This window comes from Protomyctophum bolini, assembly GCF_963924005.1.
Source record: "Protomyctophum bolini genome assembly, chromosome: 21".
NCBI lineage: Eukaryota > Metazoa > Chordata > Actinopteri > Myctophiformes > Myctophidae > Protomyctophum > Protomyctophum bolini.
In genome coordinates, this window is record NC_137882.1 from 15,225,367 (window position 1) to 15,477,619 (window position 252,253).

The 252,253-nt window shown below is 42.6% G+C and overlaps 7 protein-coding genes across 9 annotated transcripts in view; 4 read left to right on the plus strand and 3 right to left on the minus strand.

The window, feature by feature from the left end:
• Positions 1-8,550, minus strand: part of LOC308336131 (acyl-protein thioesterase 1-like) — an 8,696-nt gene extending 146 nt beyond the window's left edge. Inside the window, exons 1-10 of one of the 3 annotated variants that reach the window (XM_080793386.1) lie at positions 8,534-8,550; positions 6,130-6,218; positions 4,444-4,475; positions 4,284-4,349; positions 4,113-4,160; positions 3,949-4,019; positions 3,769-3,842; positions 1,990-2,091; positions 1,604-1,780; positions 1-699 (exon numbers count right to left, since the gene is read on the minus strand). The exon at positions 1-699 is cut by the window's left edge and continues 146 nt beyond it. In XM_080793386.1, coding sequence (XP_080649512.1) covers positions 637-699; positions 1,604-1,780; positions 1,990-2,091; positions 3,769-3,842; positions 3,949-4,019; positions 4,113-4,160; positions 4,284-4,349; positions 4,444-4,475; positions 6,130-6,198 — 702 coding nt within the window. In that variant the 5' untranslated portion in view covers positions 6,199-6,218; positions 8,534-8,550 and the 3' untranslated portion in view covers positions 1-636. The other 2 variants (XM_080793385.1, XM_080793384.1) reach the window with 2 other exon arrangements.
• On the plus strand, positions 5,943-13,063 carry mrpl15 (mitochondrial ribosomal protein L15). The gene is made up of 6 exons (XM_080793383.1): positions 5,943-6,167; positions 8,977-9,128; positions 10,088-10,245; positions 10,702-10,867; positions 11,925-12,048; positions 12,579-13,063. The coding sequence occupies exons 2-6, from the start codon at positions 9,024-9,026 to the stop codon at positions 12,914-12,916; spliced, it is 891 nt and encodes a 296-aa protein (XP_080649509.1). The 5' UTR covers positions 5,943-6,167; positions 8,977-9,023; the 3' UTR covers positions 12,917-13,063.
• Positions 13,064-48,422: 35,359 nt separating this feature from the next.
• Positions 48,423-50,827, plus strand: LOC308336310 (transcription factor Sox-17-alpha-A-like). The gene is made up of 2 exons (XM_080793652.1): positions 48,423-48,996; positions 49,503-50,827. The coding sequence occupies exons 1-2, from the start codon at positions 48,660-48,662 to the stop codon at positions 50,420-50,422; spliced, it is 1,257 nt and encodes a 418-aa protein (XP_080649778.1). The 5' UTR covers positions 48,423-48,659; the 3' UTR covers positions 50,423-50,827.
• An 18,572-nt stretch (positions 50,828-69,399) lies between these two features.
• On the plus strand, positions 69,400-78,958 carry LOC308336393 (uncharacterized protein; the record flags this gene model as incomplete). The annotated part of the gene is made up of 6 exons (XM_080793757.1): positions 69,400-70,074; positions 71,995-72,151; positions 72,948-73,990; positions 74,330-74,715; positions 75,133-75,262; positions 76,163-78,958. The coding sequence occupies 6 exons, from the start codon at positions 69,400-69,402 to the stop codon at positions 78,956-78,958; spliced, it is 5,187 nt and encodes a 1,728-aa protein (XP_080649883.1).
• Positions 78,959-85,845: 6,887 nt separating this feature from the next.
• LOC308336671 (uncharacterized protein) lies at positions 85,846-101,916 on the minus strand. Its single transcript, XM_080794155.1, has 10 exons — positions 101,871-101,916; positions 93,444-100,431; positions 93,256-93,337; positions 92,787-92,868; positions 92,388-92,493; positions 91,025-91,156; positions 89,598-89,687; positions 88,913-89,056; positions 87,960-88,144; positions 85,846-87,583 (listed from the first exon to the last, which is right to left on the minus strand). The coding sequence occupies exons 2-10, from the start codon at positions 100,428-100,430 to the stop codon at positions 87,412-87,414; spliced, it is 7,980 nt and encodes a 2,659-aa protein (XP_080650281.1). The 5' UTR covers position 100,431; positions 101,871-101,916; the 3' UTR covers positions 85,846-87,411.
• Positions 101,917-102,575: 659 nt separating this feature from the next.
• On the minus strand, positions 102,576-127,957 carry vps41 (VPS41 subunit of HOPS complex). Its single transcript, XM_080793177.1, has 28 exons — positions 127,765-127,957; positions 126,667-126,705; positions 122,846-122,953; positions 120,793-120,870; positions 119,362-119,436; positions 117,959-118,021; positions 117,277-117,342; positions 115,154-115,273; positions 114,488-114,634; positions 114,330-114,396; positions 113,744-113,841; positions 113,053-113,182; positions 111,669-111,784; positions 111,113-111,231; positions 110,405-110,486; positions 109,637-109,729; positions 109,378-109,505; positions 108,281-108,425; positions 107,720-107,761; positions 107,569-107,619; positions 106,492-106,629; positions 106,290-106,344; positions 105,719-105,859; positions 105,422-105,558; positions 105,061-105,160; positions 104,164-104,208; positions 103,980-104,056; positions 102,576-102,919 (listed from the first exon to the last, which is right to left on the minus strand). The coding sequence occupies exons 1-28, from the start codon at positions 127,786-127,788 to the stop codon at positions 102,833-102,835; spliced, it is 2,571 nt and encodes an 856-aa protein (XP_080649303.1). The 5' UTR covers positions 127,789-127,957; the 3' UTR covers positions 102,576-102,832.
• A 6,309-nt stretch (positions 127,958-134,266) lies between these two features.
• On the plus strand, positions 134,267-237,691 carry pou6f2 (POU class 6 homeobox 2). Its single transcript, XM_080793356.1, has 10 exons — positions 134,267-134,349; positions 138,087-138,276; positions 163,637-163,734; positions 169,025-169,244; positions 191,420-191,763; positions 209,925-210,065; positions 217,853-218,065; positions 221,770-221,923; positions 225,773-225,941; positions 237,067-237,691. Exons 2-10 carry the CDS (start codon positions 138,105-138,107, stop codon positions 237,584-237,586), a joined length of 2,031 nt encoding a protein of 676 aa, XP_080649482.1. The 5' UTR covers positions 134,267-134,349; positions 138,087-138,104; the 3' UTR covers positions 237,587-237,691.
• Positions 237,692-252,253: the final 14,562 nt, after the last annotated feature.

Here is a 252,253-nt window from a genome sequence, read left to right on the forward strand (position 1 = left end):
GTTACTAATGCATTGGTTCTCAACCTTTTCAGGCCGCGACCTGGACCCCCCAAATAATCATATTTGAACTGGGAACCCTCCAAAACAATCAAAGATATTTGAACTGAGGACTTCCCAAAATAATCATGTTTGAACTGGGAACCCCCCAAAATAATCATATTTGAACTGAGGACCCCCTAAAATAATCATATTTGAACAGGGACCCCCCCACCATAACAAGCACTTGTTGAGGCATGCCATTTTGTTTGGACTCGGTTCCATAGATTGATTGACATAATGGTATTTGTTTCTTCTCTTTTTTCAGGTATTAAAAAGGTCTTAAATAAAAGTCCTCAAATTGTCACTTCACTGTCACCTGAGGACCCCCCCAAAATCATGTCAGGGGTCCCGATCCACAGGTTGAGAACCCCTGCTCTAAAGTAACACTGACAATTGTTACAGTGTAATTTCAGTCATGCCTCTTCCGGGCCAGTCCGTGGCCCGAGATAGCCCTGTGTATCAGTAGCAGCGAAGTTTATGGATTCAAGTCAAGGTGAGGTCGGTCTGTGGTTCCACACTGCAGGTCTATGGAGCGTCACTGGAGTCGAGGCGTTCCTAGAAAGAACTAATGGTGGTCCTGTATAGGTGCACAGCAACTCACAGGTTCTCAGTGATGGGGGGAAGAAGTTTTTCTATGAATTTCTTGATATCCAATATTTCCTGTGGATAGATAGATGTGCTAGAGGTTAAATATGTACTGTATTTGTGCAGAATATTTCATACATCTGCAGTACAAAGCATTGTTCAAACACCTCTGAATGTAATGAGTCATGCATTGCCATGCAACTTGCTGAGCACTTCCATGGTCCCTCAAAATCATACTGTGTAACTGTGTTTTTTTTTGTTGTCATACAAGCAAATATTCAGGGTTTAAGTGGTTAAGGAATGCCTCTAATTGTCTATACTGCCTTTCTATGTTCCTCTTCATATCCTAATCCCAGTATGAAAACACTGACATTCAGGATCTGGTCATTGTGAAATGGATCAAGACGATCCTAATTATCCTGAATTTCTTTGAAGTACTGGGACAAAAATGTGGCTGGATTGTTTGATCCAGGATCACAAAATATATCGTAGGATTTCAAAATATGATCTGATTAGATAGGGATTATTAAATGTTTTGAACTCTTGGTCACGAGGATGAGCCCTAAACATATGATATGATATGAACTCCACTGTGTTCGGTTACCCGCACAGCCTTTCCTCTTGGGCCAAAAGGAAATGTGAAGCTTTTTGGAATTATGGTACTTTTAAAAGGTCACTTTTGCACAGCTTTTGCTATCGTTTACAATATGTGTCAATCTTTCAGTCAATATACCTTTCCTATTATAGCACTAATAATTAATAATGATCATTATTTGTTAGCACATTTGCAGGGCAGTTCACACCACTTAAGCCTGAGTTATACTTAGTTGCAAACTGGCGTTGCCTGCGGTTAATAGCAGGTCTACAAGCACGTGTTGTGAGCTACTGAGCACAATGGCACCAAGTATAAATCAGGGTTGAGGTCTTATTTGGTGTAGTCAACAGGGCTTTATTAGACTCAAGACTTGTTTTTACAGACCTCTGCGCAGGCATTGTGAGCCAGTCCCCGGTACTTCTTGAAGGAGACATTTTCCGGATTGATGAGGCTCTTCATCTTGTCGTTGGTCTGAGTGCCGTAGAAAAGGGGAACCAGGGGGTCGGCGTCTCCGTGGCATTGCAGGAGGTGCATGTCTCTGTTAACACCGTTGGCACATGCCTGAGAATAGAAACGATTAGGGATTATCATCATTGGATTATTATAGATTAAACCTTGATCAGGGAAACCCTGATCATTTTACAGTGAGGCCTATACCAATTTCACAAGTCACTGAGATCTCTCTGGTTGGTATTAAAACATGATTGTAAAGAGCAACTGGCACATACCAGGCTGCTTAAAACACCCCCCCCCCCCCCACGCCACCGTACCTGTGGGAAGGATTTCCTGAGAGGGAGCCAGCAGCTCAGACCCACCACGCCTGCCACCTTCTGGTGAGTGGTCAGAGCCGTGTACAGAGACAGCGCACCACCCTGCATAGACAAGCAAACACTTGCAAATAAAATACATATACTGTACACTCCCCCCCATTTCATATAGGTACTGGTGTCGATTACATGGAATGAAGCAAAATAAAATCTCATGACTGAAATCTTTTGTCAGTCCTAATCTGTTTGTGAAACAGTGTGAAAGGAGTCCCACCACACAAAAGCTATGTTATTGCTGTTCTACGTAGTCTACTACATGTAATCAGCCAGTTGAAGACATTGCAGATTGAGGCTTTAACCTTTGCCTTTATCTGGGTTTTATGGAAGATTCTTCTAAAATGTGAAAAAAAAGCCACCGCCCATCTAATACATTTAGGTGAGGTGCTGAAGTCACAAATGTTTAGAAATGAAGAAAAAAAATCACACCCGTGTGAAGTGAGGGGCTCTTATCATCGTACATCATCATGACGTAAAATAGACACTGCCTATTTGCTCAGACACTATGGCGTAAATTTCTCCATTCATTGTCATTTGGAATTTAAGGTTTGTGTGGACAAAAATAGAAACTAAGCCCATTTGCTCAGACACTACGTAAAATTCTCCATTCATTGTCAATGGGATCTTTGTGTAGGACAAAAATACCGATTTGCTCGTCCACATTGTCAGTGAATTTACAATTTTACAATTTAGGCATTTAGCAGACACTCTTAATCCAGAGCGACTTACATTAAGCAAGAACAAAAAAGCATGGGAATACATCACATAAAGACATTTATCATGAAACATGCGTAAGCTAAGAAAGTAACAGTGGAATATCTATAATGAAACTATACATATAAGCTATACATCTATACTACTATGCTACACATATGTACTATGACGTGCTATGACTACATACAATGCACTTATGCTGTCTACATAACATGCTATAAGTCTGTATCAAATGCTATCTAAGTCTACAGAATTGCTATCTAAGGGGGTGGGGTAAGTGCTATGGGCCATGATGGAGTCTGAAAAGGTGGGTTTTCAGACTACGGCGGAAGATTGGGAGTGATGCTGCAGTTCTGACTGCAATGGGAAGTGCATTCCACAGTTTTGGAGCCAGAAGGGAGAAGAGTTTGGGACGTGTGGAGTGTTGTCCCGGCGTTTTTAGTGAGGGTACTTCCAGCTTCCCTGCGTTGGCTGATCTGAGTGAGCGGGAGGGTTTGTAGGGTTCGATCATACTTGCAAGATATGGGGGAGCCATACCTTTGGTTGCTTTGAATGCCAGCATCAGAGTTTTGTATTCTGTGCGGGCAGCGACCGGGAGCCAGTGGAGGGAGCGGAGCAGGGGGGAGACATGTGAGAATTTTGGCTGGTTGAAGACCAAGCGAGCTGCAGCATTTTGGATCAGCTGGAGAGGCTTAAGTGCACATGCTGGTAGGCCAGTAAGGAGGGAGTTACAATAGTCAAGTTTTGACAAGACTGTTGTCTGGATTAGGAGCTGGGCTGATTCCTGGGTGAGGAACGGTCTAATTCGTCGTATGTTATAGAGTGTGAACCTACAGGATCGAGTGACAGCTGTGATGTGAGTTTTGAACGAGAGCTGACTGTCCAGGACAACACCAAGATTCCTGGCTGTTGGGACAGACTGAATGGAGCTAGCGCCCTCTTCATGTCTGAAGAAGGTCAATAGACCGAAAGCTTGCAATGAAAATGTCTAACCTACATGCAATGCATTACCTGTGAAAATCCACCTAGCAGTATTCTGTGCGAGGGTATTCCATTCTTCACCTCTTGGTCTATCATGGCTTTGACTGTGTGAAGAGATGAAATGTCACTTTTAAAATTAGACAAGTTATGTATATAACTTGACCTGCATTCAGAAAAATCATAACAGTTCTATAAATCTTACACACATACTGTTCTCTGATGCCCTTTTAATGCCAATCTCGTCTTCGTCTACTTCTGAGTTCAGTGAATATATGTCAAACCTGTGAAATATTCAAAACAAATGTGTGAGTATCCTACTAATGCAAACCCCTCAACCTTGCTTGCAGAAGTTAAACATAAACCAAGGTTCTTACCAAGAAGGCATGGACATTCTCATATTAATGGACACAGGCATCTTCGGACTGTGTAATCCATGGAAGGAAAAGAAAATTACAGTTTGATCACTTCTGTAACAGCAGATGAGATTTCATTGCAAAATGCATAATAATATATAGGGCCTACAGACACCAATTGCTGATACTTACGCATGTGGACAGATGTATTTCACATGTGGTAACCTGATGCCGGCAAAAGCATCTGCCCAGCCAAAGCTAGGATTCAAACAAAATTAAAACTAATTAAATCCTTGTTTAATTATGAATGATTTTAAGGATTATTTGTAAAGATGAGGAGGAGCAAACATACCCAGAGTCACCGAGACCATGGAGGAATATCACCTGTTTTAGAGAATAATAATAAAGGTCAGAAACAAAAAAAATGGTGTAGTATTTTGTGACAGGAAAGAGGTAGAGTGAGAGCAGAAGGGAAAAAGATAGAAACTGATTAAATAAAACAAATAAGATATGTATATACTGTATCTACAGATAAAGTATGTGACAGTAGGTCAGAGGTCATCAATATGTCCGACTGTCCTCATCCATGATGGCAACATTGTTTTTACACACCATTATATTGTTCTTCTCATTTTAGTTACTGAATGTCATTCTGTCTCCAGGATTTCTTCAGAATATGTACAGTATGACACTGATTTACGACGTTCTCAAACATTTTATTTTCAAGGACCTCCTATAACCTGTAAATGGTCATTCAGGGATAGCTCTCTATGTGTCTGTCTAGTCATTTAAATGTATGCAAAAATGACAAAGAATTTCCACCACAACACAAGCCAGCATGGCTTGGCGATTTCGCCTTTTCCCTTCACGGGTCGCCACAGCAAATCATCTGCCTCCATCTGATCTCACCCTGTCCTCTGCCTCCTCTTCTCTCATACCAACTAACTTCATGTCCTCTTTCACTACATCCATAAATCTTCACTTTGGACTTCCTCTAGGCCTCCTGCCTGGCAGTACCAACCTCAACATCCTTCTACCGATATACTCACTATCCCTCCTCTGTACGTGTCCAAACCATCTCAGTCTGGCCTATCTGCCATTTCACCTCTTTTCCACACTCTCCATTTCTCTGAAATCTTGACCCTTCCACCTTCTTCACATCTACTCCCTGTAACCTACTGTTCCACTTCCTCTCATTCACACACATGTATTCTGTCTTTCTGCGGCTAACCTTCCTTCCTCTCCTTTCCAAAATTCCAGCTCGAGCCCCAATGAGGAATTGAATAGTCTAGAATAGATAGACCTGAATAGTATATTCGCCTATAGTCGGTTCGTCCCGTTTGTACAGTTCCAGGTCGTGCCGCACCTGTTGGCGCAATTCTCGTCTTTGTATGTAATCAAGCCATTCTAACCATCCAAGTCTGGCACCTTAACACCTCTTGTCTTCACTGTCTGTGGTGGGGTGGGCCGCGTTGCCTGTCCCCTTGTACACATGCAGATCAGGCAATCAAATGCTAATCTTGTTTTCACCTGCCAGGTAGGGTATGCATACAGTAGGGCCTACTGTATGCATACCCTACCTGGCAGGTGAAAGCCTAAGCAGAGTACAGTAGCCTACTGAGTAGTAGTAGTAGTACTGTACTCTGCTTAGTCTACTTGTTCACAATGAAAAGGAGTTAGCCTACCAGATGACTCAGTGCAACCATGGCATTTTAAACATGCTCTTCTGTTTATAATGGAGAGGAGGGGCGGGCCCCCATGACGATTATAAAAACATTATGCATCTTTGAAACATCTCACCAACGCTCAAGCGACCGACCAGATCTCCGTGAACAGAGAGTCTGTAAATCTGCATCCTATAGGAGGGTGGAATAAGCTAATTCAGAAAAGCTAGAGGGTTCCGAAAGGGGCTATAGGCAATAAGCTATTTGTTATTGTAATAAACAGTTATTGTAAAGCTCTAACTTTACAGCTAAATCTAATGTGTCGATCACCACTGTAGTTCTGTTGTTTTAGTGTGTTTTGGCACTCAACTCACCGCTGCAGTGGCTTTCCGCGCGGCAGGCACGATGGCAGGTAGGGGCACTGACATATTGTTGCCACACATACAGCACAGCGCTCAGGCAGCTGACATGTAAAATAACAACACAATAATACTGTTCAATACAAACGTTATTCCTCCTGACACAATGTCAGTCACACTCACAAACCAACTGTCACTTTCTATCGCCCTTGGCTTGGTTGCTGTTCCATGCAAAAAGGGATCAAGAAGAATGAAGGCTTTAAAAGAAAAGCACACAAAAGAAAATTAATACATGACTGTTTCGGTGGCGACTGTTAATAATGATCAGTCTTTTGGAAGTTGAATTCTGTTGAAAATAAACACATTTGTTACCCCCACTTGCACGGCACGCAACCGTAGTAGCGGTCGACACTCGACAGTGACACTTTAGAAGTCCTGCCCACGTTTGCAACATGACTGAATAACGGGCAGTGTTGCCAGGTTCTATCAAAACAAGCCCAAAATAAGCGACAGGCGATAGGCCACATACTCAGCTCTTGACTTTCGATTGATTGAACATTGTATTAGTATTATTAACAGTTTTTGTAGAAATGTTTTTCAAAGAAAAGTACAGGTCAATATAAAATCTGCTATGAGGATAAAACCAGAAAAAGAACTAAGACTCATGGGCGTAGTTTGAACTTGACCCCAGGAGGGGCGAATGTTTATTATTATTTTAGATTATAAAATAAATACAAAATTACAATGCTCGAGTCTAACCCCTAAAAATGAGTTATTTAGGACAGCAGCGCACACACACACGCACACTACAGCCGTACAGCGAGTCATCATGTCATGATAAGAGAGATGATGCCAAACTCGAACCGCCGCTCAAACCACAGACCCAGGGACCATTGGACGACCTGCTCTACCTCCTGAGCCGGCTGTCTCATATAGCCAGACCTGTTCCTAAAAGTCTTGATGTATTTCATCAATATCATTATCAAGTTACTAATAAGGTGTGCAGTTTGTCAAGGGTTACTGCGGGGCTCCACTGGACGTGTGTGACGTGTGTGATTTATTGTAAAATCAATGACAAAATACATACATACATGGATGCACCTGGGACGTATCCGCAGTGATGTATCCCAAGGTCATCAGGGTTTCGGGTCTCCCAACATCATACCCCTCACTCAGGTGACCCAGCCGGGGTGATCAAATCCCGACTTACGTCCCAGTAGCTACCCTCGATCAGTCCCATTACGGAAAAACCAGGGCCACACAATCCGTTCCTCCTGAACTACTCTGCCGGGACTGGGAGGTACCATTCTGGCGCATGGAAGGACTAGGCTCTGTGGGTTGACTCCTGTCCAGGCCCCTCCTGCTCTCACCAGGTCAGGCCCTGTGCGTTGCACCAGACTGCCAGCACCAGGCACTCATGCTAATGGCGCAGGGGTGAAACCACAGGGGTGCCAGAGGGAGGCTGGCACACGTGAATACTACGTCCGTCTCTAGACATGGTAACGCCCCACCACTACCGACACTGCCCGTCTTGCCAGACTATCCTCAGAGGTGGATAGTCTGATGACACTGACGAGAGGTTACTCCATCTCCATGGTGGGAAATAAAATATTACTCAGTGTTGGCATTAACTTGGGGGACGGGGCTGAGTCGGCTTAAACGAACTTCGCAACGCTTGACACGGCAACTTGACAGCACCCCTCTGTAGTGGTCTAACACTATACTTTATCTGCAACAAAAAAAACAGGGCAGCAGCAGAATCCATAGTCTACTGATTAGACCATTATGCTAGAGAGTTGGCTGGGTCACACCTGTATTACAAGTGCCCAAAGCCCCCCCTTCTGCACGTGCCTGGTCCCTGGAACAAAATATTTTCAGATCTGTCATCTGTGGCCAAGTAGTTTAATTTGAAGGGGTCCGCCGTCCGCGTCCTTGACATGAAAACGTTTGAGAACTTTACATAAACAAATAAGCGCAAAGTCGCGTATAATTAGCAGACTTGGCAACACTGATATCGGGGCGTTTTGCTGAGCGAACATTGGCTCATTGACCTGTCAGTCAGACAGGTTTACCGACATCAAATCTTCAACGCTTAAGCAAGCTTGACAGTCAGCGAAACATAACCTTCGTTCTTAATAACTCTACGGGCATAACTTAAACGTAGCAGTAGCATACATTACTTATGACAATTAAATGAAATATTAAGGGTATCTATGAGTATATAGGGCTATTAACTTGACAAAAAGTGCTAAAAAAAACCCATTGAGAACAATAACATGCATTCATGATCGTCACTAAGGCGTAACGAGACAGTCAATTGGATTGTTTGTCCTTATAATTCCATCCAGTTGGATGGATAATTAAAATGTTTGACTAATGGCTCTAATAAAAACAATAGATTTATTAATACATGTCTTACATGATACATTGCCATCCATTCCAAAAACAGCCATGCAGTTACCATCTAAAATTCTACTGTTGCCAGCCACGCTGTGACATCATGGACGGAAGTTGGATTGTTGGGACCAATATTTAGAACTCAAAATATGGATCTGGCTGATAGATAATAGCATTTTCATTATTCATAATCATAAATCTGATAAAAGGACAACACGGTATACCTAATATGGATAGTTGACTCATCGCGTGACCTCATAATCTCATAAAATACCCCATAATCATTACGGGATTATGACGTGATCGTTGTTTTAGCGTACAAAATGGCAAGGCGCCGCAGGAACCACGATCTCATAAGAGTAAACTGTATTCTTTTACTTTGAAGTGATCCGCCAGCCAGTCAATTTGCATCACATCCGTACACGGAAATCACGTGACCGTGGTGCCCTTGGTTTGTTTTTCCAGAGACATTTGACATGTGAGTGAAGACAGAGGAATTCAGACGAAACAGCATGTCTTTGACCAAGAAACCTGGTGGCAAAGCTCTGGAGATTTTGCAGAACCTGCCTCGCATAGCGTTAAATAACCTGCGGCCTGAACCCGGGTCCAAAAAATATGTAAGTCTGAAAATGTCCCACATGATCCATTCAGCATGAAATGGACTGTGCTGCTAATGTTAGCCTTTTCGCGTGAAAAGAGCTGATCTATAAACTCAATGTTCAAATAAAAAGTTAATTTGGAGTTGGGGCCTGGGGGTCTCCCCCCTCCCCCGAAAATTTGTAGCAAAGTAATTTCCAGTATTCTGGTGGATTTGGGGAGTTTGATCATACTGCTTTACTAACAGGATCCATACAAACCTAAAAGTACAGCAGAAGTAGGCCCACAGAATTTGATTTGACTGAAGCAATGAAAGAGCCATCTTTAATAATAACTAATGTCATGACTCTCTTTATAATTGCATTCAAATTACAATTTAAAGTGTATGTGTACACTGTATAATAGTAACATTCCCACTCTCTCATTGATGAGAGAGAAGTTTGACCGGGTAGACCACGCAAAAAGGTTGAAATCCCCTAACCCCAGGAGAAATTGTCAAATAAAAGGAGTCTCCTGCAAAACGCAGGAGGGTTGGCAGGGTTGGCTAATAAGCCAGACTGGCTTATTAGCCAGGCTAAGGCAGTGGGCGCCTGAACAGTAGGATGTGTGGCTCTGCTGGGCCCTGAGGTTCCTCCACTCAGTCTCCGACCTCAAATGGGTTTTGGGGACACGCTTAGCAATATCTTACTGCCTGCCCTCACATAAATCAGATCACATATCGTTGCTGTCGGGCAGAAACCGTATCTCTGTATTTTAACCTTTTGTGTTTTTTCATAAACGCATGAACGCCCTATTCTTTATTATACTACAGCCAGTGTCACACAAAAGCATCAAAAGTAGCACAATCTGGAAAATGCAGCTCGAAGTGATGCTTTTGAGCTTGTAGATCTGCTACTATTGCTACTTTTGAATTTGAATCTAAAAGTAGTGAGATCTATTCCTACATTGTAATAACGTTGATGTTTAATCATAATTCCAGGAGAAAAAGCGAGGCAGGGGTCAGTACGGTGGGAACAGAAGCGGACGGGGTCACAAAGGTCAGCGACAGAGAGGCAACCGCCCCCGCCTGGGATTCGAGGGTGGCCAGACTCCGTTCTATCTGGTCATCCCCAAATATGAATACAACAAAGGTCACAGGTGAGATTTTGTCTTAATTTCTTACAGGGCAAGAACACTTTGGTAGAAGTTCGGGGTTGTGTAGTTACCTTGCCGTGATGAAACTCCAAAGATGGGCAAGAAATCTAAAATAATTGCTCCATTGAGTAGAAATTGATCATTCAAAATATGCTCCTCATTGACTTGTACAGTAAAACAGCTCTCAAAGACACTTTTTTAGCCTGTAAACAAACGCTGATTCAGACAATATAGGATGTCACAAACCCTAAAAAATAATAAATAATAAAATAGGTCAACTTCCTGTTGATTTTGCTATTGTTATTAGGACGAAAACCCGGACTGGATCCGATACTGTGGATCCTGATTTTCAAATAGTACAAAAAGCTACCGTTCAAGTCTGTAAACTAAAGTTTAAGTCTTCAACTGAAATTAGACGCCAAGTCATTGTTGCTGATTTGATACTTTGCTTTTCCTCAGCCACCGTGCACAGTACCCGCCCCTGTCGTTGAAACGGCTGCAGTACCTAATTGACCTGGGAAGGGTTGACCCTACGCAGCCCATTGACCTGACGCAGCTGGTCAATGCCAGAGGAGTGACTATTCAGCCTCTGAAGAGGGACTTCGGAGTGCAACTTGTTGATGAGGTAACTGACTGAACTAAGCTGATCCTATTACATCTCATATAGTATATATTACATATTGTAAAGGGACAGGGGACGCCCACCCTCAACGATGAGGGAATAGGGGTATCATTTTTATTTTATTCATGATCTAGCCCAGGGGTTCCCAAACTGTAGTGCGTGCACCCCTTGTGGTGCGCAAACGCCTTCTAGGGGGTGCGTGACATGAAAAGGTTAATGGCGGTTTTATGCTGTTATTTAGCAGCACAAACGGCAAAATCTGGTAAACCACTGTTGTAAGGAGATGTATAGAGCAGCTGCGGGAGTATATAGCAGCTACATGTCTCTCAGTGCAGTGACATTCTGTGATTATTTGCCATAATCATATTAAAAAGGTCTGTGTGCAATGCATCCATGTACGTGTGGAAATGGCTGGATACAGTTTTGGAGTAGGCGGGCTGACATTGTAGTTTACACTTAAAGTGGAAACCAGGTTTCCATGCCAACACAATTTTTTTTATTGCGATAAACTATGTTTTCGAAGTCACAGGAAATGTGTCTTTGGTAAATGAGCTGACAGGAAATAATCGGCTACACAACACTGAAAATAGGCATATAAAGCTCCTTTACCTTCACATAGAATATCATTTTAGGCTAGACAGCGCTTCTTTTATTTTCGCCACCGGTACAGCAACACTTAGACGCTTGTTACACAACAGGACTTGTAGATCTGCAATTGTACGTATAAAATATTAGATTTAACTATGTAAACTCTGAGGATTTTAGCATGCAACCGTTGCTCCTTTTCTTTGCACTTGTTCAGTAGTCTACACCTATGCAATTTCAATATTCCTTCGTTTCTTTTTGGAAGAAAAGAAAAAAGAATCCCAGTGATTAACAGCAGGAATATATAACAACAAATCAGTCCAGTGGTTTTTTAATCTAGAATGTGTAGTGTACTAGTCCAGTAGGTGGCGCCACATAACAATGTTCTCAGCTTTCTGACCAACTTTTCTATTGCAGATGATGTTTGACTTAATAATTCTGTGCCTGTGTTTTGCTTTCTTGTTTTTTGTACCAGGGTGCGGACATTTTTGCAGCAAAAATCAACATCGAGGTTCAGCGAGCGTCTGAAGGAGCCATCGCTGCTATTGAGAGAAATGGAGGCGTCGTCACCACTGGCTTCTATGATCCTATTAGTCTTGGTAAACAATGACACACAGACTCATGCATTCCATACTTTTTCATATTGAATAGTTGTATTTTGTTGCTATTTCAACTCATTTTGAAATATTCCATGGAAGTTCTCAGTCAATTGGATTCCATAGAAGACAGCATGGCCTATAGAATGTCACGCACTAAAAAATACCGTTCAACAAGCTTACAAGGCATCCCGCTACGACGTCTTGTAAGCCTGTAGAATAATTTTCAGTTATTTTAAGTATTTAGTATTTGAAGTGGTCAAACTACTAAACTAGCAATAGAATACTTGTTTAATCTTCCCTAATATAGCGATTTCATGAAAAGCAAAGGCTAAAGAGTCAATATGCAATTTATTCAACTGGTCGGCTGTATGGCTATACCAAAACATCATAATTGTGCTAATTGTTTAGGAAACCGTGTGTGTGTGTGTGTGTGTGTATATATATATATATATATATATATATATATATATATATATATATATATATATATATATATATATAATTTCTTTTTTTCCCTTCTTTTTTTTCAGCGGTTCTTATCAAACCCGTCCCATTCTTCCTACAAGGTAAGCCCATTCCAAAGCGAATGTACCCGGGGGAAGACATGGTCCCGTACTACAGAGACGCTGCCAATCGGGGTTACCTGGCAGACCCGGAGGAGATCCAGCAGGCCCGGCTCGCCCTGGCACAGAAGTACGGATACACTTTACCAGACATTTCAAAGGATGAACTGTATCACTTGCTCGCCACGAGGAAGGATGTCAGACAAATCTTCTTTGGCCTCCGTCCGGGCTGGGTCGTCAACATGACGGAGAAGAAGATTCTGAAACCCACCGATGAGAAACTACTTAGCTATTACAATTCTTAAACTACGAAACGTTACACCGCTGATGTATTTACTCATGGCAAAGTACTGTCATGGCAAAGTATAAAATAAGACAAATGAGTTTTTCATACAGAATATGTTCAAATTGTATTGTTGTTGTCTCAATAAAATCTAAAATGTTGAATTGTTTTCTACCACGTTCAGAAAATTGTTCTGTTAACTTGATTATGCTTCATCATATTAATATAAGGGTAAACTATCCATTAAACATTTTGGATTAATATGTTTTATTGATCGATTGATTGAATACTTGGTGGTTTGTAAAAAGTACCCCAGTGCGATAACAATAATTCTAAAAGGAGAAAAAGCCATGAGGGCTTGTTTTGTGGTCAACATGTAAAGACATACAAAAAATCACTAGGAGCAATAAAAGTATATATACATAAAACAACATATGTCACTTAAATAGCTAGCTCAATAGGCTAACGATATGTTTGAAGACACTCATGAATGTATCGTTGCTCGCCAACCTCAGATGGACATATCAATTCATAAACATGATGGAAGGAACGTGGCCAGCAACAGGTGAGGGGGAAATAAGGAAAATAAGATAACTCAAAGAATGAAAACAGGAAACAGATGCCTGGTGATGTGTTGTTACATGTGAAATGGGTTGCCTCGGCCTAGAAGGGGAGTTTGAAATTAGTCATAGGCAGCTGTATCCTGGCCTCTGGACGTTCAAACGATTCGTACCCCCTCTTGGAATACAATCAGAGGCATACGCTTAACTAGTTTGCCCTAGTACAGCGGAACACTTATTACATACGGAGTTTGAAAATGCTATTACAAAATGCTATTGTGCAACCTTTGTTGCAAGGCTTTGTAACAAAATTAGGATTGTTTACATCGTTCCACTATGAGGCATTCCACAAGGATTGCTTGTACAATTCCAAAATTCCTCTTTGAACCAATTAAAAATATTGTTTTGTCAAGTAATTATCCAATCCAATACACTTTATATAGCACATTTGACAAATACAAGGTTTCCAAAGTGCTCTAATGGAGTTTTACATTACATTATTTAATGTCGGGGCTCAACAATGCAAAATAACAGACATGAATGAAAACAATTGGTATGCATATTGCTCAGAGGTCACAGATATAGGAATATTCATGCATCTGAAATAACTATTGAATACATGATGGATATATTTCCATTAAATAAAAATTGTCAACAGTACCTAACTTCAGGTTTTAAAAGGATGCTTATTTGAGGCAGTTGGTTTCATCGACTGGGCCCTTTTGATCCATACGGACTCAGCCATTACCAAAGTAATACATGTTCCCTATCGTACCAGTTCAAAGTTACTTGTGTTTATTTTTTTAAGTTGAAATGGCACACTCACTATAAATAACTTGCCATTTTACACACATATTGTCTTAAAGGACGCCACCATAGAATTTCTGCTTTTATAACAGAATTTTATCAAAGGAAGCATATGTGTGTGTGTGTGTGTGTGTGTGTGTGTGTGTGTGTGTGTGTGTGTGTGTGTGTGTGTGTGTGTGTGTGTGTGTGTGTGTGTGTGTGTGTGTGTGTGTGTGTGTGTGTGTGTGTGTGTGTGTGTGTGTGTGTGTGTGTGTGTGTGTGTGTGTGTGTGTGTGTACGCGCGTGCACAAGACTGCTATTGTACACGTAATTTCCACTGCCATGCTAGTTCGGTAAGCCTGTGCAACTAATACAAATATTACAATTTATAAGACATGAAAGCCTTCCTCATTTCTGAAATCAAAATGTGATTTCTCAATCTCATGGACTATCATGAGAACTTTAAAACTTATTTTGTCTTTGCCATTTACTTGCAGAGATATGAAGTACACAATGTAAAATCACTTACAGTGTTTGTGAAGTGGTTTATTACAAAAACAATACAAAGGTTAAATTCAAGAGCCATAATAACTTGGTGGTTGGGCAAAGGGGCTGTGGTGGTTCCTGTGAGCATATTCCTAAATCTCAAGTAGCCAGTAATAAACTACACACGAGAAGAAGGGGGGATACATACACAGCCGGCCCTGCCAGGAAAAGCCAGCCCAAATCCTTACAGCATAATACTTTAAATAAATCACGCCACAGGAAAGAAAAAGCACAATCATTGTTTATGGCAGAGCTACAGTGCTTATCTTCAAAGCAGCAGATCCTTTTGAATTTCTATCAAGTCTCAGGACTAGCATCAAGAGCATAGAGCAAGCAAATTCTGAATTTTGAGACATCTCATATTTCAAGACTGAAGTCCATAGAGCCATTGAATTTGTATGGGACTTGAGTACAAACGAAACAACCTGTAAAGTAATGGGTAAATTGAATGAATGCATTTTTCCCTTATCAATCACATTTAGGGAAATAATCCTTCACTAAGACTAAAACGATGTGTTAGCATTCACCGGGTTGAGAATTGTATCATGATTTGTGCTCCAAACAATACAATGCAGGCATCTTCAACAGGGGGTCCGGGAACCCTAGGGGGGTCCTCAGTTGCTATAGCGTACATTACATTAACCACTTATAACCCTAGCATCCATCTTAGACAAAAATAGAAGCTCTATAAGTTCACAACGCCTTGCAGTGCGGCAAAGCGTGCAGAGGGAAAAGGAGCAAACCAAGTACAGAGTCAAAGGTCAAAGTATTAGTTTAAGTGGAATCTGAAATGAACAAAAACATGAATTTAATTTACACACAACACTGGTAGTCAGTGAAGTTATGAAATCTATAATTTTTTTAATCTGCAACACAATTTGATACAATATGTGGTGGTGGTGGTGGGGGTCCCTGCATCATCTATCTCTCAGCTAAGGGGTCCTTGGTCTGAACAACGTTGAAGACCCCTGATCTAATGTCTGAGTCTAACCAGTTCACACTATCTAATTAAACAAATCAAACGTTGTCAGACCAGGACCAGATTGGCATGGGTTGGGCATGAGTCAGACGTTCAAAGACAGACACATGATGATACCATATTGTCTCACAGGTCTGAGGGGCTGCTATACAGCATGGTTTTAGTTAATAAGCTAATAATTAGGGCTAATTACACTGGGGTTAAAAAATGGACAGACAGACTGACAGTAATGATAGAAGGAGGGGCAGTGATTAATTCCAACGTGTGTGTGTGTGGGGGGGCAGCCATACGACGTAAGACAAAAAATATTTCTGCCTAAGTCAAAAAGTTGATTTAAATTGATTTGGGCAGAACGTGATTTTGGAATGTAATAAGCATAGGCTGAGGACATAGCTTCGGCAATATGGCACAATGAAGCAGCAGTGTTAGGAGAGTATAGTTAGGCAGAGATGTGAATTTAGCAAAAAATAAGACTAATGACTTAGGCAATTATGCTACAAGGAACTGACTGGTGCTGCATTGGATGTAATGAATATCCTGCTGTGACCAGTAGCCTCTGTTGTCTGGACAATAATACAAGACGTTTTAGGGGGAAATGTATCCTATTCTGCAGATAAGGGCCCTTATCAGGGGATAGTGTTTAGAATACAATTCCCAATTTGCAAAGAATAGAATAGTTTTTCCAGCATGAGTGGAGTTTTACTTCATTAGAGTGTCTCAGAGCTGAGCTCAGCAATGCAGAAATAACAAACATATGAATTAAAACAATAGGTAGTATCACTCAGAGGTCACAGTCATAGGAATATTCATGCACTGAAATAACTACATATAGAATACAGCAATGGTTAACCTGTACATGGGTTGATTTTGGGGGTTCCCCAGATGACAATTTAAGGATTTTTAAGACCTTTTAATACCTTAAAAAAAGAAAAGAACATGCATCAAAAGTAATCAACAAACTATACTATAACAACTATTGAAACTTTGGCCAAAAATGCTTATTAAAGTGGGTTGTTCCCAGTTTAAATATGATGATTTTGGGTGGCCACAGCTTTTTTTTTTAAATACATATTTTTATTGAATTAAACTTTTGTCAACAGTAGACTACTGTACATAATGTATTTTAATTACACACACACACACACAGACACACACACACACACACACACACACACACACACACACACACACACACACACACACACACACACACACACACACACACACACAAATTAATTGTGGAACTGTAGCTCAAAAATGACAGATCACAGAGTATTGGGCCATGCTGTAAGTAAGGCAATCTGTGTTTGAAGTCTGGTTTGTGAGTCTGAGAAGGTGTTATCTACTCTGAGAGGTTCATCCTCATTACAGTGCCACTAATGAGACATTAAAGTTTGTCTACCACAGGGGGTGCATGTAATCCCCTTCACCCAGCCACACGTATAGGGCCGGGCAGGGCACTGTTTAAGTGTGGGTGCTATAGCACTCTGGGCCTGAGACTGCAGTATAGTGTCTGTGAAATGGCACCTGATTAGGATTGGATGGGAGGGAGGGAGGGAGGGAGAAGCGGGGCCGGGGGCACAAGCCAAGTGCATAGAATGGTCTCTCAGCTTTTGACAGATAAAGTATATCTTGATGTCAGCCTGAGCCTGCTGTGCCCATACAATACAATATAATACAATACAATGAAATATTGCTCTGGCTGTTGACAGCAACACATCCACCTGCAGACAAGAGTATGTCCTCTCCTCACACTTTCCATGGCTAAGTATATGAAACAATACACTGATGAACCACTGTAAAGAAAGTGAATGGGGGATGGCATTGTTGTGACTGACGAAACTCTGGAATACAGTACTTCATCATCACCGAAGGACAAAGGTCAAGGCAAAGGCGACACAGGCATGCAGGCTTTGCTATTATACTCCCCTTTGTTTTCCCATCTTTGTGATTGCTGCTATTTGTCTCAAAAAAGCTTTATACCCGGTAACATGTATATAACGTTGCAATGTGACATAGCTCTGCATAACACAATACTGTACATAGGCTACTTCTTAAATTGTTTGAATTCTGTTTTGAAACTTGCTTTGGCAACATATACCTTTGAATTGTATTGAATTGTGATTGTCTGAGAAATGTTTTCTAGTCGATCAACATTGCAAGCTTATCTGCTATTTAATATATATATATATACGTCTGTCGTCTGTCGGGTGGAAACCACATATGTCCAAAACTGTTACTTTTCAGGATTTTAATTCAGAACCATCAAAAGCAGATGTAGGGTATACAAGCTTGCAGTTCTGCTACTTTTGATGCTTTTGTGTGTATAGTGTGATCAAGAAGAGCGTTAATTTACGAAAAAACACAAAAAGTTAGAATATGGAGATAGTAGGTTTCTGCCAGACAACAGCTATATAATATAGTATTCATTTAGTTTGACCTATAATGACATGACCAAAATTGGGATGCCATGGTTAAAGTGATTATTAAGAGGTCCAGCCAGAGAAACCTCATCAAATACTCAAACACATCGACTAGACATGTCATCCGGAATGTAGAAGTGTCATCATGGCAGCAACCCATGCACTGTATATTGGCATTTTCAGCATCTGTTGCATTTGCATTGACAGTGACACTATAGTAACAGTCCATACAATGATCGTCATCACTGAAAATGCTCTTTAAACCCGAAAGCTTGTGTCTTTCTCCGTTCCTTGGTTCTCCCTTGTTGTCTGTCCCAAATTTCCATCTACCACAAATGGCAAACATCCAGGTCAATGTGGCCATGTACGATCCAAGATGATATAGATTTGGGGTAAATGAATATGTCCAAAAGTTGAAGTACATGTTTCCCCCAGGCCTTCTGTAATATCCAACAAAGATGTCCCTGAGTCCTCCTGGGTGCAGAAGAGGCATGCACCACCTGTGTCAGGCAGGCATCTCAACCCAGAGTGAAGGAGTTTGAAGGGAGCCATATATGAGTTCTGTCCAATACAATGGAACATTGTGATCAGAACAATCAGCATTCAGAGTATTGTGACCATTCAACAGTAGCACTGTCCTTGTTTGATCATAAGACAATACCATATGATAGGCTCACTATACTAGCCTACTGCTGCAGGGATGCATTATTCTTTTGATTGTTTTAAAATAAATGACAAAAATTATATAGGTTGTTGTTCTGTAACCTATACTTAATAATAAAAGTCGAATTAAAGTAATAAATGTATGCAAATTAGACTATGTGCAGGTCAGACAACTGGCTATATATGCAGGCACTGTCCATGTCCAATATTAACTTAATTTAGGCTACAGAAGTCAGCCACAATGAACAGTTTTTGTTTTGAATTGTGCTTGAAATGTAGGCTACTGTAATTCGGCAAACTGTTATTAAATACTTCATTCAATCAATCAAAAGCCGAAACCAGCGTTATTGTATTCACGCTGAGTCGTTCAAGCTAATTGATTCGATCATTAAAGCTTCTTCTCTTCGCATTTGATCGTGCGTGTGGCGTTTGACACGTGGATGTGGATTCCGCATCTAATTCCTTTCATTATGAAAAACGGCCATCACAGGGAACTAACACAACTGACAGCTAGATTTAAATGGCATGCTTTTCTCTTTATGGTGAGAAGTCTCAAGTCTCTGCCACTCAGTGCCACTAAACCGGGATTTTCAAATATAATGCCCGCAGGGTATTTTAAGGTCCCCACGTGACGTGCTATAGGCTACACAAAGTCGAAGCCTATATACCGTACAACATAGACAGACACTATAGCTATTTTAGAAAAGACTCAACGAGTCCTGACTCATTTGCCGTGACTTAAAATGACCTTTTTTATTTTATCGAATGAACATTTCATTGACAGTTTGCAATTATAAATAATGTATACAAATATGCTTATTAAAGCCTGCAAGGATGAAAGCCCATGCTTATTTCCATTGAGGTCCTGTGCGTATTCAATTCACCAAGATATTTATAGACATAAAATAATTAAGCTATGTGGCACAATGCCATTATGCCACAATTTGGCACAATGCGCTGAAAAATAACATTATATGTATATGGGGGGGGGGGGGGTAGACTGTTGGCCATTTCCAATCCAAGGTCAGTCTAGCTAATTCGGTCGTTTAATTTTGTCTATAGCTAATTGAATAGGCCTATAGACAAGTGATTAAATCTAATCTGTCTATACCTATCATCTTTTGTCCAGAATCCAGATGTGCGACTTGATCGAGCAGCGAAGTTTCGTTTCGCCGAAGCCCAGACATGGACTTTGGAACAGATGAAGGAAAATAAGGTGATCAGATCACCCTGTTATCGGTATTGATCCGTCTGTTTGATCAAGTTGGGGAAAATGTTCCCATAGAAGGGAGGTGTCATTCACTGCAGACATTTTCCCATTTCTCCTTTGTAGGCTATAGGCTACAAAGTGTTAAGTGTTTTGTATTTGTTGATGACATGTAGCTATTATTGTGATATTTCTATGCGATTAATTTAATAGCCGCCCGGGACCTTTCGTGACGGTGTTATCATTTTTATAGCCTGTCTGACTGTATAGGCCTACCATGAGTGCTGTTTACATTTCTGACTAATAAAGTATTCAATCAATGAATCAATCAATGAATCAATAAATTAATCAATCAATCAATCATGGAGTCTTTCGTTGTGACGTTAGTGTATAGGACATCGCCTATATGCCTAAAACTCTGCAATCGGTCTGTCACAACATTAAAGGCCTATTAGCAGACAGGTGCATCATCATGCCACATGTGCAGTAGTGCCACTGTGACTGCATTACACATGTGCACACTGCAGGCTACCCTCGTTTTCTTTAGGTATTAACTTAATACACAATATACGTTTACACAGCATAAAGAACAGCATAAAGAACATGCATAAGCGACCCATTTACTCTGCAGACAAAGGAGATATAGGACATTTCGTGCATTGTGCATTCAACATATAGTTTCGCTGCATCAATTGTTTCTATATGGCTACTTGTTTTCACCAGCAACAAACCATAGAAAGGGAAAACATTATTGAACCTCAAAAGAAAGCCCTGGTTAATGGCACCCGATTACAAAGTGTGCACGCGCGTGTGCACACCTTCACTGTCAATTTAGGCATAGATTATGCCTATATTTTCCAGACTGTATACTGTAGCCATTGCCAATATTATATAGCCATGCATATTGTTATTATGGTGTTTAATGCATGGACCAGAATGCAAACTAATCGTATAGTCATACCATATTAGCTAGTATTTTGCAAACTGATGGGATAATACAGGATTCAATCAATAAAAAAGGGGTGGGGGGGGGGGGGGGGGGGGAGAAAATAAAAAAGTCTCGGCAGGCGCTAGAAAAAAAGAAGACAGCCGTGGTTGACATAAATAAATAAATAAAGATACGTGCATACCGGTATGTGAGTCTGACGCTCCCCTAATGTAGGCCAAATGTATAGGCCTACCTATTGGCCCGATTCACCAATTGTGTAGCTAAATATTTATTCCCCGTAATCGTGCATTGATCATGTTTGTTTCACTGTTGTAAACTGTTCTTTGATAAAGACAGAGGAGGCAGATAAGATAGGCACGTGACAGCCCTCCTGCACACTTGATGAACACTTTGATGTGACGATAAGGCTACTCAGAACCTATTGACTAAATTCCATTTATATCGCATAAAATAAAATCTAGTAGCTACCCTGGACGGTACAATTTAGCCTATGCTCGCGCCATAGGCCTGCCCTATCCTATAATTGCCTAAATTAATAATCATAACTCATGCAATTTATGGTCCAATTAGAGACGCTTTAGTTTTGTCCGAAACTGCATCAGACACCCATACACCCGTTAATCCCAATTAACTGAGTATTTTTAAACACTATAGCCTAGTCTTTGGGCCTTGCAACTTAATCCAGAAAATAATTGACGCAATAGCCTAGCCATAGAGGAAAAAACAGACTAGACTAGGCTAAGTAGCCTATTATATTCTTTGCGAATGTCTGTTACACTTTCTAACATCCTAATTTTAGTTTCGCGAGACCAGTTGATTGGGAGCATCAAATAGGCTAGTATAGAGAGGCCGATCACCGACTTGAAAAAACACCTCGATTTCACACCTTTAATCCACTCCTCCTCGCCTCCCCTATTGGCGGAGTGTGTCAACCGGGTATATATAGCAGGCCGTGCCACCACTCTGACAATGACATCAGCCTTCAGCCCCGGAGATATAACAAGTAACAACCGAATCAAACACAGTCACAGTCTGGCAAAAATGCATTTTGAAAATCGACTCCCTGCTGCTATCACCTTTGACCACTGCGCAAACAAGACGATGATGTTCGAAAGCAGCAGCGACGACTTCGGTGCCACCATCATCATCGACCACCAGCTGATCGACGTCCGCTCGCCGAGTTCTGGGCCGTCCAGCCCGCTGTCGGTGAACTCGGACTCCAGCAGCTCCAGCAGCGCCGAGGCCAGCAGCAAGCTGTCCGCCCAGCGGATCAGGAGGCCGCTGAACGCCTTCATCATCTGGACCAAGGAGGAGCGCAGGCGCCTGGCGCAGCTCAACCCGGACCTGGAGAACACTGACCTGAGCAAAATTCTTGGTATGTACCATTTCCCCCCGACGAATCGACGATGTTTCTCCTAATTAGAAGTTTAGAAATAATATTTACTCTTATTGGCTATAGCATGAGCCTATTGATTCACTAAAAGTGTGGTTTGTTAATTATTGCAATTCTACATTACTGATTGAATATTTTATTAACAGTTTGCAAACTGTAGGCTATGGTACGATTTTATACAATGATATTAAAAGGATAACACAAAAAGCCTAGGCCTTGTTTCCATTGTGGTCCTATGTAGGCTATATTCAATTCATCATGACATTTAAAGACATATGTATACAATCATGAAGCATATTGAGGCTTGACTGGTATAATGCACAGATCATTAATTCATATTCTTTTCCCCCTTCAGGTAAGAGCTGGAAGGCCATGTCACTGGCTGAAAAGCGCCCCTACATGCAGGAGTCGGAGCGCCTGAGGGTGCAGCACACCGTCGACTACCCCAACTACAAATACAGGCCCCGACGTAGGAAGCAGCTGAAGAAGGCCTCCAACAACACTAAGTCCCACCAGTATGCTGCCGAGGCCACCATCACCACCCCTGTGTCTCCACTCTGCAACAACAAGGGCTTCAGTGTTCCTCACGGCTTCAGCATGCCGCATCATCCTCATCAGGACTACAGCTACTTCCACGGCGAGCCGCAGCACGCCTACCATCCCCACAACAACACGGCCTCTTTCCCAAGCTCGCCGGAGGCTCACTTCACAGTGCAATATAACCGTCACCACCAGAACATGGCCACTACTGGTCCCTTCTCAAACACGTCTAATATGACGTGCCCGCCGGCGTACCCTCATCATCACGCAGCAGAGTCGCACCACATGCACCCCTGGATGCAGCAGCAGCATCATGAGCATCATCAGATGATGTACGGTCAGTCCAGTCCCGCACGGTCCCAGGCAGGGGATCATCACGGGGAGATCAGGGTGTATGCGGGCGGCTCACTGTCCCTCACAGGCCCCTCCATGGACTTATACCTGGAGCAAATCCAGCTGGACATGCTGTACGATCTCGACCGCAGTGAGTTCGACCAGTACCTGTGCCCCGCGGTGGACAACAGGCCCGAGACGGACTCCGGCAGCTACCATCATCAGCAGAACAGCCTCAGGGAGGCTATTATAAGTTCATTGTTATAAAAGCAGCAGAACAGCCTCAGGGATGTCTGTGCATCATTGTTATTAAAAGTATATATTTTTTAAATATACCTTTGTGCAATAGTAATTTGGTGATAATGTTTTAAAGCGTTTCCTCTTTTTATTGTGCATTTTGTCATGTTTGTTGTTAAACAATGAATGAGTATATTCCAGTGTAAATATTGCTGAACATCAATAAATACATAAAAAAAGAAAGTAATAATATTTCCTGGCATTATTGAAAGGCAGTCAACGTTGACTCCATCTCAGAGAGATCTGAATGCAGACAGTAAACCGTTTTGAGTCAAAGTCATTGCCTTTTGAAAATGGTGATGGGTTGATCGATTACATGATTGCACACTATAGTATATTAGATCAACATGCCCACGCCTTGGTGAGACATAAAGCTGTTCACACGCATGTTTTATCTCAATCTCCACCTCTTTCTTGGCAAAGCGAGAGAAGTAGGGTGGGCGCCATGCAGGGGCATAAACTTCCCAGCATCCTGTTTCATTTTAAAGCATTTCACACAAAGGCTCTAAAAATAATGCCATATATCGACACATCTCCAAATGTTTTTGGATTAGTCTGTCAAATGAATTGTTCCCTCGCTTACGTTTTCAGAGTTTGAGCCTATAGAGACACATGACACACTGTTAAATCCAGAAAATGTGACCGTTATGACCTACTGTACATCAGGGGATTTCCAAAGTCAGAGTCCCAAACCGGGGGTCTGGAGTCGGGACCCATTTTGTGGGTCGTGACTCGCGAGTAAGTATGCCTTTTTTAATGTTTCCTAAATGTCTAGGGCTGAAAAACCTTTCTGATCTTGAGCCACAATATGAACCATTTAAAAAAAGAAAATGCTGCTATTTGTCCCAAAAGTGACTACAAAAGATTGGTGCCATTTGTTTCAAAAAGCTTTATACCCTGTATAACATGACGCAATGTGACATAGCTCTGTTTTGCAATGTGACATAGCTCTATTTTAAACAAGTACCCCCTCCCTCCATCCAATATACCTTCCCCATTTTAATATTTCTTTAATTATTTTGACACTTGCTTTGGCAAAGTAAAACATGCCAATAAAGCTTATAAAAGCAATTGAAATTGAACCATCAAGACTTCTAAACTTGTCTGTGACAGTCACTGAAAGGTCAACTTTACTGTATGTTCCTATAGTGGAAACAGAAATCTGGAGAAGCATGCAGTGCTCAGTTTCTATGCGCCATCTTGAACAAACTTCCAGAAACAGCAGGTCTGGCAGTCTGGTATGCAGACAGCAGTCTGATGGACTGAAGGACAGGATGTGCAATATGGACTTGTGTAATATGTTTTTAGTATGTATGATTGTATGTATGTTTTTTATATAGTCTATAATATTTGATGTTGTCTTAATGCACTGAATTGTATTGCTACCTCAATTTTGTTGTCTAGTTACAGTACAATGACAATAAAGAGTCTACTGCATAATTATTTTCTCTCTTCTCTCTTAAATTTATTAAAAGCCTTTTGGCTTTTAATATCGAGTGCTTTGCTTTTCAAAATAGTCAAATATGGCTAAAATGGGATAAGGCAAGGGGTAAGGCAAGATAGGCCATAACTTATGGTCCATTATTTGGTTCCATTTGTACACTTAACTGGGCTCCATTTTCGTCACCACTAAACCCCTTATCCCTAAACATCTTTGTCTTTTTTTTTTTTACTATTTTGCTAAACATCTTTTAATAGTTAAAACGGGCCGTCGAGACCCACTGGTGTAGCAGAGTGTTTCCAGTGAGCCAACATGCACAATAGCAGCACCCTAACTCTGTTTGACAAGAATGGTCAGTCAGACTCATTATAGTATCATCGTTAACACCTGTTACATATTTGTCCCTCGGGAGAATGAGATCAGTGGAGCTCCCTCTACTGTTGTGCCTGTGCGTTGCTCACTCTCTTGAAGCAGTCAGTCAGGTTTGAGGGCACTGTTTCCTTGAGTATGAAAACCAGGCCCTTTGCAAGTTCCTTTGGACCGCATGCACTTTGTCAGATCATCTCTTTCACCTTCCTGAACTCAAAAGTTATTAATTCAAGTGCAGGCTCCCTTGTGTTGCATTTGGCCTCTTAGCAACATGTTCATATTCAGTTGCAGGAACTTCCTGAAGGAAAAAACAACTGAATGGTATCCGCGTAAATAGTGAAAATGTAATCAAAAACAGAAAGCAGTGTAGTAGAGTGGGCAGGGTTTGTATAGTCTCTTTCACATGTTGTGTAACATGTATACAACAAGTTGGATATTCATGAGAATGACATTTTATTGTTTTTTATAACTATTCCTTATTGTGTAATCCTATGGATTTATCCATTTTAAAATGTCAGTACTTTTTATAAATGTCCTAATAGGCCAATGAAGTGTTTCAAAGTTTGAGGAAAGCCTAATTTATAACCTGTTGAGAACTCTAGTTTTCGCCGGCTGTCGGGCGCGGCTGCACTGATAACTTTGGGGCAGGCTCGTCTAGAGTTTGAAATTTGAATGGACAGGTATAAGTCAAAAGGGAGATATCGAAGAGGAAGGATGGATGGGGAAGGATCAACATATGGAATATGGAAGGTCAGAACAGGTACTGAAATATTTCCATATATGGAGATCTTAAGGGTTTGAGGTCAAATGTAGAGTTGCTGGCCAATATTGATGACATCAGGGATCTCCATATATGGGCTTAACTGCGACAGCAGTTCGCATTTACTATGACATCAGGGTCTCTACATCTCCATCCCTGATGATGTCACATGATGTCACGAGACCTGGGCACCATATATGGTGCCCGACACACTGATGGTGCCCGACACACTGACGGGAAATGCTCAATTCCATAGTTAACTAAACTAAATAAAACGACAAACCCATTAATTCAATCACTGAGTACTCCAAGGCCAAATAATCGTTTAAATATCATTAGAAATGAAATAAATATGAATCACTTTGCAACTAAATGAAGCATTGACGTCACCTACGTTGGGTTTTTGTTTCAGTGATGAATATACAAGGTTACATAGCTTAGAAATCTATCGCAGGGCTCGCTGAAGAATGGCTCAACCTTTTATCAGCTATGAAGAATGTTTGGAATCCCAGCATGTCAAACATTTATAGTTCAGACAGGAAATAAAAATTCTTTCCATGTTAAAGAATAAATATGTAAATATTACAGATTTAGGTATGTCTAATATTGACTTGTGGATTGCCAAACAGTTTATAAACCCTCAAATTAGATTTGGCGTTCGCTGCATTCCGCAAGATTTTGTGAGGCTATAATTAGGTCTTCTTCTTTTAACTCTAAACACGAAGGTCAACCAATGATTTCCTGTCCAGGGTGCATTTTGGGTAGATTTGGGGCTGCTCTGTGCAGATAAAGCTCATCCGAGTATTATTATCCTGCTGGGATGTCTGCTCTGTCTGGGGCTGAGCGGGATAAGTCAAACAGGAAGTGCTCTGAAGTGAGACACTCAACGGCTTCTTACGCCTGATTTATACTCGGCCGTGTCGTCTGCTGTGTCGTGCACACGCACGCACGCACGCACGCACGCACGCATGCACGCATGCACGCACAAAGCTCTGAGCTTGTAGATCAACTACAGTATGTATCAGGCTGTGACACTAGCGCCATGGTATTTATTATCACCTTCCATCCTCGTGTTGTTGGCATAGATAATTTGTATTGCACTTTTCATTCACAGGGAATCCCAGAGTGCTACATGGTTAAATCAATCATAGAAGGTTAACAGCAGGTTTTAAAAATGTCAAGCACAAAAAGATATTGCAGACAGCGTTTCACAACAATTTAACACGAAAAGGCCTAACGAAAGAAGAAAATAAAATCTTAGGCTTGTTTTAAAAGGGTCCAGGTTCTGCCGTGCTCTTGACTTAGATCGATAGCAAGGCTGTTCCACGTGGCTGAGCAGAAGGCCCTGCCCGGCTGCCCCCCATGGTGCGTGGCTTGGTAGTTGGTACTTTGATTTCTCTTCTACAAAGGGAAGATCAATGCATCGAAACAAATCATACAGGGATCATGTTGGGACGTGCCTTTAGGTTTAGGAGAAGCAGTTTTAGGCAAGTTGCCACCCTGCCATTAACTTAATGGCAATATGGCCGCCGCGTGAATATGGTCTACTGCATTGAATGAAATATCTGTGTCTGTCAGAAAAGGCCAAATGAATATGACAGCACAGTACTTCATCATGGGCCAATCTGCACCAACCTTAATCAAGCACTAATTGGATCTATCAGATTACTATAACGTCATCAAAGTGGGTTGCTGGCCTGCAAGTTTCAATGGATGTCCACCATCATGTCTAGCAGGGTTACATGCTCAACAGCAATAATAACAGCTCAAATCAGAACCGGCCTGAATGCAGACAATATACTTTTCTGTAATACTGCTCTGTATTCATATACTGTAACTTATTGAGATTGACAGAAAAACTGATTTTTATATAAATAAAAGGCTTTCACAACGAATGTGCTCAGACTTTCCATTATTTAAGTGAAAATATTTAATGTAGAGTGAGAAAACAAAGAAATACACTTGTACAAAGCCCTGAGGTACTGGTTAGTGGTTATATGAGTGCACTAATGCATGCACTTAGTTACCTTTTCCACCACTGAGACAAACTGCCAGACAGATAGCGGTTGACCTCTTCAGACAGACTGACGAGGACTGCGATGTCCAACAGACAGACAGACGAATGATGATGGGGTCAGACAGACAGACAGATGAATGCTGACAGGGTCCGACAGACACACTGAGTGGCTGTAGAGCTCCTGAGTCCTGGGCGTGTCGCTCAGGACCTGCTGGGCTCATACAATACTCTGTCACTGTCAGTGTTCCTCAATGGAGATTAACACCAGAAACAAACAAAGGGTGATTAGCAACACACACACACACACACACACACACACACACACACACACACACACACACACACACACACACACACACACACACACACACACACACACACACACACACACACACACACGCACACACACACACACACACACACACACACACACACACACAGTTGTCTTTGAGGATATCAGTTTAATGACCATTCCAGATGGGTTGGGTTTCCATTCCCTGGAAAAGATTAATTGTATTATTTCCACCCTCAATGAGACCCACCGCCATCAGTTGATATTGTAGGTTAACGCACTTCTGTATGTGTGTGTGTGTGTGTGTGTGTGTGTGTGTGTGTGTGTGTGTGTGTGTGTGTGTGTGTGTGTGTGTGTGTGTGTGTGCGTGCGTGCGTGCGTGGCATTTTGGTTGTTCCTAGTACAGGCGTCTTGTGGCTCTCGGACTAGCAATGTCATTGACATCTATTAAATCACTGGTTCTCAACCTGTGGGCCACTGGTGGGCTGTGAGGATATTGCAAGTGGGCTCCCAAATAATTGGTAAAAACAGTCAAATTTGCCTGAATGGACATTTTTATGACTATAGAGTGTAAGGAATGTTACAGTGCATTCATGAGCTGTATTAATGTATTATGCATTAGATGGAAAATTAAAACACTCATCTTAGTGAAAGGTATAGGATTAAGACCATAGTCTTGGCAACACATTCCTGCCATCCTGTACATTCAGCAGCGGATAAGTATACTGTACCAAAGTATAACTTTGAGGTACTTTTACTTTACTTGGTTATTTCCACTACAACTATTTGAAAACTTATTGTAGTTACTTTGCAGATTTTTTATTATTAGTACAAACCCCCAATTGAAAATAGCCCAGATCTACAAGTTCACAAAGCAATGCATTGCGATGCAGTGTGACCTTCTAGATGGGCTATTCTTTGAAAATATTTCACAAATTTATTTTAAAACCTGAATACTGTTATGTCCAAAACAGAATTTGAATTTAAAAAATGGCAAAAGTGACAGATCGACACAGGTCGTGCTTCGAGCTTGTGGATCTGCTACTTCTGATGCTTTTGTTGTGTGACACTATATGTAGTACGATCAAGTAGGAGTGTTAATCCCCCCCCCCCCCCCCCAAAGAAAACACAAGTTAAAACATGTTGATAAGAGGTTCCTTCCCGACAGCGACGAAATCTGAGTACGTCTTCCGCCAACCAGCTTAAAACTCTTCCTTTCCTCATCTCCTCCTCCTCAAGTGGAGGTATAGGTGGGGGGCACCTGTTTGTTAGTGTTGACCTGGGGGTCTTTAACACCTGCACTGTTTGCCCTGGCTGGGGTTAAGCCTGACCCCGGGGGGGGGGGGGGGCACCCAGCTGCTGCTGCTTGACTGCTACAGACACGGCCAGATCAGGACAGTGCTGTGTGACAATGCATTGTTTGCTAAACGGCAGTTTACCATCTTCTGCATGCATACTGTGGTCTATCTATCTATATCATACATGGGGCTGCATACATACTGTGGTCTATCTATCTATATCATACATGGGGCTGCATACATACTGTGGTCTATCATACATGGGCAACTGGCGGCCCGCGGGGCCACATGCGGCCCCCACGCAAGTTATACTATCAATGTGGCCCTCTGGAGTCAGTGTGGAAATATAGTGGCCCTCTCGTCAAAGTCAAAGCTGATCTATATGGCTCTATATCATATAGAGACTATATGACACGTTGGGAGCTTGTTGATCTGCTATTCTCTGCAAAAGTCTTCCTCAGAATATGGATGCCAGGGTTTATGTGATTTATAGCTAAAATAGAAAATAAAATAAAGTTGAGTCTGGACTACAGAAGCGAATGTATATAGAGATGAGGAGAGTTGTGCATCTCACCTCACCTTGTGTACTAAGATCACAAGTTATACGACTTAGTGGCATTAGATATTCTGACATATAGGCCTCGGTTGCATCAAATACAATTTGGCTGAATAGATTAGAATTATGTTTATGTTGCACAGACTAATACATGTCAAACTAGGGGTCCTTGAAATTAAACGGATTGAGAATCTCTGCTAGAGCCGTACAAATCTTCTCTTGTGGGGGTCCCTGGCATATCTTTTCAAATGGGGGTCCGCAGGCTAATTAGTGTCAATTTGGGGGTCCTTGATATGAAAAAGTTTGGGAACCACTGGTGTAGAGCAGCGTTTCTCAAAGTGGGTGCTGTGGCACCTATAGGGTGGCGTGACGTATTCTGCTGCAGAATACTTCAGTTTAATCACTTAGACCGTCTAGACTTAGTAAAACAGACGTGAGTTTCATTATTTTTGAGGGGCGCTGGCCCCTCCAATGCATGGCTTTCTGAAATTACATCATATAGGCCAGCCAAGTCTATGGACTTTTAATGTTTGTTTAGAGCCTAATTATAAATGCCCTGTCTCAGCCCGACCCCAGACAAGTCTATGGACATTAATGTTTGTTTAGGGTCAATTCTGATGTAATTTGTGCCAGCCAAGACAGCCAGACTTTAAAGGGCCACTTCACCTCTTGTGGGTTTCTGTGTGTAATATGTGTTTTTAGATTCTAGTCATGTTAGATGTTCATGACTAAAACAAAATATTGTGTGTGTGTGTGTGTGTGTGTGTGTGTGTGTGTGTGTGTGTGTGTGTGTGCGTGCATGCGTGTGTGTGTGCGTGCGTGCGTGTGAGAGTGCGTGCGTTCGAAGTGTGAAATGTGTCTTCACCAAAAATAGCAGATCTACAAGCTCACAACGCATCACAACCCAGAATAGGCATGCTGGGGTTCAAGTGGTAAGTAAAAAAGTTCTGTCCTAATGGAAACAGATTATTCTCTCATGGTTTCCTCATGACTTACTGGATCTTAGAGGGAAAGTTTCACACATTTATGTAGTGTTAATATGACATAAGGTTCTAAAAATTAACAATGTCATTCAGGGGCTCCATGGATGAAAAAGTTATTCACAGGGGTGCCCTGAGCCAAAACCGTTGGCATAGAGGCCCAAGGTTAAGGGCGAGGAGGTGACCCAGGGACGCGTGCTGCACATGTAGTTTCGTAAACAGTGGCAGGGTTTGATTGACAGGGTGTTGTTGAACGTATGGGGGTGTTGAGGAAGATTGGGACCTACTCTCAGGACGTAGGCTCACTTCCCTCGCCCCGAGGCTCTCGGGGAGGAGAGAGCATGCAGCGTGCCTTTTAATGGCTTCTTTTTTCCCCTATTATTCGTAAAGGCTACATTCCCTGAGCCTGGCTGCAACTTCTGTTATTCTTCCTGTGCTGCTTGCCTCAGTTTGCAGCTGGAGAGACAGGAAGACCTATCTGGAAAACTACTTCACGTATGTCATCAGTGATTACAGGAACGGCAGGAGCCCGGCCCCTGCCCGGCCCGCCTGTGTGCCTGGCACCGGCAGGCAGGCATCAGGGCGAGGCCCCGCAGCCCGCAGGAGGTGTGATACAGGCACCTACTCCTCACTCAAGGCCTCGCGCTTTCTTCCAGACAAGGTATACTCTCGGAGGCTGTCGCGGCCCCTGTCAGCACTCTTCCTGTGGAGAAACAGGAGAGGAAGCCCCACCACCCAATGTGGCCGGCAGCCCTATAACAACTTTCAATTTTGCTCCTTTTATCCTCCCAGTAATTTCTCACTCACGCCTGTGTGACAGACCCTGGAGCCGTTCCGCTGTACGTGTGTACAGTATACGAATAGTGGCGCTCCAGTTTTCCCAGCCTTCACCGACATGAAATTCCTATCTTTGAGCGTGACATCATCGAGGACCTGCGAGACAACAACTCTGACTGGACATGGGGGGGTTTTAGTTGACGTTGTGATGCTGCACCTGAGAATACTTTCAATCAGTTGACATTCTGGTACAACAGTGTAATAAAAAGAACCCCTGGCCTGCCTCTGCTTTCTTTCCTATGCTGCCCACTTTCCCAGGCTGGAGATCCAGAGAGAAGCAATCCAGAGGGATCAGGAATGACAAGTCAGCCCGGCCTCCCATTGTATGTGAGCGTTTACTCAGCATGGGAGAGCAAGGACAGTAAGGCTGCGAGAATACAATAGGCTCATATTTATTTACTGCTTAGTGGCAGCCAGGGAGACCCCCATAGCTGATATAGTAGGCCTCTTAATAGAGCTACTTGAGAGCAGAGGGCAACCAGAGGTTACACTTTTACCTCGGCTCATTCTTGGTTACAGGGATCAAATTAAAAACTGGACCTACTGTATTAATCTAGCACCTATTGGCTATGGTGTTTATTATAGACTATATCGTATAGGTATAGTGAGTATAGTTACTTCTATCAATCTTCATCACAGAGAATGCATGACAAATAGTTAATGTCGCAATAATTAATGTCACACGCTGTGACAATATCCGCTGAAACGAACAAGATGAATGATAGTTATCAAGGAGGCACGGGGACAACTAAAAGCGATGGCAGTGCCAAGGTGCAGTGCCAGTGAACTCCAGGGGAGGGCTCACTCTCTTATGTTGACTTTCACAACAGCTCAGCGAGAACACAGTTCAAGTGAGACCATGGTATAGAAATAACAGTAAATCAGATTTCAGAAGAAGGTATGAAAGATTGCCAAAAACAAAAAAACATTGATTGAGACAAAAAAACCTACTTGCATGCGATACAGCACAGGCCTTCCTTCGTCTCAAATAATATTCATCAGTCAAAGTCTCCCATTCTATTAGAGCTCTTGTTTCCCCTAATATATTCTTTGAATACTATCGGGCTCCCTCCACTACTGTTGACCCCGAGGTCAAGCCTCATAATTTATGCACAGTCGGTGTAATATTTCTAATCTGTGTAAACATGCTGGCTGCAGTAACTAGATGACCACCCTTTACACATGCACGCAGTTTCTCTGCATGCTTTCATGTGCCTGTCTGAACAAAATGCCTGGAAACAGATCAAACCAGCCAGCGACTATTTGACCTAAATGACCAAGCCCAGTTTTCACACACTGAGCCCTGCAAAATTAATTTCCAGAGAGAGCATTATGAGAGCCTGATTTATCGGTCGCCTTGATGCCGGTGTGTGTGTGTGTGTGTGTGTGTGTGTGTGTGTGTGTGTGTGTGTGTGTGTGTGTGTGTGTGTGAGAACATGGCTGAAGTCGAGTGGCTTTGATGTTCTCTGCTCCGCGGCGCTCCCCTCACCCCTCCTCCAATCCCTTACGGTTTCAGAGATTAGCGTACACTCTGGATTAAAATCTCAAAATAGAGAAATCCTTTTTAGATGAACAGATTGATTAAATAACAAAAGGGGCGTGTGGTTGCACTGGGCTTCTGACATTCTCACCTGTGATTTCTCAAATGGCTAAAAGTCAAAATAGTTTGTCATTTGGTGCTTGTACAGTATTGTCAGCGTTGGAAGTTCTACGATGTTTTACTTAAAGCGGCACTATGTAACCTTTTAAATGAATAAACTGTATCCAATCTGTAAATACAATATAACAATGCAATGGGGGCTGTTTTTTAGTCTCCATGCTCTTCTATTGAGACATTTAGATCGTGGCAAAGCCAAGGTCATGTCTCACCTAGACACAGGATCTGACACAAATTTTGACCTGATGGTCAAGATTCAAATTCTCCCCTGGCTGAGTCATGGTGACATGAGTGTCATATCATACTCATGGAGATGGCTGAGTCATGAGCGTGATGTCAGAGTTCCCTTATGCCAATTTTAATTGGATACTAAAACTTTACTAATATTTCCTCTGCTAATTTTAATATATAGCATACCAAAACTATTTACTACTATTTCCTCTGAACATAATTATTTAGTGGACAATGCTGACTGTATACCTCTTAGATTTAACTCCGAAAGTGTACAAATTAACACTCAAGACTTTACATTGTTTGGGATTTGATGTCTGTTTCATTTTTCAGACATCATTAATATGTTGTATTGTCTTTAGGATTGCTTATAAGCAAACCACTGTTTTGTACTTGTCAGCACTTTTACCCATATAACTACTACTACTACAACTATTACCACTACTACTACTACTACTACTATACTACTACTACTACTACTACTACTACTACTACTACTACTACTACTACTACTACTATACTACACTACTACTTAACGAGGCACAATACAACTAAAGACAAAGGTCCCGATGCTCAGTGTTGTTGCCATTGTACAGTGTGTCTGCTTATGGGAAGCAGGTGTGTGGTGCTGCTGCTGCTGGTGAGGATCTGTCAGAGCAAATGAAGTCATCCACTCACTCACTCACTTCCCCCTGGAGTCCAGCTTCCCTCTGGGTTTCCCAGCAGAGAAGTGTGGCCGGTGGTGGAAAGTAAGTGAAGTACCTTCACTTACTGTACAATTTGGAGGCATTCGTTACTTTACTTGAGTATAGACAATTTACAATACTTTTACTTCTACTCCACTACATCTCAGAGTAAAATATTGTACTTTTACTCCACTGCATGTATTTGAAAACTTTGGTTACTAGTTACTTTGTAGATTTTGATTATTATTACAAAACATACATTAACGACATAAGCCATGTATTGTATACAGTACATTTCGGCCATTTGAAAATAGCCAATCTGGAGGATGTAGATCTGCTATTTTTTATACATTTGAAAACTTGAAATTGGACATTCTGCATAATGAGTACTTTTACTTTTGGTACTTTATTTTGATGCCAATACTCTTTTAGATTTTGAATTTTGTAATTTTACTTGTAACAGAGTATTTCTATATTGCAGCATCGATACTTATACTTAAGTAAAGAATCATACTTTTTCCACCACTGAGTGTGGCTGGCTGATCACTCACTTTGGCCCTGCCTCTAACCTGCCTGCATGTGACGTGACACAGCTTGACACAGTGTTGCTTGTTGATTGTAAATATTGGTTGTTGCAGGTTGCCTATTTTTGGCACAAAAACTAGTTTGTGCCGGCGACCTGTGTACCAGATTTGTGTTGTTAAAATCTTCCGGCAGTGGCTCAGGTGGAGTGGCCGGATGGGAACCGCAAGGTTCCCAGTTAGAACCCAGGCTCCCCCAGAGTTAGTGTCGAAGTGTTCTTGAGCAAGAGTCTGAACCCCTAATTGCTCCCAATGTGCAGGTTGGTCACCAACCGTAAAGCGCCTTGGATAAAGGCGCTATATAAATGCACCATTTACCATTTCCACATTTTCCTTTTTTCTAGGATTATTTAAAAAATAGCAGATTTACAAGCTCACAACACGTTGCACTGGGACGCAATGTGAGCTTGCAGATCGACTCATGACATGTGTTAATCGAATCGCTTCTTTTGGGCTTGTTTTCAAAGACCTGTTGCTTATTTCTCTCGCAAAGAAACATTTAACGGCGAGGGAACGAACACTATACTTTGTAATCTTCAGAAAACCATATAGTAGATGACGGTATAGAACAACCGTAGCATGCTTTCCATTCAGCACGAAGACTCCCTCGTCTTTTCGCCAAATATTTATTTTCTCTCTCCCATGCAGACTCCTCTCCCTGCTATATCTCCTTGCACCTTCAATCTCCCTTCTCTCTCTCTCTCTCTCTCTCTCTCTCTCTCCAGCCCCCCTCCCCCGCCCCACCCCACCCCCCCTCTCCTTCCAGGCCCTTGCTCTCTTCCTTCCTGCCCCTCTCATGGCTTCCTGCTCCTGGTCTTATCACCACAGAAAACGTGACATGGGCTCAGCCCAGTCAAACCAACACTAACCCCCCCTTATTCCCCTTTTCCTTGGTCACCACCACCTTACATGGAAGCATTCTGGCTTCAGCGTGTAGTTGCCAGTGTGTGTGTGTGTGTGTGTGTGTGTGTGTGTGTGTGTGTGTGTGTGTGTGTGTGTGCGTGTGTGTGTGTGTGTGTGTGTGTGCGTGTGTGTGTGTGTGTGTGTGTGTGTGTGTGTGTGCATGCGTGCGTGTTGGGGGAGTTGGAAAAGGGGATGTGTTGAAAGAAATCCTGGGGGAGGGGGGGGGGGGGGGGGGGGGGGGGTGGTATCGTCGGATGCCCCCTGTCACCCACCTGGCCAAATCTTGCCAATGCTCTTATTTATTATAAACAATATGGCCTCTACTTCACAGCCTACAGAGGAACAATAAATCTCCAAAGGGTCGGACACGTTTTTATTTATGTATTTATTTATCGGACAGGAAGCCGTGGGCAGAGTGTGACATTATCAGCTCGTTCTCTTTGTTAAGGGGCTTTCCTATGAACTGAGGAAATTGGTGGCTTTGATTTACGCCGCAAAATCTGTGCCTTTTTACCACAGAGACAGGAGATCCCGTCGGATGCAGTGAGGTGCACTTCATCATGAAACATGAGCTACATTAAAGGGGTCCTATACTCATTTTGCTCTCACTTCAGAGATTTTTAAGTTAGGTTAGGGTATAGACCAAATGTTCACTCCTATAGCAAATGTTCAGGAGGTATAGAGGATATTTGGGAACCAGAAGGTTCTCAGATTTGATCCCCGGCTATCCTGCTGGCATCACGTAGAAGTGTCCGTGAGCAAGGCACTGAAGTTGAACCCCTAAACTGCTCCTGATGAGCAGGTTTGTGCCTTGCAATTTGCATGGCTGCCTGCACCCTGGGTTAACATACATTCATAAAGCACATTGGAAAAAATATTAATCCAGGCTATTACAAATTTATTTTAATAAAGGCCCTACATCAGATTAGGAGCACCATGAATGTGTGTAACTAAGATTATTGATTGAATACTTTATTGTTAAATTATTTATATTAAATGTAAACAGCACAAGGTACAGTAAAGGCATTAAGGATAAAAGAATGACACAAAAAAGTCCTGGGAACTTTTTCCATTGTGGTCCAAGCTCACTATAAACAAATGCAAGGACAATTATATCATCAATATACATTTGATTCCACCCTTAACCATAAAGAGGCTTAATGTGCATAGCTTGCAATGCAGTGCTTATTGTTGTTCTATGACACTGCTGCCAGATAGAGGTCTGCTGAGGCGTGATAGAGCCTGTGTTATTGTAAGACCACGGGGCCATCTGATAAGGCCCCATACTCTGTAGCCCACCACGATAAGGCCTGTTTTGGATGGTACCGGGCCAAATAAGTCGTACGTACATAGGCTGCACAAATTCAACAATTACTATATTGCAAAAGTGCAAAGTCCACAGGACGGGCATCGATCGGAATAGCTGTGCCATTATTCAACAGCAGGCAGAGTCGTCTGGGGTCTCCATTGTTCGAGTTGTCAGGACAGCCAGTGGGCATTTGTGCATTTGGTTCACGATGATATCAGTGCAGGGGGACTTTCCTAAGTTTTGCTGATATGCGTTTCCCTATTAAGTATTATCGTGTGAGAATATCATGTGTGTCGGTTAATCGGTTGATTTTGGCCACTGATAATGAGCTAGAAGGTCAAACATGCACTGTTTAATAGAGATGCCTTCATTCAGATATTTCAGATATTTACCGTCTACTGTATTATGTACATATTTACTCAAGTTTTAATATTAAAGCGGCACTATGTAACTTTTTTAACAAATAAAATGCAATGTTGTCCAATCTGTATGATAGAGTAGCCTATAAATTATAAAATTGGGGTGGGGTCTCCCTGCTCTTCCATTGAGGCCTTTCGATCGTGTCAAAGGTCATGTCTCACCTATGATATCAGACACAAATCTTGACCTGGTGGTCAAGATTCAGATTATCCCCAGCACTTGCCAAGGAAAGCGGGTTCAAATCGTGGGTAGAAGAGGAAAGTTACATAGTGCAGCTTTAAGATGAAACATTTCTTCAACCACGAACCACGTAATGTTCATATTTGAGAGATTACCATACAATAAAGTGTGACTTTTTTTCCTTTTCTTTAAACTGAGTTTTGAAGGTGCCCCTTTGCAGTGTTATAACCTGCAGCATGGCTGTCGGTTGATATTCAGACCATTGTTTGTAAATGAACCCAGATAATTAACACCAGGTGAATTCAAACACAGAGATTTGCTCAGGCACGAGAGTCCCATTGAAGTTTAAGATAGGAAAGACAGCTGAGATAAAAACTGATCTCAGTGTGTACATTTTCACTGTGACCCCCACAGTAAATTGCTTTAAATAATCACAACCATTTTATGTTGCAGGTGGGGTTGGCAGGTGAACTGGAATATCAATTTGCAAGATATGTAAAATAAAGAAAGTGAAAAAGAAAAGCTATTTTTCCACAATATTGTTACTTGACACTTGCTTGCTACTGCGTGAATATTTAATGGTCTTATTATCAATTTGATAGAATCAAGTGAGAAAGCTATAGGAAACATGTTCTATAGCAACGGTTCTTAACCTCATCTCAACCTCATTGGCAAAATTGTCAAATAATATAAGAGGCGTAGTGAGCTTGTAGCTACTTTCACAATATTTATGTGTGGAACCGAGTCAAACAATATGTAATGCCTCAATTCCTACAATCTCAAGTGCTTGTCAGGGTGTGTGTTCGTTCGGGTCCCCCCAGTTCAAATATTATTTTGGGAGGTCGCGGTCTGAAAAAGGTTAAAGGGATAGTTCCGATTATTTTAACTTAGGCTGTATGAAATACTTATAGTATATAGTGGTTGCAACTGTATTAATTGATTGCCCGAGTCCCGTGGTGGGAGTTCTGCTCTGGTTTTGGTCAATATTAAGGTCATTTTGTGGGGGGCACTGGGGCCACGCAGTAAAAGTAAATTAATTCACAAAACGAATGTCATTTGTATTGTTGACCTATTTCTAAAATATTAGCGCAACTTTCGTTCAACTTTGATCTACAAGGAGCTTGTAGATCTGCTATATTCGGTGGTCGAGCAGGCTGAGGGTGGTGGCAGGCAAGGCAAAGAAGCTGGTCAGAATATCATGAGGTTGTGAAAAGATCTGGCATCTGCGCAGCGAGAAGACCAAACATTTATAGACTGGAGGATGATTAGCTGATGCCAGGCAGGTGAGGGAGATTAGGGAACTGGAACCAGGTGTGCCAAGCTGGGAGCTGGAGCCAAGCCTGCCCAAAACATACGCCCACTCACAAAGACATACAACACAACACAGACACTGACAGAGACTGTGACACTAATATTTTAGAAATAGGTCAACAATACAAATTATGTTAGTTTTGTGTAATCATTTACTTTTAATGTGTGCCCCCCACAAAATGACCGGAACTACTTAATATTTCACCAAAACCAGAGCAGAACTCCCACCACGGGACTCAGGCAATCAATTAATACAGTTGCAACCACTATATTAATGGCAAGTATTTCATACAGCTTAAGTTTTAAAAAATCTGAACCACCGCTCTACAGTCCTGATAGAGCGATATCAATGTGTCTGAAGCGGATTAAAAGCAGACATTATTAAAGTAGGATATCTTCCTGTATGTCGATGATACTTGTTTCTCTGCAACTATCGGTGTAAAGGGAACAGCGGCGGGGAGGAAGCACTCACACACACAGTGCATTTCCTCCATAAAACCACAGCTGCATGAAAACAACACATTCCACATGCCTTTTCTCTCCGACTTTAACACAGTCGAGGACAAACAACACAGGGCCGTCTGCAGCGGAATCAGCGTTGTGCCTCATCATCACTCATTACCTCCATCGTCTGCATTTCACATTTGAACAAATCCTTGTGCCTGTATTACCACAATGACGTGGTTAATCCCAATCTGAATCTTAATGTACGACATGTCTTGCGTCACGAGTGAGTAAAGCATGAAGTGAGAATATAGGGTGACAGTTTTAAGGAGCCTTTGACCACAAGCCACCAAATAGAGAAGTTACCGTGTCTGTCAGAGGAAGTTGTACTAATTAATTCCGACGTGTATGTTCTGTAATTTATGAGACAAATGAATACATATTAGAGCAACAGCAGACAAAGTAGTGAAAGTAGAGAGGCAACGGTCAAGTGCTTAAATATCAGAAAATGGGGGAGAGAGAGATGGGGGGGGTGACATGCGGTAAGGGCCGTCGGGATCGGGTCGAGCCCGCGGCACATGCACTGCCAGGCTCGGGCTACCGGCCAAGGTGCCTGGGTCCCTGTTTCTCTCTCTCAGCTAAGGGGTCCTTAATTGGCCTGGGAAAAAAAACGTTGAAGACCCCTAATAGAGGGATTGTGATTCTGCAAGAATACGGATTACGTTCGGCTGGCCCATCATGCAGTCTGCATGCGGCTCTTATCTTCTTTGCGAGAGATAACTGTTCCTTTGCAGTCACCCTCCTTGTCTTTATTGATCCAGATTCTTAGCCTTTGGTGACTATAGAGAGAGAGATGTAGGCGCGAGGATGCCACTGATCACACACTATTGATCGACATTGGGTCAGCTTAACCCAACACACAGCGTCCAAGCACCCGCCAAGGGATATCAGCGTTTTGTTCTGCCGTCACACCTTAGCGCCTCAGGCAAGGCAAAGGCCACACATGAAAGGGCACCCGGAGTGTTTGACCGCTAACTGAGGGAATCAATTCACACCCCGATTGTTACAATACAAAGGCCTCACTGTCTTTCCCCCTCTCCTTGAAAGACCTCAGCCTGCATGGCCCTGATTAGTAATTAACGCATTTGTCTTTCATCATGGAAGGCATCAAACAGGTCTGTGACGGTACTACTGTGCTGATAAAACGCACCACAGTGGTGCATCTGTGAGAGTGAAAGTGCAGTACGGTTTTCAGTGCGCGGAGGACTCGGTGTCAGACAGATTAGACGGATTGCGGGACTTCTCTGGGTGGAGGGGTCAAAAGCAGGTCAAGTTGTGGAGAGCGAGTATTTATGTGGCTGCTGGCTGTCAGAGAAACAATAATGTGCCACTTCAACAGGATCTATCATTTACTTCTTTTTTTCCTCACAAGTATATTGGCGGCCCACTTTATAGACAGTGGTTTGTGTTTGAATAAAAGGATGTAGAATGGATTATAGACTACCAGAGTTATTATTATTATTATTAAGTGTTTGCAGTTCGGTCTGTGTGTGTGCGCGTGTGTGCGTGTGTGTGTACGTGCGTGTGTGTGTGTGCGTAACAAAAATAAGTCATTATGCAGAAGGTCCCATTTCACAAGTTTATAAATGTATACAAATCCTTTGAAAATAGCAGATCTACAAATTAAGCTCACAATGCCATTGTGAGCTTGTAGGTCGCCTTTAATTTGAACTCTGTTAAAAACAGATCTGTTAAAAACAGAATCTCTCTATTCTAATTCTGTATTAAAACTCACAACCCGCCAAGGACGTGTTTTAAGTATTTTTATTGAAAGCCCAGATCCCAGGGACGTGTTTTGGGTAGGACGTGTTTCGGAAAGAAAAAGCTGATCTAGGGATGCTTAGTTTTGCTGAGTCGGCTCAATCGAACTTCGTCAGAGCAAATCGCTCGATTTAGCTCGCTCGGTGGTGCCTCACGTGCAGCTAGTTTTATTGAGACGGCGCACTGTCAAATCTATACAGCCCACAGTTGTTGCTGGCAGAGGCATGGTTATAATAAGCAAAACACGATTTAGGATTTAGTAGTCCTCCAGTCATCCACCATCACACACCATGCAATACAATGTGATACAGCACTACCTGTCAACCCTGTCATGTCTTGGCCTGTCATCCAGTCATTCACCATCAGACACACCATGCAATACAATGTGATACAGCACAAGGTGTCTGTCTGTCAAGCTGGACCCTATATTCCCCTCTGACAGGTAGAAAAGAGCCAGCAGACAGTGTGACAGATGCTTATGCAACCTTTTGGTGGCCTAGCCGCCGCACAGACACCAACAGGGACTCCAGGGCAGACTGGATGAAAACTCTATAGAGGGGGGGGGGGGGGGGTGTTCAGCCCAGTTTGCTGGGACAGGATCTGGCCTATAATACTGTCATCATCTATTTTACCACTGATGACCTGATAGGGTTTTCCCCCCCTGACTCCCAAGAGAGTAGAGTGCGGCGCTCCCTCTGTGCGTGCGTGCGTGTATATCTGTATGAGAACCTGCTGCTGCTGCAACCGACATGCGTGAGTATTTATGCACATGCATGTGCTGATGTGCACGTCATCTACTGTACACAATAAGCGTGTCCATTTAACGCTGACTGTGAGTGTAAACACTGACCCCATTAACATCACTGTATAACATGTACAGCATCTGGATATCTGTGAATTTGTGAGCGTGCGAGCATGACGTTGCATGTTGTGCATGCTTCTCTGTGTGTGCGTGCGGACCTGGGTGTGTGTGTGTGTGTGTGTGTGTGTGTGTGGGAGAGGACAGAATCCTGGGCTTTTGATGGAAGAAGTCATAAAGTCTGGAGTCGCAGCCACATTTCCTCTACAAGGTGAGGTTCAGAGTCAACTCAGGGGGGGAGGGTGGGGGGGGGGGGCTGCATGGAGGGGACACACCTCATAACCCCCCCCCCCCCTCTCTCTCTCTCCTCCACCACCACCAACATGTCCCCCGCCCCGTGCCTGGGGAGTCTGGAGCTGGGTGGGGGCCAGGGGCTCTCGACGCCAGCCGCTGGACTCCAGCGCTCTGGGAGAGGTCACTCGGCTTGCTTACACAATGGCATTATCTCAGTTCCAGCCCTCGGCTACTGCAGCGGTGAGCACTTCCTGTCCCTCCGCGAGCCACTTCCTGTCCTTGGCGCGGCAGCACAAACTGTCCGCCTTCCGAGTGGAGTTCTGACACACATGCGGAGAGCGGCTGGCCGCCAGGCCCCGCCACGCCGTGTAAATGTCTGTGGGTGGGTGGCTTTCTTGGGAATTGCACAATGCCGCTCGCACTGGCTCCCTTTGTGTTGAGTGGCGAGGCAAGCGATGTTAGTTTAAATCACTGGGACGGAAGGTGTATATATGTTAGCACTCCGCGTCGATCCCCCTAGGGTCACACTCGAGCTGTTCATGAGGCCTGTATTTGGGACAGAGCCATGCGGGGGCAAAGGGTTACCCAATTGGCCTATTATTTCAAGTTCAAACGATAAAAGCTAATCACCATCGCCTGCGAATGCTAGCGTCAGTGCATGCAATTATGCTCCACATGTACTCTCTATTTGTCTTATACATCGCCTACAGTATAAACACTTGCACTGCTTGTATAAGTCAATCATTTATGAAATGTGACAGGTTTCATTAAATACTACCGTTTATATCCCTTTTGTGGAAAATGATCAGTTCTGATAAAGTCATCACCCTATCTAAAATATGTCCCTGCAGTATATGATCCAAAGTATTGTGTAGACAGAGGCACTGTAAAATAACCAATAACCTAAATGTTATCTTATGTCAGCGGTGCTTTATAAACATAGACAAATGTGACATTAAAATTAAACAAAACTCAGGGGAAATATATGATTTCGCTATAGGACATATTTATATCAGCAATAAAATGAGCAAAATTTTAAATTCAATAATATTTCCTTGGACGTGACTGGACTTGTATACAGTATATGACATCTGTCATTATGTGGTGATATATTAGTGGATGTTTGGACTGTTGATTTGATTATGACTTCCTCTAACACCTGCTATGGGGAACGGAAGGTGTTTTCAGGATGGTGGGGGGGGCAGCGAGGGGGGGAGGTGGGGGGGGGGGGTGGCACGGGGAGGAGAGAATGATGTTGGGGTTAAGGAGGGAGCGCATATATAACAGATGTTCTGACAAGAAAGGAATAAAGGTTCAGAGGCTTCCTGCCTGTCATCCACTCTGTAAATAGAAATCACACGTTTTCTTACCAAGGTTTCAGTTGTCGAGCGTTAATAAACTCACGCCACGCGGTGATTGAACGTGAGGTGCCATCGTCATACCATCACCTTTCACTTGAGTTCTGAAAGGTCTTAATTAACTCAAAGACTGTGCATAAAGTTTTTAATTGGCACATTAGTATACTATGTAGTGTAGCATGTATACACTGTACACTTGACGAGCAAACGATTGTTAACCTTCTTGAGAATCAGTCGCAGGAGATATGAAATATCATCTTCAGGGTGCTGTGGTTCAACTATATCCAGATTCAGGATGTGAAAGGTTGCATAATCGTGTGTTTACCACCATCAGATTCACTGTGACGTTAAATGGTCATATAAATAAATTATGATAGGAAGAAAAAGTTAAACTATATTTCAGCTACCTTCAACTTGCATGCACACATTCACACACTCACACACTCACGTACACACACACACACACACACACACACACACACACACACACACACACACACACACAAACACACGCACGCACACACACACAGACACACACACACACACACAGACAAACACACGCGCACACACACACAGACAAACACACGCACACACAAACACACACACATATACACACACACACACACACACACACACACACACACACACACACAAACAAACACAATATGCACACACGGACAGACGCACGCACGCACGCACGTGCACACACACACACACACACACACACACACACACACAAACACATGCACTTGTTGATGTTTTGCCTGTGGTATATGGAGGGCATAGTCTGGCTCCTCCCTCAGGGGATTGCTGGGAACGTTGTGCGGGTCTGGAGCACACACACCCCGACCCTGAGGAAAGGGGTGCACGCACAGCACAGGGATGTGTGTGTCGCTCAGACAAGCACCAAACACAGAGGAAGCACTTTCCACTCTCTTCTCATTGTTCTGGAGGCGTTAATCTGTCAAGGATCTGCTGGGAATCACTTGGGAATCTCCTTGGCCATGTTGCACTAGGACAATTTTTGTTTTTTAAACAGACACACGCACGCACGCATGCACGCGCGCGCACGCACGCACACACACACACACACACACACACACACACACACACACACACACACACACACACACACACACACACACACACACACACACACACACACACACACACACACACACACACACACACACACACACACACACACAAAACAATCAAACAAACAAAAAACACACTAGACAGATTTGAGTTATGACATAATTCAGTATATGTCAGCATTTTGTGTGGGCTCTCTTAGATGTTCCTTCGGAAAGCTCTATTTTCTACTACATTCTTTATGCATTTAAGAAGTCTGGATGTACAGATGAATCATGTTCAACAATGTACAGTACCATCCAGTGGTGAAGTACTGCTCAAGTATTGTACTTAAGTACAATTTTGTCACATATGGTTTTTTATACTTTATATTTCCTTTTCCAATCCACTGCATCTCAGAGGCAAACAATAAACATTGTGCTGTTTGTTCCGCAACAATTTGAGTACATGCTTGTACAGAACATTGATTTATTGCTATACAGTAGATGGTATCATCTACTGTATCAGTAAAGCCATGACTTTACCAAAACACGACTATATTTAGTTTACGCATCAGCAAATTGAATCATTTGCAGATTTCTTTTAATTGATTCATCAGGTTGTCATGTAACATATTTTCTCAATCAGTGAGTGTGCATCAACTCTGCAAAAACGATGAAGCTTGTTGCCATGCAACATTCTAATCCCCTACAGCACCGTGCTAAACCAATAACTCTATTGGCTGCTACTGATATCGCTCAAGGTTCAAGGGGATGTATTGTCACACTACACCGCAGCAGGTAGCGACATTGCCGAATGTGACATTTGTGTACTCCAAGCTTACTTCAACAGTGTACAAAATAATATAAATAACAAAGAAAAACAAGCATGTCAGAATAAAATGATCAAAATGAGAAAACTGCGGCATAACGATACGTATAGGCCTATAACTGTTTCTTGCTGAGCTTTGCTATTTAGAGACGAGCGAATGTATCCGCTCCGGCTCTCTCGCCCTCATTCTCCGTGTGTTTGATTAAAACAAATCCTTGAATCCAAGATAAATCTTAAATATGACTTAAAGTTATGCTCAACACAAGGATGTTTGGAAACTTTTCACCACCAGTTGTGGTGACCTCTGTGGTTTGTGCGCCGCCAGGGGTGAAGCAACAATAAAACGGAAGTGAAAAGTAAAATAATCAACGTCTCTTTCCTGAGAGTAGCCTACATCCACGGTTCAGTCAATTCTCTCAGACCGATTCCTCTTTTATATCTAAAGGATATGATATGTTAGGTTGAATGAGTTTTGATTATAACAAAATGTGCAATGTACCAGAAAACCGATAATGTAATGCACTAATGCTGTTCATGACACTCACGTCCAAATGATTCCTTTCCCTGCTGGTCTCATGCATTTGCATGTTTTCCCCTCAGTATGAAGGTGCCTTTCAAAGTCCTTGATGTGTATTGTGTCCTTACAAAATACAAAATTCCAAAACATTTAAGCACTTGGTAATGGTATATGACCTGGTAATGGCAATTGTATATTCATAATGACTATATTGAATGATCAGTGGCAGTGGTAACAAAATCAATGACTGGGCCACGAAGAAGAAAATAAATCCACCGTGAAGTGAGCAGGGAGGTGCAGCCACATGGGAGAGTCATGTCTTTCATCCCTTCACTTTCGCTGGCCTGACCTTCCTACCCTACAACAGTGAACCAGCACATTGTCTTAACTGGGGGCTAATTGAGACCTGTCCGTGTTTATCATTTTTATTACTTTTATCCGTGAAGACAGAAGTACGGTTGACTTCCTTCTCAGGTCGATCATGTTATTAGGGTCAACCTCGCTCCCATCTCGTCAGTGCATTGTTTTCGGTGGTGTAATGACCATTCCCAAACTGATAAGATTTGTCTATTTTGGGGGCATTTCTTTTCTCTCTCTCTCTCGCTCAGAGCGATTTGTCCTTTTGATTCATGAGTGCGAGCCTGAAATAACTCAGTTATTTTCACATGTTTGACTCTCACACACACACACACACACACACACACACACACACACACACACACGCACGGGCCGTGGCCCAGGGGCCCTTGGCTCTCAGGGGCCCTTCTGGGAAACTGAACCGCGTGGTACTGGGTTTGAGGGCCTGCATTGACCGTTGATTGTGATAAATTTAGGTAAAAAATATGATAAAAAATGTAAAAACCCCAATGCACATCGTGCGTTGTGAGCTTGTAGATCAGCTATTTAGAAAAGATTTGTATACATTTCTATACTTTTGAAAACTTGTGAAATTGGACATTCTACATAATGAGTTATGCGTATACTTATACTTTTGATACTTTAAGTAGCCTATATTGATACCAAAACCTTTATAGGCCTACTTTTGGTCAAGTACATTTTGAATTTCGGACTTTTAATTGTAATAGACTATTTCTACATTGCAGTATTGATAGGCCTACTTTTATTTTGATGTGTCAAAAATCAAAAGTCCGATAGAGGCAGCCGCGCAATAATCACATTTCACAACACTGGCCTCACGTCTGAGAGGTTGGCATCAGTGTTTATCTAACCCGATCTTGACTTAATTGTTTATTGTATTCAGTATCACAATGTGCATGGCAAATCCTCAATTAGTGCCTTTTGATGAACGGCGTTTCATTAAACTCACAGTCAATGGTATCGAAAACCATCATGCGTAATGATGCCTTTGTTTCCGTGCGTAAACCTGTTAATCCACATTTTAACACCGTTAACTGCCCTGCCGTGCCCAATACACAGACATCACAGTGCAATGTGTGTATTGTCTCTGATCGGCAGCGCAGCGTGACTCTAATAGCAGTGAGAAAGAACAGTTTCAGTCGAACTATGGCTGATCAAACAATTAGCCTAAACGACCTGCATGTTAATTACAAATGCAACGTTATCTTTCTACAACTACTCAACTAGCCTGCTCAAGGCAGCACATTATTACTTGATTTGCCACTAATTAGCCAACAGTCTGAGAATTATAGTTTTAGGTTTTGGCATACACTGCATGTGAAATCCCCATGTATCCTCGGACAGTCTCACTCCAAACAAGGGTCGAAGGAGGCGGGGTAGAGTGGTTACTCTCAACTTTTTTGCACCTTTGTGGTATTGGGTCACTCCCACCTTTGTTGTGATTGGTTGCCTTTGCGTTTATAGCGCATCAACCTTTGGAGATATTCGGTCAGTAGAGTAGACGATTCAATCCTGCAGGGTAGGCTACAGCACTCCGGCTATTAATGAAAGTGACTACTTTGCTTTTCCATTTTACTCTGAAGAAAACTTGAAACGTCTGAAGAAGTTGACTCAAGGACTTGTATTATTTTTTTAGGGTTAGTTGTGGGTAGTTTATAGTTCTTTGCGTCTCTCTCTCTTTCTCTTTCTGTGTGTGAGTGAAACCAGTAGCGTTGGTTCTCATATTCCCTCAGCTGGACAGAGAGATGAGCAGTCCCGATGCGGGGTACGCCAGCGACGATCCGACCCAGGCAAGGTGTGCGACGACGATGTCAGTCATGATGCCTGGTATGGGACACTGCCACCAGTGGGCAGACCCCCTGAGTCCCCTCGGGGGTGACTCCTCCAAGGTGAAGAACGAGCCGCCCTGCAGTGCGTCCGGCTCCGGCGGCGCCGGCAACCAGAACCGGCCGGGGAATAATAAGAGCGAGCCGCGGATCCGACGGCCAATGAACGCGTTCATGGTGTGGGCGAAGGATGAGCGCAAGCGACTGGCCCAGCAGAACCCAGACCTGCACAACGCGGAGCTGAGCAAAATGTTGGGTAAGGATTTCAGACTTTTTCCCCACCCAGTGGCATTTATTAATTTAATTATCATACTAGTGTAGGCTACTTTATTGTTATTATTATAGCATACGTCCACCGTGCTATCCCTCCTTTTAGACAGTTACAAACATATAGTGAAGAGTGGTCATAAAGTTATTTGTTGCGGTTGCACCTTATTGTTATTAGTTTTATATTACATTTTTACAGTTTTATATTTGACAAAGACTTGCTACTGTTTCTAATTATAATGAACATAACAGTGGGTGAAAATGTCCCAGTAAGGCCCTCCCAATGCAGTGACAATTAGTTGATGCATGTCACTCTACTCTATAAAGGTTATTATTAATATTGGCCAAAGCTTATCTAGAGATGTTATTTTGGAAATCGCAGACCCCCCTAAAATGGAGATGAGCTATTTTTGACCACATCATCACGCGACCCGACATGCGTATCATGACGTTGTATGTATCGCTGATGCACTCTGCTCTCGTTTCTGTGTGCAGGAAAGTCATGGAAGGCCCTTCCTGTGACCGAGAAGCGGCCCTTCGTGGAGGAGGCCGAGCGCCTGCGCGTCCAGCACATGCAGGACCACCCCAACTACAAGTACCGACCGCGGCGCCGGAAGCAGGTGAAGAGGATTAAGCGGCTGGACTCGGGCTTCCTGGTGTCCGACCACCACCACCACCACCCGGCCTCCTCCGGCGCCATGCCCATGGAGAGCCTCGCGCTGGGCTACCACCACCACCACGAGCACGGCGGCTTCCAGCAGCTCGGCCACTACCGCGACGCCGGCGCCTCCTCCTACGAGCCCTACAGCCTGCCCACGCCCGACACCTCCCCGCTGGACGCCGTGGACGCCGACTCCATGTTCTTCCCACCGCACCCCCAGGAGGACTGTCACATGGTGCCCGCGTACGCGTACCACTCCCAGGCGTCCGACTACGCGCCCCAGGACCACCCCCACCACTCCAACCACCTCCTGCACAGACACCTGACCTCGGCCCCTCCCGAGCAGACGGTTTCCCAGTCCGCCCCGTCCTACATGGGATGCCCCAACCCTCTGGCTATGTACTACAGCCAGCACTGCAGTCCCGGCGGCGGCGGGCCCCCTAAGCGGCACGCGGGTGGCCATGGTGGCAGCGGCGGGGCCGGACAGCTCTCCCCTCCCCCGGACTCTCTCGGCCACTCGTCGGACGGCGTGGAGCAACAGATGCACCACCACACGGACCTGCTGGGCGAGGTGGACCGCAGCGAGTTCGAGCAGTACTTGAGCTCGTCGTCCTCCTCAGGGAGAGGAGCGGACATGGCGGGCATGTCCTACGGGGCTCACGAGGCTAGCATGCAGGGGTCGGAGAGCCTCATATCGTCTGTGCTGTCCGACGCCAGCACAGCTGTGTACTACTGTAATTACAACAACTCATAGCCTGTAGCCTCCCTCGCTACCGTCCGGCCGCGGCCATGAGGACACAAGGCCTGACCTCAAAATACTTTTGTCTCTAATTCTGAAATTGTTTTTTTTTTCTTTCTTTCTTTCATTAATTCAGTCACAACTGAACCAGAAATCCCACGAGATATTAAACTGTTGATTGACATGCACACGAATGTGCACACACACACATACACACACACACACACACACACACACACACAATATTGAGGTGCTGTAGAATATACCCGACACTGGATTTTAACTGCCCCTTTTCTCTATGCAGGAATATGAATACATTTTGTGGTAATAAACTATTGTACAGTCAGTATTTTAAATAGTATGTATATACTGCAGGAGGTGTTTTATACTTTTTGCACTTTTTTTGAGAAATAAAATGAAAAATATAGCCACATTCCTTCTTGATTTCGTTATTACATTTTGGTTGTTTCATTGGGTTTTTTTTGTATACATTTATGATAGAACTTGATAAAACGTTACATATTCAGAGTAGCTTATCCAGGCAGTGTGTCAAATTTAACATGAATTTGCCTTATATGAAGAAAGTAGCCATCAAGTCAAGGTTTTTAACATAGGTTCTTTTAAATTTAATACGGATAAAGCCTACATTTTGTCTACACATTTTTCCTCATGGGTGGTGTTTATTTATTGCCATTGACTCAGCGAGCATATATTATTATATTTTGGTTTATTGGTCCCTCCTCCACGCGGGGAGGCCCGGTGAGCTCATGGCGCTGACGACGGGTGTTTTCACCTGGAAGCAGAGCGAGCGTTCTACAGTGGAGGTCCGTGACCTCCACTTCCTGACCTGCCCTGAACGGAGGAGGTAATCTCAGGGTCTCTGCCTTTACATATGGCGCCTTGTTTTCACAGCACGGACGGGAGCTCAGTTTATGTTCCGGACATCCTGTCTGTAAATGATTTTTGTCTCTCCTGATTAATGGAAAGGACCATTACATGTCAGCGTGTCCGTTACACACCTCTCTACCAAAGAGTTGAGACATATTCTCAAATCTTCTATAATAGGCCTGTTTTAGAACGTTTTTAATTCAAGGAATAGTTTTCAAACAAACAACTTATTTTATAACAGATTATGGAATAGTGCTCAATTCAGGTAAAATAAAATATATTTACATTTGTGATGATATTATGATTATTTATTTTTAGTACATCTGAACAAGTTATCCACCTACAACAGACCTGTGCCCTTTCACAGTACCATACCGGTCTCTGCAGTGTCTTAAACAACATCACATTTGTTGGATGAAAGTAATGACCTTTCGACGGACAAGGCCAGAGGCAAAGAATGATTTAGTTTGTATTTATAGTTGAGAGGTTACCATTTTTAAAAATAGACATCTCCTTTTTTTTAAAGGAAGGGCTTCTTCTCGCAGGGGTCAATCGCCCTGAACCCTTACGATCCATTTTTAGCACTTCAGAGGAAACATGTTCCAGAGGTGTATGTTTATGTGTGCTTTGTTCATGTTGAATAATGTTTTGAAATAAGGGGTCTGCATGTAGCCGAGACAGAGGCTGTATCTAGAGGTAAATAAGACCGGTCCGGTCCGGTCCTTCCCATGGTCACCGTGGTGATGTCACCGCTTCTTTAAATATATTTGATTGAATAGGGCTTGTTTCCACTGTGGTCCTGTGTATTCAATTCATCAAGAAATCATCAATACTAGTAGCAGTAAAAAAAAATTTTTACAGAAAAACAGACCGCATGGACTTTTTTTTTGGTGCCATCTTCTTCTTTTGGCACGCAAAAGACTTGTTTAGGTCCAGTTGCAAATTGCAGACAGGTGCTCTTTTATCTAAAAATGTAAACTTAGGAATCTTGAGCTGCTTCAGTAATGGCGAGACGCGCACTGTTATGCATAATTGCAGTAAAAATCTTAATACCCTAAAACCATCATGTGCACACTTGTGTATCGTTTAACAGGCAGCTGTCAGTACACTGAAGAGTGTGCATACCACACACATACATTCACAAGAGCTTTCTCCACCCAAACAATACAACACAACACAAACAAACAAACAAAACAAACACACCTGATACTAGGTTGAATTTGTGTTACCTTATCCTCCTTGCCTCTCCCTCCCTACACAACGTGAAACACTTTGCTTCAGGCCGTGCGACAGGAAATCTATTCTAATTGGTGTGAATATGTTTAAATGGAGCCTATACAGCTGAGTGGCAGTTTTAGCCCGTCTGTTGTCATAGCTAATGGGGGCATAACGACAGGCTCAAGTCCTACTATCCCTGGGGGATCAGCAAGGTGGGTGGGGGTCACCTGCACGGAGAGACCGCCCCCCAATCCAACCCTAAGGCTAATCAATGAGAAGAAGCACTAAGTAGATTTGGCCCATTTTGAATGACATTCAATGTAAAAAAGAAAAGAAAGGTAAATTCAGCAGCAAAACATTCATCAACAATTTTGTTCCTTTCTCTGTTTGTTGCTTTAATAGATTTTTGTTCTTTTTACGTGCATTGAATAACAATGGTTAAGCCTACTTTGGAAAACGTATAGTTTTCCAGAGAGAGTGGTGTCTTTATTCAAGCCTATTTAATTATACACACATGTATTTCTTATTTTTTATTTCAATTGACAGACATTGTGTATCCCTTCACTGTTTACACCAAATTACCTTGGTAGAAATATACTGTACATTATGAACAGAGCAACTACCTTTAATAAAGTCCTGCTATTTGTCACAAAGGTTTTATAAGCTAAGCAAATATGTAACACAGCTATGTTTATATATTTATTCCCATTCATATTTCATAATTATTTAATTGTACATACATTGTTTTGTTCCACTTTTGCTTTGGCAATGTACATGTATGATTTTTCATGCCAATAAAGCTCCTTTAAATGAATTTAATTGAATTCAGACAGAGAGAGAGAGAGAGAGAGAGAGAGCATGGCCTACACTCCCTACAGCCTAGGAAATCAGCAGTGTTCCTGTTACTATGACGATCCCTCTGTCCGCGCAGCCTGACAGACAGAGACACAGTCAGAGAGGCAGAGATTACAGCTGCAGCTGCCTTCATGAACACACAAGCACTTAAACTACTACACTTCAGATCACACTGATATAATCTGATCTCAGGTAACCAACTGCCTTTGACAAAATACATTGGTTGTTTTATATACAATCCACAGGTGCAACACCACCAAAGTAGTTGCAAACATGTTATAGTATACCTTTATGGGAACTTAAATCGGCACACAAGCAAAGCCTAATTCATACTTAAATATATGTTGTTGTTGTTTTGTTTTGTTTTTTCAAGCAATTGATGTATGTACTTGCATGACAAAGTATAAATGAGTCAGAACACTAATGGAAGTGGAATTTAAAACTGGAACATATGTCATAATAAGCTATAAGCTATTTGTGGATTTGCTTTGCATTCCTTCCTTGCGTTATGAAAAGTTGTGATGTATTATATTGTATTCAGAAACCATGGCATGCAGCACAGGGCCCATGTAGGATTACTATAGGATTACTATGACAACAAAACGCACGCATACATACAGTAAGGCAGCAATGAGGTCTAAGACCTGTAGCCCATGTAAATGACAATAGAAACCAGCCTGTATGGCTTTAATGTACTTGCTAATGTATAGGTGTTTACGTAAAGCAATGTGGCAGCTACTGAAAACATGCTGTTGGTGTGTATAATATACCAAGATCATAATTATGCACGTGTACTGTACATACACTGATGTTCTTTTTTTTTGCACTCTCTGTCTCTCTTTCTTTTTTATTATTGTAATTATTATTACCTATGCTTACCTATTGACTGAAGGAATAGCTTAAAACCTATATATAGGTTTTACTCTTATGGACTTGTACACAAGATGTAACACAACCTTCTACCTTTATCATAACATTAATTGTTTTTTTTCCTGTCTGCACAACGTCCTTGAGTTCTAACTGTAAGGATCCCTGGAATCTTTATGCTGTCATTTGTGCAACTGGCACTGAAAGAGAGTGAGAGAGTGACAGACACAGAGAGAGAGAGAGAGAGAGAGAGAGAGAGAGAGAGAGAGAGAGAGAGAGAGAGAGAGCAACATGGACAGAGAGAGAGAGAGAGAGCAACATGGACAGAGAGAGAGACAGAGAGACAGACAGAGACAGAGAGCAACAAGGAGACATGGACAGAGAGAGAGACAGAGAGCAACAAGGAGACATGGACAGAGAGAGAGAGGGCATCAGGGGACCCAGTTGATTAAGTCATTGATAGTGGATTGCATATATACAGTATGTGTGGCAGCTGCAGGGGAGGGTGTGGCCTGCCCTCCGTCTAAAGCGGGCCCGTGGCTGCAGGGTTGTCGGTAATCCCAGGCATATGCTCTCCCTCTCAGGCACTGATCGCTTTTATGGTCCCTTGCCTAGCATGTCAGGACCCTCCGTCCAGTTGTGTTCCCCACTATATATAGTTCCCCAAGCACTAGTAGTCAATCTCTGCTCAAAGCTGTGACTCAATAGTTTATTTGTCTCCCCGATTCTGGCTCTTGTGTTTGTCTCATGTTTATAAATAGGACTCTCATGAGGGGTGTGGATGTTAGAAAATGTGTGTGTATGGGACTGGGGGGGGACGCCCCTTTCTTTCTTTGCCGTGACCTCAGTGTCCAACTGTCCATAAAGGCAGTGGTTCTATAGGCAGTGGTTCTCAAACCTTTTCATGCCAAGGAAAATGCAAGATTATTCAATTATTCAAACACTTTCAAAATTTTCCCCCTCACATTTTAGCGCCCTGGAACCCCCCTCCAAGGACTGCTGTGGGTCCCCGGACCCCACTGTTCTAAGGTGTTTTCCTAGCTCAGCCCTTGCTACAGTGTGTATACTCATCATTAAACATAACAGCATTTGAGTCTGACCACCACTTTGCATCATCATCACCTCTGTTAAACTTTGAAGTACACATCTAGTAGAAAACACAATATAGACCAATATAGACCATGTGGCCAATAAAAGTTTGATTGATTGATTTATTGACTCAATCAGTCAGTCAATCACTTAATTATTTTATGAATGAACAAGTAAGCTACTCAGAAATGGCCTGAACGAACACTTTTCAAGGAGGGTATGGCGGCGGTGACACTAGTGGCAGGCAGGGATTGAGCCACAGAGAGCCGAATACATTCCAGAGCAGCCGTCCTGATCAGCTCTGCCCTCCGTCCCGTTCTCCTGTCTGAATCCCCCTGTGGGCATTCCGCACAATTTTTAGCTCGTGTCCAGGCTGGGGAATGATTAGAAGATGACTGCATCAGCAGTCAGTTTCCTTTCCACTGTTTTTCTTTGGAGGGCTGAGAGGTGGGGGGGAGGGCGCCACCGGGAAACAAGACTACATGCATCGTATTCTAAATAAATCACACCCGTGTGAAGTGAGGGGCGCTCTTATCATCATACATCATCATGATGTTAAATAGACACTATGCCTATTTGCTCAGAAACTGACATAAAATTCCATTCATTGTCAATGAGAATTTTATGTTTGTTTAAGACAAAAATTGACACTAAGTTTACGTCATATTTGGCAGATTGAGACGTGTGAGGACAAAAGCTGTGTATAGGAGGGGCGCTAGCCCCTCAAAAATAGACACTAGGCCGATTTGCTCCGACACTATGACGTACAATTCTCGATTCAATGTCAATGGGAATTTAATGTTTGTGTAAGACGAAAATCTACACTAATACCGGTAGCTTAATATAGCCCTCAAAAAAAGCTTTTCCCAATCAATGAAATGCAGTTATTTAGTCACAAGCTCTTGTTAATGCCTTTCATTGGTTTAAAGGTGCTATTTGGGTTAAAACTAAATCTTTTTTGAGTAGGCCTAGAGTTGTTATTATCCAAAAGAAAATGCAGATACTGCCTACATTTCTGGTATTAACTATTATACATTGATTTTGTTATTTAATAGATCAGTGGTTCTCAAATGCAAAGGACCCCCATAAGTCTCAGAGTTACATACCAGATAAGGCCAGGGTCATTTAGAACATCTCACCCTGCACTGCTGTCTGTCATGGTCGCGTGTGTGTGTGTGTGTGTGTGTGTGTGTGTGTGTGTGTGTGTGTGTGTGTGTGTGTGTGTGTGTGTGTGTGTGTGTGTGTGTACGCATGTGTACTGTGTACGGCTGTACGCATGTTCAGGTTCAGGTTCATTTATTTGTTTGTCCCCGTAGGGCGATTTGGTTTACAGCAAGGCATAACACATGCAGGCAGGTAACATGAAACACAAAAACACAGTAAAAAGACACATAGTACACATAGATCAATAAAACAGGATGGCAGTTCAAGGTATCAGTGTAACATTGTAATTCATAACATTTTCAGAACAGTTGTATAAATAATTCATACAAGCGAGTCAGGTGACAAGTTACCTCCTCCTCCTATCGGCATTTAGAGCCTGGATAGCTACAGGCACGAAGGAGAACTTATACATATTGCTTTTGGTCCCTGGAACCTTTAGGCAAAGGCCAGAGGGAAGCAGCTTGAACTCAGAGCTGAGGGGATGGGAGTTGTCCGTACAAATGGACTTGGCTTTCTTGTGTGTGTGCACTGTGCACCTTAATTCTCATTGCACTTACTTAGGTCTAGACATCCCTCCGTAGGGGAAGCAGTGAGCAATGCTGTACTGTGTGGCACACGTCTGTCAGTATGACTTAGAATATACTCACAGGATACACAGTGACAAACTTAAAAACACCAGTGACTAACTCCTAACAGGATTAGGTCTGGTTTAGTAGGGAAAAAAAGTAATAGTAGCCTAACCTATCAACTTGCTGGCTTTGTGGACATTTTTGTCAAAATTCTATTTTTGCCACGGACAAATATTACCAGAAACAGAAATAGCCATGAATGTACACTACTAGTGCTCTGATCCTCAAAGTGGATTGACCTTCATGGTTCACCAAAGGTGGTCGAAATGGACCATTACAGGTCTGTAACTAAGAATGTACAAATGGAATCAAATGGACTTGTACTGTACACTCCTAATGTGCCATACATATAGTGTCATACATGTTCTGAAGAAAACCTGGAGACTGACATTCAGTAATCGGGTCTTACGATCAAAATAATTATGTGATGTAAAAAACTAAATCTAAAATGACCCCTGTACTGGAATGATTTTTTTTTACCTGGATCTGCCAAACCATTAATGTATATCGTGTCAAAGGATCTAATTTATTTTGTGTGTGAAATATTGAGTCATATGTGATTGCTATCTTCACATTCATTACCAAAATAAAAATGACTCACTCACGACGGGTGTCCTCAGAGAGGCGATCCTAACCAGACAGATGTGGACCATTGTGTGTGTGTAGCATTATATCTTTTTTTTCTATGGATCTTTAAATCTTTCCGAGAGCACCTGTCCCTACTTCCTGGTTCCGATGACTCCTGTTTGCTCTATCCATGAAAGATTGGCTGGGAACATCCTCTATGCAAGAGGAAACCATTGCTCTGTCAAATTCACACCACTCTTACAATTTTGGGACAATCCGGTAGGATTTCCTAAATAATAAAAATAATGTGAAATTGATTCTAAATAAAGGCAGAAAGGGCAAAGTGGCATGACCTCAGGTCAGGAGCCTTTGTTGTTTTATTGTGTGTGTGTGTGTGTGTGTGTGTGTGTGTGTGTGTGTGTGTGTGTGTGCACGCGCGCGTGCACGCACACATAAATATACATGCATGTGTTTCCCCATGTTTTTGTATGTTTGTGTGCAATCTGTTCATGCATCACAAGCGTTGTTGCTTTTTGTAATTTGCACGTTTGCAGACTTTCTTTTGCATTGAAATACTGTATTTAACAAAATACAAAATTGTACTTGGTGTCCGCACATTTAGTTGAATTACATACATTTCTTATTTAAAGATTTAACCCTGCTTATTTGTCTTCTTATACGCTGTTGCATTTTTACAACAACACAAATTCCCATTTGTCCTGCCCTGATCTTTAAAAGAAGCTATGATCCTCTGCACAGGAAGTCTTTGTGTGCCGCTGTTGTTGGCTATGAACTTCAAACAGATATCAACCACATTCACACTGAAATAGCAAACAGCCCACTTCCAGTTCCCCAAAAGTTGACAATGTGTTCCTCCCAATGGTGGAAAGGCAACTAAGTACATTTAAGTACTTGGGGTAGTTTTACTTTAAGTCTTTAACTTCTAGAGTCAAATAAACTTTAGTAACTATTTGCAGATGTATATTATTAATGCAAAATGCTGATCTGCTATTTTTTTTTACTTTAACCTATGCCATTATTACGCAACTACATTGTTAAATACAGGCCTTTTAATTCCAACAGAGAAAGAATAATCAGAGTACTTCTATATCCTCATTGACCTGTCCATCTAAGATTCCAGCTATTATAGGGGTGAAGTGATAATGCGAATGCATAATGCAAATGCATAAGAACTGCCTCCCCCAAATGGCATATGGTCCTTGGTGGTCCTGGTCTATTTGTGTCTGTTGTCTTTTTCTGTTTGTCCAGTAGTTTAGCTTTATTTACAGTATGTGCCACATTATGCTGTTGTTGTAATGCTTCAATTTCCCCTCAGGGATTAGTAAAGTATAAATATGATGTGTCATAAAATATTGTTATGTAGTAGGCCTATGTGCTGTTTACAACTTTAACATGTTTTAAATGGATTTCACTGCTGGGTAAATTATACCTGGGTTCCATTAGATGAGCACTTCATTTAGTAGGCTACTTAAATTTAGTACCATATCCAATCATAATTTTATGGTCTAAAGAAATCGCATTAATTAATCAGCACATAATAATTGAAGGATTAGCTTGAACCCTAACAATAAAACAAAGTGGTTAAATACAACTGTCAATGGGTTTCAGAACAAGTGGCTTCAATCCATTTGGCTTCCAGGTTACAGCACTTGCATCGTCAGTTTTGGCCACTGGGGGTCACTTGTGCACAGCATGTTAAACTGTGAGAGGCTATAGTTCTTGAATCAACCTTTTATCAGTTGAAGGTCAACATAGTAGTTCTCCCAAAAAACTTATTTTCTATCAATTACACATCCTATGAAGGCTTGAATTCATGGAGACTTTTTTTTGCCACATTCCGAAGCCAATAAATTGATGATATGTTTCCTACTGACCGATGACCCGGTCATCAAAATATTGTCTCTACAAAAGAATCTCCCTGAATTCAAGGCTTCATGGGGTGTGTTATTGATAGAACAGGAACCCCACATCTTATAGTCCACGGCCGGCCAGTGTGAAAATGGAACCAAATGGACACCTTAAGGGTCCCTTAATTGGTTCCATTTGTACACTGTCAGAGTTACAGACCTGTAAGGTTCTGTTTGAATAACTAGGCCTATCAATGATTTAGCTGGGGACTCATGCCTCTGCTTTTGATATCCTCCCTGATTCTTTTTTGTCCACATATACGTTTTTATTCCTGCTTCTGGTCAGACTGAGGTAAATACATGCAAATAAATAGACGATCTACAAGCTCGTTCTGAGCTTGTAGATCGGCTATTTTCATTTCCTTTTTCTTGCATAATATTTAACAATTTGACCAATTCGGTATTAAAAAGGTCATGAAAGAAATTAATTTGTCATTTGTCAGATATGTGCAAATACCCTGTATACACGTATACTGTATGTTGGTTTGTTTACTGATGAGTGATAAAACAATTAAGCTAATCATCTGGGGACCTGTGCCATGTGGGTCCGAATCCACAGGTTGATAACCGCTGATGTAGTGATCCGCCCACAAAAGGAATAGAGGGTATACGCGTGACATCATCATCAAACCCGGAGGTTATGCAGGAATGCCTACTGAGTGGCATAAAACGACTTTCTGGCCTTGACAACCCATGCATCCAAACAGAAAAGTCCTATCTGGTTGCATTTAACATGAAACAATGTTAAACTCACTTTGCATGTTGCTTTGCCACTCAATGTGCCATTCACTGTAAGCATGCGCATACCCTGTATAGTTTGTAAAACCCAGCAGCACTAATGAGGCAGGAACCTGAACCTGCAGCTATATCACTGTTACGTTCCAATTAGAAAGGCTCCACCTTTTGGTCCCTCGACTAATGTGCAGAGGAAGTGCGTGCCAGAGTCCTTTAAGAGAGTTAAGCGGGTGAAAGAAAGTACAAGCACGTGAGCCTGCGCTATACCGTATAGTAGCACCAGGTGAGAGGGCGCGTCCCAGTAATCCCTGCGAGGGAAGTCATGTCACGGTCATGCACACACACACACACACCATGTTATTCCAGGCCGCAACTCTTGCTCTACGCATGTCATTGTTCCCTTGTCACATAGATCAACTGGTGATGTTTTCCTTGGTGATTCCTTACAGGCTAATTTCATTTCTTGTGCTGCTTTACTACCAGTCACTAGTCAGCATATGTTACCGCATTTAGCCTACTGTATATATACAGTAGGCTATGTTTGACAAGGTGTGTGTGGGTTGGTTTTGTTTTCTGTGTACATACCGTACATGCATGCATGCATACCTGTATACATGTGTGTGAATGCATAAACTTGTGTGTACAGTGTGCGTGCATGTGTGTGAGTGTAGAGGCTGGGGGGCAACTCATGAATAATTGTCCGGTTGCACTGCCTTTTCTGGATTATGCCTATAATCATTATACCTCTCTCTCTTTCTCCCAATTTTGTCATTATGCCAATTCCCAGTCATCTCTACACACTGGTGTAGTCCCTGTCACTGCTGACCCCAACAGCTGGTCATATGGGAGGGTGTAGACGAGCATGTCTCCTCCGATACACATGGAGTTGCCGGCCACTTTTCACCTGACAGTGACACGCGTCCTAGATTCAACATTCAAGGTTTATTTGTCACTCACAGTCACACCTACAGGTACAAGGAAAGCAGTGAAATGCTGGTGAAGCCTGTTCCGTAGACTATGTGCTATGAAACACAAATCACAAGAAGAAGATAATCTTAAACCATTAAAACTAGGAAAGCATCTGTGTCGTTTTAGATTTTAGCTACACATCGTCTCCGTCGGGTGGAAACCTCATACTTTATGTCCAAAACTGTGATATTACAGGATTCAAATTCAAACGTAGCAGATCTACAAGGTTGCCGATAATACTGGATTTTTATTTTTAAAAATAAGCAAAAAAAGGTATTTGTTCTCTGCCTGCTGAACAGGCACCCTGACCAGCCTCATTTCCTAGCTAGACAGCCGATCATGTTCGTTGGAGCACTTGGCCAAGCCAGATGCACCAAGAGCGATCCGAACCCATGCTCTCTATGGTCCTTCATTGCCATCCCCAGTTCCTGCTTACTGATGCATGTGTCCCTAGCGATGACATCAGGGAACGACAGTTTTCTACCTCTGGTCTGCTTTGAGGCAGGACTCCAGAGAAGAAGGGAAGATATACCCTCATTATCAGCTCTGTAGCAGTGGCCGGCAAACTGTGTTCTTCTGGATCGGACTAGTGAAGAAACACAGGGAAGGTTGCCGTATTATTTCATACAGAAGGATGGTCTTCTTGCTTTCTTTGTCGCACCTCCAACGGTGCCATGGAGGACTATGCATGGCAGGGGCGTCCTCTTCCCTGAGCCAAGCCTAAGCCTGACCGCATACCAGAAAGGTAAGTTTTGCTGCAGGGTCATCAGCTGGGGACCACCATTCATGGATGTTTCGCCCCTTATCCAGAACATCTCCTGGTGGCGGGGCAGTGAACAGGGACGTCTCCCTGACACCCCCTGCAGCGTATATTAGATTAGTCGATGGGTGGCTCTTCCAAGACAGATTTTGCGCTCTCATTAGCAGGCGGGTGTAAGTGCCATCCAACCGTTTCTTTGAAAGTGTCCATGTCTCGGAGCCATAGAGTAGAATCGGCTCAACGGTCGTCCTAAATATTTTTACTTTTAACATCTTACTAAACTGGGATGACCAGATCTTATGCATATCATTGCAGGCTGACCAGGCCATACCCTTTCTATTTTGAAAGTCCTTTTGGGAAGAAGATATAATATGAACCCAAATACTTGTATTCATCAACCTGTTTCAGAGGAGTGTTGTTAAGTGTGGAACTTTAGAATGCCACCTATTCTTATTGTAATTTGTTTTATCCATATACTGTTGAGAAATGGAGAATCTAAGGCTTCTAAGCAGAAGAATGTTAAGTTAAGAAGTTGTTAAGTTGCATGTGATGATTAAAAACTCTATTGACCACGACTTGTTCAATTAAACAAAAGGCACTGCGACAGGTTGTGAGCTTGTAGATTTGCTATTTTCAATATATATATTTCATGTTTTGAAAAAAAATAATAAAGAAATGGGGTTACAGGATTAAAGTGGTTAAATTAACACTCCAGAAAATAACTGTGTGCAGAGCTACATCCATCAAAACGTATTGTCTGCATGAAAAGCTGCTAGGAGTTGCAAATATACTGTACATAAAACACTGTATACATCGACCATGGCCTGTTTTAAACTGGTCCATATATTTCCAGGTTTTGTCCTCCGTTTCCTCAGATCTTATAAAGTCTTGTAAGCAACCACAAGCAGAGTTTGCCTGCGAGATGCATGTCAGTTTACAGTGTATTGTTCAAAATTTAGATTACCGATTAGCAGTCACTTCCTTTAATACCTACAGTAGGAAACAAAATACTTTCCAATGAAATTGCTATATTTTTAGTTTATAAATATTATTGCGTATATAATATATATATATGAATCCGTCACAGTGGGGTCTTTTGCAGTAGAAAGAGCACTTTCACGAGGACTATTGTTTGCTGCATTCATTACATAATCCAGTGGCTCTGCCCACAGAACATAGTAGACCTCAAAAACCTCAGGAAAATCAATGGGCGGTTTTAGGCCGTAACCTGCGGCTGAACCCGGGACATAAGGAACACTGATATTTAATAGCCCACAGGGACAAGTTAAACAGTGGGTGACTGAGATTCAGCACATCCTTTTGTTGTTGGCTTGAGAAAATGTCAAGGCCAACGCCATGTGTCTGACTCTTGGCTCAGTGTATGTGTGTCTGTGTGTCTGTGTGTGTGTGTGTGTGTGTGTGTGTGTGTGTGTGTGTGTGTGTGTGTGTGTGTGTGTGTGTGTGTGTGTGCGCGTGTGTAATTGCGTAGGTATGTGTGCGCGTGTAGGTGTCTTTGTGTATGAGCGAGAAAGAAAAAACAGAGAGAAGACAAATAATAACTAAGCATATGTGCATTCCTATGTCTAATCCAACTGGTGTACTTTATGTGTATACTAGTGTGTGTGTGTGTGTGTGTGTGTGCGTGCACAAGTCCAGCGTCTGGGGGGGTCAGGGGAGAATATAAATATTGATCCAGTCCTGTTGATAATGTACTTTGTACATAGTCGTGTGTCCATGTACAGTACACACACACGGTTCGGAATTATGGAAAAAGTTAATTGGCTGGGTATCCAAGATGCCACGGTGTCTGGTATAGAGGGAGGGAGGCTGGCCGTCTCGCCTGGCCCTGTCCCGCTCCGGGGCTGGCAAGCAGCGCGCTCATAGAGTACAGTCGCTCAGCCATAATCAGGAAGGTTGTCTGATGCGGGTCCCCGTCTCCAGTGTCAGACGGATAAATCACTCTACACCCCGTGGAACACTATCTGGGGCGTTCTGCATAGCCGGCCTGTCCCCGTCGTCAGCAGACTGGCTGGCCCTCCGCCCGCTCTCGCTCCAGAGCGCATCGGGGCATGAGGAGGCTGAGCCGCGCTGCCCCCAGGAGAGAGACAGAGCCCGCATTCTGCACATTAATATCATGTCTTTCATTGCATTAATGTTTGACCGGCGTGGGGGTCGTTGTTACGTCTCCACCGGTGTGTACGTGCGGGGGCCAGTCAAAAGACATCTGAATGCCTTTCAAAGTGACAAGGATCAGAGTGGGGACTCACGTAGCTACTACTGAAATAACAAACATAGGTGTATGCCAATGGGCGTAATTATAGCGAGGGGCTGTTTCAGCAGACTGAGGCTCTCATTTGTAAAAGAAACGACTATACGGGAAAACACCCCCTAAGTGTTTGATTGTAACTGACAAGAATAGTGGCCAGTTTGACTGCAGCCCTAATTGAATAATGCCTCGTATGAAATGAATGAGTGGGCGTGCAGAGTGATTTACAGTGCAGAGAAGCGTGCTTATCTCTCTCTCGGCCCTGTGCAGGAAACACAGGGATGTCACCAGGGCAGATTAAAAGCTTGGCACAGCTGATACAGTGTGCTCAAAATGGATGGGGTGGGGACCTCTCTGACTTGTGTGTGTGTTGAGGGCTTGGCTGGCAGGGAGGAGAGGGGAGGCGTGGTGACCCCATGGGTCCTGTTTGGCAGAGAATCCTCGTTGGAAAAAAATAATAAAAAAGGGAATTCCACTGGAAGTTATTGGGGAAAAAACATGGGATTCACACATTGTACCGTGAATGGAATTCCGAATAGGAAGCATAGTTGTGACTTGATCTCTTGTTCGGGGCCACATTTTTTAGTTTACATTCATCTGTACCCTAAGGACAAATGGAATTTGTATTACCGATGAGGCAGGTTTAAAACGCTACTGGAAAAAGTAAAGCAAAGTGTCACAATTGTTAGGATTGCCTTGGTGGAGAACTTAAGCAGCTGCTTTGCCTTTTTAATTGAAGTGAATGTTAAAAACCGCCTCTGGCCACATTGCTGTTGTATTACTTATAATTAACTTCTTGGCAGCTGCCGCTGCTGGTCGGGACCTCTGTCAGCCCTCTGTCTTGCATTGCATTGTTTACCACGACATAGGGTTAAAATGACAGTGGAGCAACAAAAAAAAAAGAAAATGTCTACGATACGTTCTTTTTTCTGTGCAGTTAGCCACCAAAGTATTTCCACCCTTTGATACAGGGGATACAGGGACTTCAAGCCAGTGGAATTGAGTCACTACAGCATACACACCGACTGGAAAGAGGTGTTCGGAACAAAAGCTGGACAGATCATGCAGAGCAGCTGCGCGGAGGACACCAGAGCAAATATAGAAAGAGGGACAAGGGCCAAAACATATCACACATTTTTTCCCATTAACAGCATAGGTTTGAATCTAACGTGGCGCCAATTAGCTGCGGTATAGGCGCTAGGCGGGCTAAAAATAGGGCAAGTGGCAAGCGTGGCGGTGATTGCACGCGGCACGACAAGACAGGCATCTGTTATGGCAGCATGTGATTTTAAGCGTAATCATGTGAAGGGGAACAAACAACAGTATTCATATCACCAGCTGGTTCGTCAGAACTCTGACGCAGGTTATGTGACTCTAATGGAAGTTGAGGTTTTGTCCCAATGAACGGTTAAGGCCTGTACTAAGCACATGGCTTGGGTGCCGTGTTGGCATATTTTGTGTGAGTAATAATCAACGAGGTCTAGGAAAACAAGCCCAAAAGATGCAACTATAATAGCCTTAGGCCACATGAGCACTTATACCTATACTGTATACATCGGCTATTTGAAAATAGCAGATCTACAAGCTTTTAACTCGTGAAATAAAATGTGGAATATTTGGAATATTTATGAAACACAAATGTGGTATGGGGCTCCCTGGCACAAACACTTTCAGATGGGGGTTAAGGACAAATTAATTTGGGGGTCCATGATGTGAAAATATTTGAGAACCACCAGTTTAAATAATAAATAAATGTGGAAGCAAGCCCAACATTGCCTATAACAAGCGGACTTGGCAACACTGGTGACATGGGTCCGCAACGGTCACTGCTCTATCCCTGTGTGCCCACCCATTCTTTTAGCGCCTCTAATTTCACCGTTTGCTAGAGTCCCTTATCTCTGGAGTGGAGGGCTGGAATGAGGGGCATGCGGGCTCCCGGCCTACCTGTTTACTCTGGAGGCTTCCTCCATTGTTCACCCAAGCTTCCTTTTAAGGATTTTTCACATTTTTGTGCTCAGAGTTAAGAGTTGTTTTGGGAACAGGTCGTGCGGTGGGCGCATTGGGAGCCCGCTGTGGCATTCCTGCATTCTTCCATCTCTGCCTGGTCAGACTCAGCATGGATTCCTTCCTTCCTAGAACTCACTTTCCCTCTCTCTCTTTCTCCTGTCTGACTAATTTCTCTCACACTCTCTGTCTCTCTCTCTCTCTCTCTCTCTCTCTCTCGGGGTTTCACCAACTAGTAGTTGACTACCTTAACCACTAGCAGCAGTCAAACTAGTCAAGGATTTTTCTTTACTATTAATTTATTATGATTCATATTTTCTGCATGCTGTGGAACCTGTAACAATTGTACTCTTATGTAATAGTTGGGTAATAGTTGTCAAACTAATCATAGTTTATTTTCTAAGCTGAAACCAAACAGACTAGTTTCTTGCTCATGTCTTTTTAATACCTTTCCCTCCGTTACAACCAGGTTCACAGCGGAATGATGTCATCCCCCTTTTAGACTAATCCCTTCAGGACAGAAATAGCCCCACATCTCAGTTTTGGTAACTCTTATGCAACCTGAGAGAAAATACGCTGTTAAACATCAACATGACCGGGCTAATACCCCTCATAATACGCTGGTATCTAATCTACTCCACTCTAGATTCAAATATAAAATAATAATAATCATAATTGAATTTAATGTCAAATGTGTGTTTTTAGGTCACACACTTCTTGAAGTACATTTGCTGAAGCTGAAGGAAAAGGCTGACCTCTCTATGGTCATAACCTCTTCCCTGGCCTGCTTTAAGTGAAAGGTGAACCGTGGTGCGCTGCTCTCTCTGCTCATCTGGGTTCATTTAAAACAGTGCTTTTCTCCCGAGGGTCCTGGTGAGTGGAAAGCCCCTTTAATCCTTGTTATCTAAAGACGTCCTCAACAAGATTACACCCCTGCTAGAAAATTACGACCACTTACCTGCATACCATCTGCTCCAATTTGGCCCAGCTAAGATCCATGAAATGTCCTTATTCTATATGTAAACAGTGTGCTTAGCTTAGTTGCTTACATAGCAGTACCACAATAAGGCTGGTACTCTCTACTCTTGTAATATACAGTAGTAAAGCTAAGACATTAGCTAAGAATTGAGTTCATTTTGTTTTATTAATGTTTTTAAATTAATTGCTATAATAGGTTGTACAACACCAAAGGAAAGTCCTGCTATTGAAAATAGGTTCCCAGGTTTATATTTAAAAAGAATATGCAGTGTTCAAGTATCGTAAACACATTAGAATGACATAAGAGTAACATGTCAAGAAGATTTACCATACCTGCACTACTGTATGACACACCTACAGTACGAGGGGGATTTTCTCTCTCTCTCTCTCACTCACACACACACACACACACACACACACACACACACACACACACACACACACACACACACACACACACACACACACACACACACACACACACACACACACACACACACACACACACACACACACACACACACACACACACACACACACACACACACACACTACTGCGGTAGCGGAGATTAACTTTAAGCAAAGATTAAGCAAATTAACTGTGATGGTGCCTCCCGAAATAACTTGTTGCTGAGCAGTTGGTTTCAGCGACGGTCATGATGTGGAGCACGCGATAACATTTTATGGATACTTTCAAAACATTTGGGATGTTTACAATGCTGACAAAGGTGAGTTCATACATTTACAAATACTTATGAATGTGAATTGCTATGGATGGTTGTCACTGAACGTATTCAGCAGTGTTCAGCTAATGTTGGCCAGTTCAATGACTAGCTGCGCATTGCTCCTCAAGGCTTACTGTAAATGGGTCGCACAGCCATGCTGTTTTCCAAATACAAAACTATTGCAATTTACAATTTAGGCATTTAGCACACCAGCGCGATTTACATATTAAAAATAATCTGTACATTGAAACTATACAAATTTAGGATACCCGGTCTACAAATGAACCTGGCATAACATACTATCTAAATTATATTTTAGCTTTTGCATAAGCCTGTAAGGTCGTCAAGGTTAGGGCTATGGGCTAAGGTTGAGTCTGAATTATTATGCACTTAATTTTAGTGACACTTTTATTTGTGCAAATCAAACTGTTATGACAAATTACCAAAAGTTACATTTATTATTAATGTTATAATGTATGTTCTTCTCTATACATAATGATATACTGTGCTACACATTGAGAAACAATATTACAACTATTTTATTAAATGTACAATATTGCTATCCTTACTGCATAATATATGCCATTCCATACTGAGATTATTTGAATCAGTGATGACTGATTATCGTTAGTCAAAATGGCTGATGCTAATTATTTAATAAATGTCCCTTTTTAGTATTTCTAACAATATATCCTTTTAATAAAACCTTTATTATCATAGTTTGTGTGCTATGTATATCTGTTGCTGTGCTATTTGTTGCTGTGTTTACTCAAAGCCAGGTAATCAATTAAGTGAACATGTCACCTGTCAATTATCCCGGTGGCCCTTTAACCTGATAGCAGTAAACAACATATGTTACCCAGGCTGTTTACAAATATGCCAACCAGCACACATTCTAAGCAGTGTTGATTTCGTTGACTAAAACTATGAATTTGTAGAATGACGAAGAATGTTTGTAGACTATGTTTCTTCACTGACAAAAATGAAAAGAATAATACAAATAAATTAAAACTAAGCTATGAGTAATTTTGACAATTTTGTCAACAAATAAAAACTAGACTAAAATGTTATAACCAAGACTAAGACAAGTCATTTTATGAGTTTGGTTGCGCTCTGAAAATAGCAGATCTACAAGCTCACAACGTGTCGACATTATGTCTCTGCCCTAGTGAAAAGAGGCTATACATTATTTTATAAAAGTTTCCCTAACTGACATAGTTTTTAGCAAAGAATTGAGAAAATAGCTCTCTCAACGCATCAGCTATTTCCGGGGTGTGACACTGCACTCTTTAGGGGCTCAAGCCTGATATGTACTATAAGCCTCTCTTTCCTTCCAGCCCGCCAGCTAGAATGAACGAGATGGGCCCGCGGAGGATCCCCAGGGACCTGTCCTTGGGGAGCGGCCACACCATGGGCACCTCGCGCCACCCCAACCTCATCGACCCCATCCCCACCAAGCGCATCTGCTTCTACAAGAGCGGCGACCCGCAGTTCAGCGGCCTGCGCATGGTCATCAACAACCGCACCTTCAAGTCCTTCGACGCCCTCCTGGACAGCCTGTCCAAGAAGGTGCCCCTGCCGTTCGGCGTGAGGAACATCACCACGCCGCGGGGCGTCCACGCTGTGCACACCCTGGACGAGCTCGAGGACGGCAAGTCCTACATCTGCTCCGACAGCCACAAGGTCAAGCCCATCAACCTGGCGAAGGCCAGCAAGAAGCTGCCGCCGTGGTACCACGCCAGGCCCCTCAGCAGCGGGCGCCGCACGGCCGTGCAGCAGGCCAGGCGGCGGCAGCGCCCCAGACGGGCCACCGCGCTCAGACAGAGGCGCAAACAGGGCAAACAGGAGCCCGTGGTCTTCCGCACGCCCAAGAGGCTGACGGTCTTCCGCAACGGCGACCCCACCATGAGGCACACCGTGATGCTTCAGAGGAGGACCACGCCCACCTTCGAGGCTCTGCTGGATTACGTGTCCCAGATGATGCAGTTCCATGTGGTCAAACTGTACACGCCCGACGGCAGACGTGTAAGTTTTTGTCACGATGGTGCAGCCATTTCTCATTATTTCTCGTAATTACAACAATACATCAATTTACAATTTAACATGAATTCATTTAACACCAGTAAGACGCCTGAGGGCGAGAAGCAACCTGGCCATATAATCGACTGGCCATATATGGAGCGTGTCTTGAGTGTACTGTACAGGGTGTGATGAAGTCAGATCAACATATGGAATGTCAGAACAGGTCAGCTCCATATATGGAGATCTAAGGGTAGCAGCGGGGGCAGTGTCTTGAGTGTACAGGGTTTGATGATGGTCCAGGTAGGGCTGGGCCGGCTGCCCAGGCGTGGCTGCACAAATAACTTTGGAGCAGGCCCGTCTAGAGTTTAAATGGACAGGTATCAGTCAACAGGCCCGTCTAGAGTTTAAATGGACAGGTATCAGGTCAAAAGAGGAAGGATGGATGGGGAAGGATAAACATATGGATTGTCAGAACGAAGGGCTTAATATCCCTGATGATGTCATAGTGATGTCACGAGACCTGGGCACAATATATGTATGGGGATTTTGAGTGATGAAAAACGCCTCATATATGGGGATTTTGAGTGACGAAAAATGCACGATTCCATAGTTAACTGCGACCTTCGGAAGCAATGAACTCACCACCAGAACTATTTCCTGTCAACGGCACCTATTGGCTCATTGGCCTATGTAAGGCATATATTTAAATGACCAGAACATGAAGAAAGGATTAACTTGCTTCACAAACGAAATCACAACATTCGGCTTTTCATTTTCATTAAATTACGGAACACATACACACACAGCTAGACATTAGCTACAATATGCTTCGCAAGGATGGTTTTTGTACAGGAAATTATGTTCTAAAAAGAAAAGGAAAATGCTTGGGAAAAAGGTCCAGTCCTGTAATTTTATTCTAATCACAAAAGTCGATGGTAGGCCTACTATCTTCACTGTTAGGGCCATCCGCCTGACTGACCCAGGCAGGCTCACACAGAGTTTGTGAGAGAGAGTGAGAGAGGTGTTAGGCCTCAGAGGTGTTATAGGCCCCGATATGAGCAATAATCTAATTCCATTTAATATTCTGTATCCTATTATAGGCTGTGTAGACAATAGCAGGCAGCAGCGCATAGGAAACTGGGTCGATACCTAGCTCCCTTTTTACAGGCGTCTTCTTTTTGATGACAGTGCAGCCACAGGAAGTCATTCATGATGTCAGTTATTGCAGTTTAGGGACGTCTCCCTGCAGCTGGACTCTGGACTATGCATGGCAGGGGCGTCCTACTCCCTGAGCCAAGTGTAAACCTGGCCGCATACCTTCTGCTTCCTTCACTGGGAGATATTAGTGAGGCTAAAGGCCTATTCATAGTCTGGATTTTCGGTGGTGAGGTGACCACCGCTCCGGTGGTGAGCTGACCACCGGAGCTGAAATAACATTGAGCGGTGGTGAGTAAAAACAGAGAGAAGGGCTGGAGCGGTGGTTTGCTCTTCACCGCGGCTCGTGACGTTGTAGTTCGGTGTTCACCTCACCACCGAAAATCCAGACTATGTGTATGTATGCAACAATGTATGAGCCTTAAGATTGGCCTGCTCCAGGGTTCATTTATAGGCCAAATATACCTGCCATTTTCATGTAGAGTTATGCATGTTTTGTTAAAGACTAAGTAAATATAATGTTATTTATAACAGAGGAGAAGTCATACACTGGGATATCTCATTCTACAGTAGCCCATAGTCTGCATTCTGTGATAGGACTGGCTGCACCTTAGGGGCAGAGGAACGGAAGTGGGTTCCTCCTGTTTTAGATAGTCCTTTTAGTAAAAAAAAAGTTGCATATTTCTAAGGACACTCTCCTTTTACTCTAAATAATTTCCTCTTGTAGCTACCTAAAACTGAACACAGCTTTCTTTCTGTCTTCTACAGGTGGATGGCCTTCCAACGTTGATACTGTGCTCTGGAACTGTCGTGGCTGCGGGCAGGGAGCCTTTCAAGGCTAGCGACTACGATGCCCAGAAATCTCCTGCACCAACATGGCTGCCCACAAACAAAATAGGACCTAGAAGAATAAGACCAAAGCACCGTAAGCCTATTTCAACGTTTTGTATTTTATTTGTCGATATATTTTATCATATCACTGGGGATTTGTTTCTGATTTACTTTTAAATACAAATTCATAATGATGACGGAGGCTGGTTTATGCCATTAATATACTGATCATTTCCAATTTTTTATACTCCATACTTTTACTTTTACTCCACTACATCACAGAGTCAAATATTGAACTTTTTACTCCACTACAATTATTAGTAAACTTTAGACTTTGTAGATTTGGATTATTATCACAAAACAAACATCTAAAAGCTCACAACGTGTCGTATCGAGACAGGTTGTGAGCTTGTAGATCTGCTATTTTCAAATGATTGTTTCATACATTTTGAATTCTTGAGACTTTTACTTAACTACATTGCAGTATTGACTTTTATTTAAGTAAAACAAATGTGAGTACTTTTACCACCACTGATACTTCAGTCCAATAAACCTGCGCGCTATAATCTACCAGCTCCCAGTCAAGTCCACTCATGGGATGAACAGTGAGAAAGTGCTGAGGCGGTAGTATGCTTCATAATACTGCAGATTACCTACATGCCCTCTCTCTCAATGCCGCTGACAGCTGTATACGTGCATTATGAACAGTGGATAGGGCTTCTTTGTTCTGCCATTCTAAAGTCTTGTCTAACATTTTCTCCTTCTCTTCTTTTTTCATGCATCTTGGATATTCTCTCTCTGACAACTGGATCATCCTCACATCAATCCTGGGAAAATTCACCTCATTCTCGTTTTATTCTTTGAACTGCTTTCCTTTAACCTCTAAAAAGGTAAAAAGAAGTCCATGGCGAATACCTCTAAATCGAGGCTTTTCTCCCCGTCCTCCGAGCGACACTTTTTGAACCAGATACGGAACTCCATCACTGGGAGCTCGTATGACTTCCCCAGCCACGTGACGGGCTCCGTCGAGCTGGAGACGGTCCACATGCTGGAGTCTGTCGCCGAGACGGAGGGGGAGGAGCCCTGTTTCGAGGACGGAACCGAGGGGCCGGCGGACGACGACATCGAGAAGTCCTTCCGGGTGAACCAGGACGGGAGCATGACGGTGGAGATGAGAGTGCGTCTGACCGTGAAAGAGGAGGAGACCGTCCACTGGACGACCACGCTGACCCGGTCCAGCCTGGCCAATGAGCTCAGCATGAACGACTTGCCTGAGCCGGAGTCACAGGTCACGTCCACGGAGGAGCCACTGCTACTGGAAAATGGAATTCCCAGTGAGGATGAGAATAAAGGGGATAATATGGCAGCACAGTCAGATGCGTCATCCCCCAGGAGAGCGGCTACCCCTGGTCCCCGGGGATTTAGGCAGGAGTGCACCTCCGTGGAGAGCATTACATCGGTGACACCGGAGGGAGTTCATGAGGGCATGGTGGGTTCATACTCCTACACTGAACAAACACGGAGCGGGGAGTTGACCGAGCAATACTGCGTGGTCAAACAGAGCAGCATCAGGCCGGTGCCCAAGCCAAGAAGGCTCAACTCTGTTGACCAAACCAATTTCAAATCAGAAGGAATGGCTGAGATTCTACAGGTTCAGAACAGCGGAGAGGAGGTTACAGAGACTGTCTTACACATATACGAGCAGCAGGTGTGCCAGGATAATTATCTCGCAAACAGCCACTGCGGCGCACAGGACGTGTCCATGTCTGCATTTCTTTGCGGGCGACCGGCCACCTCGGACGCGACACAGTGTTCCACTGGTAATAACTTTGAAACAGAGCTCGGGAGGCCCTCCACGGCTTCAGAGTCTAACGGCATCTGGAGGGCCAACAACGTTTCGTTTGATTTCCCAGCGCCACCGGACATCACCGAAGTGGACTGGCCACCATCGACAGAAGAGAGAGAACAAAAACAAGTCTTGCCCAAACCAGCTAAGGGTGGAGCTTCGTTTCAGTTACAGTCACAGTCAAAAAGTCCCCAGCAAAGAGTAGCCAATAAAGCTAATAAAATGTCCCCAAAGCCCAAAGGAATCATGAAGCAAGTTCGGAGGATTACATCACCAGGGAAGAGAGCTAAGCAAAATAAGGCAGATGAATTAGAGAACAACAAAATGGTCAAACCATTTTCCAGTACTGGCTTCCTAAAAGGAATTTATGGAAATAAACCTAAACATGTCAAAAGTGACAAGAATAAACATTCACCACAAAAAAAGGATGACAAAGGAGTTCACACAAAGATCTCAGAGTCGACACACACTGGAGATCAGAACATATTATCACCATTGAAAGACAAGAACGGCGAGGCCATGTCTTTTGAAAAGAACATGCTGGATGTGGCTCCCACTGAACAAATCCCACCGAGGGGGAAACTAGAACGTCAGAACTCAATGCATAAGGAGAGAAAAAAAGGCAGAGAGTCTAATGACATCAATGAATGCATGTCACTGCCTGCGTTCAACTCCTCTAGCTCTGTTATTAATGAATATGTTGAGCACTGGTTGGAGAAGGCCCAGCCCAACCCTAGCATCTACCCAAATGAGGACAATCAAACAACACAGACCAGAACAGAGATTGGTCCTACATCCAATGAGCCAGACATGTATTGTGACACGATCAATGCAAAGGCTAAACAAACTTTAGAAACTATCCCATCGCCAGGTGGTTCACTGAAATGCAACGTGAAACAGAGAATCCAGTCCTTTGAAAACAAACAATCATTGTCAAGTCCACCGCTGGAGGAAACTTCATTGCTCACTCAGCAAATAAATACGGACACCTCAGTCAATCACTCTTTAGAAGAGAAGTCCTCGCCCCCCGAGACCCCAACAATGGCGTGTTCAGACAGTCAAGTGGAAAACAAATCAACACCTGAAGAAACCTCAGTTCCAAAGACGACTGTGGATAAACCGAATCTATCAAACACTGAAATAGAGGCCTCCTCGGTGCACAGCACTCCATTATACATGGAGTCATCACTGAGTCTAACATCAGAGGGTGTTAGACCTGTATCTATCAGTCCCACATCTGACCAGCAGCCGTCACCACCTCCAGACTGCACCACGGAAAAGACACAGAGTCCGCCCACGATAGACAGCCCGATAGATAGCCCTTTATCAAGAAATCCGTCTGTGAGAAAGGCACGGCTGGTCAGTAATCTCTCTTTTGAGAGGAAAATGTCTCTCAGAAAGGCTTCGCTAGAAAAATCTGCTTTAACAAACGATGCTGCTTTGGAAGAAACAACAGCATCCGTTCCTGTTGAGATCGCAATTGAACACACTATGACATTAAACAGCCCGGCAAGCAAAGAAAATACACCAACATCAAATGGTGTCTTAGATTTGGCCATAACTGCTAGTAGTCCTCCATATTGCGTGTCTGCATCACCCTATAGTTTAGTATCTGATCAGAGAGCTTCATCTGCGAGCCTATCGTCAGATGAGGACCCAACCCCAACCAATAATCCACTTACAGAGACTAAAGCAATTAAAACATCATCTCAACTCTCCACTCAAAACGTGTCATCATCACCTAAACTCCTGGCAAAAAAGGTCAGAATGGAAAAGTCAGAACTTCCAAATGATCTTCTTATTAAAAACAAACAAACATCCAGGAGTCCTTCGCTGGAAAGGGCTACACCAATGAGAAATACCTCTATATCATCTAATCACCGCTCCCTGGATGAAAGTATGTCACCGAGGCTGGCTACAAAAAAGATAGCAACACTAAAGAGCAGCCCCTCCATAGAGAGAAAGACATTACCCAGTAAAGATATTTTGCAAAAGAAACTCTCTCCATATACTGAGTCACTGGAGGTGCTGTCACCAAAGCTCAAGTCAAAAAATAAGCTATTGTCCAGAAATATGTCACTTGATAATGCAGAAAAAGAGCAGAAAAACCAGACACTGAAAAGATCACCCTCACTACAAAAACGCAAAAAATCACAGTTGGAAAAATCTACTTCCATGCCTCTGAATAATTTAAAAGATGAAAATGAGCAGAAATTGATGGTAGAAACCCAGGTGATGCCACAGCCATTAAATCTGCAGAGCCAGCCAAACATTGAGCCTGTGCTTGAAAAGCTCTGCTACTCCATTAAATCAATTAGACAAATCACACATAACCGTCCATCGTGTCTGGAGAAGTCCAACAGTTTGCCTGACTTTTCCGGTCACGTGGCCTCAATTTTTGGCTCATCAACTAAAGCTCTCTTGGCTTTTCTGTCTGTTATGACTTTAAAAGAAGGCCTTTCTAACTTAAACACGAACACAACACTTAAAATTTATGCAAACGATGTAAGCTGTGCTGAGGCTCTGAAAATGATCGATTCTCTTATAGAACTTGCAAACATTGAGGATGACCAGGAGCTGAAAAATAGTCTGTCAGATTTGCAAAAGTCAACTTCAACACAACTTCTGCAAAGCTGGAAGAGTTTTAAGCAACTCAGTGAAGAATACAAGAGTCGTACCCCTACACCAAATAACTCGGAGCATGAGCGTTTGACTGTGTCAAGCAATGCTGATGAAAGTGTTATTGATGAGATAATCAATGAACTTGGCATACCTGATGAGCTCAAGAAGGAGCTGGCAGCAATGCCTGAGAACTTAAGAACTGAGAGCGATGATGACGGAAAGATGGACGCCAAAACAATTGAAAAAGTTAATTTAGACATCTGCCACACAGAAGAAGCCGCTAACGATAGCGAGCTCGATCAAAATGAAGAGCAGAGCTCACAAGATTCGCAAGGTGAGGTTCATGCTGACAAGACAAGCTCACCCGGCTCTCTGGATGACAAAGACATAAGGGCAAAGGTTGAGGACACGCAGTCACCCAGTGAGGCAGACAGTGAAGAAGCGCTCAACTGCATGGGACTAAATGTAAATGAAGAGCAGAACTCACAAGATTCGCAAGGTGAGGTTCATGCTCACAAGACAAGCTCACCCGGCTCTCTGGATGACAAAGACATAAGGGCAAAGGTCGAGAACACGCAGTCACCCAGTGAGGCAGACAGTGAAGAAGCGCTCAACTGCATGGGACTAAATGTCAGCAGTGGAGAGAGCGGTTGTAGTCTAGATGTGGAAGGGCGGTCAACTTCAGAGGGAGAGGAACCAGACAATAAATGTTGTCTGGTTCAGCAAAAAAGTCAGCAGCAGCTCAGCAAAAAAGTCAACTCACCTAGAAAAGAAAGAGTCAACTCACCTATAGAAAGATCCGTTAAGCAGGCGTCTGCCTCAGATGAAGAGGAACGCCACTTCGAACACAAGGAGCTAAATGTTATTATTGAAGAAAGTTTGTCAGAGGCAGACCGGCTGGATAGCTTGGAGGAACAAGACAGTCAGTTTGACGATCAGTTATGCCGTGAGAAATCCTCTGATCTACAGGATAGCAGAGAGGAGAGTGACAATACATCTATGTTGGGCAAGGTCAGTTTAGAGTTCAAACACCGTGCTGACCACTTGGACCACGCTGATGCTCACACTTGTGTGAACAACAACAATTTTATAAACATTCAAAGCACATCAAAGCTACATCGTAGGATCATATATTCTGATGTCGACGAAGACAGTGGGAACGACCACAGAAGTTGTGGAGAACACACCGAAGAGGTAGAACACACCAAAGCAGACGATGAACAGGATAGCCAATCCAAAGAGAATGGAAAACGTGAAAAGGTGGAGAAAGAGCCAAAATATAATTCAGAACAAAAATTACAATCCGTGGCAGAGAGGATAAGTAAGTTGGAAAAACAGGTGGCTGACTCGAGCCAGGAAAACAATTGTTCACTAGTCAGACACTCGTCAAAAAAAGAAGCGCCTGCTAGTACAGACGTGGCACCACCTCCGACGGTCCTCTGCACTGGAGCAGCACTGCAATCTTCGCTATCTTTTAGCTATGACTGCAGTGGTGTCATAACCAGAGAGCCGGAGGGCAGAAAGGTCAAGTCCATTAAAGAGATGTTCATGGCCAAAAATGTCGGAGACATTCAGTATGGTCAGAGGAGATTCCCAAGCCCGAACACCTCTGAGCTGTCGGACTACAGAACAGAGACTTCAGACAGCGGCGGCTATCAATCTCAATCGAGTGATCTGTCCAGTGGCGACGACGACTCATCCAGGAAGTCAATCGCCAAAGGCTTGGTGATGCGAACGATTGAGAGACTTTACGGCAAGAAAGACACCAACACTAAAGGTGCTCATGGTGAAAGGCCGTCCTCTGCAGAGAGGACGTCTGCAAGCATTTTCTCCAAAGTAATGTCCGATTTGTCTTACCTCAGTTCCACCAATAGCGAAGCGCCGCGATGCATCACGTTGCACGCAGGACAGGTCGGACCTGTAGATGTCACAATTGATGTAAAGGAAAATCTGATCAGAAAGTCTATCTCAGAGCCAGTTAGTATAAACAAAGCCTTTGGCGAACCTCCCAAAGATGAGGAAGCAAATGATAACACAAAAGAGAAAGACCCATACTCCCCCACTTTCAATACCAAGTCTGATTCAGAAGACAAAGACAAATCAAAGTGCATCTACTTCTCTGTTCGCCAGACCAGTGACTCAGACATACAGGCAGCTCAGGGTGACCAGAGCAGTACAAATGTTGACAATGTTGTGCCACAATCAAAGGAGGAGTCAGAGGAAACCAGGAGTTGGGCAGAGAGGAACGGAACGCTGCCCAATGCCGAGTTTAAAATGCTGGATAACAAAGTTCACCCACTGGTGGACGGTCCTCCCGATGGCCAGGTTATAGCCAAGCAGCCTGGGAAGGGCCATGGCGTCGTGAGACAACAGGAACCAGACATGTTGGACATAATGTATAACTTTTGTGGTCAGAACTGTCCCATCCTGTGATTGGGCTAATCCATTAAACATGGAACTTGTTTTCTCAAAACGGGAGGACATTATCAGGCTACAGTAAAAACAATTTGTGCCTCAATTTCCAATGTTGCCATGGCTTAAAAATATAATATCGTATGGCAAGTTGGCTCATTCTGTAACAATTTTCCAACACCACATTTTATTACACATTGCATTAATGTTTATTAACGCTTGACATTTTATAATGTACCTTCAGCAAACCCTTTAATACATGGGTTCACACCCATTGTTTAATAATGTAATATATTGTAAATAATTGTTGTATATAATATTTGTAAAGTAAAATCATCACCATTTTGAATTTGCCATCGACCCTGCAGTGCAGAAGCTAGTATCTCGTTGAGTTTGCCTGTTCACCGTGCATGAGCATCTAGGGCATTACTGTAATCTTGTTTCACAAAGCTTAAAACAGATCAAGTCCCTGCAGATGCCACAAGCAATAAGGCCAATCCCATTGCACACGCTCTGCAGCTCCATTTGGCCTGCTGGTCACTCTCGCAGGCACAGAGCATGCAACTGAACTGTTGCAGTGGTTGTTTACAGTAATTGTTAAGTGTGTGAATAGCAGGTTTGGTGGTCAATTTCCTATTGTTTTCCATTAGTTGTATATACAGTGTCAATACAACATTTACATACATAGATCCGTATTTATGAACCATAGATGAATAATATGACTGGTGATTTAACAAATAGTGACAGTTTAAAATCTGGCAGCTGAAAAATTACAACTTTGTCATTAATTTGGTGTTTGACAATTAAAGTGTGAATTTTGAAATCTTGTTTGTTTGCTTTTACTTGTAATCTTGCTGACACAGCCATTACCCCTATGAGCTCTCTGGCTCTAGTTCCCTCATAACATTTTAAAAGCCAAATCAAGGACACAAATTGCTATAAGCCATTAAATCCAGGAAGCATCAGTGTCATTTAGATTTTAGCTATAGCCCATACATAACACTTAGTTGGCTATTCAAAAATACCAGATATACAAGCTCATCACTTCGTGTCACGCTATGAGCTGCTATTTTGGGAAAAAATCATGAAAATGTGTGCAAATCTTTGAGAAAAACAAAACATGGAAAGGTTTGAGAACCACTGACGGAAACAAAGTTTTTCTGATTTTCAGAAAATTGCTAGGATTCAGAAGACATTTAGGCCTCAGGTTCTAAATATGAATTTAAGCACATGCTACTTGTGTCTGATTTTACTTCAGTCATGCTAGTGTTTTAAAGCATTATCAGTGTTGACACAGTGTCGAACACAGCTTCTGAATCCTCAGTGTGGATATAGTCACCGAAGTCAACTCCTGACTCCCAGTGATCGTTAAAAGTTATTGGGGGCAAGGTGAGTTAAGTGTCGAGATTGCCTAGCTAGGCCTAGTTGTTTACTCACTGCGATCAGTATCAAGACGTCTTGTTTTCTCACACTCACTGCCCGAAGGAAGCATCTATGTTGTTCTAAGGGTCTTTTGTTAGTGTTGAAGTTACCACTGAGCCGGCCGGTGTTGTGACAGGAGAGCCATGGAATGCACTGAGAGTGTACCCGTTTACATCTCCATCTAAGACAGAACATGGTCAGACATCCAACCCACAGCCACACGTGTATATATATTATTAGATAATTGACAATTAGAATTATGGTATTTGGCAGACACGCTTATACGGAGTGAGATGCAAAGTCTTGGGGTCAAGAGTATGTTATAAACTCCCGTCAATCAACGAAAGGGTAAGTGGTTGTGTGAACAGAGTGCAGATATCACCTGGCTGTCACGGTTTGTTGTGTACAGGTCTTGAAAGGTCATATTCAAGCACACTTCAGAAAAAGAAAGAAAAAATATGTCTTAGACGGTTATTTTATCTCTTTGGCATTAGTGCGTCATTAGTAAATATTTTAGATTTTTAAACATACCTTAATATTCTCAAATAATAAAAAAGTGCACTGCAAATATACATAATATGTATAGAAATAAAGTTAATGGGCACTTTTCAGTGCCAGCTGCTTCAGTAGTGGTTGAACCAATGCACCTTTCAGGCTGGATAGAAACAAGTCAGGGGAATAGCAATGAGCAAGAATAGGATTTCATACAAGAAATGGCAGGTGCTCTGAATTAATAGGATTTCATGCAAGAAATGGTCTGTTCCAGTACTGTCGGGACATAATATACCAAGGTCTCTGGTCCCAGTGCAAATCTGCAAACTATTTTATTTGTAAAAAGAAACAGATCACACCTTTCAGAAGAAACTGCTTTGCTGAATATAGCCAATCTACTCACGTCTCAGGTTGCGGACACTACTGTACATGCTACAGTAGCGGATATCTTCAATGGTCTCCTATGTACGACATGCCCAGAATAGTGACGTTAGGAATTATCGCTAGTTTAACCCATTCAGGCCTGACGTCGAAATAAAAAAAACTTTCTGAAAGATATACCTATTCAAAGATTTGTGCCGCATTTTTACGATTTTTCAAAAATAGCAGACCTACAAGTTCTACAAGCTATGAGCTTGTAGATCTACTATTTTTCAATAGCTAGCATATAACAAAATGGGTTAAAGTGTAATGTCACTTATTTTGCTTTCACACCGAGAGAAAATTGAACATGTCTTATAAAATTAAACAAATTGCCTGTAAATGAGCTTATAATGGCAATATATATACAAGTTAGAAAAAAAAGAAATCTTGATGAAAAACAAAAACAGGTATGTTTAAAGAACATTGGTAGTAAAAGTATATCCATAAAAAAGAGGGATGTCAGTAAGGGAGTAAGGGAGGTGGTCAAATGGAGTTGTTTTGTAAAAACTGTAAAAACTGTTAAATGCCCGGATGCAAACTGTAACCCAGATGAAACCATAGAGAACCTGCTAGTGGACTGTCAGAGGTCTAGAGATGTATGGGGGGAAATGCCACAGATCGGTTTTTACCATTAACATTAACGTTATACTTATAATGCAGTATTGTATGGAGTCTTTGATGAAAAACATGTCTGCTATGGAACAAGACTTTTATTGGGCTGTGGTTTTCACTGTGGTCAATAAGATCTGGAACACCAGGAGTGATCAGGAGGGCCATCTCTGGAGAGGTGGTCTTCATACAAATAGTAACTGAACTGAAAAGATAACCCTGGACTCAAGACAGAAAAACTGATACCAATACTCTGTGTGTGTATTGCAATTCCTTACTACTGTACTGCCAAACTCAATGTAATATGAGTGCCATGAATAATTTAAATAAAGCATATTTAAAAAGGAAAGCAGGACATGGGTTTAAAATGTATTTCGAAACTTAATTGTATTAAATATTGTAGGATGGCATTTTGTATTGCCGCTATGTTTTGTATGTTATTTTTTATTCCTCATGTACCCACACTTTCTCTCCATAATAAGGACACACGCTCTTCCACCAAATGGTAGGGTAGGGCTGTAACGGAATTGACCAGTACATAGAGATAAGTTTTGCAGTCAAGCCAGTCATTAAACAGTAGCCGTCACAACACACAATCTTCAACACACCCACAACACAGCAGCCGCACACTTAGTAACAATAACTAACTATCTTCATTTTGAAATGATGTGAAAGCCCAAAACCTCTAGCTTGAACTTAAAAGGCTAATTGAAGTGGCCAAGATCCATACTATAGATAAGATAATACTATTCTCTGTTACAACAACTCAGTTTGTTCAGTGGCAAACACAACACAACACAGACTGCAGCATCCACCCAATCCCAGAGCAGACACAACACAGACTGCAGCATCCACCCAATCCCAGAGCAGACACAACACAGACTGCAGCATCCACCCAATCCCAGAGCAGACACAACACAGACTGCAGCATCCACCCAATCCCAGAGCAGACACAACACAGACTGCAGCGTCCAATCCCAGAGCAGAAACACAACACAACACAGACTGCAGCATCCAATCCCAGAGACACAAACAGTCACTGACTGAACATGTTTCATTAATTGCCACCCAATCATTGCGTCCTAAAATGACAGCAACAGCTTGAAGTGTACACACAGCTTAATTTGCTTACAACGCAAGCAGCAGCAGCAAAGATGGGGAAAAGGGTTCGTACCTTGAGCTGTCTTCTACTTCAGTTGTAGAAGAAGGGATGGCGGCCAGCAGGGTCAAAGTTTGGAACCCACCAATGGATAGAGAGAGATAGAGCAGTCCTCTTTTAGTTGGTCCTCAGATGAGCCCTCCAGCGGGGTCTCCAGTCCTCTCCATCCTCCATACATCCCGACTGTGGCGACTGTGGCGACTGTGGCTCAGGAGGTAGAGCAGGTCCTTGGGCAAAATTGCTCCAGATGTGCAGGTTGTTACCTTGCATGGCTTCCGCCGCAATCAGTGTATGAATGTGTGTGTGTGTGTGTGTGTGTGTGTGTGTGTGTGTGTGTGTGTGTGAATGTAATGCATATGTAAAGCGCCTTGGATAAAGGCGCTATATAAATGGCACAGTTTACCATTTAATCCCAGTGTCAATGGTACCGACCAGCCTCATTCTCCTCCTCCTGGAGGCCATCTTCTCTCACCCACCCTTGGTATCACACAGATGCATGTTGGTAACGTGTTCATCCTGGTTGATGTTTAGCACTGCACGTAGCATTCTGGTGTAGCACAGTGGGGCCAGGGACAGTAGAGCAGGCTTCAGGGTCCAGCATTCACAGCTATATAGGAGAGCGGACATCATGAATGGTAAATGGTGCATTTATATAGCGCCTTTATCCAAGGCGCCTTACATACATTGTGCATTACATTCACCCATTTACACATACATTCATACACAGATGGCGGCGGAAACCATGCAAGGCACCAACCTGCACATCAGGAGCCATTAGGGGTTCATAAATCATAAATAATAATAACTTGAATTTATATAGCACCTTAAAAAACACACTTTACATCAACAAAAACACGCTATTTTTTTCATGAATATACTATAGTAGAGTATTTTTTTTTTTACATTGTATGGTTTTATTACTGTAAATTGTTTGACATTGACTTATAATAATAATTATAGTTGAATCTACTTGTTCAGTTATTGTTATTTTAGTATTTAAAAAGAAACATTTGCACATAGCTTGTAGAAATGCCTATTCTCATACTTTAGTGTGACAGTCTTGTATGAAGAAGTATAGGGCATTAAGCCATTTTGGGGCGTTATACTTTAAAATAGCAGAGCTACAAGCTCATAGCACGCTATAAACTTGTAGGTCTGCTATTTTTGAAAACCTCAAATCTTTGAATATATATTCTTTCAGAGTTTCAGTTCAAATCTTTGCTTCTGGGGGGTCCCTGGAACAACATATTTTCAATGGGGGTCGTGGCATATTACATATCATTTTTGGCGTCCTTGACATGAAATATTGAGAACCACTGATATAGAAACATGAGGTTTTTCAGAAAAAAATATATATTTTAAATTTCAGGCCTAAATGGGGGATAGCCTATGATATTTCTGCTTAACAGCAAACAAACACAATATTATTCACTTCACAGGCACAGCACACAAACAATGCTTTATATCTTGACTAGTTCTTTCATTTTACTTTTTGTAAATATAATTAGTGACATGACATTACACACAAACAAACAATTCACCTCTATTAACCATGAATGCTAAAGCAGCTAATTAACTGTGGGTAGTAGCTAGGTAAGCTAACGCACCTGGTCTCTTGGGGAATCCCTTTTTTTCCAAGGACGATAATTAAACTTCTCCTCCTGCTGTCACCGTCATGTCTTTGGGCAGTTTCCACTCACAACACACAACACTGACAACTCTCCTCATCTTCCATGAGGTGGAAGTTGGTACGTTTAAACTTGTTTATTTCACTGTTTTACTAACAATAACAAACACGAAGGAGTTTGAGTCAAACAAAAACTCGTCAGAGCAGCTGTGTGTGTGTGTGGGGGGGGCGGGATAACCAAAGCCCTTTAAAACGCCCGCGCGTGAAGCCTGCTTAGGGAGTGTCTGCCAATAACCTGCATCACAGAATAGAGTAACGCCAGGGCTCCACTGGGCGCGTCTGCGTCGCGTTGCGTCTCCGACGCGTGCGTCAAAAAACGAACCGGTTCAATTTTAATGGTGACGGAGACGCGACGCAACGCGGGGCGTCGCGGGCAGTGGAGCCACCCTTCATTGAATAAAAAGGGAACATTCTGTGACGGTGACGCTGACGCGCCCAGTGGAGCTCTGGCGTAAGCGTTCTTATTACGTTTTTAACTAAAATCTATGCTTCTGGGCCGGGGGTCCCTGGAACAACATATTTTCAGATGGGGGTCGGTGGCCAATTACATATAATTTTTGGGGTTCCTTGACATGAAAATGTTTGAGAACCACTGACATAGAAACATAGGGTTTTTCAGAAAACTGTCATGATTTAGAAGACATTTTGTAGAATCGTTCTCACGTCTAAATGGGTTAAGACATTTAGGACTGAGGCTGCCGATTCTACAAGATGTCTTCTAAATCCTGACACTGGTGCTCAAAATATATAGTTCATGTCAAGGAAAAAAATTATATGTAAAAATTATCCGCCGACCCCCATCTCAAAATATGTTGTTCCTGACCTGCAGGGACCCTCTTCACCCCAGAAGCAAAGATTTGAGTTAAAAACGTTTGCTGTGAAAGAATATAAAATTCAAAGATTTGCGGCACATATATTCACAGATTTTTTTCAAAAATAGCTAAAGTTAAAGTTTAAATAAAGTTAAAATAATTGGTTAAAGTGGTTAAGAGCTATAAAGGTGACACAGATGTGTTCCAGGTCTCAATGGGTTAAGACATCACAGTATAAGAATCGTACAAAATCTGCTGCTCTGCCGAGCAAAAAAATAAATAAATATCCCTTTTTTTAAGGTCGTTTATTATTTAAATAAATATTTACATAACAGCTTTGTATAAATCAAATGCTTTCTTACACATGACACATCTTACTAAACTCATCAGTTTGAACAAGGAAGAAGCAAACAATAATGACTGAATTACAATGATACTGTATAGGTTTAGAGAGAGAGAATGTTTATGTTCACCACAATATTCCTGCTTGCAATAATACATTTTGACATTTACCATCGCTCAAATACCATTTTACACCTGAGCTGTAAGACTTTGCCCATCTCGGTACACAATAAAAAATGTGAGTATTGTATAAATCTACCTCATAAATTGATATACATTATTAATTGATGGCTATTATGAATACAAGGATGATACTCCCTTAGTAACTAAAATAAATCAATAAAAAGTAGCATCTGCTAACAAATAGTATTTAATTCAAGGAGGAACATGTGGGTCTCAGAAGGAAAGAAAAAATAAGTAATTATTAAGGAATCCCATATCTCACGCCAGTCACTTCATTCAGGCACAGACAACGCAAAAGAGACTAATTAAAATTAAAACGATCAGTCAGACATTATAATATAGGCTACTATGTTCTGCCAATTGACATACAGTATATGGCTCAGCTTGAACATAAACATTTTGACGCAACGTGATCCAAGAATCTTGAATTTATAAAGAGCACGGCTAATGCCCAATGTGGAGTTCTAATTGACCCACATCCCCGTGTTCGAAAGTGGAATTTTTGCTGAAATTCAGACCTGTAATTAAATGACCTACTCCAATTTGGAAGAATTGGTGAAACGTAGTGATGAAAACAATGAAAAGAATATTTAAAAAAATGTGGATAAAATATCTGTGTTCACGAAAATCATACAGTGGTGACATTTAAACAAATCAGTGTTACTTTTGAACACAGCATCTGAGGTGAGAAGGCAGCACATGGAATCTCTCTCTGTGTACATAATGTACATGCACTACTCAAGAGTTAAATGAACACATTTTGCAGTGTAAAATGAACGTAATAATATACTACAGTATGTAAAAAATGCAAAGCATTATAATGACAACATTGTGGTAAAATTCTTAAAATAATCACTTGATCCATGGCAGTCCCATGTTGTTTTGCTATCTTCCTACCAAAGGGGCTCAAATTGGAAAATATTTGAATGGTGAAATGCTCTTTGTATTCTATTGCTGTCAGGTCATGTGTGTAAACTCTTAATACTCCCAATAAAACCAGCATGTTTACTTAAAAAAAAACAGAAAAAAGAAAATATTCTTTGTTCCAAAATACTATGCAGGGAGGGATTTAAAAGGTGAATTCTTAATGCTTTTCAACAACACCTGGTTGTTATCAACCTGAGATAAAAAACCAATATTTTTCCCCCATTGGAGGAGTAATTTACAGCAGTGTTATTTTTGTCTTGTTTGTTTTGTGATTGGCTATGTATTTCACGTCATTATATCAATGGTCAAGATTCGGGTACCGGTGAGTGAGGGCAGGTCCCATTGGTCAGTGAGTGCATCATTTCACTTACTTCTATCAACCTTAATTTGTTGTTGCTACTACCTGTCTTGAAGGCAGTCATTTTGCATCAGATTTGGGTTGGGATGATGAGCGCGTACCACTGACAAAGTTATAAACCAAAAACTGAGAGGTGCCAAAATAATGCGTTGCAAACAGTTTCCCGTCGGGGGTGGGGTCTGAAAAGGCGATCTCGTCTTTGCTCAGGCACGAACCATATATGAAGTCGTTCCTGTGCAGAGAACAGAAGAACAGTACGTCAGGGCTTTTCAACCTTTTCCATTTCTCGTGTACATAAAACAAGACAATAATCAATAATGAGCATAGCAACTCAATACACAAAGTGTTATACACATTTTTACATATCGTTGCTGTCGGGCAGAAACCTCTTCCCTCCATATTTTTACTTATTTTGTTTGATTTTTTTTACATTTTTAATAAATGAATGCCTTACTTGATCATACAAAAGTATGCAAAATAGCAAGCTTGAAGCGCGGTGCGATGCGTTTTGAGCTTGTCGAGTTATTTTCAGGAAGCAATGCGGCTGTATGAGAAAGTATGAATGAACCATTATTCATTTTGATAATTAAAAAAAAGACTCCACGGACCTGAGGCACTCGATCATGCGCGAGGCGATGCCCTGGCGTCTCATCATGCTGAACACCCAGATGCGACTGATGCCACAGATTGCTGGTTCTGGTGTGACGGAACAGCACCAGGCTCTCTGACGCTCAAACATGACCTTTGATGCTTCCGAGCCGTCCGGCACAGGGTCCTCGATCACCCTGTGGCCCTGTGTGCACATGATGCAAATGTTAAGATTATGAATCTGGGGACGATTCTTCTAAAACCAGTTTTATGGAGATAAAAACTAAATCAAAACTATGTTGCTATATCAGCAACTGTTAAATTGACGCACACATGCACACCCGTACACACACGCGCTCTAATTAATTAGTCTCATGTCCAGCAGCTGCGCACAGTTTCTCCCGGGAGCTGCCTATGCCATAGAAAGCATAGGTGAGTTCCAGGCTACTATATCAGTGGCGCTCAAACTTTTTCATGTCAAGGACCACCAAATGATATGTATTTGGCCGCAGAGCCCCATCTCCGAGATCTAAGATTTGTACATATTTTCACAAGATTTTTCAAAAATAGCAAATCTACAAGCTCATAGCACGGAGTGACACGCTTTGAGGTTGTACGTCTGCTATTTTTTAATATCCAAATTATAACATAATGGTGAACCAATGTGCTATACATCACCAATATCTAAAATGACAGATGCTTTCCCGGTTTTAACAGTTTAAATGGGGAATTTGCAACTAAATAAAATAATTATTTCACAATTTAATTTCACATGAGTTGAATGTTTTCCCTCAGTAATGTCATCAGTAGGTTAGCATGCGGGTTTTCATGTAGTGTCGAATACACCACAGTGAATCAATGAAAACAATTTTAATAAACATTACGATGCCACTGTAGCCTAGCTCTCAAGTTACCGAGATGAAAAATCAACACCCAGTCAAAGCAAATGTCCTGTCAATATGACATGGCTAACCTCTTGAATGTGCTCGGCTATAAGGCACCCAGACACTTTCTTGTCATTGGAGATGAAGAGGAAAGTTTTGGTCTGAGATGGACACTTGGTCTCCACCTGCTGGAAACCCAGGTCATTGTCCACCATCTCTCTGATCTCCTCGACCTGAAAAACAAGCAGTTAAATGCAGAGTGAACAAACCATATGGAATCCTCCTATAGCCAAATAGAACAGACAACAGAAGTATACAATACAAAAATGTAAGTGTCTAACACGTGGTTTGGATGTCTCAAAAGTGTAAAACAGTCCATACCATACCGAAAGTCTAATTTGACTTCATTCTGGTTATTCCGGAATGTGTGTGTAAATTGTTATTTTATTGTTTATGTTAATAAATTAGATTAACTCAGTGATTCTCAACCTTAATTGATATGCATAAAACCACAGATATCCATTTCTTTTTACTTTAATCTCTGGGACCCCAATATACACACAGTAAAATCCAAACTTTAACACAGTTAAATATAACTCTGTACACATACAGGTCTATTTGTCATTATCATGATTCTCTTCAAAATGGCAGCATTATCAATATATATTGTGATGAATATTGATATCCATCAATATGGACAAAATCATGTATTTGTCATATCACCCAGTCCTACCGCCACCACATTTTGTAACCTCCACCACACTGTAAACATACCTTCTTGAGTGCATATTTAGGGTCATCTGGCAAGACAAGAATGATCTTGCCATCAGGATACTCCGCCAGGATCCTCTCCTTCTTCCATCCCTGAAGAGCATACAGTATGAGAGGTTAAGTGTTATTTATACTTAACTGCGCACTGAAACTAGCCAATCTAGTGGTGGTTCATACTCAGCTGTTCCCATTTATTGTTATGTCTCGTTTCACTTGAGAAATTGCTCATGGAACCAATAATCCTAGCTTTCTGGGGGGAATATTTCCTTAACACCTCGAATGCCTGGGGTATTTGGAACCAATAAATCAGAGCGCCCAGCGATTTGCAGCTTCAGGGCCTATTTCAAGGTTGCTCCGCACCATTTTGGAAGTAGCTAGATGTAGCCAAAACATCCCGGAGGGGATCGACAACAACGGGAAGTATGATTACTTCTAACGTGACAAGCGACGGGACCGCGATGGGCCGTCAAAAACACAACCTTTGGTTAGAATTGGAAGCATTGATTTAGATCAAGAGTTATTGCACGTTTGAAGATGTTTCCTCCCATCCACTAAAATGGACCACTTTGGATGACGTCCCAACCGGACATGACATCGAATGTTGCTCAATCGACGCTACCAGCATGTAGACTGGTGCGCTCCGTTATGATATGATTAAAGATGGAACTTTTGATTAATCTCCGTCCTGGGATTATTTGATAGGACGGAGACCTCAGTTTTTGCTGCTCGGGGTGTTAATAGGCTAGAAGAGAGCCACGCAAATGAGAGGGGAAGGTAAATGCAACACAGTAGTCCAGCTGGAATCAAATTACTATGTGGTCAACTCACTATCTGGCGCAACCAAACCACAACTTTGTGTTTGGGTTACATAGGCCATCCTTTTACAAAGCGATACATATCGATACATATTATAGCACATATATGTGCTATAATAAGGACGTGCCTTTCATTTGGAGTGATAGGGTGATATTCAGTCAGTGGGACTAAAATGTCACTTAACAAAAAGGGATAACAGCATTCGAGTTTAACCGGTGAGACAATTATTTTGTGGAAAGCAGCGTTACTATGGGTTTTGTAAACAATGTGTATCTATGTATGGTTGCATTCATTTACAAAATAAGGGAGTTGAACAGGGAGTATATAAAATCACAGGCCACGTCATTCATGAGATTAGGATTTCTGGTGATCTGGAACTCTACCCCTGCACCACCAACATGCCGGGGCGATATATCGTGATTATTTAAGTCATGAGAAACACAATCGATTAATATCAAACTTAATAAGTCATTTGAACATCTTACATCTGGAAATATAACACTCCTTTGCACATCTGTATAGTGTATAGCGTGGAGGTGTGGAGATTCTTGAGAAGTGATACATTTCAGAGGAAATGGCACCTAAAGCATATTGTGATCAATGTTCTCTCTCACCACATATTTGACGGCGCTGATGAACTGGTTGTGGAAGTGTAGATGCTGGGATTCATCCTCCGGGTTGGAGGCGGTGTAGAGCATCCCACACACACTGCAGGTCACCGCTCCAAAGTGTTTCTGCCCCGCATCCTAGGAGAGGCCAAAGGAAATGCACACAGTCCTCACATGTTAGAACCAGTCCTGTCACCAATTATTACTTACACAATCTCAATTATTGTCTCCACCAGGACGAAGGCATGGGGAGTATGTTTTGCACTCCATCCATCCATGTGTCCGTCCGTCTGTGTGCAGCTAATCTCTGGCACCGCTGGCCCGGCAGATGCCAAACTCTGCACACACACACTCCCTAGATGCAGACGACTAAGCTCTGCCCCAAATTCTTCAGAACGGCCAGCGCCACCATGAGGCAGATTTTTGCTAAACATTTCATTACATTACTCGTACACATTTGAACCATACATCACGCAAATCGGTATACACTATCTCTATAGTCATGTGATCAACATGGATCTGTTCGATTTCCCATATTCCATCCTGAATGGCTACGATTGACATTCACATTTCTTTACATTAATCGTACGGATATTATTCTTCCATCACGCAAATCGGTATACACTACCACAAACACTCCTATCCTCCTGGTGGAGACACTTTTTCTAGTTTGCTCATTTTTCTGTTTCATCACATCCAATTTCACTTGTTTATCCTGTATCCCAAACAAGTTCTCCCTCCTGTTTGGATGGAATTGATATCCCAACCTGAAAATGTATTTTCTGTTAGTGTTTACTAATGAGCTCAGTAAACCCTGTTACTGAACAAATACTCGATACTATAGCAATGAGTACAATCAGAATATAGAGCTATTTAACACTATATTTTAAAGGTTCACTATGTAATGAATAAAAGGTAATTTTGTCCAATCTGTATGGTAGTGTGTGTTAATGCAATATAATTGGGGTGGTTATATTTCCTCTCCCTGCTCTTCTATTGAGACATCTAGATGGTCATGTCATGGTCATGTCTCACCTAGACACAGGGTCTGACAACTTCTGATGGTCAAGATTTAATTTATCTAATGAGGCTGAGCAAGCAGCAGGCAGGCTCCATTAGCTCAAATGGTAAAAAATGTAAATCAGGGTTTAAGCAGGAAACCAGGTTCAAATTCATGGTAGAAGAGGAAAGTTACATAGTGCTGCTTTAACAAAACAAAATGTCACTTACACTACCTTTAATTCTGGTGTTCTCTCCAATATCAACCCCAATATATACAGAGTTGGCTTCGGTAAGAACATGATCTCTCCATAAGACGTACCCATTTCTGTGCCTTGTTCAGTTGCGAATAAGAGTGAAAATAACTCACGATGATAGTTTGCTCGCCAGCTTTGTCAGCATCCTTAAAGTCCTTGACCTCTTTTTGCAGACAAGCATCTGAGAGGGGAGTTCTGCTTCCATGTGGACTCTCCGCTCTGCTAAGACATAACAGCAGCTGTTATTTCACATTACTGGGAGGGAAAATGGATGTGTCCCATGACTTAAGACCTGAGGCCAATTATCCTTCTAAATCATGTCGTTCTCAAACTTTGAGCATGAGGACCGCCAAACTGTTATATATTTAGCCACGGACCACCCCTTCTGAAAATGTTTTGTGCCAGGGAACCCCCAGAAGAGAATATTTGTGTTAAGAAATTATTCTGGATTTAACAAACGGATAGATTTTTCAAAAATAGCAGATGTAATGGGTTAATAACCAACCACTTACCGTTCAGAAAGATGTCCCGTGGCCTGCTCGGTTTTGATGTTTTCCATATTACTTTCTGGATCAGGTTTAACAATATTGGCAACTATAGGAATATAAAAATAATGTATTCATATACAAGTACAGTACAGTGCAGACAGTAAAACCATTGAAAAGGATTTCTCTATACATTGCAGATACATTTTTTGATTAAAAACTTGCATCAATCTAGTAAAATAATAATAAGTTACCACGCGGTGCAGTCAGACATTCTGCCGTTTCCGATTTTTCCTGATGCGAAAACTTATGCCATATCATAATAGTACAATATCCTAAATCAATATAATATAGACAATATCTAATATCATGCTATGGATACAGTATAAGTACAATTTTTATTTACTTTCACTTTTCTAGAGTACTTCCTATTTTCTATACTTTTACTTCCACTCCACTACACTACATCTCAAAAGCAAACAAATAAACACCATACCTGCAGGCTTTCCTTCAGACTGCTGTGCCTCATCAGAGGGAAGGGAGGGTGTTTGAGATGATGAAACTGGTTCGGCAATGTCCTGTGTATAGAAAGTGGGATGGGGGGTGATTAAATAATGTTTCCACAACAACTGCATCCGCAGTGCTAATGACACACAAGTGTGTAGTTTTCTTAGACAAAGTTACCTCGCATTTTGCGGCTTCCGATGTAGAAGACGGCTGCTTTCCGGGGGGTTCCTGGGGACCAGGTGGTGCAACAGCAGGATTCGTCTCTGCTGCAGTCAAAGGTGTGGCAGATGTCAGCTGAGCCGCCGTTGGAACGTCAGTCTTCGGCTGGGCTGTAGCAGCAACGTCGGTCTTCAGCGGGGCTGTGGTTTTAACACTAGTCTTCACTTGGGCTGTTGTTGGAACATCAGTCTTCACCTGGGCTGTTGTTGGAACAACAGTCTTCACCTGGGCTGTTGTTGATGCACTGTGCTTCAGCTGGCTGGTTGTAGACGCACCAGGTTTTAGCTGGCTGGTCGTAGATGCACCAGGTTTCAGCTGACTGCTTGTTGATGCACTGTGCTTCAGCTGGCTGGTCGTAGACGCACCAGGTTTCAGCTGACTGGTCGTAGACGCACCAGGTTTCAGCTGGCTGGTCGTAGACGCACCAGGTTTCAGCTGGCTGGTCGTAGACGCACCAGGTTTCAGCTGGCTGGTCGTAGACGCACCAGGCTTCAGCTGGCTCGTCGTAGGTGCACCAGGTTTCGGCGACTGAGCTGTTGGTGCAGCAGCAGGCTTAAGTTGAGCTGTTGTTGATGCACCAGACTTCGGCTGAGTTACTATCGGTGCACTAGGCTTCGGCTGGGCTGTAGCTGCACCAGTACTTTTCGACTGGGGAGTAGAGCCAGTAGCAGTAGAAGAACTTGTGGGCTTTGACTGACCTGGAGCTGAAGGGACGTTTGACTTAGTCATGGTTGAAATGGGGCGGGTTAACAGGGCCTTCGCTGGAACAACAGGCTTTGACTGCACCGCAGCAATAGCCGTGACCTTTGACCGTGCAGCAGTGGCAGCAGTCAGCTTCGCCTGCAGAGCAGCTGTAGCAGAACCCAGCGGTAAAGCAGGTTTTGACTGCCCCGAGACTCGTGCCACAGGAGTGGTCTGCCCATTGGGTTTCGTCAGTTGTGATGAAACTGTGAGTTTTGACTGAAGCGTGGACGCCACAGTGGGTTTTGAATGAATGTTAGGTCTTGCTTGTGCAGTGGGTCTGGACTGAGGCGTGGGCTTTGGTGGCAGGTCATCGTCATCTAGCTCAAAGTCATCAAAAGAATACTTTGGCCTGGGTTTGTATGGTTTATACTCCACAGGCTTCCCTTTCACTTTCTGAGCTTTCAGTCCATTGGGCATAGGAGGGGGTACAGCTGGGAGGAGCTTCCTGGTGGCTGATCTGGTAGGCCGCTGAGTAGGGGGCGGGGCTACCTTTGGGGTTTCAGCCTTGGGAAGCTCAGGTTTAGGGGTTTCCACCTTGGTAGGTTCAGCCTTGGAGGTCACAGGTGTACCTTTCACGTCCTCGGCTGGTTCCGTCTTGGGTACTGTAGGCATGCTGGTAGAGGCTGGCCTGGGGTCTGCCGTAGTAGACGGACTGGCTGCAGGGGTTGGAGGTGGTGGTGGCGGCGAAACACACCTTTTCACCACCAGAGGCGCCGCAAACGGAGACAGGGGAGACTTTACATCTATGTCAGGAAACATCATCTGATTTGCTTGGTCAGACTTGAGCATTTTCAAACGTGTCCATGACATCTTCTCTCTCTGGAGCTCCACCTGCCTTAGCCTCTGGTATCGCGTGAGCTTCTTCTTCTCGTAAGCTTTGAGTGGCACAGTGATCTGGCTGATAAAGAAGCGGCGCTTCGGAATTTCTGTGGAGGACGACGCGCCGATGGAATCAGCTTTTGTGGCTGCAGGATCCTTGTCGGGAGGAGGGGGCTTGGATTCAGACAGAGAGGCCTCCTCGGGTCCTGCTGGGGTGGGAACGTTGATGACAACATCCACCTCCTCCTCCTTAACAGACTTCCAGCCTAACAGGCTTTTAATGGCTTCCGTCCTCGCTACTTCATCTGCCTTCACTGCTGCCTCCGCCGTCACTGCTGGCTCTGCCTTCACTGCTGCCTCCACCTTCACTGCTGCCTCCGCCTTAGCTGCTGCCTCCGCCTTAGCTGCTGCGCCTTTCTTTTCCTCTTCTAACCTCTTCAAGATCTCGCTGTCCGTAGCTATGTCCTCAGCTATTTCTTCACACAGGGCTAAGATGTTGAGTTGCTGCCTGTTGGACCTCTTTGAGGCTGCAGCCTTTTGCTCAGCCAGAGCTGCGAGGCGGGCCTTGGTTTTTGCCTGCGTATTCATTTCCTGCTTCCTAGGCCTTTCTATAGTCACGTCTCCCTCTTCAGCCTTCACATTGACTGTGCCGTTTTGCTTTGTCTGTCTCTCTCTTGTGTGAGCTTTAACTTTCTCCTTACTGCCCTTTTGTTTAGCCTTCACACCAGGTGCAGCTTTTTGCCTCTGGGGTTTCTGGGGGACAGGTGGCACATCTGCCTTTTGAATAGCAGGCTTCGTCTCCACTGCAGTCAAAAGTGGAGCAGATGCAACTGTCTCCTCGCTGCCCTTTTCATCAGCCTTTTCGAAGGGGGCCTCTATTATTGTTTCCATGGTTCTTTCAATTATTTCGATGTCACTATCAGCATCTTCGTCATTCTCTCCCGCCAAAACCACTTCGACCTCACGGCCAATCTCCAACTCCTCGACAATGCACACCTCTTGAATGTCTACGACAGCCTCAGCAGTAGCCACATCATCACAGTTGGCTCTGAGGGGATCAGAAGGAGCACGGTCCTCAGAATCATCCATCTCAATCTGCGTTGCATTAGGCTCATCTGGGGCAGGTAACAGTGGCTTGTATTGATCACTTTCCTGAACGACTTGAAATACTTCACCTGAAGATGGCAGAGGTGCTGCATCGGCCACAGGCGTTGTGTCATGTATTTCCTCACTTGAATTGGTCGCCATGGCTTCGTTCACTATTGCAGGTGTTGTCTCCGTGTTTTCACGTAGTTCCTCACTTGAATTGGTCGCCATGGCTTCGTTCACCACTACACCGGTCCTTTCACACTGACGCAGTTCTATCGTGGAGAGGAAGCTCTGCTTCATGTCTGAAGTTGACACCGCTTCACTCTCCTCCTGCTCACCTATTAACGTGCTGTCCGGATTTATCTCTTCTGAAACTGAAGTTGGCAAACCAGATGCTGCCGCTGCTTGAGTCACAATATCCATGTGATCCATTTGGCTTTCTGGGACACTGATCGATTCTAAGACGATGACAAACTCAGATGTGCTATCTGGGGCCTCGACATCAACGGTGGATGTGACACCAGCCGTTGTGACACCCATCTCCTCCTGATGTCCTTCGGCCTCCTGCACCTGTTCGAAACATTCTTGGCCACTGCTCGATGCTGTAACTCCATTCGCCTCAGCTTTCTCCAGCAAGTCCTCTGACATCTTGCCATCCGGCATGTTTATGTCATCACTGGAGGAACTAATGTGTGTGACTTGTTTAACCTCCACAGCCTCGTTACTCTGCTCCATCTGCACAAAAGAAGCACTTGCTGCCACACTCAATGTTTCCATGTGTGCTTGGCTGTCGGGGACACAAATTAGTTCCTCCTTGTCAAGTTCCTTGTCTTCCACTTGTTGATTAGCAGCTGGAAATATTGTTCCATTAGTAGAGGTGGCTGGAGAATCTCTCTTCCCCTCCTGGGCCTCAATGGTCTCAGTGTCCAGCACAGCAACAGTGTCTGCCATTGCATTGCATGCTGTCTGCTCGTCTGCATCTGCAGTACTCTCTGGGCTGCTAATGTTCTCGTACACAATCATGTTTTCATTTAAGTTCACTTCTGGTTGACTAAACTTAATTGTCTTAGTCTGTTCTGTAACATAGTCTGCTGTGTCTCCCGTCGAAGCTGGTGCTACGCCTACAGCATCCCCTTGTTGGCCACAGACAAGTACTACTATTTCATTTTTTCCATCCATGTCTTCCTGACCATTTTTGTCAGCTGCCACAACGGTTTCAACTTCATTAGATATAGCCACAGCGACATGCACATGTACTTCCTGGTTATGCTGGCTCTGTATTTCTTGTTTAGGTACTGTGCCAGACACTTGGTCTGACGTCATTGGGAAATCCATGTCTCCCGTGTGACTCTCTGGAGCAGTGACACCTTCTGTGATCATCTGATTCTGACTTTTTTCACTTTCAGAATTTGACCCAAATTCTATACTCTGAATTTGATTAGAGGTGACAGCTGAAGTGTTGTAACCTTGATGAATTCCCTGACTTTGCATCTCCCGATTAGATACTGGATCAACGTCTCTCTCCGGTACTGTGACGTGTGCACCGATCGCCTTGTCTTCATCTGCTTTCATTTCGGAATTATGAGCTGCATCTTGAATTTCATTATTAGACATGGTCACAGTATGCTCACCAGCCTCCTGGGTGCTCTGGTGTGGTACTCCCCCTCTCGCTCCTAGTTCACACACCTCTGATGTTGTCTTAGTCAGGACATCCACGTCTCTCTCTGGGACAGCGGCACGTTTTATGATCATCTTTTTCAGACTTTCAAAATGTGAAACTGATTCAACATTAGAGAGGTCAGCTGCTGCAGCAGCAGCAGCAGCATGCTGGGTCCCCAGGCTTGGTGTGTCCTGTTTAGACACTGTGTTAAACATCTGTGATATCGTTGTAATCTGTGTATTCATGTCTTCTTTTTGACTCACTAGTGTCGCCTGGTTTTCATTTCCCTTCATTTCAGGATTAGAACACGACAGCTGTGGAACTACGTTAGACATGGCTGCGGTCAGTTCAACAGTTTCCTCCTGGGTCCACAGGTCGCATATCCCTCCCCCTTTAGGTTCCGGAGCTGGCATTTGTTGTGATATGGTTTTAATCAGGACATCCATGTGTACCACTCGATTATCTGGTAATGTGACTCTCTGCGCCGCAGCAATCGTCTCATTATGATTTTCTTTACTTTCAGATTTTGCCATCGACTCAAATGTATTAGCTTCATTAGAGACGTCAGCTATTGAGTTTGCACTCATTTGAGAATTAGAACATGCCAGACCACCCTGAACGTCATTAGACACGGCCACAGTACGGACAACAGCTTCCTGGGTCCCCTGGCTCATAATTGCTGCTACTGGAGCAGGCATTTTCTCTGGTGACATTCTGGTCGGCGGAAGGACCATGTATTTCAGATTCTCTGGGACATAAATCTTCTCTAACAGTGATTTCGATAACAAAAGCATGTTTAGTCGACTCTGTGGGAGAGCAGGAGCACATTCGGAAACCCTCTTTTCATTTTCCTTACTTGAGAAACCGGCAAGGGGCAGAGCCTTTTCAACTTCTGTATGTACGTCTACAGTCTGTCTGTTAATTTGTTCACATGCCTGACTTTGCCGTTCTTCATTAGGTGCTAGACGAGACATCTCCTCTGTTTTAGTTTTAGTCTGCACATCTAAATCTTTATGGCTTGCTGGGACAGTGACACATTCTTCTAGTATTATTTTACAATGCTCACCACTGGCCTTACAATCTGGTATAATCACTTCAGAGGTGGAAATTGTTTCATCTTTCAACTCTTGGGTATGTTTGCTTTGCTGCACTTTAACTGACACTGTCACTGATTCACTGGGCACCGATATGATGTCATTTGTGTCACTGTCCTCAATTGTTGTGAATCCAGACTTTCTATTCACTGCATCACACAAATTTGATAATGAATCAGGCATAAATGTTGGCACAATTCTCTCAAAATGTCCCATCTCTAAATTAACTTGAGTTTTAACATGAAGGTCTCTTGTATTTTCTGGTTCTCCCGCAGACCTGGATGCCATGATGAGATTTGTCTCCGGCTCACTACTTGTTATCGTCCGTTCTGAAGCAGGGTAGGCATCACTCAGTGCTCGAGGATGCCCTTCAGCAGCATCTCTTTGGTCCTCTGGAACGGCTTCCGACTCTGTAACTGCCTGCATTTTGTGCTCGTCTCCTCCGTTAGTGTCTGATATTAGATCTGACTTAAGCCCTTTCGGGGCAGAGTGTGTTGTGTCATATGGCGATGACAACACTTGAGTCTCCACACACACCTCTGCAATAGGTTCCGGTACACTAGCTTCAATATAAATATGTTTTTTGATCTCTGCCGCTGTGACATTCTTGCTTTCATTTTCCCCAGCACCTCCCGCAGATTTGATTCCCGTTTTCCTATCATCGGCAGGGACAGATTCTGATGATTCTACAGATAATGTTTCCTTATCCACGTGTTGTTGGATTTGTGGCTCAGTAAAGTCCTTCCCTTCATGTGACGCAGCCTCACTGACTATACCACCGTTTGCATTCCTCGTCACAGAGTCTGATGTTTCCTGTGAAGATGCCAAAACTGCATTACCTACACGTTCTTGTCTGTCTGGCACATTGACAGTTTCTTTTGAGTCCTTACTTTCATTATCCTCAGCCACGCCTGTGGATTCTGAGAATCTACCATAATTGTGGTCAGCTTGTACTGGGCCTGGGGGCGACGTTGGTGACACTTCGCTCGTCTCCTGCGAGTCTGAAATGGGCTCCGTGGCCATGGCCACACGCACGGTTTTCATGTCTTTGTCGTCTTCCCTCCTCGGAAAGCGGTCAGTCGTGCCAGCGGCATCGCAACTCCGTGCATCGTCTGACTCCGTGGAGGCCGGTCTGGAAAGGGGGCTGGCCGGTCTTTTCTGGGAAGATTTGGCATCCGTCGATGGAGCCACTTCGGACGCCGAGGCACTTGTGGCTTTCAAGAAGAGCTTGGCTTTTTTGAAGGGTGGGTCAGACACGGCTGTGCTGGACTCCCTCCGAGGGGAGCTCTGTTTGGATGAATGGTGTCCAGACTCGTCTGGTGTACTTCCCTCCATCTCCTCCTCCATATATGCCTTTTTCTTTGCTCGGGGAGTTACTGTCCTTTCTTGTGGGTTTTCCGTTTTGTGGAAAAACATGCTCTCTACTGTAGCTGGTGGTGCGGCGTTAGATGATGGTGTAGCAGCCCCTCTGTCCTCATCCAACCTTCTTATCTTGGCTTCAGGGTCTTGGGCAGTGGATTTCCTCTTCGGGGCTTCCATTCTGGCAACACATAGATTTGACACCATTAATTAATAAATTAAATCATAATTAACCCATTATAATCATTAAAACCTTGAAGCTATTGTCATTTTAGCTACATATAGGCCTATATAGCACATTGGTTGGCTACTAAAAAAGCAACGCTATGAGCTTCTAGATCTGCTATTTTTAAATCGTGAACATTAACTGCAAATCTTTGAACATTTGATATCACAACATGATTTGTTTCAGAAAACTGTTTAGAAGACATTTGTAGAATCTAGAGTTGCAGTACCCTGATTGCAAGCGGTTAATTCAAGCTTGCCTTACAGCTGCAATGTTGGTGAGATTAATGTGGTTAATACAAGCAGATCGGAATTTGTATTTGGATCAATGGGCTGTCAGAGGAGGGAACTGTAGACTGTAGATTCATCGCATTATATATAGTGCAAATTGTGGCTAGTTCTTGATGGGATAACTAATCAGCAGAACATGCATGTCAGGAATTGAAATCATAAACACACACAAGCACGGCCCACATAAAATCTGAATCCCCCCACCCCTTACTGTGTCCCCCCCCCCCCCCCCCCCAGTTTACCTCCTTTTATGAGTATTTCCTGTTTTTGATTATATAGAAGTGTATATTTGTATGTCTCTAAATGTTCGGATGAATTGAAAATGGTGGACCCTGTTGTAAACAAGGGTAATGCTTTATGGTGTCGTCCACAGTAAACAGTGTTTGTATGGAGTTGTGCTTGAAATGTACTGTAATTCTGCAAACTGTTAATAAATACTTCAATGAATCAATCGATAAACTGATATGATGGTAGCATTAGCTGTCATTTAGATATCGACAACATCTAATAGTTAGGGGTGGTGTGATGATGCCAAGTCACTATCAAAATGCGTGTGTAAAATTTACGGTCCAACAAAATTGCAGTCATTGTTAAATCTCGGGCAATAAAATGTAAGGCTTACAATCAAAGTGTGTGTGTTTTGGTCTTTCTGATCTGCACACTGCAATCACCATCGCAGACTGTATTATGATACCTGGCAGGAATGCTAACTAACGGACAACTAGTATTGTAGTGGAGCTAGACGCTAGTTAGCTGCTCACAAACGGGACGATATGTAGTTATTCTTGGCTAAACCTTCACAGAAGACAGTAGAAAACCGAGCTAGGAGTTATCGCTGAAACGGACTCTTATGCAAACAGGCAGTGTTTCCCTAACAAGCTAAATGTGGCTAATACGCTAGCCTTCAAGTCAACAGTGGAGGCAGCTAATGATGTTAGCCCCCCGGCTAACTCCTCGCAACAAAATTATCAAAATGAGAGCCGCTATTCAAGTAAATAGCTATTCAAAACAGCAGCTGACTGGAGCATCCAGTTATGAGAAAGGTCACCATGATCATAGTATGTGTGGAACAATAACTCGGCCACATATGTCAATGAAACTCACTTTGATGTTTTGTTTCTTTTTCCCCAAACAGCAGCAGCTGGATTTTTCTTCCTTTTCCTGTGAATGACGGGAAAAAAACGTAGTACACTTCCGGGAGAGCTATAGCGGAAGTGACGTATTCTAGATGGTCAAAATAATGTTTTAGTAATTATTTACAAGATATTTATATCTAGTACATTTGAATGACTAAAGTTATGAGTTTAATTAACCTAAAACCAAATATATATATATATAACTTGTGCTTACTCAAATGAATTCAGGTTGAACGGAATGATCACACTCTCTCTCTCTCACATACACACACCTATATCTATAGATCTATAGATATATATATATATAGAAATACATCTTATTCTTGCACATCTACAGAGAGGGACAGTCGGTAGTGCATAGGAGTTGTGAACTTGGATAGAAGAAAAGGGGGAGATTGAAAGGGGCACAGTCTTCACTTACAAAACTTTGCTGTCCCTCATACCTTCATCAGACATGGCATTAATTGTATTCACAAACACAGCAATATTTATCCGTTATTAAACGATGAGTAGCCTACAATTATTTTTCAGTTATTATACTATACTATGCTGTGCTTCAGTTAAAACCTTGATAAACACTCTCTTTAATATTTCTGGAAAGTCACAGGCATGATATTTATGGCATGATGCATTGGATTTCGGTCTGCAGATAATATAAAAAAACAAACAAAGCTGAGATAAAAACGGGTTTTATTTGACAGCATTTTATTTTTCGACCTGCAGACATTAAATGTGATTAAATTCTAATCACCAAGCTAAACTACTGGCAATCAGAAAAGGCATACATTTCATTGTGCGGAACAGATATTGGTAAACACCGTTACAATATACATACATGTTATGCATTTTGCAGCTGTACACAGACGTAGGGAACGTGATATAATTCAGGTAAAAGTTTATCAGTTAAAGCGACAATGACAATGAGGTGCGTTAGTTATTTTTCATCTCTAGGATGCCACTTCCAGGCCCTCTCCTCTTCTTTGCACTGCAGATGTTACAGAACTGCACGCCAGGAATCTGAGAGGGCAAACACACTGAGGCTGTGACAACAATCTCACAACACAATTTTACCTTTAGAGCACTGGTTCCCAAACCGTTCAGGCTGTGACCCCCAAAATAATCATATTTGAACTGGGAACCGCCCAAAATAATCATATTTTGAACTGGGGAGTCGGGACCACCAAAATAATCATAATTGAACTCCCCCACTCTGACAAGCACTTGGAATTGTAGGCATTACATTTAGATATTATATAAATATTGTGAAAACAGCAGATCTACAAGCTTGTTGTGAGCTTTATCCAAAATGTTTGCCTCTTTCTTACATAATGTTTCACAATTTGGCCAATTTGGTATTTACATTTTCTTAAAAGTCATTAAAATATCACTTTAGAAATGTGCAGATACCCTGTATACACGTATACTGTATGTTGGTTTACTATTGAGTGAGAAAACAATGTTGCACATTAAGATAATCAGGTCCAGACTAGTGGTGGGTCCCGGACCTTGGGACCAAGCAGGTGCATGCATGGTTACCGGGTACCCATTCCAATAATTCAATTTCGGTTCCAATTATCGGTTCCTACAGACGTGCGCAGTCACACACTAATTATTTATTTAAAATCCGGTGAAGCAAGGTTAGTCCCGACCCACAGTTTGGGAAACCTTGCTCTAGAGCAGTGGTCCTCGGACCCCAAAATGTATATATATTTGGCTGAAAAGGTTCTGAAAAGGTTTTGTGCCAGGGACGCCCAGAAGAGAAGATCTTTCAAGCTCATAGCATGGCACAAAGTGACGCACTATGAGCTTGTATATGTGCTATTTTTGAATAGCCAAAGTATAAAATATGATTAAAGTGGTTAAAAAAATTGTGACGCTATATTAACACATTTTGATAACCAATGCTTTGGAGTTCTCTGGATTAGTAGCGACTGTAGTAGGAGAGACTGCAAAAATATATTATAAAATAAAACCAACAAACGAGAACAAAGGTGCATCGTGAATGTCACAGCTAAGGATGGGTAGAGTTAGAAAGCTATTAGGGACAAAGCAATTACTGTATAACACAGGTACTTACTGCTGAAGATGGTAAACAGTCTTTGTGAAACATGTGTCTGCAGTGAAATACCATCACACTAAAGGGTTTAGCCATGTCTAAAACACAAGAGTAAAAAGCATGAATGCATGAGGCAAATTAATGGATAACAAAGACAGCGCAGTGTACAGTACAGAATAACTGGAAAATAATTCAGACGACCCACCTGATGGCAATATTGTAGCGTGACACGATTCACATATGTTCTCCTCTGAAACGCAAAGAAAAATAGCGTTACACATTCAATTTACAATTGAATGTTTACAATAGATTACGGTGGAAAATCTGCAGTTTCTTTTTTTTGCGGCTTTCGCCTTTATTTTATATTTTCTTTATAGAGGGACAGACAGTAGGCTGACAGGAAATGGGGGAGAGAGATGGGGGAGTGACATGCAGTAAAGGCCGTCGGGATCGGGAGTCGAACCCGCGGCACACTGCCAGACTCGGGCTACCGGCCAACGTGCCTGGATCGCTGAGCCACGGCCCAGGCCTGAGTCTGCAGTTCTAACTGTAATGGGGAGATCATTCCACAGTTTGGGAGCCAGAAGGCAGAAAAGTCAGGGACATGTGCAGCGTTTCCCGGATATTTTAGGGAAGGCTCTGACAGCTTCCCTATGTTAGCTGATCTGATTCAGTTTCAACTAGTCTCTCAGTCCCTATAATGTCCCAGAGATAATGTGTACCATTTGTGTGAGTAAAGAAATCTGTAAGTAGTAGTAGTAGCAAAAAGTCTGTTATTTTTCAATTATTATACTATGCTGTGCTTCAGTTAAAACCATGACAAACGCACTCTTTCTGAAATATTTGTGGAAAGTCTAGGACGGTCATAATATTTATGGCATGACAGATGCATTGGATTAGTCTGCAGATAATAAATAAATATTGGCCTCTTGGTGGTGCTATAACATAAACATCTGGGGGAGAGCTTCGTCCTTGGACTCACAAGAGTGTGCGTACAAAGTTCCACGGCGATTGGTCCAACGGTGCCGGAGATTAGCTGCTCACAGACAAACACATGGACACACGGCCTGGCAGGGACAATAAATAATAACAATACACCTACCGTCTACCCTGACTCCTCTCATTTGTGTTCTATGCATCTTCTGGAGCAGGGAGAGAGAGTCAGCCACTAAAATCTTCTTACATCCTTCTCTCAGCAGAATCTTAAGATACAAGGAAACAAAACATAGTCAGTTGGAATAAATGCCTGTCATGGTCAGCAATTTAGGCCAATCCAGTGATCTAATTTCCTTACATTAAATTAGTAAAACAATAATGTCAGTTATGTCACCCAAAAAAAATATTTATATTTTTGTTTGTTACAAGAAAATAGCCGAGACGTGGCAAAAATCTGGGGTTTTGCCACGAGTACTTATTTATCGAATCAAAGACACATATGTTTGCATTACAGATCGTCTTCCGACCTGTAGATTGTAGTCCTGAAGGATCTTGACAAGTGAATCTCGGAGGTTTGGGATCTCCATGCCCTCTTTGATGCGATGGATGAGCAAGATGGGATCCACGTGTGTCCCGATGTTGTTGAGGAGGCCGGTAATGAATGCTACGGAGGCAAGAAAGAAATACATTACATGAACGTGTCTCTCTCTCTGTGTGTGTGTGTGTGTGTGTGTGTGTGTGTGTGTGTGTGTGTGTGTGAGAGTGAGTGAGTGAGTGAGTGAGTGAGTGAGTGTTGCTTCTGTCAATAGATGACTGTGACATACGTGGCTTGTCAATAGAGTAGGATATGAGATCCTCCCAGAGCTCGGCATCATCCTGCTCCTTGGCGAACTCTATGGCTTTGTCCACGTCTTCTAGCTCCTCCATGATCATCTGCAGAGCTCGCCTGCAGTTTCCCATCCTGCCTGGGAGAGGTACGGTAAAATTAATTAAAATTAATTAATTTCTTCCAAACAGTTGTAGAAAGGAAACATATTACAAGTACAATACTAGAGGACACATTCTCATTCTACTGCTCTGCCACCAAAATGTGGAATGCCCTGACACCATCCATTACAATATGTGAATCACTGGTTTCTTTCAAAACGGGCCTGAAAAGAAAACACCTTCCGGGGGAGGTAAACAACATTTTCCCATAGAAAGGAGGTGATATTCACTGCCGACCTTTGTACATAAATCGTTTTATATTTGTTGATGATATGCATTATTGTGTTGTTATGCTATGTTGATGAACTTTAGTGTAGCCTTAATGTCTTAGTCTTACTGAACCTCCTTCTGTATTACATTTCTGACTAATAAAGTATTCAATCAATCAAAGTTAATAAGCTCACTTACTGAGCAGGAAGACGGTCTCCTCCACAAAGTTCCTCTGCTGACAAATCTCAAGAGCCTGAGAGAAAAAAAGACAAAGACAACCAGTAGAATGTTAGACCCGGCTACTGAATGAATGCAAGCCCCTTGCATAATCTTAGCATGCGCTTAAAAAGCTTATATGGTGGGTTGTGACCGTTAGCAGTCAAATGCTATGTTGTCTCACCTTCTCGAGTGGGCAGTGGGTACTATCTCTCAGGAATGGTAGAAGGTTAGGTCGATCGTACTCTGCGTACAGGCCAATCTGCCTCTCGTGGTACTTCTGCCCTTTGTGATGGTCGCGCTTGAAGAGTTTATGGAGGTACTGTAGAGAGGGATATGATCGGTTCACACAGGGATCAGTTTATGGAGGTACTGTAGAGAGGGATATGATCGGTTCACACAGGGATCACACAGGTGTCGACCCCAGTAGGGCTGTCGCGAGTATACATTTTTACACAACGATTAATCGTTGATACGTTATTTTTTTACCCAAGGTATAGCTGAGATAACGAGTGCTCATTTTCAGCAACGCCCTGCACATAGAAACGCACAGACAGACATAGAAACCTGGGAGCTGACCAGTACAACCAGTCTTATACTGTTGGTCACTGAGCAGCTCCACTGGAGCAGTTGGTGGTTCAGTGCCTTGCTCAAGGGCACTTCAGCTGTGTTGGGTGATGACCATTCACTTCCCCACCATGATTCTTCCTGCCAGTCTGGGGAATCGAACCGGGAACTTTCTGGCAACATGTGCGCTCCTCTAACCTTTAGGCCACCGCTGCCCCAATTTTATTGAGGGTCTAACTGCTTAAACTGATACATTTCTTTTGGATACTATTTTTTTTTATAAAGTATATTTATTGGTTTTATACATTTCTAAAATTATCAAAGTATTCTGCGGCACACCTGAACCTGTGTCCCAGCAACCTACTTTGACAAACGCTGGCCTAGACACCAGAAGCCTTGACGACTTTGCAGGCGAATGCAAAGGCTAAAATATGTAATTTAGATAGCATATTATGTAGACATAGCATCCTATAACATTTACTTTAATTGTACAGATATTCTACTGTTAGACGGATGTTAGGTTCTTAGTCTACTTATGAGCCTAGATGACTATTTCTATGCATTTGATGTTATTACCTTGTGTTGTTCTCGCTTACTGTAAATCGCTCTTGATTAAGAGCGTCTGCTAAACGCCTAAATTGTAATTGTAGAAGTCGAGCTCTCTTATGCATGAATATACAGCGCATCAACTCACCACATGCAGAAGCTCAGGCCGGTCTGCCAATTCTTCCACCACTCGGTCCGTCTGCATCGCCGTAACAGAGGAGAAATGGGATTTTTAGCGGACATTGAATTGTTGTGGCATCGATAGCTAGAGATCGAGGGCTGCAGGCAAGCAAACGTACCGAGATTTTGTCTTCATTATCCAGGAGCATGTCAACAGCTTTCTGAAAACATAAAAGGAGAGACAATATATTTTTCAGTTCACACATGCTGTTAACATCAATCCCTAGACGTGATGTTTTATACATGTGTAAGATGTGTTATATAAAACATGTATTTTTAATGCTATCACATCACATGATGACAAGGAGTACAACACCAGCATTTTAATTATCAGGCTCTTAACATACAGTAAAAAGCAACTTGGAAGTCTACAGTGATAATGAAAGGTAATGGAAAAACAAATTTAAAGGAGTATTTCACCCCAAAAAATTACTTATTTGCTATCAATTACACACCCCATGTAGCCTTGAATTCATGGAGATTTTATTGTTTTTGTCACATTCCTAAAACCAATAATTTGATGCTTGGCGTAGTTAGCATGTTCTCGCCGGAACACTCAGGAATGCGACCAAAAAAGTAAGTAAAGTAAATATCCATGAATCCAAGACTTCATTGGGTCTTTAATTTCATAGAAAATAAGTAATGTTTTGGGTGAACTGCTCCTTTGATATGACCATCACCTCCTTGTCAAAGTCCATGAGGAGAACAATCTTGTCCTCTATTGAAGAGAAGAGGTTGTGTTTGTGGATGAGCTGGTAGACATCTTTATGCCTCAGTCTCAGGTAGATTTCTAAGGCTCTGTCATAACGCTGGTCGTATGTGTACCTGGGAATGGCATGAGCATCCGACATCAACTAGGTTCATTCAATTCAAACTTTATTCCAGACACTCAGGAGAGCACATAAAAACAGACAAAATAAGAACGTTAAACCGCTAAAAACCATAAAAAACATAAATAGAGGCTGACTCTCCAGTGTCTACGCAGCCTGGAAAAGTACCGGAGACAGCGCTTCCCAGGAATGACTATATCCTCAATAATACTGTTCCGAGACTCATCCAGGCGAGACATGAATCCATACATAGAGTGCCTTAAGACTAATACGACAGCCTCACTCACATGTATGGATTCCACACGTTACAAACAGTAACAGGTGACTGGCACTATGCCATCTAGGGACTTTAAGTAAGCCATCATTGTAGGCCACTTTAAAGCCATGTATACAGCACCAAGCTGTATACATGAGAGGGAGAGGGAGTGAGAGAGGGAGGGGGGGGGTGGCATGCAGCAGAAGGCCTCTGGTTGGATTTGAAACCAGGCCAGCCGTGCCAAGGATTAGCCATATTAGCCTTGATATAGTACTCTCTACCAGGTGAGCTACTGCAGCGCTCCCAGTTTACTTAACCCATTAAGACCTGAGGCCGATTGTACAAATGCCTTCTAAATCAGTTAAGAAAGAAAGGCAGGTGCGCTTCCTCTGGTTGCTGTCCTTAGTTTAGGCAGTGGGTGCTCAGCTATAAATGCCACTTCAATCAAATACCACCGAAGTGGCCTTCTAAATCAGTAGTTCTAGTTTGCACACTTTCAAGATTTTTCAAAAACATAAAAAAATAGCAGATGTACAAGCTCGCAGTGAGCTTGTATATCTGCTATATCTAGCAGTAGCCAATGGTAAAATCTAAAATGACAGTGATGCTTTCCCAGTTTCAATGGGTCTGTAGCATTCAATATTCACATGATAATGCACGTTGGCTCTACAGTACTCCAGCATCAACTCACAATTCTGCCAATGTGGTGAGCAAGGTGCTGTTAGTGGGGTCTTTCTTGAGGTGGTCTGTGACAGACTGAACGATGGCCAGGTTGTTGTAGAGCTCTCCGGGCCATTCCCGGACCAACATGGCAAAACCCTTTAGTAGAGGAGCACAGAAAATAGGAGCAGATTATTACTTGACATTGATCAAACATTTGATCAACCAACGTCTTAATACTGAAGTAGTCAGTCATCCGTCAGGATTATCGGGGACCGTGTGTACTGTACCTCATAATCAGTCTTGAGAAATTCATGCAGGATCATCTCATAGATGGCAGGTCTGAGGCGCAGGTCTCCTCTGGGCAGGTACTGACTAATGGCCTAGATTAGGACAGAGAGGCAGAATGCTCTAGAGTTGTTCCGATACTAGTATCAATATCGGAATATCACTTAATTCATCACATGAAGACATTTTATTTACAGTAACATTTTGAATGCTTCGGTTTGTCGCACAACTGCTTTATGAGGGAGATCCCCACTTTCACAGCTTTTAAAGGACAATCGAAACAGTGGTTAAAAAACAACCAGTCGTCCAGTCCTGTGATCAGGACTACCATAGTAATTCGTTTTAATCTTTTTTTCCTTCACAGATTTCTTATTTTCTCTTTACTGCGTTTGAAATGTATCATATTTTCCGATCGGGATCGGTCCCAAAAAACGGATCAGAGCATCCCTAATGGAACCCGCTAACACCCCCTGGACCCTACTTTTAGAACCGCTGTAGTAGATCTTTTTTAAATTACACACGGGTATCGGATCAGTACTCAGTATCAACCAATATTAGTAGGTATCGGAATTGGTATCAGGAAAGGGAAAAATGGTATTGGTACAGCTCTAACTGTAACGTGAACAGAATCAGTATTAAAGGCATACCTTCAAATGTAAAGAAAAAAAATCAGAGGACAAATTTGCATCACCATTTCTTAATCAGAATATGTATCAATTTAATTGACAAAGCCGAACCAAAGCAGACCTGACCTGCAATGCAATACGCACCTTTAATTGACCAATAGTCTTGAACCTGTATACTTCATTCTCCCATAGTTCCATGTTCTTGCCTAGAACCTTCTGACACTTCCTGAATGGGAGACATAAGAATGTTTTGGACAGTTTACACACTATGATGAAGTACCATAATCTGTACCATCTTTACAATTTAATGTATACTAGCCTCAAGTGTTTACATTGGAAAGACGACGGTAGTTTAAAATGATGCATCAGAAGAAAGTTTGAAATCATTCTTCCACCACTATACCTTTGATCTCATTTTCTGTTCACAAGATTACTTGGTTTTAAACATTCCCACTGTTAATTCTGAGCTGGGTAAGACTGCCTTTCATTACTGTGCCCCTGTGGAACTGTGGTCAGTTTTAAAACTGGATAGCTTTAAACAGCTTGCGAGGAATACTCTAAGATCTGTCTGTATTTGCACTCTTTGAAATTTTGAAATGTCGTTGTCCATTATCTTGTCATCTGTTTTGGTAAAAGAAACGCTATGTTTACTGTAATCAGTGCAGTGTAATCATTGGAAAAAATAATGGGTGAAATAAAAAACTCTTGAATCTACTTATGGGCCGACTTAATGATAGTTTATACTGACTTTTTGTCAGTTATTATTGCATTATTGTGTTGTTATGCTATGTTGATGAACCAAATACAATTGATTGATTTATTGTTATTATAATTATATATATTTTTTTTTACCTTGCAGCAGTATCATAGTCTCCTTTCTCCACTAAGTGGTTAATGTAAGCGATCCCGATCTTCTGGACTTCGTGTCGTTTAATGTTTTTAAAGCTGATCTCTGCAGCCATCAGTGCCTCCTGTCAAAAGGCCAAGCAAGTCAAGATACGGCTGATTATGTAAAGTTTCAACCCAAAAGTGAAATGCCTGCACGCGCACATTCAACTTCCACACACACACACACACACACACACACACACACACACACACACACACACACACACACACACACACACACACACACACACACACACACACACACACACACACACACACACACACACACACACACACACACACACACACACACACACACACACACACACACACACACACACACACACACACACACACACACACACACACACACACACACACACACACACACACACACACACACAAATAAACAATTCAATCCCTTATAATGAAATCAGATGTCTCCAAAGCAGGGCCACAGACTGAGTCATTCATGCAACCCGACCACACCATACTGTACGTACAACACAACAATACCAACCTCATATTTCTTCTTTTCGAGCAGCCAGTCAATGTGGTCATCTTGGTCTCGCTCCTTAGCCACTACAATGTCTTTGGGACTGATGATGTAGAAGAGGGACTCACCCTCGGAATGCTCTGTTGATGCAGCAGAATTGATTGGCTAATTGGAAGGTGACAATTGCATTTAGAAAGAAGGTAGGATATCCGCACACCGTTCTTAACCCATTTAGGCCTAAGGCCGATTCTAAAAACGCCTCTAAATCCTGACCTAAGGTTTCTGAAAAACTTAAAATATTTATATAGCAGCATCAAAAAAATTACATTTTTGAATACTGTACATACTGTACAGAACCCAAATATGGGTGCCCGGCCTGAGGGGGTAAGATACCAATAGGGGTTCCCGCCTCCCAGTAGTATTTCTTTTAGGATTTAACATTTCGAGTCTACGACCCTATTGCGTCAGGCCTACTTTCGATAGGGTCGAAACATTGAATCCTAATAAAATACTACTGGGAGCTTAAGAACGGTGTGCGGACATCCTACCTTCTTTCTGTATGTATATATTTTTTGTTCAGCACCCGTCAACGTTTTTTGAGATGTCCGTGCTTCCATTTTGGATCTTAACGACAATTGCATTTAATCAAAGTGTAATGAAATCAGAGCACACAATGGAGAGTGGCATGACATTTCCCTCAGGGTTGTTTACATAATAGTCCCACCTAAGCCTGTCATGAAGACTCATGATCACGGTATTTTACAATTAATTGTCAAACAAATAGCGTAATTGCGATTAACGACTAAATTGTGTTACTGAGTAAAAAACACTGATGTTGCTACAATGCAACCAAAGGTATGGCACTCCTATATCTCCAAAGCCTGATCCAACCCTACAACTCCTCAGGCTCGCTCAGATCAGGCAACACAGGGAAGCTGTTAGAATCTTCCCTACAACATCTGGGAAAACACCCCACACGTCCTAGGCTCCCAAACTGTGGAACAAACCTCATTGCAGTTTGAACTGCAGACTCACTCCCAATCTTCCACCATAATCTGAAGACTCACTTCTTCAGACCCTTAGCCCTTATTAGCACTTGCCCTAACCTTGACCACCTTGCAGGCTCATGCAAAGGTAATGCAATTTAAAAGGTATGTAATTTAGATAGCATGTTATGTACAGTAGACAAATGACAGATTAATTTGTAGACCTGGCATCCTATATCAATGTTCAGATAATATTTTTTTAAATATTTTTTAGACTGATTCTTGGTTCTTGGTTTACCTATGATCCTAGATTAGTATGCCAATGCATTTGATGTGGCATCGACTTACAGTAAGCGATTACCTCGTGTTTACCTTGTTTACTGTAAATCGCTCTGGATTAAGATCGTCTGTAATTGTCTCACCTAGTCGGTAGTCCCTGCACTCGTTGTCTTGGAAATTGCGGACTGTCAGTGCATCTGATGAGATCTCCTCACATCCCTCTGGCAGAGGCTGGATGATGTCGAGACGAGGCCGGGCTCGGAACTCTTCATCCTAGTCACATACAAACAAAAGTTACAGACCCACAGGAACGCACCCAGGGTGCCGGCCCACGTCCGAAACGGTTGAGAAATGACAGTTACCGTGTGGGGGTCCCTCTACTGTACCTTTCACTGTACTGTACTGTCACTGTACTGTACTGGCACACCCGAAATCACTATATATACTGTTAATATGTGCATGTGTGTTTGTGTGTGTGTTAGGTTGCGCACAGGTGGTGAAAAACAACCATGCTGTTTTCGTGCTCAGACGCATCCAGCCACCCACCCACCCACCCACACACAGTCACTTAAGGAAGTGGTTGCACCAAAATATTAGAATCCTGAAACGTAACAATTTTAGACATATGAGGTTTCTACCCGACAGAGAAGATATAATTGTTACACAAATTCAATCCTGAAACGGCACATTTCAGTCAGCAAAAAATCCCCCACTTTGAAGGATTTACCTAATCTTGCTATCCTCGTGAGGACATTTGGTTGACCTAAATATGTAAACACCACTGGCAACACACTGTACACAAACAGTAGGATTGTGTAAGCAAACCGTTATTACCATGTGTTCAGAGTTTTCCTTCACAAAGTACAGGGTGACCAGCTGATCTGCCAAGGGTGCCAGGCCACTGATGGAGAACTCCGTCTCGAATGCAGACACTGTTTGTGAGAGAAGTGAGTCACTCAGAACACTACAGTACATGTGGATATTAGAGTGAAACAAAATCTCACGACTGAAAAATGTTTGTATGACCAGGTCCTAATGTGTGATTTGTGAACAACGTGAAACAATTAGCACAATACAGCGTGTACAATTATGACGTTTTCGTTGTTCCTGCTACATACTGCCAACCAGGTGAAGAAATCACAGATTGAGGCTTTAACCTTTGCTTTTATATGAAATATCCCCGATTTTATGAGACTTAAAATAATAACCGGAAATATCCCTACTACACAACATGCTTCCATAGAAGTCATGCTGGCTTCTATGAAATCCAAATGTTTTATTTCAGCATGGCATCACAATAAAGCAATACAGAAAGTAACCTCATTTGTAACGCCACATGGAATTTGTCAATAAAAACACAATACTTGACAAACAAAGTAATAATCATTTTGATTAGTGGCGTATTCATTCCAATACCCACCTATTTCCACATAGCGACTGGGTAGGTCTCGCATTTCAGTTGGATTTCGTTCTTTTACTGCACATATCTGAGGAAGGGAAAGAACGGAAAGAATATATCCAACATATCACACATTTTTCATAATTACCGGTTAATTAAAATAACTATCCAAGGCTAACCTTAATGGAAGTGCCCCAGCCAACGATGAGCGTGGCGTTGTCTTTCCAACACAGGCTGCACGGGTACATGTCAGGTCTCAGGCCAATGTTATCCCGCAACACATTGGTGATCCGTTGTTTGGTGCTGATGTCATAGATTTTAACCCCCTGGCAAAACACACCATGAACATGACATTAGGATCGTGTGAAACATACCCAGGCCGGATGACTTTACCTCTCCTGCACATCTGTAATGACGTAAATGATTAGGAGGCAGTCACACACACCTTTCTCTGATTAAAGCCTCACTAAATGTACCGGTATGTTAATATAACTTGAGATGGTTGTAGTTAGTCTCCCTGCTCTTTATTGAGACATTTACATGTGTCAAACGTCATGTCTCACCTAGATACGGGATCTGACACGGATTTTGACTTGATGGTCAAGATTACATTTATCCCCTGAGCAAGCAGGCAGGCTTGCGATCAGCACTTGCGCAGGAAACTGGGTTCAAATCCAGGGTAAAAGTGGAATGTTACATAGCGATTTCAATAGTTTCTGACTAATAAGTAAGAAACCTGAACACCTAACGTGGCAAATGTTCCACAGAGTATTGGTCAAAAGACAGACAAGCACCTTGCTAGACTTTATGGGGGTGTGTTTGTTAACAAACATTATAGGTCTTACCACATTGTTGGCCCAGGCAATGAGGTTGGTTCTCCACTGGACGTTGGTGATGACGCCCTCACCCTCATGCAGAACAGACGTCTTCCAGCGGTTCAGCCAGTTCCTTTCATACAGGAGGAGCTTGAGGAGGAATTCGGGAGAATTAGTTTATTTTTGTATTTGTTTATCATTTCATTAAATCTTAAAGTCCCCAATATGTCCCCACGAGGGGATATTTTTTTGCTCTGTCATTATAGTCATTATTAACTGAGCAACAGCACTGGAACTGAATCATTGTAGTGTAGTGCCTTGTCCTAATCCTAATAACACTGTAGCACAGAAACTGCCTTTTCTAAATGCCTCTCAATAACAGCAAAATGTCTGATCCTGGGGGATGCAGTTGTGCAGTCTAACCTCTAGAGGGCAGTGGAGGACAGCATAGGAGTATGAGTATGTGCTCACTGTAGTAGTGAATGGATGAGTTTCTTAATCGTGAATCTCTACAAAATAAGTCTACAGTAGATAAAACAGAAATATACATCTAAATAGTATATTTTACTTCACAGTAAGTTCATTCATAGTAATCAAAGAAGTAATGATGCCGTTTTTAACATTTTCAAATTCAAAATTAATTCAATCCAAGTATGAAATTATGCAAAACGACATTAAGAAACTTCATATATTTTTTAATCAGTGCACTATTCATTTCTTACATTATTTATATCTAGTAGTAATAACTAATAATGATCACAGCTTCTAATTTACAATACATTTATTGTACTAAACACACTCAACAGCACATGATTGCAAATATCATAAGAAGGGATTTGAGCATTAATCTATCATGTATTTGAATGTGATATACCAGAAGTGGTGAAAAGTAACTATGTACATTTACTCAAGCACTGTACTTATGTACAAGCAACTGTGTTTATTAATGTACTTCCAGTTTAGAATGTTTTAGCCCTAATGATAATGATTTATTGATCTTAGTGTGTGCGCACTCTCTCACACACACACACACACACACACACACACACACACACACACACACACACACACACACACACACCTAAGTATGTGTAGTGACCGGCTGCTATTACCAAAGTGGTGGAAGGAGGGCGTTGCGTTGTTAGCTCGGAAAATCAGTTATTTTCAGCAAGCAAAAAATAAAAGCTGCGCGCTGAAGCATGAATTAGGCTTTGTGTGCTTAACATTTTTCTCCACATGGGACACGATATGACAATGGAACAGCAGAGACAGAATTCAATTGCCTTTGACAGGATGTGGCTCCTGTTGCGGGCTTATTGATTTCCATCACAGGCACCTTGTGGAGGCCTTCAACTGCTCTCCAAAAGAGAACAGAAATCAGTGCCAATTGAAAGAAAATGTTAAAGTAACACTACTAACAGTGGGTGGTTTTCATCACAACTACAGTTCTTTTCCCTCACCACAGTTTTTACGGTAGACACATCGATATACCTTGTGCAGAATAAACGTGTTTTGTTTTCATGTTGATTCTGCGCATGTGTCGTTTTCTACAAATGTTGGCATCATTACACCTTTCAAAAAGGGAAGATATTGATTTGTGTGTTCATATACTGTACAATGTATACACACAATGCACATGTATGGCAGAAATGACCTTGAAAAGAGTCACGATATTATGTGCTCAGAATTTCAACATACAAGCCTGATAATGACATATCTGCTGTGATTGTTAAGCATTGCCTTTCAAATACTGTTGAAGCAAACAGCACTTGAGTTCAGCTTGAGTTCCATTTCATCCCGTTTCATCATTGTAAAAAGCATTGTAATTGTGGCTGGGCAATCGATATTATATAGATATCGTGATACGAGCCTGTTGTCACGGAAACAGTCAGTCTATAAAGTGTGGCACAGAATCACCATTCAGTCAGACTAAGAAGTGTGCCAGTCAAAGTCAGAAGAAGTAAGAAGCAGCAGTAGAAGATCAATAATATAATATACTTCAAGCTATATAAAAAGGAGGTACCCTAACTAACTAGATTCCAAATGTGATGGAACCAATTCCGGTTGCTCAATATGGGATCCGGTTTCTCCCGAATTCCTCCGGTTCTGGATCCAGACCCTAGCTCAAAGTGACAAATCTCTTTCAAACTTACCTTGCTACCTCCGGTGACAAACTGTTTGTTGTTCGATCTGCTGAACTGAGGATGCAATGACACCACCTGAAGACAAAAGCATGGTGATCAGAGTTGGGATGGTAACTTTTGAATCAACATCTCTCTAGGACTATGTCGTCCTCAGACGAGCCCTCCATCGTCGCTTCCAGCCATCCCGGTTGCGTCCATATTCCGGGCATGTCATAATAGGCAAACATTTGGCAAAAATAGCTGATCTATTAGCTCACAAAGTCCGTGCTTGTAGATCGGCCATTTTCGGCCAAGAGATTTAGCCTAGTGGGGGAAAAAGGAGGGGACCAACTACAGACCCACGGTGAACTTGGGTCAACCCTAACACAATTTGAATTAGTAATGTAATAATTAGAATTTGACAAAGGTAATAGAGCATGCACCTCCACTCTAGCCCAGGTGCTGGACAAAATGCAGTACAAGAGGAAGAAATAGAGTCCGCAACACTGGTAGAAAACTCAGCTCCACTGGTTTATTGATTCAACATTTCGATCACTGGGATCTTCTTCAGGAATCACACCTTCAGGATTGATGTCATTTGGGGGGTCCTTGGCACGAAAAACTTTGAGAACTACTGATTTAGATGGCATTTGTAGAATCGGCCTCAGGTCTTAATGGGTTAAGAAACAAACAAGAGAAAAAACTAACTTACTTTGATGGGACAGTCAAAGTTCTCATGGAAACCTTCTCTTGTGTAAAGCCCAAACACTTGCACCTGGACAAAAAAAAGAAGAAGAAACAATGGCACAATGGCAAGGGCAAACGAATACTCAACATTTCTGCTTTAATTGCTGTGTCTGACTCTGCACCTGTCTTGAGGTCAACAGGGGGAATTGCAGTGGTGGAAAAAGGCTTTGATTGGCTCCCTGTACTTCTCCACCAGGTCACCAATTAGTGGACAGGTTGATTCTTTGAAGCCCCCAGGGTTTAGAAACAAGGGCCCTAATCTTTGTCTTAACTGCTGCCTCAGTGGTCTACGGCAAACTCTAATGTTCCAACTAGTGCGTGACTGCAACCTTTTCTTGTATGCGAGACCCCCACATGCGCGTGCACGCACGCACACACACGCACAAAGGGGGAAAATGTTATTTTTAAAGGATAAATAATATCATGCTCTGCTGCGATCTTCTTTTTTAACTGCATCGACGATTAAGGATTATGTTAGATTTCGTAGGATTAAACAGCCAGCTGAATTGGATGAGGACAAACAATTGCTGTGGCAACGATTTTAATTGTCTGCTCCACTTTCTCTTGCGACAAGATCTTGTTTTTTGCCGCTAGAGTGCCGGTGGAGAGAGGGGAGGGGGTGATATCAGCGAGCATATCTTGACTGTAAAAATCCACGAAGGATGGTGGTAATGATGAGCAGAGACAAGATAACAGCAAGGTGGGAGAGCATTGGAGGGGGTATCCATAGACTTGATGATGGCTGATGGCTGACTGACAGCTTAGTGTATGAGAGTGCAATCGTTTCCCCTTCACTACAAATGGGCATGAGATGTTTTTTTTTAAATATATATCATCGATGTCGGACAGAAACCTCCTATGTCCACATTTAAACTTTTTTGTACTACAGTGTCAGTTACACAAATTCACAAAAGCATCAAAAGTAGCAGATCCACAACCACGCCACGTTTGATTTTTACGGTACTATATTGGCCATTTATAGGATCAGCTATTCCAATGTAGGAGATTGGGTTGTACTGTAACTACTGTATACAGATTTCTTTTGGGGGGGGGGGGGGGGGGGGGGGGGCGTAGGTGTGAGGGCCATGTCGCTAAAGGACAACTTTGTTTTTTCACTACTGTGGTTTTAGGCCACTGTAGTAACAACTGACTTTGTCACCTCCCCCTTCACATTCAATAGATCCCGTGATCTTTTGTGGCCAGATGTAATTTCCTGGGGTCTAGTAGTACTAGTAAATAATAATAAAGAAAACACCGTGACATTTTATAAAAAAGAAAGACAATTACATATTTAGCCACTTGTTTGAATGCCCCCCCCCCCCACCCACCCACCCACCCCACTGTAAAAAAAAAAAGCTTAAGTCTCACCTTTCCATCCTCGGAGCAGATGCCCACATGCTCTCCACTCTCATCTAGGCTGATCTGGTTGATCTTCACTGAACTCTGCAGAGAAGAGACAGTCATGTTATTATAACATCTTTCCCAAAGCAGTACGTCGGCCTTTCACATACCGTTATAGGTGAAGGCGCGCTCTACTCAGGGAGTCAAGTTGATAGTCTCTGTAGTTGATGGGTGCAGATGGGTTACCAAGACGTCCTGGGCACTACATGCAGTAATTCCTAGGACGTCTGTGGACCGTCTTGGGCACAAATTGTGTTTGTGCGGATATTCCCCTTTTTTCATTGGCCTTTCACATACCTTATTGGTTCTCCTCAAACATTTTTTATTTCAAGGACCCCCATAACTCAAGAGTAGTGATGGGAGATTAAATCGGCAAACACATCGGTATCGACCGATTCTAGTTGTTAATCGGTACGATTAATCGGTCTGTCTTTACAGATAAACAAGCCGAAAGTAACAGCTTGAATAGATCTACAAGCTCACAATATTAAATATAAAGGTATTTAAGTTAACTCTGACTTGCCTAAACCTTCAGTGCAGATACCCTGTTACATGTAATTTTCAGAATGGACAATTTTTTTTAATAATTTTTCAATATATAATGAGATCATATCGACATCGGTAATATGATATCCGATCGGCACATCCCTACTCAAGTGTACAAAATGGAACTAAATGGAGTTTATTTGTTTGAGTACATTAGGCATGCAAACATTCACTCAACTCATGATCCGAAAAAGGAATAGTGGGTGGGGCCTAATTCTTACATACACAGAAAAACAAATCGGCATATCATACGTGTAATGTCCAAATGAACCCCAAATTGGAATCGCCTCTATAAAGTGCAATGTAATTTCTGCCTATAGGGACTACCGATATTGCGAAAGATGCTGCTTGCAAAACAATCTTAAAGGGATACTTCACCCTTTTTGCCAAGAAATATATGTTAACATTTAGAAAATGTAGAACATTCCTAGACTACAATTCTCGTAATACTTTGGTGCACTGCTCCTCCTTGTGGACATTATGGACACTGCGAAAATCTAAAATATCTAAAACCACATTTCACACATAAAGACCCCAGGAAAGTGTTCTAAATCTTGTGAATAACTCTTGATTCTAAATCAATGCTTCCAATTCTAACCAAAGATTATGTTTTTGGCGGCCCATCGCGGTCCCGTCGCTTGTCGCGTTAGAAGTAATCATAGCTCCCGTTGTTGTCAATCCCCTTGGGGGTGTTTTGGCTACATCTAGCTACTTCCAAGATGGTGCTGTGCCACCCTGAAATAAGCCCTGAAGCTGCAAATTGCTGGGTGCCCTGATTTAATGGTCCTAAATACCCCTGGGCATTGGGAGTGTCCCTTTAAAAATGGTTCTTGATATAATATTAGTACTTACAATTTCAAACTTCTGAGTTACGTTTCCTTGGATGTCCAGTAGGAAGACCTTTCCAAAATGAGTGCCCAGGGCCAGAAACTGAAAAAAGAAGGAACAAAAAGTTATAAGCATAACAATGCTGGACATGCCAGAAAAAACAATCCAAGATTTAAGAGAAGTCTTGGTGCTGTGGAAGACTGTGGCAGGGGATGAGATTCTTCTTTTTTAAGTGCCTTGTAGCTGGTGGGAGGTGGAAAAGAGTGAGGGCTTGAAAGCAAAAACTGTGAAATTACAGGGAGTGGAAAAACCCTATTTATTAAAGCAGACAGTGTGAAATGGTATTTTCCTCAAATTAAAATGCTTAAACATAATAAATGCACTGTACATCTGGCTTGTTCCCCTGCTGGCAGCAGCAATCCAATGGCCTACCCTGCCGGCAACATAAGGCCATTATTTCTACTGAGCAGCAACTGGTTTCCATGTTTTGTGCTTCAGTAGAGGCGTGTGTGTACTGTGTGTACTGTGTGTGTGTGTGTGTGTGTGTGTGTGTGTGTGTGTGTGTGTGTGTGTGTGTGTGTGTGTGTGTGTGTGTGTGTGACTGTGTGTGACTGTGTGTGTGTGTGTGTGCGTGCAGGGAGTCCACTGGGACAAAAAATTATAGAAACGGCAAAGCTTTTGGCATTAGATTAAGTGTGTGTTCTTCCCCCCAGTCCTCCCACCAGCCCTAATCCCCCTCCCTTCCAGGGCCAGCATGTGCATGTGCGGCGAGGCCAGCATGCTTCAGTGCAGTCTATAATGAAATGCTTATATTTACAGGCACAGCTGAGCATGTCAGACAGAGCCGCTGCAATCTCCCCCAAATAAAATAACCTGAAAAAATAAATAAATAAAGGGGTCAACCTTGCAAGAAGGAGCGACTTTTAAAAGGGATTTATCAGAATGGAATTGTTCAAATGAAATTCCGATTCAGGCACTTAAAATATGAGGCGGCGTAAGGCAATGTGTGGGGCTGTGCTGGTGTGGTGGTGGTGGGTTCAAGAATTATCCCAGGTGTTTGGGGTAGGGTTGGGTGGGATGGGGTTGGCTGGGGGTGACCATACAGGGTGCTGGCAGAAGGAACACATGCAGAGACAGACATTCAAGGCAGATAGACAGATAGTCAGATCAACAGAACCCCACGATATGTAACTGTTTTTAGATCGTTCTGAAATTTGTCTTAGCTTTTTATTTGTAAACCCATTTCATTTCACGTATACCTTTTTCTTTTCCTGATCTTCTGATGTATTGTGATGTTTTTCTATATGATATTGTATTACTCGACGACACTGAAAATCTGTTTAATTACGCAAGTGTAATTTCGAGAATGAATAAAACTTGAATGAATTTCAGTACAGCGATGTCTCTCGTGTGTGTATGGCTGTCAGGATGATCAAATTTAGCTTAGCGATTAATTGTCACTCACAATCATTGTGATTAACGATTGAATTGCATTTCTGTCATTGAACATTGGAACATTGCACAGGGCAGATATGACATAACAGAATAGATTTAATAAGGAACCCCTATTAGAGGTTTTACCTTTCAATCCGGGAAGTTGGGAAAGGTTGCTAAGCTAGCATTGGACAATCGTTTTTGGGGTGGGGTTTAGTGAAGGGTCCATTATGCTCCAACCAACAGCAGTGGCCAGTGCAGGGTCTAAATATATATATATCTATGCAAATAAATACAAAAGAAATAAATCATGAGGGAAAGTGTCTGCCATGCCCGATGGTGATTAAGATGGTATAACAGTACATGGTACAACAAATCCCCCTTCAAAAGCAGAGGACAGGAGAGGAAAAAAAGATGGCAGCTAGGGGAAATGGAGAACAGTACTTTTATCCCAGGGGGACGCAGGCAGTGGGATGGTGAGAAAAAAAATTACCTGCCTTTCTAATCTGAACCAACGGGATGGATGCAAACTGACTCTGAATGGGACATCGCTCAAAAACATGTAAATAAACTACAATGTGAAACGCGGGTGTGTGTTTGAGGCAGAAGGTCCTTGTGGGAGTTGTAGTGCTATGACCTTTACCTTGTCATGGACAGTCATGCAGCTGGCTGCATCCTTCTGAAGAATCTCCGTCACCCCATTGGACAGCCTCTCGTATTTCAACTTTGGCTCCTCCTCGCTGTCCTCCTCCTTACAACAGAAGAAACATTAAATCAGCACCTATAGGTAGGTGGAGCAATGCAATCAGTATTTTCATTAGAGTTGCTCCGATACTAATCTTGGATTATAATATATACATTCCAAGATCATTGCTTCTCAATCCTTCAAGTTTACAAATGGAACCAAATCATCACACTATACTGTAAAACCTAGTCAAACACTGGTCGGCCAAATTGTCAAATAACATAAGAGAGGGGCAAAATTTTCAAAAATAGCTGATCTTGTAGCTATTTTCCACAATATTTATCTGTAGAACTGATACAAACTAAATTGAATGCCTCAACTCCTACATTGGGTTAGGGTTACCCCCCACTGCCCCAGGCCCCCCAACTCCTACAAGTGCTTGTTAGGGTGGGGGGTTTCCCAGTTCTAATATGATCATTTTGGGGGGTTGCGACCTGAAAAGGTTGAGAACCACTGCTGGATTGTCAAATGTGCATTAATTTGTGCATCACTTGTGACTCTGTAGCAAAATGCACATATTTAGATGTCTTTGCATGCACGACGACATGTCAGGAAACATCATGCAGACAGAAATATGGACAATAAATGATTAATCCTATAAGACTATCCATCCCCAGTGAGAGAAACATCAATTTGGTCTTCTCATATGTACCAAACTCACAGGGCATTTCTACTATGCTGCTGTATTGCAAGCTCACATTTGCAGCCGGTCACAGCCTGAATATTTCTCATAATTCAGTTTATAACCAATGCTGTACAGTCTGTGGCCGCCCAGAGGATGCATCAACTCAAAACATTGTCTGCCATTATGTGCTATACTGGGTGGAAGGTGTGTGTGTGTGTGTGTGTGGGGGGGGGGGGGGGCAATAGCGTGAAGAAAATGTTATTTTCAAAAACAATCCTACCTCATTCAACAATGGTATATCTAGGCTATTTCCTGTGTATTCAGGTTGTGAGATTTCCGACGCGAGGACATTTGTCATGGCTTTCAGAGGTGTACCGAAACAATAAAAAGGCAAACTTTATCCCCATAGAGAAGCTAGCTACGTACCCATTTAAAAACTTTTGCCATTTCCTGCAAGTTTATCTTTGCTTTGTTTAGAGTTGCCGCCTTGTGCCTGATTTTGACCAGTAGATATTTTGATGTTGGCTGCAGACTGAGCAATAATTCCTGTGCACAGAAAAACTATATTAAATCTAAATCTTGGTTTAGATTCTAAACCAAGATTAAAAAATAACACTAAATAACATTTAATAACTTTGTTTCCTTTAGTTTCAGGAACCAGGGAAGACGAGTCCTTCTTCTAAACATTGGCTTGGTAGCTTAATTCAGTGGTTTTCAACATTTATCATATCAACACTGATTATTTGTCTGGCATTTGAGCCACAAGACCACCATTTGTTGAGATTTAGCCTTGCAGATCTAAAATTAAAGAATGTTTTGTTTTCATTGGGTACGATTTTGTCCACAATTCCATACTGTATTGATGTGGTACCATACCGTAGGAGAGACAACAGAACAGGCAAATGTTGATCAAAATAACAATTATTTTACATTCTCTAATTTCTTGTAAATTAAGTAATGTAGATGTTTAACAATAATTCAACCCTTACGGGTCAATTAGGTTTCATTTTACACTCTCAAGAGTTAAAGATCTATAAGGGTCCATTTGGTTACCAAGGTCTACCAACTTTACATAATTTAGCTGGGGACCACCTGGAACCAGTTTGCTTCCCAGTCCTCGTCTATGTGTAGAAGCCTGAAGGGTCCTTGAACGAGACACTTCTAACTAAGAATACCGGTACAAGAACGCTTGCCCCAAAACACACTGAGCCACACTACCTTTATTCAGTAGTAATAATGCCAACCTAGTGACAACAATCAGCAGAAAGCGCAAGACAAGCTGCATTACAGCAGTCGCTACTCGCTATGCCGACATAATAAGCTGTAGTTGTAAGCTGTAAATTCCAAGGCACACCTGTCCTGGACTTGTCTGAAAGCACACCAGTGTGCCTACACCGTTTGTTGTACACTGATGTAAGTCATCCCTCAGTGCTTGTTTCCCCATGGGCATTTGGGATGATACAGTAGGCTACTGAGGATTCTTTGCACTTACACAAACACAAATGTATGAGTAGTTATTTCTATACACTAGCCTGGGATGTTCCCTCTGAACACCCCCCCCCCCTCCTCACAACTGATTAGTTCTTCTTGACACAAGTACAACTGTCCAATAGTCTTAACTCTGACATTCCATTCAACACATTGACTCGTAAGAAGACAAGTCTCTGTTCCGACTACCTTGCCGAACGTGCGATGCTATAATTTATTTAGCCTACAGGAGATTTCCAGAATCACGGGACGAGTACTGTAACACACACTAGAGCTCAATCGTATAATACTTGATGGATCCAGGAAAGCTATCTGTAATTCATGAGTGCCTGACACAACTCTCAACACCTGACAAAGAGATCCTTGTGGGATCAACCAGTTGTCAATAGAGGTTGGATATGTATTACAGCCCTTTTTGAGCAAGCAAGCTCTGCTCCAATTCAAAATCATCCATGCTTGACAACCCTGACATGGACAATATGTTGCTGTTGATGCATTTCTACATCACTATAATGCTGATGCAATTTCTTGGTACTTCTGGGGAATAACTTCATTATTACAAAATAAATAAATAAATAAAATAAAATAAAATCGCTATTTCTCAACAAGAGTCTCAGAAACAGTAGAAAGAAATGTGCCCTACAGTGGATGGATTAAAACCGGGAAAACTGTCATTTTAGATTTTAGCTACAGTCCCTCCCTCAAAACTCTTGGGATTTAGAACTGATGCTTTTATTTCAGTTATATATTTGGAAGTTCCTCTGAATATAAGCTTTTCGCCCATCTTTCCTTGTAAGATAATTAACCCAATTCCCGCCAGCATTAATGAATCCCTCGATAGCGTATTGCCAAAGGTTTTATCGTGCGTAACACTTACTTTGAAGAGCCAAATATCCGTAACCGGATGTTACAAACTGCTGTGTGTGGTGTCATGACCGAGCGAGTGTCACCCCGCTTGCTACAGCCCGTTGAAAACCCTTGTATTCAGCAGAAACGGCCCCCTCAATGTCCTTTCTGAGAAACAGAGCTTTGAATGCAGGGTGTAGGAGCCATGAATTGGATTCTGGTAATATGTTGGTCAATGAAATGAATGGACTGTCACTGGTGTTAATGTGATTGATTGATGGGCATAGGGGCGGATCTGGTTCACTCAAGAAGGTGGCCTGTTCACCTGGCTGACACACAGTGAGAGAGAGGGGGTGTGTGGGACGCCATACTTTTTGTTGACCGCTTTATTTTGCTTTATTTACGTTGATCGCTGTGATTACTTGGATTTATGTTTGAGCACTTTTTGAGTCATTCATATTACTTTAATAAACCCCTTAAACGCATTGTTTTGGATCCAGTTAATTCCTTTTGTTTTGTGGAGCAGAGCGCGTCTGACAACCTGGCCCATCCCATCGCCTCTCAGCGACTTTAACATCAGTTTCTCATGTAGTCGCTTTACACAGGGCTTAGAATGAAAGTGGATGCGCGCGCGCGCGCATCTTCAAATCTCGGGTTTGGCGGGCTAGGGTACTAATTTATTTAACCCTACGTGTTCCTCGTTTCTGGCGGGCTTCGGTTAAGAAAACTCTTCAAAGAGAAAACCAGAGGCGTTTCTTACCTCAGAATCATCTGTGAATTCTTCACTGGATTTCCTGCTCTGTATGAAGAAGACAGTAAGCAGCAATAGTGTTATATACTGTATAAGTATATTGCTGTTTATATGTAGAGAAATTACACCCGTGTGAAAGTGAGGGGCGCTATTATCATCATAAATCATTTCATTCCGGCCACTGAGAATTTGCATCCTCACCTTCATCTTCAATGTTTGTGTTTACCGAATTTGCGTCCTCACCTTTATCATATACCTCATTATCATGAATGATAATGAGGTATTGTGTTTACCGTAAACAAATTAAACAGTTTACGCAATGTTTGTGTTTATACAAACACTCAAAACTGGCCATTCGTTGTCAATGGATTTCAATGTTCGTGTTTGCACAAACAAACACTCAAAACTGGCCATTCATTGTCAATGACATTCAATGTTTGTTTGCATAGCCCTGGTCCAGTGCTTACAGCGAGTCTCTCACTCGCACTGGACCAGGGCTAGTGTTTGCACAAACACTCAAAACTGGCCATTCTTTGTCAATGACATTCAATGTTTGTGTTAGGACAAACACTCAGAACTGGTCATTCAAAGGCATTCATTGTCAATGGCATTCAATGTTTGTGTTTAATAGGACAATGTCTGCGTTTACACAAACCCTCAAAGCTGGACATATAAATATGAGCACCCTAGCCCAAGATTTAGACTCGAGTTGAAAACAAAAAGATGACACTATAGTGCTGTTGTGCTGTTTTAAAACGAATACACTTGGACACTACGAAAAGGATGCATGGAAAAATGAATACAAATAACTAGCCATGGTACATGACGCATGATAATCATCATGACAGTCATGTTTCAGGGCTAACAAATAACGTACATATAGTCACGTGAGGGGGCATGTAAACATAGGCTACACAAAACAAAATACCAAGAGCATCCGCTTTCCTTAGAAAGGCAACATTGACAGCGAGGGTACCTAAACGAAATTGTGAATAGAAGCTGTTATGAACTCTAATACATCTAATATTATAATTATTCCGATTGGAATGTGTAGTAAATACGCACAGATACAGCTAACCTTAGCATCATAACATCATTTTTGCTTACCTGCAGATCTTCCACTTCCGCCATCGTTTAGTATTGTTTATTTGAGTGTATATTTGAGTGTATGTGTGTGGATATCTTAATAAGCAGTCGTAGGCATCTCTAGGTGCGTCTGTAACTACATATAGTTATTATATACCACAGTTAAAGTGCGCATTGTTGACGATATATCCATGATCTCCACTGTCATGGGCAAAATCACATGACACAGTACCGGCGCGGGGTGTTGTGGGTAATGGAGTTTTCCGTGACTGAAAGGCATGCGCGCCACAAACTGGCACTTGAAACGAGACCATGAAGACGAAGATGAATGATAATGAGGTGAGGTATTATGTATTAGATAATAATAATGACGAAAAATAAACTATTCATAAGCTAAACTAGCTAGACACTACATGTTCTGCCCTACAAAGCCAATGTACGTTTTGGGGCACACGTGCACACCGTGCACACCTGCTCGACTTATTTGTGTGTAGGCTATCCCAAAGGTCGTTTGGTTTGGGGGACAATGTAGTGTAATATTACATGCGTGATGCCAATATCTCATTTGGCCGACCAGTTGAAAACCCATTCAGTGTTTTTTTGCTACTGGACTTTGGCTTTGTAGGACAGAGAGGACTTTGTTTATTGTTGACATTACATGCAGAGAAACAAAAGTGTTTTGAGACCACCGCTACCGTAGTCAAGTTTGAAGAAAAAAAGGACGAAGAAAAGGCGCAACAGTTTCTCAGTGCTTCAGAGAAACAAAAGTGACAATTTCCTTGGACCATGAATGATGCGAGTTGTGGACAGCGGTCTTCATCACCGCCATGGCGACAGGCGACCATGAGAATTGTGTAAAGATGTAGATTAGATGAAATGTTCTGCTAACAGGAAGACTGCATGGGCACTATAAGGAAGAGTGTCTAAAATTGTATATTTGTTCCAAAATGTTACAATTTACAAAATGCAATATGGAACAACTCTCTGTTTTACTAACAGAGAGTTGTAGTCACATCTGTAATTAGTGTTCTATGATGACAGCTTTACATAACGAACAGGATAAGGAATTGGCAACCATCAAGGTGGTCACCTTATCACCTAAAACTGTATGATGAATAGGCCTTTAGTGTCCACTCTTCTTGTATCTGTCATAATACCCATTTCTGGCTATATTGCAGATGAATTCTAAAGGATGTGGTGGTAGGCTATGCCTTTTGTTGATTGAACATGTCACAAGTGAGCCACATCCATCCACAGAAGAATTCCTAAATGCACAGACACCAACAGGGAATAACTTTTACCTACAATCTACTTAGCAATGATTTATCGATCGCAGCTTCCACCCTCATAGAGAATTACTGATCCTTTTTGGGAAATCAGATTTTCACAGCTTCCCTGTGTGTGTGCGTGTGTGTGTGTGTGTGTGTGTGTGTGTGTGCGTGCGTGCGTGTGTGTGTGTGTTTGTAGGTCATACTCTCAGGAGATTCTGAGGAGGCACTGACTTAGAGGAGAACCACATGGTGCTGTGTGAGGTCAGTTGAGCGTCTGTCATGTGCGTCAAATGTAGTGTACTTAAAGTACCAAGATTCAATGTAACAAAGACATAATTAGTTTGAAGGTATTTACATTTCTTTCTAAAATACCAGATCCAAAAGCTCAGTTCGGCTATTTTTTAATAGCTGAATAAGAGGTTTTCTATTAATAATAAAAATCTGCAAAGTAAGTAAGTAAATTACAGTAGCCTGCCTCTGAGACAATACCAAACGAGTCGCCCATTTACCAACTCGCCCCAGGCGTACAGCCGGCGGAACTGCTCAGTCTGGTATTCCTAAAGTAACCGTAGTAAATTATGCTTAAACGGTTAAAACCTAACCTTATTCCTAACCTTAACCACAGTAAAACTATGCCTAAACCTAACCCTATTCCTAAACGTAACTCCAGGAAAACTACGCCTAACCCTAAACTTATATCTAACCTTATTCTCAGTAAAACAAAATAAAGAATACAAGAACCGGCGCACCGAGTGGTCAGCGGGGAAAAAAACGAGGGCGAGATGGATTATGGGCGACGGTACGGTACCTGATACCCTCAGTGGACAGTGGAGTAGAAGTATTTAAGTATTGAAAAAGGGTAATAATCAAGTAATGTAAAAGTAACTCAAAGTTGTACTAAACTCAAGTACAGTACTTGAGTAAATGTACTTTGTCCCTTTCCAACACTGCTTAATGCCAGTGTTACCGTGGTGTGACACATACCTGTACCTGTAGGAACAGATGATTAGCTCGGTCTTCTGTGATCGGCTGCTTGTCTGACTCTGTTAAAGGTAAAAAGCAGCATTTCAGAGAAGAAATAAGAGGAAAAAATAATAAAAACAACCGTTGTTGCCCTCTTAGGAGGAGTCAGATTAGCACACCTCTGAAGTCTTTGATGCTTCAGAATGTCAGCCCCGTGAATCAATCTATACCAAAGCATGCACGCACACACGTGCGCAAACACAGTCACGCGCGTGCGCCGCGCACACAGGCCAGACCAATCAGAGGCTTCTATTTGCCATGTGGACCTGCTGTGCTCCGTGGTTTACAAGCTTCAAAGAGCTGCTTTTAATACACTGCTTTGATAGTCCTCAGCCTCCCCTGAACCACCAGACATCCACTGGGGAGTGTTTGGGCCTTTTGTGTCGGTTGAGACTCGTAACACTTTATCACATTAACAGGTCATATAGGCTAAAAGAAAAGCATACTTTTTTTACTGGCTCGACCACTTTTTTTGTTTCTGATGTCGTTGATATACAAATAAATTCGACTTAGATTCTGAAACAAATTAGCTGCAGTCTATAGTTACTTAAATAATGCAAGTCACTACACTGCTGTGAGCAATTATTTGTCTCCTCACAATTTTAACGGTGTAAACTATGGACATTTTTCTCCTCCAGTATTGTTATTGTTATTTTGTGTTATGTTAGCATAGTTTCTGGGGTAAAATGCTCCAGGAACATGTCTCTGCTTGCACCTTAGAGTATATATTAATTAATTATAATATAATTAATATATAATAATACAATATAATATAATACATTTATATAATATTAATATATACTCTAAGTCTAAGGCTTGCACCTGTATGAGGATGTGACAAATATAACAAAGGTGATAGGGCATGCACATCCACTCTAGCCCAGGTGCTGGACAAATGGCAGTACAGAAAGAAAGAAATACTGGTAACTCCACTGGTTTATTAATTCAACGTTTCGATCACTGGGACCTTCTTCAGGAATGAATTTCTCATGTGACAAATATACCCTTCTATACTGGATGATTTGTTTTGACATCCTAATGTTGATAGCCTCCCTGTTAGTCCTATACTGTACTGTACATGCTCTCTGGGTCATTCTGTCCGATGATGACAACATGGAACAGTATGTTTCATAACCCTAAGGGGGAGACAAATCATCATCTTCCATACCACATTAGATTTGTGGTGTTGGAACATCAGGCCTATGGGCTAACACAGTAGGAACGATGTAGAAGCTATTGACGCAGATAATATATTGGTGCACCTGTATAAGAGATACAACATAAAATAAGATTATCCCTTTGGTTAAAATGTATAGTTTTTCAGATGGGGGGCAGCAAACGTCAAACCTCAATCTAGAACCACATGAGGATGGAAGGTGTTATAGATTTCCAATTAGTAAGGATGGTACATCAAATTATGGGGTGGAGCGAAGACTATAGCGTTTGACAGATGTTTTGAAGGCTTATATTCGGTGGGGAGTACCCACCGAATATAAGAGATGGTTGTATGGATTGGGATTAATTATCATATTGAAAATATGTGAGAATGTTGGTTCCAGATATCTGTCAAAGATTGACAGGACCAGAACATAATGTCCCACAGTTGCGGGGCTGTGGCACTGGCTAGTACATCTTGTGCACTTGTGTCTATGTTTAGATACATTTTAGCCAATTTACAGTTTGAGTGTTTCAGATGAAAAACCTTGAACTGAATAAGACCATGTCTAGAAAAATAGGTACACTCAATCAATACTATGGTTCCAGATGGAATCTGGAATCTCCAGTCTATACCTATGTCCTGTCCTGCTCCCATGCCGACTTTGCATCTGCCCAAGATAGAGGGTTCTGGTTTTGAATGGAATTATAACTGTAACTTTCCTGACCTCTTCTACCCTGGATTTAAACCTGGTTTCCTGATGTTGAATTTGTTTTACCATTGAGCTAATGCTTGCTCAGAGGATGAATTGAATCTTGAACATCAGGTCAAAATTCGTTTCAGATCCTGTGTCTAGGTGAGACATGACCTTTGACGTGATCTAAATGTGGTCTCAATAGAAGACCAGGGAGACAAAATACAATCACCCCAATTGTAAGTTATATTGTTGCACACTTACTATGCAAACGTGCAGTGATTTTTGATCATACGACAAAATATATATGGACAGTTGTACAGGTAGGCTACTCACAATTACCATGTTTTGGGGGCTGCTTGAAAAATCATGGCTCATTTTGAAACCTGGTGCTGATCACTGATCAGCACATGTCACAGCACAGCAGCCACTTGATGCTCTCGCTCTGTGTGTTGTGTGTGTGTGTGTGTGTGTGTGTGTGTGTGTGTGTGTGTGTGTGTGTGTTGGGAGAGACGAGCTGCGCTCTGAATCTGATCATGTTCAAGACGGATATCTCGTGTTGTCATTATAGCGAAGTAAAGACGGTTGTATCCACACTCAAAATGCACACCTTCCCGGTCGGCCAACCCGGTAGCAACCCTCACCAACCCCTGATGAACTTAACCATTATTTCACTGATAGGGAGTAATACATTTTATCTGTGTTGGACATTTGTTTTGGTTTCAGTGGTTGAGCTGCTAACAAACGTCCTCCTGCTGCTTAACGACCACAAATACAGTGTCTGTGACTAGGTAGGTGTAGCTTTGTATCTGGGCAGCATAACATTGTGACAGAGAAGAAACGTCTGTATCACCCCGCCCCCCCTGCGCTGTGTGCCCGCCTCTGCGTCATCAGTGCCCATACCCGAGGCGGGGTTGGCGAAAGGGCCTTTCTGTGTGGAGTTTGCATGTTCTCCCGTGTCCCCTAGGCCTAGGGTATAGGTAGGTACCCTCACAAAAACATGCAGTAATCGTGGTCTCTAAACTACCTCCTCCTGGCCAGAATAACGTGTTCCTTCCTCGGGCTACGTCTGGCTTGCGAAATTCCCCCCTGTCAGGCGAAAAGATGCAGCTTGGACTCCTCATGCATAGAATGAAGCATGAGGTCAGTCTGCTGCCCCCCCCCAGGTTGGCAGAGGAAGTGTAGCGCCCAGGATTACATTAGATAATTGACTCTTAAGTGAAAAAAATGCAAAGTTTTCAAAGAAATAGTTAGTTTAGATCCATACAGATTTGCTACAGTTGCCACCGCCAAATTATACACTGTTCAAATTTAGGACACTGTTTCATTGTCTCGATAGTGAAACACAAAGAAAGACAAAGACAAAAAAAGGACAATTGTAAATGAAAACCCAGCATATACTGTAACTATAGTGTTGTATACTGTATGTTTTTATATAATTGCTTATGTTTGCATTGAGTTATCTGACAACTAAGCAATAGTTAAAGTTTTAGGAAAATATTGAAAGTCGGAATTATCAGCCTGACATAACTCATCTGGCTTTTTTTTGGATAGATTATATTTCCGACACAATTATTTCCCTTTAGAGTGTACCCGTCTTGTGGTGTCTGTGTATTCTTAATATAAATTTAATATCCTGCTGTCGGCACAATAAGTCCCCAATGACTATGCTGCTAATCATTCTGAGTATGGTTAAGCAACATCATGAAAATGATTATAATTATTGATTTTTCCACCCCCTCCCCCCATTGACCGGAGAAGCCTTGAGTGTCAAAACGGAGCATGTGGTCAGAGTGATTGAAACTCCTTGCCTGGGGCACACTCCAGGGATAGTGGTGGTAAGCACATTAGCTATTAGCATGGATATCTGATGAGCACTTTTGAGTCTCTGCTTACCACTTATGATTCTCTCTGCACTGATGGTAGGTGGGGGGGACGGGGACGGTGGCTGTCCCTGATCCTGCACTGTGTGTGGCCAGGGTAAAGCCAGATTTATACTTGGTTGTCCGTTGGTGTTGCATGCCACAAAAAGAAGATATATAAGCTCACAACGGGTCACAACGCGGGTTTGTGATGCGTTTTGAGCTTGTAGATCTGCTGTTTACTGAGCCCAGCACTGGCACAGAACTAAGTAATGAGGCTTGAGGGAACAAGGATGGAATGGTATATGGGCCCTAGCCCTATTCATTTCGTTTCTCTACCTCCTAACATCCTGCGTGTGTACACAGTACACACACACACCTCACACACACACACACACACACACACACACACACACACACACACACATTCACAGGTTGTGTGATTAAGTCTTTCTCTCTATTCTTTCTTTTTTTTTAGGATGGGAGAGAGATGGGAAATGGCAGGCGAGAGAGATGGAGGAGAACATGCAGTGAAGTGCCTCAGGCCAGATCCAAACCTGTCCAGCTGCATGTGATGATGTGTGATTGACTTTAACAAAGGTAGACCTAATCTGTTACACATCCCTTATTTAGCACTTAGAATACAACTAACAATTTATTGCTGGTATAATCCAACATATTATTATTTGACTCAAAAAAATATAGATGAAGTTAAAGAGACCATTAATTACTATACATTACTCATTATAAACCATTTGGTTAAATGGGTTAATCATGTTACACTGGTGTAGTAGTTCTATGCAATCATCAAATTAATTATGCACTTGAACCGTAGTATGCTGATTCGTTATTCTTGGTAACGTACGTTAAATAGAGTTGTGATTTTTTATAATAATCAATCCTGGTCTCTAAACTGCCTCCCCCCCTGGCCAGCCTGATGGAGGGGAAAGGAACTGGTTGAAATAATGTGTTCCTTCCACGCGCTACGTCCAACCAGGGAAACTCCCCCTTGTCAGGTGTAAAGGAGCAACTTGGACACTCATGCATGAAGGAAGCATGAGTTCAAGTCCGTTGCTCTCCCCAGGTTGGTGGAGGGTGTGTAGAGCCCAGGATCACATTAGATAATTGACACAGGGGTGAAAAATGGGTTACAAAATCGTGGGCTAAAAATAATAATAATAATAATAATATATATATATATATATATATATATATATATATATATATATATATATATATATATATATATATATAGTATATATATATATAGATGAGGTTAAATAGACCATTAATTACTATACATTACTAATTATATTCCATTTGGTTAAATGGGTTAATCATGTTACACTAGTGTAGTAGTTCTATGCAATCATCAAATGAATTATGCACTTAAACCGTAGTATGCTGACTGATTCGTTATTCTTTGTAACATACGGTAAATACAGTTGTGCTTTTTTACAATAATCAAACCAACCGCTGTAACTACCTTCCTTTCTCAAACGTGAAATCATTAACACACAGTCTCGACTGCACACACACACACACACACCCACACACACACACACACACACACACACACACACACACACACGTTACTACAGCCAAACAACTAGCTCGTTGTTTTGAAATGAGGTAATTAACGGCGTTAGAAAATGGGGGAGAAGATATGTTACGTATCCTATCCTCCCTGCCTCTGAGGCCAGGGAAGATTAGAGCTCTGATCTCATTCCCAGCACTTGTTTGGAGTCTGTCAGGAAGAGAAATGCCAGCATTAGAGCACTGCCGCCACACTCCTGATATGATGAAATAAGGAGAAAAGAGGAAAAGGAAAAAGGTTGAAGGATGGACAGAAAATACCCCCCCCCCCCCCCGCTAACGTGTCAGTGCAGGCTTCTTTATTCCAATTTTTATTGAAGCTGTTGGGGCAAATATTCCCATCTTTTCCCGTATTTTTCCCTCAACCACCCACCCGCCATACAAAAGCCACCGTTCTCATTTTGTTTTTTCCACAGGTCTCGCAAACTCATGCCCCAGTGAAAATTACATTGTGAAACGGTAGAAAATCTCAGAGCTGCCCCTGCTCTCTTTCTCTCTCTCTCTCTATCTCTCTCTCTCTCTCTCTCTCTCTCTCTCTCTCTCTCTCTCTCTCTCTCTCTCTCTCTCTCTCTCTCTCTCTCTTGGCTGTCCCTCTGAGCTTTCAAACAGCCAACAGACTGTGAAGAATAAATAATAAAAAACTATTGATTATTTTGATGACTGCAAGATTCAATTAGGTATTAATTTTGCCCTCCAGTGGACCTATCAAGCGGCTCAAAGGGAAGGCGGTAGTAGATGGGAATGGAGTGGGGGGTGCGGGGGGTGCGAGGGGTGCAGTGGGGGGGTGGACCCAAATGCATGCAGAGTATGGCCCTCCCGTCTCAGACAGAGGGGAAAATGTGTTTACCTCGCCGGGCAGAGAGGGGTGCATTGATGCGCAGTGTCCCATTTTCCCATTTTTTCTTTTAAGTGCTCCACAAATGAAGCCCTTGATGACTAGCAACATTGTTACCGGGCATATACACGTATATATACATTGACCTGTCCGGGGTCGCGTTCTTATTTTTATTCCGATGACAGCTTAAACTATTCCTATTGATTAACATTTTCATAGATTATCATGTGTCATATCAAAGAGGCCCCCGCTTCCCCCGACGAACGCATTAAAAAGGCCCCTCCGGGCAAGCAACCCCATCGACCACCCTGATAGGGGGGTGGAGGTGGGAGGGGGGTTGGGGTGCGCGGGAGGGAGAGGGGGGGTACCCCTCACGCTCCATCCGTTGTCCTACATGCCGGGGTCACCTGTCCTTCCACTCAGATGTTATTTAGGCTGAAACCAGGTTCATAAATAAGGAAGCATAAAGAGAGAGTTTTTTTTGTTTTTTGCCCTCCTCCTTAAACCATCCTGCTGCTCTTTGTCTGTATATGCCTGAAAGCCTGGGGGGGCGAACACTGTCTGAGGAACTCTCCTCCGCTCAGAAGACACAAGGGAGGGAGAGAGAGAGAGAGAGAGAGAGAGAGAGAGAGAGGAGGATAGAGGGAGGTAAAGAGAGAAGAGGAGGTGACGTCTCCAGTGCTTGTCTTTGGAGGGGACTTTCTGGTTAGAATCTCCAGTAAGCAGTTCAGATACATGAAGGTCTAGGTGACTACTATCTACTACTCACTCTGTAATAGCAAGTATGAACCAGCTGCTCCCTGCACTGTGGTGGGCATGCTTTAGCTGGTGACCGATTTCTTTTTGGACATTCTGAAATTCCTCTTTCTTTCTGTTATTCTCTGGAGCTCTGTTTAGGTAAGGCTACTACTCTGTATTATGTGGAATTAGTTTTTCGACAAATTGTTGTCTTTAACTTAAGGTTCATAAAGAAATCTGTTTCAAAATGTCTGTATAATTATATTGCCTGGTGTTGAAGCTTCCTTGTTTTTGGTATATTGATGTGGCATAATTGTATTTGTCTAATTCAGTTCATTTTATTTGATCTTTTATTTTTGAAAGAGTGTTATTTAAAGAGTTCTTATCTAATCCCAAACGGCATGTTTTCTAAAGGGGTTTCTGTTAAATTGTTAAATGTCACTACAAAATGTATTATCTTCCTTTTGCATCATCAATGTTGACTGAAGTGGATTTTGTAGCTCAGCTATGGTGAACAAACCTCTAGCTTCAACTGTAAATAGAGGCCTTCAGCTCCTGTTGCCTCAATCTGCATTGCACATTTAGTGAAAATTAATGTCCCATTATTCAATGCAAAGTTATCCAATTAGCATGCACATTGTTAGTCTTCTGTCTACTTTTCTTACTCTCCCTCGGTGAGGTTGTATATCCTGGTGTGTCCCCCGCCCCCAGCCCATATAGTGTCAGTGCACTGTTTACTGAAGATGTGACACACACGTGTCATGTCATAATGAGCCCTTGGAGAGACATCTACCTGTATCACCTTTAAGGCTGTCGGGGTATAATGGCAAAGCCATGCGATCTGTAACAGCTCTTCAGCAGCAGGCAGCAGCTACAGTAGCATCAGCACCAGCAGCCCCAGATAAAAAAGCCGGAGAGGGAGGGAGAGAGGGAGAGAAGAGGGGGGAGGCAGAGAGTGATGAGTGAGCGATAGAGGGGAGAGAAGAAGCTAGGGGTAGAGAGAGTGAGAGTGAGTGAAAAGGGAAGGGAGACAGAAGCAGCCAGTGAGAGTGATACGGTGAGAGGTGCAGCGTCTCTAACCAGGGTGTTTCTTTCCCCCCCCCCCATCCCTCTTTTTTTTATACCCCCCTCCCGCACCAACCACCTGGGCTCTCTCTCCCTCCGGCAGCTCCCTCCCCGGGATCCGATGATTACAGGGCAGCTGAGCAAGCCGCTGCTCTCCCTGCGCAGCGAGATGAGCGCGGCAGAACTCCGGGCGGACGACAAAGCGGCCAGCCCAGACAGCGATCTCAACGATGAGCCCCTGCTCCTGTCCTCCGAGGCCACGGACAGAGAGGGCACTCCCAGCAAGCTGTACGGTAAGTGGGACAAGACTCACACAACACGCATGGCATAAGCATCTCCAGTTCCCTCCCCGCGGTTCATTGGGCTGTATAGGGATGTTGAGGCAAGTTGCCTGTTGGGACAGGTGTCCGTGTCGGCGTCAGAGCGTCAACTAAGTTGAAGCGCACTATAGGCAAGTGTGTGTGTGTGTGTGTGTGTGTGTGTGTGTGTGTGTGTGTGTGTGTGTGTGTGGCTTGGAGGGGGGTATTTCACATTGTCCTCGGGCGAGAATATATTATTTTGTGCACCTGAGATGGGATGTTATCCTTGAAAAAGTCAAAGTACTTGCTTTTTTGGTTGTGGTTACTTTTATTAGTTTTTTTAATGAATTGGTGTGTGTGTGGTGCCATGTTCATCTGGTTAAATATGCTGTAGATTCAGTGAGCATTTGAAATTAACCGGTAATTAACTCAAAATCTTGTGTGTGAAAAGTGAAAACATGTGAACATTTACTGCATATGAGCAGAATATTCTGCATATAGATGTGTCAGATAAGAGAGTAACTGTCAGATTCATTAGGCTGTTTGTATTGCATCAACTTTGCTTGATGCAATAATTAGATGAAACAAAATCAAAATTTTACCTGCCCTATTTTTGTCTGTTTTATTTAAGAGATGGCTGGTTGCATTGTTGATATCTATTCACAATGCATTTGTATTTCTTGGAGATGGAACACATATTTATTCGTAATTTGTATTTTCATTTGGACGGTAACATTAAAAGGAACGACTTACCCTTCCTGCAAATTATAGCAATATCTTACCCATCTCTCAGAAAGTGTGGAAAGAAATTAAATATTATAACTTAATATATTATATTTCACACAAATACTAGATGATCATTTAACTGTGTGAGTGTACACAGTATTTGCCTGTGCTGCAGTCCGTATACAGCAGATAATTGTCCTAACTCCTAATTAATTCACTGTTCAAACTCAATTTGAAATGTGTGTAAATGAACAAATGTTTGATCCCACTAATTGAATCATGGACCTAGTAATGAATCAAATAGGGTAATACTAATGAGTTGGATCATCAAATCATCTTTTTTATGTCATCTTAGGCATTCATGTCATTTCTTTATTGTTTCGATTAGGTTAGGAAGCACTTGATGTGCAGTCTTTCAAACACGTTGTAGCTTTTCATTGTATGGGTGAAATCCAATATTCTATATTTCTGACATTTATATTTGTAGAATGCTTGTTAAATAGGAGAGCCTATTAAATGAAATCCAGTAATTTACATTACGTGTACGTGAAAGACATTTATTTACACCCAGGTTAAACTCCCTGCCATCCCTAGTAGCTCTAATTTTCTATTTATTATTATAACATTATAATGATCATTCTATTCTTTTGTGGTTGCATTTGGCCAACAGTGACTTCTTGACAAGCGCACGCCGCACATGATAGTATCATGATAGCCTTTGATGCTGTGATGAATATGGAGCTTGTTTGTGAACTTCTTTTTCGCCTTTGTTTTCTTTATTTGTTTATTCAACGTGCGTGGGTGAATGTGTGTGTGTGTGTGTGTGTGTGTGTGTGTGTGTGTGTGTGTGTGTGTGCGGCTGTGCGCGCGTGTGTGTGTGTGCGTGTGCAGCATTGCGTGCATGCCTCCGGTACTTTTCACATGTTTTGGTGCATACAGTCAATGTTGTGTTCATCATCAATTTATGATGCCACTTCTCACTGATAGAAATGTGGATATATATCTTTTGCTACTGTACATTCTGATTTAAATAGTACAAGTGTGTGTGTGTGTGTGTGTGTGTGTGTGTGTGTGTGTGTGTGTGTGTGTGTGTGTGTGTGTGTGTGTGTGTGTGTGTGTGTGTGTGTGCGTGCGTGCGTGCGTGCGTGCGTGCGTGCGTGCGTGCGTCCACATCTGTATGTGGATGGGACTGGGAAGTATGTTTAAGAGAACACCTATACAGTATAGATCTGAAGCCTAATTTATGCTCCATTGCACGGCAGTGTCATGCACCGAAAATAGCGTACAGTATTCTTCTGGCTATTTTGGGGATATTTTCGATCAAGCCTAATCAACAGCCCAGCTGTTTAAATTGGTACATCTGCTGTATCCCGAGGCTACGATCCAGAGTCTAAACAAGGACAGTGAAACGTAACATTTCTCTCACAAAGCGTATAGGAATTTTCCCTAATAAGCCTCAAGTCTCGCTTACTTCTTCCCATCTATGTCCATCAATCTATCTCTGACTCTCCATCAATCCCTCGTCCTCGCTTTCTAGTACTTACGTCAGTTCAGTTGTCTGACACTTAAGCTTTATTTTATTTTATTTTATTTTAATTATTTGTTTTGCTTCTTCATTTATCTTCCAAATTGTCCGTTGTGCACCAGCCAGAGGAGGTATTTATATATTTGGCAACGATGTGTCCTCATAATGTGGATTGTTGGGAAATGCTCTTAAGTTTTGTGTCTGGTGAAGCTGTGTGGATGGCATCACGCTGGCCGCTGGCCATGCCCCTGGGCAGTGCCCTCTGTGGACTCACCAGACTGCTAGGCCTTCAGTTAACACAGGCTGGACCTTGAAATGTACTGCTCACATAACCTGTGTCTGCAGGAAAACACAGAGGCCAACGGGAGATTTGTCACAGTTCTGCTTCAATATACACAGAGAGAAAGAGAGAGAGAGAGAGAGAGATGCTCACCTTTCTCAACACATTTCCTCACATGGCGCCCCGGATGAATTGAAGGGTCGAGATGATGTTACATGATATGGAATTTTAAAGATCCATTGTGGGATTGCCTGCTGTGTAACCGCAGCACCAGCGCTGTTAAGAGCACCTTAGGTCTGCTTGGAGGGTGTTAACGCTTGAAGGTTTCTTTGGAACTGATGGATGATAGCTAGACCGCTGCGTCTTTAAAAAACCCTTACAGTATAAATGTTTAGACTCAGAGTGCAATTACTATGAGCAGTTAGTGTGTGTGGAGGAGGTGGAGAGGGACGAGGAGGTGGTGGAGAGCAAGGACACATGACGCAGTTCATGTGTGTGGTGCGCGCACCCGGACTTGGACTAGGACTAACCCCCAAATGGTAAATGGTACATTTATATAGTACCTTTATCCAAGGCGCTTGTTGTGATTTTTGTGGTGACCATCTATAAGGCCTCTAGAAGTCTCCTTCTAAACCTTGGGGTGGTGGGTGAGGATCTGTCGAGTCACAGGCGTGGAGAACATAATGCCAAGACAGCGAAGTATAACACTTCTGAAGTTTATTACACACACAGAGAAATATATGCAGAGTAAGAACAGTGGATCTATGACGTCCCTAGCAGATTATGGAATCAAAGATAAGAAACAGAATGAGCAGGAACAAGCATGCATCTCATATCGTATTTCACATACAGTCAGTCTCTCCTATACAGTAGTGGACAATCATCATGTAATGTTTATCAATAATTCAATATGCTTATGCAGATAAATGTTTTGTTTTGTCACTGAGTCAGGCAGCTGAGGCCATATTTCATAACAGCGCTTTACATAGATTGTGCGATTTTAATTTCAAGAATCGAAATCGAAATGAAAACGGCAACAATGACTATGTATCGTATCGTTTCGTTTTGCATTGCAAATAATCGGTATCGAATCGTTTTGATATGCAATTAATCGATTGTATCAATACTACATATTTGTGCGTGGTATTTAGCATTTTTTACAAGAAAAAAGAAAAAATAGGGGTTTAATTACTTAGTTTAAAATAATGTCAATGTATTTTAAATAGTTACTGTATCTATTTCAAATCATTGAATCGGATCGGATCGCCATAATGAACCAATATCGTCCATGTATCGTATCGTGATACGCATCGTATCGCTGTTAAAATGTATCGTTACTCCCCTACAAGGCACCAACCTGCGTATCAGGAGCAATTTGATGTTCAGTGTCTTGCTCAAGGACTCTAACTCAGGGGGAGCCCGGATTGAACTGGGAACCTTTGGTTGCCAAGCCGCCCCTATCCACTTAAACCCTATGATTCTTTGCACGTCAAAAGTGTCATGACGAGTTGTGAGTTGTGAGTTTATAGATATGTTATTTTTGCCAAATGTCTGACTGTTTGGGGTGTCCAAAAGTTTTTTTCAAAGAGGAAAAACAATAAAGTCTGCACACTAGACCATGCTCCAAAGTGTAAACTATATTGGTCTCCACTAGAGTTGTTCCGAATACCAATACCAGTTTGTATAGAAAGACTGCTGATGCTGCCTAAAATGTTGGTATCGGTGAGTATGCCATTCCGTTACCATGTAATTCATCACATTGTATACAGTGTATACACAGTTTATAGCCTGCATCCTGCATCCAACATGAGAAAGGACACACTCATGTCACTCTCCGGGGGTCCTGGGATGAAATGCTGTACTCATTACTGTACTCCAACGTCGTTGTAGTCCTTGTGACCCATCTAAAAGACCATCCCTGGGTCCTGGGACCCATTACATTGAAAACCTATTTACATCACTGTTTGTATTTTAAAGCTTCAGTTGGTGGTGTGCTACTGTTTTACACTCTAATTGTACTATTTACATTATTATGTTTGCTAACTTGTAGCTGCGGTTTATTAATGGGCATTTTATTTATTCCCAGATCAGTGGTTCTCAAACGTTTTAAGTTCAAGGACCCACATAACCCTAAGTGTACACAATGTGTACAAATGGAATGATACCAGTAACACGCTTGAAGGCGAGAAGCAACCTCGCCCTAAAAGGCGAGGTCGCGTGCACGCATCCGCCTCCTTGACGGCAGACTGCTGGGCGAGCGCTGGCGCTGTTGCATGGGGGGTCAGATCAACATGGAATTAATTCTGTACTGGCCGTATAAGGAGCATGTCTTGAGTGTACAGGCTTTGATGAGGCCAGATCAACATATGGAATGTCAGAACAGGTGAGCTCCATACAGTATATGGAGATCTAAGGGTGGTAGCGGGGACATTCTCTTGAGTGTACAGAGTTTGATGAGGGCCCATGTAGGGCCGGACCTTAATTTTCGGGCCTGTTGAGAACTTTAGTTTTTGCCGGCTGCCAGGCCTTAATTTCCAGGCCTGTTGAGAACTCTAGTTTTCACTAATAACTTTGGGGCCGTCTAGACTTTGAATGGAGTTTGAATGGACAGGTGGACCTGTTGAGAACTTTTCGCCGGCTGCACTAATAACTTTGGGGCAGGCCCGTCTAAAGTTTGAAATTTGAATGGACAGGTATAAGTCAAAAGGTAGACGAAGGATCAACATATGGAATGTCAGAACAGGTTCTGATATTTATCCATATATGGAGATCTAAGGGTTTGAGGTTTGAAGTCAGATGTAGTCTAGAGTACAGTAGAGTTGCTGGCCAATATTGATGACATCAGGGATCTCCATATATGGGCTTAACTGCAACAGCAGTTCGCATTTACTATGACATCCACATCTCCATCCCTGATGATGTCACATGATGTCACGAGACCTGGGCACCATATATGGTGCCCGACCAACACACTGATGGTGCCCGACCAACACACTGATGGTGCCCGACCAACACATTGACGGGAAATGCACGATTCCATAGTTAACTGCGACCTTCGCTCGCAACAAATGTACAAATTACATGTAATTGTGCCCAGCAGCTTGTGCTTTAGTGAGTGTGCATGCTTTTTGTTTTGTTTGATCCTGTATCTTTGGACCATAGCAAATTTGCATACAAATGCATCACATTACAGCAATTCTATTTAACAACTGTACACTATCATTATTGTCCTGTCTGCAGGACAACTATTTCTTCCACTATTGATAGCATGTTAAACCCTCCCTCTTATCTGCTATTGTCCTCTGCAGGAAACTCCACAATTTTGGATTGTGGAGTTTTATGTGATTATACCTAAGCAATTTCACCTCCCTTTTCTAAACCAAAAATATTTATTTTTATTTTACAGCTAAATGAGAACAATCTTCTATTCTAGATTAAAATCTCAGAGCTAATAATCGTACTGTAGTAAAGAAACTGCTCTCACTTATGTTTTCTCATTATTCTTGATTTAAGTGCAACATTCAATACAGATGAATAAATTGCATCACAAGCTGGATTAGCCAGAATGTGATCTAACCTGGTTTCCGAACAGACATTACAGGGGAATTTCTTTGTAATTAGTCTTAGGAAAATGTGTCAGAGTGACATATTTCATCACTTTTGGTGTTGTACAAGAGAGCTGTTTTGGGCATTTGCTGTTCTCACTATTCCACTACGTATATGTGATGTCATGTTATAGCATGATTTCATGTTAGCTTCCATAACTATACTGATGATACACAATTTGTTGATACGCGTATTTGTTGAGATGCACATGCCTTGCAGCTCCCTCGCTGTCTGCAATCAATACATGGATGAGTGATAACTTAATTAAACAAGGATAAAGACAGAAATCGTATTAGTTGGCCCCCAGAGAAAAAGTTTCAGACCTACTGATCAGCCTCAGGTTTTAATGGGTTAAAATACTTTTCAACCTAGCTGCCTTGATTAAACCAAGCAAGGCTTTATTTTAGACTCTGATTTGAGTTTTTAGCCCCATATAAAGTAAACAAAGTAACCAAAACTGCATTCCTTCATCTCAGAAATATTGCTTATAGCTGATCATTCCTACAGCTAGATGCTGAACACCCAATGCTTTTATCTAAAGTTGGACTCCTGCAATGCACTTATTTTTCTAAAAACGACATTGGAGGTTACAGCTTATTCAGAACTCTGCTGCTAAATTGCTATCAAAACGAGAGGACAATTCACTCTGTATTAGCTATCTAGACTACACTGGCTCCTGTGTCTTTCAGAGTCCATTTTTTATTAGTATATAATTTTTATCCCACGATTTTGTAACCCATTTTTCACCCCTGTGTCAATTATCTAATGTGATCCTGGGCTCTACACACCCTCCACCAACCTAGTCCCCATATATGGGGGACATGGGGAGAGCAACGGACTTGAACTCATGCTTCCTTCATGCCTGAGTGTCCAAGTTGCTCCTTTACACCTGACAGGGGGGAGTTTCCCTGGTTGGACGTAGCGCTTGGAAGGAACACGTTATTCCTCAGAGTCCATTTTAAAGTCGTGGCTTCTACTTAAAGCTCTCAATGCATCTGCCTTTCCAGACTCCCTGCTGTTGTATGTTCATTCACAAGCCCTTGGATCCTATACTAAAGGCTTGCTAGTTGCTAAATGCATGACCCGGTCCCTACCCACCATAACATTGGAGATGCAGCATTCTTTCATTATGCTCCCAAGTTATCGTTGACAACACTTAAAGACGTATTTTTCCGTTTGGCGCTGGCACAAGTAACCCACATGTTAATGTAACTTGTGTGTCCTTGGACTTAGCTTTGCCTACAATTTTGCCGGTTCGACTTTCGGCTTGCCCAGCTAGTCTTATGTGCCGAAGTGTCCCTGAGCAAGACACCTAACCACTAACAACAGCCCCCTGATGAGCTCAACTGAGCCATCTGAGCAGCTAGTCTCTGGGCGAAGCAGTAAAAGCTATTGTCCGTCCGCTGGTGGACCACAAAATACTCCCTTCTCAAGCCATCTTCTACAAAAACCTCACGCTCGCTTCAGAGAAGGGGTCACGTAAATGCTTGTCTGCGTAATGTGTATGTGTGCAGGTGTCTTGTCCTCTTCTCAAGCAAAATCTCTCCCTTTCAGACATCAACAGACAAGATAATAAGATACTTGGAGCACAATTCTGTATTATATTCAGCAACTAAAGGCTCATCGCTTGTCAGTTTGCATTTACCCTCACAAAGACGTGATGCTTCTATCATCGCGCTGTCAAAGAGAGCCGGGCGCGAACAACGGAGGTACTCATTTTGTACACTTACGGCCTGCATGAAATGGCCCGCATTTGTACACGCTCTGCCAAAATTCTGAAGCGTTTTCGCTAAGGTCACTGCAGAGCCCCATCACCACCACCACTACCACTAAAACGCCTAAACAGAGAGAATCAGAGGTGATTCAGAACAAAGCATCTTCTGTGTACACAATAACATGGCTTTTTCATGTACTCAAGATATATTTATATTTCAAGACTAAAGTAGCTGTTAATACAAATTACACTTCTATCTCTCTCTCTCTCTCTCACACTCACACACACACACACACACACACACACACACACACACACACACACACACACACACAGAGAGAGAGACTGGGAGTGACATGCAGAAAAGTTCATCTGGATCTGGATTCGAACCTGCATCTTGCTGTCAGGTTGCATTAGAGCCTGTATGTGTTATGCGCCTCGACTGTTAGGCCCCCCAGAACATACATATCTGTTGAGCTCCAATACAACTATCTTAGGCAGTACCTTTCACTTGACTTAACTGCTATATTAGGTATGGGGACTCCTCATCAAATCTTTCAAGCTTAGACCTTCTCTCTGGTCACTGTACATATTCACACAGACACACATGAACACACACACAAACACACACGCACGCACAGTCGCACACACAGCCGGAGGCACGCTGCCTTATTATTTTTGTGTAATCAGCTTAGTGAGTGGGATGCATGGTGGGATAGACCTGCTTGCTGATGCAAAGAGGCTGGTAATGTGGTGTGGTTGGGTTAAGTAATAAAGTGGCATAAACCCAGCGCTGAATGGGTGCACGCTGAGTAAATAAGAGTGGATAAAGGAGGCATGGGGAGGGGGGGGGGGTGCGAGTATTTCCCCGGGAGGCGGATCTCATTATGGGGATTTCAGCTGTCTGTGTTGCAAATGTGAAAACAGGCTTAATGCATTGCATGCCTGCAAGAACAGGTGTAACGCATTCCCTAATGTGACCGTATATACTGTAGCACGCATGGGGGATACAGCCAGCCAGGCAGTCACCATAAAGAAGACATGATGGGAGCAGGGAGCGCTTGTCATGGAGGCAGCAAACTGCATCGCCTAGGACATCATAGTACATTGTCACACAACAATATGGTTATGGACAATATTAGTAATAATAATAATAATATTAACCTATTAATATCTGGGAAGGCATTCTATAAATGCCTTCCAAATCAATGCTAAAAGAATCACATGTGTACAGGCTGACTTGTAAGTGACTTGATATCTGCTATATTTGAATAGCCAACTAAAATCTAATATGACACAGGTGCTTTCCCAGTTTTAATGACTTAATATAAAATTCTTTACAGAGAAGAGACATTATAGGCATCACAAAGCAACTAACAACATGGCTTCAACTCAAACTGAACTCCAACTTCACAAGTTAACATACAGATCATGTAAGTACAAGTGTGGGTGAAATTAATTTTCTCCATACAATTAGTTTTCTTCTAGATCGTGGAAATTAATGCAGCATTATTTATATATGTCCTGCCGCTATAGAAAAAAGGTTTTGTACATGTACATGAACAGAGGTGTTCAAATATTCTCCACACAAAAAGAAGAAGAAAAATAAAGTGCATATTGTATATGGTGCTCCGAGTCCATTGGCAATATCAATAATCCTTTCATGTAGAACTAACAAAGAATCGCACACATCTCCTGTGCACGGACGTGGCTCCGTGTTGTTGAGACAGTAATTGAAGCTGCGAAGGGTCACATTTTCAGAATGGAAATTACAATCTCGTCTTTGACTTGTGTGTGGCGTGAACCAAGATGTATCCACCGCCAGCCCCCCTGTGTCCTTCACAAGCCTTTATTATTTATAACGCTCCGCTCTTTGAGCAATGACCAGTACTAATGCATAACCTTCTGTCCTTCTGGGCTGATTCACTTCCTTTGAAACCAAAGATTGAGGCAGGAGAAGTGGGTGGAAGGCGGCGGTGGAGGGAGGCCTGTGTGTGTGTGTGGGGTGGGGTGGGGGGGGGGGGGGGGGGGTTGTGTAGTATAAGGGCAGTGGAGATCCAGGCTATCGAGAAGTTATTATGTTCCTTCCCCTTTATATCTGAGGAGGTTGGAATAACACGCCGGCGCTTCTTTTCCGTGGCGGGAATAGAGTTATGGGGCTTCAAAGCAATACTACATCCTCTGACGTCCCTCCTTCGTCTATATGTGACTACGCCGCGGAATTGTCTTCTCTGTGTGTGTGTGTGTGTGTGTGTGTGTGTGTGTGTGTGAGAGTGTGTGCGTGTGTGTGTGTGTGTGTGTGTGTTCTTCTATAGTTTCATGATTATTTTTTGCCTGTTTCCTGCTGCTGTACCAATGCCGTTGCTGTGTAAATACCTTTAGCAAAGAAGTGGATTCGGTCTGATATCAGTAGATACCGAGTGTGTGTGTGTTACATAAACTCCCAATGTGTGGATGGATTCTTGGTTTGTCTTTGGCCTGGTGGCGGAGGTGAGAAGCGGTACCATGAGTACAAGCTGATGATGATGATGATGATGATGATGCCACGTCTCAGTGATAGATTCTGTATAGCGTGGGCGGCTGCCAGCGACATGATCCATTGTTCTAATGTGTCTCAGAAGACACAAGGCAAGGGTATAAGGGTACGGACAGGCGGACGGGGGACATAACAGGGGCTGGAGGAGGGAGGGTCCGAGGGGTGGCGGTAAGGGGGCAGAAAGTGGGACATAGGCAACATTAGTGTTGGATTGCCTGGGGGTCACTGGCTGATGTGTCAGGCATGACATGTGAGTGTCTACCCCCCTCCTCCTCCTCCTTCCCACACCACCAGGGCCTCAACCCCGCCCTCACACCCCACAATTTACAATTTACAATTTAGGCATTTAGCAGACGCTCTTAATCCAGAGCGACTTACATTAAGCAAGAACAAAAGCATGGGAATACATCACATAAAGACATTTATCATGAAACATGCGTAGCTAAGAAAGTAACAGTGGAATATCTATAATGAAACTATACATATAAGCTATACATCTATACTACTATGCTACACATATGTACTATGACGTGCTATGACTACTAGAATTGCTATCTAAGGGGGTGGGGTAAGTGCTATGGGCCATGATGGAGTCTGAAAAGGTGGGTTTTCAGACTGCGGCGGAAGATTGGGAGTGATGCTGCAGTTCTGACTGCAATGGGAAGTGCATTCCACAGTTTTGGAGCCAGAAGGGAGAAGAGTTTGGGACGTGTGGAGCGTTGTCCCGGCGTTTTTAGTGAGGGTACTTCCAGCTTCCCTGCGTTGGCTGATCTGAGTGAGCGGGAGGGTTTGTAGGGTTCGATCATACTTGCAAGATATGGGGGAGCCATACCTTTGGTTGCTTTGAATGCCAGCATCAGGGTTTTGTATTCTGTGCGGGCAGCGACCGGGAGCCAGTGGAGGGAGCGGAGCAGGGGGGAGACATGTGAGAATTTTGGCTGGTTGAAGACCAAGCGAGCTGCAGCATTTTGGATCAGCTGGAGAGGCTTAAGTGCACATGCTGGTAGGCCAGTAAGGAGGGAGTTACAATAGTCAAGTTTTGACAAGACTGTTGTCTGGATTAGGAGCTGGGCTGATTCCTGGGTGAGGAACGGTCTAATTCGTCGTATGTTATAGAGTGTGAACCTACAGGATCGAGTGACAGCTGTGATGTGAGTTTTGAACGAGAGCTGACTGTCCAGGACAACACCAAGATTCCTGGCTGTTGGGACAGACGTTACCAGGGCGTTGTCTATGGAGATAGTTAGCTCCCGCATAGGGCAGGACTTAGCTGGGAAGAAGAGAAGCTCAGTCTTGTCTGGGTTCAGTTTGAGGTGGTTGGAGGACATCCACTGTGAGATGTCAGCCAGGCATGCGGTGATGCGCTCTTCCACCTGAGTGGCAGAGGGGGGGAAGGATAGAAACAGTTGTGTGTCATCGGCGTAGCAGTGATAGGATATATTGTGAGCAGAGATGATAGTGCCAAGGGATTTAGTGTACAGTGAGAAAAGGAGGGGACCAAGAACCGATCCCTGTGGGACCCCAGTTTGGAGGGTTCGGGGGGATGATAACAGACCTTTCCAGGAAACCTGGTAGGTCCGGTCGGTGAGGTAGGAAGAGAACCACTTTAGTGCCGTTCCACCGATGCCTAGATCCGCTAGGGTGTCTAGGAGCAGCTGGTGGTTCACTGTGTCAAATGCTGCCGATAGGTCTAGGAGGATCAGTACTGCAGAGTGGGAAGCAGCTTGGGCAGCATGTAGTGCTTCTGTGACTGCCAGCAGGGCAGTTTCTGTGGAGTGGGCCTTCTTAAATCCGGACTGGTTGGGATCCAGCAGGTTGTGCTGTGAGAGATGGAGAGAGAGCTGGTTGGAGACAACACGTTCAATGGTTTTAGAAATAAATGAAAGGAGTGATACCGGTCTGTAGTTCTTGACATCTGAGGGGTCAAGAGTTGGTTTCTTGAGGAGTGGTGTTACTCTGGCTGACTTGAGGGCAGATGGGACACAGCCTGAGGTTACTGAGGTGTTGATGATGGAGGTGATGAAGGGGAGCAGATCAGGTGCGATGGTCTGGAAGATTGGAGACGGGACAGGGTCAAGAGGACAGGTGGTAGGTCTAGAGGATGTCACTAATTGTAGAACCTCGTCTGGGGAAAGAGGAGAGAAGGAGGACATGCATGGTATGTTGGGGTTAGTGTTGGTTGAGTCAGATGCCACTTTATGTGGGAGGGGAGGAAAGGAGCTGCTGATATCATCAACCTTCTTCTCGAAGTAGTTGACAAAAACCTCAGCAGTGAGGGATGCAGGTTGAGTGGGGGGAGGGGGTTTAAGGAGGGAGGAGAAGGTGGAGAAGAGCTTCCTGGGGTTAGAAGTACAGGATTGGATTTTGGTGTGGTAGAAAGAGGTTTTAGCAGTGGTTAGTGAGAGGGCGAAGGCAGAGAGGAGTGAGTGAAAGTGGGAAAGGTCATCTGGTAGCTTTGTCTTGTGCCACTTTCTTTCGGCTGCCCTTAGAGGTGTTCGTTCAGATCTGAGAGTTTCAGATAGCCAGGGAGCCGGTGGACATGAGCGAGCTGGCCTGGATGAGAGCGGGCAGTGTTGGTCGAATGCAGATGAGATAGAGGAGAGGAAGGATGAGGTTGCAGTGTCAGGTGAGAGGGAGAGGAAGGACTCCAGGGAGGGTAGAGAGGAGAGAATAGAGGATGAGAGGGAGGAGGGGTTTAGGGACTTGAGATTGCGTCGGGAGGTGACGTTCGGAGGGTTAACAGGTTTAGGCGGGAGGGTGGAGAGAGAGAGGGAGAAGGTTATGAAGTGGTGGTCAGACCTAATTAAGGGGGTAACAGAGAGTGTGGAGGGAGAGCAGGCTCTGGAGAACACAAGGTCCAAAACATTACCAGCCTTGTGAGTGGGAGGGGAGGGAGATAGGGAGAGGTCAAATGAGGCCAGAAGGGATGTAACGGGAAGATACTTCTCTGCGGTAGGAAGGTTGAAGTCACCCAGTAGAATCAGAGGGGTGCCATCTTCCGGAAACGAGCTCATCAGAGAGTCTAGTTCTTCCAGGAAGTTCCCGAGAGTTCCTGGAGGGCGGTAGAGCACAATGAGGATGAGGGGGACTGGCTGTGATATTGAGATAGCATGAAATTCACATGTGGACAGAGAAAGGTGAGAGAGATTTAAGACACGGAAATTCCATTTGGGGGATGTTAGTAGCCCTGTACCACCCCCTGTACCTGTTTGGCGAGGGGTGTGGGTGAACTTGTGTGAAACAGAGAGGGCGGCGGGAGTTGCAGTGTTATCTGGGGTGATCCAGGTTTCAGTCAGAGCAAGGAAATGCAGAGACTTGAGGGAGGCGTGGCCTGAAATGAATTCAGGCATATTCTTTTTGGTAGCTGCGTGGCAGTTCCATAGGCCTCCATCCACCACAATGTGGTGACTGGGTGAACGAGCTGGATAGATGAGATTTGAGGGATCTCTGTGACTGGAGAGGTAGTGTCTAGGGCGACATGAGGAGGACAGTGGCTACCACTGGCTACCTCTCTCTCTAAATGTACACCACTTGCTCTCGCTTGGCTAGATGCTACACTATAGGCTGACAGGGGGAGAGGAGGACTATTGTGTTATTTTCAACACAAGCTAGTATTTATTGACCGTTTTACGCCCTATTTACTTTGTTGTGCGACAAATAGCAAAGTTACAGTAAGAGATTGAGTTGAGAGCTTATATATATATATATATTTTCACTATTTTTAACCCATTGTTAAGACTGACTGATTCTACAAATGCCTTCTCTAAATCAGTTGTTCTCAAACCGCTTCGTGACAAGGACCCCAATCATATATTTTTTTAGGTTAAAGCACTATATTGTGATTGTAATCATTGCTAGAGTAGAGTGTTTGTTCAGTAGCAGAGGTCTCTGCTCCAGCTCTTTAATAAAATGAAAATACATATACTGTACAATACATTTTCAAGTTGGGTGGCCAATCTTCAGCCAATCAGGGAAAAGTGTCTATTTATTTATCAGCTTCAATTTTTTTGTGCTCCAGTTCCAATTTTGGCTGCTCATTTCTTCGTGTCATCACTTGCAATTTCATTTTGTTTACCCCTTTTCCTGTGTTGAGTTCTCTTTCCTGATTGGATAAAATTGGCATCCCAAACTGAAAATGCATTTTCTGTAGAGAGTGAGTGTTGTCTTGGACATTTAATAATTTATAATAATACATTATTTCTCTGATTTGTATGGCAAGAGCCATGAGTGATTTGTTTTTAAACAGACAACAAAATTAGGAAAATCAAAGGGTGATGTGAGATAGGCCTTGATCGCTCAGGAGTCAGGACATAGTCTTTGTGTGCGTCTGCGTGTGTGTGTGTGTGTGTGTGTGTGTGTGTGTGTGTGCGTGTGTGTGTGTGTGTGTGTGTGTGTGTGTGTGTGTGTGTGTGTGTGTGTGTGTGTGTGTGTGTGTGTGTGTGTGTGTGTGTGTGTGTGTGTGTGTGTGGAGGGGGGGTCACGCAACAGAATCCTATTTACCGCAAATATCCTTTAAGTAATTTAAAAGGAGGAGCAATGGCGAGGTGGCATCCCCCATAAAAGGCTTAGAGCTCTCTCCGAGGCTATAAGCTTGATCTCTGTATATCCCGCCTTTTGCTCGTGGCTGTAAAAGGATGAGGAATAATTTGGATTGTTATTTGGCCTCTTTCAACCCTGAGCTAATCAGGTTGACATTGCTTTGGGAATGAGGAGAACACTCCACAACAGATGTGCTCATGTGCAAAGTGTTCCAATCCCCTGAGAGCAGCACGAAACACCCCCCGCCCCCCCTCTCTCTTTTCTATACACTTCTTTCCTCTCTCCCTGGTACCTCTCTCCTCTTCTCCCTTCCATCACCCCCTCTCCTTCTTGACCTTTGAAATGGGCATTGCCTCTTCTCACCAATTTACCTCTTCTTGTGGCCGTAATGGTCCCATCTCCACTCCAGTGTCAGGGGAGCGACAGGTAAGAGCAGTACTGCCAAGCACTCTTTCTACCTCATTTAGAGAAAGTGTTTTTGCTGCGTGTCACTTGACAAAATATTCAGGTATATTCTCAATTGGGGAAAAAAGGGTTGACACATAAATCAGGCTTTTAAAGAGAATGTTGGTGAAGAAGACATGTGGCCACGAGTTGGAGCATGCTGTAAGTATAGAGTAAGTGAGGAAAGGGCCTACACCGTCATGAATATAATTTATATTCAAGATTTTCTGTAGTGTCATCTGTATTCATTAGAAAAAGACAAAGGGGTTCTCCATGAATCCGACGCGGTTTTGGTATCGAAGCAAAACACCATCTCCTCTCCATGTCTCTTTGGTTTGGATACCTGAATCATCACTATTGTGAGTGTGTCAATCTCCCAGCTTTCTTTGCTAAAACTTTGTGGAAGTAGAGCCGCGGTTCTCAAATCTTTTGTGCCCAGTAGTGACCCACCTGTGAACAAAGGCTATACTTTTGGCCCAGAAGGACCCACCAAAATAGTGCTGTTAAATGAACAATTAACATTACAGTCACAAAAGTGAGATAATTAATATGTACGTGTATGTCATCAATTAAATTCAGTATTCCCCTTTCCAGTCTTTATACACACGCTAACCACTTGAACCCTAGGATCCCTATTGTGGAGGGAAATAGCAGATCTGAAAGCACACAAGCTGCTGCTATTTGGTGTAGAGTGGTAAAAAAAGAACGGACCAAGTACAGTTAACCCCGTTCAGCGGCTAATAATGGAATGCAACATACAAGGCATGTCAAGATCACACACATAAAAATAAAAAAAAGTTTAGTGTTTGTGCTCCCATTTAGGGGTATGGGAAAAACAATAAGTGAATAATTGCTTTGAGAATACTATGTTGTAAAGAAAAAAAAGGGAAAAAAAGTGTGTCAAACACAAACAATACTCGCTCTAAATGCATTTTGATTCTACATTTCCGTGACCCACTTACTGTATGGTTCACAACACACAGGTTGAAAACCACTGAATTGTGATATGATTGACTGGTTTCCAAACTTTGTTACCTCTACTCTAACTACCTTGCATTTACTATAAGTCCCCCGACGTGTTGGTAGGTGGACTGCTCCGATCAGTCTGGCGTAACCATGTCATAAGTAGCGTCACCCGGCACTCTGGTGGCGCAGTGGCAAAGTATCTGCCCACCACCGCAGAGGTTGTGGGTTCGATTTATCATGTTGCATCCGGCTTTGTCGAGCATCTATATGAACACAATTGGCCCGTGTTCAGGAGAGGGAGCCGGGGAGGGTGTTTCCTACGACCTGTGGCGGCACCTGTCAGCATGGGGAGTGTTTGGCGGTAGGAGTATAGCACAAATGGTTTCCGTCCTCCTGGTGGGGCGGGCTCCTCACTGGCAGCTGAGTCTGTACGATAGCAGTTACAACACAGAAATGTGTGTGCGTATATAGGAAATTAATCAAATGATTAGCATAATAACTAAATTGAGGAGAAACGTGGATAAGAAGCAAAAAAAACATTTAATTGATTTGCGGAATGTATCATCTGTTATGGCCCCCAGCCATAACAGATATTTGCCACCAAGGAGAATTCCTCAACTCCGTAATTCCACCCATTGGCAGAATAATGAACGACCTGGATACTCTCCTTCCCTGTGAGGTCCGTGACCTCCTTCGGTGGGAAATCAGCCTTTAATGTTGAGATCTAGAGAGAAAGCAAGTGCTTTGGCCTCTGCGCTCTTCATTAAGGAAATGACAGCTCTCATAGCTGAGCACCAGCAGAGGCGAACATAATGCAGCTAATAGTATTACAGACGGCCACTCCAAACCAGTCTCTGGTGGTTTTCCTCCAAAACACTATTGACCTATCACCAGCAGCAGCCTCTCCAAGCCCATAGCCTATAAACAGGAGTATTACTACGTCCAGAGGGAGCCGTCTCGCTAAGAGCACCTGGGGTTATTGGCAGCAGATTATGGCCTAGTGTTATTGTTGAGAGCCTTAGAGGGAGTAATGAAATGCATAGCCAAATCACAGGTGATTTGCGATCTTTTCAAAGGTGGTGCAGTAAGCTGTACACTTTCTCTGTCTGTTGCATTCAGTAGAGCAGTGGTCTTCGACATTTTACAGGCTAAGGACCTCTTAGCTGAGAGTCGAGACAGAGATGAAGCACTATATATTATATTAAATGGTCATAGATAGCTTCATAGACTGTCATCAGTGGATATCATCAGACATTTAACCGCTTAAACCGCCAATACTTAGTAAACTTGGCCTTTCATTCTGTACTTGGTCTTCTCCTATTTTTCCCTCTACACCAAACCTAGAACAGGGATGCTAGGGTTGAAGTGGTTAAAAAAGTAGTAGTAAAACTGTTGTAACTCTGAGGACCCCCTGTTGAAGACCCCCACAGCCGCAAGTTGGAAATTCATGACCCACACAGTTATTACTTGCGCAAGCAGAGCGAGCAAGTATTGTGGTCGGCTGGAACAAAAGTATGTATGTATGGTATACCACTAATTGGCTGTTGATGGTGACGTAATTAAGATATGTTTCAATGTTGGGTGGGTAAAAGGTTATGTGTGTGTGTGTGTGTGTGTGTGTGTGTGTGTGTGTGTGTGTGTGTGTGTGTGTGTGTGTGTGTACGTACGTACATACACAGACGTGGGGAATTTATAGATAGATATTATACAATGTTCTGATCTTGATTTGCTAGATTCAGAGCATTCTGCCCATGTGGTATGTCCCCTAACCAGTCAGCTATCAGGTCAGTCAGACACCAATGATTGAAATAGCAAAACAGATGCACTCAGTCAGGCATTTTCAAAAGGGCTATTATGAAAATAAGAGGTGTTAGCATTTGATTCTGAAAAGCCTGAATCGTTACCAGGCCTCTCTCCCCACACTTGACAACTTACATAATGCATTTTCCACTAATACTTCTACGGTAAGTGTGCACTGAGGCGAAAAGCTAACAAAAAAACCCCATTCAATAACAGCTATTTGTCAATGTATGAAGCCACCGCATTTGAGAAGGTGGCATGCTGATCGCTTTATGAAATCCAGGCTAATTGTGGTGTGTCCTTGGGGCAGTGTGCATTAAGAAAGGCTGAATGATGTCAAATAAATACAGCTCTTTGCCCCTCCTGACACACACGCACGCACGCACACACGCCCTCTGCGTTGTATGACATTGAAAGTAGCTCTCCAATGACCACTTTGGTAATCAATGCAAGAGAATTCATGTAGTGGCTGCTGGATATTGGCATTATTGCCACGCTGTTACACCCATCAAATCACACACTGACTGGGCTCTGTAATAATAAAACAATCGTTTTAGAATGAGTGCCATATTGTCTGTACAATCATGTTCATGTATAGACCTCGAATGAACTTGGTTTTCCAGTTTTTGTTTATGGTTAGACAAGACTCAATTTCAGCGTACCTTATGGGAAAGATGTGACTGAGAACGTTCATTCGGTTAGCCACATAGCAGCGTGACTATTCTGCAACACGTTGTGATCTGGTATGCCTCGGCTATTTTCGGCAAAGTATACGTGTAGAGGGGAAAACGCAGGGGGCCTAGCATAGACCCCTTGGGGACTCCGTCTGCTCAATGAAGCATGTAGGGTTAAGCGGTTAAAACCGCAATTCACGCCGGAAATGAAATGATCTTTATGTATAGACACATTCACTTGTGCTTCCCTATAAGTGGCACAATCATAACTGTGGAAATCGCTTGCTTTACCTGCAATTTTACTAACTAAATGTTCTGCCAGATACAAAGTGTCACTCAAGTGTATCAACTTAGGCCAAGTGTCAAGTAGTCTCTCTCTCTCTCTCTCTCTCTCTCTCTGTGTGTGTGTGTGTGTGTGTGTGTGTGTGTGTGTGTGTGTGTGTGTGTGTGTGTGTGTGTGTGTGTGTGTGTGTGTGTGTGTGTGTGTGTGTGTGTGTGTGTGTGTGTGTGTGTAAGCGTGTGCGTGCCTGCGTGCCTGTGTATATACCCATTATTATACCCATTATTGACAGTAACACTGGAGAGTGTATGGGTATAGGATAGGGGGATGACAGAGAGGGTATAGGGGGGTGACATTCAGCGAATGTCACCGGCCAGCCGAGAATCAAACAGGGGACTACAGTAGCTGATCAGATCATTGCACCCATGTGGTATGGGCCCTAAACATTTGGCTACAGATACATTAATTATGCGATGTTATCTGCCTCACTTGTTGATCAGGCCACAGATATGGCCATACTGTATGTATGACCACGTCCTAATGTGCGATTTGTGAAGCAGTGTGAAAACGAGCCCCTCCCCATTTCACACTAGCGACGATTGTTCCTAAACAACTAACACAATATGTAACATTACGATGCTTTAGTATTGTTCCTGCTGTTCTACATACTTCGCCAACCACGTGAAGAAATTACAGACGTAGAATCACAGAAGTATGAAATATCTGAGACTATTAAGATTTCATGGAATATGCTTCTGAACATAATTATTCCTATAGTTTGACCACTTCAAATGCTTCAAATAATAAGCGAGGCTGTTTCCGCTGCTCAACATGCTTCCATAGGAGACATGCTGGCTTCTATGGAATCCACATGACTGAAATCAGTCATGGCGACTGAGAACTTTAATCCATGCACCACCATTCATTGTGTAAGCTGTGTGTTATCATAGCAGCAAAGGATTTAGTTTTTTCTTTTATTTTTGAACTTAAGTTTTGATCAGCATATCTTTGTTTCATTTTCTCCCCTCCTCCTCGATCCAGTGTTAATCTCCTGTCTGGAAATCCACTTAAGAAACATTTCACATTGGATAAACAGATTAGAAAAAAGGCCCAAAGAATCTGGTAATAAAAAAAGAATTGAAGATTGACTCCCGGGATATTCCTCCTGTCAGCTATTTAATTTAGTTAAAGAAATTACACAAATCCTAAGGGGGAAAGATGTGCATGTGTATTTATTTATTATCGACCGGTTCCTTCGGCGATAAATGTGTTAACGTTACAGATATTTTTGCAAAGGGGATCAAGCTTTCTAAGTTACAGTATTGTGAGGTGATGCGATGAAAGGCACAGTGCAGTCGTTATTTAATAAGCTAGTCCTCGCGCTGTTTATCAAATGAAATATATTATTCACAGCCATCTCCATCTATTCATTTATGAGAACTATGATCATTACTTATTGATGGTATTATATGGCATTTTGTAATACTCTGACTCCGTTCATTAATTATGGGAGCATATTAATTGACAGTCAGGCGATTGTTATTGTGGTTTTTGATATGTACTCAAATCATCTGCTGATATGAAAGCTTAATTGCCTGCTGACATTGCCCAGTAGATTATTATTATTATTATCTGGTGTCAGTTGAATTTACATTAAAGACATTGAGATGCCCACAGGTTTGCCGGGAAATCTTTAATTAATCTTTACCAGGTCGTTTCAGTAATCGGGGGCGACGAGACAAGATTAATAAAGGTTAATTATTATTTTTTCCATCTAAAGGAATTTCCATCTACTAGAAATTATTATTTTAAGCGTAATACTGATAAAATACCTTGAGTAAAGAATAAGTCTTACTTATGGCCTCATGAATTCTGTTTTCTAATGCATTTTATTGAATACTTTCTTAGTCAGAAATGTTAACACAGTAAGATAGATGCCACAAAAATGTCCTGGGGACTTGTTTCCATTGTGGTCCTATGTATTCAAGTCATCAACATAGCATACAAAATTAACCCAATATTACAATATTACATGCAACTAACAAATACAATAATAATAATAATAATAAAAACTTTATTTGTATAGCACATTTCATGACATGAAGTACTTTACAGAGCAATGGATAAAGAAAGAAAAGAAAAGCAAGGCATACACATACAAAATAATAGCAGTAATGCAATACAGTGAGGACATGAATAACAACAAAATTAAAAGATCAATTCAAAGCAAGAGTGTAGAAGTGGGTCTTGAGCTGCCTACAAACAGGCTGCCTACAAACAGGCTGCCTACAAAGGCTGCCTACAAACACAAAAGAGATGAGAAAATTACATTTACCTATAGGTAGATTTTCTTAATTTTTCCAGGCCAATTCTTAAAATAAAAAAACAGTGATACACATCCTTTAATTTAATGGATGGTGTCAGGTCTTTCCTCATTTTAAATTAACCCTTTTAACTTACAGTAAGTCACAGACACAGAACATTGTACTGTAACTACTGTATTATCTGTATGGCACGTGTGTGGTCTCTCATATACGGTACAGTCAATGTTCGTGCACATTCAGACGGATCATGATCATTGTTGTCGGTGCTGATGCCACTGGGTGGGGCCGGTCACGCATCCATGTGATCCATAATGGGTGAAATAATTGGCGAAAAAAGACCGGGCTGTCGAAACACCTACTGCTTGTGAGGTTGATAGGCCGGAGGACATGGGCCTATATCGGGATGCAATAGGCAGCGAGTCGGGGGGTAGCTAGGACTAGGACCCAGCTACAAAAAGCAGCCCCCCCCCCCCCCTTGAGGCTTTTAAATCAGCCATCAAAGGCTCAGGGTTCATTTGGTAGGTCATGGCGTTCACCAATTACTTGGATTTTATGTAAGGACGATGTGATTTTAGTTGGCGGAGTGGTGTTTTAAACGTGATACAGTATATAAATAAATTCACTTTGACAGGCAATGAGATTTTTGGTGGCGAGTTGATTCTGTATAGGCATGGCCTTCGTAGAACTATAGTGTTGAACAAAAGCATTCATGAGGAAGGAAAAGTCTTTGTGTGAATATTTTGAATCAAGAAAATGTATCTTCTAGTCAGTGGAACAAAGTCATTTATTTTTTATGGTCATGGTCAACAATAATTGCTGTCAGTAGTCTGGCCTTGAGTGCTCTCCTCTCCTACTTGGTTATTCTGAGTTTGTTTAGAAAATAAACTTCAAATAATGGAGAGTATGATGCATTCACAACAGACATACAGTAATGTCTGTCTTTAAGGGACCAAGAAGTCACGAAGTGACTTTGGTCACTTATTGTTTTTGTGTTTTTTTTTCTTCTTCTCCTTCCGCCAAAAATAGCAGTTCTGGCTGAACCGTGCAGTCGGTTTTCATGAAATCTAGTAATCTGGTAGAGGGCCATGCCAAACGGTGACTATGCAAAGCCCATGACGATTGGCCAAATGTTGGCGCTATAGCACTCAATTGAAAATGCAAACTTTGAACGTGCATAGCTCATGAACTGTTTGACCGTTGGCAATGACACCTTTTTATTTTTAAACTCTTTATTTTGGAATTTTTGAATAAGCAAGACAGATACCAAAGACAAACAAGACATACAATATGACAGAAACATCAACAGTAAAAGAAAACTGACTAAAAACATTACATTACTTTTTTTTTTTTTTTTAACATTAAATGACAACCGGAAAGACACCACCCATATTCACTCCACATCCACCCCCCCAGCTAAGTACTCTGTCCATTTCTCCCATCTTCTTTCACCCAGCTCTTTTTGCAGTCTTAACGAATAGGTCATCTGTTCTAGGTGATGAAGTTGTTTCACAATGTTGAAAAATAGGTCGGCAGTAGGACAGTTCTTTTGTAACCAATTTCTTGTAATAGCTTTTTTGCTTGCTACAAGTAGGATCTTAAGTAAGTATGAGTCATCCCGATTTAGCCCGTCTGGGAGTTGTCCTAGGTACAAAGATGTGAATGAATCATCTATTCTAAAGCCCATAATGTTTGAGATAAGTGTTGTCACTTCTTTCCAAAATGGCTGAATTACAGGACAAGACCAAAAGACATGTGCATGATCAACCACTGTATCTCCACATTCTCTCCAACAGTCCATATGGTTGCCATGGTCTGTTTGGACTTCTGTTTTGGAGTAATAAAAAAAGTCTCTCCAAGTCAAGGAATTAGTGGTCGTTGATTGCGTTTCCCATATATTCATCCATACTTCCATCACTTATATCAATTCCCAACTCTTTTTCCCATCGCTCTTTCACATACAGTATATTGTAGAGTGCTTTTTCAATGACATAAGCCCATTATATAGTTTACTCACAAGACCCCTGTTGCTTCCTGAGCCATATGCATTTGTAAATACAGTGATTAGGCTTGTTGTAATACCTGGAGTAGACCCTTTTACTTTTTTACTAAAATAACCCCTTACTTGCAAGTATCTGAAAAAGTCCTGGTTAGCCAACCCATATTTCTGCTTTAGGTTTTCAAAACTGTCAATATTTCCATTTTTAATCATAGTACATATAGAAGTAATGCCATTGTGGTGCCATTGTTTATACCTATTGTCTAATACTGCTGGTATGAAGTCAGGGTCATATGCTGGCCAACTTAAAAGTTTTGCCTCCCTCTGAAGCTGGAAGCATTTAACAACTTCCAGCCATATTTTGAACGACAAATTTACCCACTGACTCCTTGTCTGAAACATTCCTTTCTCTCTGTCAGTGCAACCTAATAGTGACTGTATTGGTACATCCATCAGGGATAACTCTATGCTTTTCCATTTTGCAATGTAGGGTCGGTTACACCAATATACCAAGGGTCTTAGCTGAGCTGCTAGATAATAGTCCCTTAAAGATGGGAGAGACATGCCTCCTCTCGCTTGCCAGTTAGCCATGGAATAGCCTCGGAAAGTACCTATATTTTATCCACATAATGTGAATATTGTTGAAACAATGGTCAGGTGAAGTCAATGTCGCTCAGATGATTGTCATATACATTTTTCACTTGGAATCCCGCAGTCTTTGGACTCAGTCAGTCAGGTATCATACAACGCAGTCAGTGTCAAAAGCAGTCTAAAAAGTCCAGAGGTCGTTGCAAACGATGCTTGAGAGTTTAAAGTCATCTTATCATACTGTATACTGTATCAAATAGTCGGATGTCCTTTACTCCCCCCCCCCCCACCCCCCGCAGCCTTTTCAATTCAGTGAGAGCCTTATTATCATGTCCCTGTCTGCTCCCGTTCCTCCCTGGCCTCATAACAAACAGGTCTAATTGTGTCTCATGGCTGCGGGCGAGGAAGATACAGAGGAGAGGAGGGGGGAGGGGAGAGGAGGGGAGGTTCGATGAGTGATACTCAGTGATGTAAATGGCTGAATAATATGGGCCCGACGTTTGTGGCTGAGCTCCCATCTCTCAGCACTAATCTGGGCCATCGGGGACCCGCCAGTATGCATCACCCCCGCTAACCCTCCTCCACCCAGCCACACCAATGAGTCTCTCCGCTGGGTGGTAATTTATTCAGCAGCGCTACGGTGGCTATTGATAAAGCACTTAAATACAAATTCCCCCCTCCTCTCTCTCTCTCTCTCTCTCTGACTTCCACTGTGTGTGTGTGTGTGTGTGTGTGTGTGTGTGTGTGTGTGTGTGTGTGTGTGTGTGTGTGTGTGTGTGTGTGTGTGTGTGTGTGTGTGTGTGTGTGTGTGTGTGTGTGTGTGTGTGTGTGTGTGTGTGTGTGTGTGTGTGTGTGTGTGTGCGCGTGCGTGCGTGCGTGTGTGTGTGAATCATGGTGATCATTACATTTGGATTGGTTGTTGTTTGTTCAGTAACAGTCTCTCCAGTCTCTCCATCCCCTTACCTTACCGTTAGTAAGCAGAAACTACATTTTCAGGTGGGTTACAAATTTCATCCAATCAGGAGAGAGAACCCCATGCAGAAAAGAGCTTCAGCAACTTCCAATTTCACTTGTTTTTATCTCTCCTTATTGGATCATGACATTGGTATAACAACTTGACAATGTATTTGTTACTGAAAAAAGGAAACTGGCTGGCTATTTTCGGCCTGCCAGTCTGTACTTACTTTAAATTGCATAAAAAAAGCGGTGACTATAATAGGTTTCGTTTGTTGAATTACCAGAACACAGTGTATGGTCCCTTTAAAAATGTCCACTGTATGATTTGAGGTGAAAGACTCATTCTCTGCGCTCTGTTTCCATCTTTCTCTCTTTCCTCTTTCTCTCTCCTTCTCTCAGGGACCCGTGATGGTTCTGTGCAGTCTGACGTTAGCAGCAGTCCCTCAGAGCACAGCCAGCTGGGACAGTCTCACCCGGCGTATGCGATGGGAGCACAGGTAATAAAGAGCTCTATCTCTCTGTAACTGCCGTGCCAAAAGAACACAGAATGCTCTGCTGAAAAAAGGTTCTCAAATGATATCCTCCTTGTCCTACCAATAGCATTCACAATCATATCCACTTTGTTTGCAGAAGTTGTTGTTGCACATGGATTTGGTTTTTACTTTTATTCTATAGCCATTTGCATTTGCTATTTAAGGCTTTACATTTTCCACAAGTGTGCCCTTTTTTGCCATTAAATTATGAAATGGCATTGAAATGCAATAATTACTTTAATAAACACCCCTCTAGAGCGCCACAGTCCCGTCCCCTGTCATGACGACGAGCGGAGATGTTTCAGAAAGTATTTATTTAAAGACAAGTACATGTAAGCCTTGGACAAAGCCAACTCGGATGGTGACAAATCATGACAATAAACACAATGTTTTGGGCCGAACAAATAATTTTTCTTCTTTCTAATTATTTGTTCGGCCCCAAAAATTGTTGTCACCATTCGAGTTGGCTTTTAAATACTTTCTGAAACGTCTATGGGACAAATTCATTGGAAATTCTCTTCCGGGCCACTCGTCAGGGGCGGGACTGCGACGCTCTATAGGTGAATGCAGATGAACTCCCTTTGCTGTCTAAGCCAAGAGCTTATTTCCTGCTTTTAGCACATTTTCTGTCCTTCATTTTGTCACCATAGATCAACCTGCATAGTGATTGAGTAGTGGCGGTAATGAGCTGACAATAGCGTGGCGCTCGACACAAGTAGGGGCACAAAGAGCCACCAGCCTCTAGCCACCGCTAATAGCTCAGCCAGGCGATATGTCCTATCTGATTGGATTTATTGGCCTGGTGGCTCTCTGAGCTTTAATGAACATCTATCTCATTAGTGCTGCCCGGTGTCACTGCATAAACGACGACACGCACACAATATCTCTCTCACTCTCTCTCTCGCATGCACGCACGCACGCATGTGCGCACGCATGTGTGTGTGCACACACACACACACACACACACACACACACACACACACACACCACACACACCACACGCACACACATGAACACATAAGTATGTGCTTGTTGCACATAATAAAACACAGGAATAAACGTGTGCGCACAGTTTGCACACACTAGGCTTGCAAAATGTACACACACACACAAACACACACACACACACACACACACACACACACACACACACACACACACACACACACACACGCGTTGGGTTCTTTCAGCAAGCAAACACCCTCTCTTAATAAGTTCATTCTTCCAGCACTCAGTGAGTGTTACTCCACGAAGGGCCATGCAGTCAGTTCTCATCAGCATTAACAAAAGAGGAAATGTAAGGGGGGAGAGAGAGAGAGATCAACTGTTGTGAAGCCAACGTCATAATGTGAACTCTCTCTGATAAATGACTCATTCCACTTCTCCGCTGACGGAAAATAAGGAATGAGCCTAATTAAAAGTGGTCTATACTCATTATAATTCCCCTTTGCTGGTGTAATGCTGCTGCTTTAGTAACGGATAAGGAACACATACACAGCACACATGCACAACATAAGCAGGGAGTGGTTGTAGAGCGAGCCTCTGCGGGCGCCTCTCTCAACAGTCACAGCCTAATATATTAATGCTGTCAGCACAGTCCTCTGTGAAGCGAACGCTTTTTCAGAAGAAAAAAAACAAAGGCGCTCCGCACGCCATACCCAATTCTCTTGTTGCAAGGATCAATATGTTTTGATAGATTCTCGCTCTGGAGCCGGATATTGTTCGAACAACCATTATCCGATGGTAGTTTACCCAACATGAATCCACCTTCTCTCCGTTTTCCCCACTCACAGCTAGAGCTGGGATGACAAAAGTCGGCTATCTGGGTGATTACGGGCAATTTCTCAGTGCCAGAGCTGCCAGGCAGATGGAAGGGCCTGTTCTCCCCTGTTGGGCAGAGAGGATGCCCCATACAGGACTATAAACCCGGGCCCCCACCACTACGGAGAGCCCACCATGCGGCCAGCGTATGTGCGTGTCTGTGGCCCCTAGGAGACCACTTCTCAACGCTCAGCTGTCAGGCCTGACAAGCATTGTGCAGCGTTTCCAACAGTGCCCATGGAGAGAATGAAGGAGGGTGGAAATCAGGAGATGAAGATGGAGAGAGAGAGATAGAGAAACGGGAGAGCGACAGCGAGATAGAGTTTCAAAGGAAATGCACCTAGATTTTTTGGTAAAGTCATAATTCATATGGCACTAAATAGTCTTGGCATAACGTAGAGATAATTACATTCAAACTGAATGGATACTGGTATGTTCTTGTCCTATCTGAGATTGTGATACGCAAGCTATTTTCATTTTTTAGACATGTAATGTTGTAAACTTACGCAACCAAACAACCTGATGACAAGTGCTCCTGTATACTTCAATATCTCCAAAGGGCTTTAAAAAAGCTGCCTCTATATGTACCCAATCAAAAAGTATAGTTCTCTAAAGATACCAGTAATGATAAATAAATCAGAGGTACATCTGATAATTGTTGCATTGTCTTTTAATGGTATTCCCTTCCATGTAAGGCTGTCTTTGGTGTCAAGGCCTGCCGGTCTCATTTGGTTTGACTGATTTGAAATGTTCAAAGAGTGCCTTTGATTATTCACTGCTGCTGTTCAAGATTACATATAGTTAAGAAAGCAAGATTAAACATAGAGCACTGTATGTCAGTTGAAGCTGACAAACGGTCTGCCTTTTGCTATCACCACCCTTTGAGAAATGTCTGAGATCTCTCAAATTATTAATTATTTTCCAGAAGTTTATAATGGCAAGTGTCATTTTGAATGCTCCTGATACGCTCAGCGATTGTCATTTTTTATGTTGCGTATATATCCAAGCTAATGTTGAAAGAGAGCATCACTGCCACTGTTTTATCTTCGCCCAGCAACAATCATTTCTCCCTGCACCTCCCCATACAGTATATGTTTCTTTCTTTTAACAGTTTAGAAATAAAAAGGACAGTGTCTGTTATATAGCCTATTATATAAATAGTTTTTTAAATTTAATTATTTTAATTATTTGTGACCTCTTGAGTTCGCTTTAAGCCACATCTAACCTCACATTAGCTAACCTGTGATTGCAAACATTGGAGCATGCAAACGCTCTGTGCACCGTGCATGCAGGGTTATCGCAGCGACAGAGCCTGTCACCTATAGAAGCAACCTGGCGTCCAGGAGTACCAGTGGTGCGTCTTCACACAAGTTGACCCTGCACTCTGCAGCAAGCTGCCCACGTGCCATGCAAAACACAAGCAGATAGCTGACAAATGGCATTAAAGGCTTTGGTCAAGGTATAGGAGTCAACATTGTGCAGCCCAGGCTAGTCAGAGGGCTTATTGTTTATGGTGGACATTAGTATTCAGTCAGTCAACAATATATATATACATGTTTGTACAGTATGTACAGTACACTTATTCAATGTGTCACTGTCAACACTCGGCACGGCCTCTCGTGATTGTGGCAAGTCCGTTTTAGATTCCGTGCATCCGTAGTTTTAACTATTAAATTGGTGGAGGTGTCACCCTTTTATGTATTGGATTTGAGAATGGCACTACCGCATAGTGCCCGGCAGGTCATTTGCCTTGAAGGCCAAATGTTTGATGTTTTGTCATATTTGTCCCAAGTGAGTGTGTGTTTGCATATTTGATACTATTTTGCTGCATTTGCTGAATTTCTTGTGTCAGGCCTACTTTCGGTTGATCCGATCAAAAGCTGACATGTTTTTGAAAATTGTATCAGAACGACGCCAACCCTTTTGATTTTGTGGATTTAAGCCATGGCACAAATGTTCCCACTCCTGTTGGTGAATGTGCAATCCCACTTCCTTTTGAAAATACATTTGAAGTGATCAACCGTGGAAATATCTCTGAGAGATCATTCCGATAATAACAACATATCTTCGCCTCATGTATGACTGCATTTAAACTTTTAACCAATGCAAGTGAACATTCAAGTAACATGAAAAGTCTGGATTGGTGTGCTGATTTTCCCACCAAAAATAGTAATTTGCAGATTTCTTTCTTCAGAAAAGGTGATGTTTATTACACTGTATTTTGGTGGCTGATTTCTGCAGCATTAAATGTTTGTTAAGAAGAAGAAACAGGTGGCTGTCGTCTAGTGTCTATAGTGATAGGGTGAGGAGTAGAGCCTCTGCTCCTTCACTGGGAGAAGAGCCAGCTAAGGGGGCATCCTGTACGGATGCCGACGTCCCACTGGGATAAGATCCCCTGGCAGACCAAGGACCAGATGGAGGGATTATATCTCCACGCTAGCCTGGGAACGCCTCTGGATTCTTGGATAGTTAGATGGATGGATAGTTTGTTCAATGAGATGACATACAAATCGCTCCGCATTTCTGTGAAAGCCAGGCAAATTATCCACTCTTTCCCATGCAAGGATGGAATTTAAACTCTTTCAGTGCCACTGGCATTGTGTGTTGACTTGTGTCAGGCCATGGAGACGCACAGCAAAGTATGCAAGTCGGCAGCCAAAAAACAACTGCATTCATCAAAACCCATTGATTAGCAATGCAGTCACTCCAGTGACAACTGCTTTATATAGTACGGGGTGTGCTGACCTTTTTCTCCCATTGATTTCCTTCTGCCTATCTCAATTTAGTTTCCTGGACACATGCCCTGTGTCTTCCCTCCAATAACATCTGACTATTATGTGATCACTCTATATAGTTTTCGTATACCTTCTGAAGTGTACATGGATATTGGAATATTTGCTCTAATATTTGTGTGTGTGTGTGTGTGTGTGTGTGTGTGTGTGTGTGTGTGTGTGTGTGTGTGTGTGTGTGTGTGTGTGGTTTTAGTCACAGTCTTTTGAATACAGTGTCATTTAGTTTTAGTCATATTTTAGTAATCTGAAATGTTTTAGTTTTAGTGTAGTTTTTGTCAACTAAATCTACAGTCCATTTTGTCGACAAAAAATATTTTGGCGGGCCTTGATGGAGTCGTAATGCCTGATTTTACACTTGATTGCATGCTGAAAATGGCCAATCTATGAGCTCACAACGTGTCGCAGCGTGACACGTTGTTTCAGAGCGCAACACCCGAATGAAACTAAACATAAAATGACTTGTCTTTTAGTTCTACTGGATCTCTTCTCCACTAGTCCCTCCCTGACATTTTAGTGTAGTTTATTTCGTTTTCGTCAGTGAATAAAGGTAGACGACGAACATTTTTCCTCATAGTTTTAGTTAACACTGGCGTGTGTGTGTGTGTGTGTGTGTGTGTGTGTGTGTGTGTTGTTTATTCTAGTCCCTCCTAGTGGCCCAGCAGCTGGCCAACGCGGTGGGCGGGGTTATGTCCGGGGCGGCGGGGGGCATGAACCAGCCCATCCTCATCCCCTTCAACGCTGGAGGGCACTTGGGTGGGCAGCAGGGCCTGGTCCTCTCCCTCCCCACCGCCAACATCCAGAGCCTGGTGGCTGCCGCTGCCGCAGGGGGGATCATGACGCTCCCTCTACAGAACTTGCAAGGTAAGAAGAGGGTCTTCTTATAGGTCTTACCTGTGAAATGCCCGCGGATACTCCAGTTTTAGGCGATAACCATACTTACCTTTTAGGAAATGTCGGTTCGTAAAAAACGTGTTGGGGTGAGCGGTGAGTCGCTTATCACTGTGACTCCAGTGAAGTCATGTTGTAGCTTTCCAACCACCCCAGTGAGTGTATACATATTTGAAGGTTTTCAGAAAACTCAGGTCAGGATTTAGAAGGCCTTGTTCTAAATGGGTTAACCCACTATAAGACCTGAGGTCGATTCTACAAATGCCTTCTAAATCAGTAGTTCTCACACTAAAAGTTTTTTTTTAGTTTTTGTGTTTTTTGTTCAGTATATGCCCCATAGAATGACCATGTTTTTTTATTGTGTGTCAAAACATCGACATTCTGTGCATACTGCATGTGTAAAAAAAAAAAGAAACCCAGGCCAGGTAAGAATTCTACAGGGGGTTGCGCACACCAAAAAAGAGCTGCCATCCCCAACTCACCAGGAGCCGCCGAACAGCCATATTAATTACAGGTCAGCGTTTTGCAGCGGAGCCGAGCGCAAAAGGCACTTTATGCTTCTTCTCTCCTGCATAAGAGTGCACCGTTACTCCTCCTGCCTTATCTCCTCACCTCATCCGTCCGTCCGTCCGTCCGTCCACATGCCTGTACTTACGCTCTCGCCGTTTAAACTTTAATGCCCAAGTGTTCTCTTTTGATCATAGTTGTAAATGGTTTTTCATTTTAATGTTTAAAACATTGTCTCTTTTATAACCATTAGATTGAAGGATGGATGGGGGAAACCGTCAGTCATGAATCTTAGATGAGAGAGGCCCGCTAATGTAAAAAGATGCCAGGCTACATGTAAAGCAGTGTGTTTTTTTCTTCTTTTTTTTTTCCGGGCCCAGAGATTACAATAATGCCAGCTGCAGCACAAAGTGCAGAGGAAGCTCCCTTTGTGTGTGCATGCGTTGGTGCGTGCATGCGTTGGTGCGTGCATGCATGTGCGCGCGCATATGTGTGTGTGTGTGTGTGGGAAGGAAGTAGATGGACACATGCCCTGAGTGATGAAATGTGGAAGTAGGAGCCTAATGGACACAAACATGCATAAATAACAGCACCATCGCTGTGGGGAGAGCTTTTAATAAACCCCACATCCAGCGAGGCAGTGGAGGGACCTCAATGTATCCTGGAGCAAAAGGAAAGATAATGGGCCCAGCAGGTCCATCTGTTTTGCACTTCAACAGCCCTGCCAATGATGGTGCGTGCAGGGCAAGGGTCCCGCCGCGATAAGTGATCGACAAACAACATGTCAGGATGCCGTGACCGAAGAGCGAAAACAAACCCCACTCACTCACTCACTCACTCTGCTATAGCGTGCACATTAGCTATAACGTCCTGGCATAATTCTTCAATCCAAAGTATCTTCCCAAATGGAGGAAATGGACAGGCTGTTTTTGGAAGAAGAAATGCGTCTGACTGTGGGCAGATCTTTTTTTAACCACGTCGACTTGACAGGCGGCCCCGCCTGTTCACATGTCCCCTCTTTCGTCTGAAGGGCGGGCGGGGGAATGCGCCCTGAAGAGTCCCCTCGGTGGGTGGAAGGGAAGTGACACGAGTCACACGAGTGAAGCTACATGTCTTGACTGTGTCCGGGAGCCCCCCCGGCCACGCGGCGGCCTCTGCTACCTCACCCCCCTCTCTGTCGGAGTTCATCACGGCCAAAGCTGAATGAGGCCTGCTGGCACAGCACCTCTGTCAAGACGACCGTAGCTCTGGCCTCGGCGCCCCCAACCCCCTCCCCCTCCCCTCCTTCCCCCTAATTCCCTCTTCCGACCGACAAGCCACCCCCTCCCCCCCCCGCCGCCCTGGGTTCCCAGGCCTGATTAATCACACATATAATACAGTGTCTCGCTGTCGCCTGGGACCAGTCAGCTCATTTCATGACCTCGGGAGAGAGTGTGTTTTACAGCACTCACACTGCTAGCTAATTAGCGTCAGATCAGACGCAAGACAACTGTGAGGCGCGGTAATGAGACGGCAGGAGGGGGGAGGGAGGGAGGGAGGCGATGGCTGTATTTAAATGTAATGAGCCGTCTAATGACCGGCTAATAAGGCTGTTTGTCTTTGGGACTGGCTGTTTTCTCAGCAGAGGGGAGATACAGTACAGTTTACATAAGGAGCGCAGCGTAGCATCTCCTCACCCTGAGGCGTTTATGTACTGCATGCTTAAGATACATTATATCCGTGCAGGAAGCCATGTGTTTTCTTATAACCCCTCAGATTTGTTTTGTAATCGATTAAGACCTGATGCAGAGGCCTTCTAAATATAGTTACCGGTATACACTTTTTAAAGATTTTTTCAAAAATCTTCAAAAATAGAAGATGTACATGCTCTGCTTTTTTCTTTTTCTGCATTATTTCACGACCCTTCTCTATAATGTGCGAATGTGGACAGACCAGGCAGAAGAGGCTGGGGAGACTTGTGAGCATTCGTAGGGAGGCTGGCTCTCTTCTCTCAGACTGTGATGAATAACTATCACTGTAATGGGGTTGTGCTGTAAAGTTGGAGCGGTTGCTTAAATAAAACTGAGCAGCATCTTGTGGCAGACTCAGTAAACACAGGCACTGGCCGTAACTGGTTATTTGTCAGAATGATTTATGCCCACAAACATGCAGTAAAAACAAATTCCCAATGAAACTAAACAAGGGAGAAAGTTATCTTTTGTGACAGAGTGCACACACCATTCTAGCTGACTTCACATGAGGCGGAAACTAGGTTGGGTCATACTAGAGGTCTGTAAATGTGACAGCTCATATGAATAAAAATAAAAAAGTTAATGCAAGATTTTCAGCTTTTCAAATATATAGGTGAAAACAACAGTGAACTAACACAACACTTCTGTGTATTATTTACTTAAGTTCACCCAAAAAACGACTTATTTTTCAATTACACACCCCATGAAGCCTTGAAATCATGGACTCATTTGTCGCATTCTTAATCCTAAACCAATAATTTGATGACCGGTGGAGTCTCCTACTGAATCTCCTGTTGACCAATGACCCAGGCATCAAATTATTGGCAGGAATGCGACAAGAACAAAAACATATCCATGAATTCAAGGCTTCATGAGGTGAAGGTAATTGATAGAAAATATATTTTTTGGGGGGGGTGAACTACTCCTTTAACTATATCTTGATATGAATGTTCCATAAAGCATGCAGAGTTTTTTGTCGTACCCTAATAGGTTTACATTTCGCCTGATTTCATAACAAGCAAAAATGCAATTACCCTTGTCGAACAAGGGGCTATGAAAGCATCAGACGTGTGAAATGTTCAATGTTCTCTGTCTACGGCTGCTCTCTGTGACTCACTTATATACTGTAGGATGAATGAAGCACATCCCATCTTATTTGCACTCTGTGAAGAAAACAACCAAAAACATCAAGAGTTCTCTATCAATAAAGGTTGTGTAGTCCCACTCACCTGCGGTAATGAGACCCCAGTGTCGGTACCAATCAAATGCATGTCTGCAATCGGGGTTTGATGAAAATGCTCAGTGGTGTTGGTAGGGGTTTCGCAGGCAGGCGTGGGCCTCAGTGACATACAAATTAGGGAAATCTCTGCTCATTACACCAACCAAAGAGTGGCGGACCCCTGGGGGACAAGACGAGCCCAAATGTTTCCTCGCTAGTTAGTCCGTGTCAGACTTCATCTCCTCTCCCTCTCGGCTGCCAAGGATATGCTGCTGCTCCTGTCAGAGGTTAGCACATGTATACCGCAGGGTTCCAGCCGCAGACTTAACCTCTGTCTGTGGATAGAAAGCCTCTGTGTCCCTTACTACTCATTACAGGCCAGCTGGATTAGTCTTTCTACACACTCGCAAGGCTTCTTGTGCAGGCAAAGACGATGTATTTTTTCATGATTACACAGGGAAGCTGTTAAAACCTTCCCTAAAACATCCGGGACAACGCACCGCACGTCCCCGACTTGAACTCCCCCATTGCTGTTAGAACGGCAGACTCACTCCAAATCTTCCGGCGTTATCTCACCTCTTTCAGACTCCACCTTAGCTTGTAGCACTTGGTGTAGCAGCACTTTCCCTAGCCTTGAAGACCTTGTAGGCTTAAGCAAAGGTTCAAATGTAATTTAGATGGCATGTTATGTAGACAGATGCCAGGTTAATTTGCTGACCTGGCATCCTATACATAGTTTCAGTGTACAGATTTTTTATTGTTTTGATATTATACTGTTCTAGTCTGATGATTCAGTAGGTTATTAATTTACTTATGATTACTATTTCTATCCATTTGATGTATTAGCTCGTGTTTACCTTGCTTACTGTATGGTTCATGTAGCATGTGTGAGGTACTATCATGTAGATGATAGGACAGTGGAGGAGTATAGCATTACTATATCCCCAAACCAGAGGAGGCCGGAAGGTTGTAACCCCGCCCCTCCACCCCAGCCCACCCCTCTCTGCGCCATTTAATTTGAGGTGTGTATTCCACGTCGTCCTTTTAATGATTCAACTCCAGCACGAGACGGGGAGCTCGCCCCGAAGAGAGAAAGTTGCATTAAATAAATAACGGTGGTAAAATGTAAGACCTCATACATTTCAAAACTAATGCAACTAGCGATGCAATAGGAGCAGCTGCACACAGTCCGGGAGAGTGGTAATTTGATTGATTTGTTGTGACAGCGAGCCAAATAATTGAGAGTGAGAGGTTGCCGGCAGAGACGAGGCGTTGACGCCGGCAGGTTCGCCATGCAATCCCACAGCAGATATGGTGGCGGTGCTGCTGCGGGGTTCTCATCTCTGCCATTGATATCTGCCAGCGGTTTTATTGTTTGTCTTCAATAAGCAGCTTGGGAACGTGTGAGGTTACTGCCTCTGTGACAGTTCAGGGGAGGAAAAAATAACTCTAACCAATCTAAAATGTACAGAACAGCGTTCAAAAGGTTAGAATCAAACACACACACACACACACACACACACACACACAAACACACACATGCATTCACAGTTTTTGTTTTTGGAGCGTATTGTGCATGGGCGCATACACACGTGCATACACATCCCCTCGAGAATTCCAATTTTTAAAATACAGCCTGCCATCTTTTTTGTTTTGAAGTTCACCCTGGTGGTTCACTTGTTGCTATATGAATGTTAATGATGATTTTGTTCACAATTTCCGCTAGATGTATTTCAGTAATTGTGTGAAAATGGCATCTGACGAGTGACGACCCGGTTTGGCAAGATTCTTTTTAAACGGAATTCCCAGATCCCGTATGCTTAACGCCAAGGCTTTTATTTTTATTTATGTACCGGTATTTGTTTGATTCTTTGATTTGTTTTCTATCTGATATGGCTTTGTTTGTCATGACTTACAGTACTGTATACTGGTATAGACATTCATGTTGTTATGGACGGCATGGCGATATCAGACAGGCAAGATATTTTAAAAAGCACAAAAGAAGCAACTATAGGCTACACGAGGACTTGAAACGTATATGCATCGGCCATTTGAAAATAGCAGCAGCCATATATATACATACATACAGTATATATTTATGTATACTTTTCATTGTTTGAAATGCATTTTCACATCATCAAAATATGTCACCAGACCTTTAAGAACACAAATCTTGTATGAAGGTCCCTGACCTCAAGTCTGCCGTCAAGTCATATTACTTCTGCATTGTTGACGTCCCTCTTCCGTTGGATTTATTGATTGATAGACAACCATACCATGATGGATAGATAGATAGATAGATAGATAGATAGATAGATAGATAGATAGATAGATAGATAGATAGATAATCAGTCAATATCTCTCTTGCATCAATTAAATCCTATGGAAGAGAGATATCAGCAAGGGGGTGCATACTTAGTTTAGACTAGTCATTGGTTAGACATGGGTTAAGGTTAGGTTTAGGTGTGCTGCCCCGTGGGAGGTTAGGTTTAGGGTGAGGGTTTGAGATAGGTTGTAGTTGTAGTACTAATGACTGGTCTAACCAATGACTAGTCTAAACCAAAAACTGTCTAAACTAAGTGCAGAATGCGGAAGTAATCTGTTGTGACGTCGTCAGCAGGTTGGAGCTGCTACAGTACATGCACTGCTGTTTTACACAAAGCTCTAAAAATGTCAGCTTAGTATATGCATGGAAATGCTCATAATATTTCAAGCTTCTAGGGAATCTAATAATACAAAATGTTATTGGAGGATATTGCTGTTAAATTATTGTATACGCTAATTTAGGTCTAATAGCATAGGCTTACAATGGAGAGCATATAATAAATAACTGTTATAACAAATAACTGTTCAGACAGAATCTGCGGAAACACAACATAATTGCCTTGATACAAGTAACATTAACCTAAGTGTCAACGAGTGTCAGCTGGACAGTGAAACACAACTCAGCTGTGCTGAACTGAAAGTGACGGACTTGTCCTTGAATAATTATGACGTGATAATGTTTACTGTGATTATGGTAAGCTTACATTTCATTTCGCAAACACCATCGAGTAAAAACTACTGTAACTTTAAAAAACAGCCTGATTTATCGGTGCGTCCCTAATAACGCCTTGACCCATGGGTATAGTGGGAGAGTGACGTCAGGACTTCAGTTGGCTACTCTATTTGGCTCAACCATGCCACAGGACATCACAAAACCCAAAACCAGTAGAGGACAATAACTGCAGTCTGCAATTCTCGTCAGTGTATCACTCAAAATCCCCATACATGGGAAAGCCCCCATATACACTGTATTGCCCTGCAGGTCTCGTGACATCACTATGACATCTGATGTCATAGTATATGTGATTTGCTGTCGCAATTATGCCCATATGGAAGCCCATATGGAATGTCAGAACAGGTTTTGACACAGGTTTTGACAACATATGTTGATCCTTTCCCATCCATCCTTCTTCTTCGATGTCTCCATTTTGACTGATACCTAGGTGTCCATTCTAACTCTAGACTGGCCTGCCCCAAATTATTAGTGCAGCCGCGTCCGGAAGCCGGCGGAAACTAGAGTTCTCAACAGGCCCGAAAATTAAGGCCCGGCCCCTCATCAAACCCTGTACAAGAGAATGAGAATGTCCCCGCTACCACCCTTAGATCATATGGAGCTGACCTGTTCTGACATTCCATGTTGATCTGACCTCATCAAACCCTGTACACTCAAGACATGCTCCTAATATGGTACAGTACAGTACAGAATGAATTCCATGTTGATCTGACGTCCCATGCCTAAGCGCCACCGCTCGCCCAACCGTCGGCCGTCAACTTTGGCGGATGCGTGCGCGCGACTTACTGGAATAGTATAGTTTGTTGATTACTTTTGATGCAGTACAGCTGCATAACTATAGACGTCAGTAGGCCCCCACGAAGGCTGGTCACAGACAGTATTAAAATGATTCTTAAAAATGATGTTGTACTTTTTAGAGTCTGACACTTAACGTTTAGTCCTTGAATACAAAGTTTGCTATTTATTTAGTTTGCACCGTTTCATGTTCCCTAAATTGCTTTTCTTGCAGTTCAAGGTTAGGTAGAACCTGCTATCGAAAGCTCTTTGGAATTTAAATAGCTTATGAGAGTGGAATTTACAGAATATTGAAATTCCATACAGCATAATTAACATTTTATAATCTCGCAGACAGGCTACATATTTGCCAATGCTGTGCCAGCAGCTACACAATAAATATACCATAGCTTTGCAACATTTACTCTGTTCTTGTTGAACTGGTACAATATAATATAATTGTTTATGCCACTATGTTGTTTTCATGCGATTCAAAACAACCTATATAATGTTTTCTGTGATATGGCTTGACCACTTGGCCCACAGTTGTTGTTTTACACGATTAGATTGCACTCTTTCTTATACTTTTCCTGGCCAGACAGATTTCCTAGAGATTCGCTCCCCTCACATTAAAGGTCTGCCATATTGCTGAGGCGCGATTCATTCAGAAGCTTTCAGGAGCAATCTGTAGTCAAGCATTTTAAATGAAAATTGATTTGTGATTTACATGGTCAGCGAGGGGAAAATGAACTTATGAAATGTTGTAAATGAAATATTAGACAAGGTGCAGTGGGAGGGTGCGCAGACAGAGATGGTAATCTTGTGGAACTAGAATTCCCGCCTGGCAGAATTGGGTGACATTTTACATTTATCTGTGTTCTGCATGAGTTGTAATGTTAATGGTAATTTTATGGGACTGAACTGGAATGGAAAATGGTGTTATCGCAGATTGCCTCAAATGTAGAATTGTGTAAAGCCGCATCCTTTATTTCCCCTCCCATTTCCTCAGTAATGTGAGTTATTGCATGATCTGTCCTCTAAGGTTGAATGTGTGTATTCAGCCTATTTTTATCAGGCCGTTCTTACTCACAGCATCCTACAATGCACACACCCCTTTTTTTTTTTAGCAAAGCATGGAATTCACAGTGACTCCAGAAATTTGACACAGGTCATTAGAGCATTAAACCTCTATCGGTTAGAGATGTGAAAGTTGTGATGAAGGAGTTGAAGGATTTGCCGCTCAGTGGTTCCACTTTTATCCAGAAGTTCTTGGTTCATCGTGTTGTTTATTCATCAGAACAGGAGATGTATTTGACGTACAGTACATTAGGTACAGTAGGTAAATAATTACCAAATCTATAATCTGTATATTGAAACTATGTAACCACAAACAAACCTATAGTAACAATCCTGTGACAATCCTGACAAAAATGCAATTACTGTATTTACAACTCTTATATTCTTTGTTTTGTTTGTCATGATCAAAGATTAGTGGAAGTGTAGCTAAATTGTCATTTAAAAATATCATTTTGTCAATATCGCCAGGGCGGCGTCATCATTATCAATACGAACCAACATATTTTCAATACAAATCTATCATCAACTTAAAAAATACAAGAAAGTCAATACAGTTTTATCCACCGCTCAATACTACTTATAATCCACTCTGCGTTTTCTAATGTTGATCGATATCCTGTGCACTGAACGTTTCCTATGCTCCTATACCGAGGTCTGGCTGGATATAGATTTTCAAAGCGTTGGTAGTTCCCCCGCGGTTGGAAGGGAGGCAGGGCCAAAAGAGCTAAAGTCATACTCCGTTAAAAGAAGCGTGGGCTCCCACAGTCTCAGGGGCTAACCCAGATCACACCAAGGTCATTATTAAACATGGCTCTCCGGTTCCCTCGCCTGTGTAACCAAAGAAGCCATGGCGACATTTGTCAGCAGATGGTGTGGAACCAAACCCCTCCACCACTGGGGGGATGTCGTCTGAGCCGCGGCTAAAAGCTTATCTGCGGTTGCTAATTGCTGACCAGGGCCTAATTACCTTAATTAATGGTCCCGGTGGTGTATCTGTGGGGGCTCGGATTAGTTCGAGGGGGCTTTTCATCAGCATCAGTAGCCGCTCAAAAGGTCCCCTGGGACGTCTGAGGACCGTGTACGTCCCCCAGGGGTGCCATCTTCCTGGACTAACTGCGGACACATCACAGATGGATCCTGTGGCATCGGGACAGGATGGCATGTTTGGAGGGAGAGTGAGAGAAAGGCAGGAGAGAGAGAGACATAGAGATAGAGGGCTATCCGTTACTTACAGATCATGAGGGAATATTGCTAAGTATGGGTAGAGAGTATAGACGCTCGTCCTGCCTCTCTTCAAGCACATTTCCTATACTACTATTTTGACTCTCTATCTATCTATCTATCTATCTATCTATCTATCTATCTATCTATCTATCTATCTATCTATCTATCTATCTATCTATCTATCTATCTATCTATCTATCTATCTATCTATCTATCCCCCCACCCTCTCTCTATCTCTATCTCTCTCTCTTTCTCTCTCTCTTTCTCTCTCTCTCTCTCTCTCTCCCTCCCCCTCTCATACGCTGTTTCCCGAATTACGCCGCCCATAATTCACAATGACAAAGTAGACTTTAGCTCTATTTTCCATCCACAGACCGTGGGGGTTTTGTTCAGTGAGCTCTCACTGTGAAATTAGCCCTGCGTACTTTTCATTCTCCGTGCAGCAGTCAGTGAAATGGTTAAAAAGACGCAGATCAGCCAATATGAAAATAGAACCGATTCAACAAAATCTGCTGCTTCTGCGCCTGGCCTGCTCCTCACCCCTCCAAGAACCCTCTTCCCTCCTCCCTATTTTACCTTCCCTCCCCCACCCCCCATCACCATCGCACCCCACCCCACCCCTTCCTTCCCCGACCATCAAGCTCATGTCCCGCATTTGAAGAAGGCTTGTAACTTTCAGGTGCATACATTGCTTTTGATGATATATTGTCCCAGTGGGGAATTTCATTTACTGCTGCTGCCCTTTGCTGAACCTGTTGCTAGTCAGTGAGCACGATAAGCGCATAAGCAGCATGCCTCTTCATTCATCATACATCGTTCTGGGCTCTCAAATATCTCATATGCGAGTCTCGAGGAAAAGAAGAAACTACTAAACCGGCACAAAGAGTCCCTCCAGGAGCATAACCGAGGTTCCATTAAAACGGCTTGTGTACAAAAACACAGTACACTGTTTGGTAATGGTATCTGTTATCAAACACATAGCGCACATTACATGTTACGTCCACAAAATATTAGCCTATTTAAAAAAAATTGCAGTGCATGGGCCAATATATATACACACACACACACGCGGTGAGAAATATATCCCAAGCGTTCATAATTCTCAACATTTCGCCCTTGTTTCTGAGCGTGCGTGCATTTCGGAATCTGTTGTTCGCCCTCCGACCCCCCCGTCATCCCAATCACAGTGGCTTGCGCTCTGTGTTGTATTAAACAGCATTAATAATCACAAGAGGCTCCCTGTGTCACTCAGAACTCTCAACCCAACATCACTAAGGCAGACAGTGTTGTGCTGCCGGGCATGTTGTTGTGCTGTGTGAAAGTGCTTACACGCTCCCTCAGACAACCAAAGGGAATAATTAAAGACAGAAGATGGAGGCAGAAGAATGGATAGCAAATCCCATTGTTTGGGGTTATTTCATCCCACCGAATTCTTTTTCTCTCTTTCTCTCTCTCTCTCTCTCTCTCTCTGCGTTTCTCTGTATGCGCGCTCCATCCTCGCGCATGCCTCCCCAAATGCACTGTGGGTATGTGGCGCGCTATATCAAAAGCATAATGTAAGAGGAGCAGCGCAGAACAAAGGCCCTATGATGTCCCACTCATACCCACATTGTCTTTTCATTATTCTACAATCGCTTCTGCGCGAGTTGGGGGAGAGGAAGGCACGGCATAATAAACCCTCTCACTGTGTATAGCATGTACTCAGAGAAGCCTCAGTGAGAGATGGATTCTAGAGGGCTTGTTTTTCTCCCACCTTAAGGGCATCAATACTTTAAGACCCTCACAATCAAAGCCGCGCGTGTGATCAAAAATAATCCCGACGATGAGATTCTAATTTGAGGTGAGCAGCCGCTATTAGTGAAACTCTACTCCACTCCATTTCTGGGAGCCGTAAATGTAGCCCCTCAATCTCTCTTAGCTTTTACTGTCAGTCAGAGAGCACTCAGTCATCCCCGCGCATCAGGCCCCGCAATATTGATTTTCTTTCCCCTTCCACCCACTGAAACAGCCGCATGAACATAAATTTTGCATGAGGCTTTTACTCGCGGCCTCGTGCCTCGTGTCTGACGACACATGATGGGACCCGTGAACACGCTGTAATAACCCCGGGCCTGTCCTGACGAGCAAAACTGGCTCGTTTCTTTTCGGGAGGAGGGAGAGGGTGGACACTGACTCCTGAGCCATGTGGGCTCCATGAAGGACAGAACCCAAAGACGGTTAGTGCAGGGTGTGGGTGCCGTGATGCAAGTCCACGGCTGCAAGTCCAAGTCCAAGTCCACGGCTGCCCCGCAGGATACTTTTGGAATTCATCAATATCACTTCAGTTTAACAACTTAGACTCTATACTAATTACTGTACTTTTTTAATGTACACCAAAATCTCTTTGCCAAACATAGCTGATGTACAAGCTAACAATTTGGCGATTGTTCCCCCTAGAAGAGGGATACTGGGGTTCAAGTGGTCTAACGTGAAGTATAAGGTTATTTTCAATCTGTCATAATGGAAAGATGAAAGATAATCTTTGTCCGCATGACATGCTGTATTTTAGGGGAGAATATTTACATATTTGCGTAGCGTGATATGACATAAATCTAAGGTGCTGTAAAGTAACAATGTAATTCAGGGGTACCATGGGTGAAAACATATTGTACAGGGGTATGTTTGAGAACCTCTGTGTTACACTGTCTATTGACACGTGTACCATCCAGTGAAGATGTCAGTTAAACTCTGCTATCACTGGGAGAAACCTTTCTGTTAGACTAATGTCATGGGGATGGAATTTGATGAGCTTAAAAGCTGTATGAAGACCAAACTTGTGTCGCTTTTAGATGTACAGTATCGGGATTTGCCAGCGATTACACTACGACCAGAAATATGACACTCACCGTTATTCATCAGTGATGGAAGAAGATACTCACGTCAATAGCCTATTGTAGAAATAGCCTGTTACAAGTCCAGTATTCAAAATTCACTTGAGTATTGGAATCAAAATCTACTTTAAGTACCAAAAGTAAAAGTACTCATTCAAATCTAAGTAACTAGTAACTAAAGTTTGTAACTATAGTGGAGTAAAAAGTACAATATTTGCCTGTAGTGGAGCAGAAGTAAAACTTAAAGTATTGAAAATTGGAACTCCAGTAAAGTATATTTAGCTCAAAGGTGTACGTAAGTACATTACTTGAGTAAATGTACTGTTACTATACTGTGGAGTGTGTACAGTACATGACACCAAATGCCAACTTTGTAAAGTACACAAGGGTTTTACTTGTACTGTATGACTAGCATGAGAGGATTCAATTTCTGTCAAATGCCTCCCCTGGAGTGAGAATTCTACAGCACAGTTTGATATTGCCTTGCATCACAAAGTGAAAGCATTATATATGGATCCCTACAAGCGTTGTGTTTTGGTCTTAGAACCCGTGGCTGACTCTTTTCAAATACCAATTGCCTGTAGTCTGTATACTCCCTCTAAAGTGAGACTGGTATACTGTACACTGGTACTGTGTGCAGTAGTATTTGTATTTCTCCGCCAGGCCGAAGACTATACGTCACTTTGTTTGAAGACTCTGTCTGTCTGTCTGTCTGTCTGTCTGTCTGTCTGTCTGTGGTATATAGTGGCATTTATTACTTAAGCTGACACATATCCATACTGTAACCCTAAACAAAGAAGTTATTTTGCTGTACAGCGCCTTAAGGCTAAAGAACAAAATTAATCAGGGAATAGATCGCAATCAGAATCTTTTAGTGCAGTGAAAGCATCGTTTTTTCTTTTTGAGAAAAGGAAGAAGAGGGAGGGGGCAAGGAGAAGAGAGGGAGAGAGATCAATAAAACCAAACAAATAATCTACATATTTACAGGTAGCACCTTTTATCTACAGTATCTGGTACGGTAAGTACCTGAGCTAAGACATGAGGTGCGGTAAGGTCAGTACCTGAGGTACTCATCATCCAACGATGATATCAGTCTCCCGAGTGCTTCTCCACACCATCCACGGAGTAAAAACGACCTTCCTTTGACCACCTTCACATAATGACCAGATCTCATCGTTGGCTGAAGCTCCTTTATACCTCCAGTGGGGTAATTATTATGAGCGTGACTCATTGAGCGAAGCAATTGCGCCTAGTGGTTTATCCGGACTCCTGCTGTAACAGTAGGCTAGTTAAAAAGAGCACTTGCCCTAGCCTTGACAACCTTGCAGTCTTATTAGCCGGCGGGGCCACAGGTCCAAAAGCTCAAGGAATAGAGTTTAAGCTGTGATGTCATCATGTCATGCCGTACTTTTTACAACCTACTGTATAAAGGCAATTTTTTTCCAAATTTCATTATACTTTAATGATGAAATTTGGAAAATGTTGCCTTATATACAGGTTGTCTGTGGTGTGGTATACAAAAATGGCCATAACTCCTTTTCGCGATGTTTCCGGTAGAGGCCTCTTATTCTGTGGACCCTAATGACCAAATTAATAGAAAAATCACAAATAAAATCACAGGTCCTCGCTGGCTATATACAAAGCCTAAAATGTAATTCAGATAGCATGTTGTAGACAGATGTCAGGTCATATTTTGTAGACCTGAGATCCGATACATGTGTATAGTTTAGTACATACCGGTATTATAGATTTCATTTTTTTTAGAACATAAATACTGATTTTCTGACTATAGCTTTTTGAAGTGCACAGTCATTTTGTTTATTCTGTCACTTTAGACCAAATAAACTAATTTACATGCATCTGGCCGATAGGTGTGAAGTGTGAACGGTTTGGGGGGCCATTTAATTTTAAAGCAAAGGCGGCTTCCATGCTGTGGTTTGCTATACTAAACAGAAATGTGCATGAACGAGGGCTGCCAAAGTAGGCTATCTTTTGTTTGTTTTTCTTGTTTTTTCGCCCCCTCTCTTCGAAGTTAGACTGGGCCAGCTCTAAACTGACTGGGCCATGGCCTGCGTGGCCCAATGGACCCTACACCGGTGGTCTTTTTACACTGTCAGTTAAATAAGCGTGGACCCCCTCTAAAACGAGATAATGCATCTCAAGGGGCTTATTCTTTAAATACATTTTCAATACTTACAGTCACCATTCAAGTTGGCCTGCCCTTGACTGCGGGCCCTTTTGTATTACAAATAATGTGATGAACATAACAGGATCCTACCAGCAATCCAACCTATTGCCAAGCTGCTTTCTATATAGGCTTATACTCAGCAAAAACCCAAGTGAATCAATATCTTTTTTTAAATACATGTAACCTTCTTCGCTGATGACGTGGAGGAGAGAACATGTCCCTCCCCAGCGCCCACAGGGGACCTTCTAGCTATGAGGTGACAGTTCTACCGACCTCACCGTGCTCCCAGAGCATGGACATGCTTTATCATCTATCTGGTTGAGCTTGTTTAGTTCCAAGATGAACAGTAAACACTAAAACCCTGTGCTACTGTATACACCACTGTAGCCAATAAACTCATTAACATACACTTTCATGCTCCAGCGCCTGTACATCTACAGTGGCCCTTCCAGATGAGACCATATCCCTTCATCTACTTACTCTATCCAGCGTTACTAGTCCTGCATTTTTCTAAAATATTTTCTGTTGGGCTGGAGCAACAGTGCCACAAACGCTACAAAATGAAACGCCTTTCATTTTTATTTTGAGTAGCCAATTACCCAATACCCTTCTCCCCAATTTAGTCGTTATGCCAATTCATTCCAATTAATTAACTGTGTTGTCAGTTGTCACTCCTGTTAAATCCTACCGACTCACCTGCCAGTGAGGAGCCCCAATCGGGAGGCCATCATCCTACTCCTCCCGCCCAGCACTCCCTGCTAATAGGTGCCACGTCACCCCAGCCCATAGGAATACATGCAGTGACTACTATCACCCTCCACCGAACACGGACCAATTGTGTTGGCATAGAGTAGATGCATGACAAAGCCAGATGCACCACTGTGGATTAGAACCCACAACCTCCGTGGTGATGGACAGGGACTTGAGCACAAAAAAGGAATTTTCTATGTCATCAGTCAGTGTGCTCGTACAACCCACACACATAGACAACTCATAGGAAGTAAACAGCTGCAGAAGTAGGGGAGACAAGTGCTGTGATGGAGGGGGGGGAAAGGGTGGTATGTCTGCCAGGGACCACTGAGATAGTGCTAGTAATTAGAGTGCTGTGTGCTTGTCTCTCACTCCTCAGCCACGCAGGAAACAAAAATAGCGGTTTGTCTGACAAATGAGCTGGCTTGACCCACCCTTTCGACCTCTGACAATCAAGCCTCGCATTCGTACTTCGGTACTTCACTCAAGTCAGGGGGACGTCACAGTCAAAACATAATAGTTGATTTCTACAGTAGTGGCACTGTGATGAAGCCAAAGCCCCCCAGAGACCCCCAGCAGACTGGAGAAAGACAGGTGGTGGACAGGTTCTGTAAAGCATGCCGGTCCGTAGCCTTAAGACATCACCTCTGTGCACACATGCACATGTAACCACCTGCTCCTCCCAGGTAAATTTCACGGTCCCAAGATGATGGCTGCCATGTCAATTGACATGCCACAGTGCAATTCACGTCTCATATCTTGCTTAAAGAAGGATCCCCCCCCCCACGCACGCGCACACACACACACACACACACACACACACACACACACACACACACCATCAGTTCAATTAGTATTATCGTGAACAGCTGTTCAGAGAGGGGGCCCCTCAAACTCGGAGCCCCCTGCGGGCGTGATGTCTAAGTGGGAAGACCACGGTGAGCAAGCATGGGTACACTACAAAAGGAGAGGAGTGGAAGGATATAATTAGCTCTATAGGATCCTGGTGGCATCCCTTTTGCCCTCTCTCCATCATAAGTGAAGCTCCCCACTTCTCATCCTCGGTCATGTGTCTGCCAGGAGGGAAAGGAGCACAAACAATTAGCCGAGACAGGCTCGCTTTGGATTATGTGCTCAGCCGAGGCAATCAGACAAGCTGCAGTTAAAAAGAATGAGCTTTGAAAATGCCAGTTGCCCAGTTAGAGGGGAAGGGAGGGTCAGTGGTCCTGACAGTCCTAACAAGATGACAGAATTTATAAAGCACCGCTGTTAAAAGAATATGGTTACCTGCGGTGGAGCCCTTATAATAAGGCCACATGGGGCTTCTCCCATATTCCCTCTGTATTTGTTTTCCTCTCTCTCTCTGCTTCATATTCTTTTGTTGTGCCTCTTGTTCCTCCTGCCTTAATGGCCGGCCAACGCTGGAGGAAATTCTCGAATCGTCTTTGATCTCGCCCCGGTTTTCGATAATTTTCCTGACAGAAATATAATTTCTATCTCTTTCATTCTCTGTGTTTTCCCCCTACTTCTTTTTTTTTTCTTTCTTTCCTTTCATCCCAACCCCTGTCTTTAAACAGGGTTCAGTGTTTTCTCGTGGCAGCATACTGTGCAAAAGAGGGAAGAGAGAGGCCGGGTTCTGTCAGGGACTCGGGGCTTTTGCCAGACAACTTGCCCCAACATTTCAAGTGAGAATTGGACTCTTGGCTTCTTTGCGTGTTGCAGATGATATATAATTCATGGTGGGGTGTGAGGGAGGTGTCAATGTGTCAGGAGGAGGAGGTAGAGAAGGGGGGGGGGATGCTAAAAAGTGCACTGTTTACTGGCCGAGACTCGGCTGTCTTTTTTTCTCTCTCCTACTGTTCTTTCTGATGCTTTACTGTACTTGTACTGTAAGAGTACAGTACAGTGTGTGTGTGTGTGTGTGTGTGTGTGTGGGGGGGGGGTCATCTTGATCAAATGTTCATCTTAGCCCCTCCGTGAAGTCTGAATGACCATGCTAATCAAAGGCACATCTGCCGTGATGTTTAATTCATTTTTCATGAGACAACCACACTTAAATTATTGAAGTGCATTGATTCGGTATGTACGGTATGTACAGGCTTGTCAGCATTATCAATAGACATCCGAGACATACATCTCTTGAACTGCCTGACCAACTGTCTTGTTGTTCATCTTTCCTCTTTCTCACATACTGTGATTTATTATTGCCAACACTGCTTAACGGCCTTATGCCTTAAACAATGGGTTAAGCCTTAACCCATTGTTTAAGGCATAAGGCCGATTCTATAGCCTAAATGCCTTCTAAATGTCTTAGTTCTCAAACTTATTTTATGCCAATTAAGGACCCCCAAAATCATATGTATTTGGTGGTGGTCGGCGAACCCCCATCTGAAAATGTTTTGTGACAGGGACCACTTTTGTCATAATAACCATGTTGCTTGTTGAAAAAAAAACAGCTTTTCAACTGGAAAAAACCTGATACATCTTAGCCTCAACTCAAGGCTAGTCGATTATTTTTTAAGTTACATTTAAAGTACGCCTAATTCCTTGTGTTTACCTTACTTATTATAAGTTACTCTGAATGAAGAGCATCTGCTAAATGCCTAAATTGTAATTGTAGCACCTTAAATAATACATTTTGTGTTTATGAATTGTATTTATTTATCCTCTTATATATAAAAATCACACCCGTGTGAAGTGAGGGGCGCTAATATATTAAAGTCTAACTCATGTTGATTAGGTGATGTAATGGTGATGTAAGCACCCCTCAATAATTGGCTTAAGGGAGGACCGACCGCAGGTGGACCTATGCTCATGTCACCATGACTCAGCCATGACCATATAGGACTTCCCAATGCAGCTACACCCCAAATATGGAGTGTGTAACGTTGTCTAACGGTGCAACATAGCAGGCCGAATTCTATTGTACTATATTTACAGACTGTATCCTGGGAATTATTTATTTTTCATCACCGATACCACTATAATTGTGATATTTATAGCAGAGTTGGTTTAAGAATGTTATTCGGAACCCCTGAAAAGGGTGTGATTTTTATATTTCTTATACTGTAGCTATTTTATGTATTACGTACTGATAAATGCTAATTTATGCTGTACAGTATTGTAGGTGGAGGTCTGTTTTAGAGTCACAGTCAATTGTTTTCATTAGCACTGAACACACATCTCAGAGGTTCCTTATATAGTGTTTATCTGAAAAATAACCCAGTCAATTTACGGACCATAAAATCAAGGAAACATCTACCGGTAACTAGAATGTTTCTGTCCTTTGTGTCAGCCATAGACATTTTTGGTCAGATCTGCTCCTGTATTGAAGGAGTTGTTAAGCTCAGTTTGGAGAAAATATTTCATTCAGTGGTGTAAAGTAACAGTTACTCAACTCAAGTACTGTACTTAAGTATATACACTTGTTTTGAGGAATTGTTTTTACTTCTACTCCACTCCATCTCAAAAGTAAATGTTGTACTTTATACTCCACTTTTCAATTATTTGAAAACTTTGGTTACTAGTTACTTTGTAGGGTTTTATTATTATTATTATTATTATTACAAAATATACATTAGCCACTTCAGCCCTTTTGGCCATTTGAAATTTTCCAATCTACAATACTTTGTGTCAATTATAGACATTAAGGTTAGAACTGCTCCTGTTTTGAAGGAGTTGTTAAGGTCAGTTTGAAGAACATATTTCATGTAGTATTATGAATTATGCCTTACTACCAACTGTGCATGCTCATAGACATTTTTTGTGTTGTTACTCCCTGCCTGCTAAAAGATTAAACGAGTTGAAGTGCTGAACATTCTTACAAAATGTCTCTCCGAAAGAAAGAAATGGCACCACCGAATTCTACCATTAAATGATTATACTGCACATACAGTATGTTACTGTAAAGCTGAATTACATAACTGCACACCACCAACATAGTGTTTGATATGCTCTTTTAATTCAGATGCTATGTGTGGATCCATGCTGTTTAATAGTGCTAGAGACTCCTACGTAGTCCATCTCTAAGTGGCTGATAACAGTTTCAAAAGTGTGTTAATTCTTTTTTACAAGCATCTAAATCTAGAAATGGAGTTCTTCTGATGGCATGCCATTACTGAATCCAATTAGTTAATGGGGGCTAATTTCTCGAGACTCTCAGAGAAGATGGATTGCTGTTCTTACGAGATTTAAAGCCATTAAAGCCAAAACATTCTGACATTCTTCTCCAAAGTGACACAATGGAGAGCTTTTGCTCCACGGAGAGCAATTATATCACTCAAACTTGATAGCTTTGTCCTCCAGGCTGGCTATCATCTCCTCTTTGCCACTGAAGCTAGAATCATGCAGCACCTTATTGTGGCACAGAGACTTTTACATCAGTGTCCCCACCACTCCTCACACTGTGCTACTCGCACTCCTACTACATGTTTCCATGTGTCGAGACTCGAATCTAGGGTGTTGTTCAATTATCGTGCACCTCACTGTTGTCGTGTCCGTTGTGTGTGAGAGTTGGTTTGAGACTGAGAGAACTATAGGTGTGAGAGTAGAGGTTTTCCGATACCGATAGCATCGGGGAAAGCTGCCAATACTGCCTAAAATGCTGGTATCTGGGTATCGGCGAGTACGCCGGTCTACTCTATGCCGATCCGATATCACATAATGTAATATATAATACTTGTGTAATTTACAGAAGGCTAATCATATTATTTGACATTAGTATTTCACTAACTTGTAGCTGCTTACTTACTTACTGCCCTTTACGCCGGCTGGCATGTAGGGCAGCAACTTGTAGATGCACTTAACAATTATTAATGGCATAACTGTAATGTTTTATATAATTGAAAAACAATTAATGTCCGATTTTCATAATATTAGGGTTGTTTTGTAGGTTTTAAAGTTGATTTCTTACACTTTTAAAGTAGCCAGAATAATCTTTTCTGCCTTTTGACTGGGGTCTTTCTTGTCTTTCCGGTGACACTAATGGCACAACATATTTTTCAGATGGGGGTCCACAGTTAAGTGAGTTGAGTTGAGCTATGCAAAACAGACATCATAATTTGGTCTGCCTTTCATTATTTTCAAGGAAAAAAAGCTAACTTTTGTCAACTCTCTGCCTTTCAATTACCCTACTTCAGGGCAAAAACAAATACATCATGTCATTGATTAGTGAGCTGGTTAACCCTAAACTCTAAACTTATTTATTTGGTTTTACTGTCCTTGATGTACATGGAGGGCTTCATCTCTGGATGGATTTTATATTCTACAGATGAAGTTGCTCTCTTCTATCGAGTCTTATTCTTTAATGACTGATCCATATACCGATCAAAGACAATGCGTCCTACATCATAGTCAGCCATCATCATTTTGCTACGTTTGTTGAATGCATCCTCAAGATCTGCCAGCTTCAGCATGGTTTGTGTCTTCTTCATACTCTGAAGAACACCGTCAACTATCAGAACTTTGACAGGCTGTGGGATACCTGAAAGATCTTCCTGCATCAGATCAGGCTGTGGGACAACTTCAAGAGGCTCTGCCATGGCATCTTCTACTGCATGCAGTAGAAGACTGGCTTTGTCTGTGGGAATGTACAGGGTGCCATCAACAGCACACAGAGAACGGGGAACTATTGACATATTCACCAATTGTCTCCTTTGGGAACTAAACTTGGTCGGCTGCCTTGGATGCTTAAACATCGTCCCAGCAATTCACGTTCCTCACGCAACTTGATGACTTTGTCTCCAATATGTACTTTAGTTTTTTCCATCCAATTCGAACATGTCTTCAACTTGAGTTTCGTCATTTTGTCCCACACTGAGAGACTTGATGTAGAGATGAATCGTTACAAACAAACTCCTCGCTTCTGGCCCTTATCTACAAACTGAAGAATGTCATTTTTTTGCCCCAACTGACACAAGTGCTGATGAAACCAGAATCTTCAATGATGTCTTCTCTTGAAACGGATTGCCTCCACAGTGCAACTCAATCAATTTTCTCTTTACCTCAATGCAATCTCTAAAGTTCTCCTCAGAATAGGGATGCTATGGTAGTATGGTTCAAGAGGTTTAATGTGTAAAAAAAAAAGAAAGAAAGAAACGTTCCTAACCCACAAAGATTTGGTGGGCCCATGTAGTAACTCTGAGGACCCCCTAGGGGTCATGGGCCGCCTGTGGAAGACCCCTGGTATTAGCTAGCTACTACTCATTTGTGTTATCACAGCCGAGCTACAACTACTTTTATTCTTACATTTTTATCTAATTTGACGTTATTCTGGAACAGAAGCAGAGCGAGGAATGTAATGAGAATTTATAGGCCCAGGGGTCAGTCCGGGAGGTCCAAGGTGAGGAAACACCCCTACCAAAAGTCAATACAGATTCTTCTGGACACTTTAAAAGTTTAAGAAATCAACTCAGAATGTTTTAAAACATACAAAACAATTCTAATATTATGAAAATCGGACATTAACTGGCTGGCATACTCTTCTGGGAGGTCCCAAATAGATGACCCCCCAGAAACGGGGTGGGAGGCCGGAAAATTTGAACCCCATAATTTTCTCATAGTTTGGACTATAGAACCAAGATCTGCAAAAAAAAGTATTACGGGAGCTGCTTTTTTCTTAACGGCCTCGTACCGCACTAATACTCAAGTTATGGGTTTCTGAATCAGTATCGATAAATAAAGAATGTTATCTGTACATCTCTATGCGAGGGACTAGTCCTAACAGCTTGTCTTCCTGCTCGTCCGTCCACAGCTACCTCATCGCTGAACTCCCAGCTCCAACACCTGCAACAGCTGCAGCAGCTACAGCAGCACCACCACCACCACCAGCAACAACAACAACAGCAACAACAGCAGCACCTTCACCACCACCATCACCACCAACAGACCCACCATGCCCAGCAGACCCCGCTGTCGTCACAGCATCACATGACTCCGCCCAGGCTACAGCAGCAGTCGTCCATCCCCTCTCCCGGCGGCTCCACCTGCTCCTCCACCTCCGGCCCACCGCCGCACTCTCCGCCTCACAGGCCCAGCCAGTCGCCGGCCCGCAGCCTGCCCTCGCCCGTCAGTGTCACCCCACCCATGCAGCTGCAGGTGAGTTTCATAAGAGCTTCCGCTCTGCAAGCCTGCACTGTTGTTGTTGGGAGAGTTCAATGGTTGGTTGTTTGTGTGCGTGGCGTGCATGTGTAGCAGTAGTGGGAATTTCCCTTAATAGCTAGTGGGAACAAGTCGGAATTAGGCCCGGAAGAGCCTAGCTATTCCGGGGCGTTACATGTGTGTGTGCGTACGTGCGTGCGTGAGGTGCGTGCGTGCGCTGACTGCACTCGCAATGAATCTTCTACATGACTGGAGTGATATGAAATCCCTTGATCCCTCCCTTGTACAATGAATTAAAAGCGAGCATCAGTGCGACAATAAAAAAAGAGTAAGAAATCAGTGATCAGTTAAGAAGTCAAGTAGCGGCGTGTGTATTTGAATAGTGTGATTATGTCGCTGAGCGGGGTCAACCTTGAGATAAAACCTCAAGCAGCAGCAAAGACCGGTATTTCATCGTCCGTCAGCACTTGATCTTGATCAAGTGGGAGCGTTTTAAATCATTTTCGGGAGCTCTTCTCGTCCACGCTGAGCTATTAGAATATGCATTTCGCTTTGCCGGGTTAGAAGATGTGCTTATGCACATGAAACCTTGCCGCCCCTCGCTGGCTGATCCTGTGAGGTTATCTCTCCACACACTTATCATCGGCGAAATCAGGCCCGTTTTTTGAGGGGGCTCTCTCCCCCCCCCCCCTTCAAATTCCTTTTTTTGTCAGTTTGTCTGTCCATCTATCTCCCCCCAGTGTTCCGTCCGTTCGGGCTGTCACTGCGTGACGATAATAACCTATTTTATGTCCCTGTGGTTTCATTTCTGGTGGAGACTGGCCAGGGTCGCCTCTCTGTCCCCGGTCACATTCATCAGCGTCAGACCCTTATTGGGTTGTGGTGCAACCTTTCTTTATGGCCGGGATGAGTTGGGCTATTTGTTTCCTCCACCCACAACCCCAGCGGTGGACGGTAACTAAGTACATTTACTCAAGTATACTCTACTTAAGTACCATTTTGATGTATTTTATTTTTACTTTAATGGAGTACTTCCAATTTTCAATACTTTCTTTTACTTCTACTCCACTACATCCCAGAGGCAGATATTGTACTTTTCGCTCCACTACAATTAATTGTTACAAAACATACACTAACCGCTTCAGCTCTCTATGCTTTGGATTTTTTTAAATAACCGATCTACTAAGCCGATTTACAAGCCACTTGCTTTTAAACTTGTAGATAGGCTATTTTTAAAGGGTGTTGTACATTTGAAAACTTGCTAAATGAGACATTCTGCACAATGAGACAATACTCAATACTCTGATGCTAATACCTTTGCACTTTGTAAGTACATGTTGAATACCGAACTTGTAGGAACTTGTAACAGACTATTTCTGCAAACGGGTATTGATACTGATTAACGTGAGTATACTTCTTCTATCACTGCGGATCCTCAGGATCATAATGGCCTCCCAAGGCTAGCATTCATTTTAGTCGACAAAATCAAGTGTGGATTTAGCTGACTAAAATCTTATGATATTTAGTCGACTAAAACTAAAATATTTCAATGACAAAAATATGACTAACACTACCCAAAACACTACGACTTACAGTAGACTAAATAAAGATTTGCCATCAAAATCAACACTGCACTTTACAGACTCACACATTCAGCCTCTCGCATCGTGGTGGGGCCACAGTCCCTGATATTTTCCAGATGACGGATAACGGTTTTGATCAGATACACACTGTGGTCAGACGACCGACCGTCTTGTTCAATTTGCAATATTTCCGGGAAACCATTACTTTGATAAATTTCCAAGAATCTACGAGTCCCAGTCCTCCGGGGGCAAAACAAGGGACACAGTGAAGACAGAAGGGGGCGGGGGGAGAGGTATCTCATGTTATTGGCCTCTATGCTATACTGACCAAAACTGAGACCCTTTGCTTTATATAGATTGTCTTTCCTATAAAGCACATCTGAGAGGCTGATTACGATGACCGAGGACAGAGATGATGGGGGGGTGGGAGGTGAAGGGGCCAAATCAGGCATCATTAAGATATTGGCTCATCAAATGGGATTAAGTGAAGTGTGTGCGTGCGTGCATGCGTGTGCGATGTGCTGTGCTGTGCTGTGCACCGGTGAGCAGGGACAGAAGTAAAAGGTTTAGTTTTGCTGGGTGGGTCAGAGGGAGAATGTGCCCATATGTCACCGAATCAGTGGCTCTCCCAAGGTCAGCCAATAGGATTTGGGCCTTATAACCATCGCCTCCGCCTGGCGCCTGCGTGGCACTTGGCTCCTCCTGTCTCACTGCACACACGTCAACTTGATTGGATTTTCAGTCACCAGAATTTCACCAGTTATCATGTGGTTCAGATGTTTCTGTCCAAGGAGGGACTGCGTGCCACTTATCTAATCAGAGAGAACCCCCCAGTGTCAGTGTCTTGCTCAAGGACACTTTGACAGTAACTGGGGGAGCCCGGGATCGAACTGGGAACCTCACGGTCCTCATCCGGCCCTCTGCCCCATGCTACTCTTACTGAAGCCCCATTGCTTGGTATATCGAGAGCTTTGAAGAGAGGAGAAGCAAGCACTCAGTTGAGTAGTTTACAGTAACTTTCGGGTGCATGCAGGTTCTGGTAGCAATAACAATCTATAGAAAGGAAAACCAGCACTCACTTTTTGTCCATTTAGGATTCTTTGTTTATTTAGAGTTCTCCCCCCAGCAGCAGCAACAACGAATGTTTCGGCCCTTCGGCCTTCCTCAGCGTGAACGAGAGAGCTTTGCCTTCTGACTCAGCTCTCGTTTTTGTCACCACACAACAGACTGCCATACCGCCCCTGCTGTTAATAACCCACATAATATTACAGATACTGTGACACTTCTCTTTCAGCCTCTCATTGGTTCACACAACCAGCGCCACTCAGCCGTTGAACTATAGTTGACTAAATGGAGGAAAACCGCCATGAGAGAACGTGTTATTATGTTGCAATTAACCTTCCCAAACACAATTGCCTCCCCGTAGGGGATGATGGAGACAAAGCCAATGATACGGGCAGTCAAGTCACTACATCCTTAATGCACTTTAATCTCCCCCAGTTTTAATTCTGGGAGACATAATGCATTAATTATGGCTATTAGAGTAGAATTAGAGTACAATGTGAATTGTTTTCGCGGATTCCCAACTCCGATTACTCCAGCTAATTTGCCTGAAACAGAATAGGAATCCCACACACATGCACACACACATGCACAACACACACACACACACACACACACACACACACACACACACACACACACACAGTCGTCATGCGTGGTACTGCAAGCCTGCGGCCTGTGGCCCGTCTGAAATATCCAATGCGGCGATGACAAATAGGCAGCGGGGAGATTATGAAATTTGCTTAAGTGTGTTAATGGGCTGATTGTGGGAGCCCGCTGGATTTAGACTGGAAGTTGATTGATTAGAGCTGCGGCGGGTTTACTCCACGCCCAGAGAGCTCAGGGATTTGATGTGGTGGCGGTGGGGGGGTGGGGGGGGTGCGGGGCTGGCGCTCACCGCCAAGTCTGTTACACTGGAATTGATCTTAATTAGATCTGAAAGACCTGCCACAGCAGAATGGTCGCGCCGATTAAAATGAAAAACAGGAGAAATTACTGATCAAATTAATCATAATGTCGGGGCTACAGCTGTAGGTCTGGTGTAATTTGCCACTCCAGTGAGTTACATCGGCCCGGGCAGAGAGAGGAGAGGCGCTACATACTGATCCATGGCAGTGGGAGGCTTAGGCCAGCCTATCAACTCTCTTATTCCATGCTGTGTGCTTCCCAGAACACCCCCCCATTGACCCTATACCAAGTCTCTCTCTCTCTCTCTCTCTCTCTCTCTCTCTCGCTCTCCCTCCCATTTGTTTTACTCACAAATACAGCGTCTGCAGTTTGAGCATTTGCAGTAGATTCACATCGGCCTCACTTGGTAATAACTCGTCATCTCATCCTTTTAACCACATGAACCTCTACCTACTACAGCATCCCTATGGGCACCTTCGGCGAAGGTTAGCCTGGTTACAGGCAGCAGCAGCGTGTCACATTTGAGCTTGTAGATCGTCTATTTTTTGTTGTTGCTATTTTACATACAAACAAACTATTGAGTTTTTAAGTGGCTAAATATCCCAACAGGCCACACCTGTAGCTGTGGTCTAATCATCAAAATTACTTCCACAATCTAAAAATCCAATGAATTCATAGAGCACATTTAAATGTATGATTATTATTAAAATACATTGCCTTTCTTTTTAAATAAGCTTTAATAAAGCCATATGAGTTGATGTGTAAAGTGGAAGAACATGACATGTTATACTAATACTAGTAGCGTCTCCCATGTTGCTGCCGGCCGTCCGTCCCTGTCATGGCTCGTCCTGTCTCGTCACCAGGATGTCCTGTGTGTTCGCTAATAGCCTCTGACCTTGGTCCAGCCACTGCATGGCGGCTGGCCGGGTTTCAGTGGCGAAGAACACGACTGGAGATGGAGGGAGGCGCACCTCTGTCCTCGGCCTTCTCCTCCTCCGTCGTCTGTCAGTCTACCCCCCGTCCTCCTCCCTCCCTCCCTCCCGTCCCTCGCAAGCCCTTGTCTCCTCCTTGGTCGCTCTGTCAGAACCCCACGCTGGGCCTGTCCACTCTTTCCCCGTCCACACACACACACACACACACACACACACACACACACACACACACACACACACACACACACACACACGTCACACACACACACACACACACACACACACACACACACACACACACACACACACACTCACACACACACAGAGAGTAATTACAGCCTAGGGGGCCCTGCCCTGGCCGTCGCCGCACTCCACAATTTACCACCGAAAATACGTGCGCAGACATCTCTCTCCTTACTTTCTCTCTCTCCACCGCTGCCTCTAGTCTGCACCCCCGACATCACAGGAGGACCGCGGGGCCTCAGACCCATACAAGTGCTGCAATTACCTGAGCTCTCTTTCTCCTTCTCCTTCTTCTTCAACTCCTCTGCCCCCCCCCCTCCAACCCCAACCCCATTCCTCTCAACCTCACTCTCCCCTTGGCTCCACTCATACTATTCCCTGGCAATCAGCCTTCATTAGAGGCCTCTAGTGAAAAACCCATCGTCACCAAGGTCAGCCAGCTGCCAACCACAACAGCCTTTCAGGGGCTCTCTCTGGCTGTCTGCTATCTCCGCTCTCTCTATCCCTCCGTCTCATTCTCTCCTCCATTTCTCCTTTCTCCTCCTCTTCTTCTTCCCCAAGAACCACCCTTCACTCCCCCCCTCTTCATCATCCTCTTCAGTCTCTCTGTAGCCCCATCTCAATTGCTTTTGTCTCCCCGCTGAGGTCTCTCTCTCTCTCCCTCCCTCCCTCAGACGTCCATGCTGCATGTCACTGTCTTTCTGCTGCGGTGCACTTTTTTACTCATGTCAGCCACTGTTAAAATCACCACTGTCCAATTTGCTCAGATTTTGTTGTTACTGTAAGTTTCCCCACCCCACGCACACACTTTTTCCAGGTGTTTCTCACTATATATTAACACATGTGACTGTGTGAACCCATTAAAACCGGGAAAGCATCCGTGTCATATTAGATTTAAAACACTTTAGCCATATTTTATACTACAAGATCTACAAGATCATAGTGTGGTGACACGCTATATTTTATGAGCTTTCAGATCTGCGATTTTTTGGTTTCTGGGGGTCATATTCTGAGATGTGGGTCGGATATCGGGGGAAAATACAGGCCTCGGATCTTAATGGGTTAACATGAGTATTAAATAGCCGCCTGCGCATCGTGATGGATCGGTTGGTTTTCCACATCAGACGTCATATTTAATTTCTCAAAAAATAAGAAAATGGTCTCAATCATTAATTATATCAAAATTCGAAATGATATGGTCTTTGCATGCTTATGAATGCAATTGCAATGGCTCATACTGTGTCCTACTGCTGAAAGTGAAATTATTTATCTCTGACATCTCATGCCAGTAGATACATTGGACACAAGATATGCCAATCTAATTTAAACTTTTCCAGCATCATTCGTTATAGTTCTAAATCAATTGTGGATATAGTTGCTTTAACAACAGTTCAGTGTGCGTGCGTGCGTATAATATATGTATTACACACAGCACACTCACAGTATCGCTTTTTGTAAAAGAAAACTTTGACAAAAATGTGGATGAGAATGTTCTTGTATTTTAGATTTAGGACATTGCTCGTTTTGTAATTACAATTTCATAATGAAATGCAGCAATTCTAAATATCTTACTATAATGGACACATTGGCTGTGTGCTTTCCTCCGGTCACATGCTTTAGAAAACGCAAAGCAGCTCGGCTTAGCTGCTTATTAATGCACAGGAAATCCAGCTCTTAAGAAGGCAGCTTACATAACATGCGCGCGCCACAATTTAGAAATACAAATGTGCACTGTTGACTGAAGCAGAAAATAAGACTGTTGCCCATCAACAGCGCCGCATTTCATATGAATAATTATGAAGCACAAGGGAGGGGGGTAAGATGAGAGGAAACAGCCTGACCATGACAAGCTCTACTACTTTTATTTACTTCAAATGAGGGATTAGCCGCTGAGGGAATCTACAGACTTAAGAGCCAGGCAAGGTGCTGCCTCTCCATCTCCCCAATACCAAGGAAATAAATGAACTTATAGCCATATTCTGGAATGGAATGGCTGCTATTGTTTGTTTTGTTTGTTTGTTTGTCTTTTCCATGCTACATTTCATGCTGTCACTTTTCGGTCATCAGTGGTGATGGAAAGGAAAGTAACAAGTACATTACTTACTTACTTACTTCTACTCCACTATATCTCAGATTGCAATATTGTACTTTTACTCCACTACTATTATTTGAAAACCTTAGTTAGATTTAGATTATTATGACAAAATATATACATTAATCACTTCAGCCCTATACATTTGGCCATTTGGAAATAGCCAATCTAAAAGCTCTCAATGCGTTGCGATGCGACGCATTTTGAGCTTGTAGATCTGCTATTTTCAAATTATTTGAAAACTTTAAATGGGACATTCTGCATGAGTACTTTTACATTGAGTACATTGTGATGCCAATACTTTTGTACAGTACCTTTACTCAAGTGCATTTTAATTGCATTTCTACATTGCAGTATTGATACTTTTACTTATACGTAAAACATTTTTGTACTTTTTTCACTACTGGTCATCAGTGACTCTTTGAATAAATCGTTGCTTCTGTATACCATGCAATTAGGCAGTGTGCAGGCGTATTATTTCTATTGTCGATGTGCACTTTTTTTTAAATTAAAAATGCACCCAGCACATTCTGCAGTGCTTGTTGTGTTCCGGAAGCACTGGGTTCTCCAGAACTCACCGAGCGCTGAGCTATAACATTCTCTCTGCTGTTTTATAATGTTATCCCCCCACCTTCTTCTATTACCTGCCGTGAAAAGAAAAACCTCCCTGGGTGGGCAGAGTGTTTCCAGCCCACAGTGAGAGAGAGAGAGAGAGAGAGAGGTATGGGCTGATCTCTCCCATCAGCCCTTGCACTTGCATCAGGGGGCATCACCAGCACATTAGACGCCCACAGGGGAGCCCTCAGACAGAGCGGCCGGGCTAAGGCTCACCTAACACTGGATAAAGAATAGGGTTTCTTTAATTATGAGGCAGGCCTGTGACATTGAGTTCTGAGCCCCCACCTCCTCCTCGTCCTCCTCTACCTCCTCCTCCCCTTCCTCTGCTCCTCCACTCCTGCTCTCCTCTCCTCTCCCACCAGCCCTCCTCCTCCCAGACGCTGTCTAAGTGCTCCGCTCCACTGAGGAGGCCAGTACCCCCGCGGGGCGCGATTCCTACTGCCTGTAATTTCTGATGCCCATTAGTGACCGCAAACAGAGCACCAGGCGCACACACACGCACACACACACACACACACACACACACACACACACACACACACATACACAGGGAATACAGCCAGCGCAGCACTGTTTGTAAAAAAAAAAAAAACCTTTTAATGCAACATTATTGTATTATGACCCCCTTGTAGACTCAAGTCAAAAGTCCTATTTACGGTCCCTGCAGGAATATTAGCAGAGAATTCTTTCCATCCCCCGGATGGAGGCTTATTTTGCGATGGCTAAGGCTTATTTTTGGATACACATTAGTCTCCTCTGAGGTGAACTCCACTTTGGAAATGTTAACAAACAAGTTCAAGGCAAGCACCCTAAGGCACTGGTCCTCAACCAGTGGTCCGGAGACCACCAGCGGTCCTTGAGGGGATATCCATCAATACAGCATGGAGTTGTGGACAAAATCTTATCCAATGACAACAAAATGTTAAAATGTTTGGGTCTGAGGCGGCTAAATATCGGAATAAATAATGGACCTTGGCCTAAGGAGTAGAGTTGTCACGATTATGAACATTTTTTTGACAAAAGAAATTCGCTCAAATAGTTGTGGTTAACGATTTTATGGGTTTCTATCATTTGAACATTATAAATAGAAATTAGTCAGGCTTAGTTGCACAGGGCAGACTTTATACTTTGTTTTAATACTATAAAAATATATGGAAATATGAAGATTATGCAAAATAATTATTGCGATTATCTCAAATAATTGCGATTAGGCGATTATGTATTAACTGTGAGTGACGGGCCTTGAGCTTTCTGTTGCTTTTCTCCCAGGTTGATGATTTTATGGCTTATTATTTGATTTTATGGGCAGATGCAAAATTGATGCGTTTTGTAAATGAACTGGATGAGAACAAGCACAAGCGGTGCATTTTCTCAACTTAACTCCTCAAAATAAGAGGCAGAACAAAAGTCCAATCAATACACAGAAGTCTGTAGTTGTCATCAATTCATCTCTCCACTTATTTAATGCTGATTTAGCTCGTGCCTATGAGAGTGTGCATGTTTGAGAGAGAGAGAGAGAGAGGGGGGGGGAGAGATGAGAGAGAGAGAGAGGGGGGGGAGATGAGAGAGAGAGAAAGAAAGAAAGAAAGAGGGGGAGCATAGGGAACAGGGAGGGAGAGGGAGAGAGAGAGAGAGAGAGCGAGAGATGAGAGAGAAAGAGGGGGAGCATAGGGAACAGGGAGGGAGAGGGAGAGAGAGAGAGAGAGAGAGAGAGAGAGAGAGGGAGAGATGAGAGAGAAAGAGGGGGAGCATAGGGAACAGGGAGGGAGAGAGGGAGGGGGAGAGGCAGAGAGGCGTATTTATCGATCAAGGGTGACCACCACATCTTAGCCACAGAGCCCCTCTCTCGTGATTAATCTTGGGGCTCAGAGTTGGCCAATGACACTTGACAGGCCCTCCCCCCTTCAAAGTCCTCCATTTCTCTTCATTACTGGCCCGTATTTTTGGACACCGCAGTGGCGAGTAATCATTTACCTTTATTGTGTTTATAAAGCTGCGCGCAAAGGATGACCCTTTTCTATATTGAATTGTGGACATCAAAAGATCACTGGACATTGATTAGGATGATATTAAAGTCATTCAAATGCTATATTTATATGTCAGACAACACAGCAAAGTGAAAAGACATGGCATTCATTCCTCTCCCTCTGAATGAAAACGAATGGAGTGGGTTCCATGTGGTTGACGTAGTATTCCCCAAATCAATTACGGTGTACATTTGTTTGCTAGGTAATTGTGATGGGTTAAGCAAGATTAATGGGTAAATACCTCTGATACTATACCCATATAATATAATATCTGTCTGTGCTTCATGGATTGTGTTTGTTTTCTTTTTTACGGCAATGACTAAAAAAAGCTGTATAGGAATCTACTTTGAAATCACAGGCGGAGCAGTATAGTCCATCTCCTTGGCTTAAAGGTGCCATGATTCTCAACCCAACACTACACCAGCGTGCCGTACAGAAATAACTGCACCAAATATGTCACATCATGGGGCTGAAATGGTCAGCACTTTCCCGCGGATACTTAATCACAGTGTAGTCTTATGCGTTTAATACATACCGGAGAAAAGCTAAATATTATAGATCATTCCTCACGAAGAGGAATAGTGTAAAAGGAATGTAGTATAACTTGTTTTGGTTTTTTTCTACTCATGGAGTGTGTGTCGTCCATCCCCCCCTTCTCCCCCCCCCCCCCTCGACCAGTGGAAATATACTGCTGCGGTGATGGATGACAGAGAATCCACTCTGCACCTCTGTGCTTCACAATTTCCAACAAATGGTCCGGAGAAGATTTTATGTAATGATTAAAGCCGCTGTTAATTTCACATGAGGGTAATGAGAGGGAAGATTGACGACCACTGTCTGGCACTCCGTCATTCCTTTATAGTGAGTCTGAACGTTTTCACGACTCTCTCCCGCCGCCATTTGCATTTTGCCTCATTAGGCCCGGGCCATTTCTGACACCGCCCGGGATGTCCATTTCCTGAAGTTTAGTGTCTCTTATTTGATCGGCCCGAACCTCCCGTGTTTTAACTAGCTCGTCGTTTTGCTCCCGCTCCTTATGACATCACTCCATTAGCGCCGCTCGTCACCGCCGTCCCTCCTTGATCCCCTCGGCCAATTATAACGTCCAACCTTCACCCAACACGGCACTATTATATTCGTCAGATGCCATCTTCAACCCAGTTGATCTGTTCTGTCTGTCACTTTCTGCCGTGTCGATTTGTGTTGTTTCTTTGGTTTTTTGCCTCACGATTGTGCCTCTTAAGGGTCTTCAGTTGTTGTTGTTTTTGTTCCACAATGGCCGAAGCAGAGGCCCAGTGGTGGAGCTACAGCCAGCACTCAGAGATGGCCTCAGAGGGGCAGGGCCATACGGTGTGAGGCCTGGACTGGAGACCCTGGGACCAGAGGTGTTTTTGAGGCTCCTAATGGCATTTTGATGTTCATAAGCACAGTGGATATTGGGTGGGTGGGGAGGGGAGTGGGAGGAAAGGAAGGAACGACAGAGGACTGTCAGCAGAGGACCGGGCCGAGTCCTGACAGACGGAGAACGTGTTTTCTCATGTCACAGCTGATTACATTCACTCTGGGGTGGGAAAAGAGCAGGGCGGAGACCGAGATGTGGGGTTCAGAGTACAATGAAAAATAAAGTCCATGTTTCCCCTCCGAGATACAGGGACTTCTCCTTCTCTTCCAGAAGCGATAGTGCTATTGATTGTCCAAACCCCTCCCCCACTTTGCAACATTTTTGCTTGAGCGACGACAAGTGACTGTATAGGCCCGAAAAAGGCCAGAGATAGATTAGATGGAGCACTTTGGTGGATGACTCCCAACATCAACTCCCAAACCTCTGGCGGATTTTTCATACTTTTATTTTCATTTTTGCAAAGATCTGATCTGTATAAGTCCTGTGGTCATTTGTTTGAGAGCTTTTACCACAAAAAGTACAGGTAAAGGGTTTTCTTTCTTAGATATTTACAAGCTTTTGCTAGCAAAGTTCTCTTAGATTTTTCAAGTACAAGTAAAGGTTTTTTTCCTTGTATGGGTCCTCATGTGCTTTCTCACATCAGATACTGACAAGCCTTTGCTACAACTTTTTTTTCCCCTACTCTGCATCCAGAATAAAATATTGGCACTTTGGCTACCAGTGTGTGCAGCCACCTTATTGTCTCTTGAAGACATATCATTACGGCCTTCTGCCGTAGGCTGTCACTATAGTTGCGTATGTGCGTATACAGTAGCATTCCTGTGTGCACGCACGTTTGTGATGTCCACCATCTATGATCCACCGGCGTCCGTTATAATGTCATTAAACACAGCAGGTGGAAGTCAAGTCACTATGTTTGATGTAGAGATCAAAGTAAAGTCTTGATTCTTGATTTGAATTGATTGAATAGATTTTTGAGTACCAGCAGAAGGGTACTAGTACCAGTGGTTGGGAACCCCTGCTCTAGACATGCTATTGTCACAGTATTTATCTATGGATCTGAGTCAAACTAAATGTACTGCCTCAACTCCATCGATTCCAAGCGCTTGTCAAGGTGAGCTTGTCAGCTCACATAATTATTATTTTGGGGGGTCACACAGCCTGAAAAGTTTGAGAACCACTGCACATAGAGCACAGAGGACTACAGTACAGTATGTACCTACAGTATGTGGCTATGGTGTCTGCAACAGTTCATCCATGATGTATCTTCATTGCTTTGTTTTACGTATACGCCAATAAAGCAAGTAGAGTAGTAGACTACGTTTCAAGTGGCTACATGAAAAGAGTAAACCAGGAATCAACGCCACTATAGTTTGCGTGTCAGACAATTTGAGCTTCCATACAGTTGTCTCTCCACGGTTTTCAAATAGCTTTTCGGCAAAGCATTTTTTCCTTCTATCCCTGAGATTACACGGGTTGCTGCACACCTGACCCTCATGGTCAAACGGCCAGCGGACTGAGCGGAGAGCCTTGCCAGAGTTATACCCCTGCCCACTTAGCCCATACAGACTGCAAAGGATGCATTTTTAACAATTTGCCAGGCACTTTTTTACATTTATTTTTTATTCTTTGACCCTCTTATGTGGCACAGTGTATAATTTGGCAAACATGAGAAGCATGCAAGTCAGTGTATATGTCAGTGTATATATATATATATATATATATATATATATATATACTGGCTCTGTAGGGTAACAGGTACGCTCGCCCCTTTTCCATCTCCCACTACTCTACCTGCAAATAACAAACATAATTCATGTTTGTGATTATTTAAAATGTATTATCATATTAATTTATCATTGTTAAGTTCACTCTGTATATCCACAGGCATAATAGCATGATGATGCCATTACAAAACATGGGCTACATGGAAGAAATGTGATTAATAAAACGAAATTAACTGATAGAAGGTCCTAAATTAACTTAATTAAGCATCTCGTATAGAGATCGACTACTATACGATCAAATTAATCTGTATACAAGATCATTTCAGATTTCAGAGAGCGAGGGAAATACTAAATTAACTGTTAACTACATTAAAAACTGGAACCTTGTCAATGCCCGGGAGTCATAGGGGACATAAAATAATGACGCACAATATAGACCTCACGAGTCATATGGGACATAAAACAACGACGCACACAATGCAGCCCTCTGCAAACTGGAACTGTTTATCTCCTCCAACACATGCAATCAGAACAGATGCTAGGGCCCGGTCTCTCATTTTCTGCCTCCTGCCGAGCTGTTGAGAGGAGCCACCGCTGTGGAAAATCACCTGTTTAGGTGTTGAACACACCCTCCCTCCCCCCTCTCCTTAAATCCTGGCTCTCTTTCTCCCAACCTATCCATATCATCACCCAGCACCGCCAGAGAAAAATAAAGAAATCCCGGCCGTTATAAGTCCCTGCTTTCTTTTCACCTTAGATTTACTAGAATAACATAGCATGATCCCAAAAGGCTGTCATTGAATAAAACATAATGATGATATCAAAGATACATTCTTCTACATTTCCAATAGTAAGTGAAAGCGTCTCGCTATGTGTTCCAGTAACACTGAAGTGCAGAGTAGACCTTCTCCAAGCTCCACATGACCATCGTTCAGCTCTGCATGTGGCCTTGTTTTATTCCTTTTTCTATGTTTCTGTTCACCACGAGAGCACATACATTATGCTGCCATAGCAACTATTGCAATAACTGTAGGTGTAGGCTACTTTATTGTGTTTACTCAACTTTGCAATTTAGGCGAATTTGCTGAATTAAATTTGTATTTATATTTAATTAAACTTGATGTAAATACAGATTGAGAAAACTATGTCTTAATGAAATATCTGGAATGCAGATGAATAAGCACAGCTAAATGGGTTTTGCTTGAGATATTCTCTAATTGGAAACACTGCTACGAAGAAATTGATGTACCTGGTGGCGTGGTACGCCAGCAACAATCTGGCTCTCAACACCACACTGACCATGGAGCTCATTGTGGACTACAGTAGAGCCAATCGCTGTGACCACACCCCGATCTATATCAACGGGACTGTGGTGGAGCGTGTGTCCGGTTTGAAGTTCCTGGGTGTCCTGTCCACCTCTCTGAGAACTTCTCTTGGGCCTTCAACTCTTCCATCCTGATTAAGAAGGCGCAGCAGCGCCTCTACTTCCTGAGGAGCCTGAGGAAGGCTCACCTGTCTCCTCAGATTCTGGTGAACTTTTACCACTGCACCATTGAGAGCATCTTAACTAACTGTATCTCAGTGTGGTATAACAGCTGCACAGTGTCTGACCGGAAGGCCCTGCAACGGGTGGTAAAGACTGCCCAGTATACATCACCGGCACACAACTCCCCTCCATTGAGGACCTACAGTGCTAGCGATGTCGATGTAGGGCCAGAGGGCGAGAGGCATGACCCCTCTCACCCAAACTATAGACTCCTTTCCCTTCTCCCCTCCGGGAGGCGCTATAGGACCTGTGGCTCCTGCACCAGCAGGCTCAGGAACAGATCCTTCCTGTTGCTATCACCATGCTTAACTCTGCCCCTCCCCAGTGACACTGAACTATAACACCTGCAGCATCCCTACCCATCTGAACTCTCATGCTTATGAGTAGCATGTCTGGGCATGTGTGTGTGGGTGTGTATATATGCGTATATATATATTTATATTGTGTGTGTATATACACACACACAATAAGGAGGTCAAGGCAGGAAGATTTGAGCGCTTTTACCGCAAAAAGCTACAGGTAAAGGGTTTTCTTCCGTGTGGGTCAACAAGCTTTTGCTACAAACGGTAGAACCGAAAACTCTCTTAGCGTATAAGCTTTTGCTACAAACGGAAACTGTGCAGCCAAAGGGTATCTTAGCTTTTTCCAAAACATTTAAAAAATCAACATATTTACACATAGGCCTACATACATACATACAGTCATACATACATACAATGCTGTATACAGGTCATCTCAGCTAAAATCATAGCCAGTTCCTATCGCTCCTTTCCTCTCCAAAACTGGACCTTTATTAGTATGTGTCCCTAACGTGTTTGATTTACTTCTTCTCAGCGGTGACGGAAGGGGATCCGTCGTTCAGATTATCTGCTAATGCAATCCCCTGACTGATATCACCGTCCACCATCCGGCCCCAGGTGCCCTCTCACTGATACATGTATTTACTTGAAGATTTTAGCCCAGATAAGCTTTCCTTACCCTTCAATCTTCCCCCTTTATTGCAGTGACAAAGCATACTCTGTCTCTTTATATGGTTGCAGCCAGTGATGTATCTTTCTAATATTTTCCTTTCGACGGGACACCGCATATTAACCCATTTTGGACTGAAGTCGATAAAAAAAATGTCCTAACATTTTTCTGAAAAACCCATGTTTCTATGTCAGTGGGGCTCAACCTTTTTCATGTCAAGGACCCCCAGAATTATCTCTATTGGGCCACGGACCCCCATCTCAAAATATGTAGTTCCAGGCACCCCCCAGAAGCCAATATTTTTGTTAAAAGTGTTCGCTCTGAAATATATATTCAAAGATTTTTGCCACATTTTCACGATTTTTCTAAAATAGCAGACCTACAAGCTCGTAGCGCGCCACTCGGCGCGCTATGAGCTTGTAGATCTGCTATTTTTCAATAGCTAAATTATAACATAATGTTTAAAACACCAAAAGGGGTTCCCGCCTAAAATGGGTTAATGAAGAACATATTAATATAGTAATGAATACATCGATGTAACCATGTAATGTAAATCCACCGGATTTAGCAAAGATGTAAATTTACATCTGCAGTCCCCACAAAAAAAGAAGAAGCAGACAAAGTACATTGCTTTACTGAGCTCATTTATTTATTTTTGTTCAAGAAATATATTAAAGCGGTTAAAGTGGCTATTATGATAATACTGCTTTAAAATAACAAAATGAAAAACCTCAGCAGTGTCGTTTTGTACTACGTAGTATTATGTGATGGACATTTCAGTCATGCAATCAGATTATGAACGAACATAAATAAAGATGTATTTTAAGATATTCTGGAAAAGGGCAATTTGGTGTGCAGACGAACTATTTTGTTATCTCTGTCAACGTTGTCTCAAATGTAATCTTAAATGAATAAAATGTGTTTTAAGGTTAAGAGTCAGTGGATATTACCGACGATGGATGTCCAAAATGACAAGATTACTTCGGGGCACATATATCACACAGTGGAGTGACATGTTTCCACAATGATTACTGTACAAAATGTGGTAAATATATATGCTTACGGTATGTCACTGTTGTTGAACTATTTGTCGGAGCCCAGCTTTTATGCTATCACTAGTTTATTGTAAAATGTAACCTTCCTGTATTGAATCTTTCAAAGTGTTCATCGGTTAACTTTTTGACAAACCGTGACCAATGTCAGACTGTGAATTAGAGATTTATTGTGATTCCTCAACCCCCGTGCCCTTTGAGGAAAGAAAAATGTCAAGTCAAAAGGCACCTTTATACTCCCTTAACATTTGAGACGCAGGAAGGACAAACACCGGAGCATATAAAAAGAACAATCTTGCGATTATCGAGAAAGAACTGGATGACTTTCAGACGGAGGGGACGCAATATCAATCACGGCCAATTTGAGGCCACCAACATGAAATATGATTTCATAAGACAAATGCGGTGTCATTCTTAATGTGCTTAACCTTTACTGTCAATGAAAAAGTATCGATCGCGCCGTGGCATTTTTTCATCATTTGATTTCAGAAAGTGTAATAATATATGGTGGTGGGAGTAAGAAAATAGATGAATGGCAACTCAATGATCCCGACTGAACAGAGCCTAATTCCCCCGAAGACCTGGGAAAGTGTGGACAGAGAAACGAGAGAAGTTTATGCCCTTTAGATTTAGGATATCTTGACTGTCACACCACACTGTAATATATAATGTTTATAAAAATAATACTACAATAATACGTATAATATTATTATTAATAATAATATGTTTAATAATCATAATACTAATAACATTATTATTATTATTAATAATAATAATAATAGTAATATTTTGTATAATGATGATGATAATAATACAATTTAAATAATAATACATTAAAAAACATGAAGTTAAAATCATTTAAAGTTATTGTTCTTTTTCTCTCCTCTTTTGTTGAGGCACAAAGTATTTAGCTTATTTATCATTTACAAACCACTTGCCCTGGTTGAGTGTGCATCATCAGAACACTAATATGACCAGCCAGGAGTAAGCAGTGCACTAGTGTTTCTATCATTTCTCTATTCTGTTGAGTAATTGGGTGGTCTCCTCTGCCCGCCTGCTCTTTGATCTACTTACTCAACCTAATAAGACTTTGCTCTGCTGTGCTGCAACCAAATCAGCAGTGCATTTTCAGTCCCTAATAAGTGGTTATCGCCTTGATTTATATGGGTAATCTCAACGATGTGGCCGGGACGCGCTACAGCCTCTATAACCATCACTGGGAGCCTCTTTTCACGACCACAGGGCTACGCCACAGCAGATGGGTCCATTTACAACATGGGAGTGAGGAGGGTGATCATTTTAAAACCATTCTCTCCTTCAAAAGTAACGGAAGCAGTGCGTTATGACGGGCAGAGTAATTTTGCAGTCGAAGCGTATACCGTATATATCGAGGCGGCTTGACCGGGCTGGCATATATGTTGATGCATGGCCTCATCGCCTGGCTCCATTGTGAGAAGTAGATGGTTGTCGGGCCGTGGCTTATCCTAGTGGAGAAGCATGTGCTCGGCCTATGGGGAGCCCCGGGGGGGCCGGGGGAAACACTTAAAGTGGTAAAATGGCCACTTATTCACAATCTCCCTCCCCCTCTTTTTTTCACTGCTCCTCCCTCCAACGGGAGCCTCCTGCTGGGTTGGATGGCTGTAGGAGCACAGACCTCTGGGAGCATGTATGATGGACTGCACAGTCCTTCGCTATACTACTGGACTCCATAGACCTCCAGTGCAGTTTGGCCTATTGTGGCCCCGCTAACAAAGCACCGGAGCTGCTGCTTTATGAAGCCTTCATCACTGTGTTGTCCTCTTCCACAGAATGCAGCACAGGAACTTTACAGTTGTTCCGATACCGATACCAGTATCGAAAACTCTGGGAATTACAATCGGTATCGGGAAGGAAAAAATGTTATCTATAACAACAAGAATGAGTGTCATGGGTCCACGAGGAGAGCATTTGGGGCTATAATAGTTGTGGTGCTGATTGTTTCTTTCTTCCTCACCAGCTGAATCCTCTGGCCAGCCAGGCAGCAGTGGCAGCAGCAGCGGCGGCGTTGGGCTCCATGGCCGGTTCACAGGTGTTCGGCAACGCCCTGTCCAATCTGCAAGGAGCCACGGGACAGCTGGTCACCAATGCACAAGGACAGGTGAGTGACCAACGTCGTGCCAGGATGACACACTAATGCCTCATGGGCACGCACACATGTCTAACCGAACCCTGCAGTAGCCTCACCCTATTCAGGGGGGAAAACAGCTTGATAAAATAGCTTGATAGATCTACAAGAGGTTTTTTAGGGCACATTGTAGCTGAACTTCCCAATTTTAAGATCTCCCGTGTATGTACCTGGCCAGTGCAATAAAACTGAAACGGAAGTGTGGATTGGCTATTTTATTTAAGTGGTTAAAAACCACAAGACGTTAAATAACATTGCTAGCTGGCCAAAGATGTTGCAATGCATTGGACCTAAACGTGCACACACACACACACACACACACACACCCAAAGGGACTCGATGAACGCCCAGTCAAGCAATAATGTACATCGTCTAGGCCAGTGGTTCTCAGCCTGCCGGCCGTGGCCCTCTGGTATATTCTTTGTCTGGTATTCTATGTTCTCAATGTTTTTGGCTGGGGACTTCCGAAAATGCTTTGGTCATGTCTCGCGACCCCCACCCGCCCCCCTCCCCACCACCAATACACATTGACCGCTACAATAACCTTAATAATAGAGAAAATACATCATAAATAAATAAATACTGAAACCATATATAATCATTAAGGAAAGTTTACGCATGTACTATGTAAACTCTAAATTTCCATTTTCAGCCAGTCAGTTGCAACCCCCCTTTGATTGATAATAGGTCATATTAGCCTAGCATCCCTATTCTGAGAGGGAACATTCACCAAAAATAGCCGATCTACAGAGAGCTTGTTGATCTGCTATTTTTGGCAAGGAGATTTGGTGAAGATGGAAAAAGAGCTCTCCAAGTACAACAACTGAAGTCAAACTGAAGTGATATTGGTGAATTCTAAATATTATACCAAAGTATTCTGCGGCACCCTTGGACTTGCATCAAGGCAATCTATAGGGCTAACCAGGCTAGGGTGCCATGGCATGCCATTCAGTTCGCAGTAGTTTGTCAACAGCATGTCGTATTGTTAAGTCTTTTTTGGGTGAAATAAACAAAGCCCTTCTCTCTCTTATCCACACATTCGCCTGGCTGTGCTGTCGCAGTAAAACGCTGACCTTGTCATATTTACAGGGTGGCTGCAGAATTGTTCCATCAGTAGCCTAGAGGCTTGAACGATGATGCTTGTCACGGCGGGACCCTATCTAATGAATCATCTTATCGCCAGGTGCACGCGGCATATTATAAAGGAAAATGGTATGGGCGCCGTGCCCTTTCACGCCAGACCATGTTGTTTACCATAGCAAAGCCTGGCCGTCGTTCAAGCCTTTAAACAACACTTTTACTGATCATGTTAACGTGGTGCTTACCAACACCTCATTTTGGGAGGTGTGCACGCCACGCATACAGCCTGCTGTCAAGTGCAGCGCCAATGTGTGCCAAAAGGGTGATTTTTTAATACATAGTTGCGCAGTCCACTAGTGTGCCGCACACCCCAGGGGTCCCCCAAGGACTAATGAAAAATAGCTGATATGCAAAGCTCGCAGCGAGCTTGTACATCTGTTATTTTGTGCAACCACTCCCTTACGGAGCTATGTGTGTGGCTGGCTGGCTGGGTGGGTGCCTGGGTCTGAGCACGAAAATTGCATGGTTGTTTTTCACCACCTGTGTGCAACCTAACACACACACAAACACACACACACACATATTAACTGTATATATGATGATTTCGGGTGTGCCAGTACAGTACAGTACAGCAGAGGGTACAGTAGAGGGACCCCCACACGGTAACTGTCATTTCTGAACCGTTTCGGACGTGGGGCGGCTCGCCGGAATCGGCCCGCCCCCCTTGGCGCGTTCCTGAGGGTCTGGATGTTCCGGGGACCCCCCGGAACATACATATTATTTTGGGGTCCGCGCCGACCACTCCTGAATGAAGTGCCTGGTGCTGGGAGTCTGGTGCAACGCACAGGTGCTGGACCTATAGTGAGAGCAGGAGTGGACCTATAGTGAGACGTACTGTAGGAGGGGCCCGGGCAGGAGTCAACCCACAGAGCTTAGTCCTTCAACGCACCACATTTATTATGCAATCCTCCCGCATACCCAGTCCCGGCAGAGTAGTTCCGGAGGAACGGATTGTGTGGCCCTATGGTTTTTCCCTGGTGGGACTGATCGAGGGTAGCTGGAAACATTTGAGAACTACTGATTTAGAAGAAGGCCTTTGTAGAATCGACCCCAGGTCTTAAAACATCACTATGTAACCTTTCTTTAATGATGGTAGTAGAAGTAGAGTATGTTAATAAATACAATATAACTCATACAATCTGTATGGTAGAGTATGTTAATAATAATATAACTTATACAATTGGTGTGGTTGTTTGTTGTCTGCCTACTCTTCTATTGAGACATTTAGATTGTGTCAAAGGTTGAGTGTCTCAACTAGACACAGGATCTGACACGAAGTTTGACCTGGTGGTCAAGATTCAATTTATCCTCAGAACAAGTAGGCATTAGCTCACTGGAAAGAAAATGTAATGTAAGTAGAATAAACCTCGGTTCAAATCCGGGGTAGAAGAGGAGAGTTACTGTACATGGTGCTGCTTTAACGGGTTAAAGCCCTTGATGTTAAACGCTGGTAATGATACAGTATGGAGCCTCAGTGGCTCCGAGGCAGCCCGGAGCTACTGGGGGACAGATCGCCATGGATATGGATTTGATGGGACGCTCTGTGCTTTTGTAGTATCTTGGCGGCTGACACTCCCTGACATAATCAGGTCACTAAGACGGTCAAAGCCCTGAGCTATAGCCTTTGCTGCCCCTCCTCATTATTATTCCCTGGCATTATTCAAAGAGGGGGGAGGGAGGGCGGGGGCTGGCTGTGACTTGTACCACCACCCCTATATCAGAGGGTCGGTCCCCCCCTGTTCCCCCTGTAAGCTTCCTTCCACCCCCATATATTTGGGGCTAATGTTTGCCAGTGTTTTGCGAGATTTTGATATTTTTGTACGAGAGAAACAAGCAACCCAGTCTATGATGAAAACAAGCCCAAATGAAGCGGCTATTGGGCACATGAATTCTTTAATCCGATATGCATTGGATATTTGAAAATGGTCTATTTTCAAAACATATCTTGAAAGAATTTGCACATTTTTAATATTGTTTTAAACATTTTAACTGCACAGATTGCAAGGGCCGGTCCCTAGCACAAAATATTTTCAGATATGGGTCGTGAATGGAAACAAAACCGCAAGTACTTTTTTAGTGCTATCCTTTTAGACAAAGTGTTTGACTGTACTTTGCATTCCTGTCTAATTCCTGTTCAATCGATCAATTTGAATGCCAGGAATTTTAAAAACTAATCATTTTTTGGGCGGAATTCATGGACAGTGTGTCCTTTTTTACCTATTTTGTTCTCAACGTCTTATAAAAGAGATGCGTTCATGAATGTGTCTGGAAGACCTTGGAAATGTGTTCGCTTTGATCTTGTTTATTATATATTATTTTTAATGTAACTACAGTACATTAGTCCCCAGGCTTTTTTAGCCTCTGAAGAGAGAAAATCGATAAGCTTCTTTTATTTTCTTGGTAACTAAAATGTTAATTAAGCAAAGAAAATACTGTTAATATGGTTACATATTTTCTGTCAGTTTTAAGAATATCCTCCTCCTCAGTAATTTCTCATTGAAGATCACTGAAGGCCTAGCCTGACAGCAAGTCGCTGGTTCCATTTCTGAGCCTGTCAACCTTTGATGCGTGTCACTCCCTGTCTCTCTCTCTCTCTCATTGTCGCTGTCCTTCTCCACTATATAATATCCAAATAATGGTAAAAAACACCCACAAAAATATGTAAAAAATAAGTTTCTCATTGTAGCCTACAGTTTTAATACCTGGCACTCTTATATATATATATATATATTTATAAAACAAATCTGTTCCCTGTGAATTATTTACTTCACCTTCGGCTTCTATTCTGGAGAAAATAGGAAGATCTTTTTCAAGGATGACCTGAAAAGGGTAGACGCCTTCATGCCTTGAACGGTGGTCTACTCTGTGTGTGGGGAAGTCCCACTTCTGTTAACCCCGGTGCCTTGTGGTTGTGTTTGGTGTGTTAATCCAACCTCCCTCAATGGCTGCACTTCCCTTCACTGTGTGGAAAAGGCATGTAGGGCCCCCAGGGCCAGGGTTGCCATGCCTGCTTATTATAAGTGACTTTTGGCTTGAAATATTGGTAGTTGCGGCCAGGTTGCATTTTTTGGGGGGCTTGTTTTTAAAGAGTATAATTATTTGGGCTCGCTTCTGACAACAACAAAAAAGCCTGGGCTAACACCTCAGGAAAAGTGGCATAGGAGTGCTAACCAATAAGTGCAGAGGTGGTGGTGATTATTTCCTCGGCCTAGTAGGAATGTCATGTGCGTGGAAGATTTCCCTCTGCATTCATGATTTGAGGCATTTTGTTCCAAACGGGCCAATGCTGCAAACGTTGGAAGCCAATGTTAGCCAATTCGGATGGATTATGAAATACCGGACACATCCATCTTGATCACATGACTATATAGACTAGAGATACATGTCTACCGTATGTACAGAGACAATTAATTCCCTATAGGTCAATGAACCCTCAGAGAAATAATAAATACACTATTGTATAACCTGATACTGGCCCCCCAAAGTGTCCAACTAGTTTAAAGACAATAGTTCAATAGAGGGAGAAATGTCCATACAGAGAGACTATCCACTGTATGGGAATGTGCATTAGATCATTGTGAACCCATATGTTGTACACAATGGCAAGTTATGGAAGTCCAAAACTTCTTCAAACATTTCCCCACACATGGGTTCTCAATTCACAGCACGGAGGAAAAAAGAATGGACATATTATTGCCTAGCGACCATGATGGCTTAAAGTCAAAGATTGCCCTGGCCGGTGAGACGAGATGACATCTCTGTGGAAACAAGCGCCAGCATCATCTTAATGAGTTCTACTGGGCCAGAAGGGCAGGACACGGCCCCAGGGGGGGTCCCCAAATTATTTCTGGGGGTCTCCATCTGCTTAAATCTGCTTAAGAGAGAGAGAGAGAGAGAGAGAGAGAGAGATAGAATGACTGTCACTGTCACAGACATAGGAATCCTGTTGCATGAGAGGATGTTTTTGAATGCTCCAATCCCATTAAGTTACCCACCAGACTTGGCACAAGGTGTGGTCCTGCATGTTGCCTAAAAGATAGATATCAGGTACGGTCGCCCCTAAACCATCTCGCCCCTTGATTTCTTTCCGCCGACCTCACGCCGACCGCTCGGTGCCGCGGTTGTGGTATATATTCTTTATTTTTTTTTACAAAGAAATAGTTTTACTGGGGTTAAGTTTAGGTATAGGGTCAGGTTTAGGCATATAGTTTTAGGCATAATTTACTTAGGTTACTTTAGGAAGTTCCACCGGCTGTACGCCAAGTTTGTAAAGGGGGCGAGTAGCAACGCACGGTGGCAACGGCTGAGATGAGAGCCGAGCTGTCAGTACATCGCTCTTTTATTATGCTTATAGAACAACCACTTAGTCCAATGACGATGAATAATTGAGTGGAACAAGTGTCCCCGCGCTGCACAGCACGAGGCAGGGGAGGGACGAGGGCTACACAAGCGTCAGGCGGTGGCAATAAAATATGCTAAGTGGCAGGAGACTACATTACAGGGGGAATTTGTAGAGGCGACGCGGGCGCGCAGAGAGAGAGATAAATTATCTCCCTTCTAATGCGAAGCAACGTAAGCAAATGAGCCGTGGCGGGGATGAATTACAGATCGCCGGCCCACCTTTCTCCGGCTGATCCTTCCCCATTATGTCAAAGAGAGGAGCAGGGGGGTGGAGACATGAGACAGAGGAGGGAGGGGTGGCAGGGGGAATCAGATTAGCTATAGCCGTGGCGGTGGAGCAGCTATAAGGCCAGGGGGAGAGATAAAAGACCCAGCTGGTGTATGTGCACGCCTGCATGCACGGTAAAAAATATATAGGGTCGCTATCCAGTGGAAACCTCATATTTACAAAACTGTTACTTTTCAGGCTTCAAATGAAAAGGTATCACAAAGTAGCAGATCCACAAGCTAAAAACACGTTGCTTCACACTGTGTTTATAGCTTGTAGATGATACGTAAGTGTATAAGAGGTTTCTGCCCGACAGCAACAATATACTTTGTATGTTTGTTCATAGCTAATCTTAGTAGTGTAAAACAACAACAACAACACAGAAACACAATTGTAAATGGACCCCCTTTTTATCAAAGAGGACAGAGTCATGTTCAAAAGCACAGAGTGACTTGATTTTAAGTCAAGTAAGGCCCCCCTTTTTAACCAGATGCCTTGACCCAGACCAAATGACACACAGCTTTAGAGAACGACGATGGGCTTCTCATCCACCCAGCGCCATAATGAGGCTGGGGTGGAGAACAGAGCTGTGTGGTGGTGGTGGTGGTGGTTGGCCTGCCTATGGGAAGCACCCATGACCCCTACAGATAACATTAACCTTCATCATGATGAAGAGGTGCTAAGAACCCAAAGCAGCAGCACTCTCTCTTGACAGTCACATTCTGTCAGTCGCTGAGAGCTTAAAACACTGCAGTGACACACTCTGCCATTCCCTTTGATCTGGCCCTTCCTGAGTACAGCAACAGAGGAGAGGAGAGCAGAGGAGGAGAGGAGACAGGAGGAGAGGAGAGGAGGGAGGATTGAGAAGGAGGGGAGGGGAGAGGAGAGGAGAGGAGAGGAGAGGAGAGGAGAGGAGAGGAGAGGAGAGGAGAGGAGAGGAGAGGAGAGGGGAGGAGGGGAGGGGAGGGGAGGGGAGGGGAGGGGAGGGGAGGGGAGGGGAGAGGAGAGGAGAGGAGAGGAGAGGAGAGGAGAGGAGAGGAGAGGAGAGGAGAGGAGAGGAGAGGAGAGGAGAGGAGAGGAGAGGAGAGGAGAGGAGGGGAGAGGAGAGGAGGGGAGGGAGGATTGAGAAGGAGAGGAGAGGAGAGGAGAGGAGAGGAGAGGAGAGGAGAGGAGAGGAGGAGAGGAGAGGAGAGGAGAGGAGAGGGAGGTGTTGAGGTATGAGGGGGTGCATGGGAACACGGGGGTAAGCATGGACCCAGGACTCTTGTCTATAGTTCTCTATGTGACTCCCTGCTGACTATGTTTCTATATGTTTGTCTCTCTCTCAGACCCTCTATGTATGATCTATATCTGTTGCACGCACGCACGCACACACACACACACACACACACACACACACACACACACACACACACACACACACACACACACACACACACAGGTATTCAGCATTAACCTTTGCCGTGTGCTCCCAGCAGGCTGTAAAACCACCCTAGTGACTGATGATCAGTGGACACTGATACGTCTACATACGTCTCTCTCTCTCTCTCTCTCTCTCTCTCTCTCTCTCTCTATTTTCGTTGATATACAACCAGGCTCTCAGGAAGCCTGGTTGTAACAGCAACCAGATATAGTAACAGGTCATTGTTACAACTGATCTAGTAACAATGTAACAATAGTAAAACACACCACCCACAGAGGGGGATGTAGTTAGCATCATATAAAACAGTGGTTCTCAACCAGTGGTCCTTGAGGGGGTCCCAGGTGGTCCCCAGCTAAATGATAGATAGTTGGTAACCAAATGGACCCTTAGATCTTTAACTCTTGAGAGTGTGAAATGAAACCGTGGCTCAAATGCAGAATAAATGATGGGCCTTGATATGAATAGGGTTGAAAACCACTGTTATGAAAGCAACCCAGCTGATTGTAACTCTTCTCTCTCCCTTTGTAGATAATTGGAACAATCCCACTGATGCCCAACTCTGCAGGGCCCTCCAGCCAATCAGGGGCCGGCTGCAACCCGGCGATGCAGGTGCAGCCAATTACACCGCAGCTGCTGACCAATGCTCAAGGCCAGATCATCGCCACGGTGATCGGGAACCAGATCCTGCCTGTCATCAACACCCAGGGGATCACGCTGTCACCAATCAAGCCTGGACAGCAGGTACTGTAACGAATAAACGCACGTACGCACTCGCACGTACACACGCACATACAGAGAGAGAGAGAAAACACAGATCTTATGCACTGTGTTTTATTTAAGGATGCACGAACGTCAGTCTCCCACTTCCCACTGTATCAGTTATCATTAATCTCTGTTAAAACCTAGTGGTTCTGGACTAGAACACTTACACTACTACTACTACTACTATGCTCTATAGAGTCTATATGCATGACCCAATGCAAACAATCAAACAGAACTATAGCCTGGCTAGTTTTGTCGCTGTGAGTCTTGCGTTGTGGCTTCTTATTTTGACGAAAACTTTAACTGACGCCTTGAGAGTGTGACAGCTCTTTCATCAACAGTCATATAACTCTCAGTTGCATCATCTCACTGTTTGGCAGCCATTATCTTCAGTGAAAATCGCTCAAATTTAGTGTCTCGGCACAGTTCAGATTACTGATACGGTGGTGACTTCTGCGGTCACACATCAAAGTCTGTCGAACGTTTCATGTTTTCCTTTTGTTTGTTCCTTTCCTCAATGTAACAGATTATTATTATTTTTTCCTCTCTTTTCTTTTTTTGCACATGTGATTGCACACGTGTCTGTAAGTGTATGCTTCTCTGTGGGCGCACGTAATAATGTGAGCGCTTGTCAGGAAACCTTTCACTCTTGCGGACCCCTGCAGAGCTGAACAAAAAACCCATCACTTTTCATCACCCCATTTATAAAACTATCACACACACACACGCACACACACACACAGTCACACACAGTCACACGTTTTAACGATTTATTTATGTCCACACAGAGGAAATTGCATACAAGGACATAAATACTTCAGGTGCAGCAAAGTTACATCAACAAAATCAAGGCATATGTCCTCAGTCACGATACAGCAAGCATGTCATGGCACCCAGGAGTAGTGTAACCTGCATCCTAAGTACGAAACCCCCTCCAACAACCAGTCAGCGGGTATGTCCCAGGCTGGACCACCAGAGGAAACAATTTCCCAGTCCACTCCTGCATTGCCACCTGGTGTGGCAACACACACACACACACACACACACACACACAGTCAGTCACGCACGCACGCATGCACGCACACACACTCCTTCCTCTGGCCCTGCCTCCCCTCCCTCTCTCAATCTCTCTCAAACCCTCTGATTGGTCCTCTCTGACTGCAGCCGTTTGAGTTTCTCTTTGATCAGATGTTTAAAGGGAGAGAGAACCAGATCTGTGTCCAGCATAAAAAATAAATAAAAAATACACATCTGTTTTGTTTTGTTTCGTGTCGTCTTTCTTTGCACAGAAAGACGACACACAATTTAGACAATTTAGGCATTTAGCAGACGCAGAGCGACTTACATTAAGCAAGAACAAAAAAGCATGGGAATACATCACATAAAAACATTTATCAAGAAACATGCGTAAGCTAAGAAAGTAACAGTGGAATATCTATTTAATGAAGCTGTACACACCCTTCCTCATTTTCCTAGTATCTATACTGTGCTACTGTAAGCGTGCAGGAAGGGAAACACACACACACACACACACACACACACACACACACACACACAGGGACACACCCCGTTCAAAATGCTATTGCCTTCATGGTAATGACAACGTCAGTGCTGAATTACAGGGTATAGCGGTTTATGGCGAAGGGCCTCCTCGTTCTACAGTTTGCTAGGATGGATGGATGAACCCGCCGCGGACGCCTAATTGTCACCATGGCCACACGGCACACTCAATCACACTCCTGAATGAATTAATGCATATGTAATAATGTTTATGCTTTTGTCGCCACCTCAAAGCCGTCGCTCGTGTACACATTGTTCCAACGGGAGGGCATAATTTACGGTTGTCAGAAGGAAGCTTGCAGTCTAGAAATATTCCCAGTGAAGCTAGATAATTCTTACCCGGGCCTGTCAACAGCCACTGACAGTGTGTGCATCGCTGTTGACAGTCCCCACGCCACCCCCCCACCCCACCCCCAAAACCATCCAAACAAACACATGCCGCCGCGAGAGAAAATAATTAATAGCAAAAGAGGGATAGTGGAAAACGGAGCCAGCCTCTATAGCTTTTAGTGTGGCAGAGACGACGACCTTCACTTTCAGCGGAGCAGAAGAGAGACGCGTGTATGCGGTTACACACACCCCCGTCTTGATGTTGTAAGAGCAATTCCAATGTGCATTAAACATGAAAATACATAGTTTTTTCCCCCGCCGCCGTCTGTAGTCGCATCGCGCGGTAGATCATGAATTATGTTTGATACGGAGGAGGGAGGACCTGCTGTGTCCACAGTCTCCACATGTTTCTGCCAACGGGCTGCTATTAGCTTCCAAACCGCACGTCTGATGACGGGAGGAAACGCACCTTAATTGTCATGAGCCGCTCTCTCACGCTGTGTGTGTGTGTGTGTGTGTGTGTGTGTGTGTGTGTGTGTGTGTGTGTGTGTGTGTGTAGGGGGTGGTGGCAGCCGAATATACAAGCACTGTGGCTGAGCCAGCACCTATGCCAGCTCCTTCCAGACAGCGTTGCCAGATTCATTCTGCAAGGCAAATAAGCAGCCTATATGAAAGCGAGCAGAAGAGAAGCGACTATATAATTATAGGCTCACATAAGCACTTTACAAGCTAGTTGCATTGGCTATTTCTCTATTGATCTTGGAAAAAGTATCTTGAATATTGTTTTGGAACATTTAGCAACACAAATCTGGTAGGGGGGTGGGGGGGTCACAACATGGGAGGGGGTGAGACCAGACAAATACATATAATTTGGGGGCATGGTGGCACAGTCGGTAGCGCTGTCGCCTCACAGATAGAAGCTCCTGGGTTTGACCCCCGCTGGGGGTGCTGGGGGGCGTGTTCTCTCCTCCGCATCATCAGTGCCCATGCTCTGGCTGGGGTTGGCAAAATAAATGTCCACGATGCACAAATGGGTCGTTTGAGCCCGTTTGTTCCCATGGTTTGGGAACCAGTGGGACCTGGGTCTGGTGGGTCGTCTTTTGTAGTATTGACACTGTCCTCCACACACTGTCACTCTAAATAGTGTGGCTGCCATCATTATAGTCGTCATCATCATGCCTGGTCATTTGATGTGTATGTGCAGTTGGAAGTGGCTAATTCAGTAATGGGCAGTATTGACTTATTGCTGCGTCCCCAGCTTGCGATAATGAAATGATTAATGTGTAATTGCACATTTGTTTCCCTTTGCAGGATCAATCAAGGTCTATCTATCTGAGATGGCTGTTGACATGATATTGTGCTGGCGATATAGTGGGAATGCTTTTCGTCTCTGACCCTTTGGTTGTACCGTTTGCAGCAAAAGCTTGTATATATCTAAGACACACCGAATAATTAAAACCCTTGTACTTTTTGTGGCAAAAGCGCTCAAACTTTCTTTCTTTTCCTGCCTTGATCTCCCCCCTCTCTTCTTCCCTGTAAAACTGTGATGGGACAATAAAACAGATTCAGATTCTATCCTTGATCTGTATGCTGACATATTATTGTTGAGTTTCCTAATCTAATCTACCACTGTTTGTGTTCAAGAATGTCTTATAAAAAAATGTGAATGGCAAATAAAGGTGTGTGTGTGTGTGTGTGTGTGTGTGTGTGTGTGTGTGTGTGTGTGTGTGTGTGTGTGTGTGTGTGTGTGTGTGTGTGTGTGTGTGTGTGTGTGTGTGTGTGTGTCCATCCAGCTGCCCAAGGCTCTGCAGGGTCAGAGCGGTCTGTCTCCGTCGCAGCAGCCCAGCCTCCACATAGCCCACAGACAGAGCCCTCTCCACCAGGCCTCTTCCTCATCGTCCACCTCCTCCTCTTCCTCTGCCCTCAGTGTGGGACAGTTAGTCAGCAGTAAGTAGTGTCCAACGCAACACACACAGCCAGGCACAAACGCACGCACGGACACACACACACACACACACACACACACACACACACACACACACACACACACACACACACACACACATATTTGAATTATTTATTTTAATCCACAACGTACAATTAATTAAACAGGTAAACAAATGTAACACGGTTGACAGTTCATGGGTGCATTCTCCTCCACACAGAGCAACCGCCTATAACAGCCGAAGCAGAACAGTATTTAACAATTTAGCAAGTTGTTTGGTTTTGCTCTTTGTCATGCCAGTGATTGTTAACGTAGGCCATGTGTGGTCAATTTATGGCCTCCAGTATGGAGAATCTACATCTGTACCCAAGCTAAGGTTTGTTATGATTCTAATTAGTATAATGTTTATCTTGAAATGCCTGTTCCATGTACTGTACAAATATCAGCCCACGTCCAGAATCAGGACCTCCTTGGTGTCAACAAAAACCGGGTGTATTCTTGATGCTAGCAAAGACATCACATGCATGCACACATGCAAAGACATGACATGTGCACACACATGCACGCACGAACAGAGAGAGCTGCTCTCTGTTCAATAGAATGACATGTACTGCTCTCTGAGAGCAGTTGCAGTAATCGTAATGAACGAATATTCCTCAATTACATCCAACATAAGTACACATGCACCTACAGTACTGTAGATTACAAGTCTGTTACTATGAGAGAAGTACAACTATGCGTTATCCCTGGGAATCCACACAGTATTTAACAGGTCTATTTGGTTCCATGTGTTACAGACCTGTAATTACAGTAAGACGCCCTGAGGGCTATAGAGCACATTTTAAACAACAGTGTTGTTACAGTCAGTAAACAAATATAGATATGCTTTAAGGGTCCATCCGTTGGTGGTCCCCCGGACCTGACGTTGAGAACATATACCACATTGTAAATGTAATATCGAGTGAAGCTTCCTGAACACGCTCTACTCATATTCTTCTTGCCAGCATATTGCTTACTGTAGCATTAGTGTGAGATTTATGGCAAATTTGTTACATTAACATCACCGCTTGAGCACTGAACATGACGGACATGCCGTGCTTACACGGCTATCAGTATAGCTTGATTGATCCAACCCTGTCCTAGTCTACGTGGGTTATTTCTCCCTGGCTATGTCAATTCCAAAGTTGTTTGTGTTTATATAATGAACATAAGCTTCACTCTCTCATTGCCCGGGCACTTGGCAGAGCCTTATAAATCACTAGGCTACAGCCTGTCAGCATGCCCTCGTCTTAAAAAACTATTTTATTCAGATAAATTTCATTTGTCAGAGTCGATTCTCTTAAGCTCCAGGTAAACTCATTTCAGAGGCAACTACGATGCCGGGCAATGTAATAGAAACGAAGTTGCCATTGATCAACTGTTTGTAGACATTTTAGTTTAGTTTGTTGCTTGCCCCTTCCTTGGCAAATATCCTATAAGCCAATTCCGAGGCTGCACAATCAGTCCGATTGAAGTTAATGTTTTCTCCTGAAAGTAAAAGCCATCTATCCTCAATATGCTTATATAGTGCACAGCGCAAATCCCACGAGGAGAGTGTCATCCGTACGTGACAACGTACTGTATGTAGTGCTATTGTGCACCGACAGTCCGATTTATTTCTCGAGATGTACCGAATCTACCGATACCATGTGTTACTTCCCAATACCGATTCTGATATGCATAACTTGCGTATTGGTCGATACCGAGTAACGAACCGATACCGAAGATAATCTAGGACATTGGCTCTCAAAGTGGGGTCCAGGGACTCCACTGGACCCTTATAGGTTACGGGTCTATTTGGTTTCATTTGTACACTCAGAGTTTTGGGGTTCCTTGAAATCTAGGAATAAATAAAAATGTAGTGCAGCTACAAGTCAGGAACAACTCTATATTTATTTCCCCCGGAATTATCAGCGAAGCAAAAATGCCACATCAAAACAAAACAAAAAGTAGAACTTGTGCTATTTAATATGAAGACCGCCTCAGTGGACAGTTTTCAACTGTAAGCGCAAAGTAAAGACGACTCCTGCTTGGATCTCCCCTGAGAGACGAGAGATGACGAAGGTGCTAATGCTCATCCCGCCAGCTTCAGTCAACTTAGGAGTCTTCGGTCCCTCGCCGCCTCTCCTTAATGTTCACACGTATGGAGGCGCGCGCTGCCATTCCCGAATGCCATACGCATCACTTATGAGGCACTAGCGAGATGGCAGCGCCATAGATTTTTGCTTAAATACGCATGGAGGATTTTCCTTTTAATAATTCATTGATAATGACCAAGATGAATAATTCAGGGGCATAAACTTTGCTTTGGTAAGCAGGATGCCAGGGCACCTGACATTGATGTACAATGTGAGATCGCTTTTTATTAGCCGGTAAATTCTTCAAAAACAAATGCTCCAGGGAAGTTACGTTTTCAAAGAGGTTTTAAATTTGGACGGAAAAAGCGGTGAGTGTACAAACGGCATTTCTCCCGTAGAGAGGAAAAAAATGTGTATTTCTTTGAATGAAGATGGATATCATTTTTACCAACAACAAACGCCTTTGTGGCGTGGAGGTTGTCAGTTGTCATCCTCTTTGAATGGAAGGAGCAGGAATGATACTTTAATACATTCCGGAATGCTTGCTTTTATTGTAAATGGGAGAATGTCTGTTTTCTTTCAACACAGAAAGAGGAATGAAAAGGAATCCCGAGAATGCTTGCCTGCTGGCCCACATCTACCTTTTCAGTCCATCTGTGTCCATCCATTTGAGTCAATGTGCTTTTATAGTAGATCCAAGACTTGGGCTTTCGATTTTTGTTTACTATGGCACAGACAGTTTTCTGAAAAAGCTATGTTTCTATGTCAGTCGTTCTTCGATTTTTCAAAAATAGCATATCTACAAGCTCATAGCTTGTAGGTCTGCTATTTTTCAATAGCTAAAGCATAACATGATGCTAATACCAAAAGGGGTTCCCGCCCCAAAATGGGTTAAAATAAATCATTTCTAATTACCTAATAGATTTGAACATTGCTTGTAGAAAAAGTATGAACTTAAAGGTGGGATAAGTTATGTTATTTGGTTAAAATGAGTGTTATATAGCTCTATATTCTGATAGTATACTCATTGCTATAAAGTGTTTGTTCAGTAACAGGAGTCTTCATGTTTCCCCAGCTCTTTATCAAACAGAAAATGCATGTTCAGGTTGGGATATCAATTTTATCCAATCGGGATAGAGAACTCAGACACGATACTGATTTAAACTAGTGAAATTGGAAGTGATGAAACAAAGTAATGAGCAGACAAACTCGTAACTGGAACACTGTGAAGCTGATGAATGGGTACTGTCTCCTTTTGTCACCTACTGTACCTGAAATATATTTTCTGTCCATTAATTTAAAGAGCTGGAGAGACAGGGAGAATCCTGTGACTGAACAAACACTCTATATAGCAATGATTACTATCAGAATATTGTGCTTTAACATAAAAACAAATCCAGTCCATTTGATTTAATTTTATGCTCTCAAGAGTTAAATTATTGTTAAACATCTGCAATACTTAATTTACAAGAAGTCTACACAATTAGAGAATGTAGAAGAATTGTTATTTTTTTTTGCCAAAAGCAAGGAATTGTAGACAAAATCTTACAACAAAATATGACATCGTTTTGGATATGAGAGACTCAATCTCATCTAAATTAAATGATGGTCGCGTGGCTCAAAGGCAGAATAAATAACGGGCCTTGAAATGAAAAGGTGTAAAACATATGTACGTGTTCCCCCGTAGACCCCCAGACTGAAAACATATGTCCATACGTGTTGCTTCCCCCGTAGACCCCCAAACTGCGCCCAGTGAAGTGGACGGGGTCAACCTGGAGGAGATCCGGGAGTTTGCCAAAGCGTTCAAGATCCGCCGGCTGTCCCTGGGCCTCACCCAGACCCAGGTGGGCCAGGCCCTCAGCGCCGCCGAGGGGCCTGCCTACAGCCAGTCTGCCATCTGCAGGTAAGAACAAGGACAACCACCACCAGTGGTGGAGGAAAAAATAACTACTCACGTGTTTTTTAACTTTTTTTTCGAAGTAAAAGTATCAATACTGGCAATGTAGAACTTCTCTGTTACAAGTAAAAGTCCGGAATTCAAAATTTGCTTGAGTAAAAGTGCAAAAGTATTTCCGTCATAATGTGCTTAAAGTACCAAAAGTAGAAAGTACTCATTAGGCATAATGTACCATTTCAAATCGTTTTCAAATGTATAAAATGTATAGAAATATTTTCAAAATAGCTGAGCTTTTCAGCTATTTTCAAATTGCCGAGAATGCATGGTTAGTGTATGTTTTCATTGTTTTGTAATAATAATCATAATCTACGAAGTAACTAGTAACTAAAGTTTTCAAATCATTGTAGTGGAGTAAAAGTACAATGTTTGCCTCTGAGATTTAGTGGAGTTGAGTAAAAGTAATGAAAATTGGAAATACTCCAGTAAAGTAAAAAAATCCTCGATACAGTACTTGTGCGTAGTAGTAGTGAATGTACTTAGTTACTTTACACCACTGACAACCACTGACGCGGAATTACGAACTAAATTGTAGAATTCTGGTCCAAAATTACTAGAGTTGTTGCGATATCGATAGCAGTATTGGAAAAGCTGCCTAAAATGCTGGTATTGGTATCGGCGAGTATGCCAGTCTACCAGCGCCACTCTGTCCATGCTTCTCACTGTTGAAAAAAATTGCACCGTTTGAGACTTGAGAGTAAAAACCTACGGTAAAAAGTAAACGATTCTGTAGTCCACTGTCAGATTCAGTAGTACAAAAAAAAGACGGCTGTGTGGGGTGAGTTTAGTGAACGATAAGGGGACGTTGCAGGACAACAGCAGTAGCTGTGTGGGGTGAGTTTAGTGAATGATAAGGGGATGTTGCAGGACAACATCAGTAGCTGTGTGGGGTGAGTTTAGTGAACGATAAGGGGATGTTGCAGGACAACAGCAGTAGCTGTGTGGGGTGAGTTTAGTGAATGATAAGGGGACGTTGCAGGACAACATCAGTAGCTGTGTGGGGTGAGTTTAGTGAATGATAAGGGGATGTTGCAGGACAACATCAGTAGCTGTGTGGGGTGAGTTTAGTGAATGATAAGGGGATGTTGCAGGACAACATCAGTAGCTGTCTGGGGTGAGTTTAGTGAACGATAAGGGGACGTTGCAGGACAACATCAGTAGCTTTGTGGGGTGAGTTTAGTGAACGATAAGGGGATGTTGCAGGACAACATCAGTAGCTTTGTGGGGTGAGTTTAGTGAACGATAAGGGGATGTTGCAGGACAACATCAGTAGCTGTGTGGGGTGAGTTTAGTGAACGATAAGGGGACGTTGCAGGACAACATCAGTAGCTTTGTGGGGTGAGTTTAGTGAACGATAAGGGGATGTTGCAGGACAACATCAGTAGCTGTGTGGGGTGAGTTTAGTGAACGATAAGGGGACGTTGCAGGACAACAGCAGTAGCTGTGTGGGGTGAGTTTAGTGAATGATAAGGGGACGTTGCAGGACAACAGCAGTAGCTGTGTGGGGTGAGTTTAGTGAACGATAAGGGGACGTTGCAGGACAACATCAGTAGCTGTGTGGGGTGAGTTTAGTGAACGATAAGGGGACGTTGCAGGACAACAGCAGTAGCTGTGTGGGGTGAGCTTAATGAATGATAAGGTGGACGTTGCAGGACAACATCAGTAGCTGTGTGGGGTGAGCTTAATGAATGATAAGGTGGACGTTGCAGGACAACAGCAGTAGCTGTGTGGGTTGAGCTTAATGAATGATAAGGGGACGTTGCAGGACAATAGTATAGTAGCTGCGCAGTGCACATTGATATTGATACAACGTCAAACTGGTGTTTTTCCTCAAACCGCACCACAGACCAATCAGAAGCCACGATTCCATTTCAACCTTCATAAGTGGGACATATTATGTCACACTTATAGGAGACTTTCCAGACTGAGCAGTGCAGTGACATTTTCAGATCCGCAGAACGTAGCGAATCAGGCTGGAACCCAGGCTATAAAGAAACCACTGTGACCTAGACTTCTTACACACTGGTATCGGATCGGTTCTCAGCCCTATCGACCGATATGCAATTATGAAATGATCGAAATTGTGCAATTACAAAATATGTACCTACGATAATAATAATCTATGATTCATAGGTTCATAGATAACTAAAAAAGTACTTAAACTTTCAAGTGAGTATTTCTTCAAAAATGCAACATACAACACATAAAATTATCTTTTAGTTCAGAATCAGATTTATCAGTTTTACTGGTAAAAAAGTGGGTGAAATTTGTTTTTCTGCGTATAGTTCCCCATTTCTTTCCAAGAAAAACAAAGAAAGTGAAAAAGAGAGGGTGCGGGTAAGGAGATCAAGGCATTAAAAGGTTTGAGTGCTTTTGCCACAAAGATTACAGGTAAAGGGTTTTCTTCTGTGTGTGTCTTAGACAAGCTATTTTCGTTATCATTTTAAGTTTAGAGCATTTAAAGTGGTCAAACTAGCAATATCCAATATCCAAAAAAATCTCAATAGTCTTGGATTTTCAACACATTTGCATATTGTGTTAATTGTTTATTGTTGGAAAATGGCACTAGTGCAGCGGCCTCCTTTCACATTGTTTTACATATCGTGACTTGGCAATACAAACTTTCTTCTGACGTGAGATTTTATTTTGCTTTAATCCATTTAATCCATCCACTTACAAACTTCTCTAGTTAAATCAGGACAAATCTGAGATGGATTAATTTGGTCCTGAATGATCTGTTACAGTGACCTGATCTTTGCGGAACAATTTTAGGAATCAGAACTTAAGTCAACTCTCTTTACAGATGATCTTAGTGAAAAATCTCTGTCTTGTCTCCAACTGTTGGAAAATGGCACAACTACTGTAGCATTCTAATTTAGAAGAGACTCCCATTTTAGCAGTCTTACACTGGTTGACAGCTGAGATTGAGGATCGATAAGATTCTATTGAATTATATTGAAGTAAAATGTAGCCCATTGTTAGTACATTGCAGTACATTGTTAACCTTTGAACCCCTTATGAATTAGAGCAACAGTCTTACAATACAGCTCAGGGCTGCCTGGCTGTCCCACATTCTACATTTAAACGTAGCTCTCCACCCCACAGACGACCGTGGTAAATGTTGGGAAGCATCTGTTGCCGAAAATCTGCTGTTGAATGGGCGGTGAGTAGACTTGCTTTGCGTCGTAAGTTGTAGAGAAGCTTTCGATGCTGGATAACACTACCGGGCTTGTTGTTGAAAAATGACATCAAGCCATAGTCTATATTTGTAGCACCATAGTAGCCGTCTGTCGGTGTACACTCTCAGGTGCATTCCGCAATTTTTTTTCACACCTTTCAAACGACTGATCTTCCAAGTTCATTCGACTGCCAGTCTGTAGTAGTCTGTTTGGTGGGGAGCTACATGGAGAATACATATATTCATTTGTGGGACCTTAATTGACATTATATTTCAGAACCACTGGTTCATTAGGAAGCAATTAGGAAGCATTAGGAAGCAAGCCCAAATAAGAAACTACGTTTTAGAAACAAGCCCCCAAAAACTACCAATAATTTACAAGCGACTTTACTGAAAAACAAGCTTGTACTTCGCCTATCCCATTAAGACCAGGCAAGCCTATGTGTAACAATTAAAACCGGGAAAGCATCTGTGTCATTTTAGATGTTGTATATAGCAAAAAAAGAAAACTTAGGTTAGGATTTAGAAGGCGGACTAGATCCGAAACAGGCCAAAAGAGCCAAACACACTAGTCTCTTCATTGTGACTCTGCCTAATTTATAGGAACTGCTCTTCTCAGCCTTGAAAGAAAGAATGAAAGATGTTCTTGACGGCTGCTGCCAGTTGACTCTGCACCAGGTGCAACCATTTATGTTTTGCCCCAGTTTAGCAGTTTAGCTGTTATTTTCTATGCATCTTCATTGTCATTTATCGTTTCAATATTGTTTTTATATCTCATCTCATCACTTGTATCACTTTGATTTGTTTATTTGCATTAGTTTGATAATACCGGTATGTGTTGTGTGTGCAAAGCAATTTGTAAACTCTGTTTTCAGAAAGCTTCTCCAAATCTCATGTCCAAAGCTGTTACTTTTCTCTAGGGATGCACCAATATGGAAATTGTTGGCCAAGACTGGTGATTAAAATAACAATTTAGCCGAGAGGCGATATTGATAGCGATATTTGTTTATTACTTGTGCAAGCAGTAAGGTGGTCGTGCCGGCTTTTTTATGCGTATGCCGTGGTATATATACAGATTTTGAGAGTGACGTAATTAAGTTATATATCAATGCCGGGGAATAACTGGCTTTCGATGGTGACATAATAAAGATATGTTTCAGTGTCGGGTGGATTAAAGGTAATGTCTCTATGTATACATGTATGTAATCTGAAACCTATCTTTATTACCATCGAAAGCCAGTTATATCCCGGCATTGATACATATCTTCATTACGTCACACTCAAAATCAGTATATATACCACGGCATACGCATAAAAAACCCAACAGACCACAGTATAGTACTTTTCAACTTACAACTTACACATACATACGTTACCTGTTAGCTAACCAATATTGAAACATATCGTTATTACGTCACCATTGACGGCCAGTTATAACCGACTTTAGTATTTAATTTCAATGTTTTACAGAGAGGCTGAGATCGGTCGATAATTGCGCAGTCTGCAACGCGCAAGTAGGCACTCGACATAGTGCAGTTCTAGTTTAGTTTGTGGTGTTATTATTTCCCCCTTTTGTGCCAAGGAAGAAAATAAATCTGACCTCATGCTTCCTTCTATGCATGAGGAGTCCAAATCTAGCTGTGAGGCGACAGCACTACCGACTGTGCCCCCAAAAATAATTCTGTCTTGACGCAAGTAACTTTAACGGTGTCAACGAGCGTCAGCTGCACAGTGACACACCCCTCAGCTGTGCTGAACTGAAAGTGACTAGAATTAGTTTTTTTTAAAAGCCCTCGAATATGACATGATAATGTTTACTGTGATTATGGTAAGCTTACATTTCATCTAAAGAGTTAAGTCTTAAAAAGACAGGGTACCCTGAAGAAGGCAGTTGTACTTGCCGAAACGTTGGTTTCTATTCCACTCTGCATCCAAATAAAGAACTAGGCACTTTGGCTATCAGTGTGTGCAGCCACTCTTTTGTCTTTTTAAGACTTAACTCTTTAGATGTTTCTGCCGTGAGCTGGCACCACTATCAAGACTGGTGACTGGTGTGCGTTTAGCATCCTCCTGCACAGTGAGAAGCTTACATTTCATATCACAAACACCATGGTGTAAAAACTCATGTAACTTTTTTTTTGCCAATAGCGATAATGGCAAATATGCGACCGATATATCGGTGCATGATGCATCCCTACTTTTCAGATCTGCTACTTTTGATGCTTTCGTGTGACGCAGAGTAGGGCATTCATTTTACAAAAAATATATTCCATATAGAGGGTATGCGTGACATCATCATCATACCCGGAAGTTATGCGGGAATGCCTACTGAGTGTCAAAACACTACTTTCTGGACTTGACAGCCCAAACATCTAAACAGAAAAGTCCTATTTGGTTGCGTTAAATGACTTTAAACAACATTAAATGAACTTTGTCACTCAATTTGCCACTCGATTTGACACTTGATCTGCCATTCGCTTTATGCATGTGCATCCCCTCTATTACCACAGGTTAGCTGTCACTTCAGTAAGACTGCATAGCAGCAGATGATGAAGCCACTCAGCCGTGTTAGTGCGCCTAATTGTTTGCCGCCTGGAGCTGCCATTCCGTTTAAACTTTAACAGACAAGATTAAGATATTAAATACATAATTAAACAACCTGACGAATTAAGTTCTCATGCACTTACTGTAAGTACGTCACGTCTTCTCCGAGTCCCCCCACCCTGTGACCTGACAGCCCCATGTAGTTTATGCAAAACGCACTGCGGAGTATTAGACACGAAAGCACTTTAAAGCATTAAATAATTACTAAGGCCTGCTCACTCTGCTTTGGCATGAGAGAACTTGACAGGAGATGATCTGTTAATAAGATTACCATGTTTTACTGGCTGCCGAGAGGCGCGCTCATCATAAATGCTACAGTACATTACATATTCATAAGGTAATCAGACAATCTTCACTGTCGTCGGGTGGAAACCTTATATACAAAAAAAATGACTTATTTCATATCAATTGCACACCCCAGCCTTGAATTCATGTATAATAATAACAGGATTTATTTTAAAGGTAAAAAAAAATCTGGCACACTTAACCACCTTCACTATAGAGAATATACGCATCACAACATGTTGAGAGCTTGTAGATGGGGACAACATTAATTTATGAAAAACGATATGGAGATGTGAGGTCTCTCCCTGACAGCAACAAAATACATCTCATCCCTCTCTGTACTCTTTACACTTGAATGATGACACTTATAATGACGTAATGAAGTATGTGAGCCACATCTATCAATGACAACTCTGTCCGTCCGTCTGTCCGTCAGGTCACACCACCATATATGGCCATCAGCCCGTTACGCCTCGTGACACGTCACACCACTATATGGTCGACGCTCCAAACCCTGGCTACAGTTTTTATGAGCAAATGAAAATTGCTGTTTTGTGAAAATTCTTCTTCTGCCTCTAATACATACATGCAGCATCATATATGCTTATGTCACTTTACAGTATAGTAGAGGGTCATGCCAAATAGCACTGAAAGCAGTCTTACTCCAATTGGCCAAAGGGGGGCGCTATAGAATTTTTTTTGGCCAGAATTCATTGCACTTGTTTCCACATGTTCCTTGACTCATGGGGAACACATCTGTCACTTTGAAAAGTAAGCTCCACCCTCAGATTTTCAACCATTTTGCTTATACCGTACCTGATTTTTTGCCTGGATTTTTGAGCAAGTTGTGTGAAATGTTCTACACACAATCTATGGACAATTATCTGAAATCCCAGTTGAAGAGAAGTTTGTATGTGAAAGAAATTACAGCAAAACACACTGTAGTAATGGATAATGATGACATGGCTAGAATGAGGACACTCAGTTGGTTGAGCTCTCACCTTCAGACCACATGGTTGTGTGTTCAAATCCGGGTAACGACAACTCAGCCCGTGATTGTTATTTGTGCATATTGTTCTTATTGCGTATTGTCTTCTTTCTTGGTCCCGCCTTATCGCTGCTTGAAGCTATATTTTATCTTCTAATACGTGCCGCAAATTATTTTAATAGGATTAAGGTTAGGTTTAGGCATAATATTTGTATGCCTTTTTATGTCACTCGGTGAGAAAAGACTACAGCAGTTACGTGAACAAAAACTGTCAGCGTTGAGCAATATTTCCCACCACCGAGGAAAGTCGGGCAGTACTGTCCTCTTGACAATGTGCGTCACAGAAGGGGGCGTAATCGGGGAGGTGCCCAGCCGCGTACTGTAGTATACAATGGAATAACATTGATTATCAGAATAGTTGTTAAATCAGTGATTCTCAAACATTTTCTTGTCAAGGAATTTCAAATAGCCGATGTACTGTATATAGGAGTTAAACTGATTTACTGTTTTGCTGGGGACCCCCTTGAACCTTCAAATCCGGCAATCTCAGAATGGTCACCACCAGATATTCCTAAACGTAACCTCAGTAAAACTGCAGTATGTCTAAACCTAAACTTAACCTCAGTAAAAACTATGCCTTAACCTAATCTTATTCCTAAACTTAACCTCAGTGAAACTATGCCTAAACGTAACCTTATTCTTAAATTTAACCTCAGTAAAACTATGCCTATACGGTACCCTAAACTTGTAAGCTTAACCATAGTAAAACTATACCTAAACATAACCTTATACCTAAACGTAACCTCAGTAACTATTGCCCAGACTCTTCTTCAACAAAGATGGCGAAAGCAAACATTCTTTGTTCTGTACTTATACATACAATATGGTACAAAACACTGAAGTCCTTAACTTAACCTCAGTAAAACGAATAAAAGGCGAACGGTCCACTAAAACAATGGACCCCTGGGAGTGCCTCGACCCCACTTTGAGAAACACTGTGTTAAAGCAGATGAAGTAGGCTACTGTAAGTAAGCTTTCGAAAGAATTTACACTACTTGTTAATGTTCAGGGTTTCTGCACTACAATTTTCCCTTGCGTTTGCAGCAAAACGCCACATTAATTTTAAATGTACCCCTGAAATGCATGTTGCTTTACTGATAACCTGCCCTGTTTAAATATGTGACAGCGCTGCGACGCACCTTTGAAATTTTCATTACATCAACATCAAACGGCCGATAAAATGTGAAACTCCACAGAGAGGGCAGCTCTCTTATCAGGCAACGGCCCTCCACCAAGTAATGTTTAAAGTCTTAAAAAAATCACGCATGAAATATTCAAAACCGTGCATAATTGAAATATTTATAACATACATTAAAGACCATTAGCTTCAAAAAAAATAAACACTCTGTCGACTGCTATACATGCCTTTGTGACAATTTTATTTTTGTATGACATTGGACATGACAGGCATCTCCTCATGTTTTAAGTAGAGGGCCAAACCCCACATGCTTTGGTTTACTTAACATCAACAGAGGACATTTGAGGAGGAGAGAGAGAGAGTTGGTGGTACCTGAGGGTGTGTGTGTGTGTGTGTGTGTGGGGGGGGGTCTGAGGATCAGGGGAAGTGACAGTGACAGATGTACTTCCATCTTGTCTCCTTCTATTTCTCAGCTTTGTATTTGGAAACACTTTATTATTAGTTTTATCCACATCCACATTTGATCAGAAAGGGACAGCCATGAGGACATCATCACACCAATGATGCTCTATCTCACAGATGTGGTAGTGTCTAATGAAATGTATAATAACCTGATGAGCGTGGTTTGACACAATTTTCATTGTTTCATAGACTGCTATACTGCTATTCCTAGACGTAACCTCAGTAAAACTATACTAACCATATTCCTAAACGTAACCTCAGTAAAACTATGCTAACCTTAGTCCTAAACATAACCTCAGTAATAACCTCAGTAAAACTATACAAACCTAACCTTATTCCTAAACGTAACCTCAGTATTACCGTAGTAAACAGTATGCAGTAATATTAGTATCAGTACGATATCTAAACCTAAACTGAGGTTTAAAGATGAGGGCGAGTGTGTTTTGGGGCGAGGTTACCTCTTTGTTCTGTATACGTAGTAACACACCTCATTCCTAGAAATGTCTCTTGTTGCGTTGTTTGTTCCTCAGAGAGGGAGCATGCACTTCCTGGTAGTGCTGCTCTGTCTCATCACCACTTGCCTGTGAATTTCTGCCAACTGCCTGTCCATTTTGAGTCCACCTAAAAGCATCTTTGCACTTCTCTTTTTCGTCCCAAACCTCTTTCTGTGAAACTACTAGTAGAGAGTACCTTGGGCTTTTCTTTTGGGACTACAAGCACCACATAACTCCAGACAGATGTTGTTGTTTTTTTTAAGGTACAGCTCCGTCCTTCCACTAACCCAGTGGCTCTAAAGTACGATACAATACGTTATATTAATATTGTATTAAACCCCCAGTGACACACAGTCATAACAAATGTATTTTTTACAAAGCATGTCATAATTTCTTTTAGTTGTAATAAACAAAACAAAAAACAGTATACTGTATGTATATATATATATATATATAGTAATTCCACAATAGCATAATAATAATAATGAATATAATAATACTGATATTCTTAATATTCTACAGTGTGATTTATACATTAATAAAATACAAAATCCACAAATAAGGTTGAATTGAATGGAATTGTTTTCAATGTGAGTGCAGTTATATTGTCATAATATTATGTCCAAATGTTTATGCTCAAATAGCACTACATTAGACCAGGGCATTGAAGTGGCACTATGTAACTTGTATTTTCTTAAAATGTAATCTATATGGCAGAGTATGTTAATACAATATAACTTATACAATTGTGGTGGTAGTACTTTGTCTCCCTGCTCTTCTATTGACACATTTAGATGTTGTCAAAGGTCATGTCTAACGTAGAAACAGAATCTGTCACTAATTTTGACCTGATGGTCAAAATAAAATCCATCCCCTGAGCACAAACACTAGACAAAATTACATTTCATTCAAAAAAAAAGTTGCATACTGCATACTAAGTCACCGGCTAGCTGTCTTCAGTAACTATAATGGGAACACCTACAATAGTCTCATAAGAGGCTTGCCAAAGTGCACAATATTAGAATTATGTGCCCAGAGACCACAAAACGTGTGAAAATATTCAAGATTAGAGTGTGCAAATGTTTTTCATATTAAATATACAATACAAAGAGAGGTTGTATAGTAGGATATAAGATGGGGAAGAAAAGTTAGAAAAATGTATTAAATGTACATTTAGATGAATAATTCAAGCTTATTTTGTATTAATAAATGATAGTTCTATATTTAAGTGCTTCCAATTGTGTGTTTTTTCTTCTGGTTTTATCACTTGACAGAAGGATGGTATATTGGTGTGATTCTTGCTCTCATTTTTAATTTATTTGATTTCATCTTTTTTTTTTTTTACATTTTTGCTGATACTGCACATAACAGTATTTAATAATCTGTAGTCAGGTGTTCTGTATATTTGTTGATGCAATTGGACATAACTTCTAGCCAATAGCAGGGTCTCCTTGCTCCATCACTGCCAATCTGGGGCAGAGAATCCAAACACCCCTTGATCCCCATGGCAACCATGACCTCCCGTTGCCGCTGTACTCCCAGTCGTGGGACTCATAGGGCAGTGGTGCTCAAACTGGGGTCTTCTCTTCTGGGGATCCCTGGGCACAAAATATTTCCAGATGGGGGCCCGCACGGGGACCAAATACCGGTACCAATTTGGTGGTCCTTGACATTCATGTTTGAGAACCACTGACAGAGGGCGTTTGGCATGATGGATTTAAGCCTGTATGACTGGAGTCTCTAGTCCCACTCCCAATGGCATGCTGGTTCGAGGAGACCGATTCACTATAAAGACAGGCAGCTTATCCTTATGTTCTGGCACAGGGCACCTAAAGTAAGATTCTTCTCTCTTCAATTCTCCCCAGACACACCATCCTGAGAAGCCACTTTTTCCTACCACAGGAAGCCCAAGAGAACACTATAGGTAGCAGTCTGACAGGCAAACTGAACCCTGGCCTTTTATATCCTGCCAGGTTTGAGAAGTTGGACATCACCCCTAAAAGCGCCCAGAAGATAAAGCCTGTTCTCGAGCGCTGGATGGCAGAGGCAGAAGCCCGCCACCGGTCCGGCATGCAGAACCTGACTGAGTTTATCGGCAGCGAGCCCTCGAAAAAGCGCAAGCGGCGGACCTCGTTCACGCCGCAGGCGCTGGAGATCCTCAACAGTCACTTTGAGAAGAACACGCACCCGTCCGGACAGGAAATGACGGAGATCGCGGAGAAACTGAACTACGACCGGGAGGTGGTGCGCGTCTGGTTCTGCAACAAGAGGCAGGCGTTGAAAAACACGATAAAGCGCTTGAAACCGTCCGGCGACCTCGACCTCGGCCCGGCCTCGGTGACGATGGACCCTCTCGTCGATTCCCTCGAGGAGCTTCCGAATTGACAGCTTTTTACCAAATAAAATAAAAGGTCGGAGCGAAAAGTCTTGAAGCGACAAAGTGGACGAAACCACAATGGAACGAAACTGAAAAAGAATAAAAAAGAATAATGAAAAGAGAGAAAAACTTTTATGAAGTCAACTGGATGGAGAGTCTAGCCCCATTTGGAACATCACCCTCCACCATATCTCTGAGTTGAGGACCCACTTCGTATGGTGCTGGCAGAGTGTGAAACCGGTGAACGGTGGCAAAAGGTTCCTATTTTTACCTTTTTCCGCACATTGTATCCAAAAAGTAAAGGTAGTCCTCCCTGTTCTAAGCTATTTGAAATTTTCCCGGCCAAGGACATTTTAGCGATAGTGTTTAAGTCGCCTTTTTCAGCCAGTTCAATATTTTCTCACTCTTCTTCGTAGTGTTTTACCACCCGGAAGTTTCCGCCAAAAAATATGGAACTGGCAAAAACGTACAAAGCTGTACTGTTGGCCACCATTCGCCAGTATCATACTCTGCCGGCACCCTGCGGAGTGGAACCTCATCTCGCAGCTATATAGCAGAGGAAGAGGTTCCGAACGGAGCTATGGCGAGTCATGAGTTTGCGAACAAAAACTATGTGTTGTCAGTGTTATCACCACAAGTTACAGTATGTAAAATGACCTTGACAAAAAACCAAAAACGTGAAAAAAGAGATTAATATCTTGAAAATTGTGTACAAACATACAGTGTGCTGTTTCAAAGAGTATTAGATTCTGGCCAAACAGACCAAAAGTTTTGGTTCCGGTGATGAGGGGGATTTAGTAAAGAGAACATACCAAATCAAAAACACTATTTACCAAAGTCTGTTGCATCTGAGTACGAAGAATAATTTTGTAATGTAAATGTGTTCTAAATTTTTACATTTGTACTGGCAAATCTAAGCTATATGTATGTGTGAGGTTGGGTACACGTTTTATCTTTGTCTCGCTTATACTTTTTCCTTCATTGTTTGTATGTAAATATCTAGGGGGAAAATATCATCTTCATATTTAAAAACGCACTGAAGTTCTCTTTTGGAAAAAGGAAAAAAAATGTAAAATTTGCTGTTAAGCAATTGCATAACGTTGTTTGCCTCCAAGTTGTGTTCCATCTGCAAAATATGTTCTGTCATGGTGTAAACTTTATACAATTTATACAAGTATTTATTGATAATTTAACACAATTATTTTTGGGACATCGGAAAAGAATAGTGAGCTGGGGGACTGTCATTAACCCATTAAACCTAGGAAAGCATCTGTGTCATTTTAGATGTCTTTGGCTATTCAAAAATACCAGATATACAAGCATAGAGCTTCACTAGATCTGTTATTTTTGAAGAATCGTGAGAATTTGTGCTAATCTTTGAATATATATATATTTTTAAAGCCAACACTTTTAGCTCAAATCTTTGCTTCTGGGGGTCCCTGGGACAAAACATTTTCAGACGTGGGTCCACAGCCAAATGCACAGCATTTTGGGGGTCCTTGACATGAAATGGTTTGAGTACCACTGATTTAGAAGACATTTGTAGCATTGGCCTTAATGGGTTAAGGGCATCTCTCAAGTCTATATTCTGCAGCTTCGTTTGGATCTACTAACATACCATGTCCTTCTGTTGCCAAAGCCTGATAGCCAAAGAACACATCACTTCTGCTCAAGGACTCGGGAAGATTTTATCTGTTTAGTTGTTTTGGACATGGTTGTGTATCCCTTTTCTATAATTTCATGTGTTATTCAGTCAGTGGGGTTTTCATGCTACAAAAAACTAGACCAATGTACTGTAATGTTTTTAGTTTTTTGTCTTTTTGTTCGTTTTTGATCAAAGTGTCTGTTGTAACCCCTTTTTATTGCAATTCAATGTTTTATTTTGTTCTATTTATTTATGTGTTTATTTATTGTTTTAATAACGGATTTGCCTCTGCATGGTTTCAAATCAACCCCTCCTGATTTTGAATTTACCCAAATAAATCTCTTTAGGATAAAAATGCAGTTATATAATTTTGAGTGATGCCATCAATGAAATTGAAAAGTCTAGTTTGTTTTCCTGCTTTGGTCGTTATTACAGTTATTATTCACGATCTGAATAATTATGACATTTAAGACATACCAAGGTTTCTTCTCGTGACAGCACAGCGACAATAGTTTTGTTAAAATAGTATCATGTGTGGTGGATATACAGTAGATATACAGTATACACACACGGACAGATATGCAGACCCTTTAGGAAGGTTGATTTTAGACACGGTCACAAAGATTAGAAAGTCCTGTTATTCAGCTGATCAGACTCTCGTTGAGAGCTTCAAGGATTTCACCTCATGTACTGTAAAACTAATATTTTGAGTAATTACTATATATTAACAGATTAAGTACTGTATTTAGCTTTTTTTTTTACCTGGGGACAATGCAGACCAGACCCACCACCACCACCAATAATTTATTTAATTCACATAAATCCATGAAGACAAAGAGGATAAAAGTGTCACATCGTGTCACAGCGAGTGAACATAATTTGAACTGATCTGAAATGTGATGCAATGTATTCCAAGTCATATGTCTGTTCAATATCTTTCCTTCCATGTCACATTGGTGGGATAAACCCTTCTCTACTATCCCCCCACCCCCCTCCCCTCTCCACTCCTCGTGTGTTGCTAAAGTCGGTTTGTTTTGAATATAATTCTCGCTGGGGAATAAAAATTAATTCCGACATGCATTTCATGCAAAAAAAAGAAGGAAAAAAAGCATGAAACATTGTGTCCCCCATAAAGTAGAGCGAGCTTGTACGTCTGGCATTTTTCAACAGTTTTGAAAAATCTCTGGAAGTGTGAGAACTACTGTTTCATAAGCATAAGCATGATGACGACAACATGGTGAATAGCAGTCAGCATCCATACTGTACATCCATACTGTACCAGGGACCAACGTACATGTACCAAATATAGTACGCGTTGGTTTGTACTGCATCGTCATCTATCATAATCCGTCACATTCACTCATCTGCAACACCACCGAACATTCACTTGTCTTTATTATTATACGATGTTTTTCTTCTTTTTTATTTTTTTAAGATTTTAACATTTTCAAATTACTTCCAGGAAAATTACTTTACTGTTTTGTTTTTAAAACGAATCTTTGGCCAATAACTTAATTCCTATCTGTGTGTGTTTCTTCACTGTTTGACCAGCTATACAACCAGACTAAATGTACTATGAGAAACCTGCCGGCTCCAGGTGTAACACACTTGTTCTGAGGTTTTCAGAGAACCACAAACAAAAAAAGAAACACAGAAGTATTATGCCTTCACTCATCTTTTCAATGCTGGACCAAAGCCCTATAGTTATGCACATTGTACAGATTAAATAGTTTCACGATGTTGACAATCTTTAAAAAAAAATTGAAAGAAAGAAGAATTGAAGAGTTGGAACCTTTTTTTGTTTGTACCTCAGTATACTTGTCCTTTTCAATTCAAATGCCATTCAAACACATGAAAGAAAACAAAAACACTACTCTTTCACTGTACTGTTGTTTTGAATTAACTGTTGGCTGTGTTGTTCACCCCTGATGTGTGTGTGTGTGTGTGTGTGTGTGTGTGTGTGTGTGTGTGCGTGCGTGCGTGCGTGCATGCGTGCGTGCGTGCGTGCGTGCGTGCGTGCGTGCGTGCGTGTTTAACAATGATAATGTGAGACATTCATTCATTATTTCCTGGGCCACCACATGTTTCTAGATAGACATTCTAGATGCGATATATTATTTGATTTGTCTGTTATGAATCTCTTGTATTGTGAGGTAAACTGTAGGCATGTAACGATTCATTCAACTCACAATACGGTTCGAGTCATGGTTCACAATACAATTTTTCATGATTCATCTTTTCAATACAGTTACAACGTTTTTTTTAATCAATTCTCTTACAAAGATCCTGTATCTTTTTCTCTTTTTCTGCACTACTGTTTGCATCACGATTCAAAATGCAATTTTATCACAATTTTAATCGATACGATATATCGTTACATGCCTAGTAATTAAACAGTGTCATCAGATAGGAGACAAATCATGGCCATTTGATATTAGCTACCCAATTAGGAAGAAAAGAAAAAGAAAGAAGATAATCAACATTGAACCATTAAAGGTTTTGACATTTTATCAACACAGTCACATGCACACACTCAAACTGGTTTTAACATTTTATCAATAATAATAAAGAACTCTAAACCAAAGTTTAAAGAGCCTGCAGAGGTTGGTTTTAATTTTTATAGAGTGAAAACTGTACTTAATCTATAGAGCAATATCTGTTTGGTCAGTTAAGTTTAATTTATGCTTGATTCAAAAGGAAGTGTCATGCGTCATGTCATGTGTCGACGGTCTGACGAGTTACAGTATGTCATTTTAGTCGAGCAAAAGACAAAAACAAGACGTGTCACGCACACTTTTTCGCTGAAGGAGTAATTAGACTTTAAGCAGCACTTTGTGTATTTCTAAAAAGCTTCATGTCTGTCATATTGATTTGTACCATAATTAGTAATAAACAATTGTTTGACATGAAATGTCTTGTCTCGTTTCCAATAGATCTTTATTTTAGAGCAAAGGCAATTAAGCTGAGTGAAACCACATTCTTATTTACATAAAACAAATGGCCTGAGCCAGGGAGTCGATAGACACATAAACACATAAACATACATAACATACTGTAACCAATGTTGCCTGAATTTGCGAGAGAAATAAGGAACAATGCAGGTCTACGAAAACAAGCCCAAAAGAAGCGACTATAGGCCAAAGAATTACTTACTTTCTATCATTACACAGCCCATGAAGCCTTGAATTGAGCATAGCCATGTTTTTGTCGTATTCCTAAGCCAATAATTTTATGAAAATAGCAAAACTAATAGATATAGAAGCTTGTGGATCTGCTACTTGTGATGCTTTAGTCTAGTGTGACGCTGTAGTATGATCAAGTAGGCCGTTATAAGATATAAGATAAGAGGTTTATTGTTAGGATCTGTCCCTCCTCAGACCATGTCAGCCCTGGCCACTCCCATTTTTCCCCTTCCACTCACTCAGTCCCTGCACTCACCTGTCTCCAACTCCCTCGTCAGCCCACCTGTGAACACTTGGACAATTTACCTGCTCACTACTTAACTGGACTCATTGCAAGACACTGTTGTCAGTTCATAGTTTGATGTAGTTGATGTTACTTTGTGTTCCTGCCTGTTTTGTCCTGCTGTTTCCCTCGTCATGTAAGCTGTTAAAACTGTTAGGATCTGTCCCTCCTCAGACCATGTCAGCCCTGGCCACTCCCATTTTTCCCCTTCCACTCACTCAGTCCCTGCACTCACCTGTCTCCAACTCCCTCGTCAGCCCACCTGTGAACACTTGGACAATTTACCTGCTCACTACTTAACTGGACTCATTGCAAGACACTGTTGTCAGTTCATAGTTTGATCTGGCCAACATGGACCCAACAGAACTCCAGGACATTGATGCTGACCTACTAGCTATCAAGAGCTATGTGGACCCAGATGCAGAACAAGCAGACAGGCAGGTAAAGTCCAGTATTTATTAGAGCAAAAAAACATAACAGCTTACATGACGAGGGAAACAGCAGGACAAAACAGGCAGGAACACAAAGTTACATCAAACTATGAACTGACAACAGTGTCTTGCAATGAGTCCAGTTAAGTAGTGAGCAGGTAAATTGTCCAAGTGTTCACAGGTGGGCTGACGAGGGAGTTGGAGACAGGTGAGTGCAGGGACTGAGTGAGTGGAAGGGGAAAAATGGGAGTGGCCAGGGCTGACATGGTCTGAGGAGGGACAGATCCTAACATTTATACCCGACAATGACGATATACACATATGCCAGAACTACCTCAATGGGCTCCTTTCCCTCTAAAGTAGCAACGGCTCAACTATGAGTCGACTTCAATCATCCAGTCCACCAAACAAGAGTCAATGAATAAGCTGTTTGGAGTAGAGTAGGTTTTGTCACATTTATCATGAACTCAACCCACATACTGAACTGTAGTGGGCAGCGCACAAATGCATGTCCTTTACAAATGAGGCACCGTTTAAAAGGGAAATTAACAGGCTTTTTCCAATAGTATAAAAGGTATTTCCAAGAAGCATTGTTTACGACAGAGAAATAATCTACCTAATACTTTATAATAAACTGTATACACAGTATACCAGTATATCTCTAGTGTCGGGCAGAAACCAACTATGTCCAAAATATTAACTTTTTAGGAAATGAAAAAACTAAAAAACAATACTGCCTCATCAAAGTCTGTGTGGTGACTTTATACATTGTCAGAAAGCTCAATGTGTCCTCCTTATAGGCTATTATCATCACTTTACCCAAATACAGCTCAAGTAATGTGGACATAGTTGTTTTGTTCATCATTGTTTAGGTTACTAGTTAGGTTACTCAGAAGCACTTTTAAAATACTTTTCATTGGTCCAAGATTTGTCAAATCCATGCACATACTGTACATCACTATAAAAAATATATAATAGAGAAGAGAACAGATAGTTGGTTATGCCCGACGACAGCGCCCATTAGGCAGAGGAGACAGAGAAAAGATCCCTTCTCCCTTTCTCTCTGTTGGATTAATCTCTGTTATGAATTTATAAAACTGTGGGCACAATGACCTTCACACCTTGGTGTGTACACGTTTTGGAGGCTTTGTACCTAAACAAAGCTAACATACATACAGCATGCTCTCCTGGGTCACTAGCAATTTGTTTAGATTTCAATACGGTCAGTAGACAACAATGTATAAATATCAGGGTTATTTTTCACATCAATGTTTCATGTACAGTATTTGCCTTGCACAAATAACAATAACAAGACAAGGAGAAGAGAGGACAGGGGGGGGTGGAAGAAAGGATCATTCTTGGGTGAAAGCCTTTGGAAAACTAAACTCCAAAGTTTTGAAACAGACGCCTCATCCACGATGCCTTTGAAATAACCGACTGCCTGCTGGAAAAAGACGGCGGTAAATAAATAAATAATAATCATAAAAAGCACAGACAACATAAATTATTAACATTAGACTGAAAATGTCTTTTCTTCTTCCTTTCAGTCCGTCCCCCCGCCATTCTTGATTTCAAAATACTGAATGTGTTTTTGAGTGCTGCTACGCGGTGTGCATTATTTGTTATTCTTTTGTTTTATATTCTCATGGTTCTATTAACAATGTAATTGTCAGATGCAGTGCTGCCTGACCCAAGTCTGTTTGTCAGCATCTGAAACTGTTGGTCGATGCTAAAAGTTTTATATATATTCTTCTTCTATGGACTACAACTTTGTTACAACACCGTAGCCACAGATGGTGGAGTGTAAACAAAGTACTTGCACTTAAAGCTTCACTTTTTTACCCATTAATACCTGAGGCCGCCTTAAACCAGTAGTTCTCACACTTTCTCACATTTTTATTTTCAAAAAGAGAAATAGTGCTATTCGAATAGCCAATGCAAAAATCTAAAATTACACTGATGTTTTTCCCATTTTAATGGGATAATGAATGAAATGTAATTCTGTCCAATCTATATGGTAGAGTATGTTAATACGATATTTGGGGTGGTTGTATTTTGTCTCCCATCTCTTCCGTTGAGACATTTACCGGTAGATCATGTCAAAGGTCATGTCTCACCTATACAATATTGGCCTCAAGATTCAATTGAGCAAGCAGGCTCAATGGTAAAAATGTCTGCATTTGCAGCTTAAGTGCATTTTTGTGGGTTTTTGAGTGGTGCAACCACTCCTATAGACAGCTACCCGTATGTGTGTCCCTGGCTGGCTGGGTCTATCCCTGGCTGGCTGGCTGGCTGCATGGCTGGCTGGGTCTGTCTGAGCACGAAATAGCGTTTGGTTAGTTTTCACAACCAAATATCACTGTTGCGCAGGTTAATACACACACACACACACACACACACACACACACACACACACACACACACACACACACACACACACCCCTAATTGCTCCTGATGTGCTGGTTGGTGCCTTGCATGGTTTCCGTCGCCATGTGTGTGTGAATGGGTGAATGTAATGCACAATCTAAGGTGCTATGTAATGCACCATTTAGTGTGTGTGTGTGTGTGTGTGTGTGTGTGTGTGTGTGTGTGTGTGTGTGTGTGTGTGTGTGTGTGTCACACTATTATGAACCCACAGTTCTGTCTGTCTGTCCTTTTCCCTTGAAAGAAGTACACTACCGCCCGTATAACAGCCAGCTGTCTGACTTGAAGAAATAAAAACATTCCTGTTCCACCTGCAACCGCACCTGAAATTGTGCTGAAAGGGAAAGGGGGGCCGTATAGATATATTATGACATGTCGGGAGCTCCAAAATGGATTATGTTTCAATATCAGTCAGGACACAGTCAGCGAGAGAGGAAAGCGGCAGGGGAAGAGGAGAGAGAGAGAGAGAGAGCACTGTGTTGGATGCAGATGGTTTTAAATTGCTGCCTTTGTTTCCCATCAGCCATGAAGCATTCACTGTCCTTATCTTTCAGACGATGCGCAGTGAAGGCTGATGTTCTGCGTAAATGAACTGTCGGTGGATCCCTCAACTGCACCTCCGCCTTGTTGTTTTCACTTCCTGCTCAAGGTTGAGACGTTGGTCGGTACACACTGACTGACTGTGAAGCCCATAGTAGCCTATATCCCCAGTGATTCCCCACTTTTCACACCTAAATGCCTCTGGGGGTGCAATTATCAATCCACACATCATGCAAGTCAACTTGTCCATGCATATGCTCCTGCTTTTGCTTCTGCTGTTTTTTTGTGGGTTGCCCCATTATTAGCAATGTCACAAACAGTCAATGTGAGGTAATTGTGGGCAGAAGAGTTAATAGTCCGTTTCTTAATGGAGATGGCTGTCTGACTTCAGCAACAGATTACATTCCCCCCTACCCCTCTAAATCCATTTACTTCTTCATTCTTCAACTTCTTCATTCTTGCTGAATGAATGCAAGCGGCTGTTCTGACTTTATGATGTCTCCTACAGCAGGTCGTCTTCAACCTTTTTCAGGCCAAGGAGGACCTATGGGAGACTTGAGCCGGTAATCAAATTATTGGGGTGTGTAATTGATAATAGTTAAGTATTTTTGGGGCTGAAATACTCCTTGAAGTGGTTAATCAATGATTGGGTTCTTATTCATTACCGTTTTTGTGCTGTCATGATGTCAATATTATGAAGACGCTACAATCTCCTTGGATTATTCAGTATGCACACAGTGTATATGCTAGGAAATATTAGGCAATAGCAATTTTCTAAACTTTTGACAATGATGCCTGCCTGCATGGGGAAAAGATCTTGCTCCAACAATTAGCGACAAATGCTGGGAAACGTATAAAGTCATTCATATTTGCTCTATAAAGTGCAGGCACCAACTACATTACTCAAAACTGCACTCGTTCTATACTTCTTGTATCCCCATTGTGCCTGAAATGTAGCTCCACACAGAAGGCACTCTCTATGGGACACCTAGCGAAACACGTTCTGGAGTGACATTTTTAAGTTCTTGTCACAGAGGCACAATTGTGTTATTATCCCAGAACCCTATTGTACCGTTTTGGATGTGTCCCCAATAGCATCTCTGTCATTGTATAAAAGTACAAAATGCAATATACGTATAGATTGTATGGTTGTTGCAAAATAAGTTTTCTCCTTTTTTCTCCCCAATTTAGACGTTATGCCAATTGATACATTTCTGTGTGTTCCCTTCCCTGGCACAGTGAAGGGGAGCCCACTCCGGGAGAACATATTCGTCCTACTCCTGCCACCCAACACTCCCGTGCTGACAGGTGCCTCCCTGGCCCAGCCCATACATCACCCTCGATTATCACCCTCCTGTGCAAATTGTGTTTGTGATGATTGACGATCGACAAAGCCGGATGCACCATGGTGGATTTGAACCAGAGCTGTATACTTTGAAAGCCCTGTGGCAGAGTGCAACTCCTCTGCTGGGTAGTGAGTGGGTAACAGGGCCTTTAATAGCCAGAGGAAAATAGCCAGCTGAGATGTTTTTTTCTGATAAAAACATATTATAGCTACTTATGACTGAGAGGTGGGAAGAGAGAGAGAGTGGGGGGGTTGGATTGTGCCTTTCTTAACTACTTAAACCCCAACATCCATATTGGTGATCTGCTATTTTCTGCGAAGGCTTTCCCCACTAAAACAGAAAATACACTAGTTTAGAGCCCTGATCGAGGGACTCTGCTCAACCATATATGGCGAGTAAAGCCTATACTTTTACCTCAGTATTTCTCACTGAAAATCATAAAAGGTTCTTCAATCTACATATTAATTAATAAGATATTAGTTATGGTGTTAGTTATTCAATTAATACATTGATCCACCAATCAAACTAATCCTATCAAATCATGATCTCAATAGCAATGACTTAGGCCTATATAATTATAAAAAAACTTTTCAAACCTGTATGGTAGAGTACAATACCTGATGGTCAAAATTGTCTGCAGCTGAAATGAACAAAAAACATACATTTTACACTGATGATAGTCAGTGTAAAATCTATATGAAAACGTTTCATGCAACACAATTGTACTATGGGGGGGATCCCTGCTTCATCTCTCTCTCTCAGCTAAGGGGTCATTGGCCTGAAAAACGACAGACAGGGAGCCGGTGTAAACATCTAAGACTTGGCGTGACGAGTAATGATGCACTTTCTTGCCATTAGTAAGGACTCGAGCATAAGTGATCTAAATCAACTGCAGTCATCTGATGGATTTTGTATAGGGAGATCTTTAAAGACAACACAGTCTGAAGATGAATGCATGAACAGGTATTTTCCTAATCTTGCTGAGACATACAGTAATGTGAAAATATATGATTTTTAGGCTGTAGGGTATGTTGGAAAGTCTGCAGCATCAAGCATCCCTACACATGTTTTGTTGAAAATGAATGAGCTGTTGATAATAGTACTGTCCACTGCACTTCTTTTTACAATTTCCTGTTTTTCCAAACAGGAAAATGTCATCCTTCATGTCAAACACATGACCCATTCATCAGCAATGCATTCCACCACCTCTTTTCTCACTGTTAAGAAAAGAAACATGCACCTTCCTTGTTTATTTTCAGGTTGCTCATTCCGCATGCCACACGTTTTATGGAAAACACACAGGAGACCTGCAACTGTAGAAATGACGGGCAAATGCATTTCACCGAAGCTAGAATGCATTTGCAGGAACTGGACAACAATGTCCTTGAGAATACTCGTTCGGCCACGGTGGAGTTGTCTGGGCTCTAGGAAATGGAGTCGGGGGCCCTATGCTCTGCTTCATTCACTGCAGCCGCACACCCCCCTCCCCCCCTCGCTCAGAGAGCAAAAAACAAACCAGCCAGGGCAAGAAGTCTTGACACATTTCCATCCAATTTCCACTGCAGAGAACGTGTTCATTTTCAGGCCTAATGGCATGTCATTTTGCCGGAGCCTTTGGTCAAGAATTAATCCTGGAATCAAAACAGATTTTCCGGGGAGCAATCTTCCATCAAGTATTGATTTTTTTACACTCACGGAGCCTGTACTCCCTAATTTAACCTGACAGCCCGCAGCACAATGCACTGGGAGCACCTTGGTATCTCAAAGGGAACCATCTCTCTCTCTCTCTCCCTTGACCCTCCTCCATGAAGTTGGAGAGAGAAATAAGGAGGAGAAAAAGGACTCCTGGACACAACGGAACAAAGAGACAAAGCTTCCACCTATCTATTTTACCTCTAATTATGTTTTCAAGTCAGTCAAGTCTATTTAGTCAGTGGTGGATTTGTTTGTTTTTTACTCAAGTAAAAGTAGCAATAATACTGCAATGTAGAAATACTCTGTTACAAGTAAAAGTCTGGAATTCAAAATGTACTTAAGTAAAAGTACAAAGGTAAAATTAATCATAGTGCAGAATGTCCAGTGTATAAACATATTTTGAAAATAGCAAAACTACAAGCTCACAATTATAGATGTAATAATATTAAATGTATAATATTTCAAATGTAGTGGAGTAAAAGTATAATATTTGCCTCTGAGATGTAGTGGAGTAGTAGTAATAGTACAGAAAATTGGAAATACTCCAGTATAGTCAATGCGGTTGCGGTGTTAATCTGCACTTAATGTAACACCGCAGCAATGATTGCTACAAGGCACCGCTCTGGGGATTCTAATCCACAGAGCCGTGGCCTGCCCTGTATGCCATCTGTATGCAATGAATGTGTCAAGCTATGCTATGTGACACCGCAGCTATGCTTGCACCCAGCGCAGCCTGCACGGGTGTATCTATACTGCCTCCCCCTGGCCATCTTCTTCTTCTTCTTCGCATCTGATGAAGGGGGAAAGGAACTGGTTGGAATAACACATTCCTTCCATGTGGCCGAAACTCCCCCCTGTCAGGTGAAAAGAAGCAGCCTGCACACTCCTCATGCATTGAAGGAAGCATTAGCTCAGTTTGGGGCTCTCCCTATGCTGGCAGAGGGAGAGTAGCGCCCAGGATTACAGTTTTTGGCATTTGGCACTGGGGTGAAAAATGACTTACAAAATTATGGGATAAAAAAAGAAGAAAAGAAAGGGAAAAGTGTTCAAATAGGGCAGTCAAACAATCATCCTCCATCCATCCACTCTGAAAGCTCTCTCTTCCCACCTCTCAGTCATAAGTAGGTCTAGCTTTGACTAACACAGACATCTTATCAGAAAATAGAAAACAACAACATCTCAGCGAATCACAGGGCTGGCTATTAAAGGCCCTGTAGCCTCAGAGACCACATGTATTTTCCTTTCAAAAGAAAAGGAAAGGCCCTGTACTGTAACCCGCAGATTGGTCGGGGGGGTAGGACCAAGGGATTTGGGATTTGTTTATAAACATTTGTGATTTGTTTATAAACATTTGTGATTTATTTATAAACATTTTGGGATTTGTTTATAAACATTTGGGATTTGTTTACAAACATTTGGGATTTGTTTATAAACATTTGGGATTTGTAAGTCTCATGGGGGGGGGTAGGACCACTACCAGTTGACCTGTAGTAAGTCTCATGGTCGGGGGGGGTAGGACCAAGGGATTTGTGATTTGTTTATAAACATTTTGGTATTTGTTTATAAACATTTGTGATTTGTTTATAAACATTTGTGATTTGTTTATAAACATTTTGGGATTTGTTTATAAACATTTGGGATTTGTTTATAAACATTTGGGATTTGTAAGTCTCATGGGGGGGGGGGGGTAGGACCACTACCAGTTGACCTGTAGTAAGTCTCATGGTCGGGGGGGTAGGACCAAGTCTCATGGGATTTGGGATTTGTTTATAAACATTTTGGTATTTGTTTATAAACATTTGGGATTTGTTTATAAACATTTGGGATTTGTTTATAAACATTTGGGATTTGTTTATAAACATATGTGGCCCCCACCTAGCTTCTTAATTTTGATCTCAAAGTGCACCAGATTGAAGCATTTTCATGGCAAATTTACAATTTTTATCCGGCGTGGCAAAGCAGGAGGGGGGGGGGGGCTCTGTATAATATGTTGCCTAGGGCCTCAAAAGGCCTAGAACCGGCACTGCCGCAGACAGAGCCGGCCAGAGGAGTTGCACTCTGCCAAAGCAAGGGCTTGCTCCGTGAAAGGGCCGATTCATACTCCTATTTTACCACTGTTTCGGCGCTGTAGTGCCGAAATGATTTCGGCTCGTCAGAAAATGTCAGTAGCACCGAAGAGCCGACTTTAGGACGGTACCCGCCCCCCCGAACCTCAAATGACGTCAAATTGTAGGCTCTACAGCGCCGAACCGACTTTTATTCGGCTCTAAAATAGGAGTATGAATCGGCCCAAACACTTATTGCTGTTTTCTCTTTGATACAATCATACAACCACAATATACGTATTTTGCATTTTGTTGCACAATCACAGAGATGCTTAATTGGGGACCCACCCAGAAGAGCCATATTATCAAAGGAAACTTGGTTTTCGTGTCAGATCCTGTGTCTATGAGATTTGACCTTTTGACACTGCAGAGCAGGGAGACAAATTACAACCAGTCAACCACCCAAATTGGATAAGTTATATTGTATACTATTTACATACTCTATAGGCCAACAGATTTGAGAGAAAAAACAAGATGGTGCTTAAACTGATAAAAGTATATAATTTACTATAATTTTCTAAATTGGTTGATCAAACAAGCAATGAAAACACTGATTCAAAGATATGGCATGATGTTTATTGTCACGTGCACTGGTGGCACTTAATTGTATACCAGGCTTTCCTCAAAAACGTTCAAAAATAAATAAAATTATGATAATGATGATCGATTGACTGATTGATTGATTGATTTAATTACTTTATTAACAGTTTGCAAATAGTACCTACAGTGGCACGATTTTACAATGATGCTAAAAGGCTAACACAAAAAGCCCTGAGGGCTTGTTTCCATTGTGGTCCTGTGTGTTCAATTCATCATGACATTTAAATACAAACAATATCATACAAGATAATCATCAACGCTAGCAATACATTTATGTACAGAAAGCATGCATGTCATTATTTTCTGGTGTCAGTTATGATGAATTCTACTACCCATCCATGGGGCTGGGAGTTCATAATGAATGTGTATCTTAATGTTTAGTTTAAATATGGTCAGGACTGGGTGGGTTTTCATTGGCACCAT

Excerpts from the sequence above, each read along its gene's own strand:
- LOC308336671 (XM_080794155.1), bottom strand. The coding sequence starts at position 100,430 with ATGGAAGCCCCGAAGAGGAAATCCACTGCCCAAGACCCTGAAGCCAAG. Across the intron at positions 92,494-92,786 it reads ACGGGACATCTTTCTGAACG|AGCGGAGAGTCCACATGGAA; the intron begins GTAAGTGGTTGG and ends ATGTCTTAGCAG. Across the intron at positions 89,688-91,024 it reads TCAGCGCCGTCAAATATGTG|GGATGGAAGAAGGAGAGGAT; the intron begins GTGAGAGAGAAC and ends TATGCTCTTCAG.
- mrpl15 (XM_080793383.1), top strand. The coding sequence starts at position 9,024 with ATGTCTTTGACCAAGAAACCTGGTGGCAAAGCTCTGGAGATTTTGCAG. Across the intron at positions 9,129-10,087 it reads AACCCGGGTCCAAAAAATAT|GAGAAAAAGCGAGGCAGGGG; the intron begins GTAAGTCTGAAA and ends TCATAATTCCAG. Across the intron at positions 10,246-10,701 it reads GAATACAACAAAGGTCACAG|CCACCGTGCACAGTACCCGC; the intron begins GTGAGATTTTGT and ends GCTTTTCCTCAG.
- LOC308336310 (XM_080793652.1), top strand. The coding sequence starts at position 48,660 with ATGAGCAGTCCCGATGCGGGGTACGCCAGCGACGATCCGACCCAGGCA. Across the intron at positions 48,997-49,502 it reads GGAGCTGAGCAAAATGTTGG|GAAAGTCATGGAAGGCCCTT; the intron begins GTAAGGATTTCA and ends TTCTGTGTGCAG.
- vps41 (XM_080793177.1), bottom strand. The coding sequence starts at position 127,788 with ATGGCGGAAGTGGAAGATCTGCAG. Across the intron at positions 118,022-119,361 it reads TCTGCTCCGAGGATGGAAAG|GTGCAAGTGTTTGGGCTTTA; the intron begins GTGAGACTTAAG and ends TTTTTTGTCCAG. Across the intron at positions 113,183-113,743 it reads AGGAAAACTCTGAACACATG|GATGAAGAGTTCCGAGCCCG; the intron begins GTAATAACGGTT and ends GTATGTGACTAG.
- pou6f2 (XM_080793356.1), top strand. The coding sequence starts at position 138,105 with ATGATTACAGGGCAGCTGAGCAAGCCGCTGCTCTCCCTGCGCAGCGAG. Across the intron at positions 191,764-209,924 it reads CCCCACCCATGCAGCTGCAG|CTGAATCCTCTGGCCAGCCA; the intron begins GTGAGTTTCATA and ends CTTCCTCACCAG. Across the intron at positions 210,066-217,852 it reads TCACCAATGCACAAGGACAG|ATAATTGGAACAATCCCACT; the intron begins GTGAGTGACCAA and ends CTCCCTTTGTAG.